Here is a 232,395-nt window from a genome sequence, read left to right as displayed (position 1 = left end):
CCATTTGTTGAAGAGTGCTTTGAAAACTATTGCTTTTTTTTTTTATTTCTTTGCTTTGTATATATATATTATACAATAAAAAGGTTTTTTTAAAAAAGAGCCTATATATGGGAAGACATATTTAAAGTGCTGAAAGCAAAAAAAAAAAAAAAAAAAAGCCAACCAAGAACTGTATATCTGGCAAAAATGTCTTTCAAAAATGAGGGAGGAATTGAGACATTCCCAGATGAACAAAGGATTGCATCCCCATGAGACTGGCCTTACGAGAAATGCTAAGAAAGTTCTGCAGGTGAAAAGGAAGGGACACTAGACAATTGGCTGAAACAACAGGAAGAAATAAAGATCTCTGGAAAAGATAATGACATGAGTAAATTTAAATACCAGTAATGTTGTATTTTTTACTTATAACCGCACTTTTTACTTTCTACAGGATCTAAAAGGCCAATGCATAAAATGGAATGCCAAACGATGGTGTGTATGTATGATCAACTATCGTGCTGCTACAAAAAGGAACGAAGTTGTGAGGCATGAAACATTGTGAATGAACCTGTGGGACATTTGGTGAGGCAAAATGAGCGAGGAACAAAAGAACAATTATTGTATGGTCTCCTTGAGAAAATGCTTCTATGTTTTAGAACCGCACCTACCCTTTGAGACCAAGGGACAAAAAGTTTATTTTGTCCAGAGTCTAAATTTTCTGTAGCACATAATCTAACTTAGCCTGTCTAGATAGCTCATTTGAACAATGGAAACACAGGGAGCCCAGAATAAGAATGAGGGCTTTTAATTCTGTATACCTTAATGTAATGCCTGGATACATCCTAGAATACACTAAGCAAATAATCAGAAAGTATTGGCAAAGTCCCCTGATGGATGGAAGAAAAAGTATGAAGCTATTAAACTTTACCATCATGGAATCCCCTGACACTGTGTCAAACATTGAGGACACCCAAATCAATAGACCAAGCCCTTGATCTTGAGGCTTACTCTTTTTTTTTATTATTAATTAAAAAAAATTAACTAACACAACATTTAGAAATCATTCCATTCTACATATGCAATCAGTAATTCTTAATATCATCACAGAGATGTATGATCATTTCTTAGTACATTTGCATCGATTTAGAAAAAGAAATAGCAAGACAACAGAAAAAGAAATAAAATGATAATATAGAGAAAAAAATACAAAAAATATATAAAAAAACTATAGCTCAGATGCAGCTTCATTCAGTGTTTTAACATAATTACATTACAATTAGGTAGTATTGTGCTGTCCATTTTTGAGTTTTTGTATCCAGTCCTGTTGCACAGTCTGTATCCCTTCAGCTCCAATTACCCATTATCTTACCCTATTTCTAACTCCTGATGGTCTCTGTTACCAATGACATATTCCAAGTTTATTCTCTAATGTCGGTTCACATCAGTGAGACCATACAGTATTTGTCCTTTAGTTTTTGCCTAGTCTCACTCAGCATAATGTTCTCTAGGTCCATCCATGTTATTACATGCTTCATAAGTTATTCTGTCTTAAAGTTGCATAATATTCCATCGTATGTATATACCACAGTTTGTTTAGCCACTCATCTGTTGATGGACATTTTGGCTGTTTCCATCTCTTTGCAATTGTAAATAATGCTGATATAAACATTGGTGTGCAAATGTCCGTTTGTGTCTTTGCCCTTAATTCCTTTGAGTAGATACCTAGCAATGGTATTGCTGGGTCGTATGGCAATTCTATATTCAGCTTTTTGAGGAACCGCCAAACTGCCTTCCACAGTGGTTGCACCATTTGACATTCCCACCAATAGTGGATAAGTGTGCCTCTTTCTCCGCATCCTCTCCAGCACTTGTCATTTTTTGTTTTGTTGATAATGGCCATTCTGGTGGGTGTGAGATGATATCTCATTGTGTTTTTTTTTTTATAGCTCGGATGCAGCTTCATTCAGTGTTTTAACATGATTACTTTACAATTAGGTATTATTGTGCTGTCCATTTTTGAGTTTTTGTATCTAGTCCTGTTGCACAGTCTGTATCCCATCAGCTCCAATTACCCATTATCTTACCCTGTTTCTAACTCCTGCTGGACTCTGTTACCAATGACATATTCCAAGTTTATTCTCGAATGTCCGTTCACATCAGTGGGACCATACAGTATTTGTCCTTTAGTTTTTGGCTAGACTCACTCAGCATAATGTTCTCTAGGTCCATCCATGTTATTACATGCTTCATGAGTTTATCCTGTCTTAAAGCTGCATAATATTCCATCGTATGTATATACCACAGTTTGTTTAGCCACTCGTCTGTTGATGGACATTTTGGCTGTTTCCATCTCTTTGCAATTGTAAATAATGCTGCTATAAACATTGGTGTGCAAATGTCCGTTTGAGTTTTTGCCCTTAATTCCTTTGAGTAGATTCCCAGCAATGGTATTGCTGGGTCGTATGGCAATTCTATATTCAGCTTTTTGAGGAACCGCCAAACTGCCTTCCACAGTGGTTGCACCCTTTGACATTCCCACCAACAGTGGATAAGTGTGCCTCTTTCACCGCATCCTCTCCAGCACTTGTCATTTTCTGTTTTGTTGATAATGGCCATTCTGGTGGGTGTGAGATGATATCTCATTGTGGTTTTGATTTGCATTTCTCTAATGGCCAGGGACATTGAGCATGTCTTCATGTGCCTTTTGGCCATTTGTATTTCCTCTTCTGAAAGGTGTCTGTTCAAGTCTTTTTCCCATTTTGTAATTGGGTTGGCTGTCTTTTTGTTGTTGAGTTGAACAATCTCTTTATAAATTCTGGATACTAGACCTTTATCTGATATGTCGTTTCCAAATATTGTCTCCCATCGTGTAGGCTGTCTTTCTACTTTCTTGATGAAGTTCTTTGATGCACAAAAGTGTTTAATTTTGAGGAGCTCCCATTTATTTCTTTCTTTCTTCAGTGCTCTTGCTTTAGGTTTAAGGTCCATAAAACCGCCTCCAATTGTAAGATTCATAAGATATCTCCCTACATTTTCCTCTAACTGTTTTATGGTCTTAGACCTAATGTTTAGATCTTTGATCCATTTTGAGTTAACTTTTGTATAGGGTGTGAGATGCGGGTCCTCTTTCATTCTTTTGCATATGGATATCCAGTTCTCTAGGCACCATTTATTGAAGAGACTGTTCTGTCCCAGGTGAGTTGGCTTGACTGCCTTATCAAAGATCAAATGTCCATAGATGAGAGGGTCTATATCTGAGCACTCTATTCGATTCCATTGGTTGATATATCTATTTTTATGCCAATACCATGCTGTTTTGACCTCTGTGGCTTCATAATATGCCTTAAAGTCCGGCAGCGTGAGACTTGAGGCTTACTCTTGTGAAGCTTATGTAGGTAGCGGAGAAGCTTAGCCTATCTATTGGTATGCCTGAGAGTTACTTCTGGAGGACCTCTTTTGTTGCTCAGATGTGGCCTCAGTCTCTCTAAGCCCAACTCTGTAAGTGAAATCATTACCTTTCCCCTACATGGGACATGACATCCAGGAGTGAAAGTCTCCTTGGTGGTGTGGGAGATGATTCCCAGGGATGAGTCCAGCCCTGGCACCATGGGATTAACAATTCCATTCTGACCAAAAAAGGGAAAAGAAGTATAACTAATAAGGTATCAGTGGCTGCATGTCACTGGTAGGAGTTCAAATAGAGTTGAGAGGCTGCTCTGGCAGTCACTCTTAGCAAGCTTCATTTAGACATTGCTACCTATCATGGCTTGCCAAATCCCAACCAAAACCATTCCAGCCAATCATAAAGAACACCTAGGGCAATATATAAGATACTACAAAGGTTCCATGCATTAGAGTAACTTTCCAGAAACCTACAACCTCCAGATAGGTCGACCAGATAAATTCTGAAACCTGGAGAGCCCAGCCTCTCCATAACATCAGCTAGTTGTTGACAGCCCCTTGCAACATGAAAATAGAATGGCCATAGCCCAAATACCTCTAAAGAGTGGGATAGAAAGATCAAAGTTGAGGGTGGAGTTATACAGAGAACATAGGGTTTAATAAATGAATATGATTGCTAAATCATTAAATTAATACTTCTTTTCATTTCCAGTATCTTAGAGCAGCTAGAAGTAAAATCCTAATATTGCAGAATTGTAACCCATACCAAACTCTGAAATTTGCTACAACTAATTGTTGTGCTGTGCTTTGAAATTTATTGCTTTTTTGTATATATGTTATTTTTCACAAAGAAGAAAGAAAGTGGATTGAGATGATTAAAAAAAAAAAGTATTCCTCCTAGCCTCCAGTGTTCTGGAGCAGCTAAGGAAGAATCTGAGCTGATGGTATGGAAGCCCATGACAAACTCTGGAATCTGCCCTGTATCTACTTGTTGAAGAGTACTTTGAAAACTATTGCTTTTTTTCTTTCTTGCTTTGTATATATGTTATATTATATAATTTAAAAAGTTAAACAAAATGGAATGTTGAATCTATGGTTTTTGGACTCAAAGTCTAAATATATCATTGTAACAAGAACTACTAAAAGGTGGGGGGCTGAGGGGTACAGGGGCACAGTTTATGTGTGCTATTAAAGTTGTTAAGTTGGTATCAAAGAAAAGGAGATTGCTATAGGTTCAGGATGTTAAATTTAAGCTCCATGGTAATCACAAGGAAAATATCAGAGAATAGTCAAAGTCAGAGAGACAGAAAGTGGAATTCAGTTTGCCAGGAGCAGGGGTAGAGGCAATGGGGAGTCGATGGGAATTGATGTGAAATGAGTGCAGGTTTCTGGTTGGGGTAAAGGGAAAGTTGCAGTAACGGATGGAGGTACCGCACCACTGTGAAGGAGATGAATCCCACCGAATGTTATGCTGGGGAAGGGTCAGGATGAGAAGATTTATGTTGTGTATATATATACGTTTCCACAATTTTAAAAAAGAGAAATAACTAAAGGGATAAAGACAAATGAATTCCATGGTCCTGTTTGGGATCTAAGAATGGAGGAGAAAAGACTCAAAAGCACATTATTGGCATATAAGAAAAAAATGGAATATAGAATGAATGTAAGTTTTATATCAATGTTAAATTTCTTGAACTTGAGAATTGCACTTAAGGTGGTAAGTGGATATCATTGTTTGTAGGAAATGTGCATGGAATATTATGTGTTCAAGGAGTATGATGTACTCTCAATTGTTCAAAAAATTAGATAGATAGAATGATGAAAGTTGATAAAATGTTAAAATTGGTAGATCTGGATATTGGAGGAGAAGTAGGGGTGTGTTGGAAGTTCTCTTTATAGGGTTTGCTTTTTTTGTAGTTGTTATATAAGTTTGAAATTATTTCAGAATAAAAAGTTAAACCCATACACACAAACTACAAACATTCTGATTTGTCAAAAAAAAAACCAAAACTATTCCATTCTTTGGAAATTTTCTTTCTTTTTTAAGGTTATATAAAGCACTAGTTTTAAATTCAATAATATTCTCCTTTATTGGCATCATCTAACTGTTTCTTTTTTATATTTATCTTTAGCCTTCCATTTCTAGATTGCTAAGGAAAATAAAGGCTTTACTTTTTATTGTCTCAGGGCAATGCGACTAGTTTATAGAACGCTTCCTCATCCTAAATGTGTGGTAAAATTGCTGTAATATTTCTATACAGGCTTTCTAGCTTGGATTCTTTCTAACTCACACATTCACACCCCTGGCTGGCCAATTCACATAATTAAAACCTGAAGAACTGAAGGGAAAAGAAGCCTATTATATACCAGGCACTGAGGAGTCGAAGGTTAAAAACCACGGTTTATGGCCCTTTGAGAACCACTTCCATCAATGGCTAATTCACTTGTGAGGTGATGAAATGCACTGCTGTGTAACGTATCAGCCAGTAAAGCAATAGGTCTCAGCCTTGACCTTTCCCAGCAGCCCTGAGGGAATAGACCCAACTGAAGCAGTGGCCTGCAATCTCAGGGAGCCTTCTGGAGAAGGGCTGCAGGGACAGGGAGAGGAGGGCATGCACTCCTCAGAAACTACTGTGCCTGCTACTCAGTGGGCAATTTGAGGGTCTACTGTCTATTGGGTTCTGCAATATTTTTGTTTTACAGTGTTAAATGAACTAGCTCCACATTTCCACAAGGTACTTCCTGCTCCTGCCTTTTCAAGTCTATTTTGATCTGAACTTTCTATGCTATCTAAAACAGACCAGCCCACCCTTGTACAATGTTCAAGATAGTTTTTAATCTAGGAGACCTGAACAAATTCACTTTTAGGAGAGAATGGTGAGAGAAGATGTGCTTCTTCCCCCAAACCATTGCTCCTCAACTTTGTTCTTTGATGTTGTGGATAAAGCATTGACTTGGGAATCAAGAGACATGGGTTCAACTCTCAGGTGTGCACCTGGGAAATACAAGTCAAGCCACAACGGGATACCACTTCACCCCCACTAGGATACCTACAATTATAAAGACGGGCAATAATAAGTGTTGGTGAGGATGTGGAGAAAGGGGAACACTCATACATACTTGGTGGGATTGTAAGATGGTGCAGCCACTTTGGAAAACAGGCTGGTGGTTCCTCAAAAAGGTAAGCCTGCAGTTACCATGCAACCCAGCAATTCCACCCCTGGGGATATACCCTAGAGAAATGAAGACACACTTCCACACAAAGCCTTGTGTGCAAATGTTCACAGCAGCATTATTCATAACAGCCAAAATGTGAAAACAAGTGTCCATTAACTGGATGGATAGATGGATGGATGGATGAAATATGATAGATCCATGCATGGAATGCTTTTTAACAGCTTGACTGAGATATAATTTACATAACATACAATTCGCCCTCTTTAAGTGTTGTCAGTATAGTCAGTAGGTGTTGGGCTATTCACAGATACGTACAGCCATCACCATGGTCAATTTTAGAATATTTTAATCACCTCAAAAAGAAACCCTGTACCCTCAGCTCTCACCCCCATCCTCTATCTGCCTGCCCACACACCTCAATCCTAAGCTACCACTAATCTACTCTTTATTTCTATAGATTTCTCTACTTCGAACATTTCGTATAAATGGAACCATATAATATATGGTCTTTTGTGACTGGCTTCTTTTACTTAGCCTAGAGCTTTCAACATCTTCCCATGCTATAGCATGTATCAGTACTTCATTCCTTTTTATAGCTGAATAATATTCTATTATATGTATGCATGTATGTATGTATATATGTATATCACATTTTGTTCATCCATTCAACAGTTGACAGACACTTGAGTTGTTTCCACTTTTTGACTTAGTATGATAATTGTATATAAGTTTTTGTGTCAATATATTTTTCATTTCTCTTGAATAGGAGTGGAATTTCTGGGTCATATAGTAACTCTCTATTTAACTGTTCGAGGACATACAATGGAATATTATCTGTCAACAAAAGTAAAAAAGTAGCATTACATGCTACAACAGGGATGGACCTTGAAAACATGCTAAGTGAAAGGAGCTGGACACAAAAGGTCTCATTATACGATTCCACTTATACAAAATGTCCAGAACAGATAAGACTATAGAAACAGAAAGCAGATGAGTGATTGCCAGGAGCAAAGGGTTTCTTTATAATGTGATGAAAATGTTCTAAAATTCTATGGTGATGGTGGTTGCACAACCATGAATATATAAAGGTTTTGTGTGGACATATGTCTTCCCTTTAAATGGGTGAGTTTTATGGTGTGAAGTATATCTCAAGAAAGCTGTCACTTTTTTTTTTTTAACATGGGCAGGCACCGGGAATAGAACCCAGGTCCTCTGGCATGGCAGGCAAGTATTCTTGCCTGTTGAGCCACCGTGGCCCGCCCAAGCTGTCATTTTTTAATTTAATTTAAATTCCAGGCACTTTATCATCAGGGTCACCTTGGACCGCTGTTTCACCTCTGCTTTCTCAACCATAAGTAAAGTTAACCGCTTCCTCACCTACCTCACAGGACTGTTGGGAGAATTTACCAGGTCTTTCTCGAGGAAACCCACTACTTTTCTGTCAGCACTGAGATAGATGCTGAATAGACTAAGATGAATGAGATAGAAAAAGAAAACATCTTTGAAATGATAATGTAAGTCACTGAGAAATGGGATTCGAAGTTCAAAAACCTGCATCTATGCACAATGCCTTGGGGATCTACGTGTTGCCACTTGTGAGGGATGCCTGGTATGGTGGGAATTGAGAGGCAGGTTCACCTTCATGGCGTCACTGGTCTCCAGCAGGAATCGAATCCGGAAATGCATTTTGTGGAAATGCATCTTATTGAGTCCTTACCACGCCCTGAGAAGAAACAGAATTTTACTTAAAATTTACTGGGAAGCATTTAAAAAAAAAACAACAAAAAACTGGATATATGCACACACACACACTCAAGATTTACGAGGAAACTCCTGTTTAATGGTCTCATATAAACTTTCCCTGGGTAAAGTGCACACTTATCTACTAACTTACCTTTCCTTCCGCCCTAACTTGCATTTCATGAGCTTGCTTCAAGCCAGGTGTGGCTGCGCTCCCGCATTTATAAACAAAACCCCAGCAAAACCTGCTTTCCTGACTGTCTCACTCACAGTGATAAATTGGCTCCCAGACCCCCACCTCTTTTTTTTTAAAGTGCCCCTGAACCAAATCGAATAAGGTCTTCATCTCAAAGTCCTGAGTACAGGAGGCAGACAATACGCTTTTGATGGAACCCATCTTTCAAGCGGAGAGTTCACCTATGTGGAGCCCTGAGAGCAGCCAGACTCTAAAGTGGGAAGATGGGGAGGTGAGGGGGCACCCTGAGCAAAGCGCAGAGATGGGTGCTGCTCCTGCTGTGTGGGCAGGTGCCTCCTGTGGAGCCGGTTTGGGAGCCAACACCTGAGGGATCACAGTGGCACAAAAGAACCCTATATGGGCGTGGTAGTTAGGTTCAGGTGTCAGGTTGGCCAGGTGATGGTGCCTAGTTCTATTGCTGTGGACATGCGCTAATGGCATGTGAACCTCATCTGTTGTTGATTACATCTGCAATGAATGGTGCTTGATTTAATTGGCTGGTGCTTAACTGAGAGACTCAACGTAGCACAGCCCAAGTAGCCCAGCATACCTCATCTCAGCACTCACAGCTCAGCCCAGGCCTTTGGAGATGTAGAAAGAAATCACCCTGGGGAAAGTTGTTGGAACCCAGAGGCCTGGAGAGAAGGCCAGCAGAGACCATCCTGTGCCTTCCCATGTAAGAAGGAGCCTCAGTTGAAAGTTAGCTGCGTTTCCTCTGAAGAACTAACAAAATAAATCCCCTTTTATTAAAAGCCAATCCATCTCTGGTGTGTTGCATTCTAGCAGCTAGCAAACCAGAACAATGGGTATAGGTAAAAGGAACATCGGAGGGCAAAGGAAGGGAGCCCTTGTTCTCCAAATGTCTTGTGGGGGCGTTTGGAAGAACAAAGAGGGGTTTGGAGGGTGGGGGGTTAGGAGAATGGGGGGCTGCAGAGTGCAGGTAACAGGCAAAGAGAAAGTGGTCTAGTGTTGACTGGGCATTAGATGCCCTGGGCTCACACACTTTTCATTTCATCCCCAAGTCTTCTGTTCATCTTAGTGACAAAGTCTTATTTGGGCTGATTTGTCTTCAGCATCTAACACTTGCTCTCTCCATGCTGATCTAGAGGACAAAGCTATGTAGTTAACATTTGGTAACTGTTTTATTTTCTGGTAGTGGTAACATTGATTTTAAGGGTTAGCCCCTATTTATCGTGATTCTGGCTTCCTTCTATGGTATCAATTTCAAATTGTTGTCTCTTTAAAAAATGCATTCAGTTGTGTGTGAAAATGAATTATTAAAAGAAATATATATATGTAATTAAATGGGCAAATCACAGATATGTCAAAAATCCAAAATATGATACATGTATGGAAAACGCTAACCTGATCCAAACTTAAGATGCTTTTTTAAAGCCCGGTCCTACTCCTCCTCTGAAAAACACACACATACACAGCCCCTGCCAAGTGTTTATCCAGTCTCAGCTTGTATATCTCCAGTAATGGAGAGCTCACTACCTTTAGGCTGTCTAATCTATGGTTGGGTAGCTCTAACTCTTCATAAGAAGAAAGTATTTATTTATTGCCTCCCTCCAATAACAAAAGTCCCCTTCCCTTGCCCCCACCACCGGCCCTGCTCCTGCCCCTTGTCATTCAGTCATAATCCGTTCACTGTTGCTGAGCCCCTGCTCCCCCCTGGAATATTCTAAAGAGCTGTGAACTCCCCTTCCCTGTGGTATCCCAGGCAGAGATTGTGGGTCACTGGTGCCCAGTCAAGGTCACAAACCCAAAAGTGTGGTAGTAGTTGCTTGGTAGCTCTAAGCAAGTTTTTCTTCCCAACTGGAAGAAAAGAGTTTTCTCACTCTTATTTTAGGTGTTTAGGCAGAAGAAGGGGAACGAGTCAGGCAGACCAGGTTGTCTGGTGCATAGATGGTTCTTGTTGGTGCCAAACTGTTACCGGACAAAGGCTGTGGATTCTTTTCTCTGACATACTCAGTAACCAATTCCTGAGATGCCGGGGTTTCAAATAAAGACAGGTGTGCAGTAGGAGAGGAGCAGATGGCCTAGCGGCCCAAACTGTGTCTCAACGAGTTTAGGGTTCAAGGTTTGTAAGGATTCTAGCAAGGGGAGATGAGGTCATTTCAGATAGCAAATTCAAATCAGACAAGGAGACAGTGTTGTCATTATCATTTCGATAGGAGAACAGAAGCTGGAAGGAGGGGAGGCAGTGCTATCACTTCAGCACTAAACGTGTAAACCAACGGGAAGGGAGACGAGCTAGCTTTCAGTAGCAAAGTCTAGCTGATACTATTTATAAAAGTCTAGGGGGTTGAGACTACTTAAAGGCTGACTTCAAATTCTTCATTAGCATTACGACCTTGGCTCTACAAGAAAATGACCAGACAAAGCGTGTAACAGCTCTTACAGTCACAAAGGTACAAAATAAAGGCTTTTACGATCATTTCAGATATCAGGGCAGCTGAATTATAGTTTAGGGATTTCAGGTATTTCCCTCTGTCTACTCCAAGAAAGCTAAAAGGAATATAATGATTCAATAATCAAAATCATCCCTTAAATACTAATTTCTCAGTTACCAAATTGTTTGTGTGCTGTGAATTATGGGGCTCCGAATAAGGGCAAGGAGAGGCTGGGGCACACTGAGTGCAGACCTCTCAGACTTCCTAAGTTCTGTGTAAGTGTTCTCTGTTTCTCTCTCTCTCTCATACACACACACACGCACAGGCTCATAAGGCCCTGTCCAGTGAGCAGAAAAAGTCTCTTTCTACATCTGTCCTGTGAAGGGATTACTTGCCCAGCCTTCTCTGGCTGCACAGCGTGCATTTTCAAGAACACCTGTGGTCTTTCTGCTGCCAGGTGCATCTCTAGCCCTCCGCCTGCCGGTCCTGCTTCCTTCCCATCAGCTCAGGGATCCTGCTGCCTCCAGCAACTCCTCCCCTTGCCAAGTGTATCCTTTCCTTCCTGCGCTCCCTCATGCCAGGCTGCAGTGCCCTCCGCCGCCCTCTCTGCCCTTTCCTTGAGATCACAAGGCCCTTTTCTTTCATCCTGGTTTAGCTGCCAATCAGTACACACCAAAGGGAGCACGACCAGCCGGCTGGGGCGGCAGCCGGCAGTGATCCTTTCCGGGCTTTGCGTGGAAGTCCCCTCCTGCTGGGCACACCAGCAATCCCTCAACCCCTTTGATGGCTCAGGAAGTCCAGGCACTGTGCTATGACATTTAATCCTGGCACAAAACTCTTGGGTCCTCCTCCCATCTCTCTGCCTCTCCCTCACCCAGGAAAAGTCAATCAAGGTCATTCTCCACCAGCTCTGGAGTCCCAGAAACCTCAGCTCCTGTCCTCTTGGATGGCTCTCCACACACGTTCCCCCAGGGGTGGCAGGCTCTGGGGAGGCTGGCCTGGGGGCAGGCTGTGAGCACCTGGGAATTTTCTGCATATTGATGCTAATGTACACCTTTCCAGAGTTTGAAGCCAAAAGTAGCTCACGGCTCGCACTTTCCAGCTAAAATGTGGTTCAGATCTCTGGAAATGACCACGAAAGGATCACAGCTACCTGCAAACCACAGTCCAGGTGGGCGTGACCTTGGGGAATTTTCTCTGGGCCAAGTCCCTCCTGGCAGTCTTCAGAAGAGGACAGCCTCTGTCTCCTTACCCACTCTCACCCACCTGGCAATCCTGCAGAAAGCCTGCTGGGAACACCAAGCAGACCTTCCTAGAAAGAGGCACAGTAGGACGTATGTCCAACACAGCCCCAAGGGGTCAAATTAAACAGAGAAGGGCAGGAGGGTCTGGGGAGACCACCTCCAAATTCCCAAAGCCCAGCCGTATTCGGTGCTGCTTGTGGGTGCAGCTGAGGAGGGGAGCAGGGAAACTGGCCGTTGCAAGGCTTGGCTTCTGATCACAATTCTCACACTGACTTGCCGTGACCGTGAGCAGGTGTTGACCCCTCTGACCACCCTCAGCTTTTGTAAGGCGCTCCCACTCCTTCAACCAGCACACTCCTCCTGGCGGGAGTGGGAAATGATGCAGGCTCTCAGGACACCCTTGGCTATGCCCATCAGAAGTTTTCCATAGACAGGCAAAACTAATTTACAGTAACAAATGAAACAATAAAGCAGTGGCTGCTTCTGGGGTGAAGAGTGATTGGAACGAGAACTGAGGGAGACTTCTGGGGTGATAAGATTCTGCTCCTTGATTTGTGCCCATTTTGTTGTAGGTACGTTTTACCTCAATAGGAAAAAGCAACACTGTAACCAACTATTGAGCTGAAGAACCGCTGTCCAGTAGAACCTTCTACAGTGATGGAGATGTTCTATGTCTGTGCTGTCCAGCACACATGATTAAGCCCTTGAAATGTGGGGAGTGGGGGGGAGTGACCGGATCTGCCGTTACATCCTCTGGAAGACGCTTCCATCGATCACTTTCTCATTAGACGCAAATGCAGACTCTTGGATACACAGTGGTTAGGAGATTTTCCCAAGGTCACGCACAGCAACCAGATGGCCAGGGACAGAAACCTCCAAATCTGACTCTGAGGTATGAGCTTGTTCCCCTCCTATCCCAGAGGGAGAGAAAAGCCCTAGAGCTGATGGTTAGGAGAGCACAGAAAGGTTGGGAAAGCCCCAAGAGGCTCAGCCTGATGCTGGAGATACTTAAGTCCCAGCCTAGAGAGAACAAACTTCTCTTTCTGGAGGAGACAACCTTTGGCCTAGACTTACCATTTTATAAAACACTTTTGCACACACAGTTTCTCATTTCGTCCTCACAACTTGGAGGAGCCTTCCTGCCTCCTTCCCTTCTTCCTTCCATCTATCTGTCATCCAATAAATAAGGTGCAGGGGTAAAAAGTTAAGACTCTGGAGTCAGACTGGCAGGGTATGAATTCTGATTTTCCGGCCATATGACCTGGTACATGATGCATTTAACCTCTCTGTGCCTCAGTGTCCTAACCTGTAAAATAGGAATAAAAAAATAGTACTTTCCTTGCTGGGATATTGTGAGGATTTAATGAAACAAGCCACACAAAGCCCTCAGCATGGCCTCTGCCTCTCAGCTCATTTGTGGTTTACATCACACTGTCATTGTTATCATTATGATCATTATTTATTAGACATGGTAAATGGCAATGCTACTGTGGAGCTGAGCCAGGGACCAGTTCAGATGCCAGAGGAGTTCAGACGCCTTCAGGAAACAGAAGAGCTGCCCAGGGGGAGGGGGCGATGCGGAGCTATCAGTCCACTCTCCCTCCTGCCCAGAATAAACCTGGGAGTGTCCTTTCTGCACTTGGCTGTGAGGTTTGCCTGCAGAGAGGGGATTCCTTCTGCTGCTGACTCTCCCGCCTGAGGAATGTCTCCTGCCTGAGCCGACTGGGGTGATGAATCACCAGTATCATCACCACTATATTTAATGATCCATCTCCACTGCCCAGCAAGGAACACAGTTCCTTCTCTCTGGAGTCTTCAGCCAAGAGGAGCTTCACCAAATCGAATTAATGTTGGGAAAGGGACTTCTGGGCTCTCCCATCTTCCCACCAGCCTGTCAAAACAGGAAGATGGAAAAACCAATCAATAGTAAACTGTGTGTGTGAGAGACAGAAAAAGAGAGAGAGAGAGAGAATGTGTCTTTACATTTGCTGAGCATCACAATTATGAGCTAATTTGAAGGGCAGGCATTTTTTTCTTCCTAGTTTTTGAGATGAAGAATTGAAACAAAGGCTAAATGACCTAACCAGAATCATTTCATCTAAAACTACTGGGTATCATCAGCTTTCCCTCAATTAGTACCTGCCTGTCCTTGGAAAGCAATACTTTTAATCTGAAAGGGCACTGCTGAAGTTATGGCTGGACATAATAACTGGGTCCTATGGCTCCATCTTCCTCGGCCCCAGTGCCAGCCACTGCCAATGTGCCATCCCTTCTGGAACAACATCCTCCAGCTGGTGGATGACAAGCGCAGTCCTTCTGGGCAAACCATTTATGAAGAACCTCATTGTGCTAAGCCCTGGTTAGCTCTCCCCTGGGTCCGGTGGAGAACGGTGGTGGCGGTGGAATTCTGAGATGTGCAAGATGCCAAGGCTGGCTTCACCAGGGCAACAGGCCTCCAAGAGCTGAGATACATCTAAGGGCTCTGGACGGAGTCTTCTGTCTGCCCAACTGGAAGGAAGATTTTCTTGATATTTTGGTAGTTCAAGATAATGCTTGGTAAGTTACAGCGAGATTCTGTGTCTTAATAATGGTTCAAGCTTTCATCGTGGAGAGACTTCTGTGTGCCAGGCCCTGTGCTAGGGCTTTATCCCTGCCTGTGAAACAGATGCCATGCCTGTCATCACCCTACAAGAGGAATCAGAAGGCTCCCCAGCTCATAGGCAGTGGAGACAGAACTTGAACCCAGGCAGTCCATTTCCAGAGCCTCACGCTAACCCATCAGGGCAAGTCTCACGCTGAAGAAGACTCTGCCCTGACCCTGGGTGTACCTAATGCCTGGACAGAAATTCCAATGCATTGTCATAGGCAAAGCACAGCAAGGGAACATCTCATGTAAAACCAGATGCGATTAGCTTTACCCACAAAGGCATCAATGAAGCACTTCTTCATCCATTTACAAATCCCTGCCCACCTCCAAATGAAAACATTGGCCCTATTTTTGTCCGTAGAGGTCATGTAAATCAAATAAATCAAATCATTGTCAATCTGAGCATACCAAGGTCCCAGGCAGCCCTCAGAGTTCTGTGAGTAGCGGCTCATTAAGGTCTCCCCTCTTCTGGGACACTCTTCCCAACAGCCCTCAGCCCTATCTCATCCTCCTTTAACCATCCTCACCCAAAACACGCTAGAAGTTCGTGTGTAGTGCTAGGCACTATTCTAAACACTTTACATGGATTAACTCCTTAGTGCTCACGACTGTGGACCACCATGCTAGGTTTACTGGAAAAAGCCAGTATGCTGGTATACTATATTATACTATACTATTAATTATAGCTTATGTTATATACAGTTTGTATTATATGTAGTTTATATTATACTATATTATGTTATTGTTCTAGTTTGCTAGCTGCCAGCATGCAATATACCAGAAACGGAATGGCTTTTAAAAAGGGAAATTTAATAAGTTGCAAGTTTACAGTTATAAGGCAAAGAAAATGTCCCAATTAAAACAAGTCTATAGAAATGTCCAATCTAAGGCATCCAGGGAAAGATACCTGGATTCAAGAAGGCCAATGAAGTTCAGGGTTTCTCTCTCATCTGGAAAGACATGTAGTGAACACGGCATCATCTTTCTCTCCTGCCTTTCTTTCAAGAAGATCCCTGGGAGATATTTTCCTTCTTTATTTCCAAAGGTTGCTGGCTGGTGGACTCTCTGCTTCTCATGAATATGTCATTCTCTGCTCTCCCAGAATCTCCTTCATTCTCCAAAATATTTCCTCTTTTATAGGATTCCAGTAAACCAATCAGGACCCACCCGAATGGGTGAAGACACGTCTCCACCTAATCCAGTTTAACAACCACTCTTGATTGAATCACATCTCCAGGGAGATGATCTAATTAAAGACTAAACATACAGTTCCAAATAGGGATTAGAAGAAACGGCTGCCCTTACAAAATCGGATTAGGATTAAAACATGGCCTTTCTAGGGTACATACATCCTTTCAAACCAGCACAATTATACACAAAAACAACCTTACAAATACAATATGAGCACACAAACAAAAATAACATGAGGCACATGAGGAAATAAGAGAATATGAAGAAAAAGGAGTAGAAACAATAAACAGCACAACCACAGAGGCTCCAGGAATTGGCACTATCATATGCAGGCTTTGAAACAACTATACTATTAAAAGAGAATACTATCACCTTAACAGAATGCGATGTGTGGACCTTTTCTGGATCCTCATTTGCAGAAAAACATAATTGTTAAAAACTTTTTAAGCTCAATGGGGAATGCTGGAAATTAAACATGGATAAGCGTGTAAATGACGTTAAGAAATTAGTTAATGTTTCTGGATGTGATAATTTTTTGTGATGGTATTTTTCTAAACTCCATATCTGCTACATATACATACTAATGTCTTGCATTTGCTTTAAAACACTCCATCAAAGGAGGAGGAGAAGGAAGAGAAAGAGATGAAGAAAAATTAACATATGCTATATTAGAGAAGTGTTACATTTACAGAAAAATCATGCAGAAAATATAGGGGTCCCATGAACGCCCCCACCACACACAGAATTTTCCCAGTTATTAAAATTTTGCCTTAGTGTGGGACTTTTGACATAGTTGATTAAAAATACTATCATATTAACATTATTAACAGTAGTCAATAGTTAATTGTTATTAACATTAACAGTGTAAACTATGGTTTCCATTAGTGTTCAGTGACTGTGTTGTACAATCCTACGATTTTTTAAAAATTTTATTCTAGTAACATGTAACATATAAAATCTAAAATTTCCCCCTTTTAACCACATTCAAATATGTAATGCAGCGGTGTGAATTACATTCACAGTGCCGTGCTAGCAGCACCACTATCCAATCCCAAAACTTCTCCAAACAAAAACTCTGTACCAATTTAGCATTAAATTCCCATTCCCTGTCCCCACCCATCCCCTGGTAACCTGTATTCTAGTTTCTGACTATGAATTTGGTTCTTCTAATTATTTCATGCTAGTGAGATCATACAATATTTCTCCTTTTATAGCTGGCTTATTTCACGCAATATAACGTCCTTGAGGTTCATACACGTCACAAGCATGAGAACTTCATTCCTTTTTATGGATGAATAATATTCCATTGTATGGATATACCACATTTAGTTTACCCATTCATCAGCCAACAGACATTTGGGTTGCTTCCATTTTGACAATTGTGGATAATGCCACTATGAACATCAGTGCACAAATATCTGATTGAGTCCCTGTATGCTGGTTTGAAAGGATGTATGTATCCTAGAAAAGCCATGTTTTATCCTAATCCATTTTGTGAAGGCAGCTGCTTCTTCTAATCCCTATTCAGCATTGGATGTTTGAAACTGTAATTAGGTCATCTCCCTGGAGATGTGTTCAATCAAGAGTGGTTATTAAACTGGATTAGGTAGAGGTATGTCTCCACCCATTTGGGTATATCTTGATTAGTTTCTGAAGTCCTATAAAAAAAGGAAACATTTTGGAGAATGAGAGAGATTCAGAGAGAGCAGAGAATGCTGCAGCACCATGAAGCACAGAGTCCACCAGCCAGCGCTTTGGAGATGAAGAAGGAAAAGGCCTGCTAGGGAGCTTCATGAAACAGGAAGCCAGAAGAAGCTGGCAGATGACGCCGTGCTCACCATGCGCCCTTCCAGCTGAGAGAGAAATCCTGACTGTGTTCACCATGTGCCTTCTCACTTGAGAGAGAAACCCTGAACTTCATCAGCCTTCTTGAACCAAGGTATCTTCCCCTGGATGCCTTTGATTGGACATTTCTATAGACTTGTTTTAATTGGAACATTTTCTCAGCCTTAGAACTGTAAACTAGCAACTTAACAAATTCCCCTTTTAAGAAACTATTCCATCCCTGGTATATTGCATTCCAGCAGCTAGCAAACTAGAACAACCTGCTTTTGATTCTTTTACATATATACCTAGAAGCAGGATTGCTAAGTCATATGGTCATTTTATACATAATTATCTGAGGAAACACCAAACTGTTTTATACAGTGGTTTCATCATTTTACATTCCCACCAACAAAAAACAAATGTTTCAATTTCTCCATACCCTCACTAACACTTGATTTTTTCTTCTTTTTTTTTTTTAATAGAGGCCATTCTAGTGGGTGTGAGATGGTATCTCATTGTGGTTTTGAATTCATTTCCCAAAAGGCTAATGGCATTGAGCATCTTTTGATGTGCTTATCACTCATTTGTATATCTTCTTTGGAAAAATGTTTATTTAGGTCTTTTGCCCAATTTTGATTGGGTTGTTTGTCTTTTTGTTATTGAATTGTAAGATTTCTTTATATATTCTGGATATTAAACCCTATCTGATATATGGTTTCCAAATATTTGTACTTTTGTGATTTAATTGTAGGATTTCTTTATATATTCTGGATTTTAAACCCTGATCTGATATGTGGTTTCCAAATATATTCTCCCATTCTGTAGGTTGTCTTTTTACTTTCATGATAAAGTCCTTTCATACTCAAAAGTTATTAATTTTGATGACATCTATTCTAGTTTGCTAGCTCTTGGAATATAATATACCAGAACGGAATGGCTTTCAAAAAGGGGAATTTAATAAGTTGCTAGTTTACAGTTCTAAGGCCAAGATAATGTCCCAATTAAAACAAGTCTATAAAAATGTCCAATCTAAGGCATTCCAGGAGAAGATGCCTTGATTCAAGAAGGCTGATGAAGTTCAGGGTTTCTCTCTCAAGTGGAAAGGTGCATGGCAAACACAGTCAGGGTTTCCCTCTCGGCTGGAAGAGCACATGGCCAACACAGCATCATCTGTTAGCTTCCTCTCCAGCTCCCTGGGAGGTATTCTCCTTCTTCATCTCCAAAATCAAGGACTGGTGGACTCTGTTTCGTGTTTCTGCAGCATCCTCTATTATGTCTTTCTCACGCCTCTGTCATTCTCTGCTCTTTCAGAATCTCCCACTTTCTCCAAAATTTTTCTTCTTTTATAGGATGCCAGTAAACTAATCAAGACCCACCCAAATGGGTGGAGATACATCTCCACCTAATTTCTAGCTTAACAACCACTCTCAATTGAGTCACATCTCCAGGGAGATGATCTAATTATAGTTTCCAACATATAGTACCGAATAGGGATTAGAAGAAATGGCTCCCTTTACAAAATGGGATTAGAATTAAAACATGGCCTTTCTAGGGTACATACATCCTTTCAAACAGGCACAACATCTGTTCTAGTTTGCTAGCTGGTGGAATGCAATATACCAGAAACGGAATGGCTTTTTAAAAGGAGGAATTTAATAAGTTACAAGTTTACAGTTCTAAAGTCATGAAAATGTCCCATAAAAGCAAGTCTATAGAATTGTCCAATCTAAGGCATCCAGGGAAAGATACCTTGATTCAAGAAGGCCAATGAAGTTCAGGGTTTCTCTCTCAAGTGCAAACACAGTCAAGGTTTCTCTCTCATTTGGAAAGGCACATGGCAAACATGGTGGCATCTGCTGGCTTTCTCTCCAGGCCTCTTGTTTCATAAAGCTCCCCAGGAGGCATTTTCCTTCTTCGTCTCTAAAAGTCATTGGCTGGTGGACTCTCTGCTTCTCATGGCTATGTCATTCTCAAGCTTTCTCCAAAATACTTCTTTTATAGATTTCCAGTAAACTAATCAAGACCCACCTGGAATGGGTGAAGACTCATCTCCACCTAATCAAGTTTAATACACAGACTTGATTGAGTCACATCTTCATGGAGATAAGCTAATTAAAGCTTTCAACATACAGTACTGTAGGTTAGAATTAGAAGAAATGACTGTCTTTGCAAAATGGGATTAGGGTTAAAATGGCTTTTCTAGGGTATGTAAATCCTTTTAAACCAACACAAAGTCCCATTTATCTTTTCTTTTTTTTTGCTAATACTATTGGTGTAAAGTCTAAGAAACCATTGCCTAACATAGATGCTCACCTGTGTTTTCTCCAGGAGTTTCAGGGCTTTGGTTCTAATAGCTAGGTCTTTCATCCATTTTGAGTTTATTTTTGTACATGGTGAGAGGCAATAGTCCACCTTCATTTTTTTTTTGCATATGGATATCCACTTTTCCAAGCACCATTTGTTGAAGAGGTAATTCTTTCCCAATTGAATAGACTTGTCTTTGAGGTCACTGATTCTTTTTCCTGACAGCTCCAATCTGCTGTTGAAACCATCTACAGAATTTTCCACATCAGTTATTGTGGTCTTCAACTGCAATATTTCTGTTGGGTTCCTTTTTAAAATTTCTATCTCCTTTTTGAGTTCCTAATATTGATCATTCATTTTCCTGATATCCCTTAGTTCTTTCTGTTTTCCTATAGCTCCTTGAGCATAGTGTGGATCATGCTTTTAAAGTCCTTGTCCTGTGTGTCCAAAGTCTGGTCTTCTTCCTTGATAGTTTCTAGATTTTTATCTTGTTCCTTTTGATGGGCTATCATTTCCTGTTTCTTTCTTTGTCTTGTAATCTTTTGTTTTACACTATTTGTTTTAATCTTTTAAAGTACTGATTATGGGAATTAGTCCTTTAGCTGTCTGTTCCTTACGTTTGTATAAAGCTAGTGAAATGACACAGATTTCTTTGAATGTCAGGAGCTAACAAAAATGAACAAATCAATGCAAAAAACACCTTTCACAGTCTTATCAATTGTCTCTGCCTTAGCTAGTGCTCTCTTTCAGAGTTTAGCCATCTGTGCTGGTTTGAAAGGATGATGCCGCCTAGAGAAGCCATGTTTTAATCCTAATCCATCTTGTGCAGGTGCTATTTCTTTTAATCTCCATTCAGCACTGTAGGTTGGAAACTTGATTAGATTATCTCCATGGAGATGTGACATGCCCAATAGTGGGTGCTAACCTTTGATTAGAGGGAGATGTGACCCCACCTATTCGAGGTGAGTCTTGATTAGTTTACTGGAAAGCTTCAAAAGAGGAAACATTTTGGAGAGAACCATGGCAAAGCCATGAGACCCCATGCAGTCAGAGACCTTTGGAGATGAAGAAGGAAAACATCCCTGGGAGAGTTTCATGAAACAATAAGCCTGGAGAGAAAGCTAGCAGATGTCGCCATGTTTGCTATGTGTTTTTCCAGTTGAGAGAGAAACCCTGAACTTCATCAGCCTTTCTCGAGTGAAGGTAACCTTTTATTGGTGTCTTAATTTGGACATTTTTATAGACTTGTTTTAATTGGGACATTTTGATGGCCTTAGAACTGTAAACTTGCAACTTATTAAATTTTTAAAAACCGTTCCATTTCTGGGATATCACATTCTGGCAGCTAGCAAAATTGAACACCATCCTTTCAAGAAGTCAGCCCAAAGCAAATGCAAAGGGCAGGGTCTTCTCCTTCATTCCTGAGCCTGTGCCTTATCCTGGGCTTGTGCTTGCTTGTGGCCTTAGGAATTCCCCTGTTTGCGGGAATTCAAATGCCCCTTCAACACCCTGTGAAATCGATTTGTCCCTCCTGGGTATGATTTAAAACAAATAATTGTATGACTTAAAGCAGATAATCCTTTTCCATAGGTCACTTTGATGTAATTGTTTCTTATACTGCTTTAGCTGTCTGCAAGTTGCTTCTGCCTGAAGGGCAAGTTCTTGGAGGGTGAGCCAGAGTAGAGCTTCCTGGTTCAATCTTTCAGGCGGCCATCAGATAGACTGGCAGCAACACACAGGCACCAGAGTATGTGCATAAGGGGCTACTCTGATCCCTTCAGAACACGGCCAGGGACCCCCAATGGGAGCAAAGGCTGACTCCAAGTTGTACCAGGTGATGGTTTGGGGAGGGGCTAGCAAGCTTCTCTTACTGTTCTTAAACTGTGTTTGGCGGGGAGGGGGTGGCACTTGCTCAGTTACTGAAAACCTTTAATAGTTTTACAGAGTTCCGAGAAGATTGCTCTGTCAGATTTTGCTAACTGTTCAAAGATTATGTGAGGGAATGACACCCTAGAGTGTCTTATACCATCATCTTGGTCGAGTGAACTGTTAAAAAATAATTTATTTTTAAAATCAGAAAAATTGTTGATAATAGTTGAAGCAGAGTGATGGGTTCAAGAATTTATTATACTATTTTATCTACTTATGTATGTTTGAAAATGCCCACAATAAAAAGTAAAACGAATATACAAACAACTATGCCTCTGTAATCAAGAAATTAGGATTTAAGGGATGATTTTGATTACTGAATCATTATATAGCTATTTCTTTTTGCTTTCTGCCATATTGGAGTAGAAAGGGGGAAACCTGAAATCTCTAAATTGTAATCTAGCTGCCTTGATCTCTGCTAATGATTTTATAGGCTTTATCTTCTGCCCCCTTTGCTTATAAAAATCTTATGACTAATCTTGCTGTATATCCATTTATAAAGTTTTTCAACTTTAGAGTCTTGTAATCACTAAAGACAGCCCCTAATGTTTATTCATGAAGGGTCTTGAGTCAGCCCAGAACTAACCCACCCCATGTCCAAAGTTACCTTGATGACCAAGACTGGCTCTAACCAAAGTAGGCCCCCCTGACATGCACAGTCACTTAGACTTTAACCTACAAGTCACCTACACCTCATTATAAAACTAAAAATCATGCCCATCATCACATTAAGTCCTCCATTTTCTTTCATACATTCTGTGACTATGCATGCTCAATAATTAGATCACCTCTAATTACATCATCCAGGGCCACTTTGCTCATTATCCTAAACCCAGCCCATCTTTTTCTCTAATATAATGGTCAGAATTATCACAGTGAGGGGAGACAGATTTTGGGCCCCTAAGCCATCTGCTCTCCTACTATGCACTAATAATAAACTTCTTCTCTCTTTGAAGCCGTGTCTCAGAATTGGTCATTTCAGCACATTAGTCAAAATAAACTACTGCCTTTGCCCAGTAACACCTCCTACTTTCAAGGACATAAGAGAAAAAAATTAACAGTATTAACAAAGAACTGGAAACTACACAAAAAGGCTATAGCAGACTTGAAAAATAAATAAATTGGAATTCTAGAACTGAAAAATTCAGTCACTAAAAGTAAGACTAGATGGTTCAATATATTTAAACAGAGAATTAGTAAAGTGGAAAATTAACTAGGAAAAAAATTATCAGGAACAAAGCACAGGAAGGAAAAATAAGGATGGAAAATACAAAAAAGAGTCCAATATATATGTAAGTAGAGTCTCAGAAAGAATGGAGAGAGAGAGAATGGCGTGCACACACACAAAACCTTTTAAGCGATAATGGATGAAGATATCCTAAATTGATTAAAAAACATCAAGTCACAGATGTAAGATGATTTACAAACCCCAAACAAGCTATATTAAGGAGAAAGAAAAAAGGAATACCTAGGCACATCATAATAAAACTGTAGGGAATGAAAGACAAAGAGAAAATATTGAAAAGCAGCAAAAGGAAAAATGCAACTTACCTTCAAAGAAGTAACAATTAGAAAAACAGTTGTCTTGTCAAAGGAAGCAAAGGAGAACAGGAGTTAATAGAAAGACATCTTTAAGCAGCTGGAAGAAAATAATTAAAGCCTAAAATTCTATACCTAGCAAAAAATGTCCTCCAAAAACGAAAATAAAATAAAGATATTTTCAGACAATCAAACCTGAAAGAATTTTTTACCAATAAATCAGCAGCAGAGGGATTACTTAAGTTTATCTTCCCAATTTAAGAAAAATAGTGATACCAGGTTGAAGGCTGGAAATGTAGGAAGTAATAAAAAGTAATGTAATAAAAAGTAAAGTAATAAAAAGCCTGCAATGTGGGAGACCTGGGTTCGGTTCCCAGCACATGCCCTACCTTCACCAAAAAAAAGAGAAAAGAAATAATCAAATGGTGCTACAATAACAGAATACTTACATGGAAAAAAGGAAGAAAATGTGACCCCCACCATACATCAAACAAACAAACTATATATATATATATATATATATATATATATATATTTATCAAATGCCTACAAACTAATTAAAAAATTATAAGATCTTGGTATGGCTATGTATGAGTTTTTTCTTTCTTTTGTTGGAGAGATGCAAATGTTCAAAAAAATGATCATGGTGATGAATACAGAACTATGTGATGATATTGTGAGCCACTGATTGTACATCATGTATAGATATTTGTATGTCAAGACTGTTTGTTTGTTAAGGTTTGACAATAAAAATATATTTTTTTATTAATTAATGGAAAAAAGAAATTAACCCAACATTTAGAAATCATACCACTCTACATATGCAATCAGTAATTCTTAACATCATCACATAGATGCATGATCATCGTTTCTTAGTACATTTGCATCGGTTTAGAAGAACTAGCAACACAACAGAAAAAGATATTGAATATTAATATAGAGAAAAAAATAAAAGTAATAATAACAGTAAAAACAAACAAACAAACAAAAAAACCTACAGCTCAGATGCAACTTCATTCAGTGTTTTAACATGATTACTTTACAATTAGGTATTATTGTGCTGTCCATTTTTGAGTTTTTGTATCTAGTACCGTTGCACAGTCTGTATCCCTTCAGCTCCAATGACCCATTATCTTATCCTGTTTCTAACTCCTGCTGGACTCTGTTACCAATGACATATTCCAAGTTTATTCTCGACTGTCCGTTCACATCAGTGGGACCATACAGTATTTGTCCTTTAATTTTTGGCTAGACTCACTCAGCATAATGTTCTCTAGGTCCATCCATGTTATTACATGCTTCATAAGTTTATCCTGCCTTAAAGCTGCATAATATTCCATCGTATATATATACCACAGTTTGTTTAGCCACTTGTCTGTTGGTGGACATTTTGGCTGTTTCCATCTCTTTGCAATTGTAAATAACGCTGCTATAAACATTGGTGTGCAAATGTCCGTTTGTGTCTTTGCCCTTAAGTCCTTTGAGTAGATACCCAGCAATGGTATTGCTGGGTCGTATGGCAATTCTATATTCAGCTTTTTGAGGAACCACCAAACTGCCTTCCACAGTGGTTGCACCCTTTGACATTCCCACCAACAGTGGATAAGTGTGCCTCTTTCTCCGCATCCTCTCCAGCACTTGTCATTTTCTGTTTTGTTGATAATGGCCATTCTGGTGGGTGTGAGATGATATCTCATTGTGGTTTTGATTTGCATTTCTCTAATGGCCAGGGACATTGAGCATGTCTTCATGTGCCTCTTGGCCATTTGTATTTCCTCTTCTGAGAGGTGTCTGTTCAAGTCTTTTTCCTATTTTGTAATTGGGTTGGTTGCTTTTATGTTGTTGTTGAGTTGAACAATCTCTTTATAAATTCTGGATACTAGATCTTTATCTGATATGTCATTTCCAAATATTGTCTCCCATTGTGTAGGCTGTCTTTCTACTTTCTTGATGAATTCTTTGATGCACAAAAGTGTTTAATTTTGAGGAGCTCCCATTTATTTATTTCCTTCTTCAGTGCTCTTGCTTTAGGTTTAAGGTCCATAAAACCACCTCCAGTTGTAAGATTCATAAGATATCTCCCTACATTTTCCTCTCACTGTTTTATGGTCTTAGACCTAATGTTTAGATCTTTGATCCATTTTGAGTTAACTTTTGTATAGGGTGTGAGATATGGGTCTTCTTTCATTCTTTTGCATATGGATATCCAGTTCTCTAGGCACCATTTATTGAAGAGACTGTTCTGTCCCAGGTGAGTTGGCTTGACTGCCTTATCAAAGATCAAATGTCCATAGATGAGAGGGTCTATATCTGAGCACTCTATTCTATTCCATTGGTCGATATATCTATCTTTATGCCAATACCATGCTGTTTTGACCACTGTGGCTTCATAATATGCCTTAAAGTCAGGCAGCGCGAGACCTCCAGCTTCGTTTTTTTTCCTCAAGATGTTTTTAGCAATTCGGGGTACCCTGCCCTTCCAGATAAATTTGCTTATTGGTTTTTCTATTTCTGAAAAATAAGTTGTTGGGATTTTGATTGGTATTGCATTGAATCTGTAGATGAGTTTAGGTAGGATTGACATCTTAACTATATTTAGTCTTCCAATCCATGAACATGGTATGCCCTTCCATCTATTTAGGTCTTCTGTGATTTCTTTTAACAGTTTTTTGTAGTTTTCTTTATATAGATTTTTTGACTCTTTAGATACATTTATTCCTAGGTATTTTATTCTTTTAGTTGCAATTGTAAATGGGATTCGTTTCTTGATTTCCCCCTCAGCTTGTTCATTGCTAGTGTATAGAAATGCTACAGATTTTTGAATGTTGATCTTGTAACCTGCTACTTTGCTGTACTCATTTATTAGCTCTAGGAGTTTTGTTGTGGATTTTTCCGGGTTTTTGACGTATAATATCATATCGTCTGCAAACAGTGATAGTTTTACTTCTTCCTTTCCAATTTTGATGCCTTGTATTTCTTTTTCTTGTCTAATTGCTCTGGCTAGAACCTCCAACACAATGTTGAATAATAGTGGTGATAGTGGACATCCTTGTCTTGTTCCTGATCTTAGGGGGAAAGTTTTCAATTTTTCCCCATTGAGGATGATATTAGCTGTGGGTTTTTCATATATTCCCTCTATCATTTTAAGGAAGTTCCCTTGTATTCCTATCTTTTGAAGTGTTTTCAACAGGAAAGGATGTTGAATCTTGTCAAATGCCCTCTCTGCACCAATTGAGATGATCATGTGATTTTTCTGCTTTGATTTGTTGATGTGGTGTATTACATTAATTGATTTTCTTATGTTGAACCATCCTTGCATACCTGGGATGAATCCTACTTGGTCATGATGTATAATTCTTTGAATGTGTTGTTGGATACAATTTGCTAGAATTTTATTGAGGATTTTTGCATCTATATTCATTAGAGAGATTGGTCTGTAGTTTTCTTTTTTTGTAATATCTTTGCCTGGTTTTGGTATGAGGGTGATGTTGGCTTTATAGAATGAATTAGGTAGTTTTCCCTCCACTTCGATTTTTTTGAAGAGTTTGAGGAGAGTTGGTACTAATTCTTTCTGGAATGTTTGATAGAATTCACATGTGAAGCCATCTGGTCCTGGACTTTTCTTTTTAGGAAGCTTTTGAATGACTAATTCAATTTCTTTACTTGTGATTGGTTTGTTGAGGTCATCTATTTCTTCTTGAGTCAAAGTTGGTTGTTCATGTCTTTCCAGGCCCCGTCCATTTCATCTAAATTGTTGTATTTATTAGTGTAAAGTTGTTCATAGTATCCTGTTATTACCTCCTTTATTTCTGTGAGGTCAGTAGTTATGTCTCCTCTTCCATTTCTGATCTTATTTATTTGCATCCTCTCTCTGCTTCTTTTTGTCAATCTTGCTAAGGGCCCATCAATCTTATTGATTTTCTCATAGAACCATCTTCTGGTCTTATTGATTTTCTCTATTGTTTTCATGTTTTCAATTTCATTTATTTCTGTTCTAATCTTTGTTATTTCTTTCCTTTTGCTTGCTTTGGGATTAGTTTGCTGTTCTTTCTCCAGTTCTTCCAAGTGGACAGTTAATTCCTGCATTTTTGCCGTTTCTTATTTTCTGATATAGGCATTTAGGGCAATAAATTTCCCTCTTAGCACTGCCTTTGCTGCGTCCCATAAGTTTTGATATGTTGTGTTTTCATTTTCATTCGCCTCGAGGTATATACTAATTTCTCTTGCAATTTCTTCTTTGACCCATTCGTTGTTTAAGAGTGTGTTGTTAAGCCTCCACATATTTGTGAATTTTCTGGCACTCCATCTATTATTGATTTCCAACTTGATTCCTTTATGATCCGAGAAAGTGTTGTGTATGATTTCAATCTTTTTAAATTTGTTAAGACTTGCTTTGTGACCCAGCATATGGTCTATCTTTGAGAATGATCCATGAGCACTTGAGAAAAAGGTGTATCCTGCTGTTGTGGGATTTAATGTCCTATAAATGTCTGTTAAGTCTAGCTCATTTATAGTAATATTCAGATTCTCTATTTCTTTATTGATCCTCTGTCTAGATGTTCTGTCCATTGATGAGAGTGGTGAATTGAAGTCTCCAACTATTATGGTAGATGCGTCTATTTCCCTTTTCAGTGTTTGCAGTGTATTCCTCACGTATTTTGGGGCATTCCGGTTCGGTGCATAAATATTTATGATTGTTATGTCTTCTTGTTTAATTGTTCCTTTTATTAGTAGATAGTGTCCTTCTTTGTCTCTTTTAACTGTTTTACATTTGAAGTCTAATTTGTTGGATATTAGTATAGCTACTCCTGCTCTTTTCTGGTTGTTATTTGCATGAAATATCTTTTCCCAACCTTTCACTTTCAACCTATGTTTATCTTTGGGTCTAAGATGTGTTTCCTGTAGACAGCATATAGAAGGATCCTGTTTTTTAATCCATTCTGCCAGTCTATGTCTTTTGATTGGGGAATTCAGTCCATTAACATTTAGTGTTATTACTGTTTGGGTAATATTTTCCTCTACCATTTTGCCTTTTGTATTATATATATCCTATCTGATTTTCCTTCTTTCTACACTCTTCTCCATACCTCTCTCTTCTGTCTTTTTGTATCTGACTCTAGTGCTCCCTTTAGTATTTCTTGCAGAGCTGGTCTCTTGGTCACAAATTCTCTCAGTGACTTTTTGTCTGAGAATGTTTTAATTTATCCCTCATTTTTGAAGGACAATTTTGCTGGATATAGGAGTCTTGGTTGGCAGTTTTTCTCTTTTAGTAACTTAAATATGTCATCCCACTGTCTTCTAGCTTCCATGGTTTCTGCTGAGAAATCTACACATAGTCTTATTGGGTTTCCCTTGTATGTGATGGATTGTTTTTCTCTTGCTGCTTTCAAGATCCTCTCTTTCTCTTTGACCTCTGACATTCTAACTAGTAAGTGTCTTGGAGAATGCCTATTTGGGTCTAATCTCTTTGGGGTGTGCTGCACTTCTTGGATCTGTAATTTTAGGTCTTTCATAAGAGTTGGGAAATTTTCAGTGATAATTTCTTCCATTAGTTTTTCTCCTCCTTTTCCCTTCTCTTCTCCTTCCGGGACACCCACAACACGTATATTTGTGCGGTTCATATTGTCCTTCAGTTCCCTGATACCCTGTTCAAATTTTTCCATTCTTTTCTGGATAGTTTCTGTTTCTTTTTGGAATTCAGATGTTCCATCCTCCAATTCACTAATTCTATCTTCTGTCTCTTTAAATCTACCATTTTAGGTATCCATTGTTTTTTCCATCTTTTCTACTTTGTCCTTCACTCTCATAACTTCTGTGATTTGTTTTTTCAGTTTTTCTATTTCTTCTTTTTGTTCAGCCCATGTCTTCTTCATGTCCTTCCTCAATTTATCGATTTGGTTTTTGAAGAGGTTTTCCATTTCTGTTCGTATATTCAGCATTAGTTGTCTCAGCTCTTGTATCTCATTTGAACTGTTGGTTTGTTCCTTTGGCTGGGCCATATTTTCAATTTTCTGAGCATGATCTGTTATCTTCTGCTGGCGTCTGGGCATTTAATCAGATTTCCCTGGGTGTAAGACCCCGCAGGTTGAAAGATTTTTCTGTGAAATCTCTGGGCTCCATTTTTCTTATCCTGCCCAGTAGGTGGCGCTCGTGGCGCTCATCTGTCTGCAGGTCCCACCAGTAAAAAATGCTGTGGCTCCTTTAACTTCGCTGTGGGGGGCATCGCCAACCGAAGCGGCTTGGGGTAGTGCAATCCGAATCTCCCAGCCGGCCCAGGGATCCGCGCGTGGGGAGGGTCGTCGGCCTCCGCAGCTTGGGGGAACGCCTGTCCAAATTTCCCAGCCAGCCCGGGGCGCCAAGCGTGGTGGGGGGGCACCAGCCACCGGGGCTTGGGGAAGTGTCTATCCACCGTTCCCAGCCAGACCGGGAAGCCACGTGTTTGGAAGGGACCCCAGTTGCCGTTCTCCACGGCTTGGGGATCTCCGATCCAATTCTCCCAGCTGGTCTGGGGGGCCGTGCTTCGGGGGGGGCGCCAGCCGCCGCAGCTTGAGGGGACCGCCTGTCCAATTCTCCCAGCTGGCCTGGGAAGGAGGGAGGGAGGGACTCTAGCCGCCTGCCGCCCCAGCCCGGGGAAACCCGCGACCCTTGGCGATCTCACCGGAGCGGGTTCTCCCAGACAGTTAGCCGTTCCAGAAAGGGGTACGCTGTCTTCTTGGTCTCTGTCGTGGCTCCGGGAGCTGTTCTGAATCATTTCTACTTCTCTAGTAGCTGTTTTGGAGGAGGAACTAAGACCCGCGTGTCTTACTAAGCTGCCATCTTCTCCAGAAGTCAAGACAGTATTGTTTTGACAGAGGACTGGGCAAACACAGCAAAAAAAATAGAATTCAGAGCTCAGAAAATTTCCAGTGCATATATGGACACTTGGTTTATAACAAATATGACTCTACAAGGAAATGGAAAAAGAAAATAATTTTAATAACGAAGGGTGGAATATTAAACATCTACACAGGAAAAAAGTGAAACAACCTCTACTTCACACCTTACACAAAAATAAATTCTAGACAGATTGTAGACCAGAATGTAAAAGAAAACAACAAATTTCTAGACAATATATGGGAAACTGTCTTCACGGTCTTGGGTAGGGAAAAGCTTTCTAATCAGTACACAAAAAGCACTAACCATAGGGAAAAGAGGGTAATTTGGACCCCATTAAGTTGAAGACTTCTTGTTCATAAAAAACAACCATTAGGAGGTTGAAAACACAAACTACAGAGTGGGAGAAGATAACTACGACACATCTAACTGATGATGGGACCATGTCCAAAATATAAAAAGAGCTCCTACAAGACAGCAAGAAAGAAAAATGTCAATAGGAAAATGGCAAGAATCTTGAACAGCAATTCACAGGAGAAACTCAATCCCATTCATAAATAGAGAAATGCAAATCAAAAACACAAATAGACATCGCCATATACTCACAAGAGTGTACAGGAAGTACAAAGGTCCAGAAATTGACAGATATTCAGGAGTTACCAAAAATGCTCTAATGTTCAGGTGGTTCAAAAACTGATGACGTCGAGAGTGGGCAAGGCTGTGAAGCAGCGGAGACTCTCCTACGCTGAGGCTGGGGTAGAGTGTTGGTACAGCCACAATGGAAAATAGGTTGACACTATTTACTGTAACTAAAAGCAGGAATTCCCAAGAATTCAACAATTCTACTTCTAGAGGGAACAGAAATGCATATTCATAGCAGTATGATTAGTTATAATCCCAAACTGGAAATAATCCCTACCTACCCCTTAATAGCAGAATGGATAAATAAATTGTGGTAATATTATACAATGGACAACTATACTACAACAAATGTGATCACACTGTTGCTACATGCAAGTACATGTATGAAATTCACAAACATAATGTCGAAACCCAAAATAATATGCACAGTAATATTCCATTTATACAAATTCAAAATTAAGCAATATTGAGTACATATGTGGTTAAATTATTAATAAATTTATTAATAGTAAATTGAATTAGTAAGAAGAAAGGCCTGGTCTTTCTTCTTAATATAAAATTAAGGATAATGGGCTCTTCATGAAATTCAGGATAATGGTCTCTTCTAGGGAGAAAGGAGGAGAGCAGGAAGGGACATGAGGTGGGATTTCTGGGGTGCCACTGATATTTACATTTGTATTTGCTTTTGATTATTTATTCACCTATAACATTTTGCTTACTGCACTTTTCCTTGTGTCATTTTTTCAAAATAAGCAAACTTGACTTGGCTAATTGGTTTGATAATGAAAACTAGCTTTGCCAACCAGGATATCTGGTGGACATTTTCCATAAATTAAATAAACTAATGCTTTAGTTCCAAGGTTCAGATGAAAATATATTTGAAGCTTGGGCTGAGACTAAAGTATTTGGTAAAAACTATTGTGCTGATAAGGGTAAATTTAAATTTATGTTTGCTTTTCCTCAATCTTTTTGTGAATATCAGTTTAAAAGCATGATGCCCCTTTGGAAATGAAAGAGAGGTGAAATGAATGCTCATTTGATAAATCTTGTACATAGCCTTTTTTTCTTTTTAAAATTCTTTTTATTCTCATTTTTTGAACATTAAGTACATTATGTTTTCTTTTTTGTGAAAAATGACATACATACAGAAAAAAATAATGAATTTCAAATCACATCGCAATAATTAGTTATAAAACAGATTTCAGAGTTTGGTATGGGTTACATTTCCACAATTTTAGGTTTTTGCTTCTAGCTGCTCTAAGATACTGGAAACTGCAAGAAATATCAATGTAATGATTCAGCAATCATACTTGTTTGTTAAACCCTACCTTCTCTGTATAACTCCACCATCACCTTTGATCTTTTTCCCACTCTTTAGGGATATTTGGGCTATGCCTATTCTAACTTTTACATGTTGGAAGGGGCTGTTGATAATATGGGATAGGGGGATGGAACTAGTTGATGTTCTGGAGAGGCTGGGCCCTCTGCATTTCAGGACTTATCTGGTCCAGGAGGTTGTAGGTTTCTGGAAAGTTACCCTAATGCATGGAATCTTTATAGACTCTTACATAATGCTATAGGTATTCTTTTTTTTTTAATTGTGAAATATAACATATATACAAAAAAAGCCATAAATTCCCAAGTATATTTTAACAAGTAGTCATAGAACAGATTTTAAAGTTTGGTTTGGGTTACAGTTCCATGATTTTTGTTTTTCTTCTAGCTGCTCCAAGACACTGGAAACCAAAAAAAAAAAAATCAACATAATCATTCGGCAGTCATACTCATTTGTTAAACCCTATCTTCTCTGTTATACTCCTCCTTCTCTTTAAATAACATATATACATAAAAGCAATAAATTTCAAAGTACATCACAACAACTAATTGTAGAACAGATTTCAGAGTTTGGCATGGGTTACAATTCCACAGCTTTAGGTTTTTATTTCTAGATGCTCTAAGGTCCTGGAGGCTAAAAAAAATATCAGTATGATTCAGCACTTACGCGATCTGTTAATCCCTACCTTCCCTGTATAACTCCACCATCACCTTTGCTCTTTCTATCCCTCTCTTCAGGGGTATCTGGGCTATGCCCATTCTAACTTCTTCGTGTTGGAAGGAGCTGTTGATAATATCAGATAGGCAAATAGATCTAGTTGATATTCTGGAAGGACTGGCCCCTCTGTGTTTCAGGACTTATCTGGCCCAGGGAGCTGGGTATCTGAAGGTTGAAGGCTTTGAAGAGTTACCTTAGTGCATGGAATCCTTGCAGAATCTTATGCAATGCCCTAGGAATGGTTTTGGTTGGGGTTTAGCAACTTATAATTAGTAGCAATGTCTAACTGAAGCTTGTGTAAGAGTGACCTCCAGAGTAGCCCCTTGACTCTATTTGAACTCTCTCAGCCACTGATACCTTATTTGTTACACTTCTTTTTCCCCTTTTGGTCAGGATGGTATTGTTGATCCCTCAGTGCCAGGGCCAGATTCGTCCCTGGGAGTCTTTTCCCATGCCACCAGGGAGACTTTCACCCTGGATGTCATGTCCCATGGGGGTTGGGGGTGGCAGGGCGGGCAATGATTTCACTTGCAGAGTTGAACTTAGAGAAAGAGAGGCCACATCTGAACAACGAAAGAGGTCCTCCAGAAGTAGCTCTTCTCCATACCTATAGGTAGGCTAAGCTAAGCTTCTCTGCTACATATATAAGCTTCACAAAAGTAAGCCTCAAGATCAGGGTGTGGCCCATTAATTTGGGGGTCTCTAATGTTTGACACAGTATCGGGTTTCCCCGGTGATAAAGTTTAACAGTTTCATAGTTTTTCTCCCATCTGTCAAGGGAATTTGCCAATACTTTCTAATCATCGGTTTAATATACTCTGGGATGTCTCCAGGCATTATATTAAGATATACAGGATTTAAGGCCCTCATTCTTATGATACATAGCCTTTTTTGATATACTTCCCAGAAGTTGAGAATGTGAATTACTCTAGTAATTGGACTGCAAATCCTTTTGCAAGCCAATGGTTTCCAATTCTCTGCTTTCAACAAAACGAAAGGAGTGCTTAGTCAACTATTAGCTGATGGAATATTCAAAATGATTTGTGGTGAGGCAGGCCACGGTGGCTCAGCAGGTAGAGTTCTCAGCAGCCATGCCAGAGACCCGTGTTCAATTCCCAGTGCCTGCCCATGCAAAAGAAGAAAAAAAAAGATTTCTGGTGTTATATCATTATGTGATTTTTTAGTATATAATTCATAAGAAGTTCAAAGAATTACATGACAGTGATACAACAAAACAAATGTGCCAGTTTGAAAGGATGTATGTATCCTAGAAAAGCCATGTTTTAATTCTAATTCCATTTTGTAAAGGCAGCCGTTTCTTCTCATCCCTATGCAGTACTGTGTGTTTGAATCTGTAATTAGATCATCTCCCTGGAGATGTGACTCAATCAAGAGTGGTTGTTAAACTGGATTAAGTGGAGATGTGTCTCCACCCATTCTAGGTGGGTCTCGATTAGTTTACTGGAATCCTACAAAAGAAGAAATATTTTGGAGAAAGTGGGAGATTTGTAGAGAGCAGAGAAGAATGGCAGAGCCACGAGAAAGCCACAACAGAGAACTCCGCAGAACCACGAAGCAGAGAGTCCACCAGTCAGTGACTCTCGGCAATGAAGAAGGGAAACACCTCCCAGGGAGCAGGAGAGGAAGCCAGCAGATGATGCCGTGTTCGCCATGTGTCCTTCCAGCCTACAGAGAGAAACCTTGACTGTGCTTGCCCTGTGCCTTTCCACTTGAGAGAGAAACCCTGAACTTTATCGGCCTTCTTGAATCAAGATATGATTCCCTGGATGCCTTAGATTGGACATTTCTATAGATTTGTTTTAATTGGGACATTATCTTGGCCTTAGAACTGTAAGCTAACAACTTATTAAATTCCCCTTTTTAAAAGCTATTCCGTTTCTCGTATATTGCATTCCGGCAGCTAGCCAACTAGAACATCCATTCCTACTTCTTTTTGTGAACAAAGTTTCTTTGTCCCCTACCTCTACAAAAATAAATAGAAAGAAGTTAGCTGCACCCTATCTTGTTCTAGCAATAAGTAAAATTGAACCGCAGATAAATGAACAAATTGAAAAAATGCTTTATTCATCCATTAAGATGCATTTCCAAATTTTTTACTTCTAAGTTTATTATTTATAAAAAAAATTACTTATGCTTATTTATGTTGTTTTGTTTAATTCCATATTCATTAAATAGTAATATGGCTCAATCAAGGATTACTTGGAGATAAGATCACAGGAAATAAAAAGATAATTTTATTGCAGGGAAACAGGATAAAGTAATCTATGAAAGACTTTCAAGAATAAAATATGTTAAGATGGAACTGTAAGACACATGGAATGGAAACAAGAGTTCAAGTAGAAAAATAAATGATGTAAAATTTGACTATTAAAGAAAAAGCTTCTTTATGTATTTTTAAATAGATGACGGTAAATATCAAATTACTATGGAATTTGTATTCATTTAAATATATTTTAAAGAGTAGTGTGACAGTTTTAGAATGCCAGTGGTTTCAGTAAGTCAGAATAAAATTCTTTGCAACATTTAAAAGTGTAAACAATTGTAGACGTCAACTTAAAAATGTGCACAGAGGTATAAAGTTCTTAAAGCCAGATGTCTTAAAGAAATTCATGGTTTATTTTCTTACATATGGAAGCCAGAGATAATCCAAGGTGGTGTGGCAGCTCCTTGAAGCCACCAGAGACTCAGGCTTCTTCTGTCCTCTTCTGCTCTCCCTGGAATATAACTTCCATTATCAAGGCCACAATTTGCTACTTGTACTTCAATTCTTGTGTCTACGATCTGGGAATCCAACGGAAAGGTCATAACAGCTTTCTCAGGAGTCCTACCCAAATTATATCCTATTTGCCAGAGGGCCTGGAGAATGGAATATTTCAGCTGGCCACACTGCCCAGGGCTTTTTTACAAAAGAAGATGAAAATATACATTTGGCAGGCAATTAGCAACCTTAGTCACAGAGACCATGACCTCATCTCCATAAAATTCTATTCATACATGTGTATTTATGCAGTGTTATGTCTGGAAGGATATTTTCCAAAATATTAACAGTATATCACTGGGTGGGGCAATTTTAGGTTATTTTCACTAATCTTTCTGCACTTTTCTAAACTGAATTTTTTTTTGCAGCAGACATGGTCATTCTTAAAAAAAAATCATTGCAGATATTCTCATAAGTTAAAAAGGGGAAAACAAAGGGAAAAAATTCAGAGATTTTAGAGTCAACATACCTGAGCTCAAATCCTGCTCTGCCATTTACCAGCAGTTGATTAAGGCATATATTTTAATGAGTCTCAGTTTCCTTGTCTATAAAATAAAGACTGGTTAATTAGATTTTGCCAATGTCTTCTGGCTGGCAGGGTTTCTGATGAGCTGTCCATTGTCATTCTTATCTTCATGCCACTGTCTGTAATTTTTTTTCTCTGTTGCTTTCAAGATATTCTCTCTATAATCAGTGTTCAGCAATTCCGATGTGTCTGGTATGGTTTTCTTTGTTTTATTCTGCATGGGGTTAGTTGAGTTTCTTGGATCTGTGTATTTATACTTTTCATTCTATTTGGAAATTTTTCAGTTGTTATTTCTTTAAATATTTTTGGGCCCCCTTCTAGATCCCTCTCCCACCTTTCTGGTAAACCAGTTATGCATATGTTAGATCACTTAATTTTGTTCCACAAATCTCGTGAGGCTCTATTCATTTTTTCAAACTTTTTTTCTCTCTATGCTTCTATTTTAGCAGTTTATAGTCCCCCATATTGAAATTCACTGATCTTTCCTTCTGCAGTATCTCCTCCAATCTACTGTTAAACCTACCCAGTAATTTTTTAATTAATAGACTTGATATTTTAGAGACATTTTAGGCTTACAAAAAAATTGAGCAGATAGTACGGAGAGTTTACATAGCCCTCTTTGCCCTGATCTGGGTTCCCCCCATTATTAGCAGCTTGCATTAGTGGATCCATTTGTTAAAATTGATTAACCAATATTGATACATTATTATTAGCTGAAGTCCACAGTTTACATTAGGGTTCCCTCTTTGCATTAGGTCTATGAATTTTGACAAACGCATAATGTCATGGATCTACCCTCGCTATGCATGGAGGTTTGCAGCTGTTATGTACCCTCAGGAAAGCCTATGTACACTTCGTCCATTCCTGAGGATGTAGGTGTATTATGGGTGGGACCTTTAGATTAGGTTATTTCAACTGAGATGCGACCCATCTCATTCAAGGTAGGTCTTAATCCTCTCACTAACATTCTTTATAAGAGGATAAAACACATACAGAAGCTAGAGATAAAATTAAGGAAAATGTCCTGGAGAAACTAAGACTACCCACAGAAAAAACACAAAGAGAGCCACAAAAAGGCTCACTAGCCATGTGCCTTCCTATGTGACAGAAGAGTCCCAGATGCCAGCCTATCTTTAGAGTCTAGGTATCATCCACTGATGCCTTGAGTTGGACATTTTCATGTCCTAAGAACTGTAAATTGTAAGTTCATAAATCCCCATTGTAAAGGCCAACCGATTTCTGGTGTACTGCATTCTGGCAGCTTCAGCAAACCAAAATGCTGTGTCATAGAGAATCATTTCATTGCCCTCAAAATCCCTTATTTTCATCTATTCATCCCTCCCTGCCTCCCCTGAATCTACGGCAACTACTGATCTTTTTACTGTCTCTATAATTGTGCCTTTTACAGAATGTTATATAATTGGAACCGTACAGTATGTAGTTTTTTATGACTAGTTTCTTTAACTAAGAAATATGCATTTAAGTTTCCTCCGTATCTATTTATAGCTAGATAGTACATTTGTTTTTGTCTCTGAATAACACTCCATTGTATGGATATACCATAGTTTGTTTATCCATTCGCCTTTTGGTTGCTTCCAGTTTTGGGAAATTATAAATAAAGCTGCTATAAACCTTCATATGGACATAAGTTTTCAAGACATCTGTGTAAACACCTAAGAGCATGACTGGCTGGACCATAAGGTAAGAGCACAGTTAGCTTTGTAAGAAACTGCCAAAGAACTTGTTCTCGCAGACGGTTAATTACTTGGGAATTAGCCTGCTACATACGATGCTTTGTTCGAATGCATCTAGGATAGCCTTTACTTTTAGGGATAATCTACTCCTTCCTCTAAAATATGGTCTTTCAGAAATCACTACTAAATGTCCTAGGCATTCACCCACATACTCAGAACACTGCTGTCTCACTACGTGCCTGGCTTCCCAAAGGGGGATGCCTCAACGGGAGGGCCCATCTGCCTAATTTGGCAATTCCAGAAGCAGGCAGAAGTAACATTTACCCTTAACTCTATTGTTGATAGTTACTATTCACTCTAGACAAAAATTTTAATAATTCAGATAGAGATAAAATATACCATCTATTGGAGGCTTCCTCAGAGACCTTAACAGATATATGGCCCAATTCAGGCTTGTGAGATACATGAGCAGGTATGGTGGACACTTTGGGGAACTTGTACCCCACCCTCTCAAAAGAGACCCTCTTCTACTATGGTTGTGGTGAGAAGACACGAGTCCTGCAGCCACCTCTCTCCAAGCCTCAGGATGAAGCCAGCCCAGGGAGTAGGACACTGGCGAGAGAGTCAGAGAGAAACCATGGTGCCAGTTCCTGCCCAGTCTCTGGGCCTTTTGGGGCCGGCTAGAGCAGGGACCTGAGAGGGGAGAGAAGATACCATGAAGAAGCCCTTGAGCATGGACAGTTAATCAAGGTCAGAAGGGCCCATCCTACCCTGGCATTCTGCCTGGGGTACCCACCTAAACAGAACACCCGGTGGCAGCCAACCCACCCAAATGCACCATCTACCACCAGGCACCACGCTGGAGGGAAGGGAGAGCAGGAGAAAGAGCCCTGATCAAGGAAGAGAAAGGGGGTAAGTAAGTCTAAGCAATTAGAGCAGACTGCCCCACAGTGCCGGGGCCTCTCGCCTCTTTCCTCTTAGGAGAGCACCCATCTGCACCTCTTTGCATGTGAACTCCGTAAGCTTTCTGCCTGCTTACTCTGTCTGTGCTGTGCCCTTGAATTCCTTCTCACAGCATGGCCAAGAACTTAGGAATTCAACACTGGCCATACTTTCAGTTAGAAGAATCTATCCATCTCCTTTATTATTTAAGCCAGTTTGGGTTTTGTTTTCTTTAACTTGGTTACCAAAAGCATCCTAACAGATACAACCACTACTCATTTGCAAATTGCTTTTACTTGTATTATGTCATTGGAGCCTGACAACAACATCTCACAGTGGTCAAGGATTATAATAGATGAGGAAACTGAAAGCCAGAAATGTGAAGTGGATTGCTCCAGAGCATGTGATAGAAAAACCTGACAGGCATGTGCTCAAGCACAATTATTACCAACTCTGAGTTCAGTGCTCTTTGTACTGGGTCATACTTATAGCCTGTGTGGACCAGCAAGCAGAGAAGTGATCTGATGACCCAGAGGTCCACACTGCAGATGTCACACCAGGGTGTAAACAAGGCTTTGGGACTGACATCAAAGAGGGTAGGGGTGTAGACCCCTCAAATCACCCCCCCTCCTTTGTCCCCATCAAGCTTGGGGTCTCAGGCGGCAGAGCCCTCAGGGCCAGTGGAGATTTGGATGGGGGTCCTACTGGCTAAAGAGAGACCCCAAAGGAGCCCAACAAGGTGTTTCCACAGCACAGAGATAAGGGAAACTGGGAGTGAGTCTGATGAGAAGGCTGACTTTTGCAGATTAATCCTAGAAGCTAAAACCTCTTTTGAGAACACCAGCAGCTTCCATGGAGCCTCAGGCCATCCCTCCCCAAACCCACTCACTAACATGTGAAATGCCCCCAATGCAGCCCATTAACTTTGCCTGACAGTTGAAATGCAACTCCCATCCTCCCCTGGGGAGCAGTGAACAATTAAGCCCTCCATAGTTACTGATTCTTCATTGTAATTGCGTTAACACTGCTTTCTGGAGAGACAGGGAGAGGGAAATGTTTGGGGGCCTGGGGAGAGATAGGAAGGATCCCCAAAAGGCAGGGTGATAGCTCCCTGGTTAGCGGGAACCTCTGCTCTCCGGGTGTCCATGGGCCTCCTGTCTGGTCTGTCCCACGCAAGGGCAATCACCAGTGACCTGGAGAAGTGGCAAAGGAGCACACTAAAGAAGCCTGAGGCTGGAAGGAACTACCCCATCCACTCCCAAGACTTCTTCCTGAGCCCGGCCACCCAGCAGAGAAAGTCAACAGGAAGAAATATTCCTATTTCCATCTATTGTCCTCCGTGTCTTTCATCCCAACATCGACTTTGATGTCAGGGACTGGGGCTGGGCGGGAAGTGGCTTCTCAGGTGGGGGTAGGGTGGGCTGAGTCCTGCTGTGAGCTCAAGCATGGCGGCAACCCAAGCAGTTGACTCGGCAGCAGCTTTCGTGGGACACTCAGGTTTCCCCAGATTCATCGGCAGAAGGGTAGAAGCAGGGGGAGCGAAATGTGAACTGGCTGGCCTCTCAGAGACAACGTGGTGGTCAGCCTCAAGCTGGGGACCAATGCTGGCCATGTCAGATCAATACAAGGGAAAAGTAAAAGCCCCTAATTCCCTCTGATCTTGTGGGTCACAGTCCAGAGGACTCGAAGAGACTTGGCTTGGAAGTGGGCACAGCTACTCCCCAGTGGGAGTTAACCTGTTGTTCACTCCTTGGGCTGGTTGATTAACTCCCTGTATTTCTCAAGCAGGAGGTGATAATAATGATACTCTTAAATGAGACAATATACATAGAACATTTTCCACTGCACCTGGCATGTACATTCGCATTAAATGGAGGCTACTATTTTTACTTGTCTTGGGTGGGGAGAGAAGGGAAATATTGCAACAGAAATACCGGGAAAAGAAGGAAAAATGTGAATTGTCGTGAGTGGGATTGCACAGGTATTTTTTAAACACGAACTTTGAAGACATGGAGTAAATGCTCGCCAGTGCAGGTTGTGGGATGTATTAAGGCTTGTTGATTGAATCTCAGGTTTTAGCACTTCTGACACCTGTGGCTGACTCTGCAAGGCCGGGAATCTCTACCATGGGCCAAGGGAAAGTGTACCCATTTGCCAAAGCTTCTCAGTGATTCTACTTCACCTCCGATAACAAAGGCCACCCTCTTCTCCTGAACTTGAAACCGCTGGCAAAGATGATCAGTGAGACTTGGGTTCCTTAGGAAGCCAGATCTTGGTTCCACCATGGCCCCCTTGTTCCCCAACATCATTAATCAACTCCCTGACCTCCTGGTTTTCCCTGCCCCCAGCATCTCAGACAGGCCCCCTGATGATAACTCTGTCCAGAATGCTTCATGGGATGGACCTTCCAGGGTCATGTGAGCTGACCTCCTTGTTAAGAAAACATTTATGACCAGAATGGAGATGGACTCATCCAGGTCTGCACTGGAGGCAGGGGGCTGCTGTGGGGCTCCCCCAGGCCTGGGGAGCCCCGGACAGCAGTCATCCCACCCCACCAGAAATGGAGACCTTTTACAAAGGATTTGCAGACCCTTTATAAAGGCTTGCATATCTGTCCCACAAATGCTTCAAGCTTCCAGCAGGGAAACTGGCACATAGTAAGCTTTGATAAGTGGTAACTATGATTACTACTGATATTGTTATTATCATATCTCAACTCATTATACCAATGCCAATCCATGCGTGGTGTTAGCATCTCCATTTTACAAGAGGCAACTAAGGCACATACCACCACTTGAAGGACTTTTTCCAAACCAAACTGTTAATAGGAGCACTACAGCCTGCTCACTCCAAGCCCAATGCTCCTCCTCCAAGGAGCTGCCTCCTACCTTCCTTGGGTCTGGGGCATAGACCACCAGAAGAGGAAACTATGGTCTGGCAACAAACACCGTGAATCTCTGCGAAGACTCATTGTTACCTTCAGCTTTCTGCCGAGAGAGCAGTGACAAGCCCTTACCAAACAACAGGACAAAGACAGCAAGCCCAGTCTCCAGTGGCCCAGAGATGTGAATCCTGAGACCCCGTCCAGAGAGGTCATTGGGACACCTGATGGAAGAAGGCCAGGAGGCCACCGAGCCAACCAGAGCTCACTCCACCACTTCTGGGAAAACCAGCTGTGCCATGCCCAGGGTGGGGACTCATTGCATTTTATTTTTTTTTTTAAACATTGGCCGGCACCAAGAATCGAACCTGGGTCTCTGGCATGGCAGGCAAGAACTCTGCCTACTGAGCCACCATGGCCTGCCCTCCATTGCGTTTTGCAAATGGTGTTTCATCAGGCATCCTGGGGGTGCTTATTGTAGGCCAAGAAGGAGCCTCATCTGTTTCCACCCAAAAAAACCCAGAAGGGTGCTGTGCCAATTTAAACTATTATATACCCCAGAAAAGCCAAGTTCTAATCCAGACCCAATCTTGTGGGGCCAGACCTATTGTGTAGGATTTAAATTTTTGGATGATTTCCATGGAGATGTGACACACCCAACTGTGGGTATGACCTTTTGATTAGATGGAGATGGAACCCCGCCCATTCAGGGTGGGCCTTGATTAGTTTATTAGAGTCCTTTATAAGGGGAAACATTTTGGGAAAACTTCAGATGTATATCCTTGGAGAACAGTTGCTTCAGAGCTGACACAGACATGGACATTTGGAGATGCTTGGAATGCCGACAGAGACAGCAGATGTGTCTTCCCACACAGATACAGCCCAGCAGAAATCACCATGTGTCTTCCCTTGAGAAGCTAAGCAAGCCAGAACCCAGAGTTGTGTCCTGGAGGAACTAAGTGAAGGTCCACAGATGCTTAGAGAGGAAACCACTGGCATCAGAAGGTGAAAACAATGAACTGGGAATAAGGACCACAGATGCCAGCCACGTGCCTTCCCAGATCAGCCTTCCTTGAGCCAAGGTATCTTTCTCTGGATGCCTTACTTTGGACATATTTATAGCCTTAGAACTGTAAACTTGTAACTTGTTAAACTCCCTTTTGAAAAGCCATTCCATTTCTGGTATATTGCCTTCTGGTACCTTTAGCAAACTAATGCAGATACCTTATGGGGGGACTATCCACCCAGGCAGAGTCAGGCTAGGGGGCAGCAGGGAGAGAAGCCAGGTCAGAGCTGACCCTGCCAGCACCTCTACCACCACCACCAACACCCTGGGCAGACATCTGGAGCAGCTGGTGGGACGTGGGGCACAGAAAGGGGAGGTACTCAGGAAGGGGAACACGGTACCCCCTCTTCTGTCCCATGGGTTCTCCCTTTATGTTCCTCTGTGCATCTGTGGACCCCTGCAGTTGTGTACATAGCTGGGGATGAATCAGGGATACATTTTTCCTGTGGAGAAGGTGGAGAGCTTTTATCAGATTCTTCATCCTTCCATGTGGGACCCTGCATTGCCTGAAGACAGAGGGAAACAGATGTCCTTCCTCCCCAGGTCATGGGTCCCTGTGACAGGCGTGACCAAGGGGGTGGTGGAGCCCTCCCTATCTGAAAAAGCAGGAGTCACTGCATCCAATTCAACCCCTAATTCCTCAAGCCCAGCTAACTCCTTGCCTTCTCATCTCAGATTAGGTGCCGCTTCCTCCAAGAACCCCACCACCACCACCACCGGTGCTCCTGAGCTCAGCTAAGGGCTCTGCAATGTGTACTTCTCCCATCCTGCCTTCTCAATTGTCTGTTTCCTCATTACTCTTTAGAGCCCATGAAAGCAGTGAACAGCATCTGTCTGGTTCTCTGCTCTATCTTCAGCCCCTGCCTGCTACAGCAGGGATAGCCTCAGATGTAAGTCCTCACTTGGTGCTCCCAGTGGCTGGCCGGGGCTCATTGCAGCTCAGAGAAGCCTGGCCCAGAGCTGCCTAGGAGTCCTGACTCCCTCGGTGCACTTTAGGGAGGACTTCACAAATCTACCATACTCTGCTCCCTGGGCCTCTCTCCTTGCCACTGGCCCCCAGCTAGCACCAATACACCAACACCTGGCGCTTCTCCAGCTGGGGCCCCTGAGAAGGCTGAGGCTGGGGCTGAGGCTGCCGCCCTAGGAGCCTGGCCTGCAGTCTGGCGCCACCGCCTGGCGAGCCGCGGGACTGAGGCTCTCCTTTACATCCCAAACATGCACTGAGTCATCGAGCTTTCCTAGAGCACTTGCTGAGCTCCCTGCTCTCTCAGAGGGAGACAAGGAGGCCCAAAACTTAAGTGCATATCCACAAGGAGCTTATCATTGAGTTGGAGTCAGGCCAAAGGAGCTCAGAGTGAAGGGAAATACTTACATGCAAACAGGCCCCCAGGTTCAGAGAGAGGAGGTGAGAGGGGCAGATGGGAGGCTTGGCTGAGGCCTCCAGGATGCCCAGGCCTTGGTGCCCCATGAAATACGGTTTCCAGGCTCATCCCCCAGTAGGCGGGCACATGGGCTTGGGGTTGCATGGATTGAGTTTGAATCCTGGCTCCTCCAGAAGCTCCTCCAGGTGTGTGACTATTATCTAGAAAATTACTTCTCCAAGACTCATGTCCTCAATCTGTAAAAGAGGGATACTTGTCTTGCTGTATTGTCATGACAATTCGATTAAATAATGGATGTGGAGCATTTGACGCCATGTCTGGCACATAGCGAGTGCTCAATAAATAGAAAATCTTCTTGGAAGCAATTTGTTAATAATAGGGAACCAAGGTTGACGAACGATGGCTTTTAAAATATACAAATTACAGCAGATTCAAGTTCATCCATGTAATAACATCCCTTACAGCTCCCACCCACTCGCATCCCTGAGCAGCAGAGAATGGAGGAGAGTAGCCACCGGCTGAGAAGGGATTGGTCCACGGCCCTCAGCCTGACTTCGTTAAACTGCAACCACAGAGAGACCCTAAAGAAATGACTTCAGGGGCTGTAGACACACCAAGTAACAAAAGCTAGGACTGACTGAGTGCTTGCTAGATGCCACATGCCGTCCAAAGTTGTGACACACTCTAACTCACTAAATCCCACCCCAATCCTATGAGTAGGTGCCATTATTATCCGTTTTAGAAATGAGAAAGCTGACATACACCTAGGTTGGGGGACCAGCTCATGCTCGCACTGCCTGCAAACAGCAGCACTGAGAGTGGAGGCGGGCAGGCTGGCTCCAGGGTCTCTGCTCCCAACCACTAGGCTGTACCACCTCTCTGATCTCAGAACTGTCTTCATCCCCATTTCTCAGATGAGAAAACTGCTGTTCAGAGAAGTAACTTGGGGAAGGTCACCAAGGCAGATTTGGCAGAGGTAGGATACTTAGGGCTGTGAGTTATTTCAAATCACTTGAGTTTTCTCTTAGATTCTACTTGGGATCCAGAAAGTAAAAGTCATCCTTCCCCAGGAGCGAGAATCGCAAAAGGCGGCTGTTCTATGTCCCACCATGGGGCGAAGCTGGTCTACACTGAGAGTGAAGGAAACCATCACACAGAGAGAGGCACGGGCGAGGTTCTGCCAGCAGATGTCAAGCCCAGAAGTCCAGCTGCATCTTTCCTTTCGAAGATTTGGTTGTTTAAATTTGGGATTTGATTCCAGGAGCCAATAAATGCCTCCTCTGTGCCCAGGTTGTGACGAGCTGGGCATCAGTCACTTGTAACCACAAAGTGTTACCCACGAAAGGTGACATGGAGGAACAGGAGGCTGAAACCGAGAAAAACAGAGGATGAAGACAAATCAGAAAGGCAAAGAGAAGCTCAGAGAGGCAGACGGAACAGCGAAGAGCACAAACCAGACCCCCAGCCCTCTCGTGTTCCCAAGCTTGGTTCTCCTGCCCCCATGCTGCCTCCAAACAGCCAAGGAAACATGTACAACCCGGCACTCTGGGACGCAGCCTGTTCCAAGCGAATGTGCATGTCACAGCCCCTAGGACTTCCACCTGGACCCACTCATTTCTCCTTAAAAAAGCTTCACTTCCAGACAACCTCCATACTCACTAGAAAATCTCATCCTTCAGCAGTCACCTGAAGGCCTGTTCTCCCTGCTTCCTGCCCCAACCCAGCAGCCAGCAGGGTGCTTCTGGGAAAGCAGATGGCATGCCACGAGAGCTGACCCCAGCCCAGTCCTCATGAGCTGGCAAGGGCTGCACGGCAGCATCTGGCCCAAATGACCGAGATGAGCACTTCTTCCTCACGCTGCCCACGGCCCGACAGGCAGCTGCCCCAACGCTGCTGTCAGCCGCCTGAGCATTTTATCTGGTCTACAGAACTGAGTGTGCAGAGAGCACTGTGAGTGATCCCCTCTCTGCGAGAGAGGAAAACGGGGCCCAGAGAGGTCCAGCTGGCTGGCAAATACATTCTCCACTGGGGCCAGGCTTCCTGGTCCACACAGAGCCCCGGTCACTGCAGAGTCAGGACCTGGTTCACTCCCCACCTTCTTCTGTCCCCCTGGCTTATTTTACTTTCTCACGGAGCTCACACTAAAGGGAATCTGGTTTCCTTCCATCACCCACAGATTTATCAGCTCATTTAAGGGAACTTGGGGGTCATTTGACCAATTCCTTCCCAACTAGTGCCATTTAGGCCTTCTGCTTCTAAGCAACAAAAATCAATTCTAGTTAACTGGAGCAAAAAAAAAGCATTTTTAGGGAGAAGATGGAAAAGCTCATGGAACTGAAAAAAAGCCAAAGATGGAAGCCCATAAAAGGACAGACTCCAGGATCTCAGGTGAAAGAGCCCTGGGCAATCTCTTGAAGGCCACCCCCAGTTCCCACCCTACCCCTCCCCCATCACCACCACCCCTCCCCCATCACCACCCCACACAGGTGACTAGGTGCCAACTGCTTCCAATGTTTCGGACTGATCTGAAAGGCAACTCTAGGATTTGCATCAGAAACACCTGCGAAGCTTGTGAATACACAGATGGTTGGGGCACACCCCTAGAGTTTGTAATTCGGGCTCTGATTTTGATGTAGGACTCCAGAGTTTTGTATTTCTAACAAGTTCCCAGGTGCGGCTGCTCCAGAAATCCCACTTAGAGAGCCACTGCTCTGGGGAACCCCAGCTTGGGTTACAGGCCACTCTCCACCGGGGAGCATGGAGCTCTCTGAGAAATGGTCCCTCCAGCACTGCACTCAGTGGGATCGGCGGCCTAACTCCCCAAACAAACTTGGGGTGCTGTGACCAAAAGAGGGACTAAATGCTAGGCAAGAAAAGCACAGGATGCCCACTAAGTTCCTCCTCAGCCATTGTCTGAATCTCCAATGTTAACCCCCCCACCAGCCTGTGCTTGTATTCCCCCAGGGATGGAGAGCTCACCATCTCACCATGCCCATTCTGTTGTTGGATGGCTTTGACTGTTTGCTATGATATCATCGCCTTATGGTTAAAACACTGAGGGGCTAATTTCCTCTTGATGTAGCAACCCTTCAAATATCTGGCGATGACACTCAGGCGTCCCTGGTTCCGTGGGTTAAATATCCCCCAGTACTTCCGCTGCTTTTCAGGAGGTGTCATGAACCTCCTTGCAAACTTGATGGGGCATAAGAGCGCCCTCTGTAGGCAGGCAATGTGATTACTGCAGGCCTGCTTTCTGACCAGGTTGGCGGCAGTGCAGTAGCAAAAAAGACAAACATTGTCACTGATGTCATAGAACTTTAGTGGACAATTAAAATGTAATTTAGTTCTCCAGACCAGGTCTCCCTGGTCTATCACCTCCCTTATTCTAGATTAAGTGCTTCCCTTAATGCAACCTGAGACGACATTAGATTTCTACATCCTACCATCAACTCATTACCAATATTCAAAAATATTTGAAATTTATAGCGCACCCAGCCCTGTGTTATACATTATGGGATACAAGAGAAGCAATAAGCATGGTCTTAGCCTCCTAGAAGTTGCCATAAGTCTTCCTGAAATGTAAGTTAAATGGCAACTGGACGAGATCTCCAGATTCCCTAAAAGGATACCCAAAGGGTCATCATCATCAGCTCCAAACCTAGGAACCCATTAGGACGATCTGGATCTTCTGTATCAGCAGAGCCCATGTTGGAGGGTGGGAACCCACAGGATGAGCAGTCTGGTCGTCACGTCTCTAGGGTGCGATATGTAGCCTGGCACTCTTGAGACTTCCCCAATTGAAGCAGATGCAGGAATCTCCCTGCCACTTTCTTTAGGGGTTTCATGAATGGTCAGCCCTAAGTCAGGAGAGGGGAGAAGAACTGCAGCATCAAAGAATCGTGAGCTGGAAGGATTCTTAGCAATCACTTTAGTCCAGCCATCTCATTTAACAGAAGACCCTGCAGTCCCAGGAGGTGAAGGGAGTGCTTGAGTTTACACAGCTTTAAATGAAAATTGGGATCCAGAACCCAGGGCACCTTGTGCCATAAAATCCAGCACTCTCTCTACTACTACAACACAGAAGTGTGTATGGGTGATGCAAGTAATTAGAAAAGGGAAACATGTTTTGCTCATGAACTAGCACACTCAAGAGAGACTAATAAAAAGGTGCTATAAAATGCACAAGATAGATAGATAGCACTATATATATTTATACATGTGTATGTATGTATGTGTGTGTATCAGTAAGCAAGTCAAGCAATATATCAGGGAAAATTCCTTTGATGCCTATAATGAAAGAGGCTAAGACAGAACATTCTTCAGTGCAGCCAGGGGGCAGCCATAACTCAAAGCTCAGAGGACTTTTGTTTTGAAGCTTGCAATGCCGAGGAAACTAATTCTCAGGAAGCCGTGGCATCAGGAACAAAATGCATTAAGATCATAAATTGGTTGGATGCCCCAGAATCAATTACTCTGAGAGATGATATGGCTGTTAACCAGCTGAGCTGCTGGCCAGCGTTCTATGTGAGAAAGGAAATGAGGACAGCCTCTTTTCAAAGTGAGAGCATACCCGATGTGTGCAAAAGTACCACACAGGTGATGTGTGCAAGTGGGAGGAGGATTTGGGTGGGTGAAAGGAAGGAAGACATCTTGATTTCATGATGCTGATTTGTTCAGAAGAGTAAGACAGAGCCTAAAAAGAGCTAACACCTACAGCACTTACTACCTGTTACACTCTAAGAACTTTGTAAGTATCAACTTCCCACATTAACATAAGGAAGTGCACTATTGCTATCCTCACTTGATATATGAGTAAACTTTGTGATGGAGAGGTGAAGTAACTTGTTCAAAATGACCAGCTTATGAGACTCAGCATCAAGAGATTGAGAAAAACCCTAGAAAGAGCTGAGACTCAGCATCAGGAGATTGAGAAAACCTTCTCGACCAAAAGGGGAAGAGTGAAATGAGACAAAGTGTCAATGACTGAGAGATTCCAAACAGAGTCAAGAGGCTATCCTGGAGGTTATTCTTATGCATTAAATAGATATCATCTTGTTATTCAAGATGTAATGGAGAGGATGGAGAGAACTGCCTGAAAATGTAGAGCTGTGTTCCAGTAGCCATGTTTCTTGATGATGATTATATAATGATATAGTTTTCACAATGTGACTGCGTGATTGTGAAAACCTTGTGTCTGGTGCTCCTTTTATCAACCCTGTCAACAGACGAGCAGAACATATGGAATAAAAATAATAATAGGGGGAACAAATGTTAAATTTAGTTTGAAATGTTAGTGATCGATGAAAGGGAGGGGTAAGGGTATGGTATGTATAATTTTTTTTTCTGTTTTCATTTTATTTTTCTGTTGTCTTTTTATTTCTTTTTCTGAATTGATGCAAATGTTCTAAGAAATGATCATGATGATGAATATGTAACTATGTGATGATATTGTGAATTACTGATTATATATGTAGAACAGAATGATCATATATTAAGAATGTTTGTGTTCCTTTCTTGTAATTTTTTTTAATTCATAAAAATTTTTTTTAAAAAATCACCAGCTTGGCTCAGATTTGAATCTAGGTAGTCTGAGTAGGAGAGTCTAACCTCTCTACTATCCCATCATCAGAAGAATCAATAAGTTGTCACTGATGCCCCCAATGGGCCCATATAATGCCCTTGGAGCCCCTCAGGACCCTAGCTACGAATCTGCGATTTGGGACCTGCCTATGCTTTCCAACTTGAGCTGTAGTTCACCAATATCACCACAAAGGACCTCGTTAAATTCTGGTAATTATATATTTTTTCTTTTGCTTGTCGGTTAGAGAGCACTTATGTGTACCCAAACTGCAATGCTTCAAGTTTCTCAATAGATATAGAACTGGCATGTCAATATGGTATATAATGGCCATTCATTTTCTTCCCATTTGCTTCACACTTAGCCATGATACAGTCACAAGTTGCACTTTTAATCTACACTCAAGGACAGGCCATTTCTACATCCTAAATAAGTCCCAAGAACTATGTCTCATTCAGCAACACTTACCAGCCTGGCACCATGCTAGTCACTGAGAGGACAAGATACAATCTTCTTGCCTCAATATATCCCAGAGTAATTTGGGCAGAGAACAAAAAGGTATTCGCAAAGTCCCCTTAGGGGACTGGGGAGAAAGGAGGAAATATTTAATTGGGGAATTTCTGATATTCTTGCAAGCAGTAGGGACAATCAGTTCAACAGGCTGAGCCCTCAATCTTGAGTTCTACCCCTATGAAACTTATTCTGCAAAAAAGAAATTAAGCCCACTGATAATTTACCTAAGAGTCACCCCCAGAGAACCTCTTTTGTTGCTCAGATGTAGCCTCCTTCTCTCTAAGCCAACTCAGCAGGTGAACTCACTGCCCTCCCCACTATGTGGGACATGACTCCCAGGGGTGTAAATCTCCCTGGCAATGTGGGACAGGACTCCCGGGGATGAACCAGGACCTGGCATCATGGGACTGAGAAAGCCTTCTTGACTAAAAGGGGAAAGAGAGAAATGTGTCTTAAAAAAAAAAAAAACCCTCAGTGGTTGAGAGATTTCAAACAGAGTTGAGAGTTTATCCTGGGGGTTATTCTTTTGAATTATATAGATACCCCTTTTTAGTTTGTGGTGTATTGTTGTGGCTAGAGGGTAGTACCTGAAACTGTTGAACTGTGTTCCAGTAACCTTGATTCTTGAAGAGCTTTTACTGTGTGACCGTGTGATTGTGAAAACCTTGTGTCTGATGCTCCTTTTATCAATGGTATAGAGATATGAGTAAAAGAAATAAATAAATAAGGATGAAAAAATAGATAATAGGGGGAGATAAAGGGTAAAAATTGGGTAAATTGAAATACTATTGGTCAATGAAAGGGAGGGGTTAAGGATATGGGATGCATGAGTTCTTTTTTTCCCATGTTGTTTCTTTTTCTGGAATGAAGCAAGTGTTCTAAAAATGATTATGATGAAGAACATACAACTATGTCACAATATCGTGAGCCATTGGTTGTATAATATGGTAGGATTGTGCATGTATGGAGACTTCTCGGTAAGAATATGAAACAACAACAACAAAAAGATACAATCTCTTCCTTCAATGAGCTCAGGTTTGCGGAAAGATCGAGTGCAAACAATAGCTATATGAAGAGCAGCACCATAGAGGTGTGTCCACAATGCTGCAGGGACAAAAAGAAAGGGGACCTGGCTCTTGGGAGAGGAGCAGGAAAAGAGGCTTAGTGGGGAGACTGACCTCAGTTTGTATGTAACTCAGATGTCTTCTGGGAGGCAGAGAGAACTCGGAGGCTATAGGCAAGGGGGTATATTTTAGGAAGACTGTCCTTCTAGATGCAGGGAGAGCAGACTGCAGGGGAGCAGGAAAACCAGTTAGGAGGTGACTGCGGAAGTCCAGGCAGGAACGGCGGGTTAGAATCAGGCAGAGGCACTGCGGATGGAAAAGAGAAGGTGAAGTTGAGATAAACAAGCAGAGGTATTATCAATAGGGATTTTTTTCCCCCTGTGAGGTTCACTTGGGCTAATTTGCCATAAAATTCCTTCAGATCCAGCTCATCACGCTGGAGAATCATGGAGACTTTGGCTTTCAGGTTAGGAAATTTTTAAACTTCCAGAAAACACAAGTCAGCCTGGGAGACTCGAGTTTAAACCCTGCCCATGTGTGCCTGAACAAGTCACATTCTCTGAAACTCAGTCCATTCATTCGCCAAGTAAGAATCACAATCTCTACCTTGTACCTTGACTTGTTATAGGGATTCAGCTGAGTTGGGTGGCAGTATTGTCTCGTCTCTTCATCTTTCCTAATAACAGCAGCAGCCACGTTTACTGAGCATGAACTATACCAGGCACGAGTCTAACATTCATGAACTCATTCAATCCTCTCATCACCCTTACGAGGCGCTATCATTATTGCCATCCTGCAGATGAAGAAACCGAGGCAAAAAGAGACGAAGTCCCAGCACAGGCAGCAGCACTGGCCAGGGCTGTGCTCTCCTTTGTGTCCACGCTGCCCGCCCGGCTGCTCCAGCCCACGCAGAGCTACACCCCTGCTCTGATGAAGGCTGATGATTCTTTCGCCCTATACGCTCAGTAACCAATTCCTGAAACATCCGGGTTTCAAAGATAGAGTTTATTACTTGACACATAGTAGGAAAGCAGATGGCCTAGTGGCCCAAAATCTCTCTCCTCAAATTGCAGTAATTCTGATAGTTTAATTTATTAGAGAAAAAATGAACAGGATTTAGGATAATGAGCACAGTGGCCCCAGATGATGTAATTAGAGGGGATCTGATTATTGAGCATGTGCAGACAAATTACAGGCTTAATCACAGAACATATGTAAGAAAATGATGGAATGAGGTGTAGGTGACTTGTAGGTTAAAGTCTGAGCTACCGCCCATGTCAGGTGGGCCCATTTTGGTTAGATCCAGTCTCACTTATCAAGATAAATTTGGACTTGGGGTGGGTTAGTTCTGGAAGGACCCAAGACCCTTCATTAACAAACATTAGGAGCTGTCTTTAGTGATTACAAGACTCTAAAGCTGAAAAACTAGATAACTGGGTCCGAGTGAGGGCTAGACACCAGGTTTTTACAACCACAGGGACAGAAGATAAGGGCTATACAATCATTACCAGAGATCAAGGCGCTGGATTACAATGCAGAGATTTCAGGTATTTCCTTCTGTCCTCTCCAATATACCAGAAAGCAAAAAGGAATATCTATATAATGATTCAGTAATCAAAATTGTCCCTTAAATCCTAATTTCTCGGTTCCACCCCGCCAGTTCCACCGCCCGGCAGTTCAAAACGAAGCTGTTGTCATTTCTGGAAAGAACCTTGCCCAGCAGATGAGGCAGGAGGTGGGAGTGTGGCTCAGGCTGATGAGACCCCGCCGGCCACTCCCCCGACCTCAGCAAGACCCAGGCAGGCTCAGACGTGGGAATTCACAATGGGACAATTTTGAAACCAGCTTCAATTTCAGAGGAAGAATTGTTGAATTTGATCAGTAAGCTAAATAATAAATAGCAGTGTAGATGGCCTCCCTGTTCAGCTGTCTCTTCCAGAGCACGGTGGCGAGAGAAAGGTCTGCGTGGCTATTTTCTCCAGACAAGGATGTCGACAGCTTTCATGTAATTAACGCAGGACAGATGTGTCTGGACCAGTATTGCATGCTCCCCACTGCCTCCATAGGGTGTGCGGGAAACAATTAAGCAAACTGGAATTCCAATGCTAGGGAGGACTGTGGCTGTGGCTGGAAGGTCAAAGAATGTTGGAATGCCCACTGCAGTGTGACTACACACAGATGGGGCACGTGGAGGTCTGGAGGACATGCCACTGTTACAATTTCTCATCGCCATACTCCCAAAGATCAGTGAAAGGGGCACACAATTCTTGCAGATCCTCTGTATCCGCTGCAGGCATTCCCAATGTGATCACAGCAGATATGATCAAAGAAGGAGCAGCAATCATTGATGTGGGAATAAACAGAGTTGAGGATCCCATAGCCGCTAAGCCCAAATTGGTGGGAGATGTAGATTTTGAAGGAGTCAGGAAGGAAACCAGTTTCATCACTCCAGTCCCTGGGGGCATGCCCTGGTAGTGGCAATGGCAATGCTAATGAAGAATACCATTAGTGCTGCGAAAAAAAAAAAGCTGCTGAGGTTTGAAAAGCGGAAAGTGCTGAAGTCTAAACAGCTTAGAGGAGCAACCAATTAACTTTCAACTTCTTTTATGAACAGCCTTCCAAGCCAGTTCAAGAAGCAAAACAGGCCAATAGAAATGCAATATTTTCTTATTCTGTTGAAATGGTTTAAAATAGTGCTTTGTATTTATTGAAAGCTTAAATGGGTGGGTGTTTGCACATATAGTTCTCACCCAGGAGCCAGTATCCTACTGGGCCATGAGACTCAAAGGAAGCCATTCTCTTGGTCCCAAGCCATTCAACACAGGGCATTGTCACGTTGTGAATGGATGCTTAACTTTGTCAGGCCACTGTAGTTATTAAAAGTTGCCTTTTCTAAGATTGCATTTCTCAAATGCTACTTCAAGAAGTGTTGATACCCACATTAGATTCCAAACCTGTTGAGTTCAGCTGGTCAAACCAGAGAAAATTAAGGGAATGGTAAAAAGGAAAAAACGAGAGCAATTGAGTAAGAAAAAAAATTACCCAGATTTATACATAGATTCACTGATAGCCAGATTTATCTAAATGAAACAATCGGGTGGGAAAGAAGAAAAACTACATGCTAATAGTATCCCTAAGCCGCCATTTTGGGGCTTAGCCACTGGGGAAATGTTTAGGACGCTCTGTTATTACCTCTCATCATTCTATGTATGTTACCATTCAGTGAGATTTCCCCATGTTTTCTGGGATTAAAAAGGCTCGTGTTATAAATTATTAATGTGTTGTCATATTTCACTTTTGCTGTATCTTTGAATTTCATTAACTTTTCTACTACTAGAGAGTATATGGTTTCTCGGTATATCTTGAAGCAAGGGCAGTTTAAGTATGCAACTTATTTTTCCACCAAAGAATTGCCAGTAGCTTCCTGCTTTCCTCTTTGAACCTGTGGGTTTTCCTAAAAGGTTTTAAAGGGCTTGAGTTAGTATATTGAATTTAACCAGATTTTTCTGATTGAAGTTTGTTTTAATAAAAAGAAGTAACTTGCAACCTCTCACAGTGGCAGAGCTAAGATGTGAATGCAGCAAGTGGCACTCCAGACTCTTTACCACTCCACAACGGCCACCTGCCCCAACTTCCTGAGCACCCACCTACCCTTATGTACAGAAAGTCCAGAATCTCCCTCCTCCCCTCTATTGTCCGAAAATCCTCCTTCAGTCCTGTTCCCTGGCACTGGGTGGGAAGAAAGCACAAGCTCAGCCCTCCACTGCCATTGCTAGATCCTGCCACCAGGTGTCAATACAGAAGGCCAGTCCGGCAAGGTCGGTCAGGACAGTCAGTGGAGGGGTGGGGTCAACTCCTCTGATCTATACTCAGCTAACAGGGGCTCCGGAGACTCTTGCCTGACATGTAGAAGTGCCGGGAGCTTCCTACTGTAATCATGTCTAAAGAGATTATTATGTATTTTATGGTCTTGCGAACCGTCGGCTATACCGACCAAAAGCCTCGCTCAGGAGAGTTTAGGACAGGCGGAGGGGCTAACCAAGACCTGTCTTATATCATGAGAGTTTCTCTGTGTACTTGCTTCTAAACTATGATGAATGTAATTTTCTGTCCTGAACAGAGACATTCTGAGGCTGAAACAGCTTATAAACACAAACCTCTTCATCACATGGAGAGCTCCAACACCAATCTTTGGCAAGAGCGTGGAGTGCTGCAGATAATCAGATGCATCCTCAAGTTTAATCATGAGCGGGATGGCCAGCTTTAGCAAATAAAAGTGCAGGCCTCCTAATTCAATTTGAATCTCTGGTAAACAATGAACAACTTTTAGTTTAAGTTACGTCTTATGCAATATTCGGGGCATACTTATGGTTAAAAATCGTGTGTTGTTTATCTGAAACTCAAATTGAATGGCATGTCCTGTATTTTATAGGGCCTTAAGTGTAGCCATGATCAGAAGCAAATCTAAGTCCTAGAAAAGCAAAGGTTAAAGGAACTTAGGTCAATAGCTTAAATTCGTTTGGCTACTATGAACTGAGCAAAACTTTCCTTCACTTGACAGGAGTGGTTCTTAAGCCTGGCTTTTTAATCCCCAGGTTCCCACGCGTGCCGCGGTGGGGACCTGGGTAACGCTGCTGGGTGCGCGTGGCGCTGAGAGCCGCTGCTTTCAGGTGGAGCTGCCTGTTTAATCCCCAGGTGCCCATGCGTGCCGCGGTGGGGACCTGGGTAACGCTGCTGTGTGTGCGTGGCGCTGAGAGCCGCTGCTTTCAGGTGGAGCTGCCTGTTTAATCCCCAGGTGCCCACGCGTGCCGCGGTGGGGACCTGGGGAATGCTGCTGGGTGCGCGTGGCGCTGAGAGCCGCTGCTTTCAGGTGGAGCTGCCTGTTTAATCCCCAGGTGCCCACGCGTGCCGCGGTGGGGACCTGGGGAATGCTGCTGGGTGCGCGTGGCGCTGAGAGCCGCTGCTTTCAGGTGGAGCTGCCTGTTTAATCCCCAGGTGCCCACGCGTGCCGCGGTGGGGACCTGGGGAATGCTGCTGGGTGCGCGTGGCGATGAGAGCCACTGCTTTCAGGTGGAGGTGCCTGTGCCTGTGCCACTGAAGATTTTCCTGCAGTGGTAGAGAAGGAGATGAGACTGATGCACTGTACTTGCAATTATGAGCTTCCTGAAATCATAACCCACACTGAGTGCACACAGACAGCCGCTCTGGCAGTGCTGAGAGTCAACTGGCAAAGGGATAAATGGGCTTCCTGACAGTTCCTGTTGCTCTCAAAATAGCATTTCCAATCAGACTCTTCATCCCCTAATTCCACTCTGGAGAATAACTCTTAGGGAAATAGCCCAAGAAAAGTATATATACAGAAATGTTGATCACACAATATATATAATGAAAAATTGGAATTCATGTCACGGTCCCACAATAGGAAAATGTCCAACCAAATTTAGATACATTTATGTTAGGATATGACAAAGCAAATAAAATCATGTTTTCACAAAATATCTAATTATAATAGGAAAAACTAGTAGTATGACGTTAAGAAATGGAAGCAGACTATAAAGTGTATATGCATTAGACTGGTTATTTTACTTTTTCAGATTATTCTTAAATACGTGGAGAAAAAAAGACTGCAATTAAATGTATCAGATAATTAAAAGTATTGATCTCTGGTTTCTGGCATTATTTAAGAATGTATTTCACTCACTTTTATTTTTCTGTTTTAGATTCCAAAATTCTTCACAATAAACATGTATTACATTTATAACTAGGGAAAATAAATGTTTCTTTAATGTCATTAATTCCCATAATGGCCAACCAGGTAATTCAAAACTAATCCCTTAATGAGTACAGCTAAAAAAGCTGGACAAAATATTTAAAACATCTTGTTAAAAGCATCACAGAGGGCCCCCAGTCAACCAGATGACAGCGTAAGACACTCCAGGATGCTGTTACCATGCAGAATCTTTGAACAACTAGCAAAAAATGGCAAAGCCTTCTTCCTCAAACCTCAGAAAAATAAAACATGGGTGAGTGCCAAATCAAGAAAATGCAGCTTTAAAAACAGTACAAAATGAAGTTAAACCATATCATAAAGCTGCAGTGCTCAAAACAACGTGGTACTTGCATAAAGACAGATACATCGATTAATGGATTAATGAAACTGAGAGTTCAGAAATAGACTGCAGACTTATGGTCAACTGATTTTTGACAAGGCTCCCAAGTCCACTGAACTGGGTCAGAATAGCCTCTGCAATAAATGGTGTTGGAAGAATTGGCTAGCTGCATGCAAAAAAATGAAAGAGGACCCCTATCTCACATCTTATGCAAAAATTAACCCAAAAATGGTCAAAGAGCCAGTACCATAAAAATCCTAGAAGAAAACGTAGGGGGGACTTCCTGGAAGATGGCGGCTTAGTAAGACGCGCGGATCTTAGTTTCTTCTCCAGGACACCTACTAGGGGAGTAGAAACGATACAGAAAGCGCCCAAAGCCACAACAGAGATAAAAAAGACAGCGTACCCCATCCTGGAACGGCTGGCTGGCTGAGAGAAGCAGCTCGGGTGAGATCGCCGAGGCGCGCGGGCCTTACCGGGCGGGGTGGCAAGCGGCCGGAGTTACTCCCTTCCCCCTTCCCGGGCCGGCTGGGAGAATTGGAGAGGTGGTCCCCTGAAACCAAGGCGACTGGCGCCCACACCACGCGCAGCCCCCGGACCAACTGAGAGAATTGGATCGGAAACCCCCAGGCCGCGGAGAACGGTGACCCCGTGACTCCCGGGGAACGTGCACTCTCTCGGGCGGGCCGCTGCCGCTGGCGCCCTTCCGCCACGCTTGTTGCCCAGGGCCGACTAGGAAATTCGGACGGGCTCTTTCCCTGGCTGCGGCGACCAGCAACCCTCCCTGCGTTCGGACCCCGGGCCGGCTCAAGCCGCTTCGGCTAGCGAACCCCCAGGACGGCGAGAGTTTTCCAAAGTTAAGGTCCCACAGCACCTTTTACTGGTGGGACCCGCAGACAAACGTGTGCCATGAGCGCCACCTACTGGGCAGGATAAGAAAAACAGAACCCAGAGATTTCACAGAAAAATATTACAACCTTGCTGGGTCCAACACCAAGAGAAATCTGAATAAATGCCCAGACGCCAGCAGCAGAAGATAACTGTCCACGCTCAAAAGATTGAGAATATGGCTCAGTCAAAGGAACAAACCAATAGCTCAAATGAGACACAAGAGCTGAGACAACTAATGCTGAATATACGAACAGAAATGGAAAACCTCTTCAAAAATGAAATCGATAAATTGAGGGAGGACATGAAGAGGACATGGGCTGAACATAAAGAAGAAATAGAAAATCTGAAAAAACAAATCGCAGAACTTATGGAAGTGAAGGATAAAGTAGCACACATAGAAAAAATAATGGATAGCTACAATGATAGATTTAAAGAGACAGAAGATAGAATTAGTGATTTGGAGGATGGAACATCTGAATTCCAAAAAGAAACAGAAACTATAGGGAAAAGAATGGAAAAATTTGAACAGGGTATCAGGGAACTCAAGGACAATATGAACCGCACAAATATACGTGTTGTGGGTGTCCCAGAAGGAGAAGAGAAGGGAAAAGGAGGAGAAAAACTAATGGAAGAAATTATCACTGAAAATTTCCCAACTCTTATGAAAGACCTAAAATTACAGATCCAAGAAGTGCAGCGCACCCCAAAGAGATTAGACACAAATAGGCGTTCTCCAAGACACTTACTAGTTAGAATGTCAGAGGTCAAAGAGAAAGAGAAGATCTTGAAAGCAGCAAGAGAAAAACAATCCATTACATACAAGGGAAACCCAATAAGACTTTGTGTAGATTTCTCAGCAGAAACCATGGAAGCTAGAAGACAGTGGGATGATATATTTAAAATACTAAAAGAGAAAAACTGCCAACCAAGACTCCTATATCCAGCAAAATTATCCTTCAAAAATGATGGAGAAATTAAAACATTCTCAGACAAAAAGTCACTGAAAGAATTTGTGACCAAGAGACCAGCTCTGCAAGAAATACTAAAGGGAGCACTAGAGTCAGATACAAAAAGACAGAAGAGAGAGATATGGAAAAGAGTGTAGAAAGAAGGAAAATCAGATATGATATATATAATACAAAAGGCAAAATGTTAGAGGAAAATATTATCCAAACAGTAATAACACTAAATGTCAATGGACTGAATTCCCCAATCAAAAGACATAGATTGGCAGAATGGATTAAAAAACAGGATCCTTCTATATGCTGTCTACAGGAAACACATCTTAGACCCAAAGATAAACATAGGTTGAAAGTGAAAGGTTGGGAAAAGATATTTCATGCAAATAACAACCAGAAAAGAGCAGGAGTGGCTATACTAATATCCAACAAATTAGACTTCAAATGTAAAACAGTTAAAAGAGACAAAGAAGGACACTATATACTAATAAAAGGAACAATTAAACAAGAAGACATAACAATCATAAATATTTACGCACCGAATCAGAATGCCCCAAAATACGTGAGGAATATACTGCAAACACTGAAAAGGGAAATAGACTCATATACCATAATAGTTGGAGACTTCAACTCACCACTCTCATCAAGGGACAGAACATCTAGACAGAGGATCAACAAAGAAATAGAGAATCTGAATATTACTATAAATGAACTAGACTTAATAGACATTTATAGGACATTACATCCCACAACAGCAGGATACACCTTTTTCTCAAGTGCTCATGGATCATTCTCAAAGATAGACCATATGCTGGGTCACAAAGCAAGTCTTAACAAATTTAAAAAGATTGAAATCTTACACAACACTTTCTCGGACCATAAAGGAATGATGTTGGAAATCAATAATAGGCAGAGTGCCAGAAAATTCACAAATAGGTGGAGGCTAAACAACACACTCCTAAACAACGACTGGGTCAAAGAAGAAATTGCAAGAGAAATTAGCAAATACCTCGAGGCGAATGAAAATGAAAACACAACATATCAAAACTTATGGGACGCAGCAAAGGCAGTGCTAAGAGGGAAATTTATTGCTCTAAATGCCTATATCAGAAAAGAAGAAAAGGCAAAAATTCAGGAATTAACTATCCATTTGGAAGAACTGGAGAAAGAACAGCAAGCTAACCCCAAAGCAAGCAAAAGGAAAGAAATAACAAAGATTAGAGCACAAATAAATGAAATTGAAAACATGAAAACAATAGAGAAAATCAATAAGGCCAGAAGTTGGTTCTATGAGAAAATCAATAAGATTGATGGGCCCTTAGCAAGATTGACAACAAGAAGAAGAGAGAGGATGCAAATAAATAAGATCAGAAATGGAAGAGGAGACATAACTACTGACCTCACAGAAATAAAGGAGGTAATAACAGGATACTATGAACAACTTTACGCTAATAAATACAACAATTTAGAGGAAATGGACGGGTTCCTGGAAAGACATGAACAACCAACTTTGACTCAAGAAGACATAGATGACCTCAACAAACCAATCACAAGTAAAGAAATTGAATTAGTCATTCAAAAGCTTCCTAAAAAGAAAAGTCCAGGACCAGATGGCTTCACATGTGAATTCTACCAAACGTTCCAGAAAGAATTAGTACCAATTCTCTTCAAACTCTTCAAAAAAATCGAAGTGGAGGGAAAACTACCTAATTCATTCTATGAAGCCAACATCACCCTCATACCAAAACCAGGCAAAGATATTACAAAAAAAGAAAACTACAGACCAATCTCTCTAATGAATACAGATGCAAAACTCCTCAATAAAATTCTAGCAAATCGTATCCAACAACACATTAAAAGAATTATACATCATGACCAAGTAGGATTCATCCCAGGTATGCAAGGATGGTTCAACATAAGAAAATCAATTAATGTAATACACCATATCAACAAATCAAAGCAGAAAAATCACATGATCATCTCAATTGATGCAGAGAAGGCATTCAACAAGATTCAACATCCTTTCCTGCTGAAAACACTTCAAAAGATAGGAATACAAGGGAACTTCCTTAAAATGATAGAGGGAATATATGAAAAATCCACAGCTAATATCATCCTCAATGGGGAAAAATTGAAAACTTTCCCCCTAAGATCAGGAACAAGACAAGGATGTCCACTATCACCACTATTATTCAACATTGTGTTGGAGGTTCTAGCCAGAGCAATTAGACAAGAAAAAGAAATACAAGGCATCAAAATTGGAAAGGAAGAAGTAAAACTATCACTGTTTGCAGACGATATGATACTATACGTCGAAAACCCGGAAAAATCCACAACAAAACTACTAGAGCTAATAAATGAGTACAGCAAAGTAGCAGGTTACAAGATCAACATTCAAAAATCTGTAGCATTTCTATACACTAGTAATGAACAAGCTGAGGGGGAAATCAAGAAACGAATCCCATTTACAATTGCAACTAAAAGAATAAAATACCTAGGAATAAATTTAACTAAAGAGACAAAAAACCTATATAAAGAAAACTACAAAAAACTGCTAAAAGAAATCACAGAAGACCTAAATAGATGGAAGGGCATACCGTGTTCATGGATTGGAAGACTAAATATAGTTAAGATGTCAATCCTACCTAAATTGATTTACAGATTCAATGCAATACCAATCAAAATCCCAACAACTTATTTTTCAGAAATAGAAAAACCAATAAGCAAATTTATCTGGAAGGGCAGGGTGCCCCGAATTGCTAAAAACATCTTGAGGAAAAAAAACGAAGCTGGAGGTCTCGCGCTGCCTGACTTTAAGGCATATTATGAAGCCACAGTGGTCAAAACAGCATGGTATTGGCATAAAGATAGATATATCGACCAATGGAATCGAATAGAGTGCTCAGATATAGACCCTCTCATCTATGGACATTTGATCTTTGATAAGGCAGTCAAGCCAACTCACCTGGGACAGAGCAGTCTCTTCAATAAATGGTGCCTAGAGAACTGGATATCCATATGCAAAAGAATGAAAGAAGACCCATCTCTCACACCCTATACAAAAGTTAACTCAAAATGGATCAAAGATCTAAACATTAGGTCTAAGACCATAAAACAGTTAGAGGAAAATGTTGGGAGATATCTTATGGATCTTACAACTGGAGGCGGTTTTATGGACCTTAAACCTAAAGCAAGAGCACTGAAGAAGGAAATAAATAAATGGGAACTCCTCAAAATTAAACACTTTTGTGCATCAAAGAACTTCATCAAGAAAGTAGAAAGACAGCCTTCACAATGGGAGACAATATTTGGAAATGATATATCAGATAAAGGTCTAGTATCCAGAATTTATAAAGAGATTGTTCATCTCAACAACAAAAAGACAGCCAACCCAATTACAAAATGGGAAAAAGACTTGAACAGACACCTCTCAGAAGAGGAAATACAAATGGCCAAAAGGCACATGAAGAGATGCTCAATGTCCCTGGCCATTAGAGAAATGCAAATCAAAACCACAATGAGATATCATCTCACACCCACCAGAATGGCCATTATCAACAAAACAGAAAATGACAAGTGCTGGAGAGGATGCGGAGAAAGAGGCACACTTATCCACTGTTGGTGGGAATGTCAAAGGGTGCAACCACTGTGGAAGGCAGTTTGGCGGTTCCTCAAAAAGCTGAATATAGAATTGCCATACGACCCAGCAATACCATTGCTAGGTATCTACTCAAAGGACTTAAGGGCAAAGACACAAACGGACATTTGCACACCAATGTTTATAGCAGCATTATTTACAATTGCAAAGAGATGGAAACAGCCAAAATCTCCATCAACAGAAGAGTGGCTAAACAAACTGTGGTATATACATACGATGGAATATTATGCAGCTTTAAGACAAGATAAACTTATGAACCATGTAATAACATGGATGGACCTAGAGAATATTATGCTGAGTGAATCCAGCCAAAAACTAAAGGACAAATACTGTATGGTCCCACTGATGTGAACGGACATTCGAGAATAAACTTGAAATATGTCATTGGTAACAGAGTTCAGCAGGAGTTAGAAACAGGGTAAGACAATGGGTAATTGAAGCTGAAGGGATACAGACTGTGCAACAGGACTAGATAAAAAAACTCAAAAATGGACAGCACAATAATACCTAATTGTAAAGTAATCATGTTAAAACACTGAATGAAGCTGCATCTGAGCTATAGGTTTTTGTTTTGTTTTGTTTTGTTTTGTTTTGATTTTACTATTATTACTTTTATTTTTGTCTCTATATTAACATTCTATATCTTTTTCGGTTATGTTGCTAGTTCTTCTAAACCAATGCAAATGTACTAAGAAATGATGATCATGCATCTATGTGATGATGTTAAGAATTAATGATTGCATGTGTAGAATGGTATGATCTCTAAATGTTGGGTTAATTTCTTTTTTTCCGTTAATTAAAAAAAAAAAAAAAAGAGAAGGGATAATTGGAGATGAAGGGATACAGACTGTACAACGGGACTGGATATAAAAACTCAGAAATGGACAGCACAATACTACCCAATTGTAATGCAATTATGTTAAAACACTGAATGAAGCTGCATGTGAGGTATAGGTTTTTTGTTTTTGTTTTTTTTGTTTTTTTTCTTTCTATTATTGTTTTAATTCTTATTCTGTTGTCTTTTTATTTCTTTTTCTAAATCGATGCAAATGTACTAAGAAATGATGAATATGCAACTATGTGATGTTATTAAGAATTACTGATTGTACATGTAGATTGGAATGATTTCTAATTGTTTTGTTAATTCTTTTTTTAATTAAAAAAAAAAAAAAAAAAAAGAAAACGTAGGAAACATCTTCAAGATCTAGTGATAGACAGTAGTCTCTTGGACCTTACACACAAAGTACAAGCAATAAAAGAAAACATAGATAAATGGGACCTCCTCAAAACTGAACAGTTCTGTGCTTCAAAGGACTTTCTCAAAAGGGTGACAAAGTAGCCAATTCAATGGGAGAAAATATTTGGAAACACATATCTGATAAGGATTTGAGATCAAGAATATATAAAGAAATTCTACAACTCAACAATAAAAAGACAAACAACCCAATTTAAAAACTCAAAACACATGAATAAACATTTTTCCAAAGAGGAAATACAAATGATTAAAAAGGGCATGAAAAGATATTCAGCCTCATTAGCTGTTAGGGAAATGCAAATTAAAACCACAAAGAGATATCATCTCACACCTACTAGAATGGCCGTTATTAAATGTGCAGAAAGCTACAGGTATTGGAGAGTATGTGGAAAAAGAGGAACACTTATTCACTGCTGGTGGAAATGTAAAATGGTACAGATGCTGTGTGGAGGATGATTTGGTGATTCCTTAGAAAGTTCAGTGTAGAGCTGCCTAACGACCCGGCAATCCCACTATTAGGTATATACCCAGAAGATCAGAAATCAGGGACGTGAACAGACATTTGCACACCAATCTTCATAGTAGCATTAGTCACAGTCACCAAAAGATGGAAACAGCCCAAGTGTCCATCAACTGATTAATGGATAAACAAAATGTGGTGTATACACATGATGGAATATTATTCAGCAGTAACAAAGAATGAAGTCCTGAAGCACATGACAGGATGGATGAACTTTGAGGCTATTATGTTGGGTGAAATAAGTCAGACACAAAAAAATATTGTCAATAGCACTAATGTGACCTATTTATAATATTGAAACTCATAGACGTAAAATCTAGAATAACAGATTACAAGAAAATAGACTGAGTCAGCTAGAGAATTGGGAGCAATTGCATTTAATATGTGCAGAATGTTAACTAGGTTGAAAAACATTTGGAAATGGACAGAGGTGAGGGTAGCACGTTATTGTGAGTATAATTAACAGTGCTGAATTATGGGTAAATGTGGTGGAAAGGGAAGTTTAGAGTCATGTATGTCATCAAAAGGAAAACATGGGAATGTATAACAGTGAATCTTGTGGTAGACAATGACTGTGATTAACTGTACAAATATTAAAAAGTTTCTTCATCAATTAGAACAATGAACGAAACTATTACAAGGAGTTAATAATAGAGGAAACATACCTATTGCAAACTGACTATATGTAACAGTAATATCTTAATATTCTTCCATCAACACAACAAATATACCACACCAATAACAGGGGTCAGGAATGGGATGGGTAAGCAAGGGGTATGAGATGATTTGATTTGTTTTGTTTGCTTCTTTTTTTCTGGAGTAATAAAAATGTTCTAAAATTGATCATGGTGATGAATGTAAACCTATGTGATGATACCATGAGTCATTGATTGTATACTTTAGATGGATTGTATGGTGTGTGAAAATATATCAATAAATTGCATTTAAAAAAACAACAGCAGGAAAGTTCCTGGCACCCTTGCTGGCCTCTCCCCAGTCCTTTTCGCTGTTCAATTTAGAACCAGTCTGCACTCCAAATGTGGTCCCCAGCCCTTTCTCAAGGGAGCAGAGTAATACCTATGTGCATACTGGGTGCCTGTATGTCACTGCCAGGCTATTGGGTGGCAACTTGAAAAACTGAATCAGGGAAGATGTCTTTGGCTCCCTCTCCCAGAATTTGCCCTGCAGGCAGACACAGCTTGTGGACAGCTAAATCAGTATAAGAAATAATTAAATAAAAGTGGCCTGAGGCAGGGCGGGCCGCGGTGGCTCAGCGGGCAAAGTGCTTGCCTGCTATGCCGGAGGACCTCGGTTCGATTCCCGGCCCCAGCCCATGTAACAAAAACGGAGAAACAGAATACAATAAAACAAGAAAATGTTAAAAAAAAAAAAAAAAAAAAAAAAAAGTGGCCTGAGGCAAATGGTTACAGCTTTTAAGACATACACTAGAGCCCCCAGGAGGTGGGGGCAATAGTCTACTTCATATGGAGTAGAGAGGGCATTTAGATTCCTGTAAATACAGGAATTTCTAAGGGCACCAACAACTGTACACAAGCCCAGGACATGACGCAGTTCAGAAAAGACAGAGAGGACTTTGCATTTTGCCTCCGTGATGCCATAAAGAAAATACATGAATAATATATACCAAAGGAAATGGGAGGAGACTCAAATGGTACAATACAAAAAATCAAATAAATGTGAAAGCAAGCATTAAAAGAAGAACTGAGGCACAAAGATAGGTATGAGAGTTACAAACCCCATGCAACAAAATGGCAGAAGAGAGTCCCACATTATCGGTATTTAATTTAAATGTAAATGGGTTAAAATCTCCAGTCAAAAGGCATGGATTCACAGAATGGATAAAAAAAAAAGCATATCCCAACCATATGCTGCTTGAGAGACACACCTTAAATCAAAGACTACAGTACTTACCGTTCTACTCTGTCTCTCAATTTGCCATATCTGTCCCTACTGCTACTGCTGAATTTCAAGATCACATCATTTCTTCATATCCTTACTTTCAAATTCCCCACAACTCTTTCCATCTTCCACCAAAATTACCAAAGCGATTTATTGAAAAACGGTTTACTCCTTTCAGCATAAAAATTATGAGCATATCAGATGTGGCTTCACTCTCTCTAAGCCCAACTCTGCAAGTGAAATCATTGCCTTCCCCTCTATGTGGGACATGACATCCAGGGGTGAAAGTCTTCCTGGCAACATGGGAGATGACTCCCAGGGATGAATCCAGCTTAGCACTATGAGATCAACAATTCCATCCTGACCAAAAGGGGGGAAAAAGTGTAACTAAAAAAGTATCAGTGGCAGAGACAGTTCAAATAAATTCGATAGCCTACTCTAGAGGTTGCTCTTCCACAAGCTTCAGTTAGACCCTGCTACCTATCATAAACTGCCAGCCCCACAACTAGGACCATTCCAGCCAATCCTAAAGAAGACCTAGGGCAAAATATAAAATTCCACAAGGGTTCCAGGCACTACAGTAACTTTCCAGAAACCTACAACTTCCAGATGGGTTCCTGGGCCAGATAAGTCCTGAAACATAGCCCAGCCTCTCCAGATCATCAGATAGTTCTATCTCCCTACCCCATATTAGTGACAGACCTTTCCAACATGAAAAAGTCAGAATGGCCATAGCCCAAACACCCTTAAAAAGAGGGCTGGAAAGGTCAAAGGTGATGGTGGAGTTATACAGAGAAGATAGGATTTAACAAATGAATACGAATGCTGAATCATTAAATTGATTTAGTCTCCAGTATCTTAGAGTGGCTATAAGTAAAAACCTAAAAGTGTGGAATTGTAATCCATGTCAAACTCTGAAATATGTTCTACAACTACTTGTGGTGCTGTGCTTTGAAATGTATAGCTTTTTTGTATATATGTTATTTTTCACAAAAAAATAAAAAAACAAGGAAAAATGTTAATTGTGATGATGAAAAAATATTTAGGACTTCTAACCTCCTGTGTTCTGGAGCAGCTAGAAGGAAAAATCTGAAAGGATCATATGGTAGCCCATGACAAACTCTGGGATCTGTCCTACAACTACTTGTTGTAGAGTGCTTTGAAAACTAATGCTTTTTTATTTCTTTGCTTTGTGAATATGTTATACAATAAAAAAAATAAAAAATAAAAAAATTATGAGCTTAGAGTTGTTGGGTGTATTTCCTATTCCTTTTAAAAATCTTTATTGTACTTTAGCTATTTCTACCTCATTAAGTGTCATCAGCATTTATTGTCCACATGGAAATATCAAAAAAACACAGAGGACTGAATTCCTACATCACTTTTCTGCTCATCATTCCCTGAACACGACATGTACTTGCATGCTTCTGTTAGTTTCCTCGTGATCTTCTCTCTATTTGGAGTTACCTTGTCCATGTTCCATATTCAAGATACTTTTACCGTATCTATCTTTTACCTTGTAGCCATAACCATAGCTTTACTATTACTGTAATTAAGGCACTTATCACTGCACAGCATCTAGACAGCTGGTTGTGCACCTACTTGCCTCTGCCAATAGATTATGAGTTTGCTGATAGCAACAACCATGCCTTATTCATCCCTCTATCCGCAGCACTTATCCCAATTCCTGGCTCACAGATTGTGCCAACAAATGAACCCATGAAATCAGTTTTGTAGACTTCCTGAATATGGAAATAAAGCACAGGAGGAGTTCCTGGCTTCTCTCGTAAATTAAAACAATGGGAGACAACAGGTAAGAAGAAAGTTCCTAGTATCTGTATACTAGCAGATCCTCCATTCCCCCACGTCTAAGGACCAGCTTAATCCTGAATTGACCTCAGGAAAATACGACCAGGTCACTTAGCCAGGTCTGAATCCCTGTTAGCTGTCACTTAATAGGAAAGCCCAGTAAGGCGAAGGGATCAAATGCCCATGGCAACAAAGTCATCTGTCTTCAAAAGCCACCTGTTTTGGAGTGGAATTGGAGGAAAATTAAGTAAAAAGTAATTTACTCCTATTTCACCAAGAAGGATTACTGATATCATTTAAAATGCTCTTTAATCTCATTTCAATATATTTTTACTTCTTGAATCCATGCTAGCCTGGAACCAAATCCTGCAGCCAATCTCTCTAACAAACCTGCTGAGCCTGAGGGATAATTTAACTTCTGTTCACCAACAAACTTGGCTACAACCAGAGTTTATGCTGTCTCTCATGAATAAATAAATAAAGAAGCTAATATGAGGGACCTTCACGTCAACAGTTCTTCTGACACAGGAAGCAGAGAAGCAGTCTGAAACTCAAAATTTTCTTGCCCTAGAATATTCGGTCAGCTTTTCTAGATCACACTGCATAGAAGGATACAATTGATAGGATCAGTAAGATATTGCCTAAAAATCCATACTTACTTGGTTTTAAATAATACAGAAACTTACAGTCCAAAATAGATTTTTAAAATTGGATGTGGAGGTAAAATAGAGATAGCTGCATCTGCATGGGCTGTGAAACTTCCCAGTGTCCTCCCAAGAATAGACAAAGCAATTAGCAGTGTAAAAGGAGAAGGGGAAAAGGGACACTTGTTAAGATAGGTGAAACAGTGTTTTAAGGAAGAGGAAGATATGAAATCAACATTCTAAGCTTCCATCTTAAGAAACCAGAAGGAGAAAAACCCAAAGTAAATAGAGGGATGGAAAGCATCAAGGTAAGAGCAGGAATAATTAAATGATAGCAAAGGAATATTACAAACAAATGAATGCCAATAAATTCATCAACATTATTAAATAAAGTATTCATTAGAAGAGGCAAATTACAAACTTGATATGAGAGATCATCTAAAATGTCCCACATATCTATAAAAGAAATTTAATTCAAAATGAAAAACCTTTTCACAAAGGAAACTCCAGACACAGATGGCTTCATTGATGAAGTCTATGAAACATTAAAGGAGGAAATAATACCGATTTTACCCATTTTTTCATTTGAAAAATGAAATACTTCCCAAATTATATTATAATGCCAGCATAATCATGATAAGAAAAATAAAGTCATTTACAAGGGGAAAAAATGTACACAATAATGTCTCTCATGAACATAAATCTTTAACAAAATATTAGCAAATCGAACTCAGCAATGTATGAAAAGAATAATACATTTGACGTAGTGGGGTTTATCCTACAAATGCAGGCTTGGTTTAACATTTGAAAAATTGATGTTAGTCACCACATTAATAAAAACATAAAAGAAATCATATGATCACTCAGGAGAGGCAGAAAAAAAATCATTTAAAAGGTATTTTAAAAAATTTTCAGTAAAGTTGTTGGAATAGAAGGGGCATATCTCAAACTGATAAAGGGAATCTATTGAAACACACACACACACACACACAAAACAACAAACCTACAGCTACTATTATACTTAATGGAAGACAGAACCCTTTCCATCAGGAAAAAGTCAGTAATGTCTACTCTCACTACTTCTACTCAACATTGTATTAGAGGTCCTAGCTCATATGACAAGAAAAAGAAACAAAAAAAAAAAAAGAGAAAGAAAGGAAGAAAAACTCTTAATTTACAGATGACATGAACATTCATGTAGAAAATCCTAAGAAATACACTGCAAAGCTACCAAAATAAGAAAATTTACAAAGGTTATAAGGCCCAAGGTCAATACACAAAAATTGATTGTGTGGAGTAAAATCATTGAAAATGAAGGCTATAAAGCTCCAAAGGTCCATGCCTCCATTGGAGCAAATGTTAAGCAGAAAAAACCATCAGAATCAACTTTTTCAGAAATCTGGAATAAAAACAACTTACAACAGCTACAGGAGTGCTTAATGAAAAATGAAGCTGCTAAATTTCATTAAGAGCACTGCAGCATTTTAACTTACCTGATTACTGTTTCCCATTCCCCAGGTGAGAAGCAGCTGTGGGAATGGTGGTTCCATGCCGGGTGCAGGTTGCTGGTGCCAAGGAAGTCATCACAGACCTTGCACTCAAAGAAATGTGCTTGTGCATTTGAGGATGCCTGAATGATCACCACAGGGGCTTGTCTATATTTTGCTCTTCTTGGAACTCTTCTAGAGTTAGAGTACTCTCCCAGGCAACATTTACCAAAAGTATGTAAAGCCATATTCTAACCTGAAGCTGCTTAGGGCAAAGGACAACAGATGAGACAAGCAACAGACTGACCGAAAAGCCTAGGAAGGGAAGAGGCTAGGGAAGGAGATGTATGGGATAAATAAGGGGTTGGAAAGCTACCACATTGTAGTAGTTAGGTTCAGGTGTCAGCTTGGCCAGGTGATGGTGCCCAGGCCTTCTACTGCTGTGGATATAAATCATCAGCATGTAAAATTCATGTATGGTTGATTACATCTGCGGTCAGCTAAGAGAAGTGCCTTCTACAATGAATGAGGCTTAAAAGGAGAGGTCAGAAGAAAGAGAAACAGCTCAGCACAGCTCTGAGGAGCTCAGCACAGCCCAGCACAACACAGCTTAGAGCTCAGGGCTGACCAGAAGTTTGGAGATGCAGAAAGGAACCATCCTGGGAAAAGTCACTTGAACCCAAAAGCCAGCAGATGTCGCCGTGTTTCTTCCAATGTGACATAGGAAGTCAGATGAAAGCTACCTGCCTTCCCTCCAAAGAACTGTAATTTTGCAACTAAATAAATCCTCTTCATAAAAGCCAAATCCATCTCTGGTGTATTGCATGTCGGCAGCATTAGCAAGCTAAAATATACATATACTGGAGAATACTGAAAGCCATATCCATGCCCAGGGCAAGATGCAGGGTCAGAAACACCTGAGAATACCCAAGCTTTCATGTCTGATTCGTCTTTAGGTTCCACAAAAGCAGGAAGTGGAAGCTAAAACAGAATTGTAAATAGTCTAAGTATTGAAATTGTGCCCCAACTCAGAGACAATCTGCAAAGTTTGTTTCTTTCTTCTTTATTCCAGGTGTATAAGAAATCTGTCAAACCACTACCTAAGGTGGGGGGAGGGACAAGAGTTAAAGGGAGGTTTAGATCTCCTATTTGGTGAGGCTGTGCTTTGGGTTATCTTTCTCTTGTGGGCAATGAAGTTATCTAAAATTCAGAGTGTTGATGGACTGTGGACTTTGGGCATCATACATGATGCCTAATGAATGCAGGTGGCTGAAGGATGCACTGACTGAGACGTAGAGAAGCCATATTCTTTAACCCTGATTCAATATTGCTGGGCGATCTTTTTATTAAGTTGTTTCCATGGAGATGTGACAAAATTGGGTGGGACCTGTTGATTAGGTGGTTTCCATGGAAATGCATAGTCACCATTCAAGGTGGGGTCGCTAACATTTTGGAAAAATCTTGAGAGTCCATACAGCCAGAGACCTTTGAAGATGCAGAAGGAAAGTGTCCCCAGGGAAGTCCTTTGAAATGAGAACCTGTGAAAGAAAGCAGATGTTGCCATGTACCTTCCCAGCTTACAGAAATGTTCCAGACCCATCAGCCTTTCTTGAGTCAAGGTATTTTTCTCTGGATGCCTTAGTTGGACATTTTCTGGTCTTAAAACTGTAAACTTGTAATGTAATAAATTCCTTTTCTGGCAGCTTTAGAAAACCAATACAGGTAGTAAGATTATATATTTAAAAGTGTTGAAGGGAAAAACAAATTTGTCAGTGAAGAATTCTATACCTAGCAAAACTAACTTACAAAAAACAGAGAAATGAAGGCATTCCCAGGTAAACAAAAGTTGAGAATCTGCATAGAATAGAGTTAGATTCTATGCTATTGAAGGTAAGTTGATATGAATAACAAACAAAAAGAAACATAAAAGAATGAAGAGGGAATCAAAATGGTACACTAGAAAAACAGCATTCAAACACAAAAGGAAGAAGTTATGGAGGAACTGAGGTTCAAAAAGATAACAGATGGTAGGTGGGCCATGGTGGCTCAGCAGGCAGAGTTCTTGCCTGCCATGCCAGAGATCAGGGTTCGATTCCCAGGGCCTGCCCATGCAAAAAAAAAAAAAAAAAAGAAGAAGAGACTCACTATAGACCAAAGGCACAAATAGGTTGAAAAAGGATGGTAAAAGATATTCCATGCAAATGGCAACCAAACAAAATCAGGGGTGGCTATACTAATATCAGACAAAATAGATTTCAAGTCAATAAATTGTTACAAAGAGACAAAGAAAAACATTATAAGGGTTAATTCATCAAGAAAATTTAACAATGACAAACATGCACACCAAACAACACAGTCACAGAGTATATGAAGTAAACATGGACAGAAATGAAGAGGAAAAGACAGTCCTATGATAATAGTTGGATACTTCAATACCACACAATCAATGATGGACAGGAGATGCATCAAAAGCAGTGATGAATGCTAATGCAAAGTGGGGGCAGGTATGTAGGAACTGTTCAATATTTGAAAATCAATCTATGTAATCTACCATATTAACAGGCTAAAGAAGAAAAATCACATGATAATAACAATGTTAATTAAAGCATTTGACAGAACTCAATGCATATTAGTGATAAAATCTCTCAGAAAACAAATAGAGGGAAATTCCTCAACTTAGTAAAGAACACCTAAAAAAATCCTACAACTAATATACTTAATGGTGAAAGATAATGTTTTCCCCCTAAGATAAGGTACAAGACAAGGTTATCTGCTCTCACCAATTCCAGCCATTGCAGGTGTCTAGGACTGTATACAGAAAACTGCAAAATGCTGATGGAAGAAAGTAAAGATCTAAATAAATGGAAAGATAAAGCATGTTTATTGATCAGAATATTAAACACAGTAAAATGTCAATTCTCTCCAAGCTGATACACAGGTTTACCTCAATTTTTATCAAAATTCCAGCAATATTTTCTGTAGGTATAGACAAGATTATTTTAACACATACACGGAAAGGCAAAGGAACTAGACAATGAGTTTGGAAAATGAAGAGTAAAGTGGGAAGAATCCTCTACCCAGTTTCAAGGTGCTTCCTACACAGCTGCAGTAATCAAGACTGTGCTATTGATGGGGAGTCATAGAAACATTCATCAATGGAATAGAATAGAAGGCCCAGATATTTCCCTATACAAGTACAGCTAATTGATTGACAAAGGTGCAAAAGCAATATGACATAGGATGGATGTCTTTTCAACAAATGGTACTGGAGCAATTTGACTATCCATAGGCCAAGTAAAAAGAACAACAACAAATGAACCTAGAAATTAAACCTCACACATTATGCAAAGTTAACTGGAAATGGATCAGAGATTTAAAGGTAAAATTACAAAACTTCCAAAAGAAAACATAGGAGATAGACTTGGGGACTAAGGTTTTGTGAAGAGTTCTTAGTCCATGACATCAAAGGCACAATCCATAAAATTAAAAAAAAAAAAAAAAAAAAAAAAAAAAAGCAAACACTTAACAGGACTAGTTCAAATTTTAAAACTTTTCCTCTGCAAAAGATCCTCCTGAAAGAATGAAAAGACATGCTACAGATAGGAAAAATATATATATAAATCACATATCTATCAAAGGACTCATATTTAGAATATATAGAGAGAGATGTATATATAGAGAGATGTGTGTGTATATATATATATATATCTCTCAAAATGCAACAGTAAAAAAAGCAAATAATCCAATTAGAAAACAGGCAAAAGACATGAAAAAACACTGCACCAAAGAGAATATATGGATGGCAAATGAGCACATGAAAAGACATTCACCATCACTAGCCATTAGAAAAATGTAAACTGAGACCGTGATGAGATATCAGTGCACAGAAAGAGTGAGGCACTGAGAATTTGCTAAGTACCGGAGAAGAGCAAGCTATGCAGACAAAAGACCCCAGAAATCTTCATGGTGGCCTACTTGAATCGCTGACTGAACAAGATTCTGTACATCCATAGGGTCAAATGTAATGAGATTGGACAAGAACTACTACCAGAGAAAGAAGTTTTTGCTGAGAGCTGCAGGTCAAACAATTCTTAGAGCTCACACCAGGTAAAGAATCATTTGCATTCCCACCACGCAGAGTGAAAAGACTTTGTTAACAATAATGGGGAATTTAGTAGAAACCCCAGAAGGGTTATAACTTAATAGTAGGGCTAAGATAACCCTAAAGTAAAGGCTAATCTAGAACTTCCCTAAAAAAATAAAAGCTTAAAAACAAACTTTTAAAGAGTAAGACGAACCAAGAATATCTTAACCGCCTGCCAGAACAAAGTTTTAAATACTGTTTTAAGTTAATGGAACAAAATGCAGCATACTAAACATAACATCTAAATGCCATGCATCGGGCGGGCCACAGCGTCTCAGTGGCAGAGCTCTTGCCTGCAATGCCCAAGACCTGGGTTCGATTCCCGGTGCTTGCCCATGTTAAATAAATAAATAAATGCAGGCAATAAAAAATTATCAGACATATGAAGAAGAAAGTATTACCCATAACCAAAGGAAAAATCAGTTAATGAAAATACTCAAATGACATAAATGATAGGAGCATGTCAAAGTGACAAGATCTAACTCAAAGGAGCACCTAAATGCCAAGTATGAGACAATTTAAACAAGAAAATATAATTATACTAATGGATTATAACCTATAAAATAAATGTCCAAAGTTCACACTGATGAAAATAAGTAATTGAATAGAGAATGAGGGATAGCTCTTTTTCTCAGTAAAACTCCAATTAATAAATGTAGAAGAAATGATAGAAATAGAATACCGCCCTTTGGAAAATACCATAGTAATATTTATTGCTTGCAAGAGTCTTCAATGGATGCTGAAATTCATGGACCAAAGTATGATAAGAAAGAAAATATTTGCATTTCTTCAAAATATCTCCCCAGAATATATTTATTAATTGCAAAGGGAAAATGGTAACTTTAGAGCAGATGAATTTGTGAGACACTAGCTTAACCAAATGCTAAAAGTTAACATTATGGGTAGTAAGACATACTGACAAGATGCACTGAGAAGGGTACAACGTGACTTCTGTTGTATTCTTGCCAAAATTACATTGATGTGATCATGTATGTATAAAATCTTCAAGAATCTATCATAAAGCTGTAGAATTAATAAGAAAATTTAGCAAAGTTACAGGACACAAGGTCAATAAACAAAAATCAACTGTATTTCTATATACTACATACCAGCAGCAAACAATTGGGAAAATGATACAATAATAGCCCAAAACATGAAATACTTACAATAAATTAAGCATAATATATGCACTATTTGTATACTGAAAACCTACAAAATATTGCTGAAATTGTAAAAGATTAAAACCATATTTATGGCCTGAAAGAGTAAATATTGTTAAGATGTCGATTTTCCCCAAATTAATCTATGGATTGAATGTAATCTTTATCAGAATCCCGGCAGGTTCTCTGTAGAAATTGACAAGCTGATTCTATAAGTTATATGGCAATGCAAAGAATCTAGGATAGAAGTTGGAGGATTTCTATTGCCTGGTTTCTAAGATCTACTGTAAAGCTACAGTGATAAACACAGCGGGGAATTGGCTAACGGGTAGCCATGTAGCTCGATGGCAAAAGAGTCTGGAAACAGACCCCACATATATATGGTCAAATGACTTCCAACAAGGGTGACAAGATAATTCTAGGAGGTGGGGGAGAGGGGGAGAGTCTTCAATAAATGGTGCTGGAACAACAAGACACTTACATTGAAAAAAAAGGGGATAACAACCCTTGGCGCACATCATACACAAAAATTAACTCGAGAAAAGATAGCAGAATGTTTATATGACAACTTTATTCGTAATGCCAAAAACTGGAATCAATTCAAACCACAACAGGCAAATGTATAAGCAAATCATTGTATATCCAGACAATGGAATATCTCTTAGCAATAAAAATGAACTATTGATAAATTCAGCAACATCATGAATCTCAAAGACATTATGCTGAGTAAAAAAAAAAAAAAATCCAGACACAATGAAGGATGTACTGTATATGAAACTCTAGAAAAGGCAAAACTGATTTGTTGTAGTAGAAAGCAGATCACTGAACCTTGGGGCCAGGCTGAGGGGTATGGAGTGGCTGCAACGGGTCATGAAGGAAATGTTCTTCATGTGGATTGTGGTGATGGTTACATGGGCATATCCATTTGCCAAAACTCTTCAACCTGTACATTTCACATGGGTACATTTTATTGTGTGTAAATTACATCTCCATAAAAAATGTTTTTTTTAAAAATGAGCTCTATGGAGGGAACTGCCTGAAAATATAGAGCTGTGTCCCAGTAGTCATGTTTCTTGAGGATGATTGAATAATGATATAGTTTTCACAATGTGAGTGTGTGATTGTGAAAACCTTGTGTCTGATGCTCCTTTTATCTACCTTGTCAACAGACAAGTAGAACATATGGAATAAAAATAAATAATAGGGGGAACAAATGTTAAAATAAATTTAGTTTGAAATGCTAGTGATCAATGAAAGTGAGGGGTAAGGGGTATGGTATGTATAATCTTTTTTTTTCTGTTTTCGCTTTATTTCTTTTTCTGTTGTCTTTTTATTTCTTTTTCTGAATTGATGCAAATGTTCTAAGAAATGATGAATATGCAACTGTGTGATGATAGTGTGAATTACTGATTACATATGTAGAATGGAATGATCATATGTTAATGTTTTGTTTGTCGTTAATTTTTAAAATTAATAAATAATTTTTTAAATGAGCTATAATTGACAATCTTCTGCTAATCCTGCAACTTTACCCCCTGCCTCAGTGGTCCTCAAAATATTAATGTGAGGTGCACAGGTGGTTCAGTGGTAGAATTCTCACCTGCCATGTGGGAGACCCAGGCACTGGGTCATGGCTGGGGCCCATGCATAACCCCAACCCCCCCACCCCCCAAAAAAAGAAACGTGTGAACAATAGTCCCTATGATATACATATCACATATCTGCCTCTGTGTACGTGTAGATACAAGTATATACATATACGCAGGGAGATATAAAACAATTATTGTGCATCAGTATCACCTGGGAGGCTTGTTAGAAACTCATATTCCAAGGCCCACTCCAGGAGATGGGGTAAGAAAGGACTGGGGCCTGGGATTTGGCATCTGAAACAAGCATCCTAGACGATTCTGATTCAGGCATCCTCAGACCACACTTTGGAAATCTTGCCCTAAGTGCAGTTTGGCATTAGACTTTTCTCCTGGGTGAGACTTAGGAGCTGAGGTGCGCTTGAGCCCAATATTCCCAGTGCAGGGCTGCAGGTGACACTGGAGCGATGAGTGGCAGTTACCGTGATGGGTCAACCATGGGCTTGGGGAGAGGATTCCTGGTTTTAGTGCCAGCCTAAATGACTCTCACCATGCTGCCTCTCTCTGTAAAATACAGTTAAACAGTCACAGCCTAGTCAACCTCTCTGGCAGGTGAGGATCAACGGAAAGTACTGGAATCAACAGAGAGTTCTAGAATAACTGTCATTGGCAGTTGGTGGGCTTAAAGCACCCACATTGCTGGGGCATCTGGGCCAGTGAAGAGAGAAGGCCAGGAAGGAGGCTTTCACAGAGAAGCTCTCAGGGGTGCTGAGACAGAAGGAGGCTCGGAAATGCAGAGAAAGGGAAGGGCTTAGGGAGCCAGACCTTGATGTGGGGCCCAATTGGCACAGCAGCCTCCTGACACTGTCTCTCAGAAGCTGGGTTACAAGGAGGCCTTGGAGAAGTTGCCAGGTCTGGGAGGAGTCACCCTCAGAGTTTCCTGCTGAGGAGAAAGTCCTTCTGCTCAGCCCCGAAGGGAAGATGGCTAGGCCACCACAGCTCCCCAGCTGGGGGTGGGCCCAGGAGCAAAGGTGCCCAGGGAAATGGTGGAATGGGTGTTCAGCAGAAGCTTTAAACTGATAAAGACATAATAGGATCAAAGCTTATTAACCCAAAAGAAGAGGGGGGGCAAAGTCAGGGAATAGGGAGAGAGTAGAGAAGTATAACTGCAAAGAATTTGCCTTGATAGGCTGGAGAAACTGCAGATGATGGAACTCTGGCCTTCCTGGTAGCCAAAGCACAGAAGGGAACAGATGGCTAGCATTATACTCTTTGTCTGGTAGAAGGAAGCACCCATACCAATTCTCTAGGAAGAGAAACTGCTACCTACTCCTGAGCAAGGCAGCAAACCAGACCTTCCCTTTGTATTTCCCCCTGAAACAGTGACTTAGCTAGGGAATCCTCATACCCCAGAGTGATGACAGCAAGGGGCTCTGACTCCAGGAAGGCAAGGAATAATTCCCCTCAAAAGAAAAAAGGTTGACTAGATGTCACTGCCTTGAAGCTAATGAGAATTCACCTGAAGGGTTAAACCCACTCGGGAGCTCTGTTCAAACTCTCTTTTCTTATTCCAGCCAGGGAAATTGAATAGATTTGGTTTTTACATGCAGTGAAGTTTGTAATCTCCGATTGAGTCATGGTCCCAGGTGGGGATTTCAAAACAAAAATGAAAGCAGTAAGTGCTCTCTTAAAAGCACACGTTGGTAAGTTAGACTGGGAATCACTCTCATGTCATCACATTGACGTCTTTTCCCACCACAAGTTAGTGGGAAGGAGCTGGCCGGCAGGAAGAGAACCTGGGGAATACCTCCTGCCCCGTGATGGGGAAATGGGGGAAATGGGCCAGGCCCCAGTAAGAGGCATTGGCCTGTACGATCCAGTCCTGAGACCCGATAACTGACCGTTGGTGGGCCTTCACTTGGAGGCCCCTCCCTCCCTCAACAAACCTTTGGCAGTGTCACATCCTCACTGCCTGCAGAGGCCAGGAAAACTCAGACTCCTTGCTGGGATGTGGGGATATTGTAGGTAAAATGACAGGCCCGGGACTCATTTCTTCCTCTTTAACCCCCCACAGCACTTCGTTTGTGCTTACAGAACTTACCTTTCCTTGCCTCCCTTTACAGTCGTTTGTACTTAATCCAAAAATACACACCTTGTCGCCAAGGGCACAATTTTCCCTGCCTCTCTCTCCAGAAACTTGTTTGGCACAAAAATGCATGTTCAATCTCTGTGATTTGATACAAATAAAAGTCAAAGAAACAGGAGACTAAGGGTGAGCCTTGAGAATGAATGGTTCCAATCCAGTTTTACTGTAAACAAAACACCCATAAGCAAATTTAGCCCCACAGATCAGTTAAACAGTAAATAGAGATACAGTTGATCAAGAGCAGGGGTGGATTCTGGTTTTATGTGGGCTTTTGAAGTTTAGACAATGGGGAGATCTTCTTTAAGAAAAAATAATACAAAATTACACATATAAAGCCCAGGGCTTGGGAATGCGGGGCACTGAAGGATGGATTTTAAGAGGTTCAAGGATAAATAGCCTGTGGTCTTTGGAAATAGCTGGCGAAGGTGTCGCAGAGAGGAGACTTGAGCTTGGCTGCACCTTACAGAAAGGGCAGGATTTGGATAGAAGAAAAAGGTTCTTGTGGCAGGACAAATGAAGAATCACGAAAGCCTGACACCTGTTGGGGATACAGTGAACAAACAATCCAGTTGGAGCGGGAAGTTTAAAAAAATGCAGGTAGAGAGGCTAGCAATAGCAAGTTCACTAGCTAAAGGTCAGATTGCAGAGGGCTTGAATGCATCCTAAGGTGTCCAAGTTGCATTTCCCTAGTTACAGGAGACATGGAAGTTTGTATTTTTAAAATGTAGTTGAGTGGCTTGAGTAAAGAATTATTTTAGGAAACTTAGCTTTATTGTATAAGACAAAGAAGTAGAAGGCTTTTCCACAAGTGTCCAGCCTTGGATGATAAGGGACCTACACCTGGGTTGTAGCTGTGACGCTGTAAAGGGAAACAACTAACTCAGGGGGCTTTGGTGACTTAGGGACCAAAAAGGGAGGGATTCCAAGATGACTGAGATTTCTGCTGAGTATTAGAGTGACTATATCATTATGAGAAATTTGAAGGTCAAGAAAGGGGGTAGATTTGAAGCAGAAAATAAAAGGAGAATTTTAAGCATTTGGCACTGGAGGTAATGGAAGAGCTATGGATTATGAGATGCTCAACTGATGCCTGGGACTTTAAGGCTGGGGAAGGCTCAGAGAGTAATGAGAAGCATTCATTTATTCATTCATTCAACATGTATTTGTTTGTAACCTCTGGCTCACCCAACTCTGTGTGAGATATCAAACGGATGCAAGAGATGACTTGGTTCCTCCTTTTGAAGAATGTAATGATCACAAGGAAAAGTGATAGAGGTGAAACTATAGTAAGGCAGTCAGTTGGGTATAAGAATGAGCAATCCAGAGGTGGGGGAGAACTGGCTGTGACATTTGTCACCCATTGTTTTCCAGAGAGTGTTCGACTCATCCAACTTGATAAGTGAATATCCCTTTACCTCCCCCAACTCCGCTTGAGTTCCCTCCAAAATGGCAGACATGACTGAAGACAGCAGTTCATGGAAAAAGCCTTATGAGAAGAGGGATAGTTGGGGAAACCCTCTTGGAATGGGTAGGACTGTATCTGAACCCTAAATACTTGAGGAGTTTGCATAAATTGTGTAGAAGGGGAAGGCAGACCTGGCCCAAAAAGATATCCAAACTTCTTTTTCCAGAATGCAGCCTAATATTTGGCAAATCCTTTCTGACCCATAAAAATCTCAGCTATTGGTAGGAGGGTGCTGTCTTTCTAATGCAGCTTTGTTAGAGCTAGGAAAACTTGTCCAAGGAAGGCATTGTGGCTCCACAGGGAAGCTTGCCTGACTTTTCTCGTGCAGCTCTTTCTGTCTGGAATGGCTTTACCAAGAAGCAAGCGTAAGAAACTAAAGAAGGGGAAACAAGAGAGTGTGGCAGAGGTGAGGGGGCAGAAAGGGTGACAGGCTGAAAGAGGCATAAGCAATGTAGCACCAATAGCCCCCAAATAATTCCAGCAAACCCCAACCTCCAAATTCCAATTTCAAGATGTTTTCTTGGTGGCAAGCTGACCAGCAAGAGCTGTTTTGGTTGTGCCCTAAAACAAGCAGACGTGGTCTCACACTGGACGTTCAGCCTCCTCAGGCCCCTCACCATCCACAGGGCCTGCCTGATGCCTGAGGACTTCCAACTCACAGGTTTCCCCTTAAATTTTCACACAATTATTAAGACCTTGTGTGCACCACGTGATCCACATACATGCTGTTGCTTAGTTAGTGCAACACCCCCCAGGCCCATTTCACAGGCAAGAAAACTGAGGTTCAGAAGGGAAGGCTCAATGGGGTCTGAGCCTCTGATTCTGAAGCCCAGGCCTGGCAGGGGCTCCTTCCCTCAATTCAGGACAAACAGACCTTTCCCAGACCTGCCACTAACCAGGCAAGGCACAGAGCCCCAGGCTGGCTGCCGACGATTCCCACCAGCCAGCGCGCTGCACATCTGTCCTCGGCTCTCGGGGACGACGCCCGGTGAGGGCAGCCCAGCCCCTGCACCCACCTCGGCCGACAGCTCAGCCCTGCTCCCAGATGCTCACTGGAGTTTGCAGACTCCCCACTTTACAGATGAGGTGAGGGGCGGCCAGTCCCCCCAGCCTGGTCTGTCCCCTGCTCGCCTCCAACCCCACAACAAGTAGCCAGCAAGGGCTGGGAAGAAGTGGCTGTTACAGAGGCAATGCAGCCCTGCATGGGGTGATTCGGGATTCAGAAGTCTCGAGACTGGTACTTACCTTCGAACTTGGTTCAAGGAAATGGCTTTTTGAATGCATTGAAGAAAGAGTTATTTGCAAATTCAAGATCAGCAGGACCACCACTTGATATTCCTCTGCAAGGACAAGGCACAGGCTTGTGAGGAAGATCCCGTGCTGTGTTCCAGTCTGGCCTTGCTATTCAGGGTGGGGCATCCTCAGAGGATGTTCAAGGGGCTCAGGAAGGAAGCAGCTATGTGGGAACCACCCTACACCATGGCTGTGGGTTTTCAGCTATCATTGATTCTGCTGCTTCTGTACAGCATAATGGTCAGTCACGGACCCTGAGCAGGGAGAAGTGCTCTTGTCCTCAAGAATAGGATGGTGTTCTTGATGGTTCAGATGCCTGCATGGGTCTCAAGGGGCTACTGTGATTCTGCTTATGCGCAGCTGCTCTGTCTTGGCCTCTAGGCTCACTGGCCTGGCCAGGCCAGGCACCTATTCATGAACTCTCCCTGGGAGCCTTTGTACACAGAGGCCTAAGGCTTAAGAACAAACAGGGGAGGGAGGTGCACAGAAACACTCCATCCCCTGAGCTGGGAGCTTGGTCCAAGGCCTTTTATCCATGCACAGGGCAAAGCAGCCCCTCATTCCCCGCTGATGCAACTAGGACGGGCTTCTCTAGATATTCTCCTGGAAGTGCAGGGCTCTGGCTCAGGCTCCCACCTGCATGCACACAGAAGCAGCAGGACCCTTGAAAATCGCAGCTTTGTTGGTGAAACACTAAAAAAAAAAAAAAAATCTACTCCCCCAGGCAAACTAGTACTATACAAATATATATGTATATTTTTTTAACAGTTCATGCAGGTTAAATTCTAATTTCCCTGAAAACAGTTCAGAAGAAGATGTTTACGGCACCTGCCTCTCCCACAGTGAAAGTTATCCACTCGGGAAATGGCTCGCTCTGGCTTCCAACAGACACCGGGGCAGGGCGGGTAGGAGGCCACAGTGCTCTGTGAGTGGCTGAAAGCGAAGGGACCCTCACAAGAAGACATCTGCAGTGCCTAAGGCATTGTCCTGATTAGCAGATGACCCTGTCTGCAGGCCACTGATGGGGCCACAATTTGCAGTGTGTGGGGTTACTGTGGAGTACAGGGTGGCCCTTCCCCCTTGGCCTCTCATGCCCCCATGGTGGAGGTGGACACAGGCAAGGCTGGCAGTCTCAGGCCTGCAGCCATGGCACCAGCCAGCCCACCCAGAGAGCACCCCGAGGTCCCTACTGCCCCCTGGGCAGGGCCAATAGAAGCTGGAAAGGCAGTTTCCTGCCCTGGAGGATGTCTCCTGCTTGGCCTCACTGAAGGCTGGCCAAGCTCGAAGGAGGGGCTCCATGCTCCGGTCAGTTTCCTCTATCCTCCCATGCCCACTTCCTTGCTGGGTCGGCACACCTGCCGGCTCTTCAGACACTTGTCCCCCTCCTGGGCTTGGCATGGTCATCCAGGCTTGGCTTGGGGGGACATGTGTTCTGGGGGGACATTTGGAAGCGTAGACTCTGGCGCTGCCACTGATTAGCTGTATGACCTTAGGCAAGTTACTTCTCTGTGCCTCAGTCTCCCTGTCTGTAAATGGGTTACCAGTACTTACACAAATAGGGTTGGAATGAAGACTAAGCTAACCTATGTCAAGTACTTAGGAAAGTGCCCAGCACATAGTAAGGGCCATATAACTGTTATTGTTACCAGTGCTTCCTGAGGGCCTCCCCCCTGCAGTTGTTGAGAATCTCTGATGATGTGTTGTGCTTCAATGCCGGGTAGCCAGAGAAACTCGCCCTTACGCCCTCCCTTAAACCTCTGTTAAGGGAGGTAGAAAATGGTAGAAATGTGATGAGGGGTAGGGAGGCTGCGTCCTGCAGCTGACCCTACAAACCCTGCAGGCAGTCTGGGTGTCGGGGAGGCTGAGTCTCCCACACAGGCACAGAAGCGCTCTGCAAAGGGCTCTGAGACTGTCCGTGAGCCAATTCCCTTTATCTCTGTAAGTCTCATTTTCCTTGTCCTGACTTTGGGAGGCTGGGATGAGATAATCTCCAGTTTTCCTTTCTTTAAGCACTGACATTTTAGGATCTGGCTTATTCTAAGAGGGCTCTGAGTAAAGCCCACAGTCAGGGGCTTTGGAGTATGCCTGACAGAAGAAACCCTCCCCAGAGATGGGTTACCATGGGAAGGCAAAAACTGAGTTAATGAAAATCAAGATCATGAGAGGGCTGGTTTTCCAGATAACTAACCCTGACGTTTCTAAAGCACCAACGCTTTGAATCCTTAAAGACGAAAAGAGCTTTAATGTTTTTGGCATCCACGCTCTCCTACCCCCACCCCCCTCTCCAACCCTGCCTTAAGGCAAATTTTCAGTTACAAACTGAATCTTAAAAAGTGATGGATGGAGAAAGAGAGTAGATACTGCGGTGGTAAATCCATTACGGGAAGAAAGGAAGCAATTCTGCTAAGGCTCCCTGCCTTAGCTCTTGACCCAAATGCCAGTTATGAGACGCTCACTTTATGATTTGTTGGCTGTACACTGGTAATTTCCATACATGGCACGTGCATGCAATTTTTCCCAGTGATAAAGGACTCAAAGAGCAGCAAATGGGCTACTTGGGCAGTTGCGGTAACCAATGTTGTGTATAAGATACTTCGTGTGTGCAAAACAGCACAGCTTGAAAACCACTGCCCTGGTCCCACCCCCGTGTCCCCGACATGCCTTAGTGGACATGAGGAGGTGCCACTTCGAGGCAATGGAGCCCCCCATATCATGACTGCATCCAATGACTGCAGCACCCCCATTCCCCAGGAACCCCAAGGAGACACTTGGCCTGGGCTGTGTCCAGGCAACAACTGGGCATGCAGAGGTGGTAGCATGCCGGCACACGCCTGCCAAATGTGGGCTCTTCAAAAGAGCCATTTCTGCTGGGGGCATCTCTGTCGGCCTGGTTGAGATTTTCTCGGAACTGCGCTGCAGTCTGAGGCTTTCCATTCAGTACCCCCTTGCTTCTCTCGCTTTGCGGGACCCAGACCCACCTGCAGTCACAAGGCATCCTGGCCGCCTCCTGCTCCCTCCTTCTTTATCATTCACAGACCTCTCTCCTAATAAACCTCCTATATGTGTAATCCCATCTGGCATCTGCTTCTCAGAGAGCCTGAATAGACTCCTGCCTTAACTTCAAGGCCATCTTCCTCTCTTCATATTTGAAAAAATTTGAGGCCATCCTGGAAATATGGTCTTGTGTATCTTTTCATATACTGTTTTGAGCATTTTCCATGCTATGAAATGTCCTTCAAAGCAGGCTTATAAGACTGTCACATGATATTCTATTATGAAGGCACCATTGTTTCTTTCTCTTCTGTGGGTACATTTAGACTTGTGGTGTACCTTTGTTATGTTTGAAGCTGCCCAGCATCTTTTGAGCATGCTCCCTCCATTTGGAAAATTTCCCACGTGAATAGGTCCTGCCTCTCCAAGCTGGCAGCCCCAATTTGCTTTCCCAGACTCCCTTGCAGCTAGAGTGCAGACACAGGACTCTACCAGTCACGCCTGCAGGGCCCCTGAGTTAGAAATAGAGCGGTGAGCTGGAAGGGATCTGTTTTCCATTGAGGGCAGCAACAGGGATGCTTGGCTTCTCAGGGCAGCGGTCCCTGTGTGTTCTTCATCCTCCAGCCAGCCATTCATTATCTTATTGGTTGTATGGAAGTAGCAGCTCCATTTATAGAAAGAGAAAAAGACCCAGATTGGGCTCCAGGCCCTTGTGTCCCTGAGTGCCTGGAGACCTTTCATGGATCAGCAGCTCTGCAAGCCCCATTCCCCCTGCTTCTGCACTGGCCTCCAGATCTGCCTTGAAAAGGTAAGATGGCACTTACCTGTCTGATGTGAGCGGCACGAGAGTGGAGGCCTCTCTGGAATATAAAATAAATGACAACCTCAGCTTCAGGCTGGGGACGAAGCACGCACTCATGAGAAGTCATTCACACAGCTGGAAATGACACCAGCAAACAGCCAGGCCGGGGCACAGGCCAATCACCTCCTCCCATCCCCATCTATTCCATTTGGGACTCGATCCCAAGCGGGTAATGCTCACACCTTTAGTGAAGGATTTTAAGAGCTTTCACTCAAGAGAGGGTACCAGGATGACAATCTGCTCCATCCATAAACCCAATACCCCAAAATACATGCACACACCCATACCTATGTCACCTCTTACAGTGACATCAAGACCTGCCCTCTTGTCCCTCAGGTCGCAGTATATCTCCCTTCTACTGTGATATATTTCATAGCTTCCTCCCTCCTTTCCTCCCCCTCCTCCCACCTCAATCTAATTATTCTCCCTTTGGGGAGTGGGTCAGAGACGTCCTTCTCCTTCATTGCCCTGCCCAGTCTTTAACAAGCTCTTCCCTACCCCCAGGTGCTCCACCCCTCAGTGACCACAATGGACTGTTCAGTGGGATCCGTTCTCCACTCCTCTTCAGTGCCCTGGGCTCAGGAAACCCACCCGAGGGATTGCAGGCCCCCCAAGTCTAAAAAGGCTGTGCACTCTGCCAGGCAGAGGACAGGCAACCCGCAGCACTGAGAAGCCCGCATCATGGGGAAGCCGTACTTCTTGAACTTTTTCACTAGGTCCTCCATGAAGTTGTAAACGTCCATCCAGTTGTTGTCGATGCTGCCTGATCTGAAAAAAAAACATGGGCCAGGGAGATGAGGCACATGGGTCCAGCTCTCCCCCTCTTCCATCCTCTTCTCCAACAAGCCCCTCCCCTCCCCAGCACAGCCTTGGAGTACAGCAGCCCTCAGGCACCAGGGTGCATGGCCCTGGCCAAGGGTTTTCATGATGGTGGACAGTGGAGCTGGAGTGGCCCTCTGACCCGTTTGCCCAGGTTGGACAAGCCCCTGGACTTGGGACTTCCAGGGCTAAAACCAAGACAGTCCCAGGCAGACCAGGAGAGATGGTCCCTAGGTGGGAGCTGTTTAGAAAAGGAATCAGTGCGGGTGTATTCCAGGGCAAATTCCCAGTGGATTCTGAGGGCTGCCCTCTCATGGGTCTCCCTCTCCTTAGTAATGACCATTCCCAGCTGTCGGTGCCTCTCTGGCCCTTTAAAGGTGTCTGTGATGGGGTGAGGGCGGGAACTCTTCTGCATCAATTCCACCCTAAGTCCTTTGTAAGCTACAGCCCAGCTCTGCAGGTTATCCAGGTCTAACGTGGAAGTGCCCCTGCTGAACTCTTGCCTTCATGGGCTTCAGACTCTGCCCAACCTGACCCCTTAGATAGGGTACCTATTGGGAGTCTGTTTCTGATCTGCCAAGCATTCCTCACTGCACCCAAAAGGTATGCCTTCTTCCTCCTAATTCTAGGACCATCCCATGATTCCAGCATTACTCTCATTTAACACATGAAATAACTGAGTCTAAGGCAGGTTTGCGACATTTCTAGAGTTTGCATGGATGTGAACCTGCCTCCAACTGCAAGCCCCTGCTCTACTCATTGCCAGAGGTGCAAACAATGAGCCAGCAGTTTCGGGGCACCTGCAGCCAACTGCCTGGGAGTGCGCTACCGAGATATGCCCAGCCATCACCGCACACCTGATCACCACAGTATGGTGGTCCCCCAAAAGTTAAATATACACATGCCATATCACCGGTGCATCAATTCAACTTCTAACTATAGAATCCAAAAAAGCGAAAACAGGGACTCCACCAGATACCTTTACATTATCCACAGCAGCATTATTATTCCAGAGCCGAAAGGTGGAAACGAGTGTCTAATAAAATATGAATTCAACTTAATGACCCCACTTGATGGTGAGAGCCAGAAGTCCTCCAGAAACACTATGATGGTTTTTGTTCCCCTCCATAGAAGAAGCATCTGGAGAAAAGCCTAGCGAATTCTTTCTGCCTCAGGAAACAAGGAGTTCGGAGGGGCACCTCTGGTGCGGCTCAACCTGGAACTGCCCGTGAACCGCCAGGAGACAAAGAGGCTCTCTGGGTCGCCAGGCCAGGATCAGAGGGCCTCAGGGCTCACCTGCAGAGCTCCGTCTTGCTCAGCCCATCCCCAACGCGCACCGTTTCCTCCCCCAGTTCCCTGCTCCAGATGCCACTGGCTACTTACATATCTAGGATGAAATACAGGTCAAAGATGGAATTGCAGGTTTCTTCCTCAGCCTCCTTTAAACCGCTCCTGCCTCTGCTAAAAAGACCCTGGGGCCTGTCTTCAGTGCCAGGCAGCTGCAGTGGCAGGAGCAGCAGCAGCAGCCAGAAGGGTGCCGGGGGGGCACAGCTCCCCATCTTCCCTCCCTTTCTGGCTGGCCCGCAAATGGGATCCTGGGGCTGGGCTCTGCCGCGGCCCAGGACCTAAATGTATCCCTATATATAGATAGACAAAAGCACACGACGCACTCCTGGCTACCAAAACACGCTCCGCCCTGAACCCACACCCGCTCAGCGCATGCAAAGGGGGAAACTGCTGGCTCGGGGCACCCGCAGCCAACTGCCTGGCAGTGCGCTACCGAGACACGCCCAGCCATCACCGTGCACCTGATCACCACAGTATGGTGTCCGCCAAAAGTTAAATATAGAAATGCCATATCACCGGTGCATCAATTCAACTCCTAACTATAGAATCCAAAAAAGTGAACACAGGGACTCCACCAGGTACCTTTATATTATCCACAGCAGCATTATTTTTCTAGCGCCAAAAGGTGGAAACAAGTGTCTTAATAAAATATGAATTCAACCCAATCACCCCACTTGATGGTGAGGCCAGAAGTCCTCCAGAAACACTATGATGGTTTTTGTTTCCCTCCGTAGAAGAAGCATCTGGAGAAAAGCCTAGCACATTCTTTCTGCCTCAGGAAACAAGGAGCTCCCAGGGGCACCTCTGCTGTGCCTGAACTTGGACTGCCCATGAACCCCCAGGAGACAAAGGGGCTCTCTGGGTCCCCAGGCCAGGATGGGAGGGCCTCAGGGCTCCACCTGCAGAGCTCAGTCTTGCTCAGCCTGTCCCCGGTGCGCACCGTTTACTCCCCCGGGTCCCTGCTTCAGATGCCACCGGCTACTTACATATTTAGGATGAAATAAAGGTCAGAATCCGAATTGCACATTTGCTCCTCAGCCTCCTTTAAAGCACTCCTGCCTCTGCCCAAAAGACCCTGGGGTCTGCCCTCAGCGCCAGGCAGTTGCAGCGGCAACAGCAGCAGCAGCAGCCAGAAGGGTGATGGGGGGGCACAGCTCCCCATCTTCCCTCCCTTTCTGGCTGCCCCGCAAATGGGATCCTGGGGCTGGGCTCTGCCGCGGCCCAGGACCTAAATGTATCCCTATATATAGATAGACAAAAGCACACGACGCCCTCCTGGCTACCAAAACACGCTCCACCCTGACCGCACACCCGCTCAGCGCACACGCAGGGGGAAACTGCTGGCTCGGGGCACCCGCAGCCAACTGCCTGGCAGTGCGATACCGAGACACACCCAGCCATCACCGTGCACCTGATCACCACAGTATGGTGGTCCCCCAAAAGTTAAATATAGACATGCCATATCACCGGTGCATCAATTCAACTCCTAACTATAGAATCCAAAAAAGTGAAAACAGGGACTCCACCAGGTACCTTTATATTATCCACAGCAGCATTATTTTTCTAGAGCCGAAAGGTGGAAACAAGCGTCTAATAAAATATGAATTCAACCCAATCACCCCACTTGATGGTGAGAGCCAGAAGTCCTCCAGAAACACTATGATGGTTTTTGTTCCCCTCCATAGAAGAAGCATCTGGAGAAAAGCCTAGTGCATTCTTTCTGCCTCAGGAAACAAGGAGTTCGCAGGGGCACCTCTGCTGTGCCTGAACCTGGGACTACCCGTGAATCCCCAGAAGACAAAGGGGCTCTCTGGGTCCCCAGGCCAGGATCGGAGGGCCTCAGGGCTCCACCTGCAGAGCTCCGTCTTATCAGCCCGTCCCCAACGTGCACCTTTTCCTCCCCCGGGTCCCTGCTTCAGATGCCACTGGCTACTTACATATCTAAGATGAAATACAGGTCGAAATCCGAATTGCAGATTTCCTCCTCAACCTCCTTTAAACCGCTCCTGCCTCTGCTGAAAAGACCCTGGGGTCTGCCCTCAGCGCCAGGCAGCTGCAGTTGCAGGTGCAGCACCAGCAGCCAGAAGGGTACCGGGGGGGCACAGCTCCCCATCTTCCCTCCCTTTCTGGCTGCCCCGCAAATGGGATCCTGGGGCTGGGCGCTGCCGCGGCCCAGGACCTAAATGTATCCCTATATGTAGATAGACAAAAGCACACGACGCCCTCCTAGCTACCAAAACACGCTCCGCCCTGACCCCACACCCGCTCAAGGCACACACAGGGGGAAACTGCTGGCTCGGGGCACCCGCAGCCAACTGCCTGGGAGTGCGCTACCGAGACATGCCCAGCCATCACCGCGCCCCTGATCACCACAGTATGGTGGTTCCCCAAAAGTTAAATATAGACATGCCATATCACCGGTGCATCAATTCAACTTCTAACTATAGAATCCAAAAAAGTGAAAACAGGGACTCCACCAGGTACCTTTATATTATCCACAGCAGCATTATTTTTCTAATGCCAAAAGGTGGAAACGAGTGTCTAATAAAATATGAATTCAACCCAATCACCCCACTTGATGGTGAGAGCCAGAAGTCCTCCAGAAACACTATGATGGTTTTTGTTCCCCTCCATAGAAGAAGCATCTGGAGAAAAGCTTAGCACACTCTTTCTGCCTCAGGAAACAAGGAGCTCCCAGGGGCACCTCTGCTGTGCCTGAACCTGGGACTGCCCATAAACCCCCAAGAGACAAAGAGGCTCTCTGGGTCCCCACGCCAGGATGGGAGGGCCTCAGGGCTCCACCTGCAGAGCTCCGTCTTGCTCAGCCCATCCCCAACGGGCACCGTTTCCTCCCCCGGGTCCCAGCTCCAGATGCCACTGGCTACTTACATATCTAGGATGAAATACAGGTCAAAGATGGAATTGCAGGTTTCCTTCTCAGCCTCCTTCACCAAAGCGCTCCTGCCTTCGCCAACAAGACCCTGGGGTCTGCTCTCAGCGCCATGCGCCTGCAGTGGCAGGAGCAGCAGCAGCAGCCAGAAGCATGCCCGGGGGCACAGCTCCCCATCTTCCCTCCCTTTCTCGCTGCCACGCAAATGGGATCCTCGGGCTGGGCTCTGCCGTGGCCCAGGACCTAAATGTATCCCTATAGATAGATAGACAAAAGCACACGACCACCTCCTGGCTACCAAAACACCCTCCGCCCTGAACCCACACCCGCTCAGCGCATGCAAAGGGGGAAACTGCTGGCTCGGGGCACCCGCAGCCAACTGCCTGGCAGTGCGCTACCGAGACACGCCCAGCCATCACCGTGCACCTGATCACCACAGTATGGTGTCCGCCAAAAGTTAAATATAGAAATGCCATATCACCGGTGCATCAATTCAACTCCTAACTATAGAATCCAAAAAAGTGAACACAGGGACTCCACCAGGTACCTTTATATTATCCACAGCAGCATTATTTTTCTAGCGCCAAAAGGTGGAAACAAGTGTCTTAATAAAATATGAATTCAACCCAATCACCCCACTTGATGGTGAGGCCAGAAGTCCTCCAGAAACACTATGATGGTTTTTGTTTCCCTCCGTAGAAGAAGCATCTGGAGAAAAGCCTAGCACATTCTTTCTGCCTCAGGAAACAAGGAGCTCCCAGGGGCACCTCTGCTGTGCCTGAACTTGGACTGCCCATGAACCCCCAGGAGACAAAGGGGCTCTCTGGGTCCCCAGGCCAGGATGGGAGGGCCTCAGGGCTCCACCTGCAGAGCTCAGTCTTGCTCAGCCTGTCCCCGGTGCGCACCGTTTACTCCCCCGGGTCCCTGCTTCAGATGCCACCGGCTACTTACATATTTAGGATGAAATAAAGGTCAGAATCCGAATTGCACATTTGCTCCTCAGCCTCCTTTAAAGCACTCCTGCCTCTGCCCAAAAGACCCTGGGGTCTGCCCTCAGCGCCAGGCAGTTGCAGCGGCAACAGCAGCAGCAGCAGCCAGAAGGGTGATGGGGGGGCACAGCTCCCCATCTTCCCTCCCTTTCTGGCTGCCCCGCAAATGGGATCCTGGGGCTGGGCTCTGCCGCGGCCCAGGACCTAAATGTATCCCTATATATAGATAGACAAAAGCACACGACGCCCTCCTGGCTACCAAAACATGCTCCACCCTGACCGCACACCCGCTCAGCGCACACGCAGGGGGAAACTGCTGGCTCGGGGCACCCGCAGTCACATGCCTGGCAGTGCGCTACCGAGACACACCCAGCCATCACCGTGCACCTGATCACCACAGTATGGTGGTCCCCCAAAAGTTAAATATAGACATGCCATATCACCGGTGCATCAATTCAACTCCTAACTATAGAATCCAAAAAAGTGAAAGCAGGGACTCCACCAGGTACCTTTATATTATCCACAGCAGCATTATTTTTCTAGCGCCAAAAGGTGGAAACAAGTGTCTTAATAAAATATGAATTCAACCCAATCACCCCACTTGATGGTGAGAGCCAGAAGTTCTCCAGAAACACTATGATGGTTTTTGTTCCCCTCCATAGAAGAAGCATCTGGAGAAAAGCCTAGTGCATTCTTTCTGCCTCAGGAAACAAGGAGTTCGCAGGGGCACCTCTGCTGTGCCTGAACCTGGGACTACCCGTGAATCCCCAGGAGACAAAGGGGCTCTCTGGGTCCCCAGGCCAGGATGGGAGGGCCTCAGGGCTCCACCTGCAGAGCTCCGTCTTATCAGCCCGTCCCCAACGTGCACCTTTTCCTCCCCCGGGTCCCTGCTTCAGATGCCACTGGCTACTTACATATCTAAGATGAAATACAGGTCGAAATCCGAATTGCAGATTTCCTCCTCAACCTCCTTTAAACCGCTCCTGCCTCTGCTGAAAAGACCCTGGGGTCTGCCCTCAGCGCCAGGCAGCTGCAGTGGCAGGAGCAGCAGCAGCAGCCAGAAGGGTGCCGGGGGGGCACAGCTCCCCATCTTCCCTCCCTTTCTGGCTGCCCCGCAAATGGGATCCTGGGGCTGGGCTCTGCCGCGGCCCAGGACCTAAATGTATCCCTATATGTAGATAGACAAAAGCACACGACGCCCTCCTGGCTACCAAAACACGCTCCGCCCTGACCCCACACCCGCTCAAGGCACACACAGGGGGAAACTGCTGGCTCGGGGCACCCGCAGCCAACTGCCTGGGAGTGCGCTACCGAGACATGCCCAGCCATCACCGCGCCCCTGATCACCACAGTATGGTGGTCCCCCAAAAGTTAAATATAGACATGCCATATCACCGGTGCATCAATTCAACTTCTAACTATACAATCCATAAAAGTGAAAACAGGGACTCCACCAGGTACCTTTATATTATCCACAGCAGCATTATTTTTCTAATGCCAAAAGGTGGAAACGAGGGCGGGCCGCGGTGGCTCAGCGGGAAAAGTGCTTGCCTGCTATGCCGGAGGACCTCGGTTCGATTCCCGGCCCCAGCCCATGTAACAAATACGGAGAAACAGAATACAATAAAACAAGAAAATGTTTAAAAAAAAAAAAAAAAAAAAAAAAAAAGGTGGAAACGAGTGTCTAATAAAATATGAATTCAACCCAATCACCCCACTTGATGGTGAGAGCCAGAAGTCCTCCAGAAACACTGTGATGGTTTTTGTTCCCCTCCATAGAAGAAGCATCTGGAGAAAAGCTTAGCACACTCTTTCTGCCTCAGGAAACAAGGAGCTCCCAGGGGCACCTCTGCTGTGCCTGAACCTGGGACTGCCCATAAACCCCCAAGAGACAAAGAGGCTCTCTGGGTCCCCACGCCAGGATGGGAGGGCCTCAGGGCTCCACCTGCAGAGCTCCGTCTTGCTCAGCCCATCGCCAACGGGCACCGTTTCCTCCCCCGGGTCCCAGCTCCAGATGCCACTGGCTACTTACATATCTAGGATGAAATACAGGTCAAAGATGGAATTGCAGGTTTCCTTCTCAGCCTCCTTTACCAAAGCGCTCCTGCCTTCGCCAACAAGACCCTGGGGTCTGCTCTCAGCGCCATGCGCCTGCAGTGGCAGGAGCAGCAGCAGCAGCCAGAAGCATGCCCGGGGGCACAGCTCCCCATCTTCCCTCCCTTTCTGGCTGCCCCGCAAATGGGATCCTGGGGCTGGGCTCTGCCGCGGCCCAGGACCTAAATGTATCCCTATATATAGATAGACAAAAGCACACGACGCCCTCCTGGCTACCAAAACACGCTCCACCCTGACCGCAGACCCGCTCAGCGCACACGCAGGGGGAAACTGCTGGCTCGGGGCACCCGCAGCCAACTGCCTGGCAGTGCGCTACCGAGACACGCCCAGCCATCACCGCGCCCCTGATCACCACAGTATGGTGGTCCCCCAAAAGTTAAATATAGACATGCCATATCACCGGTGCATCAATTCAACTTCTAACTATAGAATCCAAAAAAGTGAAAACAGGGACTCCACCAGGTACCTTTATATTATCCACAGCAGCATTATTTTTCTAATGCCAAAAGGTGGAAACGAGTGTCTAATAAAATATGAATTCAACCCAATCACCCCACTTGATGGTGAGAGCCAGAAGTCCTCCAGAAACACTATGATGGTTTTTGTTCCCCTCCATAGAAGAAGCATCTGGAGAAAAGCTTAGCACACTCTTTCTGCCTCAGGAAACAAGGAGCTCCCAGGGGCACCTCTGCTGTGCCTGAACCTGGGACTGCCCATAAACCCCCAAGAGACAAAGAGGCTCTCTGGGTCCCCACGCCAGGATGGGAGGGCCTCAGGGCTCCACCTGCAGAGCTCCGTCTTGCTCAGCCCATCCCCAACGGGCACCGTTTCCTCCCCCGGGTCCCAGCTCCAGATGCCACTGGCTACTTACATATCTAGGATGAAATACAGGTCAAAGATGGAATTGCAGGTTTCCTTCTCAGCCTCCTTCACCAAAGCGCTCCTGCCTTCGCCAACAAGACCCTGGGGTCTGCTCTCAGCGCCATGCGCCTGCAGTGGCAGGAGCAGCAGCAGCAGCCAGAAGCATGCCCGGGGGCACAGCTCCCCATCTTCCCTCCCTTTCTCGCTGCCACGCAAATGGGATCCTCGGGCTGGGCTCTGCCGTGGCCCAGGACCTAAATGTATCCCTATAGATAGATAGACAAAAGCACACGACCACCTCCTGGCTACCAAAACACCCTCCGCCCTGAACCCACACCCGCTCAGCGCATGCAAAGGGGGAAACTGCTGGCTCGGGGCACCCGCAGCCAACTGCCTGGCAGTGCGCTACCGAGACACGCCCAGCCATCACCGTGCACCTGATCACCACAGTATGGTGTCCGCCAAAAGTTAAATATAGAAATGCCATATCACCGGTGCATCAATTCAACTCCTAACTATAGAATCCAAAAAAGTGAACACAGGGACTCCACCAGGTACCTTTATATTATCCACAGCAGCATTATTTTTCTAGCGCCAAAAGGTGGAAACAAGTGTCTTAATAAAATATGAATTCAACCCAATCACCCCACTTGATGGTGAGGCCAGAAGTCCTCCAGAAACACTATGATGGTTTTTGTTTCCCTCCGTAGAAGAAGCATCTGGAGAAAAGCCTAGCACATTCTTTCTGCCTCAGGAAACAAGGAGCTCCCAGGGGCACCTCTGCTGTGCCTGAACTTGGACTGCCCATGAACCCCCAGGAGACAAAGGGGCTCTCTGGGTCCCCAGGCCAGGATGGAAGGGCCTCAGGGCTCCACCTGCAGAGCTCCGTCTTATCAGCCCAGCCCCAACGTGCACCTTTTCCTCCCCCGGGTCCCTGCTTCAGATGCCACTGGCTACTTACATATCTAAGATGAAATACAGGTCGAAATCCGAATTGCAGATTTCCTCCTCAACCTCCTTTAAACCGCTCCTGCCTCTGCTGAAAAGACCCTGGGGTCTGCCCTCAGCGCCAGGCAGCTGCAGTGGCAGGAGCAGCAGCAGCAGCCAGAAGGGTGCCGGGGGGGCACAGCTCCCCATCTTCCCTCCCTTTCTGGCTGCCCCGCAAATGGGATCCTGGGGCTGGGCTCTGCCGCGGCCCAGGACCTAAATGTATCCCTATATGTAGATAGACAAAAGCACACGACGCCCTCCTGGCTACCAAAACACGCTCCGCCCTGACCCCACACCCGCTCAAGGCACACACAGGGGGAAACTGCTGGCTCGGGGCACCCGCAGCCAACTGCCTGGGAGTGCGCTACCGAGACACGCCCAGCCATCACCGCGCCCCTGATCACCACAGTATGGTGGTCCCCCAAAAGTTAAATATAGACATGCCATATCACCGGTGCATCAATTCAACTTCTAACTAGAATCCAAAAAAGTGAAAACAGGGACTCCACCAGGTACCTTTATATTATCCACAGCAGCATTATTTTTCTAATGCCAAAAGGTGGAAACGAGTGTCTAATAAAATATGAATTCAACCCAATCACCCCACTTGATGGTGAGAGCGAGAAGTCCTCCAGAAACACTATGATGGTTTTTGTTCCCCTCCATAGAAGAAGCATCTGGAGAAAAGCTTAGCACACTCTTTCTGCCTCAGGAAACAAGGAGCTCCCAGGGGCACCTCTGCTGTGCCTGAACCTGGGACTGCCCATAAACCCCCAAGAGACAAAGAGGCTCTCTGGGTCCCCACGCCAGGATGGGAGGGCCTCAGGGCTCCATCTGCAGAGCTCCGTCTTGCTCAGCCCATCGCCAACGGGCACCGTTTCCTCCCCCGGGTCCCAGCTCCAGATGCCACTGGCTACTTACATATCTAGGATGAAATACAGGTCAAAGATGGAATTGCAGGTTTCCTTCTCAGCCTCCTTTACCAAAGCGCTCCTGCCTTCGCCAACAAGACCCTGGCTCTGCTCTCAGCGCCATGCGCCTGCAGTGGCAGGAGCAGCAGCAGCAGCCAGAAGCATGCCCGGGGGCACAGCTCCCCATCTTCCCTCCCTTTCTGGCTGCCCCGCAAATGGGATCCTGGGGCTGGGCTCTGCTGCGGCCCAGGACCTAAATGTATCCCTATATATAGATAGACAAAAGCACACGACGCCCTCCTGGCTACCAAAACATGCTCCGCCCTGAACCCACACCCGCTCAGCGCATGCAAAGGGGGAAACTGCTGGCTCGGGGCACCCGCAGCCAACTGCCTGGCAGTGCGTTACCGAGACACACCCAGCCATCACCGTGCACCTGATCACCACAGTATGGTGGTCCCCCAAAAGTTAAATATAGATATGCCATATCACCGGTGCATCAATTCAACTTCTAACTATAGAATCCAAAAAAGTGAAAACAGGGACTCCGCCAGATACCTTTATATTATCCACAGCAGCATTATTTTTCTAATGCCAAAAGGTGGAAACGAGTGTCTAATAAAATATGAATTCAACCCAATCACCCCACTTGATGGTGAGAGCCAGAAGTCCTCCAGAAACACTATGATGGTTTTTGTTCCCCTCCATAGAAGAAGCATCTGGAGAAAAGCTTAGCACACTCTTTCTGCCTCAGGAAACAAGGAGCTCCCAGGGGCACCTCTGCTGTGCCTGAACCTGGGACTGCCCATAAACCCCCAAGAGACAAAGAGGTTCTCTGGGTTCCCACGCCAGGATGGGAGGGCCTCAGGGCTCCACCTGCAGAGCTCCGTCTTGCTCAGCCCATCGCCAACGGGCACCGTTTCCTCCCCCGGGTCCCAGCTCCAGATGCCACTGGCTACTTACATATCTAGGATGAAATACAGGTCAAAGATGGAATTGCAGGTTTCCTTCTCAGCCTCCTTTACCAAAGCGCTCCTGCCTTCGCCAACAAGACCCTGGGTTCTACCCTCAGCGCCAGGCAGCTGCAGCGGCAGGAGTAGCAGCAGCAGCCAGAAGCATGCCGGGGGGCACAGCTCCCCATCTTCCCTCCCTTTCTCGCTGCCACGCAAATGGAATCCAGGGGCTGGGCTCTGCCAAGCCTCCTGGCTACCAAAACACGCTCCGCCCTGAACCCACACCCGCTCAGCGCACGCTCAGGGGAAAACTGCTGGCTTGGGGCACCCGCAGCCAACTGCCTGGTAGTGCACTTCCGTGACATTCCACACCCTCACCGCGCACCCGCTCAGCCTGCGCCCGAGGGGAAGGGTGCAAAAAGAGAGAAATGGAGTAATGAGAGGGGAGTGAATAGTGTTAGCATTAGTTAGGAACAGAAGCGGCCTTGCACATTAGCTTTGGCGCTGCTGAGTGTAAAATCTGTATTGTAGGTATGTTTCCAGAGTCTAGTGCATTGCTGCCAGTAAACTTCCGGTGGTGGGGCATCACTCTGGGTGTTTGCACCTCTGGCAATGAGTAGAGCAGGGGCTTGCAGTTGGAGGTAGGTTCACATCCATGCTAGCTCTAAAAATTGTAGCAAACCTGCCTTATCCTGTTATTTCGTGTGTTAAATGAGAGTAATGTTGGAATCATGGGGTGGTCCTAGAACTAGGAGGGAGAAGGCATAACTTGGGGGTGCAGTGAGGACTGCTTGGTAGATCAGAAACAGACTCCCAGTAGATATCCTACCTAAGGGGTCCGGTTGGGCAGTGTCTGAAGCCCGTGAAGGCAAGAGTCCAGCAGAGGCACTTCCGCATTAGACCTGGGTAACCTGCAGAGCTGGGCTGTAGCTTACAAAGGACTTAGGGTGGAATTGATGCAGAAGAGCTCCCGCCCTCACTCCATCACAGACACCTTTAAAGGGCCAGAGAGGAGCCGACAGCTGGGAATGGTCATTACCAAGGAGAGGTAGACCCATGAGAGGGCAGCTCCTCTGAATCCACTGGGAATTTGCCCTGAAATACATCCCCCCTGATTCCTTGTCTAAACAGCTCCCACCTAGGGGCCACCTCTCCTGGTCTGCCTGGGACTGTCTTGGTTTCAGCCCTGGAAGTCCCAAGTCCAGGGGCTCGTCCAACCTGGGCAAATGGGTCAGAGGGCCACTCCAGCTCCACTGTCCACCATGATGAAAACCCTTGGCCAGGGCCATGCACCCTGGTGCCTGAGGGCTGCTGCACTCCAAGGCTGTGCTGGGAAGGGGAGGGGCTTGTTGGAGAAGAGGATGGAAGAGGGGGAGAGCTGGACCCATGTGCCTCATCTCCCTGGCCCATGTTTTCTTTTTTCAGATCGGGCAGCATCAACAACAACTGGATGGAAGTTTATAATTTCGTGGAGGACCTAGTAAATAAGTTCAAGAAGTTCGGCTTCCCCATGATGTGGGCTTCTCAGTGCTGCGGGTTGCCTGTCCTCTGCCTGGCAGAGTGCACAGCCTTTTTAGACTTGGGGGGCCTGCAATCCCTCGGGTGGGTTTCCTGAGCCCAGGGCACTGAAGAGGAGTGGAGAACAGATCCCACTGAACAGTCCATTGTGGTCACTGAAGGGTGGAGCACCTGGGGGTAGGGAAGAGCTTGTTAAAGACCGGGCAGGGCAATGAAGGAGAGGGACGTCTCTGATCCACTCCCCAAAGGGAGAATAATTAGATTGAGGTGGGAGGAGGGGGAGGAACGGAGGGAGGAAGCTATGAAATATATCACAGTAGAAGGGAGATATGCTGCGGCCTGAGGGACAAGAGGGCAGGTCTCCTTGGGCAGTGGAGTTGTTGGGGGGCACGACAGGAATGAGGGGTGGGGGTCAGGGGAGTGAAAAAGATGCAGTGTACATGGCAGGATGCAGCGCCATGGCACTCTGAATCCTCAGGCAGCCAGCCCAAGTAGGGCCCATGGGATTTCCATCAGAGCTGGGCTCAACCTAGGATTGGTTATTCCCAAACGTGTCCCACTGCCCAGGAGCTGAGGAGGGAGGCACAGAGGGGCAGGAGTGGGACCTGCCTGGTGGGGTCCTCCAAAGGGGGCCCATGGAGCCTTAGAGGAGAGGCAGGAGGGCCCCCTGCATGGTCCGTTGAGAACCCATGGCCTGGGCTGGGCTGGGGTGGTGCATTCCGAGGTGATGCTGATGGGCTGCAGTTGGCTGAGGGCCAGGGTCCTCAAAGCAGGCTGCCCTGCAGGCAGGAGGCCAGAGTGCAGAGGGGCTGCGAAGCTGTCGGTGGGGGGGGAACCAGGAAGAGGGTTTCTCAGGATGAAAGTGTCTTCACAAGGAGAAGGCTTGTCCACAGAGGCAGGGGTTTGCAGACCTGCCTGCAGGGCAGCCCCCTACAGGGATCTGGATCCAAGGCCCCCTCACCTCCTCAACTGGGCCTGAGCCCCTGAGCACTCACCCCACTGCAGCAAACCCTCTGTCCCTAGCCTGAGGCCAGCCTTACTGGGCCAGCTCCACCACGTCATGTTGGATTAGCCTGACTGCAATCCCCCCCAGTCCCCAGCACCAGCCCTGCCTGCCCCGACCTGCGCATCTGCTCTAATGACACCTGACAGGTTTGCACAGACACCTTGTGGGGTGACTCTTCCCAGCCTCTGGCCTTTTTCTCTGAGGAGCACAGGAACCCAAGGGGCCCTGGCACTCTGATTAGGAACAGCCTCTCCTTCCTTTAGTGTTGACTGAAGGGGAAGCAGCCAGTGGGACTGAGCCCACCCCAGGAGTCTTCAAGAACTTAAAACAGTCATACTTGAGGGAGCTACATTCATAGAAGAAAGATTTAAAAAGGTACACACTGGTAGAGCTTGGAGAATGTTTCCAGATTGAAAAAATTCTTAGAGTATTCCTTGGGTCATCTAACCCACCTTCTCCCAATGTTTCTTCATTTCGTTGCAGGCAAGTGAGCAGACTGAAAAAGAGACCAGGAAAGGTAAGGTCAGAGGTCAGAACACTTAAGCCTTCCTGGGGAAGGCAGGGAAGCCTCTGCCAAAGGGTTGTGGCCAAATCTCATCACCTAGCAGGACTGAGACTGGAGGCCAGCACTCCAGGGAGTTGAGAAGCATCCACAAAGGCCCACCATGTGGGTCCAGGTGGGACCTGAGCCCAGCACATGGACCAAGGAAACTGCAGCCTCTGTTCCCAAATCAAATGGCTTCTTCATGACCATCTGTCTCTTCTCTGCCCTGCAGGACAGCCATGAGCAAGTCGCCTTCCCAGTCTGCCTGCCTTGCTGTCATTGTCCTTGCTCGTACTCCTAGTTCTCCAGAATGCTGCCTCTGGTCCCTTCCTGCTCCTGGGTACTCCCTCAGCTGCCATGTGCAAGCCCTACCCCCAAAGGCTAAATAAAGCATCAAGCAGCCAAGATTCTTAAGCTTGCTGAGTTGGACACAGAGAGTTTGGGTTTATAGTCAAGAGGTGTTGGCATTTGTTGCTGTTGATTTAAACAAGTTTATTACCTGGTGAGAGTTGCTGTCCTACATGAGATGCATTTATACTACACCTGCTAGAAAAAAAGCACCCAGGGGTCCTGTGGATATTGGACACAGGTTGTGCCACTCTTGACAGCCTTGTCTTCATCCACCCCCAGGGGCTGTAATGTGCAGGATCTCTTGCAAAATACTGCTCTGTGAAAAAAAACCCAAAAGATTTTGGGAAATAATCCAATCCCGCATATCCCTCCCTGTTTCAGTGTTCTCTAGAGAAACAGAATCAGCAGGAGACATCCATAGATATAAAATTTATAAAACTGACTCACATAACCATGGGAATGTAGAGTCCAAGGTCTATAGGGCAGGCCATAAGCTGGTAACTCCAATGAAGTTCCACAACAAACTCTCAGGAGAGGCTGGGTGGACAACTGTGGGAATGGAAGAGTCTAAAATCCATAGGGCAGGCTGTGAAGCTGGAAACTCCAGTGAAGGGTCTGGACAAGCTCCACAGGAGAGGCTGGCCAACTGAAGCAAAAAGAGTGTCCTTTCTGAATCCTCCGTAAAACACTTTCAAAGATTAGATTAAATGTCACTCATTGCAGAAGACACTACCCTTAGCTAATTACAAATGCAATCAGCTGTGGATGCAGCTGATGTTATCGTGATTTAAGTCCATGAAATGTCCTCATAGCAACAGACAGGCCAACACTTGCCTGAACAGATGACCAGACACGTACACTTGGCCAAGTTGACACATGAACCTGACCATGACAGTCCATCCCTTGTCAACTTGGCAGCTATACGCATCACCTGAAGCCACTATTTCTATTTAATCTCTAAATAGAAAATAACAATGGCCACATTTTTTTCCTCACCTAACAATACTCAGCTGTCCTGTGTACTACTGGATGAATATAGTGAAAGTCCTTGGGTAATATTCATCTTAAACTTGATATCTTACAACTTAAATACCTTAACATGGACAAAACAGCCTTAAAGTTCTCGTTTCTGTAATTGATCACATGATCATAGTTCATATTTATCACTCCCTTCTTCCACTACCCATTCCATGTTCCCTTTACCCTCAGCAAGCACTTGAGCTGGCTGTGGTTCTTTGCCTGGTGGGGTGACCCAAACCTTCATTCCTGAAGTTTGAGAACCATTGGTAGTCTTGCCTGGATTGGGTTGCTGCACTTTTCCATTGATTTTAATCACAGAGCATGGTAGTACTAAAAGATACCCTATGGGATCTCCTATATTCCAGGAAATCTCTTATTTACTTCCATTGTGTAGCTGCAGTTCTATTTCCCCTCGTTAGCCAAGGTCAATCACCCCAGCCAGTAAAATAATCCCCTTCTTAGCTTGTTGATCTAGGGGCTTGAGTAGTCCAAAGTGACCAAGTGGCAGTCTTAGATTCTAGTTCAATGGAAGCCTTGTTGTTTCTCCTGGTGGAAACACTCTGCCTTCTGTAGACCAGTAGAGCTCAAGGCTACAGGGACAGGAAGCAAAAATTTTCCTAGTGACTCACTAGGGGTAATAGTGAGTGGTGCCACTCCCATTCCCATCTCTTGTTTCCTGGACTTATGGATCCTGGCTATGGGAGAAACAGAACCATTCAGCAGATGCTGATTCAGAGCATACACAGCCATCTGGAGAACATCACCCCAGCTCTGCAAGGTATTGCCACCTAGTTAGCACCATAATTGAGTTTTCAAAAGGCCGTTCCACCATTCTATCAATCCAGCTGGAGGATGGAGAACATGTTAAGACCAGAGAATTCCATGGACATGTGCCCATTCCTGCACTTCGTTTGCTGTGAAGTGGGTTCCATGATCAGAAGCAATGCTGTGTGGAATACCATGATGATGGATAAGGCATTCTGTAAGTCCACAGATTGTAGTTTTGGCAGGAGCACTGAGTGCAGAGAAAACAAGCCCATACCCAGAGTATGTGTCTATTCCAATTAGAACAAATTGCTGCCCCTTCCATGATGGGAGTACCCAATGCGGAATATGTTGTCTCCAAAATCCAAAGAGACCAACTAGGCATTGTGCCTCTTTTTCAGTTGTATCAGGGGCCAGAGGCAGCAACTCAACCTGCACCTTAGAAGGGATATCTTGACATGCCCTACACCACTGGACACCTAGAAATTTCACTGAGGTGGAAGGCCCCTGTATTTTTTATTTTTTTATTAATTAAAATTTTTTTTAAAATACCAAAAAAGCACCAAATGCAAACATTCTTAATTTTTGATCATTCCATTGTACATATATAATCAGGAATTCACAATATCATCACATAGTTGCATATTCATCATTATAAAAATTTCTTGGAACATTTGCATGTATTCAGAAAAAGAAATAAAAAGAACAGAAAAAATTCATACATACCGTGCCCCTTACCCCTCCCTTTCATTGATCTCTAGCATTTCAATCTAAATTTATTTTAACATTTGTTCCCCCTATTATTTATTTTTATTCCATATGTTCTACTCTTCTGTTGATGTGGTAGATAAAAGGAGCATCAACCACAAGGTTTTCACATTCACAGAGTCACATTGTGAAAGCTATATCATTGTTCAATCATCATCAAGAAACATGGCTACTGGAACACAGCTCTACATTTTCAGGCAGTTCCCTCCAGCCTCTCCATTACATCTTGAACAACAAGGTGATATCTATTTAATGCGTAAGAGTAACCTCCAGGATAAGCTCTTGACACTGTTTGGAATTTCTCAGCCATTGACATTTTATTTTGTCTCATTTCACTCTTTCCCCTTTTGGTCCAGCAGGTTTTCTCAATCCCTTGATGCTGAGTCTCAGCTCATTCTAGGATTTCTGTCCCATGTTGCCAGGAAGGTCCACACCCCAGGGAGTCATGTCCCACCTAGACAGGGGGATGGTGGTGAGTTTGCTTGTTGTGTTGGCTGGACAGAAAAGGCCCCTGTATTTTTGTTGGATTTATTTCCCATCCTCTGACATGTAAATACCTTACCAATAAGTCTAGAGTAGGTGCTACTTCTTGCTCACTAGGTCCAATCAACATGATATTATCAATATAATGGACCAGTGTGATGTCTTATGGGAGGGAGAAATGTTCAAGTTCTTTGCTGACAAGATTATGACATAAGGCTGGACAGTTGATATACCCCTGAGGTAAGAAAGTGAAAGTATATTGCTGACCTTGCCAGCTGAATGCAAACTGTTTCTGGTGGTCCATACTAACAGCTCTTGAGCAAAAAGCATTTGCCAGATCAATAGCTGCATACTAGGTACCAGGGGTTGTATTGATTTGCTCAAGCAATGATACCACATCCAGAACAGCAGCTGTAATTGGAGTTATCCCCTAGTTGAGATTACAATAACCTACTGTCATCCTCCAAGACCCATCTGTTCCTGCACAGGTTAAAGAGGGGAGTTGAATGGGAATCACCACATCTTTATCCTTCAAGTCCTTAAGACTGGCAGTAATCTCTGCAATCCCACCAGGACCCTGGTATTGCTTCTGATTTATTATTTTGCTAGGTAGGGGCAGTTTTAGTGGCTTCCATTGGCTTTTCCTACCATAACAGCCCTCACTCCATGAGTTAGAGAGCCAATATAGGAATTCTACCAATTGCTCAGTATGTCTATTCCAATTATGCATTCTGGAACCAGGGAAATATTTCAGGGGCCCACCGGACCCACTGTGACTTAGATCTGAGCTAAAACTCCATCGATCACCTGACCCCCCGAAGCCCCACTCTGACTGGAGGACCAGAGTAATGTTTTGGGTCCCATAGAATTAATGTCACTTCTGAACTGGTGTCTAATAATCCCCCAAATATGTGATCATTTATTTCTCCCCAGTGCACAGTTACCCTGGTAAAAGGCCATCGGTGTCTTTGGGGAAGGCTTAGAGGAAGATTAACAGTATAAATTTGTGGCAGTGTAACAGGGTTCTCCCCCAAAGGGACCTGGCCTCCCCTTCATTCAAGGGGCTCTGGGTCTGTGAAATGTCTCAAGTCTGCAAATTGATTAAGGGGCCATGCCTCTCTCTCTTTGTAATTCAAGTTAGACTTCTGTTCACTTGACCTAGAACTCTTTTCCTTATACAGCTCAAATAAGAATTTAGTAGACTGCCCATCTATTTACTTCTAGGTACCCCATGACCTACTAGCCAATGCCACAAGTCTCTGCAGGTCAGATTCTTTTGACTCCTGCTTTCAGTCTGCTGTCCATTATGATAGCCATGTCCACCTTGTCTTTGGCAAATAAGTGCTGCCACCTGGTTTCTGCCAACTTGGAATCCAATCATCCCTATTGTGTTTAAGGATTCCAGCTCAGTGACAGCAGTTCCCACAGATATCTGATCTACAGAGAAGGGCAAGTACAGAGCTCTTCAGGGATGTTGGAGCTAGTCTCACAAATTTATTTCTCACAGTTCTGGTAAAAGGATATTCTTCAGACATTCCTGGGATGTATGAGCAGGCTTTCCATGATAAATCCACTCTAACATTCCAATCTCTCTAATCCTTTGGATCTCCTTATCTACATTATGCCAGGGCATTTCTGGCATTTCAACCTCAGGTAATGTCAGCCTCCTTTTGAGCCATGTTTCAGCCAACCATCCAAACAAACTGTTAATGCCTTTTCTAACCCATCGAGCTATAACATTGAATGCAGAATTTCTGCTTAGTGGGCCTATATCAGTAAATTCATCTTGATACAGCTTTATATTCCTCCCACCATTATCCCACACCCTTAAAATCCATTGTCACACATATTCCCCTGATTCCTGTCTATATAAATTGGAAAACTCATGCAGTTCATTTGGAATATAGTGGATATCCTCATAGGTGACACTTTGTACCTCACCTTTTGAGGCCTGTTGGGAATTTTGTCTAGTTATAGGTCTGGAAGAAATGAGGGGGCAGTGGGAGTAGGTCATAAAAAGAATTAGAAGTATTTTCTGAGCAAACTGCTTCCAGGGCATTCACTGGCAGTTTCATCTGGCGAAATGTGATTAAACACTATAGGGTTAATCCATTCAGGTGGAGGATGGGTGCCCAACTTCTCAGGGCAGGCTGGAGGTGAGGTGGTTATGTCCTCAGGGCAAACTATTACAGGGTTATTTAGAAAAGACTCAGCATGGCCTAGGGTTTCAATCTCTCCATCGACATCATTATCAATCCACATGTGGCCATCTCAATTTTCAGGGTCCCACTCCTTTCAAATCAATGCCCTCACTTTAACGGCAGACATCATGCAAGATTGAGATTTCAATTTACGTTGAAAAGTTGCAACTCTAACCATAAGATTCTGAGTCTGAGTTTTGGAGATCTCAAGTCTACAGGACTTAAAAGATTTATAAGTTACAGGAAATATGATTTTCTTTCACGGCACTCATAGAACATTTACATCTGTCATAAGGCACGTAAACTTATGCCTTACCCCTATTAATGTATATAGCATACAGCCAACATCTCTATACCTCCTATGTCCAACAAAACTCCATAAATGTGTCAAAAACATTATCTCCCAGAGCCTGACTTCATACAAATGAAGAACTAGAAGAATCCAATGGTGCTATTTTGACTGTCTCTTTTGCCACCTCGCCCCATGGATTGGCAGTGTCATTCTGATTATGGGAAACATAGTGCTTAATGCTTTTGAGTCCAGTCAAAGTAGAAAACCAATTGTAAAAACCCATTTTTAAGATTCTGTTTCCTAAGAACCAAGCTGTATTAGGTAGGGTTCTGTAGAGAAACAGAATCAGCAGGAGATATCCGTAGGTATAAAATTTATAAAAGTGTCTCATATAACCATGGGAATGTAGAGCCCAAGGTCTGTAGGGCAGGCCACAAGCTGGTAACTCTGATGAAGTTCCTTAATAAACTCTCAGGAGAGGTTGGCTGAACAATCATCAGAATAGAAGAGTCCCAAATCCACAGGGTAGGCTGTGAAGCTGGAAACTCCAATGGTCTGGATGAGCTCCAGAGGAGAAGCTCACTGGCTGAAGCAAGAAGAGTGACTATCTCTTTTGAATCCTCCTTAAAAGACTTCATGTGATTAGATTAAGAATCACTCATTGCAGAAGACACTCCCCTTAGCTGATTACAAATGCAATCAGCTGTGGATACAGCTTACATAATCATGATTTAATTCTATGAAATGTCCTCATCTCAACAGACAGGCTAGTGCTTGCCCAAAGAGACAACTGGGCAACATCAGCTGGCCAAGCTGACACAAGAAACCTGACCATGACACTAAGTTTTTGAAAAGAGAAACATTTGAACTTCTCATCTTCACTCCATGTCCCTTGTTTCCAATTGTGAAGTCCCCAATTCTGAATGTGTCATAGAAGAGGGTGAGGATGCTCCAAAGGTCTCAAGCTGGAAGCCTGACTTCTCTATCCAGGTGTCCCAAACTGTCCACAAGCCCAGGGGAATGTCATGGAATCCTCTCCACTCCATTAGACAAGAAAAGCAACTCCCCATCTTCATTCTGTCTGCCACCATTGGTGGATCCATGCCCAGCCAGGATGAGATTTAGCAGCGTCCTCCCAGCAGGCATGCGGTCTCCATGTGACTGTGAAATCGCCAGGCCCACGGGTCCTCAGAACCTTGCACGGGACTTGAGCACCTCTAGAGTGTCTCCAAGGGTGGCTGTGACTGAGAGGGAAGCCTCATCATTCTGAATAATCTTACTAATTTAAGAAACTAGATTGCTCTCCACCCCCATTACCGACCTCTTGATTGCTACAGTTCTGCCTTTCATTTGAGTCACTATAAAGCAGGAAACAGGGACAACTATTGGCAGATCAAATGAGTTAGATGACTAGTGAGGGAAATAAGCATATTTTCCCTAATGCTTAAGAAACACAAGTTTTTCTGGAAGGGCTTGTATGTTTGTACGTCAGGAGAATTTGCAAGCTTACCCTCAGTCAGATCATTTCTAGCCTTCGAAGTATCCATGCCTGGGAGTTGTTGTTTTCGTGGGCCCCCAGCCCCCTGCTGCCACTTCCCACGCCCTCTAGTGAGCTAGGCTCTCACCCCCCGTCATCTGTGTCCAGCCAGCTCCCAAGATGTAGGGCAGGGAGAACATTACCTGCCATGCCTTCCTAGCCTGTCCGTCTGCCAACAAATTGTCTCCCAGATGGGTAGAAGCATGTCATTTCTGCGACAAAATGCCAAGCACCAGGCCTGTCAGAGCCACAGGCCCACCTGGAGTCAGGGCTGTGGGAGCAGGAGCTGAAAGCCCTGTGAACCGGACTCGGCAGTTCAATTGTGGCCCTATTTGTAGACTTGATCCCAGAGCATGTGCCTTCCCCACACCTCACTTCCTAGCATTCCTTGTGGGCTGAGATGCCCAAGCTGGTCAGCTTTCTTTTTTTTAAATTTGCTTATGTCAGTACAGAGAATGAGGAAGTACTGTGCATTTCCATTTCACTGCTGGACTGATAGAGTTATTCATCCCAAGCACTCTTAGCACCACATGCAGCCTGAGGGGCAGGGTCCGGAGGCGGGTATCCCAAATGCCCCATGAAAATGCGAGGGGGAGAAGGAAGCCCCAACAGTGCCCCTGTGTGTCTAGATGACCTTTGCTGACTCATGTACAAATGTGCCCTGGATAGTCCCATCAAAACACACGGCACGCTGGAAAATTGAGCTGTTGATCATGGGTGTTTTGTGACTCAGGGAAAATGATAGGGTGCCTTTTCACTGGGTATGATGAGGTTAAGAGAGGTGGCATTAACAAGATGTCAGGGTAATACCTCTGGGGGAATGCCATCTCCCTTCCCCCAAACAGTGAAGAAAGAAGCTGAAATGACTGGAACCAATTTTCCTAGAATTCTGGACATTATTCAAGGGTGAACAGTAAGCAGTCAGATGAAGGGCCAATGTGATGGTGCAGGTTCATGGAGTGGGTCCCCTTTAGTGTATTTCCATGTCCACTCACACCCACTCCAGGAGGACTCACTCAGGTCATCAGTGGTTTTGCCTAGTATAGAAAGTTACCAAGGTGGAGAAACTGGGCGGAGAAGCAGGATGGAGGAGCAGTGCCGCGGTTGTAAGGTAGAAAGCAAGCTACAATGGAGACCCCCAAAAAAAGTGCCTGATCCAGCAAGAGAAGCAGGAGAAATTTCATTTTTTGAGTGTGTGCTGGTTTGAAATGTATGTATTCCAGAAAAGCCATATTCTTTTAATCCAATCTTGTGTGTGGGGCCTTTTGATTAGGTTGTTTTCATAGAGACACGACCCACCCAATTCAAGTTGTGACTTACTCATTTTACTGGTTAGGTTATTTCAGTTAAGACTTGCCCCAGGGTGGGTCTTAATCCTCTGACTGGAGTCCATTTTAAGAGGATAAACACATACAAAAGCTAAGAGAAGCTCAGAGAGAGAAAGCCACTGAAGCCAGAAGCTGAAAGCAACAAAACCCAGGAGAGAAGGACTAGCAGATACCAGCCATGTGCCTTCCCATGTGACAGACATGTTCCAGGTGCCAGCAACCTGTCTTCAGAGTCCAGGTATCATCCTGTTGATGCCTTGAGGTGGGACATTTTTCTGGCCTAAGAACTGTAAGTTGTATATTAATAAATTCTTATTGTAAAAGCCAACCCACTTCTGGTATATTACATTCTGACAGCTTTAGCAAACCAGAACAGATGTTGTAACCATATGGGAATTTATCCCAGGAATGCAGGGCTAGCTCAACCTAAGAAAATCAGAGAAATTCATGACATTAATAGAATGACATAAAAAAAAAATCCACAATCATCTCAACTGAAAGGGTTCAGAGCCCTTTATCTGATCACTGGGCCTGGTGCCTCTCAAGGTCTTCCTTTGGCAGAAAGAGCAGATTTATTGCAGCGGATGCCTGGGGAGCAGAACTAGAAATTAAGCATGGAAAGGGATGAGTCCTTTGCAGGTATCAGCTCACTTAACCTTCACAACAGCCTCCATCCTCTCAGGGCTTCCCCACTGGCTGTTCCCTGTACCTAAAGCACTTCTCCCTGAGATGTCTGGATTTTGGATTTTTTCAACCTTCAGATTCAGATGCTGTTTCCTCCAAGAAGCTTGCTCAGACCACCCAGGCTAAACTAATCCAACCACCTGTCCCGAGGTCTCTGCATACGGGGCAGCCCCAGCCCCAATGAAAAGACGTGGCTCCTCTGTGCCCCAGGTGTCCCCCCACCTTCCAGGATGAGAGCAGAAGCCCAGGCTCCCCCAAACATGGGGCTGATGTCGCTGCTTTAGTGGAGCCCAGGGGACTTCAGCTCTTGTGACACACGCTGGGTGCCTGGCATGGGGGCTCGGTGTGTATTAGCCTGCCCTCCATGCTGAACCCTGGTCCTGAGGGTGGGGTGGGGAAGTCATGCCAGAATTCCTGGGGAGCCTCACCGAGTGCACACACCCTGGGTGTGAGCCCCCACCCCACCCCAGTGAGTGCCCGGCACTCAGGGGACCCCCACCCACCTTTGTGTGCTGACACCCTTTTAAGGGATCAACAAACCATGGGCCTGAGAATTGAAAGGCACTTACCCAGGATCCCACATCTTTTCCCTGGGGGGACCAGGAGGCAAATGCAGACAAGCCGTGTTCAGAGGAGTACTGGGGGTCTCCAGGGAGGGTGGGGTAGGGGGGCGGGGGGCGGCGCCAGCCTCCACAGAGACCCGCAGCCTGGAGTCCGTCCTTGCCCAGCACCTGCCAGGTCAGCACTGGCCACCAGGGGCGCCAGAGCCTGAAAGGAACCCACCCCTCCCCCAGCCTGGGGCCTGCTGATGGCTGGGAGACCCTGACCCTGGGCTGCTGGGGTCCTCCTAGGCTGGGGTGCTCAGCCCCTCCCATCCCTCCACGGGGTCTCCAAGCCCTGGCCGACGCTTGTGCCTCTTGAAGGCAGGACCCTCCCTTGGAGCCCCGGGCAGCACAGCCTCCTGTGCACACACCCGTGGACAAGCTCGAACACTTGCAAGCCCGTGTAGGAGCGTGTGCACCTACAGATGCAGTGCCCCAGACTGCTCCCAGTCACCTTGTCTGTGCGCCACGACCCCCAGGCCTAGCCCAGAAGGTGGACAGATCATGGATGAGAGATTGGAGGTAGGTGCAGGAAACTCCATTTTTCAAACCTGCCCGAGGACTTCTGCCTGGGCTGCACCAGGCAACCTGCACCCGGCGAGGCGACCTCTGGAGAAGCATCTTCAACCCTGCTCTCTCGGTTTCTATTTCCAGAGCCAGCAGGGAGCCAGGCCAAGTGTGCGCAGATGGGAAAGAGAAGGCTGGACATCAGCAGCCCTCTCATCGTGTGAAACAGCTGAAGCTCACCTCACAGGCAAAGCTGAGTCTCTGAATGAGGGTGGGGTCGACAGGGACAGGGGCAGAGCTCGGGGTCAGGGGTCAAGCATAAATGGGGCATCTGCTCATTGCTCAGGGACAGAACCCCAGGGAGGTGGGTGGACCAAAGATCCAAGCAGGCCGGGCCCCTATTATGAACCTGGGCAGCCCCGAGGACTGAGAAGGGGCCTCACTGCCAGAGGCAGATTCAGGAGCCTGGACCGCTGTGTTCTTAGATGTGAGAAATTCCATTGTTTAATAAGGAAGCTTTCCGGGAACTGCAAAATGTTTAAAACATTTCACAGGAAGGGATCTGTCCTTCCCTTCCTCTGTCAAATGGGGGATTTGCATGGAAACAGCGAAGCAGTCTTGGCTAAGGCTGCTCCCGGCAGGACACAGGGCTGGCCAGCCTCAGGCTGTGAAGAGGCAGGTGCTAAGCTGTGGGGGGCTGGGCTGAGGGGGGCTGTGAAATGGGACCCTGGGCCATGGGAGTGGGCCTGGGGTCTGGACTGAGGGGGGCTGGGGCGTGGGGTGCTGGCAGTGGTGGGAGGGTAACCAGGCCTCAGGGCCCCGGAAGCTGGACAGCCTGTAGGACCCAGCTGGCATTGCCTCCTTCAGGCTCCTGCCCTGGGGGCCTCTGGGCTGTGCCCTCCCCGCTCTGTGTCTGATGCCCACAGCCCATGGATTCCCAAGGAGCAAAGAGAGGACCATGGCAGGGGCAGGGGGAGGATGGGGGCTCCCCAGCCCCTCCCCAGGCCCCTCCCTGGAGAGATGCTGAGTGGCCCTGCTCAGGTCGCTCCTGGCCCCCCCCAGGGTCACATGACACCAACGGGGCTGCTGCCAGGGCCCAGCAGGGAGAGGGGCGCTGTTAGGAGGGCGTGATGGTGGGCTGTCAGGCGCCCCCAAAGCGACCTTTCACATGGTGGGGAGCCTGATCCCTGTGACCTCCATGGGGGACACTTGCCGCCCCACCCCCCTCTCCCCCCCGGGGCTGGCCCTCTCACGCCCTCGGGGCACTGGGCCCTGGGGTCCAGCTGGGCTCCCGATGGCTCACCTGCCCAGCGATGACCCCTCCAGCAGACCCCACCCCTGCCGCCCGCCTCGTCCCCTGGGCCGGAGCTGCCCAGAAGGGGCCCCCGTCACTCATGTGCGGGAAGTGGGGGTCTGGCTCAGTTGAAACCTCAGGAGCCGTTCTTCAAGTGGGGGGTCCTGTGGGACAAGGTGGTCCCATGGAAAGACCCCCTGAGCTTTGGAGACCAAAAGGCCGCCGTTGTGCTTGAGCCCATGGTCCCCGCCCGTGGGCGGCCATGGCCAAGTGGGAGGAGGGGAGCCCCGGTGGCCCTGAGGGTTGGATGAGACTCTGCCCGGTGCCCCCCACTCAGGGCAGCAGCTCAGGAAGCAGCGGCTCCCCTATGAGGGTGGGGGGCAGTGCTGGGCCGGGACCCAGTAGCTCCGCTCAGGCTGCAGGGCCTGGGAGGGAACTTGGGACGCAACACCTCCTGTGACAGGTGGGACCAGAGGAGCAGGTGAGTCCCCACTGGGCTGGGGTGGGGCTCCGTGCTCTGGGTTCTCGAGCTATTTGGGGGATCCGGTGACATCCAGGGAGAAAAACTGACCAGCCTGTCAGTTCCTGAACCCAAATGTGACCTGGGATCCTCGAGCCCTAGAGACAGGGTGCGTGGTGTCTGGGAACCCTGAGCCTTCATCCAGCCTGTCCCTGCTACTACCGTGCCCCCCCACCACTGGGCAGGGCCCCCTGGGAAGCAAATTCTGGCTCTGAGAACCCAGAGCGCTGGGAGGTGCTCCCTGGGCATCAGGAAACCGTGCACAGCAGGGGGGCCCTGGGGGAGGGTGGGGTGGGGAGGGGCCAAGGGCTGCCTCAGGGGTTGGCTGGGGAGCCCACGGGGTGCACGGCCAGAAGACACGGGGTGGGGGCTGATGGACACCCCCTCCCCACTTCAGGGCCTTCCTGCCTCAGGCACCGGGTGTCCAGGTATCCACTGGGGACTGGGAAGATGGGAGGCCCGAGTGGCCTGCAGATGCCTCCAGGAGAGGGCGCTTGTGGCTCACGTTTATCTCCCTGTCCAATTTTAAAAACTGATTTCAAAATGTGTTTGCAGAGTCATGGAACAAACAAGACTAGGCTTTCTTCTCACCAGTTAGCAGATTTGACACCCATCGTATTCCATTTTTTACCACTTTTCCATGGTTAAGCCGTTTGTCCCCTTTCTGCAGCCTTGGGTAATTCTATGGAGGTGGTGGGGAGAGTGTTTGGGGAGGGAGGGCGGCGGGGCAGGGCCCCAAGCCCACAGCCCCTTTCCCAGACCCACAGCCTCCTTTGGGGATGAGCAAACCCAGCCGCGTGGCCCTCGGTGGGCCGAGTCCCTCTGCAGGTCCCCCACGCCCAAGGTCAGAGCACCACGTGACTGGGGCACCCCAGGGCATCCCAGGGATCTGGAGGGAATCAGAAGCCTCAGGTCCCTCAGCTCCTGGAGGGAGAGGATTTGTGCAGGAAAGTAGAAACCCCTAACATAGAGTGGGGAGAGGGAGGTGCGAGGGGCTCCACCCAGGGGGAAAGGAGCCTGGAGAAGCTTCTGGAGGGTCAGGGGCTGCTGAACACCAGCAGGGAGGGGAGCCAGAGACTGGGGTGGGGGGGTCTGAAAGAAGGGGAGTGCGGTCCAGACTAGCACCCATGAAATTCTACAACTGTGACCCCCATTCCACGGCCCACCCACCCCAGCTGGACAGAGCCAAAGCCTGCACTGCCCAGGAATGGAAGTGCCTCAGGGCCCCGCGACACCATTCCCAGGTGAGACAGACATGGGAAGACTCGAAGTGATGAAGAAACACAGCCAAACATCTTCCCCAGCTCTGCTTTTTAAGATGGCGTTCATTTTGGTAAAAACTGATGTCGATTCAGGATGCTTGCAGTTCAAAGCTGTTCCATGGGGGTGAGACTTCGTTTACCCACCCGGCCCTCTTTCTTATCCCAGGTCCCTTGGAGTCGAAGCCGCTCTCACCCCAGCTTCCTCCCTGCCCTGCTGTGTGACTGAGCCGAGTACTACCTGCCTCCTTCTCAGCACCTGGCAGTGAGGAAATCAGGCCCGAACAGAGGTGGCGGGAGGTTAGGAGGCCTGTTCGTGGTGAGAGAGGGAGGGAGGCGGGAAGCCCTGATGCTAATATGCTCCCTACCCCCCACAGGCCCGCTGGACTGGGGACCCCTAAGCTCACAGGGACCACCCGTTCCTCTGGGCACAGGAAGGGATCCCCGTGAGGGGTGAAACGCCAGTCCAGGGGCCTGAACCTTCCTTTCATGGAACGACGGCGCCCCCTGTGGGCCTCCTCTGCAAGTCCTTTTGCCAGGGAGGGGATGGCGTACCCTTTCATTTGCATCATTTGTTTACTTTTAGAAGGCAAATTGGGAAGCCTAAAAACTAGGTAGGAAGGTGTGATTTCCCTCAAGGAAACCTTTCCCCCACGTGATTTAGCTTGTGCCGCTTTCTAGCAGAGAAGAAGAGTTGGAAGCCCCTTTGCATGGAAGTGGGGCAGGGAGGCAGGGTGGGGGGCTACTTAGCTGAACTTATCTTGCAGGCTGTCTCCTGTTTCCAGGGCCAGGAGGTGAGAGGACAAGGGCTTCTGTCCCCTGCTGTCCTAAGCTGTCTGGGCTAGAAGCTATTCTCAGGGCAGTAGCCAGGAGGTCCCCAGCTGATGGCAGGTAGTGAGGTGGGATGTGCAGGCAGGGGTGTGTGTGTGTGTGTGTGTGTCACAGGGGGGGGACCTAGATACAGGTTTTGGGGCCCAGAAGTGTGCTGTGGTCTGCAGCCTCTCACCGTGACATTGCATGGGGAGCAGGGCCTCTCCTTACAGGCAACCCCCAAGCCCAGGGCCCCAAGAGCCAGCATAAAGAAGACTGTTAGAAAAATAACCCCAGATTCCACCAGCTAGAAAAAGTATTACTAAAATTTAGGCAATTGATAATCACAGAGCCGTGTACATAGGAGAGAGGCGGGCAGGAAGCCCCAGGACGGAGCCTGTGTGGAGCCGTCCCAGCATGGCCTCCGTGCCTAGGGCAGGAGGGACAGTGAAGGAGACCCTGCGACCACAGGCTGTGTGCTGCTGCTGACCCGCAGTGACCACATTCAACCTCACTGGATTTCACAGCAGTGGATGGAACGAAAGTGCCATCTGCCCTCCTGTCTGGGCTTTCAGGACTGAACCAGGATTTCCCACCTGGAAAATCCCCGAGGGATGGGCAAGGGGTTTGCTCTCTGGGGTCAGGGGGGGGGGCCTGGGGGAGTCAGGCGTCCAGGGCTCTGCCTGGCAGCCTTGTGGGAAGATGCTCGAGGAAGCTTCCCTGGTCCTGCTGGAAGCAGAGCACATGCCAAGTATGGCCAGACGAATAGGTCAATGGACCAGTCCTGGGGCCCCGGGCACCCCCACACTGATGTCCGTGCTGGACTCTTCCTCCTGCAGCCTCACCCCTCAGTGACCTTGGGCAGCGCCCAGGAAACTTTCAGTGTGGGTCCCTGGCCCACCAGCAGAAGCAGGACTGGGTGGCCCCCGGCACCAGCAGGGCGAGGAGGGTCCACGGGAACCTGGGGCCCCTCTTCCCGCTTCTGAGGGGCTTCCCTGGGGAGGAGGAAGCTGCCCCGCCTTCTGCTCGCCCATAGCCCAGGGACTCATTGAGCGTCCACCAGGTGCCGGCTGAGGGATCAGCGATGAGGGGGGTGCACGGGGGGGTGCACAATCCCCCTGGACACGTGTAGGACGGGCGCCCCTGGGAGGATGGAGAAACAGGGCGGGCAGAATGGGGACAGGATGTGGGGAAAGAGGCCTCTGGCCACCCCTGGCCAGTGCGGTCGCTCAGGGAGGCAAAGTGGCCGTGGAGAACTGAGAATGAGGCCAGTGCGTGGGTGCAAAATACAGGGTAGAATTCAAAGACCTCATATTGCAACGCTCATTAAAACTTTTTATATTGAATGTGGGCTAAATGATACTATTGTGTGTCTAGCAGGTGGAATAAAATGCACTATTACTTGAATTTCACCTTTTTTTCTTTTTAATTAGAGAAGTTGTGGATTTACAGAAAAATCATGAAGTTTTTTTTTTTGTTTTTTTTTAATGTAGCTACTGGGAAATTTAAAATGACTTTCCTGGCTCCCATGTGCAGCTCCCACTGCAGCTCCTCTGGACAGAGCTGCTCTGGGTGAGAACCTGAGGACCAGGGCTGGGCTCTTAGGAAGAGTGGGGATGGGTGGGGATGTGAGCTCCCCCGGTGTCTACCGTGTGAAGATGGAAGGGAGAGGTTTTGCAGGGGGTGAGCTCCCTGTCCCTGGAGTGTACAACCAGGGAGCTTGCTGCACTGGTGACGAGCGAGTATATATGAGCTCCAAGGATGCCTCCAATCCAAGCCCCACGGTAGCTCCAGGCAGCCGCGTGCTGCCCGTCAGAGGTCTGGGGCAGGACCCCACACAGGAGGGCCCTTCGTGGGAGGCCGGGAGGTCCCACCCGCCCTGGGGCGCGGCTCTGGGAGCCCCACCCTTTGGCTGTGCAGGAGCGGGCTGCGCTTCGCCCTCCGCAGGGTGCGCTGCAGCGTCTCCTTGGCTCGCGTGAGGGCAGCGTCTGCGGGGACCTCCACGTGGGGCGCCACGCCCACCCCTTCCCAGGAGCTGCCCTCTGCGGAGCCCATGGAGCGCGCCGAGGGGATGGTGATGTACAGGTGGTGTCATCCACGTGGTAGGTCTGTGGCGGCTGGCAGCCCCCGCTGGTCACCTCCCCGATGACCTGCGCCCGGCCCAGCCTCTTCATGATGTAGGTAGACTCCTCCTCGGCACCTGTCACGCTGCTGGTCAAAATGACCACCGGCTTCTTGGAGCCATAGCGGTCCCCTGGAAGGCACAAGGCGTTTCAGAGTCTGGCATCGATTCACCACCCCAGGTCCTCCCCGCACATCGCTTGACCTTTCTGAGCCCCAGTTTCTGCATGCTGACAAGGGAAATGGACTGAGGTTCCCAACTCCCCTAACCAGAAAGGAGCTGGTGTGGTGGCCTCCCAGTCCAGAGTCCACTGAGGCACCTCCTGCCCCTGCTCTGGATCCAGCCCAGCAATGGAAGGCTGGTGGAAATCGTGAACTTTCTTGGGCAGGTGTGCTAAACGCTGCTGCTGGGTTCAGGCAAGGTGCATTGTCTTGGATATGGACACTGGGCTTAGCACTGGCAGGGAGGGGGCTCTGGAGCCATGGGCAGGGGGCTTCTCACTTTGCTCAAGGCTGTAAACTGCCAGGGACTTTATGCTCTTAGAAAAACCAGTGTTCAAATTTGACTCTTTTGCTAGCTGTGTCACCATAGGCAAGATACTCAAACTAGTTGGGACTCATTTTCTCCCCTTGAAAATGGGCATAACAGTGCCTGTTTTGTGGGGATTAAGGATGTTATGCACAAAGCACGTGGACCAGGTCAGGGTCTTTATATTTAGCTGCTGTTTATCTTACTGAAGCCAAGCTGTATTGCCCTGATTTACTTATGAGGAAAGCCAACGTCAGGAGCTCCTGGAACGATAAACTGCAAGGAGAACGCCATTCCACACACCTGCCAGCTGGGTTTGGGTCCAGATTTCATTGATGGAGTCACTGGGCCGGTTGTAGATTTTGTCCAGCAAAATTGGAGGGCCCTCGTGGAAGAAGTAAGAGCACAGGGCTGGAATGGAGGAGGTGGGGCCACCAAGATTGAACCTGGGGGAGGAAGTAGAGCCCAGCGTGGGGCAGAGGTCACATTTAGGCTGGATCTTTGTCCATGGAGTGCTCTGATTACAGCAGCTTCGGGCTGGTCACCATCTCCTTCCACATCATTCTTCAGGTCGGCGTTTCTCAGAGTGTTTCCAGAGTTCAAGTCTCTTGAAAACGAGAGCCTCTGCAGTCAAATAAGTTTAGAAACCACTGCCTACTGTATCCTCCCTCTCTGATCACATAGTAAAACATCCAAGGCTCTGACAAGTCCTGCAAGCATGACCGTGCCAATCAGTTTCGCCCACTGATTGACCAGGGAATTCTTCCCCGCCCCCACGCCTCCTGTGAGGGGAGCACGCATTGGGAAACACTGAGAACCCTGAAGATCCCCTGGGTGCCTTTGTTTGGATCTCTGACGTGGACCCAGTGCCGAGGACTCAGGGTACGGAACTGCCCACAAGAAAGGAGCTGAATTCTGGACCGTTTGAATTTGCCTCACTGTGTGACAATGAGTGGGGTGTCCCCCCTCACGGGGCCCTTGGATTCCATGTGGAAAAGGAGGGGTTCAGGGCTGGCGACACATTTAAGCCTCTTCCAACCACGGTGTGAGCATGCGTAGCTGAGTTTGGGGTTCAGGGCTCAGTGTCTGTACCTCCCAATCTCAGGAATGGAGGAGTTTTTAACCAAAGTGTCCCCAGAGGGTAGGTCTTTTCCTCTTTAAAATATATGGATGGGACAGTGACAAGGAAAGGGTCCCGCCACAAAGTTACTTGTGTGTTTGATAGAGAGTTTGAGGAATAAAATGATCAAAGGCACTATGGGAGTCCCCCCAAGCTCCTGCTCTCAGCACACACAAAACCTGAGCAACAAGGATGCTTGGCCTGCAGTCCTCCAGGGAGGAGAGCAGCCCATGAGAACCCAGGGTCACCCACTGATGGCTCAGAACCTGGTGACTCTGGTGGCCAATGAGGCAGAACTGGGCTTGGTGCTCCTTCTCCGCCAGCCCCTGCTGCTACTCCAGCAGCAGGGGAGGGTGAGAGCGTCGGCTCCTGAGGCGAAGCAGCCAGCCCTCCTGTGCCCACGGAGGATGCCTGGGGCATGTCCACTGTTGGGCCTGGGGGTCACAGGAAGCCTGGGCCCTGCCACTGCCTGGGAGCATCTTCCACCTCCAGCCCTTGCCCTCTGCTGGGATCTCTTCATATATAAGGCATGTTTCATAGAAGCAGAAGTGCGGGCCTGGGGGAGAGGGGATCACCTGGGGCCTGTCAGATATACAGATTGCCAGGCCGCACCCTCCGGGTTCTGATTTGGCAGGGCTGGGGAGGGGCCCAGGAATCCAGGTTTTTTTTTATCTCCTCTCTCTGAGCGGGTGACCCACCTACCTGATGATTTGGGAACTGCTGGGTGAGCGCTGAGATTTGCCACTGGGATGCACATCAGGCTTCACCGAGGGGCTTTAGGGAAAGACCAGTGCTGCCCCCTCCCCAGGCCAAGTAAAACAGAACCCCCGGGCTCGCTCTGGAGCCCTGGTGGGCAGGGGACCCATTCCTTCTCTGCTCCTGTCCCCTGGCCCAGAGCTGCACTCCCTCCCTTGGGGACTTTGCAGAACCAGCGGCCCCTCCGCACTGACCACATGTCGATGACCATGGCGTCCGTGTGCACAATCTTCACCCAGACGTGCCGCACCAGCAGCTCAGAGACCTGGACGAGCAGCTCGCAGTCTGCAAATACGTCAAACCTCAGGTAGCCGATGTTGTCTTTGAACACGTTTGTGCGGAAGAAAAACTCGATTGGGTCTCTGAAGACCCAGGCCCCTCATCCCTTACCTGCAGGAGCACAATCCCTGGAATGCGGTCCTTGGCATCCTCAGGAATGTGTGCCGTCTTCAGGTGGGGATCACCAGAGAGTGCCTGCAGGTCAGCCCCCAGCATCTCGGCCAGGGCCACTTCGGAGGTCACCCTGGCATAGCGGCTCTGCAGTCGGCTCAGCTTGGCTGCCACTTCGGCCCCCAGCTCAGGGGAGGCATAGTTGTCGGCCACCAGCTTCCCGGCTGTCTGCAGCACCGTGGGCACCTTGGCACGCAGGGCCACGACGTCCCGGGCGGTGGTGAGGGCCTCGCCCACAGGTACGGCAATGTCGGGCTCCATGCCCGCCAGGCCCCAGGCTTCCCCCGTGGAGGTGCTCAGGGCCGTCTGGGTGGGCATGGAGGCATAGAGGGGGTTGCGGCCCACCTGGCAGATGCCCACCAAGAAGGCCCCCCCGGCCGTGGGCTCCCCGATGACGGTGGCCCGCTGCAGGTTCTGCATGGCGTGGGCGAAGGTCTCAGCTGCTGTGCCACTGCCGTGGCCCACCAGCACGTAGAGGTCGTTGTCGGGGCCATAGCGCGGCCAGCGACCTGGGGCACCGTCCACACCTGCGTAACGCTCGAGGTGGCCCGGTCAAAGACAGAATAGAGGTGCCGGCGGGGTTCGGCCGCGAAGAAGTGGGAGCAGAGCAGCGGCACCGCGGCCGTGTAGCCGCCGGGGTTTGCGCGCAGGTCCTCCACCAGTGCGGCTGTGTCCGCCAGCCTGTGCCACACCAGCGGCACCAGCTGCGGCCCCAGAGCCTTCATCGTCTCCAGCTCAGCCATGGCGTCGAAGCGCAGGTAGCCCAGCCGCCCGTGCAGCACCTCCGTCTTGAACAGACCCTCGATGAGGTAGGTGAGTTCCTCGGGAGAGGGGACAGAGGGGGGTGGCAGGGGAACCTCCTCGGCCACCGGCTCCCTGAGGCTGTGGAACACCAGCATCCGGTGCTCCCCGGATGCCTCCTGCAGGTCCGCGGTCAGCTGTGAGGCCAGCGATTCGAGGTCCACGGCCGTGCGGTAAGCCCTCTGGGCCAGCTTCGCCTGGAGCAGCGCCCTGGTCTGCCTGACGACCTCCGGGCGCGCGTAGTGGGCTTCCAGCCGCTGCCCGGTGTCCTCCACTCAGGCCGGCAGGCCGCGGTGGAAGTCCAGGACCTCCCGGGCACGGTCCAGGGCCTCCTCAGCCAGCACGATGGCATCGGGGACCACGCCGCCCCCCAGCCAGCACTCGGCGTGGTTGTCGATGATGGTGAGCACCGGCACAGTGAGGACCAGGCCGCCCGCGGGGCCCTCCAGCAGGGGCACGGTGCAGCTGTGCAGCAGGCTGCCCGCCGTGATCTCGCCCACCAGCGTGGCCCAGCCCAGCGACTGAGACCACATGCAGAATGGAAATAGTAAGATAAAAGAAGATGATGTAAGCGTGGAGTGTTAGGCCTCTGAGGACCTTATGTCCCCAATCCGTACAATGTAGCAACCTCCTCCACTAGTGTCCAGTGGAGAGTCTCTGACAGAGTTCACTTCATCTCTGTTGGCACGTCCCAAGCAAAATGCAAATCTGTTATTTAAGGCCACATTTTACCTGGCTGAGCATTGCTATCTTCTCCCTAAACCTTTCACACATTGTTACCAATCAGTTTTTATATCATGATCATTTACTGAATTTTTATTCTTCCTTCTGATATAAATTATAGCATGGAATAACTAAAATTTAGCAATTTACACTCTACTTTCTCTCTACTCACAAACATGTTGTGGCAGAATTAATAACTATTTACCAATAGGTGCTTAAATAAAATGAAGATTGCACGTGGCTATGAAGGAATTATGGTAATGATGGAAATAGCACCAATTGTCAGGACCACATTTCCTCCATGCCTGGCCCATGGAAAAATGGTGATAATATTCTTCATCTTGGGATATATGGCTTACATCACATGTGCCCTTGTTTTTTAACAGTTTTAACCACACACCATACAATCCATCAAAAGTGTACAATCAGTGGCTCTTGTTATAATGGCATAGTTAATGCATTCACCATCACAATGGATTTGAGCGCATTCTCATTGCTCAAAAAATAAATAAGAGTAAAATCCCATATCCCTTATTCCCCCTATTAATGATGCTTATCTTTGGTTTAGCACTTTTCTTACAATTGATGGAAGAAAATTACAATACTACTGTTATCTGTAGTCCTTCATTTGCATTAATTGTATTTTCCCATATACCACCCATTATTAATACCTTGTAATAGTGATGTACATTGTTCTAGTTTGTGTAAGAACTTTCTTATATTTGTACAATTAAGGAAATCATCATCCACAATAGGTTTCGCGATGTTATACAGCCCCAGGTTTGCTATGTTATACAGTCCCAGGTTTGATCTTCTAGCTTCCCTTCCAATGCCATATTTGACCCTAGACTTCCTCTTTCAGCCATACACACCGTCGGCATTGTCAATTACACTTACTTAGAGTATTGTGCCACCATCACACCTATCCACATCCAAATATTTACAATTAGCCTTATTGAATATTATGTACACCTTAATTGTCGTTTGTCAATTCTCCACCTTCTATCTCCTGGTAACTTATACTCTATATTTTAACTCCCAGAATCTGCTCATTATAGTTAGTTCATATTAGCAAAATCATAGAGTATTTGTCCTCTTGTTTCTGGCTTATTTCCCTCTACATAATATTCTTACGTTCCATTCACCTTGGTGCATGCATCAGGACCTTTTCCATCTTATGAACATATGATATTCCATTGTATGTATATACTACAATTTGTTCAACCATTCTTCAGTTGATGGACACTTGGGCTGTTTCCATCTATTGGCAATTGTGAATAATGCTGTTATAAATATTAGTGTGCAAATGTCTATTTGTATCCCTGCTTTCATTTCTTTGGATTATAGTACTAGTAATGAGATTGCCAGACATATGGCATTTATATACTTAGTTTCCAGAGGAATCACCAAACTGCCTTCCAAAGCAGTTGAACCATTTCACATTATCACCAGCAGTGAATAAGTGCACCTATTTCTCCACATCCTCTCCAGCACTGGCAGTTTTCTGTTTTTTGATAATGACCATTCTAATAGTTTTGATTGGCATTTCCTTTATAGCCACTGATGTGGTCCCAGAGAACTGGAGATGAAGTATGTCAGTATTAGCCCCAAAGCCGGCATATAGGAACTCTCAATGACTGTTATGTGAAGGTAAAAACAGCACAGTAGCAACCATAAATCATTCCAAATGTGAGATAGAAGTATCTGGTTGCCTGCAATTCAGAAGAGTGTGATGGCTTGGAGATATGAACCCACAAAAAGTATGCCTTTAAGCGTAATCCATGCAAGTGGATGTGAACCCATCATATCTAGGACGTTTTGATGAGGTTACTTCAATTAAGGTGTGGTCCAGCAAAATCCAGATAAGTCTTAATCTTATTACCGTATCTTTATAGGGAGAGTCACAGACAGAAAAACAAGCTACAGGGAGCAGGCAGAAGCTGAAAGTCAGTGGAACCTAGGAGAGAAGAAGCCAGAAGAGGCTGCCATGTGACATGAAAGCCAAGGAAGCAAACAGTGCTGACAGCCAGCCCCCGAAGGCTGCAGTCTTCTGGGAGAAAGCATCACTTTGATAACACCCCAATTTAGGTCTTCCTCTAGCCTCGAAACCAGGAGCCAGTAATTCTCATTGCTTAAACCAACCCGTTGCATGGTATATGCTTGAGCAGCAAGGAAATTAAAGTAAGGGCTGATCTTGTCCCTAGGGACTTTTGCAATGTCTATAGGCATCCTTAGTTGTCATAGCTGGAGCAGCACTGCTAGAATCTAGTGAATAGATGCCAGAGATGCTGCTAAACATCCTACAGTGCCCAGGGAGAGGCCTCCACAATGAAGATTTATCCAGCCCCAAATGTATACTGCCATGTTGGAGAAATCCTGAAACTCCAGGTTCAAACCCTAACCTGAAGAAAAAGGAAAGTATAAAACCCAAGCATACCACCACCTTATTGTCCAGAAAGTTCAAGAAGTAGCATCCACAGAAAGAGACCTGGATGCCCTGCAGTCCCAGGTCATGTCTCCATCAGATGGTTTCTGGTGCTGGTAAACCCTTCTGGTTTCCCCACTTAGCAAGGGTCTGCTTACTCTGGGAGGTCAAAAGGGTAAAGGCTAGGGTGGGCCACGGTAGCTCAGTGGCAGAGTTCTCGCCTGCCAAACTGGAGACCCAGGTTCGATTCCCAGTGCCTACCCATGTGGAAAAAAAAAAGGTAAAGGCTAGTTAGTGGTTTGGGAATCAAGAAAGAATGTATTTGCCTTACTTATATGCATTATCAAAGTCAAAAAGCAGAGAAGTTGGTGGAGTGGAAGTTCTCTCAGTTCCTCTCTGTGGCTCTGAAGACTTGATAATGTGAGGTTGTCAGCTTCACAGGAGGTACTGCCTGTGGAGTCGTGGGTTTGTCTGCATTAAATCACAAGGACTCATTTTAAGAGAGTATTATGGGGGGGAGCAAGAGCTACTTCTCTGTCTCAGCACAGAGAAGCAAACTGGTGCTAGATCTTGCAAAAGGCTACAAAAAGAACAAAGCCTCAGTTGGCAGGTCAGTTGAAGAGAGAGAATGCATTTGTTCCTGAGAAGGTAAACACTGGGCAAGACAAGTTGCTTTGGCAGGGAGAGATGCTCCACCTGGACCTAAGAGGCCGCAGCAGGGAGGACCTGCTGCTCACAGAGTGTTCAGAGGAAGCTGCATCAACCTGGACAGGGAAGAGACGTGTGATCTGATGACTACAATATACCTGTTTGAGTTTGGATAGCAGGAGCAAAGGCTTGGGCCAAAGAAGATGGATTTGGGGATCTAGGAGAACCCACCAGCAAGGAAGATTGAGAATCCATCTGTGTCAGGGAATTCCCTTACTCTGCCTTCCCTGAGTGGGTATGCTACCTGAAGCATCCTGAGATGGATGGATCCATTCACATCAGGAAGCACTTGAAGGCTTCCCATTCACCCACCCTAATTGCCTCTTTTCACTTGGTCAATATTTAGTGGGCCCAGTCCACAGCTGCCCCAATAGTCCCTCCCTGTATCCCAGGCCACTCAGCCCCAACTTACCTTCTCTGGCCAGCCACTCAGATCACCTGTGCCAGGAGAAAGGGGTTGCTTGCTGCGAGGATCTGCCAGAGGCATCAGGCTTCCTCAGCGGCTCCCTGCTCTAGGATCTCAGTGATAGCTGTGTCTTGGTTGTTCCTAGCCCTTGATATCATTCTCTGCACTTCTCTCATTCCATTTTAGCAGCAACTCCAGGTTTGATTTATTGTCCCCATTATATGAGAAGGAAATAATGCCCTAATCAATCATTTGAGTGCTCCTGAGAGATTTGGGAATTGAACCCTGACCTTTTCACTCCCTTCTCAAGGCTCTTTTCACAATACCCCACCTCTTTTCTGAGCACCCATGACTCCATTGCCTCATCTCTTGCCACACAGCTCTCTCTATAGTTTTCTATTTTCACTGTTACTACATGTGCAAGTGTCTTAACTGGATTACCAGCTGCATGAGGATAGAATCAAGTCTCACATTTCTGGTGTTGGCCAGTTAATAATGTTCACTCTATATTTGTCTAAATACTTATTATTTTTTTTAAAAAATCCTTTATAAGTGTAGAAAATGTAAAAATGATAAGAAATTAAGATGAATAATATAATAAATGCTTTCCATGGCATGCTGAGTCATTAATGGTAGTTTTCAAAGCCTTGTTGTTTAGAAAGTTTCAGAGGCCACTGTGGGATTAACACATTATTTGGGGTCAGAATTCTATTAGAAAAGGCTAGCCTGCTTGTACTGATCTACATGCTGTGCCAAAATCAGCTCACAATTCATCAAATTCTTGAATTCATGCCCCAAATCAATTTGTTTCTGAATAATGAAAGTACTTGATAAAGAACCAGGCACAAGTCACTCCTTACAAATGAAATGTCAAACTCTACTTTTAGCTTCCACCTACAATAGCAAACAATGTGTACCTTTATTCAGTCCCAAAGATACAATTCCATAGTTACATCTTGCTTCTTTCATCATTAATAGATCATTCTGGAAGGAATAGAGCCTGGTCTGGTTTCCTGACAACATGGAGCACAAGTCCCAAGGCCTGTCTGCATTAGACACGAAGGGTTTATCCACCTGGCTTTACTCTGAAGCAATGGAAAGACGGCATCACCTTCTTACAATGCTGGGTAGATTTGCAGAGCTGAGTCCTTGCAGTTGTCCCCACTCCAGGCCAGTGAGGCCAGTCAAATCGACACTACTGAAAACAAATTCACGGGGGTTGGATGATAAATCGTGGGCATTTTTCTAGATGGATAGCCCACATGTCTAACTTTAAAGTTGGAATTTCCCCATTCAAAACAAAGTGATTATCATAGTATATTTCACCTTGAGTGTTAGTAAAAAGGAAAGGGAAAAAAAGAAGCAACCATTGGCCTTAGAAATCAGAATTTTTTTTTTGACATCCAGTTGGCTCCAGAGGAAACATGTGAGATGAGAGTAGAGCTAGAATGTTTCTTAGGAACCAGAAGTCTACCACTTAAATGAAATTCTTCAGTCTGGCAATTCTCGCGTTCTAAGTACTGTGGCACCATCCTGCCTAACCTTGTCAGGCTCACATACCAAAATTCTAGGTGTGGTTTCAGGGATATGTCATTTTATAGCCTGAGTGTTGTACATACAAAAATGAAAAGGAGAAAGAAACCCAGATCTTCTTGCTCCAGTCATTCTAAAACACAAGGAGCATTTCCTTCTCCCAGGGAGCCTTGTTTTGCTGCAAGCATAGCCTCAATATTAACTTGGGGACAGGCCATGAGACCCACTCTCCCCGAGGCTTATGGGCTCCCACCCAATCACACTTCTCCCAGGGCACCAGAATTCTGAGCTCATCCATGCAGACAGCTCTACTTACCTTCCAGTCCCAAAATGCGCTCATCACACACATCAGCATCCCAAGAGAAGAACTTCAAAGAAGGCACATTTAATTTTTGCAGAAGGGAAGAAGCCTTCTGAGGGCTGCTTTAACCTCCTTATTTCTCAAAGTGTAGATGAGGGGGTTGAGGGTTGGGCTCAGCATGGTGTACAGCAAGCCAGCCAGCTTGCTCTTCTCCGCACTGTAGCTGGAGACAGGGCTTATGTAGGCATAGAAGACAGCCGTGTAGTACATGCACACCACAATGAGGTGGGAGGAGCAGGTGGAGAAGGCTTTCTTCCTCCCCTCCACCGTGCGCATCTTGAGGATGCTGGAGATGATGAAGCCGTAGGACACGACGGTGATCAGGAAGTTGACTAAGCCATAGAAGGCATCAGCCAGGACAATCATGATGCTGTTCACGTAGGTGGAGCTGCAGGAGAGGAGCGGGGGCGGGGGGGGGGCACCTCACAGAAGAAATGGGTAATGACGTTGGGGCCGCAGAAGTCGAGGCGCATCATCAGCCTGGTGTGGATGGCCGCGTTGAAGGCACAGAGCCCCCACACGCTGGTGGCCAGCACGCTGCAGAAGGCCTTGCCCATCATGGTGCTGTAATGCAGGGGTGGCAGATGGCCGCGTACCGGTCATAGGCCACGACAGTGAGGAGGAGCAGCTCCAAGGATGCAGTCCGGGTGAGGAAGTAGAGCTGGGCCATGCAGCCCCCATAGGAGATGGCGCTCTCCTCTGACACCAGGCCCTCCAGGGCTTTGGACATGATGGAGGAGGTGCAGATTATGTCCATGGAGGCCAAGTTGAATAAGAAAAAGTACATGGGTGTGTGGAGCCCGGGGTTGAAGGTGATGGCCAAGACGATGAGGACATTCCCTGTAAGGGCTATGGAGTAGAGGGAGAGGAAACAGCTGAATAAGAGCATGCGGTATTCTGGGTGTTCCGAAAAGCCTTGCAGTACGAACTCTGTTACCAGAGTCTGGTTACTCATGGTGCTTGGGCTGAAAGAGTTTCTGAGACTCTCAGGAGAATCTTCACCCACAGTTTAATGTGATTTGGAGGCTTGAAAGGGAAATGAGAGGTGTCTTAGGAAGGCTATCACCATGTTCATTTATACCTGACATACAGATATACTAGGACTTATTAATCGAGGCAAATATACCTATATAACAATAGGCAAAAGGCATGAACACGCCACACCAGTCATTAAGCAATTAGAATAAGCAAACTCATAGAATCAGAATCTAAAATATAGGTTACCAGGAGACTGGGCGGGGATGGGGAATGGAAAGTTAAGGTTTAAAATGTGCAGGGTTCCAAATGTTAAAATAAATTTAGTTTGAAATGCTAGTGATAAATGAAAGTGAGGGGTAGGGAGTATGGTACGTATAATCTTTTTTTTTTCTGTTATCATTTTATTTCTTTTTCTGTTGTCTTTTTATTTCTTTTTCTAAATTGATGCAAATATTCTAAGAAATGGTGAATATGCAACTATATGATGATATTGAGAATTGCTGATTATATATATAGAATGGAATGATATGTTAATATTTTTGTTTGTTGTTAATTTTTTTTAATTAAGAAATAAATTTAAAAAATGAAAAAAAATGTGCAGGGTTCCTATTTGGAAGGATGGGAATGTTTGAGTAATGGATGGTTTGGTAGCACAACATAGTGAATGCAATTAATAGTACTGAAATATTTGTCTGAAAGTGATCCAAAGAGGAAATGTTAGATTGTATATAAGGTAATAGAATAAAAAGTTTTTTAAAAATCCATGGACCTACACTGCACAGTGAACCCTAAGTCAAATCATGGACTTGATTTAAATAAGTATTATTTTACAATGTGCTATCATCAATTGTAACAAATACTCAAAACCAAGGCAAGGTGTTGGTGGTGGACTGGTATATGGGATCTTCTATTTTATGCATGATTATTTGGTAAACCTGCACATTCTCTAATAAAGGAAATATATATATATATACACACACACACACACACACACACACATATATATATTTATAGTAAATACAATGAAATATATATATATAGGAAATACATATATATATAGTAAATACATAACTTGTATAGCATCATTTAATCTCAGTCAAGGAAATGCAGACTAAATCCATGATCCACTCTTAATCATCCATGATTTGGCAAAGATAATGACCAGCACTAGCGACTGCAAAGATGGGGGCTTTTTAAAATATGCATTCCATTTGAGCCAGAATTTTTACTTATAGGAATTTATCCTAACGAAATAATCAAAACTATTTTTGAGATGTCAATACAGAATTATTTATAATTGTAAAAATTTGAAAGCAACCTGTCTTCTTAAGAGTACATTATGATGTAACGGTATAATGGAATGCTGTGTGGTTGTCAAAATGCTACTATAGAGTGTTTTATTGATGCTTATAGAAATAGCATGAGCAAAGACTATAAATATTTTGTACAATAAGATCCCATTTGTATTTTTTAAAGCGTGTTTGTAATTGTACTGCAGGTAAAACATCTGGCAAATGGCAGCCCAACATATTTGAACAGTGAGGATGGATTATGGTTAATTTTCACTTCCTTCTTTTTGCTAATCCGTATTTTCTGCCTTTTCTATATAGTAATCTTCCTAAACAGCAGAGCTATCTTGTAATTCTCCTGCTAGAAATGCTTCCATGGCTCCGCATTGCTGACAGACTAAAGCTCCCCAGCTATTCCTCCTGGATCCATCTCCTCTCCAGCCCATCTCTTTCCCCTCATTGTACTGCTCAAGACCAAAGCTCCTGCCATATCCACATGATCAGTCTTTCCATTGCATCAGGACACGTCAGGCTTTCTTGACTGTTTTATCATCTCCCTCAGACAGGACTTTCCTCCTTCTCAAGAACCAGGTCAATTATCAGCTCCCTCCTTTCTTAGCATCCCTTCCCTAGAGGGAAAGGACCACTCTCTCTTTTGTGTCTCCAACATATTCTGTCCTGACTTCTATCCTAGCACCCGTCACACCTCACTGCATGATAGGGTTACCTGACTGTCTTCCCTAGGGTAGCTGCCAATGCCTCCTTCATCCCTGGAAATCCCTTATTGGCATCCAGTGTGGAGTCCAACATGGAACTGGCAGGCACTCAAATATGTTTGTTTAAATAATACTAAAGAAGACCCTAGTATGAGTCAAAGCAGGATGCTTTCTGTTCTCAAGGGAGAGCATGTTCTGTATTGCTCAAGATGAAAAGAGCATGCCATCACATTTGCTACTTCCTTCTTTTCAACTCTTTATTCATCACAAGTGGTAAGGAAGATGTTTATTTTAAATTAAGAATTCTGGTTTTTTGTCAAGTTTCCAGAAATTAATCCACCACTGAATCCTTAAAATGTTTATGTAAAATACTCGAACTTCACCTATATTTTGAGGCATATCAGCACTTTATAAGGTGAAGGCACTGCCCTTTGCATAGCATAAAATTCCTACTTAGAGCAATCAGGCTCTATTTGTATGAATTCTGTTCAAAGCTGATAGATACGAAGGGTTCCACCTGTGCATCCTTTTAGCAGCAAAGTATCAGGGCTCAGCTCAATCACTTTGGTGGATACAATAAATAAAATATTCTTCAGATTATTTCATATTTTGTTTGTGAAAGAGACAAAGGGTTGAAGAATTTCTTTTCTACAGTTCGAGGCAAGGATCGGAGAACAAAACCGGCTAAGTTTATTTACTCCTCACCATAGCCCAGTGAGTGATTCTGTTTAACTGCAGGGGGTACTGTCAGGCTGAAAGGCAGAGGTTGGTCGAAAACAGCAGGGTTGGATTTGCCCCATAGATGTCTCAATGGGAGGTTTCAGCACTTCCCACTGAGGTCCTCCCTAGGATTCTTACCACCTGAATCCCTGAGCCATCACTGTCTACTCCAAAGTATATTCCAAGCAATATCAGAGTCATAACACTCTGGTGGCATCTGGGAGGAGATAAGTATATCCATCACCAAACACTACCGAGCATTTTGTACACCAGATCCATCCCACCACTACTAGAGCACCAAGAAAACCATGAAGGAAACCTTAAACCTGATCGTTCTTTTAATTCAGCTCCAGAAAGAGGATAGAAAAAAAAAACATAAATGGTTTTGAATAGGTGCTCAGCAGAAGGAAGCTTCAATAAACCGACTCACATTCAGAGAACAAATTATCCCTTCAGATAATTATCTACTCACCATAATTTCCAGAGCAGGTGGACAGTTTCTCATCCAATTGGTCAATAGGGAGATCAAAGAAGCAAGACGCCAAGACTCTTTCCGTGAGAATGGCCATGAAATCTCTGTTGGACCTCAGCCAGCCATTTCCTCTCCTGAAAATAGGAAAGACATTTCTCCCTGAGGTTTAGAAAAGCATTGGTTTTCACTCTCATCAGTCATCATGAAGAGATTACTAAGGATTTGAAGGGAAAGAAAATGCTGTCAGGTAACAATCACCAGATTTAAGCACACACTGCTCTCAAACAACACAATGACTCCCTATGTGCAAAGAGATGGGACCTTCAGACAGTGGTTATTTTCCACATTCAGAAGGCCCTTCAGCAAGCTCTATAGGGAATAAAAATGCATCTCGAATGATTTTTATCATTTTAAAGAAGGAGAATTCAGTGCCCTCCTCAAAAATCCCTGAAATTAAAAATGTCCATTGCATTGAGTGTTTCCTAAAGATAAGATGAATTTTATGGGGAAAGGGGCTTACTTTTAGCAAAGTTTTGAGTACCAATTTATGGTTCATAGTTTCAAAGATGGAAAATTGTTATTCTCATATATTATATCTTAATAATGGAGATTTTGTCTATTTCATTATTATCTTTAAAGATGTTGGAGGATTTTCACGGATACCTATTAGTTCAGTGCGTTTCTATTATATTTGAAGGTAGATGTTCATATTGTAAACATTTTATTTATTTATTTATTTTATTAATTAATGGAAAAAAAGAAATTAACCCAACATTTAGAAATCATACCATTCTACATATGCAATCAGTAATTCTTAACATCACCACATAGATGCATGATCATCGTTTCTTAGAACATTTGCATCGGTTTAGAAGAACTAACAACACAACAGAAAAAGATACAGAATGTTAATATAGAGAAAAGAAATAAAAGTAATAATAATAGTGAAAAAAAACCCCTACAGCTCAGATGCAGCTTCATTCAGTGTTTTAACATGATTACTTTACAATTAGGTATTATTGTGCTGTCCATTTTTGAGTTTTTGTATCTAGTCCTGTTGCAGTCTGTATCCCTTTGTAAACATTTTAAGAACAGAAAACTTCAAAATCTGATACTTTCAATTTTGTCTGAAATTCACTTTAGTCATGACTCAAAGGAGTCTAAGTGACTTCCCTCAAGTCACACAGAGCATTAGTGACAAAGCTAATATTATACAAATATTTGCATCTAGCCTTAGGGCTTTGGGATTTGAGTCCAGAATTCTTCGTAACCTTAATTCTGTGTAATTCGGTAGTTGCCTGCCTAAGTTCAACTCAGTCAAATGTCAAAGAAGTAAAATAAAAGAAAATAAACAAAGATGTATATGATCATTTATGTTTGAGATATAAAATGCAAACCCTCAACTCTCAGTCACTTTTGGCATCCCATTTATTATTACTTCATTGGCTGATCAAACAGTAATGATACATATGAGAAATACACAAAGGTCACTGACCACAGGTCAGCTAAACAGAAACCATGAGGTCTTTCATGCAATTCATGATTATAACTAAACAGACTTAGAATTATAATCAAAACTTTTCTCATTCTTTTATACTGCCCTGAATATTCATAATTACCCTGAAAAAATTCTTTCCCCTTTCTGGAGCTAATGGTTTTATGAGCGGCTGTCCTTCCCCTGCTGACCACAGCCGAGGTCCTGGCATGGGTGACAATGAGGTAGCGTGCAGTCTGGGACAAGATCGGTCTAGACAGGAGGAAGGCTTCCTTCCCCTATTTAAGTTGATCTTGCCGAGAATTTGTGACTCATCTCCAACAAAGTTTGTCACTGCCTGTGGGAAACACCTGGGAGAGGTGTGCACAGCTATTACTCTAAGTGGACCCTGAAGGAGCAATTAAATTAAGTGTCTCTTTGCTGGGGACTTGCAGTTGTCAATGTTCACACAAAAGCCAGTTCAGACTTCTGATCCAAGGGCATGGTGGAGGGTCTAAGCCAGAGCAGGGGTAGGATAAAATCTCTCAACTCACACATCTGTGGCAGTGTAGACCCAGGTCCTCAGATGCTCAGAATAACGTGTTCACACACATCCACTGGACAAGGAGATTAGTTGGGTAGCTAGAATTTCTGGATTGCCTTCCATGGAAGGCTAAAAGCATGGAGCAAACATCATCATCTTCCTCCACATAAACTACCCCCTCTGTTGGAGCTGACCCTTCACACCTTGCTCCCCTACCTTGACACTTCACTTCCCCTACCCCCATATTTTCTCCCCCTGTCCAAATACCACCAGATCTCACTCCACCTCCTCCACCAAGCCTTCCCTGACTCACCAGAGGGAGACATTCAGTCCCTCTGCTCACATTCAGGGGTCTCCCATCATACTTTAGGGGTAATTGACAGACATAGGGTGAAATAAAAATCCTTAAGGCTACTGGTCATATAATCATGGACAAGTTTCCTAACCTCTCCAAGACTCAATTCTAAAAGATGATAGGAACTGGCCCATTATCATTGTACATGAAACACAGAAAGAGCTCAAAATAAAATTTAAAATATTTTATTTTCTCTTCCATCAATTTGGCACTTATTTACAAGTGTGCTCTTCTGTCAGTATTACTTAGCAAGAAAGAAACAAGCCAGGTATCTGTATTATTTATCTTAGGAAAAGTGCCCTGAACATAATTGGCACTTCACACATAATTGTTGATTAAGTGATTGATTAGTCTGGTTGTAGTGTTAATGGGTTTGTTATAAAAAGGCATTTCAAACAATTATAATTGTACAAAACAGCAGGATATACCTGGAATGTGTACTGAATTAATTAATTGACAAATGACTTTGAGACATAACTCTGTTACTTAACTAGCTATATGGACTGTGTAGGTCTCAGAGAACTCTCAGATTTCCAGTTTTTTCATCTACAGCATGGGTATGATAATACGTACTTTTACTATTGTTCTTTGGAGTAAATGAAATGTTGGACATTAATTTACTTGAAAATCCATTTTAACAGTTGTTTGCATAATCATCTAGAGAAACAATTATACAGAAAAAGCTCTGCTTTGGCAGCATTAGGTGCCAGTTAATTTTTCAGCGAAATAAAAGACACATGAACAGGGACTTCCTTTCTGTGATGGTAATGCTGGCAGTCAGGAATATATGAGTTAGGTTAGAGGCGAGGCTGCTGCAATTGAGCCACCTGAAAACGTGGTAGCTTGAAATTTTCTCTTTCACTCAACTGTCTGAAGGTGAGCAGTGGGTGTGGCTTCGCTCCATCAAGTCACCTGGGGACTCAGGTTCCTCTCAAGTCAATGATTCTCAAATTCCTAGGCCATTATTCTCATCAAGATTCAAGTTGCATTGCCGTTGCCTCTATATTCCAACGTGTAGGAAAAGAAGAGAGAGAAATGCCAGGTCAGACAATTTATTTTAAGCAAGTAAGGAAGATACTGAATATATAACTTCTGCTCACATTGTATTGGCAAGACTTCAATCCCATGGTCTCATCTAGCTGTAAGGGAATCTCTGCGTAATGTACCAAATCGGGAAGGCAGATGTATGGGAAAAGTGGGAACGAATTTAGGTAGGGGGAATTAACAATTGCTACAGATATGAAAAAGAAAACTAGGGAGAAAGGGTTTAAAAAGAAGACTGGAGAAGAGGGTGACTCTTATATCTTACTCCATACAACAGAAAAGAAATTAAGAAAGAAAAGGGGAATTATCATACAGAAAGGAGAGAGAAGATAAAGGAAAGGTGAAATAAGTAGAAACAAATGATCAACATGTTGAAATTTAAAGGCACAAAACAAGAAAACAAGTCCTCATAGTGTCCAGAAGGAGTCGGTCCCAGAGTGGTGGCTGTCTGTAGAGTATTGCAGACCCCAAATACCTGCCACCTGATGAAGGAGAGAAGAGGTGTGCACGACTGACCAGAAGAGAGCTGCACGCTGGGCCGTGAGACTCATCAGGGCAGGCCTGAAAACCAACAGCTCTTCTCAGACAGACCAGAGAATTGAGGTCACAGGACAGACCACTACCCACAAGTGTGAAGGGACAGGCAGACACAGAGAATCACAGCTTCCTGGGAACAGAAGCTGCTGCTGGAGCCACAAGCCTGCAGGAACACGTACAGTCCTGGATGAACTGCTGGAGGCTGAATGTGGACGACCTGTAAACCCCGAAGGCCCAGTCTTAGGGAGCGCCCACACTTTTGTGAGTTTTACTTCCAGAAGCCTGCCCAGGTTCTCACAGTGAAGAGTGTAGGAAAAAAAAAATTCCCTGGTCCTTCAGGCAAGGGGTTTGGAAAACTAGGAATGTTGGAACCAGTCAGCTCTGTTCTTGGTGTCAGGGTCCTGCTCTCAGGGGAAGTTACCTTCTGGAGTTTTGTCTGACCTTGGGAAAAGCAATGGGACGGCTGGAGCACTGCTGGCCTTCCGAACACACAAAGGGGGGGATGGAATTGCTAAGAAATTCTTCTGAGTAACACATACTAGGGACTCAAGCCCACTAAAAAAGGGAAAAAATGGAGATTTAATGATAAGATTATAGAATGCTTTCCTTTCCTAATACCCTACCACCACATCCACAGGCTCTGGTAGAGTTACAGTGGATTACACTGGGAAAGCTGTAAGGCACAGACACTACTTCTGTTTTTAGGAAAACCCAAAGCTGACAATGGAGACAAAGATAAGGACCCTAAAGGAAACCGAAGCTTTGACACCTACAGCTGTGGCAAAGATTAAGCCCAGCCTAACTCCTAGCCAGATAAATACAGGACATCACACGCAGAGTCTACTCACCTCAACCCCTGTTAGCTGATACATAATGTCCAGCATTGAACCAAAAAATTATAAACATCTTGAAAGAAAAAAGCAATCTGAAGAGACAAAGCAAGTGTCATAACCAGAAGCAGGTTTGGCAGAGATGTTGGAATCACTAGACCAGTGATAACTATGGTCAATATGCTAAGGGCTCTAATGAAAAGAATGGACAATAGGCAAGAACAGATGGGTGATGTGGAGATGCTTGGCTCAGGCCCTCACCTCCACATTGAGAATAAGTTACTGCCTGGTAGTTGCCTAAAACAACCAGGACAGAAGGCAAAAGTTACCAAATCTCCCGGGGAGGGGATGGAGGGGTCAGGGAGAATGTACAGATAATAGTGTGAACAAAGCATTAAAACTCCCCTCCCCTGATCACTGTTGATAACAAACCTCCAAGCCCTGTGTCCCGAGGCCCAGCTGAAGCTCTGTGCTCACACCCTTGTCCTAAAATCTTAGCAGCCCTTGCACTCCCCTGCCTTCTTTGCAGAGCATTAACTTCCATTTTCAGACCAACCAGCCACCATGGAGAAGAATCTTCTCCTGTTTGTAAATCCTAATAAAATTCACATCTCACTCCATGCCTGATGTGTCCTTTGGTCTTTGGGCTGCCTCGACCCAAGCCTTCCTAGAGCTGGGTTGGAACGGATGGGTTGTGGGAACACGGCTGAGTAGGAAGTTCTGGGAATCAGCTGTTCCAGCAGAACAATACTAAACACGGAAGAACTGCCCAAATCAATAGCATCCAAGGAAGAGTAGGAAGAAGAGGCTGGTAAATTATGGCAATTACCAGAAAATTGCCCTTTCCAGTGCTGGGGACAAGTGCCCTCCCTCACTCTCACAGCTGGCAGTGATGGGGTCTGGCCACGGGCATAGGTTACTGGTACCAGAGACTCTGCACAAAAATCTCTTTTCCCACCATCAGGAGAATGGGGCGATACATGGGCCAGTCGCTGCTCACAGCTTTAGATTAGCTGCTTTGGTTCACTGCGGCCCACCTCTGAGGCTGCCCATTGTTGCAACCCAGCTCAGACAAGGAGGCAGGAGAGACTTAAAGACATCACTCCTCCTCAGAGCTACAAAGAACAGTGGAAGGGCTGCATTCGCTGGGCAGGTCAAGAAAGCTCAGCTTAGGGGAACTGTAGAAGAAGTTCCTGGTGCACTTCTCGAACACCCCCTCATACCCTCTCCAGGGCAGTCTGGAGGCAGCCAGCATCCCCTTTGCTGGTCCCTGGCTTTGTTCTGTCTGGTGGAGAGTGACTTGGGAAACTCCTGTCTGGTGTGCTCCATTCCAAAGCTGCCAACCAGGCAAAAGGTGCTTGAGGCAATCAAGACAGTCTAAGCCACAACTGAGGCCATGGCCTGGATGAAAGGCTTGCCTGCTTTAGTCCAACAGTGGGACACCGGGGAGAGGGAAGAGGTCTGACTCGTGGGAAGTAGAAGGTGCATTTAAGCCCCTGCAAGTAGGAACGCTCCTAAGGCCACCAGCGAGCCCAAGCACAGGACAAGAAACAGGTCCAGAAAAGAAAGGAAGGGCCCAGCGCGTTGCAGTTCCTAGGATGGGCCTTGCTGCCTGGGACACTGAAGCTCAAGCAAATCTCTGTCATGTCACCAACTAGTTACAGATACAAGAAACAGACAAGTCAGAGAATGAATCGCAGAGTTAACATTTTAAATAGTACAATGTATAGTGTGCAGTAAAGGGCACAAGACAAACGAAGAAACAGGATATGATGGTCCATCCAACAGAAAAGGAGGAAAATCCAGAAAACACCAATGAAGAAAACCAGACTGGTACACACTGGGACCAAATTTTTTTTTTAAAAATGATCTTCGGTATGCACAAGGAGATGAAGGAAAATACAAACAAAAAACTAAAAGATATAAGAAAAGCAATGAATGACCAATATGAGAACCTCAATAAAGAGATGAAAGTTTTAAAAAGAAACCAAACGGACTTCCGGAGAAGATGGCGGCTTAGTAAGACGTGCGGGTCTTAGTTCCTCCTCCAGAAAAGCAACTAAAGAAACAGAAACAATACGAAACAGCTCCCGGAGCCACGACAGAGACCAAAAAGACAGCGTACCCCATTCTGGAACGGCTGAACGGGCAGGGAGAATCCGCTGGGTGAGATACCCGAGGGGCGCGCGTTTTCCCGGCCGGGGCAGCTGGCAACTGGGGTCCCCTCCATGCACAAGGCTCCCCGGTCTGACTGGGAATGTTAGACAGCGGGGCCCTCCCGCCATGCTTGGCGTCTCGGGCCAGCTGGGCAATTTGGACCGGCACTCCCCCAAGCCGCGGTGGCCGGCGACCCCCCCCCCCCTCCACGCACGGTTTCCCGGGCCGACTGCAAGATTCGGATTGGCAAGTTAAAGGAGCCACAGCATCTTTTACTGGTGGGACCCGCAGACAGACGAGCGCCACGAGCGCCACCTACTGGGCAGGAAAAGAAAAACAGAGCCCAGAGATTTCACAGAAAAACCTTTCAACCAGCCGGGTCCCACACCCAGGGAAATCTGATCAAATGCCCAGACACCAGCAGAAAATAATGGATGACGCTCGGAAAATTGAAGATATGGCCCAGTCAAAGGAACAAACCAATAGTTCAAATGAGATACAGGAGCTGAGACAACTAATGCTGAATATACGAACAGAAATGGAAAAACTCTTCAAAAGCCAAATCAATAAATTGAGGGAGGACATGAAGAAGACATGGGCTGAACAAAAAGAAGAAATAGAAAATCTGAAAAAACAAATCACAGAACTTATGGGAGTGAAGGACAAAGAAGAAAAAATGGAAAAAACAATGGATACCTACAATGGTAGATCTAAAGAGACAGAAGCTACAATTAGTGAACTGGAGGATGGAACATCTGAATTCCAAAAAGAAACAGAAACTATAGGGAAAAGAATGGAAAAACTTGAGCAGGGGATCAGGGAACTGAATGACAATATGAAGCGCACAAATATACGTGTTGTGGGTGTCCCAGAAGGAGAAGAGAAGGGAAAAGGAGGAGAAAAACTAATGGAAGAAATTATCACTGAAAATTTCCCAACTCTTATGAAAGACCTAAATATACAGATCCAAGAAGTGCAGCACACCCCTAAGAGAATAGACCCAAATAGGCGTTCTCCAAGACACTTACTAGTTAGAATGTCAGAGGCCGAAGAGAAAGAGAGGATCTTGAAAGCAGCAAGAGAAAAACAATCTGTCACATACAAGGGAAACCCAATAAGACTATGTGTAGATTTCTCAGCAGAAACCATGGAAGCTAGAAGACAGTGGGATGATATATTTAAATTACTAAAAGAGAAAAACTGCCAACCAAGACTTCTATATCCAGCAAAATTGTCCTTCAAAAACGAAGGAGAAATTAAAACATTTATAGACAAAGAGTCACTGAGAGAATTTGTGACCAAGAGACCAACTCTGCAAGAAATACTAAAGGGAGCACTAGAGTCAGATACGAAAAGACAGAAGAGAGAGGTATGGACTAAAGTGTAGAAAGAAGGAAAATCAGATAGGATATATATAATACAAAAGCCAAAATGGTAGAGGAAAATATTATCCAAACAGTAATAACACTAAAAGTTAATGGACTGAATTCCCCAATCAAAAGACATAGAATGGCAGAATGGATTACGACCCAGCAATACCACTGCTAGGTATCTACTCAAAGGACTTAAGGGCAAAGACACAGATGGACATTTGCACACCAGTGTTTATAGCAGCATTATCTACAATTGCAAAGAGATGGAAACAGCCAAAACGTCCATCAACAGACGAGTGGCTAAACAAACTGTGGCGTATACCTACGATGGAATATTATGCAGCTTTAAGACAGACTAAACTTATGAAGCATGTAATAACATGGATGGACATAGAGAACATTATGCTGAGTGAGTCTAGCCAAAAACTAAAGGCCAAATACTGTATGGTCCCACTGATATGAACCGACATTCGAGAATCAGCTTGGAATATATCATTGGTAACAGAGACCAGCAGGAGTTAGAAACAGGGTAAGATAATGGGTAATTGGAGCTGAAGGGATACAGACTGTGCAACAGGACTAGATACAAAAACTCAAAAATGGACAGCACAATAATACCTTAGTGTAATGTAACTATGTTGGAACACTGAATGAAGCTGCACCTGAAATATAGTTTTTTGTTCGTTTGTTTGTTTGTATCTTTTGTTTTTGTTTTTTTCTTTTTCCTTTTTTATATACATTTTTTTATTAGTATTATTATTTTAATTCTCTTCTCTATATTAACATTCTATATCTTTTTCTGCTGTTTTGCTAGTTCTTTTCCTAAATCGATGCAAATGTACTAAGAAATGATGATCATACATCTATGTGATGATACTAAGAATTACTGAGTGCATGTGTAGAATGGAATGATTTCTAAATGTTGTGTTAATTTCTTTTCTTTTTTTTTGATTAATAAAAAAAAATTTAAAAAGAAACCAAATGATACACTGGGGTTGAAAACCCCAATAACTGAAATGAAAAATTTCCAGGAGGGTTTCAACAGCAGATTGGAGCAGACAGAAGAAAGAATCAGCAAACGCAAAGACAAGACAATTGGAAAGAGTCAGGTTGAGGTACAGAAATAGAAAGAATTATAAAGCAAAACTAGCCTAAGAGACCTTTCAGACACCATTGAGCGCACCAATATATGCATTATGGGGGCTCCAGAGGAAACAACAGAAAAAAGCAGAAGGAATACTCAAACAAATAATGCAGAAAACTTTACAAACTTAGCAAAAGATATGAATATATTCATCCAAGAAACTCAGAGGATACTAAACAACATAAAATTGAAGTAAAATATGCCCTGTCACAAACTGATCCAACTGTTGAATTCAAAGGACAAAGAGAGAACACTGAAGCTGCAGGAAAAAGCAATGTGTTATGTACAAGGGAGCGCAATTAAATTAAGTACTGATTTCTCATCAGAAACCAAGGAGACAAGATGACAGTAGGTTGAATTAATTAAAGAGCTGACATTTTAAAAATGCCAAGCAAGAATTTTGTATTTGGTAAGACTGTCTTTCAAAAATAAGGAAAGATTAATATGTCCTTAGATATATAAAAGCTGAGGGATTTCATCACCACTTTTCATCACCACTAGACATGGCACACAAGCAGTGCTAAAGGGAGCTCTTCAGACTGAAAGGAAAGGACAACAGTGGATCAAAGTGGCATAAAGAAATAAAGACCTCTAGTAATGGTAACCATTTGGCTAGTTTAAAACCAGTATTATTTTATTGCATTTTTCAGTATGTAACTCCAATTATTACTTCCAACAGGTGATAGAATTTTAAAAATCCATAAAAAGTAATGAAAACCCTATGGTTTGGGGCATGCAATGTACACAGATGTAAGTATTTAAAAATGGTAGGGGCAGCTGAGGAGTATAGGAATGGTATGTGTGTATGGTAGTGAAGTCAAGTTGGTATAGAATCAAATATGATTATTACATATTTAGGATATTAAATTTTAACTTTATGGTAAAGAGAAGCAAAATAAATGAAAAAATATATCCAGGTAGAAATAAGAACTGACTCAATATGATACAAAACAAAAAATAAAATAAATACGAATGTAAGCATTAACAGAAGAATTGAGAAGCAAAAATATATAAAAATATAAAATATATAAAGTATATATATAAGACAAGATGTGCAGAGTGTTTAACTGGGTTGAACTTCAACATTTGGAAATGGACAGAGGTGATGGGAGCAAGTTATAGTGAATGTAATTAACAGGGTTGAATGGTATATAAATGTGCTGGTTTGGAATGATGTATGTACCCTAGAAAAGCCATGTTTTAATCCTAATCCCATTTTGTAAAGGCAGCTGTATTTTCTAATCCCTATTCAGTATTGTATGTGTGAAACTGTAATTAGATCATCCCCCCAGAGATGTGATTTAATCAAGAGTGGTTGTTAAATTGGATTAGGTGGAGGTGTGTCTCTACCCATTTGGATGGGTCTTGATTAGTTTACTGGAATCCTATAAAAGAGGAAACATTTTGGAGAAAGAGAGTTTCTGAGAGAGCACAGAATGACATAGCCACAAGAAGCAGAGTCCACCAGCCAGCGCTTTGGAGATGAAGAAGGAAAATTCCTCCTGGGAAGCTTCATGAAACAGGAAGCCAGGAGAAGAAGCTAGCAGATGATGCTGTGTTCACCATGTGCCCTTTCAGATGAGAGAGGAACCCTGCCCGTGTTCATTATGTACCTTTCAAGATGAGAGAGAAACTATGACTGTGTTCACCATGTGCCCTTCCACTTGAGAGAGAAACCCTGGACCTCATCGGCCTTCTTGAACCAACATAGCTTTCCCTGGATGCCTTAGATTGGACATGTCCATAGACTTGTTTTAATTGGGATATTTTTCTTGGCCTTAGAACTGTAAAGTAGCAACTCATTAAATCCCCCTTTTAAAAGCCATTCTGTTTCTCGTATATTACATTCTGGCAGCTAGCAAACTAGAACAATAAATATGATGGAAGGGGAAGCTTAGAGTCATGTATGCCACCAGAAGGAAAGTTGAAGTTTAAAACATGGGAATGTATAACACAATGAATCTTGTGGCGGACAATGTCTATGATTAACTGTACAAATATTAAAAAGTTCTTTCATGAACTAGAACAAATGTACCATACTTTTACAAGGAGCTAACAATACATAGAGGGGTTTATGGGGGAAATGTACTTATTGCAAACCATTGACTATAGTTAACAGTCATATTTCAGTACTCTTTCATCAACTGTAACTAATGCACTACACCAACACTATGGGTCAATAATAGGGGAGAATGTAGGGTATAAGAGGATTTGGGTTTTCTTTCTTATTTTTATTTCTTTTCTGGAGTAATGAAAATGTTCTAAAATTGATTATGGGGCTGTATGCACAAATAAGTGATGATATTGTGCGTCAGTGATTGTATATTTCAGATATTTTGTATAGTGTGGGAATATATCACCATGAAACTTCATTTAAAATGTATACAATTTTCAAAGATCAAATAGCAAAATGGCAGAAGAAAGTCCTGCATTGTCAGCAGCACTTTAAATGTAAATGGATTAAATTCTCCAGTCCACAGGCAGAGACTGGCAGAATGAATTTTGAAAAACAGGATGATACAACTAAATGCTGTCTACGAGAGCCCCAGCTTAAATTCAAAGACATAAATAGGTTAAAAGGGAAAGGATAGGGAGAAAACTAAACCATGTAAGTAGAAACAAAAGAGAGCTGCGGTAGCTATATCAGATAAAATAGACATTAAGTCAAAAATTGTTATGATGGACAACGATAAGCCTTTTATACCAATTGCTTTAGTTACACATTCTACTAAGCTGCCAGAATGTGATATACCAGAAACAGAATGGCTTTTAAAAAGGGGAATTTATTAAGCTCTAAGGCTGTGGAAATGTTCAAATTAAGGCACCAACAAGAGTTTACCTTCACTCAAGAAAGGCCAATGAAGTTTGGGGTTTCTCTCTCAGCTAGGAGGACACATAGTGATGTCTGCTGGCTTTCTTTCCCAGCTTATTTCATGAAGCTCCCCTGGGGGAATTTTCCTTCTTCATCTCCAAAGGTCTCTGGCTGTGTAGACTCTGTTGGTTCTGGTTGCTCTGGTGGTTCTAAAGTTTTTTCCAAAATGATTCCCTCTTTAAGGGCTCCAGTAAGCTAACCCACCTTGAATGGGTGGACACACATCTTCACGGAAGCTATCTAATAAAAAGTTACAACCCATAATCAGATGGGTCACATCTCCATGGAAACAATAAAAAAGATCCTACCAAGAAATACTGAATGGGGATTATACTTATAATTGTTACAGCTTCTTGTTAAATTGTTCCCTTTATTGGTGTGCTGGTTTGAATCTGTTGTGTACCCCAGAAAAAAAGGACATGGCTTTTCTGGGGTACACAACAGATTCAAACCAGTACACCAATAAAGGGGACAATTTAACAAGAGGCTGTAACAATTATAAGTATATATGTACCTAAGAGAAGAGCTTAAAAATATATGAAGCAAATAATGACAGATTTAAAGGAAGAAATAGAGGGTTCTACATCAATAGGAGGAAACTTAATACACCACTTTCAATAATAAATAGAAAATCCAGACGGAAGATCAATAAGGAAATGCAAAACTTGAACAATACTCTAAACTAACTAGACCCAACTTCCAAAACTAGAACACTTCCAAAAAAAAAAAAAAAAAAAACAGAACAGAATGCATATTCTTCTTGAGTGTTCATGGATCATTCTCCAATATAGACTAAATATTAGGTCACTAAACAAGTCACTCAAAAATATTGAAATCATACAATGTATCTTCTGTGACCACACTGGAATGAAGCTAGAAATCAGTAACAGAGGGAAAATGGAAAATTCGCAACTATGTGGAAATTAGTCATCATACTCTTCAACAACCAATGGGCTAAAGAGGAAATCACAAGGGAAATTAGGCAATATCCTGATGCAAATAGAAATGAAATATAGTATGCTGAAACTTATTGGATGCAACAAAAGAAGTTCTGAGAGGGAAATTTATAGTTATAAATGCTTATATTAAAAAGAAGAAATATTTCAAATAAAACAGCTAACTTCAAAACTGGAAGAACTAGAAAAAGAAGAGCAAATTAAACCCAAAGTAAATAAAAGAAAGGAAATAACAAAGATTGGAGTGTAGATAAATGAAATAGTTAATAGAAACAAATAAAACCAAAGTTGATTTTTGAATAGATCAATAGAATTGGCAAACCTTTACCTAGACTGATGAAGAAAAAAAGAGAGAGGACACAAATGACAGAAATCAGATATAAAAAAGCAGACATTAACTACCAACCCCACTGAAATAACAGGAGCTTACAATGAACAACTCTATACCAAAATTTAGATAAACTAGATGAATGGAAAAAGTCCTAGAAGCACAAAAACTATGTATGCTGCCTCAGAAAGAAATACAAGATCTTAACAAACCAATAACAAGTAGAGATTGAATCACTAAACTAAAACTGCCCAACAAAGACAGCCCAGGATCTGATGGCTTCACAGGGAAATTTTTTTCCACCCACAGGGAAATTTTTAACTTAATTTTATTGAGATTTATTCACAGACCACATAATCCATTCAAAACATACAGTCACTGGTTCACAGTATCATCATATAGTTATGCATTCATCACCACAATCAATTTTAGATCATTTTCCTTCCTCTAAAAATACAAATAAATCCATCCTAAGTATACAATTAATGGCTTGGTATAATCACATAGTATGCATTCATCACTACAGTTAATACAAGAACATTCGCATTTCTTCTGAAGAAAAAAAAACCCCATACCTCTTATATTCTCCTATTATTGACATTTAGCTTTGGTATAGTGCCTTTGTACCATTAATGCCAGAATAGTAAATGTTACTTTTACTATAGATCTTAGTTTATATTAATTGTATTTTTCCCATATACCACCCTATTGTTAACACCTTATAATACCCTAATGTGTTTGCTCTAGTTCATGTAAGAACTTTCTTATATTTATATAATTAGCTACCATCATTGTCCTCTCTAAGTTTCACTAAGTTATACTGTTCTAGTTTTTACCCTCTAGCTTTTCTTCTGGTGACATACACGATGCTACCCTTTCTCTCTCACCCATACTCATATTCAGCTTTGTTAATTACACTTACAGTATAGTACTACAATCACATAGTTCTGTGCTATCCATTTTTGAACCTTTACGATCACCGTTATTGAACATTCTGTACTCCTTAATCATAGACTACCCAGTCTCTGCCCTTTTTTGATCTCCTGATAACCTGTGCTCTCTAATTTAGCTCTCAGAGTTTGCTCATAATAGTTACTTCATATCAGTGAGACCACACAGTATTTGGCCCTGTTCCTGGCCTATTCTGCTCAACATAATGTCCTCAAGGTTCATCCACATGGTTCAATGCCCCATGACTTCATTTCTTTCTGCAATCACACAATATTCCATTGTATGTATACACTACAGCTCACCCTTCTGCTCTTCAATCACTGGACCCTTGGGCCACATCCATCCATTGGAAATCAGCATGGAAAACTTGACCAAATATTTCAAGAAGAATTAATACCAATCCTGTGCCAACTCTTTAAAACAATTGAAGAGGAAAGAACATTCCCTGATTTCATGCTACATGGCCACTATCACCTTCAGTCAGAGCCACATAAAGATACCACAAGAAAAGAAAATTATGGTCAATATCTCTAATGAATTTAGATGCAGAAATTCTCACCAAAATACTTGCAAATTAAAGAAGACGATCCATTGTGACTAAGGAGCAGCTAGGCTCCCTCCTCTCCCAGAAAAACAACCAGGAACAAGCAGAAACTGTCCAGAGCAATGATCCTGGAGCTCTGCATATCGGGGGAGTGCTGCGCAATACCCAGGCAAGTGCAGAACAAAGAGACTGAGAAACTGCACTGGGAGATCATGAGTGACCCCCTTCAGCCCTGGCTCCTGGTGTCTACCCTGCACTCTCAGGGTATAGAGGTTTGGTGTATCAGTCCCTGGTGGGCAGGCAGCTATAGACTGAAAGGGTAATGGAAGTCCACTCTCCTAAGAACAGGGCAGGACACGTTCTAGCACTCTTCCAGCTTTTGGCTGGCAAATTAGGGACTCCTGGACCTGAGGTTTCAACCTGTTCGGCCAAATGTGGCTATGCCATTGTCTGGAGCCAACAACTAAGAACACCTTGCCTTCTTAGGCTGAGGTGAATATGTTCCCAAAGAACATCATCTGCAGACAGGCCAAGAAGCACACCTCCAAGAAGACGTCTAAAAGGATTTGGGGCAAAGAGGGCCATGTACTGGATAGATGTTTCAGTGTGCTGAAGCGGTTTGAGTGTTTTATACCAGAACATATACAGAATATACCAGTAGGTTGGCTTTGTTTTGGGGTTGGGGGGGGGCAGGCACCGGGTCTCCAGCATGGCAGGTGAGAACTCTACCAGTGGGTCACCATTGCCGGCCCTAAGTTGGCTTTTACAATGGGGGTTTATTAGTTTACAAATTGACAGTTGTAAAACCATGAAAATGTCTAAATTAAGGCATCAAGAGGACAATACTTCTTCTGTGGAAAAACTACTGACAACCAGATTTCTCTGTCACATGGGAAGGCCATAACCAGTGTCTGCTGACCCATTTCTCCTGGGTTTCACTGTTTTCAGGTTCTGGCTTTTTTTGGTTTCCGTGGGTCCTTGCTTCCTTTTCCTCTGTGAGCTCTCTCTGTGGGGTATCTCTCTAAAAATCTCTCTCAGCATTCTGCCTTTTATCTTCACATAAAGGACTCCAGTAAAGTAAAGGATCAAGACCCATCTTGAATGGGCTGGGTCACATTTTAATTGAAACAACCTAATCAAAAGGTCCCATCCAGGAGGTATTAATAAATTTTAAAAGATTGAAATTATACAAAGCACTTTCTCTGATCATAATGGAATGAAGTTGGAAATAAACAACAGGAAGAGGAATGGAAAATGCCCAAATTTATGGAGGTTAAACAATACTTTCTTAATCAGTGGATTAAAGAATAAATTGCAAGAGAAATCATTACATATCTCAAGATGAATAAAAATGAGAACACAACATATCAAAAGTCATGGGATGCCAGGAAGTCGGTGCTGAGAGGGAATTTTATAGCCCTACAAGCCCACACTAAAAAAGGGAAGAAAGGTCTAAAATCAAAAGCCTAACCACAAACTTGGAAGAACTAGAAAAAGAGTTGCAAACTAATCCCAAAGCAAGCAGAAGGAAAGAAAGAACAAAGATTATGGCAGACATAAGTAAAATTGAGACCAACAACAACAAAAAAATAAGCTCAAAAAAACCAAACGCTGATTCCTTGAGAAGTTCAACACAATTGGCAAGCCCTTGACTAAACTAACAAAGTAAAAACCAGAGAAGATGCAAATAGATAAAATCAGAAATGAGAGAGGGGACATTACCACTGACCTCACAGAAATAAAAAGGATCATATAATGATATTATAAACAACTGTATGCTAACAAACTAGACAACTTAGATGAAATGGACAATTTTTAGAAGCACACGAACAACCTATGTTGACTCTATAAGAAATAGTAGACCTCCATAAACCACTCATAAATAAAGAGATCAAAACAGTCATCAAAAACCTCCCAACAAAGAAAAGCCAGATGTATTCACTGGTGAATTATACCAATTGTTCTAAGAAGAAGTATTACAATCCTGCTCACATTCTTTCAAAAAGTTTAAGAGGAGGGAATGCTACCTAACTCATTCTATGAAGCCGAAATCACCCTACTACCAAAACCAAATAAAGATACTACAAGAAAGGAAAATTATAAACCTATTTCTCTAATGTATATAGAAGTTCAACAAAATACTTCCAAATCAAATCTTACTACACATTAAAAGAATCATATACCATGATGAAGTGGGTTTTATCCCAGGTAAGTAAGCAGTGGTTCAACCCAAGAAAATAAATTAATATACTACACCACATTATCAAATTGAAGGGGAAAATTGCACTATCATCTCTACTGATGCAGAAAAGGCAGTTGAAAAAATGCAACATCCTTTCTTGATAAAAACATTTTGAAAGATAGATATAGAATAAAACTTTGTCAACATGATAAAGGGCATATATATAAACCCCACAGCTAACACTGCACTCAATGGAAAACTAGTGGAAGCTTTCCTACTGAGTTTGGGAACAAGGCAGAGAATGCCCACCATCACCACTGTTATTCAACATTGTGCTGAAAGTTCTAGCTAGAGCAATTAGGAAAGAATAATAAAGGAAAGGCATCCAAATTTGAAAGGAAGAATGAAAACTTTCACTGTTTTCAGATGCTATGACCCTATACCAAGAAAATCCCCAAAAAACTAAAAAAAAAGTTACTAGACCTAATAAACGTGTTGAGCAAAGTGGTGGGATATGAGATCAATATGCAAAAAATATGCAGTATTTCTATACATGAGGAAGGAGCAATATGAGGAGGAAATCGGGGCGGGGGGATCCATTCACAATAGCAACTAAAAGAATCAAATATTAGGAATAAATGTAACTAGAGATGTAAAGGACTTGTTCATAAAAAACTACAAAACACTGTCAAAAGATAAAAAAAAATCCCCAATAAATGGAAGGACACCCCATGTCCATGAATTGGAAGACTAAATCTTGTTGAGATATCAATTCTGCTCAAACAAATTTACATATTAAATGCAACCCCAATCAAAATACCATAATATTCTTTGCAGAATTAGAAAAGCCAATTACCAAAAAGTTCTGGAAGGGTAAGCAGCCCTGAATAGTTAAAAACATCTTGAAAAGGAAAAATGAAGTTGGTGGATTCTCACCTTCTAACTTTGTAGCATATTACAAGCTACAGGGGTCACGACAGCATGGTATTGGCATAAAAGTAGACAAATTGACCAATGGAGTCAGAGTGAAAGTTCACAGACAGACTCTCATGTCTATGGGCAATTGATTTCTTACCAGGCTGCCAAATTCATGCAACTGGGATAGAGCAGTTTCTTCAACAAATGTTGCTGGGGGAACTGGGTATCCATTTCCGAAAGAAAAAATGAGGTTTCTATCTCACACTCAATACAAAAAAAAAAAACTCCACCACACAAAAGGGATAAAAAGACCTAAATAGAAAAGCTGGAACCATAAAACTCATAGAAGAAAATGTAGGGCAGTATCTTCAAGAGCTTGTGGTCGGGTATGGCTTCTTAGACTTATACCCAAAGCACAAGCAATGAAAGAAAAATTTAAAAATAGAACTACCTCAATATTTCCGTGCGTCAAAGGACTTTATCAACAGGGTGAAAAGGCAACCTACTCAATGGGAGAAAATATTTGTAAACCACTTATATGATAAAGATTTAATATATAGGATACATAAAAAGATCTTACAACATTAAGACAAACAGTGCAATTAAAAATTGGCAAAAGACATGAATAAACATTTTCCAAAGAGTGTATAGAACCGAGTAAAAAGCACATGAAAAGATGTTCGACATCACTAGCTATTAGGGAAATGCAAATCAAATCTACCTTGAAATATCATTTCATACCTACTAGAATGACCACTATTAAAAAAGAAATTGAAAACTGCAAGTGTTGGAGAGGATGTAGAAAAATAGGAACATATATTCACTGTTGGTGGAAATATGGAATGGTACAGCTGCTGTGGAAGACACTTTGGCTGTTCCTCAGGTGGCTAAGTATAGACCTGCCATAAGATCCAGCAATCCTGCTGCTAGGTATATACTCAGAAGAACTGAAAGCAGGGGCATGAACAGACATTTGCACACTGATTTCCAAAGAGGCTTTATTCACAATTGCCAAAACATGGAAACAGTCCAGGTGTCCATCAACCAATGAATGGATAAACAAAATATGATACATATATATATATAATCATATATATAATGGAATATTAGGTAACTCTAAGAAGAATGAAGTCATGATGTACGTGACTACATGGATGAGCCTTGAGGACATTATGTTGAGTGAAATAAATCAGACACAAAAGGACAAATATTGCATGGCCTCACTAATATGGACTAAATACAATTAGCAAACACATGGTGTTAATATCTAGAACATAGGTCAAAAGAAGATAAAATGAGGTCAGAGATTGGGGAGCTGATGATTAATTTGTGAAGAATAGGTAATAAGATTGATTGTAAATGTTTGGAGCTGTATAGAGTTGACAGTAGCACACTATAGTGAGTATAATTAATGGTGATGATATGTGGGTGTGATTGTGGTAAAAAGTTTAGGGTGTTTGTCACTAGAAAGAAAGCCAGAGGATGAAACATGGGACTGATGACATAGTGACCCCTCTTGATGGTGACAGTATTCTAGAATTGATTGTAGTGATGAGTTCACAACTCTGTTAGTACACTAGAAGACATTGATGGTACACCTTAGCTGGATTGTATGGTATGTGAATTTTTCTCAAAAAAAAAAAAAAAACTGCTTAAAAATACACACATTTAAAAAAAAAATACTTTCAAATAGATTTCAAAATACACATTAAAAGGTTAATCCCAGGTATGCAAGAGTGGTTCAACATAAGAAAATCAATTAATGTAATACACCACATTAAGAGAATGAAGGAAACTTCCCCTCTTTGCAGATGACATGCTTCTATATAGAGAGAGGAAGTCTGAAAAACCAACAGCAAAGCTCCTAGGGCTAACATAAAAATTCAGCAAAGTGTCACGGTATGAGATAAATACCCTCAAATCATAGTGTTTCTATACACTAGCAATGAACAATTGGAAGAAAAAAAATCACATTTATGATAGCAACTAAAAGAATCAAATATCTAGGAATAAATCTAAGGATATAAAGAACTTATACACAGAAAATTTTAAAAGCATTGCTAAAAAAAAGACCTAAATAAATGGAAGGCTATTCTGTGTTCATGGACTGGAGAACTAAATATCATTAGGGTGTCAATTATACCCATGGTGATTTAAAGATTCCATGGAATCCCAATCAATTACAAAGACTTTCTTTGCAGAAATGGAAAAGCCAATCATCAAATTTGTATAGAAGGGTAAGGGCTCTTGAATAGTCAAAGACATGTTGAAAAGAAAAATGAAGTTGGAGGACTCACACTTTCCAATCTTAAACTACTACATAGCAGCAGTAATCGAAATACCATGGTACTGGCACAAAGACAGACATATAAACTGATGAAACTGAATTGAGAGTTCAGAAATCAACCCTCACATTTATGGACAACTAATTTTTAGAAGACAAAGACCATCAATTGGGAAAAAATAGTCTCTTCAACAAATGGTGCTAGGAAAACTACTTCTCCACTTGCAAAAAAAATAGGAGGGTCTCTACTTCACACCTTATACAAAAATGAACTCAAAATAGATCAAAGACCTAAACATAAGCACCAGGATAATCAAACTCCTTGAAGAAACTGTAGGGTCTTCTGAACCTTGTGTTAGGGAATGGTTTCTTAAACATTATACCCAAAGCACAAATAACCAAAGAAAAATAGATAAATAAGACCTCAACAAAATAAAAAACCTTTATGCCTCAAACAACTTTATCATGAAAGGAAAACAACCTACACAATGGGAGAAAATATTTGGAAAACACATAACTGATAAGGGTTTAACATCCAGAATTAAAAAAAAAAATCCTTCAACCTAACAAAAAGACAAACCAATTTAAAAATGGGCAAAAGACTTGAATAGACTTCTCTCCAAAGAGTACAATTGGCCAGACCTCACGCTTTCTAAACCCAACTCTGCAAGTGAAATCATTGCCCTCACCCCATGTGGGACATGATATCAGGGGTAAAAGTCTCCCTGGTGACATGGGAGATGACTCCCAAGGATGAATCTGACCTGGCACCATGGGGTCAACAATTCCATCCTGACAACAAGGGGGAAAGGAAGTGTAACTAATAAAGTATCAGTGGCAGAGAGAGTTCAAATAGAATTGAGAGTACTCTGGAAGTTGCTCATATGCAAGCTTTAGGAAGATCTTACTACCTATAGTAACCTACCAACCCCCATCCAGGACCATGCCAGCCAATCCTAAAGAACACCTAGGGCAATATATAAGATTCCACAAAGATTCCATGCATTAGCGTAACTTTCCAGAAACCTAAAACCCCTAATGTGAGTCCCTGGTCTGAATAAGTCCTGAAACCTAGGGAGCCCAGCCTTTCCAGAACATCAGATAGTTTCATTTCCCTACCCCATATTAGTGACAGACCCTTCCAACATGAAAAAGCTAGAATAGGTATAATAGTCCAAATACCTCTAAAGAGTGGGATAGAAAGATCAAAGGTGATGGTGGACTTATATAGAGAAGATAGGATTTAACAAATGAATATAATTGCCGAATCATTAAATTGAGATCTCTTTTAGGCTCCAGTATCTTAGAGTAGCTAGAAGTAAAAACCTAAAATTGCGGAATGGTTTGTAACACATCAAACTCTGAAATATGTTCTACAACTAATTGTGGTGTTGTGCTCTGAAATTTATTGCTATTTTGTGTATATGTTATTTTTCATAAAAAATGAAAAAAAAAAAGGTCGATTGTGGTGATAAAAAAAAATTAAGCCTTCTAGCTCCTATATTCTGGAACAGCTAGAAGGAAAAATCTGAGCGGATCATAGGTAACCCATGACAAAATCTGGGAACTGTCCTGTAACTACTTGTTGAAGAGTGCTTTGAAAACTATTGCTTTTTTATGTCTTTGTTTTGTATATGTTATATTATACAATAAAAAAGGTTTTTAAATAAGAATATAAATGGCCAGAAAGCACATGAAAAGATGCTCAACATCATTAGCCACTAGGGAAGTGCAAGGGAAAAACGCAAGATACCACTTCACACTCATTAGAATGGCTTCTATTTAATAAAAATGGAAGATTACAAGTGTTGGAGAGGATGTGGAGAAATAGAAACAGTCATTCACTGCTGGTGGCAATGTAAAATGGTGTTGCTGCTGTGAAAGACAATTTGGTGGTTCCTCAAAAAGTTAAGTATAGAATCACCATTATCATCTGGAACTCCTACTACTAGGTATATAACCAGAAAAATTGAAAGCAAGGACTTGAATAAATATTTGTACACTGATGTTCATACCAGCATTACTCACAATTGCCAAAGTTTGTAAACAACCCAACAGCACATGAATGGTAAACAAAATGTAGTCTATACATACAGTGGAATATTGTTCAGCCACAAAAAGGAACGAAGTTCTGATGCACGCGACAACATGGATGAACCTTGAGGACACCATGTTGAGTAAAATAATCCAGACATCAAGGTACAAATATTGTATGATCTCCCCAATTTGAAACAATTTAAGTTTTTCACTCTTTCCTTCCTATTGGATATACTACTTTGTTTTATTGTTTTTTTTTAATATGGTACATTTGTTACAGTGCATGAACTTTATTCAGATTTCCTTAGTTTTTTGTTTTGTTTTGTTTGTTTTTGTTTTTGCATGGCCAGACAGATACTGGGAATCGAACCGGGATCTCCGGCATGGCAGGGGAGAACTCTGCCTCCTGAGCCACCGTGGCCCGCCCTGTTTTACTGTTCGGTTAGTTTCTCTGGAGCTTAAAGCGTATATCTTTAAATTATCACAGTCTATCTTCAAATCAGATTATTCCATTTACCATACAGAGTAAGAAATTTACAATGGATGCTTACATTTTCCTCCACCTGTCCTTTGTGCTATTGTCATGTTTTATTCTATGTATCTTACACCGTAACACATTGTCATTATTTTTCTTTTAAAACTGAGTTTCCTTTTTTTTTTTTTTTTTTCTTTTAAGGAAAGACAGAGAGAAGGAAGGAAGGATAGAAGGAAGGAAGGAAGGAAGAAAGGGAAACATTTTCTTGTTTTATTGTATTCTGTTTCTCCGTTTTTTGTTACATGGGCTGGGGCCGGGAATCGAACCGAGGTCCTCCGGCATAGCAGGCAAGCACTTTGCCCGCTGAGCCACCGCGGCCCGCCGAAAACTGAGTTTCCTTTTAAAGAGATTAAAACATGTGAAAAAGTAGATAATGTGTACTCACATAATTACCAATCTCCTGCTCTTCATTTCCATTGTGGGGGTCCAAATTAACATATTTTATCATTTTCCTTCTACCTGAAGAACTTCCTTTAACCTTTCTTTTAGTACAGGCATGCTAGTGATGAATTCCCCTAGTTTTTACTGCTCTGTGGAAGTCTTCTCTTTTTTGGCGGGGGGGGGGGGGGGGGGGGGGGGGGGGGGGTTGGGGGGTGTGTGCTTGGTCTGGGAATTGAACTGGATCTCCCACAGGTAAGGTGAACCTTCTACCACTGAAGCAGCCATGCAACCAGAAATCTTCATTTCTGTAATACATATTTTCAAGTTATAGAATTCTACCTTGACAGTGATTTTTTCTTTCAGCATTAAAAAAATATCTCTTCCTTATCTTTAATCTGTATGGTTTCTGATGGGAAATCTGTCATGTTGTCTTTGTTATTCTCTATATAATACATCTGTTTTCTCTGGCTGCTCTGCAGATTTTGTCTTTATCACCAGTTTCCAGCAACTTGGAAATGATATGCATTAGTGTGATTGTCTGTACTTTTGTATATTATGCTTGTAATTTATTGAGTTATTTGGATCTGAGGGTTTATAGTTTTCATCCTGATCGGAAATTCTTCAGCTATTATTCCTTCCTATTTGTTGCCCCATCTTACTTTTGGCACACTGGAAATTCTTCAGCTATTATTTCTTCCTACTTGTTGCCCCATCTTCCTTTTGGCACACTCACTACATGAATTTTTTCCCAGGTGATATTCCACAGTTCAATGAGTCTCTGATCATATTTGTCTATCTCCTTATTTCTCCTCTGGACTTCATGTTGGGTGATTTTTGCTGCTGTATCTTGGTACTCATTGATCTTTTCTAGTGTCTTATCTGCTGTTAATGCCATCCGGTTCCAATACTGTATATTTCATCTCTGGAAGTTTCATATTTTCTTTTTTTGCATCTTCCATTTCTCTTCTCATCATGTCCTGTTTTCCTTTACTTCCTTGAGTAGCTATATAAAATTTATAATAGCTCCTTAAAATTTGTTTACAAATTTCATAAATTGTATTTTTTTTTTATTGATCTGGTTATGGGTCATATTTCCTGCTTCTTTGTATGCCCGGAAATTGTGTGGATGATGTACGTGGTTTTGGGTGCTGTGTTTTCGTGTATGCATGTATTTTCTTAAAGTGTGTTGGATATTTTCTGGCTTACAGTTTTGTTATTTGAAGTTCATCTTCATCCATTTGAGGCTTTCCTTTAAACTTTTTATAGTTGCTCCCCCTTTATTAAGGGATAATTTAGTTTTACTACTGAAAGTTGTCTCTTCTATGCCATTTCTATTATATGCTCTCTTTATTCTGGCTCATGGGAATATCAATTGTGCCTAGCCCTTAGTAATTTCCAGACATATTTTCGTATTTTTATTGGCCTGTAAGTTTTCTTCTTCCGTGAGTTGCTGGTTTATAATTCTTAGAGACATTTTAATTTGCCACCTTAGCACAATAATAGCCCCTTTCTAGGTTTGAGGACTTTCATGTTAGTGGCAGTGGCATCCAGTGTGAAGGACTATAGAGATTCAGGTGCAGCTTTAGCATCCGGCATCAGAGATGTTAGAGGTGAATCCTGCAGCATCCAGGGGAGCCAGGTTGTTGCTCGTGTCCCAGTGGACATGCAATACATTTTTTTAAATTCTCAAATTAGCCAGAGTTGGGTGCTCTTCCTTGCAACTAAGAATACCAACTACTTTAATATATTTTGCTCATTTTTTTCTTTTGAACTGCTTGTCTTTTCTTACTGAATTTTAGGAATTCTTTATATATTCTAGTTATGTGCTTTGTGTATATGGCACCTATATTCTCTATCCTGTTTTATCTCTTTTCCATGGTGAATTGTAATTTTTTTTAACTTTGTTGATATTATATTTCAAAGAATATTCAAATTTTTCAATATTTTCCTCTATAAGTTGTGCTTTTTGTATTGTTAAAAATTCATTCCTACCCTGGGATAAAAAATAGTCTTTTATATTTTATTTTTAATGTTTTGATGTTTGATCTTCTCATGCTCTGAGGACAAGAAATACTCTCTTCATTTTCTGGTAGGAACACCAATTGTCCTAACCCTAATACTTTCTCTACTCATCTGCAGTGCCATAATTATCATGGCAAATGGCCTTATTTGCTTGAATTTGTGTTTGAATTCATTTTCTTCTTTGTTGATTTATTTGTATATCTCTTCACCAATCCAGACTGTTTTGATTAGTCTTAATTAAATATTAATATTTGGTAGAGCAAAGGTCTCCAATAGATTCTCCTTTTCCAAAGTTGTCCTTGCTGGTCTTACATCTATCTTCTCTAATATAAAATTTCATTAATTTGTGTACACACACACACACACGTGCACATCCTGCAGAAATTGTGATTGAAATTACATTGAATCTATGGGTTAACTTGGGAGATAAATGGCATTATCACGATACTGAGTTTCCTTTGACATGAATATGTACTTTCTGTTTATTCTGTCTTTTGTACCCTTCATAAAATTTTGCAATTGTCAGTATATATTTCTGGTTAAGTTTATTTCTAGTTATCTTACATTGTTTACTTTTAATATGAATGATATATCTTCTTCTTTTGCAATGTCAGGTTGTTATTGCTGATATACGGAATGCTCCTAATTTATTGATCTTGCATTAGTTATCCCATCAAGCTTTCTTATCCTTTGTAATAGTTTGACTGTAGATTCTCTTTAATTTTCTGCATAGACAGTTACAGTGTTTGCAAGTAGCAGTTTACTTTATTTCCAGTCCTGATGGGCCTGTTTCTTTCTTGTTTCCCTTTACTGCCTGAACCCTTTAACTTATGAAATGTTAAAAATGGGAGTAATGGGCATCCTTTTCTTTTCTTTAATAATGAAAATATGTTTAAAGTCTTCTATTAAGTTTCATGTCGGCTCAACGTTTTACATTAACTTCTATTACAGGTTAAAGAAGTTCCCTTCTATTTCTAGTTTGAATGGCTATTGAATTTTTCAAATGATTTTTATTCATCTCCTCAAATGGGAATACGATCTTTTATTTTCTTAAAATTTGCTAATAGGCTAATATGTAATAGAGTTTTTCTGATAATGAGCATACTTTGATTCTTGTGACAACTCTTAGTCTAGATATATTTTTCCACTGATTAAGTAACAATTTATTCAGGACTTTTGCAACTATGTTCATAAGTGAATTTCACTAATAATTTTCCCTACATTTATTTTACTCTTTTTGCTTTGGCATCAAAAGTATATTAAGCTTTTAATGTAAATTGAACTTATTTTTTTAAAAATGCAGAAAGAGTTTGCATAAGAAAGGGAGTTTTGTTCACTGAAAGTTTGTTAAAGTCTCATCTGGAAATCAGTTTGGATCCAGATGGATTTTTTTCCCCAGCGGATGAGATTTTCTTTTATTATTATTGGCTCAACCTTTTTAATGGCTATTATAATATTTGGTCCTTTTAAATCTTCCTGAATAAATTTTTTTGACTTATAATGCTTTATAAAAGCTTCCATTTCATCAAAATTGTCATATATTTGCTCATTATTTTTATAAATGATAGTGTCATCTGTAGCAGTGCCACTTTTTTATTCCTAATGTTATTAATTGTGCTTTTCTCTCCATTGATCAGTAGTGACAGAGCTTTGTATATATTTAGATTTTGTACAAAGAACTAGCCTCTGGTTTTGTTGCTGTTTTTATTCCTTACAGCATGTTTTCTGTTTGTTATGTTTTGACCTTTATTATTGTTTCCTTTCTACTTTCTTTGGGTTTGCTCATTTATTCCTGGTTGGCCTTTGTCATTGAATACAAAATTCATTGTTGTCAGCTTTTTGTTTTTTTTCTAGAAGCATGTTTAAAACTATGCATTTCTCCTTCAAATGCTGCTTTAGTTCTTCTGCATTTGTTTTGATATTTTGATATTTTAATTCAAACGTTATAGTAGTTTATAATTTCCTTTTTAACACAAAATTTGGAATGTGCTTTTAGTTTCCAGCATGTTTATTGACTGTTCTTTTATTACTGATTTTGTAATCTGGTTTATCACAAGATTTTTAATCTAATATTTAAGACTGCTGTAATATAGGAAACACTTCTCTCAGAGCTCAATTCCGAAATCAGAGAAAAGTTCCTCCTTTGGTTTCTTATCAGAAAGAGTCTGTGCAGTGAAATTAACAAAATAAGTGATAACAATTCTATAATGAACCCAACAATCAGTTTCATTGTGATGATTTGTATTATGTTCTTCAATAAAGCCTTAAAGAACTTTCTATATTCATTACAGAGATTGGTCTGTAGTTTTCTTTTTTTGTAATATCTTTGTCTGGTTTTGGTATGAGGGTGATGTTGGCTTCATAAAATGAATTAGGTAGTTTTCCCTCCTCTTTAGTTTTTTTGAAGAGTTTGAGCAGGATTGGTACTCTTTCTGGAACGTTTGGTAGAATTCGCATGTGAAGCAGTCTGGTCCTGGATTTTTCTTTTTGGGAAGCTTTTTAATGACTGATTCAGTTTCTTTACTTGTGATTGGTTTGTTGAGGTCGACTATTTCTTCTCGAGTCAAAGTTGGTTGTTCATGCCTTTCTAGGAAGTTGTCCATTCCATCTATATTGTTGTATTTATTAGCATAAAATTGTTCATAGTATCCTGTTATTACCTCCTTTGTTTCTGTGGGGTCAGTGGTTATGTGTCCTCTTCCATTTCTGATCTTATTTATTTGCATCCCCTCTCTTCTTCTTTTTGTCAATCTTGCTAAGGGCCCATCAATCTTATTGATTTTCTCATAGAACCAGCTTTTGGTTTTATTGATTTTCTCAATTGTTTTCCTGTTCTCAATTTCATTTATTTCTGCTCTAATCTTTGTTATTTCTTTCCTTTTGCTTGCTTTGGGGTTAATTTGCTGTTCTTTTTCCAGTTCTTCCAAGCGGACAGTTAATTCCTGAATTTTTGCCCTTTCTTCTTTTTTGATATAGGCATTTAGGGCAATAAATTTCCCTCTTGGCACTGACCAGCACACTCTTAAACAACCAGTGGGTCAAGAAAGAAATTAGGAGAATAACAAGAGTAAATACCTCAAAGTAAATGAAAATGAAAACACAACATATCAAAATTTATGGGATGCAGTGAACGCAGTGCTGAGAGGGAAATTCATTGCCTTAAATGCCTAAATCAAAAAAGAAAAAGGAGCAAAAATCGAGGAATTAACTGTCGTCCACTTGGAAGAACTAGAGAAAGAATAACAAACTAACCCCAAAGCCAACGAAAGGAAAGAAATAATGAAAATTAGAGCAAAAATAAATGAAAATGAGAACATGAAAACAATCAAGGAAATAAAATCAGAAGTTGGTTCTTTGAAAAAAAAAAAATCGATGGGCCCTTAGCTCAGTTGACAAAAAGAAAAAGAGGATGCAAATAAAATCAGAAATGGAAGAGGAGTCATAACACTGACCCTGCAGAAATAAAGGAGATAAACCTGAGAGGATACTATGGGCAACTATATGGTAATAAAGCAGACAATGTAGATGAAATGGACAGCTTCCTAGGAAGGCATAAACAACCAACATTGACTGGAGAAGAAGCAGACGTCCTCAACCAAAGAGATTAAATCAGTCTTCAAGAAGCTCCTGAAAAAGAAAAGTCCAGGACCAGATGGCTTCACATGTGAATTCTACCAAGCATTCAAGAAAGAATTAGCACCAATCCTGCTCAAACTGTTCAAAAAACTTGGAGAGGAGGGAAGGCTACCTAACTCATTCTATGAAGCCAACATTACCCTCATACCAAAGCCAGACAGAGATACTACAAGACAAGAAAATTACAGGCCAGTCTCTCCAATGAACATACATGCACAAATCCTCAATAAAATGCCTGCAAATTGAATTCAGCACCACATTAAAATAATTATATACCATGACCAAGTTAAATTTATTCCAGGTACACAAGAATGATTCAACGTAAGAAAATTAATTAATGCAATGCACCATAGCAACAAATCAAAGCAGAAAAAACACATCATCATCTCGATTGATGCAGAAAAGGCATTTGATAAAATTCAGGATACTTTCTTGATGAAACACTTCAAAAGACAAGAGTAGAAGGGAACTTCCTCAACATGATAGAGGGAATATATGAAAAACCCATAGCTAACATCACCCTCAATGGGGAAAAAGACTGAAAACTTTCCCTCTAACATCAGGCACAAGACAAGGATGTCCACTGTCACCATTGTTATCCAACCTTGTGTTGGAGGTTCTAGCCAGAGCAGTTAGACAAGAAAAAGAAAAAAAATATATAAATTCTAAAGGAAGAAGTCAGACTCACTGTTTGCAAATGATATGATGCCGTATGTTGAAAACCCTGAAAAGTCCACAGTAAAGCTACTAGAGCTAATATAAATGAGTACAAAAGAGTGGCAGATTACAAGATCAACACCCAAGAATCAGTAGTGTTTCTATACACTAGTAATGAACAATCTGAGGAATACATCAAGAAAAAAATTTCATTTACAAAAGCAACCAAAAGAATGAAATATTTAGCAATAAATTTAATTAAGGATACAGATGACCTATACATTGAAAACTACAAGAAATTGCTAAAAGAAATCATGGATGACCTAAATAAATGGAAAGGCATACTGTGTTCTGGATTGGAAGACTAAATACAGTTAAAATGCCAGTTTTGCCTAAATTCATTTATATGAATTCAATGCAATACCAATTAAAATCCCCAAAACTTACTTTTTAGAAATAGAAAAAACAATAACCAAATTTATTTGGAAGGGCAGGGTACCCCGAATAGCTAAAAATATCTTGAGAAAGAAAATGAAGTGCGAGGCCTCACACTACCTGACATTAAATCATGTTACAAAGCTACAGTGATCAAAACAGCATGCTGCTGGCATAAATATAGATGTACCCACCAATGGAATCGAATAGATTGTTCAGATATAGACCCACTCATCTGTAGACAGTTGACCTTTAATAAGGGAGTCAGGCCACCTCACCTGGACAGAGCCACCTCTTCAATAACAGAGGCTTGGAGAACTGGATATCCATATGCAAAAGAATGAAAGAGAATCCATGTCTCACACCTTATACAAAAATTAACTCAAAATGAATCAAAGACCTCAACATTAGAGCTAAGACCAGAGAATTTTTAGAAGAAAATATAGGGAAATATCCTATGAAACTTATTATAGGAGGCAGGTCTCTAGATCTTAAACCCAAAGAATGAGCTTTGAAGAAAGAAATAAAAAACTGGGAACTCCTCAAAATTCAACACTTTTGTGCTTCAAAGAACTTTGTCAAGAAAATAAAAAGGCTGCCTACACAGTGAGATATAATCAGAAAACCACGTATCAGGTAAGGGTTTAGTACCCAGAATATATAATGAGATTCTTCAACTCGTCAACAAAATGACAAACAACCCAATTAAAAAATGGGCAAAAGACATGAACAGATACTTCTCAGAAGAGGAAATACAAATGGCTCAAAACTACATGAAAAGATGCTCAACTTCCTTGGCTATTAGGGAAGTGCAGTTCAAAACCACAATAAGGTATCATCTCACACCCACTAAAATGGCCATTATTAAAAAAAATGAAAATGATAAGTGCTGGAGAGGATGTGGAGAAAGAGGCACACTTATCCACTGTTGGAGGGAATGTAAAATGGTATAATCACTTATACACTGTTGGTGGGAATGTAAAATGGTACAATCGCTGTGGAAGGTAGCTTAGTGGTTCCTCAGGAAGCTGAGCATAGAATTGCTATATGCTCCAGCAATCCCATTGCTAGTTATCTATTCAGAGGACAAGAGGGCAAAGACACAAACGGACATTTGCACACCAAGGTTTATAGCAGCATTATTTACAATTGTCAAGAGATGGAAACAGCCCAAATGTCCATCAGGGGATGAGTGACTAAACAAGCTATGGTATATACGTGTGATGGAATATTATAAGCTGTAAGACAATAAAATCATGAAGTATGTAGCAACATGGATGGATCTTGAGGACATAATGCTGAATAAAATTAACCAGAAACAAAAGGAGAAATACTGTATGGTCTCACTGATATGAACTAACATTAGTGAAATTGGATAACCTGTATTAAGAACACAGGTTACCATGAGATAGAAATAGGGTAGAGGTTGGGTAATTGGTGCTGAAGGACTGCAGACTGTGCAAGAGGATTTATTGTAAAAATTAAGAAATGGATAGCACACTATTACCTGACTTTAGCACAGTAACATGCGTACACTGAATGAAGTTGAATGTATGATAGAGGGAGAAGGGCTGGGGGCACATATGAAACCAGAAGGAAAGAGAGAGGATAAAGACTGAGATGGCAAAATTCAGGAATGTCTTGAGTGTACAATGATAATGATTAAATGTAAAAATTAAAAATTTTTTTTGAATGAGGAAGAGCAAAAGAATGTCAGTATAGCAGGGTGTTAAAAAAAGATGGTACATGGGAAAAAGCACAGTCAATGCAAGCTTGGGTCCGTAGTCAATGGTAGCATTGTAATATGGTTTCAGTGAATGTACCAAAGGCATTATGCCAAAAAAAAAAAAAAAAAATGTCAATAGGTGGGGATATTGGAAAAGGGGTATGGATTCTTTGTGGAATAAAAGGAAATATCTTCAGATCGAGTATAGTGGCAAAGGCATGTCTATACACATAGGCTGAACTGTATGATGCATGAATTATGTATTTAAAAATGAAAAAAAAGAAACAAGTGCTGGAGAAAATGCGGAAATACGAGATTTACCTAATCATTGTTGGTAGGGAAATGAGATGCAGCCCTTTAGAAGAGAGTGTATGGTTTCACAGGAGGCTAGGAGTTGGTTTGTCATATGATCCTGAAACCCTGTTGCTCAGTATATACCTGGAGTGTGGGGACAGAAATGGACATTTGCACACTGGTGTCTGGTGGCAGTGTTCATGATCCACAATGAATGGAGATAGACTAAGGGTACATCGACTGTGGAATGGAAGAACTAAGGTGTATACATACAATGGACTGCTGGGTGGCCACAAGAAGGAATGAAGTTGTGAGGCAGGCAACTTATTAGGACTGTGTGTTGAATGAAATGTCAAGAACAAAAAGATAAATATTATCATACCTCAATCTTATGGGCTAACTATAATATACTCAGTGAACTAAAGTTGAGGGATATTAAGTTGGGGCCTATTGTAAAGGGTCCAAGATTGTAAGCTATTACAGCAGTCATATATATATTCAGGAGGTATAACTGTTAATTCTAAATTGTCAGATACTGAGCTGTATATAACTATGGTCTTTCCTAGAAACTTTGGTTATTTATATGACACCTGAGACTCCAAGTTAGAGCTGTGAAGTTATGAAAGGCAGGAGTATCCCATACAGGAACTGTTTAAAAATTTGAAAAAGTGATCAGATATCTAGTAGAGATATCAGTGAAGCTGATCTGGATAGGAATTAAGGTATATAAGGAGACTGGGTAAAGGATGATGTCATTCATATTTTGAAACCTCAACTTCTGTGTGAGACTAAAAGGAGATATGTTTATCTGGTGCAAAATTTATATTTTGGGTAGTGCATTTCCTAATTTAACTTGTATGGTCAGTTTAATTGAACTCATAAGTACCTGGAATCTTGAATAAGGCTTGAAATTTCGTTGGTTTGGCTAGGTTAGAGTGATACCCCGATAAATCCCAGAGTTATTTGGACAATAAATAAAGAAGTATTTGCCAAGTCCCCTTGGGCGAATGTGGAGAAAGGGGGAAATGCTCAACTTCCCCATTTAGAGAATTTTTTATGTTCTCACAAGCAATGGGGACAACCAAATCAGTAGGTTGAACCCTCTGTCTTGGGGGTTGCCCTTATGAAAGTTATTCCTGCGAAGGATAGGCTAAGACTGCTTAAAATGAGGCCTAAGAGCCACCCCCAGGGAACTCTTTTGTTGTGTAGCCTTTCTCTGTAAGCAACTAAGCAAGTGAACTCATTGCCCTCTCCCTCTACATGGGGCATGACTCCCAGGGGTGTAAATCTGCCTGGCAGCATGGGACAGGACTCCCAGGATGAACCAGGACCCAGCATCAAGGAATTGAAAAAACTTTTTTGACCAAAAGGGGGGAAGAGAGAAATGATAAAAATAAGTTATCAATGGTTAAGAGATTTCAAACAGTCAAGAGGTTATCCTGGAGGTTATTCTTACACATTATGTAGATATCACTTTTTTAGTTTATGCTGTATTGGAGTGGCTGGAGGGGGAAGTACCTGAAACTGTAGAGCTGTGTTCCAGTAGCCATGTTTCTTGAAGATGATTTGATACAACTTTTACAGTGTGACTGTGTGATTGTGAAAACCTTGTGTCCAATGCTCCTTTTATTTAGGGTGTGGACAGATCAGTAAAAAATCTGACTATAAAGTAAATAATAGGGGGAACAGAGGTTAAAATAAATTGAGTAGGTTGAAATATTAGTGGTCAGTGGGAGGGAGAGGTAAGGGATGTGTCATGTATGAGTTTTTTCTTTTCTGTATCTTTTGCTGGAGTGATGCAGACATTCAAAAAATGATCATGGTGGTGAATACAAAACTATGTGATGATACTTTGAGCCATTGATTGTACACCATGTATAGAATATTTACATATCAAGAATGTTTGAATGTTTGCATGTTGTTTTTCCAATAAAAATTTTTTTTAAAAAGATTTTCTCACTTCTAGTGACCAAAACCAGAACACATTGAACAGCAAATTAAAGTAGTAGATATCTACAGAATAAATATTTATGAATCCATGCAGATATAAATAAGTGATTGAATAAACTGATAAGTGAAGAGACATATTTCCCTTGAGAAAAATTCCACTTACGCTATGTAAATAATCTACCCTCTGGGAGGAATAGCAGAACACCCTTCCCTGAAGTTTGGGCTCCGTGTGATGACTTCCCCACAGAGGTGACGTGACGTCCTTCCAGTATGGGTGCGTGTATGTGGGTGGTGGTGAGTAACTGGAACCTGACAAACAGAACTTCAAGCCAGGTGATCCAGGTCAGCATCACCAGTCATAAATTATGCTGACAGGACATGTCCTTGTTAGAATATAATGAAATCGGTGTTTTAACTTGGTAATCTTCCTCTCAATAACCCATACCCCTACTCTAATCCTGAAAAAAACATCATACAGAGATTTTCTATCCTTGTTAGGAAGAGTATGGGGTGGGGTGCCTGTGTGTGCAGGTTTATGCTTTATACCTCTTGAAAACATTTTTACCTTAGAATTTATACTGGATTTAATTACTCACAGTCTCTCTTCAAATCTTATTATCAGTTCATGTGTGGTTAGGGACCTTACAACAGTGTCTTCCTAATTTCTCCCTTCCATCCTTTATGCAATTATCATACATTTTAATATGTAATAAGTACACAATACATAGCTTTCGACATATGTTCATTACCCAGTTCTTCCAGAGAAATAATTAAGAAAAAATAATTTTTTACTTAATTATATTCATTTCATTTTTAGAACTCTTCATTTTTGTGTGTAGGTCCAGTTTCCTGTTTTGTTATATATTCTTTTTTGTCCGAAGGACTTCCTTTAACATTTCTTATAGTGCAAATTTGCTGTTAATGAATTATCTCAGTATTTATTTGTCAATAAACTATGGATTTCCTTAAACTCATAACTTTTTTTCATATTCTATTATCTCATCCTTAAACACTCATTTAAAATACTTCATATTATTTTTTTTACAGATGATCTGTTTCCTAAAATAGGTTATATTCTACTTCAGAATTTAAAAAAAAATACCTTATTTGCATACTCTGATGGTTAATTTTTTGTGTCAATTCAGCAAAGCTATGGTGTCCTGTTGCTTTATCAAACACTGGCCCAGATGTTGTTGTGAAGGTATTCTGTAGGTGGGATTCGTACGTGAGCTTGGGTTCTCTAGAGAAACAGAATCAGCAGGAGATATCCATAGGTATAAAATGTATAAAAGTGTCTCGCATAACCGTGGGAATGTAGAGTCCAAAATCCGCAGGGGAAGGCTGTGAAGCTGACGACTCCGGTGGAGGGGTTGGACGAACTCTACAGGAGAGGCTCGCCAGCCAAAGCAGAAGGAGAGACTTTCTCTTCTGAATCTTCCTTAAAAGGCTTCCAGTGATTAGTTTAAGCATCACTCATTGCAGAAGACACTCCCCTTGGCTGATTACAAATGCAATCAGCTGTGGATGCAGCCAACATGATCATTATTTAAGTCCATGAAATGTCCTAATAGCAACAGACAGGCCAGCACTTGCCTTGACCAGACAACCGGACACCACTGCCTGGCCAAGCTGATGCATGATCCTGACTGTGACCACTGGTATCTACGGTCTGTTGACTTTAAGGAGATTATCTCTGATAATGCCGGTACCCCTATTACAATCAATTGAAAGACATAAAAACTAAAAACTGAGGTTAAAGGAGAGAAAGAGAGAGGGAGAGGGAAAGGAAAGAGAAAAAAGAAAAAAGGAAAGAAAGAGAGAAGAGAGAGTGAAAGGAATGGGGGGATGGAGGGAGGGAAGGGAGGAAGGAAAGGAGGAAAATGTGCCTCAGGACTATACCATCTACCTTCTGAGTTTCCAGCCTGCTAACCTCCTCTGTGGATCACAGACTGAAAATTTCAGCATCATCTCTTACTGGAGGTCCCAGCCTGATAGCCTGTGCCACAGCTTTAAAATTGCCAGCCCCCCCAATCATATGAACCAATTCCTTAAAATGAATCACTTTACTTGTGCATATATTTTGTTGGTTCTATTTCTCTGGAAAGCTCCAATATACATACTATATCGCAATCCTCATTTTCTTCTGTATCATGCCTGAAGAATTCCCATTTTTTATTTCTATCCTGTTCGTTAACATATATACCTCTGTCTGTCCCTTTCAAGTTCTAAGACCAGATGAGCTGCTTGAGCTGCTCAGGACCGTGTAGATTCTTAGAAACTTCTTCCTTGTGCTGACTATCCATTCCTTTGCTTAACTGCCTCTTTTTTTGTGTTATCATTAACTTGATTTTTTTATCTTTTTTAAAATTTTTTAATTAAAAAAATTAACAACAAACAAAAGTATTAACATATCTCATTCTGCATATACAATCAGCAATTCTCAATATCATCACATAGTTGCATATTTATCATTTCTAAGAACATTTGCATCTATTTAGAAAAAAATAAAAAGACAACAGAGAAAGAAATAAAACGATAACAGAAAAAAAAGATTATACCATATCCCTTACCTCTCGCTTTCATTTATCACTAGCATTTCAAACTAAATTTATTTTAACATTTGTTCCCCGTTATTTATTTTTATTCCATATGTTCTACTCATCTGTTGATATGGTAGATAAAAGAAGCATCAGACACAAGGTTTTCACAATCACAGAGTCACATTGTGAAAGCTATATCACTGTTCAATCATCATCACTATTATCAGCTATATTTATTTTTATTCCATATGTTCTACTCGTCTGTTGATATGGTAGATAAAAGGAGCATCAGACACAAGGTTTTCACAATCACAGAGTCACATTGTGAAAGCTATATCACTGTTCAATCATCATCAAGAAACATGGCTACTGGAACACAGCTATTTTCAGGCAGTTCCCTCCAACCTCTCCACTAAATCTTGAACAACAAGGTGATATCTACTTAATGTGTAAGAATAACCTCCAGGATGACCTCTCGACTCTGTTTGGAATCTCTCAGCCATTGACACTTTGTCTCATTTCACTCTTCCCCCTTTTGGTTGAGAGGATTTTCTCAATCCCTTGATGCTGAGTCTCAGCTCATTCTAGGGTTTTTCTCGATTTCCTGATGCTGAGTCTCAGCTCATTCTAGGGGTTTTCTCAATCCCTTGATGCTGAGTCTCAGCTCATTCCAGGATTTCTGTCCAACGTTGCCAGGAAGGTCCACACCCCTGGGAGTCATGTCCCACGTAGAGGGAGGGTAGTGAGTTTGCTTGTTGTGTTGGCTGGAGAGAGAGGCCACATCTGAGCAACAGAAGAGGTTCTCTGGCGGTGACTCTTAGGCCTAATTTTAAGTAGGCATGACCTATCCTTTGTGGGGTTAAGGTTCATACAAACAAACTCCAAGACTGGGCTCAGCCTATAGCTTTGGTGGTCCACACTGCTTGTGAGAATATCAAGAATTCAACTTGGGGAAGTTGAATTTTGCCCCTTTCACACCATTCCCTGAAGGGGACTTTGCAAGTACATTTTTATTCACTGTTCAAATCTCTCTGGGATTTATCAGGGCATCACTCTGGACAAACCAACAAAATCTCATGTCCTACTCAAGGTTCCATGTACTTATGGTGTTCAATTAAGCTGTCTACATAAGTTATATTAGGAAATGCACTACTCAAAATGTAAGTTTTGTACGAAATAAACATCTTTCGCTTTAGTCTCACACATAAGGTAAAATTTTAAAGTATTAATTACCATCTATTTTCAGCACCCTGTAGTAATGACATTCTTTTGTTCTTCCTCATGCAAAAACATTTTTTAAATTTCTATATTTAGTCACTATCATTATACTCTCTAGGCATTCCTAGATTATACCATCTCAGTCTTTATCGTCTGTCTTTCTTTCTGATTTTATTTGTGCCCCCAGACCTCTTCCCTCTACCATTCTCACATTCAGCTTCATTCAATGTTCTAACATTATTGTATTACAGTTAGGTAATATTGTGCTGTCCATTTCTGAGTTTCTACATTCAGTCCTGTTGCACAATCTGTGTATCTTCAGCTCCAATTACCCAGTATCTTACCTTTTTTCTATCTCCTGATGGTCTCTGTTACCAATGAAATTCTCCAAGTTTATTCAGTAATGTCAGTTCATATCAGTGAGACCATACAGTATTTGTCGTTTTGTTTCTGGCTAATCTCACTCAGCATAATGTCCTTAAGGTCCATCCATGTTTTTACATTCTTCATAACTCTATTCTGTTTTACAGCTGCATAATGTTCCATCGTATATATATACCACAGTTTGTTTAGCCACTCGTCTGTTGATGGACATTTTGGCTGTTTCCATCTCTTCACAATTGTAAATAATGCTGCTATAAACATTGGTCTGCAAATGTCTGTTTGTGTCCTTGCCCTCATGTCCTCTGAGTAGATATGTAGCAACGGTATTGCTGGGTCATATGGCAATTCTATATTTAGCTTTTTGAGGAACCACAAACTGCCTTCCGGAGTGGATGTACCATTTGAGATTTCCACCAACAGTGGTTAAGTGTGCCTCTTTTTCCACATCCTCTCCAGCACTAGTCAGTTTCTGTTTTACTGATAATGACCATTCTGGTGAGTGTGAGATGATATCTCATTGTGGTTTTGATTTGCATGTCTCTCATAGCCACTGAAGTTGAGCATCTCTTCATGTGCCTTTTGGCCATTTTATTTCCTCTTCTGAGAAATCTCTGTTAAGTCTTTTGCCCATTTTGTAATTGGGTTGGCCGTCTTTTTGTTGTTGAGTTGAACAATCTCTTTATATATTCTGGATACTAGACCTTTGTCTGATATATCATTTCCAAGTATTGTCTCCCATTGTGTAGGCTGTCTTTTGACTTTCTTCACGAAGTTCTTTGATGCACAAAAGTGTTTAATTTTGAGGAGTTACCATTTCTTTCTTTCTTTCTTCAATGCTCTTTGGGTCTAGGAAACCGCCTCCTAATATAAGATTTATAAGATATTTCCCTACATTTTCTTCTAACAGTTTTATGGTCTTAGATCTAATGTTTCGGTCTTTGATTCATTTTGAGTTAACTTTTCTATAGGGTGTGAGATACAGGTCCTCTTTCATTCTTTTGCATATAGATATCCAGTTCTCTAGGCACCATTTATTGAAGAGACTGTTCTGTCCCAGGTGAGTTGGCTTGACTGCCTTATCAAAGATCAATTGTCCATAGATGAGAGGGTCTATATCTGAACACTCTATCATATTCCATTCGTCAGTATATCTGTCTTCATGCCAGTATCATGCTGTTTTGACCACTGTAGTTTCATAAGACACCTTAAAGTCAGGGAGCGTGAGACCTCCAACTTCACTTTTTTTCCTTGGGATACTTTTAGCTATTTGGGGCACCCTGCCCTTCCAGATAAATTTGGCTATTGGTTTTTCTGTTTCTGAAAAGTTTTGGGGATTTTAATTGGTATTGCATTGAATCTGTAGATCAAGTTAGGTAAAATTGACATCTTAACTATATTTAGTCTTCTAATCCATGAACATAGTATGCCCTTCCATCTATTTAGGTCTTCTTCGATTTCTTTTAACAATTTCTTGTAGTTTTCTTCATACAGATCTTTTGTCTCTTTATTAAAATTTATTCCTAAATATTTTATTCTTTTGGTAGCAATTGTGAATGGAATTCTTTTCTTGATTTCCCCCTCAAATTGTTCATTACTAGTGTATAGAAACACTACAGATTTCTGAGTGTTGATTTTGTAACCTGCCACTTTGCTGTACTCATTTATTAGCTCTGGTAGTTTTGCTGTGAATTTTTTTGGGTTTTTGACATATAGTAGCATATCGTCTGCAAACAGAGTTTTTATTCTTCCTTTCCCATTTTGATGCCCTGTATTTCCTTTTCTCGTCTAATTGCACTGGCTAGAACTTCCAACACGATGTTGAATAGCAGTGGTGATAGTGGATATCCTTGTCTTGTTCCTGATCTTAGAGGTCAAGTTTTCAGTTTTTCCCCATTGAGGATGATGTTAGTTGTGAGTTTTTCATATATTCCCTTCATCATGTTGAGGAAGTTTCCATCTATTCCTATCCTTTGAAGTGTTTTCAACAAGAAAGGATGTTCAATTTTGCCAAATGCCTTTTCTGCATCAATTGAGATGATCATGTGGTTTCTGCTTTGATTTGTTGATATGGTGTATTACTTTAATTGATTTTCTCATGTTGAACCATCCTTACATACCTGGGATAAATTCAACTTGGTCATGATGTATAATTCGTTTAATGTGTTGCTGGAATTGATTTGCTAGAATTTTGTTGATAAGCAAATGCCTTGAAGCGAACAGAAAATCACAAAGCATATGAAGATGCAGGCAGATATAGCCCAGCATAAGGAGAAATTAAAATACCAGAGGAGACAACAGTTTTTGGAGGAACTAACCAAAGATGTTCACACAACTCTACTAAAATAAGTCCAGTGAGTTGTGCAATGACATAAAGAATATCAAGGAGACACTTGAACAGTATAAAGAAGAATTTGAAAAAATAAGTAGAAACATAGCAGATATCATCGGGATGAAAGATACTATACATAAAATTCAAAATATACTACAGATATACAAAAGCAGATGTTAAGAGGCAGATGAAAAATAAGCACACTAGAGAAAGAACAATTGAATTCAAAAGCACAAAAGAACAAATGGCAAAAAAGATGGAAAAATTTGAATTAGACCGCAGGGAAATTATCCCTTCCAATGAGACGGAGCTCGAAGGATATTAAGGAATCATGATAAAGAAAGAGACAGATGGGATCGGGGGTCTGAAGCGTAACTTCAGCAAACAATAGACAACTTCATTCTTAACTAGTTCCTGCTTATATACTGCAGGGTTTACGTGACTAAAAGCATGCGCACATTTTTTATGAAGTTTAAAATGTGACTGGAATGAGAACAATTTTTGTATTACCCTCTTTAAAATATAATCAATCTGTATTAGAATTAACTCAGAATAATTTACATATAGCGTACATTTCGGAATAAAACAGAGTACCTACTTTTCAGTATATTTCTCCTTGCATACAAGAGATAGCTAACAAGACCTTGGGGTTAAGGAAGAAACAAACATTCTCTTCCTCTCAGACTGTCCTCCAATTAAGCAGAGAACAATCTCCTCAATTTCTATTTTTTTTTTTTTTTTTTACCGGGAATCGAATCCAGGTCCTCTGGCATGGCAGGCAAGCATTCTGCGTGCTGAGCCACCGTGGCCTACCCTCTCCTCAATTTCTTGCCGCTACTCTGATGCCAGCTGCTCCCAACAAAGTCTGCAGGTCTTGTTTTAACCCTTGGCTCCTACATTTCCCCCTTTTCATTTTATTAGCCGAGGTGACTGTGCCTGTCTTAGGTTGCCCTTAAGCTCTGAAGGAAGGGTCTTACCCGTCATTGGCTACCAGTCAAGCTCTCTGACTTTGATTTGGGAGGGAACCAAGAGTTTTTGCCAAGAATCACTGCTTCGTGACTGTGCCTGTCTTAGGTTGCCCTTAAGCTCTGAAGGAAGGGTCTTACCCGTCATTGGCCACCAGTCAAGCTCTCTGACCTTGATTCAGGAGGGAGTGAAGAGTTTTTGCAAGAATCACACTGTTAGCGTGGTTTTGCTTAGTGACTGTGCCGGGCTTAGGTTGCCCTTAAGCTCTCAAGGAAGGGTCTTACCCGTTATTGGCTACCAGTCAAGCTCTCTGACTGATTCCGGAGGGAGCCACGAGGTTTTGCAAGAATCACACTGTTAGGGTGGCTATGCTTTGTGGCACGGCTTGCTGCTTTGAACATTTGTTGTTTGACACAGCTGAGGAGGAAGAGAAAGAGTATAAACAGCACCAAACCTAGACCTATAGGAGTCAACAAATGATGTGATTTCTACCAGTAAATAGGATTAAGATTTTTTAGCTCGTGGGTAAATGATTTTATAATATCATGTCCTTAGGCTATATGTAAATTATTCTCAGTTAATTCTAATACAGACTGATTATATCTTAAAGAGGGTAATACAAATTCTGCAGGTCTTGTTTTAACCCTTGGCTCCTACAGAAAATGATGGACAACATGAAGCACAGAAATGTAAGAATCACTAGGGACCTAGAAAAAGAGAGAAGAGTAGGCTAGGAAGTTGAAGAGATAATGGGGTAAAACTTAAAAAAGATATAAATATGCAAATGAAAGAAGACCAACAAACCCCAAATAGAATAAATCGAAACAGGCCTACTCCAAGACACATAGTAATCAGTCTGTCAAATGTTGAAGAGAAGCAGAAAATTCTGAAAGCAACGCAACACATACAAAGGAAACCACCTAATACTGAGTTCAGACTACTCAACAAGTGCCATGGATGTGAGAAGGCAGTGGTATGGATATATCTAAGATCCTGAAAGAACAAAACTTGCAACCAAGAATTCAGTATCTAGCTACATTATCCTTCAAAAATGAGGGAGAGATTAAAATTTTCACAGACAGATGAAGGCTGAGGAGAGACTGGCACTCTCTTCCAGGCTCCCCATTTCTCCAATCTGCTCCTTCTGCACTCTAGTCAGCTCCAGGGTTCCACCACCACACACAAATCAGCCTGGCCACTGTGGTCGACACACCATCAAACTTTCCCAGGAACCAGCTCTGGTTCCAAGAAGTTCTGCAGTAAAAAATAAACTGCTTGGACAGAGTTCTGGGAATACAGGGAAATAGGATAGACTGAGTTCAACCCTACTCCAAGGAACAGCTAGAGAAGGGACAGGAAGGTGACCGAGATGACGATTCCAGGGTGTAAGTGACCTGGGAGAGTCTTCTGCACCACATAGGGCAGCCCTGGTTGCAAAACCTGAGGAACTGAGAAGCAGGGAACTGGAGATCGTCTGGCTGGTACAAACAGCCTAATGCGGAAGTCTGCAGCCCTCAGGAGTGTATGGACAGGGAGACAGGGACTAGGAAGTAAGCAAAGCCACATTCCTTGAGGGCGCTACCCTCACCAGCACAGCCCTGCGACCTGTGACTTACCCCACACTCCACTGCACCTGAGCCCCATCCCTCACCCCCACTCACCGTGCTCCAAGCGCGCCCACCCCAACAATCCCTTGTGGGTGTACGTGCCTCACAAACCCACCACAAATGCGCGCATACCTACCACAGCCGAACCGACCTCTCCTGTGCACACGCAGTCTCACTCCACCACTCCCAAGCCCTACTTCCCAGTCCCTGCCTCATGCAAGCACTCACCAGTCATGAAGCCTGTGGTTGCTTACCTCCATAGCCAAGCTATACCTGTCCACAACCCAGCCGTTGTGTAGCCCCACCTCGCACACCCTGATCTCTGTGCACATGTGTACATCAGTATAGGACACTACCAGACCCATGCATGCGCACGGCCCCCCAGCTCTGGAAAAGCACTGACCTGCGCAGTCAGGCCACATCCACCCCCAGCACATGCAGGTGCAACATGGACCCACTGCCCTAGCTCTGGACATGCGAACAAAGAACCCTGTGACCTAGAATAGGGCACAACAGGGCCCCACTCCCGGGGCCGGACCGCCGAGACCTGGGCATCCACACAGCCACATTCTTCCCCACTGCTGGGTGCCCATGCTAACAGGCACCACTGGAGCATACCCAACCTGTGTCTATACCTGCACATCAATGCATCAACACAGTGCTGTGCCATGCATCCTATCCTGTTCCACGTCCACCCAGCAAAAGGCTTTAGGCCTTAGGAATCAATTTCTAAGATAAGCCAATCTAGATATTTACATGCCACAAAACAGAAGATCACTAAATATACCACCATGCAGACAGATATAGCCCAGCTTAACAACCAAATTAAAACACCAGAGGAGACACAGACATTGGGACAACTAATCAAAGATGTTCATATAACTCTACTAAACAAAATAAATGGGATGGCTAATGACATAAAGGACATCAAGAAGACACTACAAACGTAGCATGAAATGGAACAAGGCTCTGCAGAACCTCCGGGAACATTATGTGAAAACAGGACTGGAGCAAGTAACCAGGAACGAGGCTTGCAGCCTCCAGGAATGTTTCACAGAAACAGAACGAACTGGGATCGAGGCTCCAAAGTTTTAGTTTATTAAGGTATGGCCATAGGGCTCAGCCAAGGAGCCTCTGAAACTCTGAGCCGTGGTACAAGGTATTTATATACAGAATGGCTGCTAGCATCTTCCTAATATGGTAACTGGTTACATTTGAGGGAGGTGATTGGCTGTTGGCAGTGTTTCCCTAATATGGAACTGGCGACACTTGGGGGAGATGATTGGCTGCTCAATGGTGGGAGGTGACTGGCTGCTGGTAACCAGAACCAGGACTGGTTGCCAAAGCTAAGTTTACAGGAGCAGATGAGTGGTTATGGGGGGAGGGGCCTGCTTGTTGCCAGGAGCTTGCTTGCTACAGAAGAACAGAAAGAGGAATTTGAAAGAATAAAAAATAGCAGATATTACAGAGACTAAAGATTCTGTACACCAAATTAAAAAAATACTACAGGGCGGGCCGCGGTGGCTCAGCGGGCAAGAGTGCTTGCCTGCCATGCCGGAGGACCCCGGTTCGATTCCCGGCCCCAGCCCATGTAAAAAAACAAACAAACAAACAAAATATAATAAATAAGAAAATGTTTAAAGATGTTTCCCTTTCTTCCTCCCTTCCTTCCATCCTTCCTTCCTTCTCTGTCTGTCTGTCTTTCCTTCCCTTCCTCCCTCTCTCTTTAAAAAAAAAAAAAAAAAAAAAAAAACTACAGACACACAAGAGCAGATCTGAAGAAGCAGAAGAAAGAATAAGTGATCTCTCTCTCAGGATCTTAAATGAATAATACCACTGCCTTCTTGCCTCCACAGTGCCAGCTGAATTATCAGAACACAATCTTATGTGGCTTCCCTTGTACACAGTAGATTGTTTATCTCTTGCTGCTTTCAGCATTTTCTGCTTCTCTTCAACATTTGACAGACGGATTAATATGTGCCTTGGGGAAGGCCTATTTGGATTTATTCTGTTTGGAGTTCGTTGAGCTTCTTTGACTTGTGTACTTATGTCCTTAATAAGGGTTGGGAAGTATTCCCCCATTATATCCTCAGCTAATCTTCCTAGCCCATTACTTTTCTCTTCTCCTTCTGGGACATCCATGATTCTTATATTTGCATACTTTGTTTTGTCCATCACTTCTCTGAGATCCAATTCAATTTTTCCATCTTTTCTTTCATTTACTTCTTTGAATATCAAAAACAGTTCACCTGTCCTCTAAATTTGGCTCTTTGAGAAAATCAATAAAATTGATGGGCCACAGCAAAACTGATGAAGAAAAAAAGAGAAAGGATGCAAATCAAAAAAATTCAGAAATGAGAAGTGGTGCATTACCACAGACCCTAAAGAAATAAAAGAAATCATAAGAGGATAATATGAACAATGGTATGTCAACAAACTAGACAACATAGATGAAATGGAAAAATTCCTGGAAACACACAAAAAAGCTACAGTGACTCAGGAAGAAACAAGATCTCAACAAACCAATCACTAGTAAAGAGATCAGTCAGTCATCAAAAATCTTTCTACAAAGAAAAGCCCAGCGCCAGAAGCCTCCACAGGGGAATTTTATCAAACATTCCAAAAAGAACTAATACAAATAGTGCTCAAAGTTTTCCCAAAAAAAAAGAGGAAAAAGGAACATTACCTAACTCATTTTATTAAGCTAATATCATTTTAACTAAAACTGGGTAAGATGTTTTTTGGAAGAAAGGAAAACTACAGATCAAGGTCCCTAACGAACAATGATGCAAAAATTCTCAACAACATACTAGCGAATTGAATTCTGTACACAGAAAACTAAATAACGTTGTTAAAAAAAAAATCAAAGATTTAAATAGATGGAAAAACATTCCATGCTCACGGATAGGAAGGTTAAATGTACTTAAGATGTCAATTCCACCCAAATAGATCTATCAATTCAATGCAGTACCAATCAGAATTCCAAAAATCTACTCTGAAGACTTGGAAAAGCTAGATTCAAACTCATTTAGAAGGGAAAGAGGTCTCAAATAGCTAAAAAAATATACTAAAAAAGAAGAATGAAGTAGGAGGATTAACATTTCCTGATTTAAAAGCTTATTATAAAGCCACAGTCGTCAAAATAGCATGGTACAGGCACAAAGATAGAACTATTGGCAAATGGAATTGAATCACGAGTGCCAAGACAGACCACCAAATCTATGTTCAACTGATCTTTGACCAGCTCCCAGATCCACTGAATAGACTTTTCAATAAATGGGGATGGGAGAACCGCCATCAACAGCCGAAAGAATGAGAGGACCTACCCTTACCTTAGACCCTATATACAAATTAGCTCAAAATGGATCAAACTCCTAAGCATATGAGCCTGCACCATAAAACTCCTAGAATAAAATACAGGCAAAAATCTCCAAGACCTAGTAATAGGAGGTAGCTTCCTAAACTTTATATCTAAAGCACACAATAAAAGAAAAAATAAACGGGAACTCCTCAAAATCAAATGCCGCTGTGCCGCAAAAGACTTTTATCAAAAAGGTGAAGGGGGGTACACAGGTGGTTCAATGGTAGAATTCTCGCTTTTCACGCGGGAGACCCGGGTTTGATTCCCAGACCATGCACCACCCCCACCAAAAAAAAAAAAAAAAAAAAAAACCAAAAAGGTGAAGAGGCAGCCAATAAAATGGAAGAAAATACTTGGAAATCACATACTGGATAAAGGATTGATACCCTGTACACATAAAGAAATCATACAACTCAACAACAGAAAAAACAAACAACCCAATTATCAAGTGGGCTAAAGATATGAAAAGATATTTTTCCGAAGAGCAAATACTGATAGCTAAAAAGCACATGAAGAAATGCTCATTTTCATTAGCATAAGGGAAATGCAGATCAAGACTACAATGAGATATCACCTCACACTTATAAGAATGGCTACTATTGAAGAAGAAACTACAAATGTTGGAGAGGATGTGGAGAAATTGGAATATTCATGTACTGCTGGTGGAAATGTATAATGGTACAGCTGCTATGGAACACAGTTTGGTGGTTCCTTAAAAAACAAAATATCGAGTTGCTCTATGACCCAGCCATACGACTACTTGGTATATACCCAGAAGAGCTGAAAGTAGTGACACAGACAGACATTTGCATACCAATGTTCAGAGCAGTACTACTCACAATTGCCAAAAGATGGAAACAATCCAAGTGCCCATCAACAGACGAGTGGATTAACAAAATGTGGAGCATATATGCGATGCAGTACTATGGAGCAGTAAGAATGAAATGAGGTCCTGAAGCATATGACAACAATGAACCTTGAGGACATAATGCTGAGTGAAATAAGCCAGGAAGAAACAACAGATACTGTTTTATTTTGTGATTACGATCTCAATAAAGGTAAACTCAGAGGTTTATAATATAGAACATCAGGACCTAAAGACACACAGAAGCTAGAGAGGGTGAACAGATAGCTAATGAGGCTAAACTTAATAAAGGACTAGATAGAAGTGAAGGCAGCACCTTAGTGGGTCTGTAAGTAATACTGCCATATTGAAGGGGAAAATGATTGCAAAGGGCTGTACAGAGTCAAGAAGCCCACCAAGTAACAATACAAATATAAATAAGCTCTTGAATAAACTACTTCAAATGTATGGATCTTATACAAAGAGTAAATAATAGTAGGGTACAGGGGGATACAACTACTGCATGCTATGGTCCAAGTTTAGCAGGAAGACATCAACAATGCCACAGCAATGCCAGGGTAAATAATTGGGGTAAGGACAAGAGTTAAGGGGAGGTGGTTTTGACTTTCTATTTGCTGATGGTTTGTTTATTGGTTATTTCTGTCTTGGGAGCAATGGAACTTCTTTAAAATGGAGAGTCTTGATGATTGTACAACTAAGTGAGGATAATGTGAGTCATGAATTGTTGACTTTGGACACTATACATGATGCCCAATGGATGGAGGTGGCTGAAGGACACACTGACTGAGAAGTAGAATGGTGAATTGTGTACACATATGACAGAATATTGTATGGCTACAGAAAGGAACGAAGTCCTGAGAGGCATGCAACAAGGTGAATGAACCTTATAAGCCAGAACCAAAAAAGCAAATATTGTATGGTTTCTTTTTAAAAAATATCTGTAAGAAAACTGGGGCTTAGATTGTAAACGTGTATAGTAGTCACATTTAATCTGGAGCTGTAACTTTTATTTCTAGATCTTGAGATGCTGTGCTATATATGTATAACCTAGTATTTCCCTGAAATTTTGGGTAACTGTGTGACACTTAAGATTCAGAGTAGCAGTTCTGCAACTCTGAAAGTCAGCATTGCTATAACAGTGAACAACTATTCAAGAAACCAAAAAAGAAGTCATGCTTCAATTAAAGATAAGAATGAAGGTGATCATGTCCGGACTAAGGTAAATCAGAATACAGGGGTAAGAAGGACATTGTCTATATTTTAGAACTTAACCTGCTGTATGAAATCAAAGAAAGAGAGGCTTATTTTGCTCAAAACCTGAATCTTCTGTAGCATATAATCTAACTCAACCTGTGTGGATAGCTTGTTTAAACCCAAACACATGGAGCCTAGAATGGGAATGAGGGTTTGTAATCCTGTATAGCTTAAGGAAATACCAAGATACATCCCAGAGTATAATGGGCAGATAATTAGAAAGTATTGGCAAAGTCCCTTGAGGGACAGGAGAAAAATTATGGAACTATTAGGCTTTACAACCAGGGAAATCCCTGATACTGCTTCAGACATTAGGGACTCCTAAATCAATATGCCAAGCCCTTTTTCTTGAAGCTTGCCCTTGTGAAGCTTGTTTATGTAGCAGAAAAGCTAAGCCTACCTATAGTTATGTCTAGGAGTTACTTCCAGAAAACCTCTTTTGTTGTTCAGATGTGGCTTCTCTCTTTCTAAGCTCAACTCTACAAGTAAAATCATTACCCTCCCCCCTACTTGGGATATAAATTCAGGTGTGAAAGTCTCCCTGGCAATGTGGAACATGAATTCCAGGGATGAACCTGGTCCTGGCACCATGGGCTCAGGTAACCAAGTGAGGTATCAGTGGCTGAGAGAGTTCAAATAGAGTCAACAGGCTATTCTGGAGACTACTCTTACACAAGTTTCAGCTAGATATTGCTATTTACCATAGCTTGCCAAACCAAAACCAAAACCATGCCTACCAACCCTTAAGAACACCCAGGGCTCTATCTGAGAGTCGACAAAAATTTCATGCACTATGATTAATTTCTAGAAACCTACCACTTCCAATACAGCACAGCCAAGTGCTTCCTAAACTTCTCGGGGTGAACTGGGGATCCTATGAGGGTGAAGACTCTGATTCAGTAGGTCTGGGATAGAGCCTGAGCTCTATGCTCCTCACAAGCTCCAGGTGATAACTTGTGGGGCTGTAAAGTTATCAAATATATTTTGAGAAGCAAGAGTCCAAACTACCTTGACTAATATATAGTAGGAGAACAGGTAATTCTCTAGAGAAACTGAAAGACCTCAGAATGGTTTTGAGTGTGTGTGTGTGTGTGTGTGTGTGTGTGTGTGTGTGCGCGCGCGCGGTGGAGGGGAGAGAGGGTGTGTCTTCCAACAAAAGACTCACTCCTTGATTTCTCTACGGTAAAATTTGTCAGAATACAAGTTCTGAGCATACACAACACTTCCCACAAAGAGAAAAATGGCAAAGGGCAATCCTTCCTCATCTGTAATTACTTTAAGCGTAAATGGATTAAACTCTCCAAACAAAAAGCAGAGATTGGCAAAATGGACAAAACACATGACCCAGCTATATGCTGCCTACCAGAGACTCATATAAGATACAAAGACACAAACAGGTTGACAGTGAAAGGTGTGAAGTGCTGAAACATGTGATACTTACAATGATACCTATGACGGATTTCAAAAACCTTAAGCTAGTTCATAGAAAAGGTCATCTAATGCATGATTTCAACTATATGAACATCCAGAATAGATAAATCCATAGAGAGAGCAAGCAGATTAATGGATGCTAGGGGCTGGACATGTTTAAAAATAATATATGCAGTATTTTCTGCATGTTTAAAAATAATACATGCAGTACTTTCCCCCTTTTATTAAAAAGCATAGTGACACTGAAGAAGTATTTTTCTTTATGCACTTTCAATATAGCAATGACATTTTTATTTTGCAATTAACATGTTACCTGTGTCATTCTTTTGAAGGCAAAAAAAATCAACTTGTCATATGGATAAAAGCAGTAACAAATGAAAGCAGAAAAGAATGGCGGCCAGGAGGGGGGAAAAAAACCTACTTTTTAAAAAGAGGTATTTCTATGCAGAAAAATAAGGGAAGATGCATATCATTTACTCCTAGATGTTTACCTACTATATACAATTTCCCCTCATCGTACGTACCTTCAAGAAACTCTCACATATTCACACGGAGAACTAATACATAATCTAAGATCCAAATTTCCATCAGTAGATCAAGTACAACATTTTCTCACACAATTAAATATCAGAGAAGTTACCAAAAAATCATAGATAAACCTCAAAAACATAATTCTAAATAAAAATTCCTTAAGTTAGGGAAGACATACATTAGAAAACTATTCATGTAAAGTTTTCAATAAAACAATGAATCAAACCACCTATTATTGATGGATAAATAAGGACATATAAATGCAGATTAAAAATACCATGAGGTTCTACTTCATAGCCACCAGATGTTCAAAAAATTAAATATCTGACAATATTAAGTGCTAGCAAAGGTGTGGAAAGACAGGAAATCTTCCATACTGCTGGAAAAAACGCATAATGGCACAACTACTATCAAAAACAATCGCAATTATCTACTGTAGTACCCAGAATTCTAAAGAGGTCCCCTCAAGGTTCCCATCCCCTGGTTATTCAATCAAACAGTAATCTAGGTACAGCTGCAAAAGAATTCTGCAGATAAAACAGGGAGTGTACCCTACCTAGCCAGATGTGCCCAATCTAATCACATGAGCCCTTAAAAGCAGAGAACTATCTCCAGCTAGAGGCAAAAATGAAATGAAGCAGAAGAGGAGGACATGAAGATCTGAAGCATGAAAAGGACTCCACTCATCACTGCTGCCTTTGAAGAAAGGGAAGAGACCATGAGGAAAGGAAAGTGAGTGGCACTTAGAAGCTAAGAAAGACCCCAGCTGACAATCAGCAAGGAAAAGTGAACCTCAGTCCTACCAGTGCATCAAAGTAAATTTCACCAAAAATGTGTAGGTACCTGGAAGTAGATTCACCCACAGAGTCTCCAGAAAGGAGTCCAGTCTTAACTTCACCTTAATTTCAGTCTTGTAAGAATCCAGCAAAGTCTGTTAGATTTCTGATCCACAGAACTGTGAGAAATTAAATTTGACTTTTAATTTTGTGGCAATTTGTGACAAAACAACAGAAAATTAATACTCTAAAGATGTAAAAGAAATGCAAGCCCTCAACTCAGCAGCTATAGAACTATCGTCCCAGAGAAGCTCTTGCCCATGTGAGCCAGAAGACGTGCTCAGGAATATTCACCTCACCACTGCTCAGATGAGCAAACACAAATGAAAACCCAATCACTCATCAAGAGCACAAAGGACAAAATGATCATGATGATGAATATGCAACTATGTGATGATATTGTGAATTGCTGAGTGTATGTGCTGGGAATGTTTGTGTTTCTTGTAATTTTTTTTTAATTAATAAAAAAACTAAAAAAAAAAAAAAACAGTACAAAGGACAGACTGTCCAATACTCACACAATGTAACACAACACAGCAATGAAAATGCACTAACTGCAACTACAAGCAAAAATCTGGATGAGTCTCAGGCATATAACGAGGGATGACAAGGCAAGTGGCATAAGTGGATACATAGCGGGATTCTAATTATAAAGTTCAAAAGTGCAAGAAAAGACAACAAACAGTTTAGAGATACAAATGTGATGAAACTAGAAAGAGCAAAGAAATAATAAACACAAAATGTAGAGTTAGCGGTTATGTTTATAGGAGGTAAGGGGTCAAAAGGGTCACCCAGGCAGCAACAAAGGTAATGTAAGTATTTGTTCCTTAATTGGTGGAGGTTACCAGGTAAAGGTGTTTAAATTCTACACAAATGTAACAAACATGCTAATATCTACTGAATGCTTACTTTAAAAACTGAAACTCTCCGGGAATAAAAACTCCTGCATGACCAAAAAATAATAAATAAAAAACACTTCATTTTTTGGTGAATAACATTCACTGAAAAACAAAATTCAAATAATACATAAAAGCCCAATCAGTTTTTAAAAATCACACCTATCTAGACATAACCAATTAACAATTTGTTAAACATTGTTTTGACCTGTCCTGTGCATTCTGTGTGTGTGGTGTGTGTGTATGTATACAGACAGAAAAGTAAGTAGGTAGGCAGGTAGACAGACAGACAGATGGACAAAATGAAAGAGAACTGGGGTGAATAATGCCCCCACCCCACAAAAAGTCACATCCAACAGAACCCTAGAACATGACCTTACTTGAAATTGGGTCTTGGCAGATGTAATTGGACAATCCAACATGACTGTTATGCTTAGAAGAAGACAGCCATGTGAAGGTGGTGGTAGAGATTGGAGTGATGCTGCCACAAGCCAAGGAATGCCTGAGGCCACCAGAAACTGGAGGAGGCCAGCAAGGATCCCCCTAGTGGTTTGGAGGCAGCATTACTCCAACCAGCACTTTGATTTCAGATGTCTAGTCTCCAGAAATGAAGAATAAATTTCTGCTATTTAAAGCCACCTAGTTTGTGATATTCTATACAGTAGCACTTGATACAGGTTTATTCTATAAATGCTGTTTAGATCCTGTTTTTAAAATCAACTTGATTAAGATATAATTTACATAAAATTCTATGTACTCATTTTAAGTATACTGTTCGATAAATACGACAAATGTATATACTGGTGTACCCATTACCCAAATAAGATATAAAACATTTCCATCACTTCAACAAGTTCCTTCCTGCTCCTCTGCAGTCAATCCCTCCCAACTCTGATCCCAAGTTAAACACTAATCTGCTTGCTTCATTACGGATCAGTTTTGCTGATTCTAGAATTCCTTGTGAATGGAATCATATAGTATGTACTCTTTTGTATCTTGGCTTCTACAGCTCAACAAAATGGTCTGCAATTGCTTGCTGTGTCATGTATCAGTTCATTTCTTTTTAACTGTGAGTAGTATTCCACTGTATACTTGTTAATGGACAGTTTGAACATCAATTTTCATATCATATTCAGGAGTGGAACTGTGAGGTCATAACATAAATATGTGTGTGTGCTAGTTTGAAAGGATGTTTTAATCTAAATTCCATTTTGTAAAGGCAGAATAATCCCTATTCAATACTGTATGTTTGCTTCTGTAATTAGATCATCTCCCTGGAGATGTAACCCAATCAAGAGTGGTTGTTAAGCTGGATTGGGGGAAATGGGTCTCCACCCATTTGGGTGGGTCTTCATTAGTCTGGAGTCCTATAAAAGAGCAAACATTTTGGAGAATGAGAGAGATTCGGAGAGAGCAGAGAATGCTGCAGCACCACAAAGCAGAGTCCACAGCTAGCAACCTTTGGAGATGAAGGAAAATGCCTCCCGGGGAGCTTCATGAAACAGGAAGCCAGGAGAAGAAGCTAGCAAATGATGCTGTGTTCACCATGTGCCCTTCCAGATGAGAGAGGAACCCTGACCATGTTCACCATGTGCCTTTACAGATGACAGAGAAACTCTGACTGTGTTCACCATTTGCCCTTCCACTTGAGAGAGAAACTGTGAACTTCTCTGGCCTTCTTGAACCAAGGTATCTGTCCCTGGATGCCTTAGATTGGACATTTCTATAGACTTGCTTTAATTGGGACATTTTCTTGGCCTTAGAACTGTAAACTAGCAACTTATTAAATTCCCCTTTAAAAAAACTGTTCTGTCCGCCATTAAGTACTTGGAATCTCAGGTAGGACATGAGATTTTGTTGGTTTGTCCAGAATGATGCCCCGATGAATTTCAGAGTGATTCGATCAGTGAGTGGAAAAGTATTTGCAAAGCCCCCTTCGGGGAATGGTGAGAACGGGGAGAAATGTAACTTCCCCAAGTTGAATTCTTGATATTCTCACAAGCAGTGTGGACAACCAGAGCTATAGGCTGAGCCCCCAGTCTTGGGGTTTCTTCATATGAAACTTAACCCCACAAAGGATAGGCTCTGGGAGCAGCGGTTAGCTCTGGGAAGAGAAAAGGGACAGAGGTGGCAGGAAGCCGTTTCACTATCCACTTTTTTTTAAAAAAAGTGAAGCTCTTAGCAAGCAGAACTACATGGGATACACAAGTCCATCAGTAGAACAAGGTAACTACAAACAGTCCTGCCGTTCAGAGAACATCAATATAAAATAAAGGAAGCATTTAAAATCAGTGGCTGAAGTGTGGACTAGTTAATAAACTTGCTGAGGTGATCTGCAATCCACGTGATGCAAAATAAAGCATCTTGCTTCACACTGTACCCTCTCTCCACTCCCCAATGCACATTCCAGCTGGGTGAGTTAAAAAGTGACCTCGCCACCCCCAGAGAAACTTCTTTTGTTGCTCAGATGTGGCCTCTCTCTCGAAGTCAACTCAGAAGGTGAATTCACTGCCCTTCCCCTTATGTGGGACAGGACTACCAGAGGTGTAAATCTCCCTGGCAATGTGGGACTGAGAAAGGCTTCTTGACCAAAAGGGGGAAGAGAGAAAGGAGACACAATAAAGTGTAAGTGGCTGAGAGATTTCAGTTGAGAGGTTATCCTGGAGGTTTTTCTTAAGCATTATATAGATATCCCTTTTTAGTTTATGGGGTATTGGAGAGGCTGGAGGGATGTACCTCCAACTGTTGAGCTGTATTCCAGTAGCCTTGATTCTTGAAGATGGCTGTGTAAAGATATACCTTTTATAATGTGACTGCGTGATGGTGAAAACCTTGTGTCTAATGCTCCTTTTATCCAGAGTACGGACAGACGAGTTAAATAATATAGCGGATAAGGGGTAAAATAAATTGGGTAGATGGCAATACTAGTGGTCAATAACAAGGAAAGGTAAAAGAGTATGGGATGTATGAGCTTCTTCTCTTTGCATTTATTTTTCTGCAGTGATACAAATGCTCTAAAAATGATCATGGTGATGAATGCACAGCTATGTGATGATATTGTGAGCCACTGATTGTGCACCATGTATGGACTGCATATGTGTGAAGATTTGTCAGTAAAATTTTTTTTAAAAGGTGAAAAAAAGTTGCCTCGCCTTTATCTATACTGTTTGAACATTTAAGTGAGAACAATTATCCACAAAAAGACTAAAAGACTAAAAACAAATGTAAAAAAGCCATCTAGTAAAATGACTTACAGAATTAGTCATTTTCTCACAGTTTTCTTTCATGAATAATTAACACCTATGAATACAGAACTGTAAAATCTAGTGCCAAATGCTCAACAGTGAGAATGCAAATGCTGGCACCGAGGGAGCACTGTTTGAGGACAGGCCTGGGGCCCGCTGTCTGCTGCTCCCAACACCCTCCACCCATTAGTCTCTCAGGAGGACTCAGGGTCATGCACAGCTGGAAGGAGGCAACCAGCGAAACCCATGGCTTCCTCACCTTAGGCCCTGTGCCAGTTAGAAAGTATTATGTACCCTAGAAAAGCCACGTTTTAATCTTTATCCAATCTTGTGGGATAAGACCTTTTGCTTAGGGTGGGAAACTGGATTGTTTCCATGAAGATGTGACACACCCAATTGCGGTGTGTGGCCTTTTGACTAGATGGAGATGAGACTCCACCCATTCAAGGTGGGTCTTGATTAGTTCACTGGACTCCTTTAAAAAAGGAGACATTGTGGAGAGACCTCAGATGCAGAGGCAGAAGTCCCAGGAGACACAGTTGCCTGAGAGCTCAGCAGATGTCACCATGTGCCTTCCCACGAGATGCTAAGCAAGGAAGAACCCAGAGCTGTGTTCCAGAGGAGCGAAGGGAAGGCCCACAGACACTTAGAGAGGAAGCCACTGACATCAGAAGCTGTCCGATGTCAGAGGACCAGCAGATGGACTCATCAACCTTTCTTGAGTCCAGGTACCTATTTGTGGATGCTTTAGTTCAGACATTTTTATAGCCTTAGAACTGTAACCTTGTAACTCATTAAATTCCCTTTTAAAAGCCATCCCATTTCTGGTATATTGCATTCTGGCAGCTTTAGGAGACCAACACAGGCCCTAATTTTGGTCTTTCTACCACTTGAAGGAAAGTCTTTTTCCAGGATGATCAAAGGTGTAGCTTGCCTTGACTCCCAGACCTGTCTTCTGGGGTCACCACTGAGCAGGCTATGAATGATGAAAAATATTGCTGGCTGGCTTACACTGGCCAATCTACAATCTTGCTGGAAAGGGACCATGTCCACAACTCACCTACATGAAAAGTTATTGCCTTCATGGGAGTGGTCGTCAAACCAAAGTTTATTTACACGTCTCACATCACTCTGTCTTTTATCTCAGGGGATCTGTGCAATTTACTTGATTTACTACTTAAAACTGTGGGCTTTTTGTTCACACTGAAGACTATGTACTGTTCAAGGGGTCATATTATTCACTTAATCCTCTTAACTCCCATGAAGGAGGTACTATGATTCTCCTCACTTAGCACAAGAGGAAACTGAGGCACAGAGAGCTTGAACCACCTGTCCAAAGTCACAGAGCTGGGAAGGGACAGAGACAAGGCTGGACCTGGGTCGCTGGCCTGGAAATCCCCCTGTGGGGGTTGCAGTCACAGTTTCCACTGCCTCCCTCCACTCCAGGGCTGATCCTTCCACTGCGGCTCTTAAGGCAAAAACACACGGGGATTTTATCCCACTGGAGGACCTGCTGCCCCACATCTCTCTCGCACCAATGAATCTGTGCCTACGGCCGCTTCACAGGCCAAATAACAACAAAAGCCAAAGCCTGTGTCTCTGCGCTGCAGCTGGCTTTCAAGGGCCTTTTCTCCAGAGCCATTTGTTCTTACGTGGACGCCCATTCTTGCCGCAGCTTGGCTTCAATTGTACAAGTTCCCTAGTGAATCTAGTCTCTCTGCAGAACCCCTCCTTCAGTACTCCCTGCTACTGCAGGGCTGCTGCTTTTCTTCCCAATACCACTCTGAAATCTGTCCACCTCCCTCCAGCTTTACTGACAGCACCCTAATTTAGGCTGAGACTGCCTGCCTTCTCGGATCCTCTAATGGTTCCCCAGCAGTCCACTCTTCTGAGAAAAGGCCCACCAAGCTGTGCCACACACCTGCTCATGAGGACATCTTCCTGGCTGCCCTGTTTTCAGGAAAAGATCCACGTCCTTGCTGGTGCCTACAGGGCAGGGCTCTGGTTGGGTCGTCCCCTCCTGGCCTTTCCCACTCCCATCCTTTCACTATCTCTCAAGACTACTACGCTTTGGCACCTTGGCCAGGTGCTTCCTTCAGCCTCACACCCTGTCTCCCCTGTACTGGTTTGCTAATGCTGCCAGGATGCAATATACCAGAACTGGAATGGTTTTTAGAAAGGAAATTTTAGTTACAAGTTTATAGTTCTAAGGCTATAAAAATGTCCAAACTAAGGCATCCAGGGAAAGACTGGCTCAAGAAAGGCTGATGGGTCTGGAACCCTCTGTCAGCTGCACAGTCATGTGGCTGGCATATGCTAGGGTTTTTGGTTTCTTGTTTCAAACAGCTTCCCCAGGGGTGTTTTCTTTCTTCATCTCCAAACGTCTCTGGCTGTGTGGACTCTGTCAGTTCTGTTCCCCAAGCACCTGAATTGGCTCCAAGGTTTCTTCAAAATGTTTCCCCCTTTAAAGGACTCTGGTAGGCAATCAACACTCACCTGGAATGGGCAGAGCCGCATGTCCATCTAACCAAAAGGTCACACCCACATCAGGCAGGTCACACAGTGGCGATAACCTAATCAAAAGTTTCCACCCTACAGTATCAGTAATCGGGATTAAAAGAAACGGCCACCCACATAAGATTGGATCAGGATTAAAACATGGCTTTTCTGGGGTTCATTATAGCTTCAAACTGGAACACTCCCCCCAACCTTGGAGTAGACCAGAAGGTCACTTCTTCCAGGAAGCCTTTCCTAACCTGGCCCCAGAGACTTGGTCCAGGCCTGTTACCCTTTCCATCACACTGATCCCACTTTTCTGAGCGCCGCGCGTGGTGGACTTAGCCTTATATACGGCAGGTGCTCTAGGAAGCTTTTAAGTTAAGGCCTTTCCCAACTCCTTTTCTCTTCCTACTCCTTTCATATTTCCATTTGCTCAAGTTTCATCCCCTGTGGGGACAGAAAGCTGTGTGTCCTTCCCCTGCTTTCTATCACTGAGTGTCCAGTCTTGTTTCCTCCAACTGCCTCGCACCTCCCTCGATCCCCAGCACCCAGACGAGCCCGGCTCTGTCTGCTGTGGACACCTCCTGCACCCAGCCCTGGCCTGGGCATGGAGGCGTGGATACAGCTCCCAGCTGCTCCTCCACAAGGAGGGTCGGCAGCAGAGGCTCTCCACACAACATAAAGCCCAGTACCGCCTCCTCCAGGAAGCCTTAAAAATATCATGGCTTTCTGCCTCGTATGAAGGTTATTTCCATGCCTTATCTGCTTCCGACTCCTTTCTCCACTTTCACCTGAAAGCCCCTCAGAAAGAAGGCAGAGCTGAGTGTTTCTCCATTTCACCTCTCGAGCCCAGCAGTGTCCTGACCTGGGTGGTAGCTGGCGCTCCCTCTCGGAGCCCACCACCCTGCACCTGGTCAGCGTAACATGTGAGTCAAAATCCAACCCACGTCCGCTAAATGCGCTACTTAGAGATGGAGAAACAGAAAAAAAATAATAACCAACAAAACTAACTATTCAAGGGGAGGGAAAAACTCTGCAAATGTCCACTCCCAGGTGACCAGTCCAGCTGCTCTTTCCTATGGGTAGCAGGTCACCCCAGGTGGTACTCACGTTGTGCCCAATGGTGCTGGCATAGGTGTCAGAGATCCAGGACATCTCCCGCTCACCTGTGCTCATGTCTGGGGCAGGAACGTCGATGCCAGGACCTAGGCAAGAGGACAGGGTTCAGGCTTGAAGAAAAGCTTGTCTCAGACACAACATTCCTTGTAATCCTCTACAACGACAAAGTCACCGCGCCTTGAAGACTTTGGACTTTCTTCACCTAACTAACCGAGGTCATGGAGAGGCCCATGAAATGTCTCCCTACAAAGCACACGCACATCACAGCGTGGCCGCTCTGGCGTTTCCCGGCCGCATGCTGGGAAGTTAGCTAAACACAGCGGAAATAAGCCGCTATGGGGGCTTTTGCGCGTGTAACCACAGGCACATCAGCTCAGCGTCCCTGCCTCAAGCGTCCTGACCCCACACCAGAGGTTCAGGCCCCTCTCTGCCCACAAGCACAGGGACGCCCCGAGAGGCAGCCGGAGAGGAGCCACGTGGCCCTAAACCGGGGGTAGGATGCTGTGCTGACCGAATGCTGAAAGCTCACCACTCTGTGTACATCAAGTTCTTAGGCCCTGGCTTTCCCTTGCTTGGGTCACAACAAACTAACAGGTTTGAGATCACAAGACGGGAGCTGGCAGGAGCGAGACCCGTCAGTGACAGCACCACCTGCTGACGACCACAGCGAGAGCGCGAACAGGCCGCGGCTCACCCGACGCAGCCAGGGCAGGGGCAGCAGGACTATTCCAGTCCACCGCAACAGACAGAGAGGCCGGCTCGCCCTCAACGTCGGACCATTCAATAAAACACGCTACATCTCTATACAGAAATACTGTGCAGCCATCAACATGGGCGCTTTATATACAGGTAAACGACTTGGAAAACGTAGCAAAACACACGTGGGAAAAAACAGGTTTTATTCAGCGTGCATACAGTGTTCCCATTTACACAAAGGCTAGAGTAGAAATAAATGAACTTGAGAATAAAAAAAAATTCAAGAGAATCAACAAAGCCAAAAGTTGGTTCTTTGAGATGATCAATAAAACTGACAAATCCTTAGCTACACTGATAAAGGGGGGGAAAAGATGCAAATAAACAAAATAAAAAATGAGAGGGGGGACATTACTATCATCCCCACAGAAATAAAAGATCATAAGTGGATACTGTGAACAATTGTGTGCCAACAAATTAGATAACTCAGTCGAAACAGACAATTTCCTAGAAACATACAGTGATTAGAAGAAACAGAAGACCCCAACAAACCACTCACAAAAGACTGACTCAGTCTCCAAACACCTCCCAACAAAGAAAGGTCCAGGGCCAGATGGCTTCACAGGGGAGAGAACAGTCCCTTCAACATGGTGCTGGGAGAACTGGCTATATAACCCAAAAGAATGAAAGAGGACTCCTCTCTCACACCTTAAACAAAAACTTAACTCAAAATGGATCAAAGACCTAAATATAAGAACCAGGATCATAAAATTCCTAGACGAAAATGTTGGGAGGCATCTTCAAGATCTTGTGGTAGATGGAGGACTCTTAGATATGATACCCAAAGCACAAGCATGAAATAAAAAAATGAAACAAAAATAGATAAACACGACCTTCTCAAAATTTAAGACTTCTATGCATGAAAGGACTTTCTCAAAAAGGTGAAAAGACTGTCTTCTCAATGGGAGAGAATATTTGGAGACCAAAACTCAACATTAAAAAGACAAACAGGGGATGGGAGGTTGGCATGGCGGCCGAGCACAAGAGCAAGTTGTCCAAGAATCTGCTGCGCATGAAGTTCATGCAAAGAGGATTGGACTCAGAAACCAAGAAACAACTAGAAGAGGAAGAGAAGAAAATCATTAGTGAAGAGCACTGGTACTTGGATTTGCTAGAACTTAAAGAAAAAGAGAGTTTCATAGTAGAAGAGCAGAGTTTTATGCTATGTGAAGACCTTCTTTATGGAAGAATGTCATTCAGAGGATTTAATCCTGAGGTTGAGAAATTAATGCTTCAGATGAATGCTAAGAACAAAGCAGAAGACAGTGAAGATGAGACAGTGGAGCTCGATGTGTCCGATGAAGAAATGGCTAAAAGATATGAGACCTTGGTGGGAACAATTGGAAAAAAGTTTGCGAAGAAAAGAGACTGGCAATTATGAAGAAGATGAAAATGGAAACATAAAACCAATTAAAGCAAAGAAGATGTTCTTAAAGCCCCAAGATTAAAAGGAATGCCCTAAGATATGGTTCCAGGATGCCCTGTGAAGGTTATATTTTGGAAATCATTGTAATTGTTTCTCTATATTAGCAATACTATAGTGTTTATTTGTAAAGGAATGTATAATTTTGGAAACATGCTGTTTTTGAAATAGATGTTCAGTGGATGTTATACATCCTTTGCTTAATGGTATTCATCAGGAATGGCTTTTTAGCCCTTGATCTTCAAATGTACATATGTACATGTTTGTCTCCTAAAGATTTTTTTACCTCAGCTTTTTAAAATATAGCACTCTAGTCACTGACTTGAATTAGCTCAGATAAATTAAAATCAATGTTCAAATTACCCTTATGTTTATATTTTACTTTTAATTATCAGGTTAAGACCAATTCGTATGTATAATATTGAAACCAAATGTCTATGAGAATTTATTCTATGTAAATTATCAAGAATGAACATGACATTCCAACTTGAAGTATTTGCATGCTACCAAGTCATTGTCAGTTTATGGCATTATAGTTATTTACTTAAAGCCCTTAATTAAAAAATATGTCTATTTTGAAATAAACATGTTTTCACACACACACACACACAAAAAAAAAGACAAACAGGATGCATGGGTAGTTCAGGGGTAGAATTCTTGCTGCCAACGGGAGACCCAGGACCAATTCCTGGACCATGCACCCAAGTAACAAAACAAAAGAAAAAACACTGTGAACAAAGTTCCCTATGATATACATAGCCCATATATCTGTTTGTGTGTGGGGGTACGTATACATATATACATATATGTAGACAGAGACATTAAAAAAAAAAAAAAAGACAACCCAATTTAAAACTGAGCAAAAGACCTAAAGCAACATTTCCCCAGGAGAAATACAAATGGCTAAAGAGCCCATGAGAAGATGCCCAGCATCACTAGTTATTATGGATATGCAAATGAAAACCACAATGAGATATCACTGCACGCCTATCAGAAGGGCCATAATCAAAAGAACAGAAAAGCATTAGTGCTGGAGAGGGTGTGGAGAAAGAGACGCTGATTCACTGCTGGGAGGAGCTGCTGGGGAAGACAGTTTGGCAGTTGCTCAGGAAGCGAAGTACAGAACTAATACAGGATTGGGCAACCCCGTAACTAGGTATGGTCTCAGAAGAACTGAAACCTGGGATGTAACAAACACTTGCACGATGAAGTTCACAGAGGCATCATTCACAACTGCCTAAAGAGAGAAACAACCTAAATGTCTACCAACTGATGAGAGGATAAACACAATGTGGCACAGACGTACAGCAATAATTTTCAGCTGTAAGGAAAAGTAGGCTTGACACAAAAGGACAAATATTTTTGACTTCACTAAATATAAAGAGCAAACTCATAGAGCTAATACCTCGAATACAGGTTACTAGAAGATAGAATGAAGGTAAAGAATGGTGAGCTAATGCTTAATCTGTGCAGAATTTTTAATAAGGTTGGGTATGCTTGGAAATGGATAGAGGTGATGACAGCACATTATCAGGAGTGTAATTAACAACGCAGACTCTTGTGACTGCTGTTGAAAGGGGAAGTTTAGGGTTGTGTATGGTACTAGAACGAAAGCCAAGAGGATAAAACATGGGACTGGATAACTGTTGTGGATGATGAAGACGGTTAATTATGAAGATGGTTAATGATGAAAATCAGTTAATGATGAAGATGGTGTGTAAATACAAACTGCTTTTGAAAAAATGCCATCACCCTATCCCCAAATAGCATAAATTAGAAAAATGAAAAATGGCCTAAAAATACAACTCCTTTAACAGAACATGAGTTTAGGGTTAGCGCTGAAAGGGTAATTTTGCATGGAGATAAAAAGAGGGTTAGAAGGAAGGAAATATCAAGGGATATTTTTGCAAGGCAACTTCACAATTTACAAAGGTGATATTTAAATTCACACAACAGAATTAACAGCAACCAAAAGGTTGCAAATAAATAGACAAAATTTCTCACTCAACAAAATATGACTAAATCCTATCTAGCCACATAAAATGGATTACATACCACAAACCAAGTGGGATTATCCCAGGAATGCAATGTCTAGTCAAGATACGAAACTCAATCAATACAGTACACACTGTATTAAAAGAATAAAGGACAAAAATCACATGTTCATCACAACAGATGCCAAAAAAAAAGCTTTTGTCAAAAGCCAACATTATTTATGATAAAAACACCCAAAAACTAAGAATAGAAGGGAACTCTGTTAATCTGATAAAGGACATCTATGAAAAATTCACAGATTAACATTAAGTTTAAGGGTGAAAAATTAAAGGCCTTCTGCCTAAGCTAAGCAAGACAAGGAAGTTCGCCCTTTTCATTTCCATTCAACCTTGTGCTGCCATGGTAATTAGGCAAGAAAAAGAAACAACAGGTCTCCCCAGGTTGGAAAGGAAGAAATTATCTTCACTTGAGGATGACATGATCATTCCTTAATGCTATAGGAATACACACACACACACCCCTATTAGAGCTAATAAATGAGATCTACAAGGCTACAGCATACAACATCAATATGAAACAATCTCACTGCTATATACTAGTAAGGAACAAAAGAGATTCCATTTACAACAGCATAAAAAACACACAAACACTTAGAAATAAGTTTAAGAAAAAGACTGCAAGACTTGCACACTGAAAACTACATCAAAAGAATTTAAAAAGACATCCAGTGTTCAAGGGCTGTGCGGGTTCATGCTGTCAGGTAGGCAGTGCCACCAACACAGTCTCAGAGGCAACGCCGCCCCTGTCACAGCTCTGCTGCCTCGTCTGGGGAAACTGACAAGCTGATCAAGTTCACACACGTGTCTGGGTCTGGGCTTAGTCTCAGGTCTAACTCACAACCTCCAACTCTGTGGAAAAGGATGCCAGAAAATACCAGACGAATGACATCAATTCTGAAGGTCTGCCCAGGATATCTGTGCCCTGGCAGGAGAGAAAGGTCTCCCTTTGCCTCCCTCCTGGGCTAGCAAGGCTTCTGCACTCAAGCAAGGAAGTCAAACCACCAGAAGTTAAGTTCTGCTTCCTTTCAGTGCCCCAACGGATAGCTCTATCACCACTAGGATGTAAGGTATTCTGCTGAGACTAAGGAAAGTGAGCTGGAGATATGACCAACAGACACGATTCAATAAAATCTAAAACCATTCAAGGCTGTGTCTGAGATTTAGGGTAAGGGATGGACAGTAGGCTGAACCCGCCCTTGGTTCACTAATTCAGAGGTGCAGGTGCTCCTCTATGGTAAGGACCCAGTGCTGGGTCCCAAGTCCCAGGCCCATGCCAAGACCGTCGTGGCTATGAGGATGCGGCACGCCAAGAACCCAGATGCCTTTGAAATTAAGAGAGATGGGACAAATTTGGTAGGTTTCAGTGCCACCTATATTCATTACTCTATTAGTTTTTCTATTACATACACATTTTCCTGAAAAAGAAACAAATTTCAAAATGTTACTAGGACAAGTGGTCTATTAAATAATTTTGTTTACTTTATTCAAATCAGAACCCTTTCAGATGAAGAAAAGTTAGAAAAGACATAATGTGTTTGAAAATGATAAAGCAAATGACTTGTCTGTGATGGCAGGGCTGGTTCTGCTGTTGTGTCTGGGGGGGGCGTCCCCAGTGGCAGGACCCACAGGCTACAGCCTCTTCACCGAGGGGCTCCTAGAGTTTCTGAGACCAGCCGTGCAACAGCTCAACTCTCATACCCACGCCGTCAGAGAGCCAGGAGCAAACTGACAGCCTAGCCCCGGAGCCCTGCCGCACCGGAGGGCTAGAAGGCGGCCCTGGACCTCAGCTGCTACGTGGGCTCCTTAAGGCCCGGCGACGAGCTGTGTTGGTCAGCAACATTCAACAGAATGCTCAGGAATGGCTGAGCTGTCTAAACCAGTGTTGCCAAGGAAACGGGAGGGCGATGCTGGGTTCAATTTACCTACCTGGTTCCCCAAGTAATAACACAGGCCAGAAGATGGACCCATGACCTTAAAATAGCACAAGCACTGTTCCCCAGCTGCCCTGTTTTAGCAGTTATAAGACTCCAAGTGCCACCTTGATCTTGGTCCCTTTGGACCTTGGGACATCAGAAAGGCAGGCCTAGGGTTTGTGTTTGAGGCAACCATTTGTGTGGACCCCAAGAAATCAGTACACAGCTGGACCTAAAAGATCCCCAAAGACTTAAGCGCTTATGTTATTATGGCTCTTCCTTCCTTCCAAGAATGAGCTGAGGTCTCCACCTTTGGTTTTTAAAAGCTACGTGTTCAAAGCCCACCTCCTCCTCCTCCAGGCCGAGTTAACCAGGGCAGGGCTCCTGCTCCATGCCTGGTGGCTGAGGTCCGGGCAGCACATCCTTCACCTCTGATTTCTCATTCTCCTTGGCTTCTACTGAGGGTTTGCAGGAGGGGGAAGGCAAAGTCAAGGCAAAGGACTTCTGCCCACCCTCTTTTTACTACACTGTGAATACGGTAGCAGGAGCAGAGTTGTAAGAACCATTTGATTCAATAAATGTTTAAACAGTATAAAAAAAAAAAAAAGCAAATGACGAATATTCACACATCACACACAAGACCACAAACCCAGATGATCGGTAGTAAGATACAAAAACCAGCAAACAAGTAATTCGTAACCTCACAGCTGTAGTCTGTTTGGCAAAACCTCCCGAAGCTCGGGAACCTTCACAGATAGTGAGGGTGGTAAGGGTGATGGGTTCACCAGCACTGCAGTCACTGTCGCTTCCTGCCACTCAGTTTTAGCTGGGCGTGCTAAAAACTCCAACTCTAAAACGCACCAGATCTCAAAGCTTTAAGCACAGAACTGATATTGTAAGAAACAGATGTTTTTATTCAGCTATTACTTAGTTCCCAAAAGCCTGGCCTTGGCCTCTGTGGCTGCGTCAAGACAGACCACACAGTCCTGCAGTGCTAACCACGTGTGCACAAGGAAAAGGTGCAGGCGGGCAGGTGGGCGCTCCCTGGTGCCCAAAACGCAGGCCTGAAAACCCGAACCATCGTTCTCTTAGAGATACGTCCTAAACAGCTGCAGGTTTGCTCACCGCATCCATCACACAATCCATCTTGCTTCTCAAAGTAAAACGGCAACTCTATCTATGCAAGTGAGGATAAAAGTAGGAGGAGTTTAAACTATGATCATTATTCTTCGGATGCTCCCATTCGATGTGCAAACCCCCATGGCAAGACATACCAATAAAGCCCTTCTTTGCCAACTCTATGGTGAACTGCCTTGTGATTTTTTTCCAATTCATTATCCTGTAAAGAGAAAATGTTTCAATGGAAAGAAACACTTGAGGAGGAAACAAATAGCTGTACGTTTTTATCTCTCTTCCTCTATTTCACGTAACCCTCAACAACTCATAAAGTAGGCATTATTTCTATTTTAAAGGTGAGAAAACAAGGGATCAGAAATTGTTATACAAACATCTGATAGTAGGGCTCAAATTCCAATTCCTGTTCTCTTTATATTAACACAGGCCCCGTGACTCACTCCTATGGTATATTTTCACTTAAATGGTGAATTTATTAATTTATCAACATGAATATAAATGCCTAACAAAATGAAGAAATTTTACCTTTTAACCAAGAAAACGAAAAGGATATTTATTGATCTTAAGCAAATGACTTTTTATAGGGCAAAACACTTGATGAGATAACTATTTACTTGTTTTTCTATTCCTTTTACAAAGCAACAGGCACCGTAGTAAATCTCACTGATTTGGAAATTACCGGAGGACAGTAATTTCAAGCCCTTTGTAAATTGCACTGTGAACACAAACATTAACTTCTTACTTACGGTATAGTTCTTGGGATTGATCTTAACAGCTTTAGCACCCCCAAATGGCACATCTGAAAGAGAAGACCTCAGCTGTTATTTCACGTAAGAGTTAGAAAAAGAAAAGGAAAGCGCTGAGCAATTCTACAAAACTGGGGCATGCTTTAAACTTTAATTTCACAACACTCAAGAAATAAACCCACCTTGATATCTTCTAAAATACTGAACTTTAAAAACAATTCTAGTAAACAGAAATTATAAGGCTTGACAAGAAACAAATCAGTGTTCCTTATTACTTCTGAAAGATATATTCACTTTCCTTCCTCTGTAATTCAGGTTTTTTTTTAAACTTTTTTATTGTATGGTATAACATACACACAAAGCAAAGAAATAAAAAAGCAATAGTTTTCAAAGCACTCTTCAACAAGTAGTTACAGGACAGATCCCGGAGTTGATCTAGTTATATTTATAAAAAGTATGGCGATAGCTTTAAACGAAGATCTGTGCTTAAAAGAAAAATGCAATTAGAGCCTATAAAAATTCCCCACTTGAAAAAGATAAAATCTTAATTATGACTAAACGAAAGGAAATGAAAGACATAAAATGTGTAACTTAAAAAAACAGTTCTGATAAGGTGTATGTCTACAGCACCTTAAAAATAAACTTGTTAAACATATATCCCCAGAGTTATTTTTGGATAACAACAAAGAGATCACTTACCAACCACTGCACACTTATATGTCATCAGGGAAGCCAAGGCTTTCACTTCATCCACACTCACATCTGTGCTGTAACGGATACCTGGAGTATTTTAAAAAGAAAAACAAGATAAATCATGGGGGAAAAAGAAGGGTAAGTAAATGTATTTAGAAAATCCTTTCAGTAAGCTTTTCAAAAAAAAGCATGACTTATGCAGAAGGCATGAAGACAATGAAATAACTCCTGATGTGAGTTGATAAAGGCATCCGACGGGGTTCCCAAAGCTTTAAAGAGGAGAAAGTCCCCGCTCCGAAGGAACGTACAACCCAGCGGGAACAACAGTCGCTGGGGTCTCACAGGTAAAAATGACCTTTGGACGAATGTGGGAAGGCAACTAACTCAGCAAAGGCTTTTGCATTTCCCTTTTTCCTTCTGGTGTGGGTGTCGTGGCAGCAGGGAGCTCAGGTACAAGTGTGGGAAAATGCAGAGTCAGCACGTTCGGGTGATCCAACCTGAGTATTAGGATGTCTGAGCAGAGACCTGGCTTGTACTGGGTAGACCTCTGAAGAGGTCTCCGTGTTCCTCCCGTCGCCCGCTCCAGCCTCTTTCAACCAGGAGATGAGAAAGCTGAGAAAGTCATTTCCCCTTCCTGGGGACAAACAATTCCCCTCGCCCTTTCTGCAAGGATAGAATGTGGCCAAGGAAGGACAAGCCAGTAGAACCAGGGAACTCTTGAATCTCACCACCTCTGAACCCAGAAGCGGTTAGGTGTTTGGGAGAGGGACAAAGGTGGTGTCTTGGGGTCCCTGGCCAATCACCCAATCTAAGTCTCGCAAAGGGGCGTCACCTTTCCCCCTCTACAGTCCACTGCGACTCTAGTCCAGGGAAGAAGGGCTGCGTGAGACAGATGTTCAGCTGCACACTGCTGGGGGCTCCCCCACCTGCCACGCTGGCATCATTGTTATTCGTGGCTTTAATCCCTGGGGCCCAAAAGAGAAAATGGCACAGGGGGTGGGGGGGGCGGGGGGGGCACTCAAAGTCAAAGCCATGCAGAATGGTTATGTGAACAATTTCTGACTCTGAAAACCAATGATCACTAAAAATCTCAAAATATGCAGGCAACGGTGGCTCAGCAGGCAGAGTTCTTGCCCACCATGCTGGAGACCCGGGTTTGATTTCCGGTGCCTGCCCATGCAAAAAAAAAACAAAACACAAAGCACCCCCCCCCAAAAAAAAACTCAGAATATATGCAATTTACCATAAGTATGCCATACACATCATGAAAGGCCTGAAAAGGGCTGGATTAAAGAGAAAAAGTACAAGGTCCAATAAATAGTACTTGGTGCAGGGTTGGGGGGAGTCAAAGTAAAATTTTAAGTAATATTAAGACCAAACATTTGTTTCTTTAAAAGGAACAATTCCATTTTAAACACCAAGACTTGCTTTTAAAATTAATAAAAACACTGCAATGTATTTCCTAATATAACTTATGTGGACTGCTTAATTGAACATAAGTACGTGGAACCTTGAGTAGAGCATGAGATTTACTAGCTTTGTCTAGAGTGATTTGAACAGTGAATAAAAAAGTATTTGCAAAGTCCCCTTGGGGGGATGGTGAGAAAGGGGGAAAATCAACTTTCCCAAGTGGAGAATTCTTGATATTCTCACAAGCAGTGGGGACAACCAAAGCAATAGGCTGAGTCCCCAATCTTGGGGTTTGTTCATATGAAACTTAATCCCACAAAGGACAGGCTAAGTCTATTAAAAATTAGGCCTAAGAGTCATCCCCAAGAGAACCTTTTTTATTGCTCAGATGTGACCTCTCTCTCTCAGCCAACACGACAAGCAAACTCACTGCCTTCTCCCTCTCTACATGGGACATGACTCCCAGGGGTGTGGACCTTCCTGGCAACATGGGCCAGAAATCCTAGAATGAGCTGGGACTCAGCACCAAGGGATTGAGAAAACCTTCTTGACCAAAAGAGAAGAGAGAAATGAGACAAAATAAAGTGTCAATGGCTGAGATATTCCAAACAGAGTTGAGAGGTTATCCTGGAGGTTATTCTTATACATTAAATAGATATCACCTTTATAGTTAAGGTGTAACAGAGAGGCTGGAGGGAACTGCCCGAAATGTAGAACTGTGTTCCAGTAGCCATGTTTCTTGAAGATGATTGTATAATGATACAGCTTTCACAATGTGACTGCGTGATTGTGAAAACCTTGTGTCTGATGCTTCTTTTATCTACCTTTTGGACAGATGAGTAAAACATATGGATTAAAAATAAATAAAGAATAGGGGGAACAAATATTAAATTTAGCAGATTGAAATGCTAGTGATCTATGAAAGGGAGGGATAAGGGGTATGGTATGTCTGAATTTTTTTCTGTTTTCTTTTTCTTTTTCTGAATTGATGCAGATATTCTAAGAAATATCATGATGATGGATATACAACTACGTGATGATATTGTGAATTACTGACTATATATGTAGAATGGAATGATCATATGGTAAGAATGTTTGTGCTTGTATGTTGATATGTTTAATAAATAAAATAAATTAAAAACAAAACAAAACAAAAAAACACATTGCAACATAGTAGCATCACGGTTAGTGAAGAGGACAGCTCTGCCAGGGATCTGGAGCAGCCTCCAGCACCTCCTAACTAAGCGAGCCCAGATGCACGGCTCCGGGAAGTGCCGGTGTCCCAAGCCGGTCATGGCACGCATCTGGCACAGGTACTGGTACACAGTCCATGCCTAAATCTGAGCTGTGATCACGACTTTACTAAGTGTTACAGACAGTCGCAAATGAACTTACAAAAACAGAACAACAAAAACCCTGGAACAAATGGGGGTCTGAACAGCTCAAGAACGCCCTGTCTCTTCTCAAGGTAAAGCAATAGGGGGTGATAAAATAGCACACCAATGAAGAGTTAAGATTTCTCCTACATATAAAAAGCAGTTTCTCATTTTTCCTTTACAGCCCCCGCAAGTAGTTACTAAATTATTTTAATTATCTTTGCTTTCTCGCATGGGGAAAAAAATTACTTCTCCTTTCCCAGCTCTTACAATGCAATGCATTTAGGCGTGACTAAACTCATATTCATAGGCCAGAAGGCAAAAGCATCCAGACTGCAATCTTAATATCCTGGACATAGACGCTAATTAAAATTGGACCTCCTTTGACAAAAAGGTATAAACAAAAAGTCTATTTTATTACAAATGCCCTGGAAACGTAAGAGTCAGAAACTGTGCATGTAAAATGGAAAACATGTTTCCAACGGATGAGATCCAGGAACTCTTACGTGAAATGTTACTACCCGGCCACACCCATCTAGGCAGAGCTCAGCTGTGAAACACTTCGAACTAAGTTAATTAAATTACCTCTCCCAACACAGGCATTTTCTGCCTGACACTGACCAATGAAGAATTTTTTTTGTGAATGGAGGCAAGAGAGATGCTCTAAGGAGTGGAGCCCTGGCATAAACGAACGCACCTCAAGGCCCAGAACTATTTCCAGGATTAAAGAAGATACAGGTTTCACTTCAACTTCGAATTCATCAGTGACACACAAATAACAAATGTGCTTCTTGGAAGATGGCAGCAATTACCAGTACAGTGTGGGCAAGACACACTGTACTAAGGGCACCCCTAAGTCAAAGTGTTGATCTGGAAAACATTTCATAAGATAAAGGGTTCAGGCAATGAAGTGAAACAAAAAAGAAACAGGACGGCGCAGTTCAGCTGGACCCACCGGGACCGGCTCCAGGTGGCCCACAGCCCCGCGCGCTGCCCACCCCCACCCCGTGCGCGGCCCCCGCTTCCCGGGCGGCCATTGTTCCCGCGCCGGCCCACCCCCAACCCGCGCGCGGCCCCCGCTTGCCGGGCGGCTATTGTTCCCGCGCCGGCCCACCCCTACCCCGCGCGTTCCCGCCCCCACTCCCGGGAGGGGGTCGCGGCTGAGGCGAAGGCGGCGGCGGCACAATAACATAAACACGGCGCGGCCGCCCCGCCGCCCGGACCCTGCGGCGCGCGCGGCACTCACCGGCAGCGGAGAGAACGAAGGGGAGGAGGTCAGCCGGCGGGCACCGTCGCCGTCCAGACGCCGCCACGGCCGTTATCCAGCGCTGCTCGCGAATCCGGACCCCGGTTCGCGTCGTCCGGCTTCTGCGGCTCCGCTGAGTACCAAGAACGCCGGCAGCCACGGCACACGCCCGTCTACATCACCGCGCAGACTCCGCCTCCCGCGCCTCCGCAGCCGCCCGCGGGGTGGACGCGGCCCCAAGGCCCGGATTGCGGAGGCGTGGCCGGCAGAAGGGGGCGGGGCTATGCGGGGAGGAAGGAGAGTAGGCGGAGGTCGCCGGCGGGCGGAGTTGGAGGGGGTCAGGGGCCCGCGTGCCAAGCGGCTGAGGGGCGTGACGGGGCGCGGGAGGGGCGGGGGGGGGGGTCTGTGCCGGGCACGTGGCGGAGCGTGGCTTGGGCCCCCGCCAGCGGGCAGTTCCTCCGCCCTGGGCTTAAAAAAATCTACTCAGGAAGAAAGCGTAAGTGATTCAAAGTGGCCAATAATACAATGTCATCTAAACAAAAGGGAAGAAAGTACTGGAGGAAAGCAGACACAAAAAAATGCGTAAGGCTTACAAATACAGTTAGAAAGAATAGAAAAAAAGTAAATCTTGCCTTATCAGTAATTTCCTTGAATGTAAATGGACTAATGTGCATATTGCCAGAATGGATAAAGAAACATGATCTAAGAATACGATATTTACGAGAGACCCATCTCAGAAACATAGATTCAAATAGGTTGAAAATGAAAGGATGGAAAAAATATTTCATGCAAATAACAAAAAGAGAGCTGGGCTGGCTATGTCAATATCAGACAAAATAGACAAAAACTGTTACAAGAGACAAAGAAGGATATAATGTATTGATAAAAGAATCAATTCAATAAGATAATTTAATAATTATACCCTATTTGCACGTAACAGCAGAACACTAGAACATGTACAGAAGCAAACCCTGCAGAATTGAAAGGAAGACAGATATAGACAGTTCTGCAGTAACAGCTGGAGATTTCAATACTATATTCAATACTGAATAGAACATCTCAACAGATGATCAATAAGGAACTAGAGGACCCGAATAACATTATATGCCAACTAGCTCTAACCAACACATATGTAACACTTCACCCAACAGTATCAGAATACATATTCTTTTCAAGTGTACAGGATCATTCCTTAGGCTATACCGTATGTTAGGGCACAACAGAAATCCAATACATTTGAAAATATCGAAAGCATTAAAAAGTAACTTTTCTGACCAAAACGGAATGAAGGTAGAAATCAATCACAGAAGAAAAATGGGAAAATTTATAAATTTGTGTAAATTGAACAGTACATCTTAAACAACCAAGAGGTTAAAGAAGGGGAATTAGAAAATGCTTAGAGACAAATGAACACAATGATACAACATATGAGAATGTATGGTACACAGTGAAGGAAGTGCTCAGGGGGAAATTTATAGCTATGAATGTCTATGGTAACAAAAAGACGGAAGGTATTAAATTAATTACCCAATTTTACTTCTTGAGGAACCACAAAAAGAACAAAGTAAACCCAAAATTAGTAGTTGAAAGAAAATAATTAAGATTAGGGCACAGATAAATGAGAGAACAGAAAAACAATAGAGAGAATAAAAAAGTTGGTTCTCTTAAAAATTCAATGAAACTGACAAACCTTTAGTTAGATCGATACAGAGAAAAGAAGCAAATAACTAAAACCAGAAAGGAAAATGAGGAAACCACCACTGACCTTAAAACAATAAAAAGGATAATAAGAGAAAGTTATGTACAATTGCATGCCAACAAACTACATCATCTACAAGAAATCAAAGAGCTGCAAGAAATACATTAATTATGCAAACTGACTCAAGGAAAGACAGAAAACATCTACAAACAAAACTATAAAGAATGAATCAATAATAAAAATTATGCATCAAAGAAAAGCCTAGGATTACATGAGTTCACTTGTAAATTCCACAAAACATTTAAAGAATTAATACCAATCATTTTTACACTCTACCAAAGAATTCCAGAGAAGGGAACATTTCCTAATTCATTCTATGAGGCCAGCATCACTATGATACGAAACCCTGGTAAAGTTATCAAAAGAAGAGAAAATTACAGACCAAGTTCTCTTATGAGTAAGAGAATTCCTAACGAAATAATAGCAAAGCAAACCCAATGGCACGCTAAAAAAATATTATATGACACGAAGAGTTGGGATTCATCCCAAGAATGCAAGGATGATATGCAAAAATTAATATAATGCATTATGTATATAGAATGAAGGAAAAAAACACATAATCTGAATAAATGCAGAAAAAGAATTAGACAAATCTAGCACCGTTTTCTGATAAAAAAAATCATAAAAGTAGTAGTAGAAGAGGATGTTCTCAACATGATGAAGTCCATTTATGAAAAGCCCACAGTTTACAGAAGGAAACAGTGAAAAACTTAAAGATTTCCCCAAAGATCAGTAATGAGACAAGGATGCCTGCTTTCACTACTGCTATTTTCAATATTGTACCAGAAGTTCTCGCCAGGGCAACTGGGCAAGGAAACGAAATAAAATACATCCAAATTGGAAAGGAGGAAACAAAACTACTTCTAATCACAGGCAACATGATCCAAAGAAATCCACAAGAAAACTACTAGAACTAATAAACAAATCCAGCAAAGTAGTACAGTACAATATCAATGCATAAAAAGAACTCAATTGTGTTTCTGCACATTAGCAATTACAATCCAAAGGGGAAATTAAGTAAACAATTCCATTTACAATAGCATCTAAAAGAACAAAGTATCTAGGAATAAATTTAACTAAGAGCACAAAAGAATTGTATACTGAAAACTATAAAACACTGCTGAAATAAATTAAAGATGACCTAAATAAATTTTAAAATAGATATCATCTTTATGAATTGGAAGAGATAACTTTTTAAAACTTTTTTATTGTATAGTATAACATACATACAAAGCAAAGAAATAAAAAAGCAATAGTTTTCAAAGCACTCTTCAAAGAGTGTTACAAGATAGATTCCAGAGTTTGTCATGAGCTACCATATGATCCTCTCAGATTTTTCCTTCTAGCTGCTCCAGAATATAGGAGGTTATAGGGCTTAAATACTTTTTCATCATCACACTTGTCTTTTTTTTCCCCCTTCTTTCCTTGTGAACAATAACATACATACAAAAACGCTATAAATTTCCAAGCACAGCACCACAATTACTCATAGAACATATTTCAGACTTTGACATGGGTTACACTTTCACAATTTTAGGTTTTTACTTCTAGCTGCTCTAAAACACTGGAGACTAAAAGAGATATCAACCTAATGATTCAGCATTCATATTCATTTGTGAAGCCCTATCTTCTATATATAATTCTACCATCACCTTTGATCTTTCCATACTTCTCTTTGGGTTTGTTTGGGCTATGGCAATTCTAAATTTTTTATATTGGAAGGGTCTGTCACTAATACAGGATAGGGAGATATAACTATCTGATGTTCTGGAGAGGCTGGGCTAGGTTTCAGGACTTATCTGGACCAGGGACCCATCTGGAGGTTTTAGGTTTCTGGCAAGTTACTCTAGTGCCTGGAACCCCGTGGAATCTTATAAATTGCCCTGGATGTTCTTTAGGATTGGCTGGAATGGTCCCGGTTGGGGGTTGGCAGGTTATGATAGGTAGCAAGGTTTACCTGAAGAGCAACCTCCAGAGTAGCCTCTCGACTTTATTTTAACTCTCTCTGCCACTCATACTTTATCAATTACACTTCTTTTCCCTCATTTGGTCAGGATGCAATTGTTGATCCCACAGTGCCAAGTCTGGATTCATCCCTGGGAGTCCTCTCCCACGTCGCCAGGGAGACTTTCACCCCTGGATGTCTGGTCACACGTAGTGGGGAGGGAAATGATTTTACTTGCAGAGTTGGGCTTACAGAGATTGAGGCCATATCTGAGCAGCAACAGAGGTCCTCCAGAAGTAACTCCTAGGCATGCCTATAGGTAGTCTAAGCTTCTATGCTACCTACCTAAGCTTCACAAGTGTAAGCTTCATGATCAAGGGCATAGCCTATTGATTTGGGTATCCCTAAAGTTTGACACAGTATCAGGTCTAATAGTTCCAGTCTTTCTCCCCACCCTCAGGGAATTTGCCAATATTTTTTGATTATCTGGTTAATATACTCTAGGATGTTTCCAGGCTTTTCAATAATCTATACAGGATTAAAGGACCTCTTTCTCATTCTGTGCTCCCTGTGTTTCACTTGTTCAAATGAGCTAAACAGATGGGTTGAATTAAATTATGCACTACAGAAAATTTCAGTTCCAGATCAAATAAACCTTTCTTCCATTGGTCTCAAAGAGTATGTGTGGTTCTAAAATACAATGTCTTCCCTATCCCGATGCTCAGCCCAAAAGGTGGCCAGAAAACCCCTCCTCGGGGAACTCATATAACAGAGGGGCTGTGTGGGGTAAGCCAGGGCCTCCTCTCTTGCAAAGCCTGTGCCTGGGAGGGTGGAGAAGGAATGGAGCTGACCTGGTGTGCGTCAGTAAACAGGTGGGTCACCAACCTCCCACCCACACAGGGAGGTGCAGATCCAGGACCACTTAGCCTGGAGATGGGCAGATGTGAGTGCTTGTCAGGACAGGTTCAAGGAGCCAGGATACTGCCAGGGGGGAAAGGGAGGGGCAGGACATGGTCTTAGGGGTGGAGGCCAAGGGAATGTGGCCTTGGGTTCAAGGATTGGATTCTCCCACCAGAACTGTCTGCAGAGGAGGGGCTAGAAACACCCTACCCATGTCTTGAAAGGTAGTGAGTGCACTGTCACTTGGGTAGGCAAGTAAGTAGAAACTGGATGTCCAAGGGTGAAGGTCAGACTCCAGTCCCTGGCCCCAAGCCCTCAGGCAGGGTGGGGGTCTTGCCTTAAGAAGTGGGGGTGACTCACTGGCAATGCTTCTGTCCTCCTGGAGCCTGAGACCCCTGGCACGCAGCACGACCACCGTCAGGCGGCTCAGGTAGTTGTAGCTGAGGCTGAACTGCAGGTCACCGAACTCCGTGGGAGGTTGGAAGAGGCCGGGATGAGAATGCCCTTGGTTCCTGGGGTGGGGGCTGACCGCTCTGCTCCCTAGAGTCACCCAGACTGGAGCAGCCCCCAAACCCACAGTGCCTGCCTCCCCCTCTGCCCCACCTCCTCTCACTGAAGCCTTACACGCCATTTCTTAGGTGGGGAAACTGAGGTTGGGAGAGCCATGGACACAAACCCAGGTGTGTGGGATTCCAAAATCCAATGACAGCCACGTGGGTCCTTCCTGGATTGGGGGGGGAATGGTGAGTAAATATGTCCCATAGCTGGGCCATTTGGGGTATCACCTTTCACAGCTGCCTGACCTGGATGGGAATCTAAATGTGGTTATTTCCAGGTTGCTCCGGGTAATCTGACCAACCCTGGGTGGTCCCTCCCTGCCCCCGGGGCTGCCTTGCCTGTAGGGGGTGGGCGGTGGGCTGACAGCTGACTTCAGGGGGGGTCCTCGCCACACCTGTTGCAGGCCCAGGTGGTGCTGACACCTGGGTGGCCCCTATCTAACGCCCTTGCCCTTTACCTCCAGGCTCTCGGCCTCCAGTCTCTCCAGATGACACGCCTACCATCTCCCGCCAGGGTCTCGCTTTTCAGGGGGAACAGCACCTGGCCCAGGAGACGGTGCTTCTTCTGTCTGTCCACGTGTTACACAGAGAACTTCAGCACCCTCTGGGTGATGCTCTTGCTGGACACCTGGGGGAGACGAGGACCCGGGTGCAGGGCAGGCACGAGGTGCAAGTAGGGATGGTGTGACAGGTTCTTGTGGACACAGGTGTGCTCCATGCATCCACTGGGGACCCGCAGCCCCCCCCAAGATCCAGGTGGGGAAGTGGGAAATGCCCCAGGGGAGCGGACATGTCTGTCCAAGCCTTGTGGCAGAGCCCCTCCCATGGATCCACCCCAGACCCAGGGTTCCACCTGTGAACTGGATCCCCCCAGTGATTTGCCAGCAGATGAAAATGCAAGAAGCGCCCGGCTGGCTGCCGTCTGAGCACCCTGCCTGCCTCTGCTATCTGAGCTGGGCAAGACAAGTCTACTCGCCCCCGAGACTCAGCCTCTTGCATGGAAAACGGGAATGAGAGTTCTTACTCTCTGGGTTATAAAACCCCAAGATAGTTTCCGACCTATAGCATTTGCTGGCTTAATACTGTTTTTTTTCTTCCTCTTCCTCCTTAAGGTACTGAGGGGCCAAGGTCAAGTTGAGGCAGGGGTAGGGTGTGGGGAAGTGATGAGTCAAGACAAGAAAATACAAATGCACAAAGAAAATAGAGCAGCAAAGCAAGCCCATGTGCCTTGGATTCTAGATGGAAGAGGGGGAAGGAAGAGCAGATACAACTGTGGATTTTCCCAGTCTTGGGCCTCAACAGGCTGGCTCAGGCACCCCTCTTCCCAGATCTTAGCTGTGGAGGAATGTACCCCCCTTCCCTGGAAGCCTCTCCTTTTCCTCACCGCCAGCCTGCTGCCCCGCTCTTGAAAATGTTTGCTCAAGGCTTCTCGGCAGGTCTGGAGAGCCTGCTTCCCCTGGGGCCCCTGTCACCTGCTGGCACTCCCAGGCCCAGGTTGGGCCCTGCCATGGGGCCAAAGGGCACTCCTGGGGGGCTCTCAGACAGCATGGGGGAGTTTCTGTTCCAAGGGACCCAGGCTGCTCCCAAGCCCGAAAGATCCTACCTTCCACCTTCCTTGGATAACCAGGTAGAAACCCCAGATGATGCCTGGGCTTCAGAGCACTTCCCCCAGCACTGGGGGCCAGACCTTGGCCTTCAGTGTCTCACCTCTGGGGAACACCCCCCTACTCCAAGGCCTTTCCCCTGCCCGCATCTGTAGGTCCAGCCTGGCAGGCTGGGTAGAGCAGAGCAGGGCAGGCACCCCCGAGGTACAGGAACTGCAGGACCCTCCTATACCAGGTTTGCTCCTTCCTTCCGGGGGCCAGAGTGCCCCAGACCCATCCTGTCCCTTCGTGGCGCTACCTGGAAGGTGAAGTGCTCATCAAACTGCGGGCTGGAGGTTTTGCGTTTGGTCTTAGACTGGAGGAAGCGGCGCTCATCAGGCGGCAGGTGCAGCTTCACCAGGGGGCTGCAGGTCTCCGAGGGGGCTGGTAGCCGGCGACCCTTGATCAGCTCCACCAGCAGCGGCTCGGCCTCCTGCTGGTATTCCACCGAGAACCACAGCTGCCCTAGGCAGCCCTCAGGGAACTCGGTCTCACTCTTTTCCTCCGGGTGCCTGTACAGCTCAGGGTTGATGGTCCCCCCAGCACATGCATTTCCTGCAACAGAGAGAGGCTGGGAGGTTTGGCAGCTCGGATGACTGCAGGCATGGGGCCGGGCACCGCGCTCTTTGACCACCCCTGTCGGCTGAGCCTCTCTTGGCCTGTTCTCTGGCCTCTCCTGCCCACATCACCCCCCTCTCATGTGGCCTCCTCCAGGAAGCCTCCCGGTACTGCTTCTTCCCAGGACTCCTAACAGAGCTGACACCTGCTGCACCCTGTGGCCCTGAAACAGGCTCCCGACCCTAATTTTACAGTCAGAAAATGAAGGAGCTGGAATGAAAACTCCAGTCTGGGGGACTTGAGGTCTTAACTTTTTGTTTGCCTTTTAAGAAAAGGAAAGTAATACATATTTATGATAAGGATTTCAAACAACACAGACCTTGGCTTTGTGTTTTTGTTTTTAAACACTGTACCTGTTCATGATAAGAATTTCAAATACTGTAAAGTATAAAGTGAAGGTTTTGCTCGCTCACCCCCATTCTAATTTCATTGCTAGTAGTTTCTGTGAATCCTCCAAGAAATTTCCTCCTTAATTACAATTTCAGACCTCTAAGAATTTTTTATACAAATGAGATCACTTAGATACTATTCAGCAGTTATCGTTATTTATTTAATAATTAGAAATGTGAATTCCTAGCCACTTGGTGGCACTTAAACATCAGAGACTTCCAAGCATGTCAGCCTTTGAACTAGTTCAGCAGGAGTAGATGGTCACATAATGCTGAAGGGAAATAGAAATGGGGTGAAGGTTATTTACTGGTATGTGCCCCCCCACCACGAAGTGAGTTTCCTTTACACAGCAATGGTGTAATAGCATCAAATTGAATGAAAGTTTGTTAAGTACAGCTATAAATTATAGGAGCCAAAGGGTTAAAACAAGACCTGCAGAATTTGTTGGGAGCAGCTGGGGTCCCTGGGTGGGCAAGAAACTGAGGAGATTGTTACTTGCTTTGTTTGGAACAGTCTGGGAAGAACAGAATATTCCTTACCCCCAAATGGTTACATTAAGTATGAAGAAAGTTAAGTACTTTGTTTCCTCAGGAGAAGCAGGCATGCCTTTTGTTACCCTGCAGTAAATAAGCAGGAGCTAGTTGAGAATAAAGTTGTCTGTTGTTTGATAAAGTTAAGCTTCAGACCCCTGATCCCGTCTGTCTGTCTCTTTCTTTCTTTCAGTTTCTTTCTGTCTTTCTCATCATTGCTTAATATCCTTCGAGCTACGTTTCATAGGAAGCAACAATAAAAAATTGTAATAAATGTACATCGAGAAACTTTGCAGAACGGTTTTTTTTTTAGGGTAAGACTTGGTTGTGCCTGAATCTCAATGTGCTACCTGGGAGAAGCAGACATGGGAGCAGCAGATATCTTACAGCTGTCATCTAATAAGTAAGGGAAGGGTCAAGGGAAGCTTCCCAAATCCTTGTCGGGGAGGTAGCTGGCAGAATTCCGAGTCCATTCAAGCATGGGAAGGACTGGAAGGGACCAAGAATTTAAAGATAAAGGGAAAAAAATCCAATTCTAATGAATCCAAAGGCTTTTTCATTATGCAGAAAGGAAATAAGGGGATCCCTATTAGGAGAACATCCTGATGTGACCTACCACTCAAGTGGCCTGTGGCCCCCACATTCCTTGCAAAGCAAGGGAAAGTGCTTCCGGATTCTCATCTGCAGAGATAGTGCCTGCATCAAAAAGTAATTGGTGCGCTAGAAGCAGTTAGTTCCTTACTTATGGTTTTCTTAGGTTGGGGAAGCTTTTCTGTATGCTCTCTAATGCATCCCCTAAGAATAATAGGGAGGTGATGGATGCTAACGGCCATTTATTTCTTTACAGATACTATTGCCATATATTGATACTAACTCCTTCTTTGTTCTGGGTGTATTGTATTGCACAGGTTATTATTAAACCATTTCCCTAATACTAGGCTTTAAACTATTTTTTCATATTTGCTGTTATTAAATGTGGTAAAAATAAATATCTCTGGATATGTAGTTTCGTGTTCATGTGTGAGAATGTCTGTAGGATTAATTTTTGGTCAGGTGGTACCTGTAGCATTTCTATGGATATTGGCAAATTGCTCTCCAAAAAGATTGTACCAGCAATATATGAAAATGCTTACTTTCTCACAACCTTGCCAATGTTTGAGTGTTGTCAAATTTTAATATATTTGCTGGTTAAATAACTGAAAAAATAATTTCTTGATGGCTATTTTGATTTGCAGTTCATTCACTATGAACAAGCTGTGTTTCCCCTGGGTGAGAACACTTGTTCTGGGATCCTCTCAAGCTGTGTGATATGGGGCAAGTTGCCGAACCTCTCTGTACCTCATTTCCTCATCTATAAAATAGGGATGATGATGATACTCAACTAAGTAGCTTGTTTTGAGGATTAAATGACATTGTACATGTCAAGGGCTAGCACAGTTCCTGGCTCAAAATAAATGCTAAGTAAACATTAGCCATTATATTATCTAATATATTTAGTGACCATTGGAATTTCTTTGTATTTGATCTGCATTTTCATGTCTATTTTCCATGTTTATTGGACTCTTCTTTTTCTTATTGATTTACTATATTAAAGTATGCCCCTCTTTCCATATAAGCTACAAGTATGTTGTATTCCAATGTCCCATTTGTTTCCTGCCTTGTCAGACCCTGGGGGACATGGCTTCCTACCAGTGGGACAATGCTTCTCAGGGATGCAACATTGTAAAACTCATAAATCTCCTTAAACCGCACCTGTCATTTTCAGGACAGCCACATGCGGCAAGCTGGAGGAGAGGCCATTGTCTTTTTCAACAGATGAGGAGACTGGGGTCCAGGTAGCACAAGCAACTTGCTTAAGGACACACGAGCTCAGGGCTGAAATGACAAGTCCTGGTTCCTGCTGTGACTTCTCTGGGTCTTTCCAGTCGGACTCTCAGCTCTTGGAGAAAGAGGATGTGGGAGAATTGGAGGTGTAGGAGAGGAGCAAGTCAAGGCCACCAAGATGGGCAGTGTGAAGGGAACACGGAAGATCAAGGCTGGGCTGCCTTTCTTTTGCGACAGTCAGGGCTCCTCCCAGGGCCCCCACGCAGGGTCCACCTCACAGATGAAGGGAGGAGGCTGATGCTGAGAGCATGCCCCTCTACCCCATGGGGCGGTCCTGGGTCCCTGCCTGGACACCACAGTCTTTATCACCTCTGCATGCTCCAGGGCCATCATTGCTCCACAGCCATCAGGGTACAGCTCGTGGGGGGAGCTGGTCCTCACAGGGTGGGGCATGAGCTGGGGAAATGGGAGCCCCCTGGGCAGGGGGTGGGGATTTTGCAGCTGCAGCTCATGGTTGGTTGTGTTTATACCTGCTCGTACCCGGCCCTGTGCTTGACCTCTCCACGTGTTGCCTTTGAACCCTCCTAGCAGTGCTCTGAGTTATGGGTTCTAGTTCTATATTATAAGGTGGCTGAGGCTCTGAGCGTGGAGGGGACATGCTCTGTTCTTACACTGAGTGTCTTGGGAGACACGTAGCTGCTCCAGCCTCTGACCCAGGTAAGCAGGAAACCCCAGGCAGCCGTGCTGGCCTGCTCCCTGCATCCTGAATGCCCCTGACCTCTAGGCTGTGGGCACTCTGCTTTCTGGACTGAGAGATGCACTTGTGGAGGTGACCGCAGCAGTGGGGCTCTGGAAGGAGGCCCGGGGGTTTTGGCATCAGCCAGGCCTGCATCCTGGCACCACCACTGGCTGCTGTGACGTGGACAGGGACTTCTCTGAGCTACTTGCAGAACCACCCTGTCTGTGCTGGAGAGGAAAGGGTTGCCTGAGACCTTGAGAGGAAGACTGCTGTCATTCGGCCCTCTGGGGGTGGAGGAAGTTCTCCTCCCCTGAGTTACTGGTTTCCCATTTCCATAGGGTTTTTCTGGGCCTCTTTATCTGTGGGCTCTGAGAGTAAATTGACCATGCAGGGCGGGTCAGGGAGAAGGGTGAGAAGTTGCAGGGATGGGAAGAGGGAATCCCAGGCCACAGAGAATTTTCTCCAGGGCTTCCCAGTTGAGAAGAGTTCTAGCAACAAGAAATTAGTATCAGTATTAAGCCAGCAAATGCTCGTGACGCCGGTGCCTTTTCTCCTTCAGAGCCGGCGAGCAGCCTGGCCTATCAGCGGGTCCAGAAGGTGGACAGCACGGCTCTGAGGCCCGTGCTGGTGCTGGGGCCTCTGCTCGACGTGGTGAAGGAGATGCTGGTGAACGAGGCGCCTGGCAAGTTCTGCAGATGTCCCCTTGGTAAGGGGTGCCCTCCGTGCCTGCCGGGCCCATGTCCATCCCTGTGACAGCCCCGGGCCACAGTGCACGGTGTTCCAGAGCCTTCCCTAGAGGGTGGGCAGCAGAAGACCGGGTCCGGTCAGCCTGCAGCCCCAGGCCCTTGCTCCTGGGAGCGGGCAGTGGGTGTATCCCTGGAGGACTTTGGAGAGTGCTCTTCGCAGCTCCTCTGGGGCCAGGGCAGGTAGCGAGGGCTCAGCAGGGCTGAGTGCCTGGGAGGGCGTTCAGGGTGTGCTGTCCTGACTGCTGGGTCCCTGCCGTGCAGAGGTGATGAAGGCGTCGCAGCAGGCTATCGAGCGGGGCGTCAAAGACTGCCTGTTTGTCGACTACAAGCGAAGAAGTGGACATTTTGACGTGACCACGGTGGCTTCTATAAAGGAGATCACAGAAAAGGTATGTCTCGCATCAGGCCGCAGGGACGGCTTCTGTTTGAGTGTCAGGAGTGGAGGGCCCTGGAGGGGCCCCTCGGCTTTTATGTCCCTGCCCTGTGTGGTCTCTAGACACCCCCATCCCTCCCCCCCTCCCCCAGACCTTCCGTGAGCCATCCACATGCTGCCAGGCAGAGTTCACCTGCTCCCCACGCTCACTGGCCATTGTCGCTGGGGCGGGTCTTGTCTCTGAGTGTTTCTGCTTTCATAGACATGACGTTACCCCCTGAGAAAGTTTGTAGGAGTCAGCTGCACACTTGTGCCTCTCCCTGTCTGAGGTGGTGGATGAGAGCTTTGAACTCTAGAGAAGAACCTCTCGAAGGGAATTCTAAACCAGGGTCCCTGTGAGCATCTGCCGGCCCTGTGCACAGGATTTTATGTTTGCGTGCCTTGTCTGGGCAAAGGGTACACATCTTTGTCCCAGTCCTTCTAGGGGAGGGGGAAAGAGCCACTGCTCTCTCTTTATGCTTTTGAGTACTTTCAGGCCCATTTACCAGGCAATATGAAAGAAGAGTGGGCAGCTCGGCAAGGTGTGTTGGAAAGACACCTGGCCGGAGGGTCAGAGCAGAGGACATGGGACCTTCTTCAGACGTGTCCTTGGTTTCTGTGACCTTGGGCTGGTTGGCCCACCTCTCTGGCCTTTGATTTCCTCCTATTAAGTGAGAGAGTTGGCTTTGTCCGGCTCTAAGCACATATTGTCCCATTGAAGTCTTCCATTTGGGGTGCCCTGGGCTCCCCAATGGTTGGGACCCCTCGGTGGAGCTTCGGGTGTGGCCCAGGCTAGAAGGCTGTGGTCCTTTGCTCCCACTCGGCCTGGAGGCTCAGGCGACCCAAGGAACATATTTCAGTCACAGCCGTGCCAAGACATAACTTCCCTCCAGGAACTCTTCATTGCTCACTCTGGCAGAAATAATGCTCTGGGCTGGGGTAGGGATGTGAGAAGTTCCCAATACCTGGCCAAAGGCAGGAAAAGAAGCTTGGACTTGGGCTGTCCAGACCCTACTCAGTCCAGGTCCAGTCCTAGCCTCGGTCATCATCCCGGCCAGCAGCTGGTGGGGAGAGATTATCCTGGGTAAGGTTCCCGCACCCTGCACCATGTGTGGTCTCCATCAAAGATCGATTCTGCCTGCCTTGTTCATGGTCAGAACTTTACGTGCTTGTTTTTGCAGTAAGGTCAAACTGAGTGAAGGTGAGGGGCAGGACCTGCAAGGAGCTGGAAGGGGGTACCCTTAAAGGCCCAGCCACCTCACACCTGCCCTCGGAGGTGCAGCCCCCTTGCACCTGCCCTTGGTGCTCACCCTCCACCCTTCCTCCCATAGAACCGGCATTGCCTCCTGGACATCGCGCCCCACGCCATCGAGCGGCTCCATAACGTACACATCTACCCCATCGTCATCTTCATCCACTACAAGAGTGCAAAGCACATCAAGTACGCAGCAGACTTCCCAGGGCTCAGCCTGGACCCTGCTGGGATGGGGGCTGGTGGCCTGAGCTGCGGGGGTGGGGGAAACAAGGCAAGAGGCACGTGTAGGAAGGGACCCTGCCCCCCACGGGCCCTTTTACCTCTCCCTCCATCCATCCCCTCAGCCCTGCTTGGGGGCAGCCACAGTTCCTTCGGCAGGCCCAGCTTTGTCTGCACAGCTCCTTCCCACCTGTCTGTCCCCCTTTCCTCTGCTGCTCAGCTTGGCGCTCAGAAGGACACAAAGAACTAAGAGACCCAGGCTAGACCCAGCTCAGCCACAGGCTGGCTTGTGAGTGTGACAAGCCTCTGCATGGAGGTGCAGTTTCCGCATTGGTGGGGCTGACTGCGCACTCACCAAGGCGCCTTTTTGTTCTACTTTTCTGTACCCCTAAGCTTCTGGTACCTGCATTTGGGGCCCAGCTGGTGTGTGCATGCACCGGGCCACCCACCACTGTGCCCTCTGCCCAGAGCCCCCGAGGGGGCCTGCAGGCTGCTACTGTGCCTCATGAGGGGTGCATGGGGACCCTGCAGCCTGGCCCTGCCACCAGGGTCACAATAATTCCCCAGACAAGGGAAGAGGAGGATCTGGGAGGGGCGAGACGCTTAGCCTGGTCCCTGGATATCCCGACAGGGAGCAGCGAGACCCTGTCTACCTGAGGGACAAGGTGACCCAGAGGCATTCCAAAGAGCAGTTTGAGATGGCTCAGAAGATTGAGCAGGAGTACGGCAGGTACTTCACAGGTAGGTGTACCCAGGCATGGCGAGGAGGAAGTGGGAGCTTCGCCGGGGGCATCTTTCTCGGGAGTGGTGGTAGCGGCGCTCCCCAGGCACTCATCAGGTGTGGTCGTGTAAGCTCTTTTCACTACCAGTGAGACGTCCTGATTTCACTCACTGGGCACCACCCGGCACATTTAAAAACATATATATTTTGACAGATCACACACACAGTCCATACATGGTGTACAATCAGTGGCTCACAATTATCACGTAGTTGTATATTCATCATCATGATCATTTTTAGAGCATTTGCATCACTCCAAAGAAATACAAAAGAAAAAATACTCATGCATCCCATAAACCCTTAGCCCTCCCTCTCGTTGACCACTAGTATTTCAGTCTACCGAATTTATTTTACCCTTTATCCCCCCTATTATTTTTTATCCATATTTTTTTACTCATACCACCAGGGAAATTTTAAAAATTAAAATGAAAAATGTTCTGAGTCAGGCACCAGGTCGCCATCTGGTCTTTTCTCAGACAGTCAGAAGTGTGTACCCTACCCCACCCCCACCCGCATCCTGGGGGTCCCAGTAGCACAGTGCGGGGCTGTGGCCGTCTGCCCCCCCACCTGCCATGTCTGTGGCCAGTTTCAGCTGTGGGGTTTTCTGGGGAATAAAAAAGCCCATCTCTGGGCTCTGAAACAACAAAGAAAACAAGAAAACCACAGCTACAATTTACCTGCTGCCATTTTACCTCCAGTTTTCAGCCTCTTCATAAAATCAGAGAAATGAAACTTTAAAATACCCCAAACTTAAGAAACATAAGCCCTCGCTTTTTTGTTTTTTTTTTTTTAGAGTCAGCTGACATAAGATAATTCTGTGTCAGATTTCTGTGGCAGTTTCTAAACACTCGCTGTTGGTTTCTGCACGCGCCCATTGCAGCTGGACAGGTTACCGACCAGCGCTGTCCTGGGGAGTGTGCTTTTGAGTAGCCTCGATCTAGTGTCCACCAGACCCGTGGGGTTGCAGGCCTGCAGAGCAGAGCTGGGACAGTGTGGGATGCATTTCACTGGCCTGGCTGGAATCTTCCCTGGGCCCAAGAAACCGGGCTCTTCAAACTCACCGGGAGTCCCTTAAGAATTGCTCTGCCGACTGGACCACACGACACTCCCCCTGTGCACTCCCACCCCCCCGCCTACTGCTTTCCAAAGTGCAGGGTGTAATTGGTGCTGGGTGGGCAGTACCTCTGTGTGGTCGGGTCCCGGCTGCCCACATTATGGGGTGAGTCAGAGCCCATGTTTCCAGTTATTTCTTGAATTGTTGATCAGAGGGACAGACGACAAGTGCACTGATTTGCTTTCCACTCTCCACTCTACCTTCCCTACCTCTTGCTTGGTGGAAAAGAGGGGGGTGGGCTTGGGACAGGGGTGCCCAAAAAGCCCAAAGCAGACAAAAAAGGTCTCAAAAACACAGGCTCTTAGTCTGAATTGAATGTGTTATGTCTGGGGTGGGGGCTCTTTTGCAGGGGTTGTCCAAGGAGGAGCCCTCTCGAGCATTTGCACCCAAATCCTGGCAGTGGTCAATCGAGAACAGAACAAAGTCCTGTGGATCCCAGCCTGCTCCTTACAGGGGAAAGTCGTCCTGGGAAGTGACTGCACCAACTCTGCCAACGGACGCACGTGGCTCTGCTCTTTTTAGCAACTAAAACCAGAAGGAGGTCTGTACATAAGCATGAAGGGGAAGGATCCCACAAAAACCAGCACCCGCTTTGTGGACGGACGGAGGACACCAGCCAGACGGATCCAGGCCTGGGCAGCAGACCGCTCTCCTCTCACCTCTGTGCTTTAAGACACAAAAAAACAAAAACATAAAAAACACTACAAAAGACTTGATGGAGGGGTTCAACACCAGCCTTTCTTTCACCAGCCAATCGGAGATGCTGCAAAGAGAACCTTCCAGATCACACGTTTACAAGCCTTTTTCTAAGTATTTGATGGTTTCTGTTTACTTGAATGGCTTCATGTTGTTGGTGCCGAGCCCCCACCCCACCCCACGCCACGCCACGCCCCACCTGTCCGACCCCTCTGTCGTTTTGGTCTTGCTCCTCCTGCTTTTGGCAAATCGGCTCTGAAACCTCATCGGGGGCCGCTCTGCTCTGGGAGGTTCTCGTGGGACCAGGGCTGTGGCAGCCTTCCCTGCTGCTGGGCGGCACCTCTCTGGCAAGGACATCGCGACCACGGGTGCTCAGGCCATCTGGGCTGGCAGATCCAGTGCCTTCGTGGAGTCCATTGCCAGTGACAGCAGTTCTCCCGCTGCTGCCGGCCGGGGGAGAGACTACCCTGGCAGTCTTGCAAGCTTGCCTCTCTCGCTTCCTCTCCTGCCTTCCACGTCCTCTCTGTTCCTTCACCCGTGTTTACTATTTAAGCCGTGCATGTGGACCCTCAGCGCTTTGTGGGCTCACGATGACATAGCTGGGTTCTGGGCAGGTTGTTCAGCCAGGGCCCGTGTGTGCCATCGGGTTCTCCTTAGGGTGTGTAGTCTGTGACAGCCCCGATGGGTGGAATTTCCGCAGGGTAGGTCTTGGCATTTTCTGTTTTAAGAGTGCGGCGAGCCCGCCCGTTCTTCCTACCATGAAACGTCCAGGCTTCAGCCTTTGAGTCGAGGGCTTTGAGGGCAACACGGCGAGCAGTGTCGGCACCGTCACAAATCTGAAAGTAAAACCTGGGGCCTCTTTAGTCTTGGTCGTGGTCCCCGTCGGCATGGACCGCGCTCCGTGAGCTCCATGAATGTCCCCGATTGGGGTGTGTCTGCACTTCTGGCACCGGGTGTCTCTGGCCACAGATAACGATGAGTTTCCCCCTTAAGCTGTGCATCCCCTTTGTAGGTACTGTACTGCGCTCCGCGTGAGCGCCGTGGGAGTGTGCCCTGTTATTTTCCTACTGGCCCTAACATTTCATTTTCCAAGCAAGAAATCTTTGATTGGATTTTATTCTTTATAATTCTAGACACTAGATTGTAGTTTAGCCATTACTGACACTTAAAAAAAAAAAAGAGATATATTTTCTTGCACAGTTCTTCAAAAACAAGTTTCAGTCCTCAGTGCTGCCCTTTGTTTTACAGGTACAAGTTTTCTAGTTCAAACAGTTAAGAAAAACTGTAGAGTAGGTCTCGGTGCTGTATCACCTTCAGCGCCCTGGGGGGGTTGGTTTCCCTAAGCCACAGGCTGTGCGGGCAGTGAGGGTGGTACATGGAAGCAGACAGGTACTGGCAGACTGGGATTTTCTGTACTAAAATGTTACTTTGTATCAAAAGTTAAACAGACTTTAGTACGACAAATAAAGGTCAATTTCTAAAACTTGTGTTGCACTTGCACTTGGTTCCATCTCTTCCTGCTCCCTCAACTTCCCTTTGTTCCTAAACTCGACACAGCTTTCTTCCACTGCAGGATGTTGCCAAAACTGGCCCGTGGGTGAGGTTTTCTCCAGCTGGTGTGATGGTCTGGCCATCCTTTGACCTGCGAACATGCAAGCGCCCCCCCCTCTGCCCTCCCCCCACTGGACAACTGATTTGGGTCCGCCTCTGAGCCTGCCCTCAGGTGCTCACAGGCTAGCCTGCAGGTTTGGCTTCGGTGGCAAAAAGCAAAGTCTGCTAAGTGCTCTGGGGATCTGCAGGACAGTGAGAGTCCTTGCTGTTTGCAGCCAGGGCCCTCACCTGCAGGGGACCCAGCCCAGATCACACCTGGCTTGGGGGACTGCATCATGAGGGTGGGCGGGGACAACCAGCGCTGCAGGTCTCTCCAGACCAGCCCGGTTGGGCCTGAAAAACCATGTTCCCTGGTGGTGGGAAAGCTGGGGATGTGGGGGGCCAGAACGGTCCTCACTAAATGCTCAGAGGCCTGAGGCAGAGCAGTGGCCTCCTCTGCCCTTTGAGCTTGGAGGGGCATGAGGACAGAATGTTCTTGAATGGTTTTAAGAAGTGAGGTATTTGAGAGAAAGGAAAATAGACAAAATGATTTTAAGTGAGTGTGCTTTATTGGCTGTGCTCCCGGGCAGAGCTCACCGAACCCAACATGGAGTGAGTTGCCCCAGTTTTTAAGGGCAGGGGTCAGGTGATGACATGAAAGGGGCAGCACATTAAGCAAAGGATCATTATGCAAGGGGGTTGAGCTGCGGGTGGTCAGATGTCCACTGAGCAATGAGTGAACAGATGTCTGCGGCGTAAAAGCCTCGGTTGTGACGGTCTACCTCCCGTTCTGAAGCCACATCATGACTCCAGCCATAGAGCCCTCCCTTATTCCCCAGGCCTAACAGTTCTAGAAAGGCCTCATGCTGGCCTGATGGCTGGGCCATGGGGACAGATTTGGTGCTGCTGCCTCCCTGGCCTTCCCTCCACCATGGAGCTGGAGTCGGCAGTCCTGTCCTCACCGGGCAGACTCCCACCCCCGCCTGCATTTGCCTGGGTCGCTTGGCCCTGCACCGCCCGTGGCCTAGACCCAGAGCTGCTCTCAGGGGGGCGCTGGCTCCACAGATTTTAAGTCACCTACCCGGCATACGGGGCAGGACAGGGGCTGTGGCAACTTGTTTAGGAGCACTTTCTTTTAAGGATTGCAGTTATGATGCCAAAACCTTGATTTACAGCACTTCCAGCCTTACAAGTGATTTCATTTTCTTCTTCAGACTTTTCTGCAGTGAACCTGGTTTTCTTTGAATAATTTATAAGGGAAAAAAAGCACCATGCCTTTTTAAAATGGAAGGCCAGTTACAGTGCTGAAATCACCGGACACTTATCTGGGTCCACTAAGGCCTTGCAGGGCAGCCCCCAGGAGCCCCTGTTGGGCACCGTGGGGAGGAGGGGGTTCACCCCTGCCCACGTGAGGCTCTCCTCAAACCCACCCAGACACCGTCCCTGGGGGTGGTGGGGTGTGTGTGTGCTGCAGGCGGGTGGCCTCTGCCCCAGTTGGTGTCTCATGAAAACACCATCATTCTAGTTCTAAGTCATTCTAGGAAGGTTGGGCCTAGAAGCTGGCTTTGCACTCTAGCCCCGAGGCCTTGGGCAGACGGTGTGCTCAGCCTCCGCGTCTCTGCCTCCAAAGACAGTGACGACGAGCTGCTGTCTAAGGCCCCTTCCCGAGCGCACATCGATGGCTCTGTGATCCGGGGGAGGCAGGTGGCAGTGGGCTCGGCGCCACTCCTCATCTCTCTGAGGTTTTCCTGAGGCCCAGGAGCTGCAGTGATGACACAGGCCTGAGGCCGAGCAGGGCAGCTGACCTGCCCTGAGATCTGTGCTGGGAAACAGAGCTGCTGTCCTTGGGGCTCGGCAGGGCAGAGGACGGCCTGGGCCACAGGAAGCCAAGGATGGGGAGGAACCGGGGAAGGTGCCAGGTGGGGCCCAGAGCAAGCATGGGCTCAGAATGTGGGGTCCCAGCCTGGCGCTGGGACGGTGGGCCCCCACGGGGGCCTGGGAAGGGGACCCAGCGGGTTGGATGCGGGGACCCTGCTCCCTTCCGCTGCTGTTCTAGGCCATGGGTTTCCTCAGCCCGTCCCGCCCATCTGCTTGCACCTTCAGGATTTAGTCTCTGGCTTCTTAATCTCTGCCAGTCCTTCCGCTTCAGTTCTGGCTATACATGGGTGTTAGGTCGGGAACGGGGAAGGGGACTGCAACTGGAGCTGCGGAGGCCTTGTCGCCTCCCAACCTGACTTCCAGAACTGATGACCCGCCCCCTCTGGATGTCACCTGACCTCCATCCTTAAAGGCTGCCCATGCCGAAGCCCGCATGTGCACTCACCACTCACCTCTCACCTTGGATTTGGTGAGCCCAGCCTGGGACCGCAGAAATAAACTCACCCACTTCATATTTCCTGGTCTGCTTTCCTTCTTTCTCACCCTTTCGCCTCCTAAGCCTTTCACTTTGAACCTGTTCCTTTGTGAGCTCACACACTATGCGATTAGGATCGTGACCTCTTAATTGATTATATCTTTGGCAACTTTTGGCTATTATGATTTTTTGCTAATATGTATTTAAACATTTTTGTCTATTGTTTGGTAAAAAAAAATTCATTCTAAAACACCATCCTGCCAAAATAGCCTGTGGGAGATTGCAAAGTAAAGAAAATAATAAAATCAACAGATTTTCTAGATCTATTTAAACAAGCTGTCCTTTCTGGATGCGTTGTTCAATTGATTGTAACTGTTGTTCAGCTGCAGCTGTTAACTGCCTTTTGCTTAATAAATCAGAATCTCCTTGTAAAATATCAAACAAGTTTTGTAACATATAATTAGGAATCCCTAAAGAGGGTCTAATCCAGTTAATATCTCAACAGTTTTTGAAAATCATTTAAAGTTTGTAAATTATCCCGTCTTAATTGTATTTTTTTGAGGAATTATTTTATTAGCAGCTATTTGCATTCCTAAGTATAGGTAGGGCTCAGTCTTTTGAATCTTTTCTGGAGCTATTTGCAGCCCATATTGAGGTAAAATTTTTATAATAGCACCGAAAACCTTTTCCAAAGAGTCATCATTGTCACATGCAGTTAAAATATCATCCATATAATGAATAACAAGGGCCTCTGGAAATTTATTTCTTATTTCTTGTAAGGTTGATGCACCAATAGTTGACACATGGTGGGACTGTTCATCATCCCTTGGGGTGAGACACACCATTGATATCTTTGCATCAGAGCCTGATTATTCAGAGCCAGAACAAAAAAAGCAAACTTTTCTTTAACTGCTGGATGCAAAAGGATAGTAAAAAAGCAATCTTTTAAATCAATAATAACCAATTTCCAGGATTGAGGAATCACAGAAGGTTGAGGAACCCCCGGCTGAAGGGCACCCATAGGGCTCATGGCTGTATTTCCTGCTCTTACCTGAGTCAGCATTCTCCATTCCCCAGGTTTCTTTTTAATAACAAAAACTGGAGAATTCCATGGACTTTGGGAAGGTTCAAAATGTTGCAAGTGTAATTGCCCTTGAACAAGATTATGAAGGGCATTCAATTTTTCTTGAGGAAGGGGCCATTGATCCATCCATATTGTGTTGTAATAAGCCATGTTATTGGGGTAATGATGCCCTTCATTTCAATGGCCCCCACTATAAATTTGTCTGCTCGTTAGAATATCCTAAACCTCGATAATCCCTTGTTTGCCTAGTGTTTTGAAACTGCATCTTTAAGTATAGTTGTTTTGCCTTATCTGATAAGTGAGGGATATGTAAATATGCTCCCCACTGCAAAAGCAAGTCTCTGCCCCAGAGATTCAAACCGACATCTGCCTTGAAAGGTTGTAATGTTGATTTTTGTCCTTCCGGGCCAATTACTTCAAATGTTTCAGTACTTTGATAAATATCAGTCATGGTATGTATGCTGGTAAAAACAGTAGGTACATTTTTTAGTATCCAATTCTGGGGCCAATATCTTTTAGCTATGATAGTTACATCAGCTCCAGTATCAATCAATCTCAAGAAAATTTTATCTTTAATAGTAATAGCAATTTCTGGGCGGTCATCCCCAATAAATATCTGCCAGTAAATTTCATTCCCAGTTGACCCAAAACCTCCTTGACGATTAAAAGGCAGTGAAGGAGGAACATGATAAGGTAAGAGTAGTAACTGAGCAATGCGTTGTCCAGTTTTAATTTGAAAAGGCTGTAAAGATTGAGCCCTAATTTTCAATTCCTCTTTATAGTCACTGTCAATTAAACCAATTTGTATCAATAGACCCTGCTTAGTTAAACTACTTCCAATTATTAAGCCAATAGTATGGTTGGGCAGAGGGCCAGAAACTCCAGTGCTAATTAATTGAATACCCATTTCAGGTTGAAGTAAAATATACTCAGCTGCAGTAGATCTATTGCAGCACTACCGCGAGTTGCAGCCTTTAACTCTAAGATTGGGATGCATGGTTTTGCTGAGGCTGACAGGACACTGCGTCTATGGAGCTCGGCTCACGTTGTTTGTCCTGGGGCCCTGAGCTAAGCCGGCAAGGCAGTTTCCCGACCTTTTCAATAGCACACCATTTTTATGGGCTCTCCAATGACATTCATTAGCCCAGTGAAAGCCCCTCTGACAAATAGGACACAATCTAGATGGCAGTTTCTTAGTTGGGATGGAATTATTAACATGAAAAGATTCACAGTTTTTCTGAAAGTGCCCAAATTTTCCACATTTAAAACAATTTCCTTTCTTTTGATTCAAATTAGACTTCGTGGCAGCTGCCAACACTGCCATCCGATGAGAAGTAGAACCAGTGTCCTGACAGGCTCTTATATACTCCTATACGGAACCACCAGTAGTTTTAATGGGTCGAATAGCCTTTTTACACTCCCTGTTAGCATTATCAAACGCTAATGTCATTAAATTAAATCACGGGCTTCAGATGCTTGCACGGTGTTTTGAATCATGTCTGTTAGACGTGCCACAAATTCGACATATGGCTCATTATTTCCTTGAATTACTTTAGCAAAAGTTAAAGTAGGCTGTCCTGGTGTAGAAATTCTTTGCCAAGCTGCAAGGCAGGCCATTCTGACTTGGTTGATAGCTCTATCATCGTACTGTAACTGTCCTTCAATACCTGCCCATTGGCCAGTGCCCATGATTTGTTCTGCTGTTATTAACACTGGGGGTTGGCCATTAGCATTCCTCCTAGCCAAGTGATTAGCTTCATCAGTCCACCATGTTTTAAATTGTAAAATTTCAGCTGCACTTAAAACAGTTCTGGCTAGCATCTCCCAATCCCAAGGAATTAATCTGTCAACATGAGCCATGCTCTGGACTAGGCCTGTAGTATATGGAGAATTCACTCTGTACTGGGCACAAGCTTGTTTCAAATATTTTAACAATTTAAAAGGAATGGGCTCATGATGAATTTCTACAGTGCCCTGAGGATTATTTTGATTAGGAGGCAAGTGATTAACTGTTACAAGAAAAGCTGATAAAAGTTGTATTGTCTCCAAGTCCCCTTGCTGAGATCCCTGTAGTAAACATTTCATTATAGGTGTTTTGGGTGTAGGCTTTGGTATTATTACACGATTCATATATTTAGCTGAATCACCAGTATCTGTAAAAAAAAAAATGGATTCTGAGGAGGCTGTGGAATTAAGGGACTGGGCATAGGGGCAGAAGGTGGATTACAAATTCATGCAGGGAATATGGAATTTTGCTGATATAAAGTAGGCACACTAATAGCTTTTGTCTGATAAGAGTGAGAAGTCTTGAGAGCAAGTGAAGCTTGCCTTCTTTGAAAAAGGGCCGGTGTGGGCTACACTGTAAGAATACTGAGAGTGCATAGATTTACCATCCTCCTCATCTGTCCTTACACCCTCCTCCTCACTAAGTTTTGTTCTCTTTTCATCTATATCTGCAGTCATATTTTTTTGGGAAAAATTCTGTTTCCCCATCTTCACTTTCTGACTGTAAGGGATCTAAGGCTGCAGCTATTTGATGACACAATGTCCATGCTGATAATGGGACAGTCTCCCCTTTTTTGATAGGCCCTCCGAAGAGCCTTCATAATTAAATGCCACTATTTTAAATTTAAAACATTACAACCCTCAGGGTGAAACCAATGACAATGCTTTTGAATGAGATCAAATAAGGTAAATAATTCAGACGTTTTAACAGAGATGCCAATAGCTTCGAACAATGTTTTCAACACACAAACATACTCCTCCAGCCATCCATTGTGATTACCCATTACCCTGATGCTCCAAGGAAAATGCTTACTTACCAATATGACTCGAGTCCTCTTCTATCAGCTGGACACACGTCCCTCTAATGGAGACCTTTCCTTGGTTCCTTAATATTGTTTTGGAGTCTTCTTCTTCGAGCCCCATGTTGGGCACCAGATGTTGCTTCATATGAAATGGAGCTTGAAGGATATTAAGGAATGATGAGAAAGAGAGAGAGAAACTGAAAGAAAGAAAGAGGCAAACGGATGGGATCAGGGGGTCTGAAGCTTAACTCTAGCAAACAACAGACAACAGACAACTTTATTCTGAACCAGACCCTGCTTATATACTGCAGGGTAACAAAAGGCATGCCTGCTTCTCCTGAGGAAACAAAGTACTTAACTTTCTTCATACTTCAAGTAACTATTTGGGGGTAAAGAACATTCTGTTCCTCCCAGACTGTTCCAAACAAAGCAAGTAACAATCTCCTCAGTTTCTTGCCCACCCACGGACACCAGCTGCTCCCAACAAATTCTGCAGGTCTTGTTTTAACCCTTTGGCTCCTACATGGCTGAGTGCTTGGGTGGGAGGGCCACGGGGAGGCCAGGCGGCCAAGCTCCAGATTCTCACCGGGGCCCACCCAATGAGGAGGAGCGTGGTCAACGTGGAGGGGGCGGGAACCCATGCCACGGCGGATGATGCAGGGATTGAAGTCATCTCGCTCCTTAAGAAAGTACGTGAGTGACAAAGCATGGCTACAAATCCAGAAGGACGACCACCGCCTGTGATGTGAACAGTTCTTGGAAAACTGCCCTCTCGGGGCCATGTCAACCATCAGGGAATGGGCCCTGCCTGAATTTTGCTCTTTCTTTTTCAGTGTGCTCTGGAGAGATCATTTGCTTTCCTTCCCAGCACCTGGCTGGGCCCTGGAATATGTTGGTGCCAGTGGAAAGGCACAAGCTCCGTCTTCGATGGCTGCCTCTGCCCACTGTGTGTCCGGTTGACCCTTGCTTGCTTCTCATCTGTCTGCAGAGTTGGCCTCCGTGGATCCCTGATTCTGGCTCCAACTTGTTGCTCTGAGCTCAGGCCTTGGCGTCTTCCCCCACCTGGCCGAGCGTTCCATTGTCCGCACTGTTCTGGAAGGGAAAGCCGCCCCAGCAGATACCGGCCTGGGGAAGGGTGTCTGTGCCCACCACGTCTGCCTCTGAGGCCGGTGGTCCTGTTTGGGTGGTGAAGGCTCTCCCCCAACCTCCTCCCCAAGGCTTCCAGGGCTGGTGAAGTGTGTGCTTTCCTTCCGATTGTGATGCTTAGCAAAACAACGCCCACATTTTTTCTGAACAGGTAGTGAGGACACTAGCTAAAGCCATTCATCCCAAGTCACACCCATTTGTCAGCTGACAGATGGCACCGTACACCTGACAGGTGAGCCCTGCAGAAGCCAAACTGGTAAGTAAAACAGCAGACACCACGCGCTCTCCCCCCCCTGACATTTTGATTCGGTCTCTCAGTCGCTGTTGGCTTTGTTCCCCCTCTGCCAATTCCCTGACCTCTCTGGGCTCATGTAGCTGCAGCGCAGCTGGCTCTCCCGGCCCCAGCACTGCCTTGCCCGGGGCCATCCTCTTCCTTGCTATCTGACAGATCTTCCTTCCTCTGTACCCAAACCCTCCTTTCTGCTCCACCGTTTTCAAAAACAGCCCAGGGATGTTGGCTTCAGAACTTACACCTGGGTGTCTGGCCTGCTCTGAACTTGCCCCGTATTGACCCTGCCCTGCCCCGTCCACAGGACATGGGGTCCAAGGCACTGAGCCAGGTTTTGGGGTTTGCCCCACTTACCCAGCCTCCCGGCCTCACGGGGCCTCTCCCCAGCCCTCCCAATTCGCTGACCCCTCTGCCATGCCCCAGCCCCTTGGGCCCACCTGCTGCTCCCCACTTCTGCTGGGCCTCACAGACTGATCACGCTCTCAGTCTTAAGTTTTCAGTCTGCCAGTCTTCTTGGTTTTATGTCTGGACCCTGCGACACTCATCGCAGCTTTGAGGGCTGCGTTCTGGAAAAGACTGAGACCATCTGGCATGAGGTTTTGCAACTTCTCCCTGTGGACCTCCACATTCCTATGCCTTTTCTAGCACCCTTTCTCCCCGCCGCCCACCACCGCCCCAAGTCTTCCCTTGCCTGGTTCTTCTTGTGGAACGAACACAAGTTTTGAAGTCTGATGGTTTGGGGTTTGTCATGGTTAGGGACAGGTGTCAACTTGGCCAAGTTGTGGTACCTGTTCATCTGATTGGGCAAGCGCTGGCCTGTCTGTTGCAATGAGGACATTTCATAGGATTAGGTCATGATCACGTCAGCTACATCCACAGCTGATTCCATTTGTAATCAGCCAAAGGGGAGTGTCTTCTGCAATTAGTGATGCTAAATCCAATCATGGGAAGCCTTTTAAGGAGGACTCAGAGGAGACAGGTTGCATTCCTGCTTTGGCTGGTGAGCCTCTCCTGTGGAGTTCGTCCAGGCCATCCATTGGAGTCATCGGCTTTGCAGCCTGCCCTGTGGATTTTGGACTCTGCGTTCCTACGGTCACGTGAGACACTTTCATAAATTTTATATTTGCAAGTGTTCCCTGTTGGTTCTGTTTCTCTAGAGAACCCTAACTAATACAGGGTTCAAATCCTAACTACTGACTTTTATAGCTGTGTGTACTTGGGCAGATCATTTAATTTCTTGGAGCCTCAGGTTCCTAGTCTGTAAAATGAAGATAGTATTCTCCTATTCCCCACTTTCCTGTGTGTGTGTGTGTGTGTGTGTGTGTGTGTGTGTGTGTGTTGAATAATATAAGTGTAAAAATCTTCACCACATAGTGGCCTCTCATGAAAGCAAGTTATTGGTAATCCTGCTTCCTCTAAGATTTATTGTCAATCATCTTTCCTTTTCCGGCTGTGCCTCTCCTGGATTCTGGTGTTTGCAGGCAATCCTTGGCGTTCCGTGGCGTGCAGCTGTGCCACTCTGCCTCCTGCATGCTCTTCTCCTGACGTCTGTCACTTCCTTGCTCTTCAATCTTTAATTTGGTCACTATTGGCCATGGGTTTGATCACTTTAACTACTTCCCAGCTGGGTGGCTTTGACCAATTCAGCTAACCTTTCTGCGCTTTCATCTTCCCTTAAAAACAAAAGACAGGAAAAGGCACGTTCAGCTATGAGAGACTAGCAAGACAGGGCAGAAGAAAGCGGGTCTCCTCAAACATCACTGCAGATGCTGTCTGGGTCCTGTGCCCACATAACGTCTGCTCTGCAGGGGCACAAATACCCCCTCATCTGATCAGCACGTATTTATGGAGCATCTGCTCTGTTCTAGGTGCTGGGGGGTGCAGCACTGTAGACATCTCACCCAATAGCCACATATCCCTCTCTCCCTCGGCCTCAGGGCCTCACTTGTACACACATCAGGGAGCCTGTGCTCCAGAAAGATGAGCTCATCCCCCTCTCTACGGAGGAGTCTTGATGGATTAAAGCCAATCATGGTCCCCCTATTCCACTGTGGTTTAGGGTAAGCCCATAACCTTGTTCTGGACAGTGTTGACTAGGGATTCTGGGAAAGGAGACATGAAGGGAGAAAATTCTCTCCCTTCTGACATGGCTGGGTCAAGATGTGAAGGCTGGAGCTGTAGCAGCTATTCTTTAGCATGAGGAGAATAGAAATGTCACCCAAGGGCTCTGAGGCTTTTAAGCTGCTGAATGCACATTTATGGGAGAATGCAAATGCCCTTTATTGTCCCAGTCACTTCTCATTGGTTCTGCTACATGTAGCTGAAAACATTCTGCTACAAGCAATAAGCGAGATGGGTAAGATAACTGACCTCAGATAGCTTACATTCTGTCCCTGGGGAGATTGCAAATAGACATGTCAACAAAAACATATGAAATTAAAGTGCAAAATGATAACGCTATGAAGATAGATGGAGAAGGTAAGGGAATCTAGAGCGAAGAAGTCGTGCTATTTGAGCTGGAGTGTTTAGGGGTGGCCTTTCTAAGAGGATGATGCTCGAGCAAAGAGACCTGCATGGTGAAGAAACAGGAGTGGGAAGATGTGGGGCAAGATTGCTGCAGGCAGAAGGAGCAGCAAGGGCCAAGGTGAGTGAGAAACTAGTTGGGCCTGTGTGAAGAATGGAAAAACACTGTCACAACAGGAGTGGAAGGAGTCAAGGGGACAGGGAGGTCACCAGTGTTAGATCACAGAGGGTGTCAGGAGCCAGTGCAGTGTGTGCTGAGGCTCCACCTAAGGTGATAGGAATCTACGCCTTTGGTTTTGAAAGGACAGCTGTGACAGATGAGTGAAGAATAGGCTTGTGGGGGCCCATTGCCAAAGCAGGACCAGTCAGAAACCTACTTCAGTGTCTCAGGCAGAGCTGAGACTCATTCCAGAGGAGGGTGACAGTGGTGATGCTGGCAAGAAGCTATCAGATCTAGCATAAGTTTTTTCATTTTTTTCCTGGTTAAACTATCAAAAGAACCCTT

The 232,395-nt window shown here is 43.6% G+C and overlaps 5 protein-coding genes, 3 long non-coding RNA genes and 3 pseudogenes across 21 annotated transcripts; 6 read left to right on the top strand and 5 right to left on the bottom strand.

The window, feature by feature from the left end:
• Nucleotides 1-13,573: 13,573 nt before the first annotated feature.
• On the bottom strand, nt 13,574-82,957 carry LOC143653655 (uncharacterized). Its single transcript, XR_013161450.1, has 3 exons — nt 82,603-82,957; nt 44,439-44,684; nt 13,574-14,064 (listed from the first exon to the last, which is right to left on the bottom strand). It is a non-coding gene; the product is annotated as an uncharacterized LOC143653655 (long non-coding RNA).
• On the top strand, nt 53,136-54,194 carry LOC143654508 (bifunctional methylenetetrahydrofolate dehydrogenase/cyclohydrolase, mitochondrial pseudogene; annotated as a pseudogene).
• A 7,890-nt stretch (nt 82,958-90,847) lies between the features above and the next one.
• Nucleotides 90,848-95,206, top strand: LOC143653654 (uncharacterized). The gene is made up of 2 exons (XR_013161449.1): nt 90,848-94,052; nt 94,219-95,206. It is a non-coding gene; the product is annotated as an uncharacterized LOC143653654 (long non-coding RNA).
• Nucleotides 95,207-96,996: 1,790 nt separating this feature from the next.
• Nucleotides 96,997-102,821, top strand: LOC143653652 (uncharacterized). Of its 5 annotated transcripts, XM_077124793.1 has the most exons (4): nt 96,997-99,019; nt 99,804-99,980; nt 101,386-101,419; nt 101,679-102,821. In XM_077124793.1, exons 1-4 carry the CDS (start codon nt 98,991-98,993, stop codon nt 101,745-101,747), a joined length of 309 nt encoding a protein of 102 aa, XP_076980908.1. In that variant the 5' UTR covers nt 96,997-98,990; the 3' UTR covers nt 101,748-102,821. The 5 variants fall into 5 exon arrangements, 1 of the variants encoding a protein (XP_076980908.1); XR_013161448.1 differs by lacking the exons at nt 96,997-99,019; nt 99,804-99,980 and adding an exon at nt 100,725-101,277; XR_013161446.1 differs by having other exon boundaries at nt 96,997-99,980; nt 101,166-102,821.
• Nucleotides 102,822-111,548: 8,727 nt separating this feature from the next.
• Nucleotides 111,549-117,136, top strand: LOC143653651 (uncharacterized). 3 transcript variants are annotated; one of them, XR_013161444.1, is made up of 4 exons: nt 111,549-111,999; nt 112,132-114,474; nt 114,974-115,042; nt 115,227-117,136. It is a non-coding gene; the product is annotated as an uncharacterized LOC143653651 (long non-coding RNA). The 3 variants fall into 3 exon arrangements; XR_013161442.1 differs by having other exon boundaries at nt 114,974-117,136; XR_013161443.1 differs by having other exon boundaries at nt 112,132-115,131.
• A 54-nt stretch (nt 117,137-117,190) lies between these two features.
• LOC143653650 (retinol-binding protein 3-like) lies at nt 117,191-122,184 on the bottom strand. The gene is given in 6 exon segments (XM_077124792.1): nt 117,191-117,954; nt 117,957-118,121; nt 118,821-118,963; nt 120,588-120,765; nt 120,768-121,343; nt 121,346-122,184. Coding segments are annotated over 6 exon segments (2,169 nt in total). The 5' UTR covers nt 122,178-122,184; the 3' UTR covers nt 117,191-117,679.
• Nucleotides 122,185-126,491: 4,307 nt separating this feature from the next.
• On the bottom strand, nt 126,492-128,787 carry LOC143653647 (olfactory receptor 13A1-like; annotated as a pseudogene). The gene is made up of 2 exons (XR_013161438.1): nt 127,756-128,787; nt 126,492-127,104 (listed from the first exon to the last, which is right to left on the bottom strand). The product of XR_013161438.1 is annotated as an olfactory receptor 13A1-like (transcript).
• A 3,349-nt stretch (nt 128,788-132,136) lies between these two features.
• On the bottom strand, nt 132,137-204,292 carry LOC143653648 (glutamate dehydrogenase 1, mitochondrial-like). Of its 5 annotated transcripts, none has more exons than XR_013161440.1 (8): nt 203,971-204,288; nt 199,945-200,025; nt 199,246-199,298; nt 198,640-198,704; nt 191,214-191,308; nt 183,471-183,582; nt 135,261-135,348; nt 132,137-132,852 (listed from the first exon to the last, which is right to left on the bottom strand). XR_013161440.1 is itself a non-coding variant. In XM_077124791.1 (8 exons), the coding sequence occupies exons 2-6, from the start codon at nt 199,967-199,969 to the stop codon at nt 190,160-190,162; spliced, it is 252 nt and encodes an 83-aa protein (XP_076980906.1). In that variant the 5' UTR covers nt 199,970-200,025; nt 203,971-204,292; the 3' UTR covers nt 134,518-135,348; nt 183,471-183,582; nt 190,101-190,159. The 5 variants fall into 5 exon arrangements, 3 of the variants coding, with proteins under 3 accessions (XP_076980906.1, XP_076980905.1, XP_076980904.1); XM_077124791.1 differs by lacking the exon at nt 132,137-132,852 and adding an exon at nt 190,101-190,177 and having other exon boundaries at nt 134,518-135,348; nt 199,949-200,025; nt 203,971-204,292; XM_077124790.1 differs by lacking the exon at nt 132,137-132,852 and having other exon boundaries at nt 134,518-135,348; nt 199,949-200,025; nt 203,971-204,289.
• On the top strand, nt 192,934-193,785 carry LOC143653646 (M-phase phosphoprotein 6 pseudogene; annotated as a pseudogene).
• A 117-nt stretch (nt 204,293-204,409) lies between the features above and the next one.
• LOC143653645 (synaptotagmin-15-like) lies at nt 204,410-228,254 on the bottom strand. Of its 3 annotated transcripts, XR_013161437.1 has the most exons (4): nt 227,948-228,251; nt 211,034-211,329; nt 209,590-209,759; nt 204,410-209,298 (listed from the first exon to the last, which is right to left on the bottom strand). XR_013161437.1 is itself a non-coding variant. In XM_077124788.1 (3 exons), exons 1-3 carry the CDS (start codon nt 228,075-228,077, stop codon nt 209,712-209,714), a joined length of 474 nt encoding a protein of 157 aa, XP_076980903.1. In that variant the 5' UTR covers nt 228,078-228,251; the 3' UTR covers nt 204,410-209,711. The 3 variants fall into 3 exon arrangements, 2 of the variants coding, with proteins under 2 accessions (XP_076980903.1, XP_076980902.1); XM_077124788.1 differs by having other exon boundaries at nt 204,410-209,759; XM_077124787.1 differs by having other exon boundaries at nt 204,410-211,329; nt 227,948-228,254.
• LOC143654507 (disks large homolog 5-like) lies at nt 211,379-221,006 on the top strand. Its single transcript, XM_077126477.1, has 6 exons — nt 211,379-211,499; nt 215,399-215,581; nt 215,883-216,010; nt 217,365-217,474; nt 218,139-218,248; nt 219,752-221,006. Exons 1-6 carry the CDS (start codon nt 211,379-211,381, stop codon nt 219,922-219,924), a joined length of 825 nt encoding a protein of 274 aa, XP_076982592.1. The 3' UTR covers nt 219,925-221,006.
• Nucleotides 228,255-232,395: the final 4,141 nt, after the last annotated feature.

This window comes from Tamandua tetradactyla, chromosome 13, assembly GCF_023851605.1.
Source record: "Tamandua tetradactyla isolate mTamTet1 chromosome 13, mTamTet1.pri, whole genome shotgun sequence".
In the NCBI taxonomy this organism is placed as follows: Eukaryota; Metazoa; Chordata; class Mammalia; order Pilosa; family Myrmecophagidae; genus Tamandua; species Tamandua tetradactyla.
This window is presented reverse-complemented; position numbering and strand designations above follow the sequence as displayed.

What these genes read in the sequence shown, in the direction of transcription:
- LOC143653645 (XM_077124787.1), bottom strand. Translation starts at nt 228,077, where the DNA reads ATGAAGCAACATCTGGTGCCCAACATGGGGCTCGAAGAAGAAGACTCC. An exon ending in AGAGGACTCGAGTCATATTG is followed by an intron (nt 211,330 to 227,947) that starts GTAAGTAAGCAT and finishes TCTCTGTTGCAG; the next exon opens with GAAATGCATGTGCTGGGGGG.
- LOC143653648 (XM_077124789.1), bottom strand. Translation starts at nt 199,969, where the DNA reads ATGACATATAAGTGTGCAGTG. An exon ending in TCAATCCCAAGAACTATACC is followed by an intron (nt 198,705 to 199,245) that starts GTAAGTAAGAAG and finishes TTCTCTTTACAG; the next exon opens with GATAATGAATTGGAAAAAAA. An exon ending in GGCAAAGAAGGGCTTTATTG is followed by an intron (nt 191,309 to 198,639) that starts GTATGTCTTGCC and finishes CCTCTTGCCTAG; the next exon opens with GTCCTGGCATCGACGTTCCT.
- LOC143654507 (XM_077126477.1), top strand. Translation starts at nt 211,379, where the DNA reads ATGGGGCCGGGCACCGCGCTCTTTGACCACCCCTGTCGGCTGAGCCTC. An exon ending in GTTCTGCAGATGTCCCCTTG is followed by an intron (nt 215,582 to 215,882) that starts GTAAGGGGTGCC and finishes CCTGCCGTGCAG; the next exon opens with AGGTGATGAAGGCGTCGCAG. An exon ending in AAGAGTGCAAAGCACATCAA is followed by an intron (nt 217,475 to 218,138) that starts GTACGCAGCAGA and finishes ATATCCCGACAG; the next exon opens with GGAGCAGCGAGACCCTGTCT.
- LOC143653652 (XM_077124793.1), top strand. Translation starts at nt 98,991, where the DNA reads ATGAGTAGAGCAGGGGCTTGCAGTTGGAG. An exon ending in GCAGGGGCTTGCAGTTGGAG is followed by an intron (nt 99,020 to 99,803) that starts GTAGGTTCACAT and finishes TTCTTTTTTCAG; the next exon opens with ATCGGGCAGCATCAACAACA. An exon ending in TGAAAAAGAGACCAGGAAAG is followed by an intron (nt 101,420 to 101,678) that starts GTAAGGTCAGAG and finishes TCTGCCCTGCAG; the next exon opens with GACAGCCATGAGCAAGTCGC.